The following is a 288358-nucleotide window of genomic DNA, read 5'->3' on the forward strand; positions in this document are numbered from 1 at the left end:
CATGTACAGCGCGTGTCGAAAGTGCTGCTATTACTGATCCATTTTTTCGTTCTTCCTTTTCCTTTCAATCTTACATCGGCTTAGCATCGAACAAATAACATCATATCCACTTCCCACAACGACTTATTCTTTTGAATACATCTAGCCATGCCATTCGTCACATATCTTGAATTCTGGGTGATGGGCTAGTGACCCCGTGACGCTGTGATACCGGATCGTGTTAGAAGAAAAAAGATATCGTTGAAGTACATCGCAATTTTTACACAGAGTCCTCTTTTGTGAGGTGCACATGTACACGCAGTGCCTCTCAGGTCACATCGGTATTTCCAAGGCCAGTACTTAGCGTCTACTTCAGAACATGAACAGCGTACACGATTGTTCAATCGCTGCCCGACAGCGGGACAGCATGAACCATTGATTCAGAATAAATTTCAAAGAAGAAATTATACAGAAGAATAATCGGCATACCGAAATATATGTCTATACATTGACCGAATTTTCGTGTTGCTGGTGCATCACGATTCGTTTGAGAATTCAGCCTGTTTAACGCTAACAAAAGGAAAAGAAACAATACGAAGCCTTATTCAATCCGGGCCGCCTCCAGTTTTTTCTCTCTCTAATTTACCGAGTTCAAAGATAAAGTCGTTTCGCTTGATAGGGTAGAATAACAGTGTAACGCATTTGACGAGGGGCTGGAAATTTGGTCGAGTAGTATGCCACCATGGCGACGAAGTCGAGCGCGTGACTTGATTCAATCTTGACTTGATTCGATCTTCTTATTGTCTTAAATTTCCTTGCGGGCATGAGATCGATTCGGTAATAAAACAGCCTGCAGACATGCCCAGCCCCAGTAGCAAATTGAGCGACGCTGAACTCGTCCGTTCCTCAATATTGCACATAACACCTCGTTCATACTTTACTAACGTTCACAGTTATTCCAAAGAACAAGGTTGAAGTAGTGGAATAACTGTGTCGTTACTACAGAAGCTTTCCACTTGAACTAGTTGCGCAGCACACGCGTTTCACCGCAGCTAAGTGCGGATAAGAATAGTAAAAATATTCTTTACGACGCGAAATGAAATCTAGACTTCTGTATAATAAAGTAGAAAGGATTCCCAGACCGTACACAAAACGCTAATATAAGCGAATATCTGCAGACCAGGATTGTTATACGTTTCGCCCGAGACTGGCGAATAAAATGAAACTATAACTTGGGGAATTGAGCGAGTTTAGGCCTCGCAGGCGAAGCCCTACTCAGCCGGCGCGTAGCGCTGCAATAGCTTCAAAACGTCTTCATGTATATTTAATCAATAAATATTTGATAATACGCAACGGGATCGTATCGGTCGCCCAAAATGTTGAAGGGATAAAGGGCTACATGGGTAGGTCGTTGGATTCGATGGATCAAATAACGTACTATGGTACAATTTTGGTTTAGAATGTGGAGATGATATCCCACTTGAAAAAGCACGAGTGTAAACCGTTATGGACCTCTGTTATGGACCTATAGTCGACTACGATACAAAGAGTATGAAACCAGTGAAACTTTCTATACCTCTGGTTGCCGGTAACATTTGATGTTTTTAGAAGCGGCCTAACTTACAAGTGTTGTTCTGTAGGTGATACGCAACTGGTGCAGTTACCATAGATACCCCATTCATGGGTATCGACGTGGATACATTTCAGAGTCTCGAATGGATACATTTACGGGAATTCCGATAGCCATAACCGGGAGTAACATGCCAATTAGCCCGATCCAACACGGCGTCATTTGATTGGTAAGTTCGAATATAATGGTCTGATGATGGTACGCGATGGTTTGGAGTAACATCGCGGATTTGGTGAAGGCAGGTTGAGCCGTTGCTGCACGAAGAACCGAATGTACGACGCCACCAGATTGACTCTGAGAGAATAAACCTTCATTTCAATTCAAACTCAGTATAGGATATTGCCGTGCCTCTGCACCGCAAGGCAAGCCAAGTCAAGAAGGTTACACGGTGTGCACGAGGTAAATTTCCCTGCACGGAACCCCCGTTTTCATTTCTTGCGGTAATAACAGTAACGGCTAAACGGTTATAATAATAACAGCCAGGATGATGATGATAATAACAGCAATCGGCATCCACGAGTTTCCATAATCGTAAAACTGCTTGCACTCCTCCTCCTCCCCCCCCCCCCCTCCCCTCCTCCTTTCGCCCCTCCCGCCGTGTTCTTTCCGTCCTTGGCTTCGCACTGGCCGCCACGGACTTAGCCCTAAATCAATTACCTACTCGATTTATTTTTATGGTATCAAGTCTCCGGCGTGCGAAACGGCCGCCGCGCCGTCAAGAGACGGGATGCAGACGACGCCTGCTGAATATGTAGGTGGACCAGGTTTTTTTTTCCCGATTACTTTGGAATTCCCAGTCTCGGTTCGTCGCTGGGTAGCTAGCGGAGAGTTATAAGCCAAGTAGTCGCAAAAATGCCAATTGGCGAGAACTGACCAAAGAGAACTTGTGTCGTAGCGGAATCCGCATTCGATCCCGCGTTTTATCCGCAGATTATAGACGGTCTTGGTCGCGTTTTGACACACCGGGTGACGACGGGCAGCTAATGGATTTGACGAAGGGCGGCCACCTGTATGTGCGCGGATCAGATTTTCGTTGATCGTGATGCCGAGGAGGGCTTTGACCATTTCGGCTGATTCGTTTCGCCTTCACGTCCATCTCCGAGTGAAGCGGTGAAAACGACAAAAGAGGTACGAAACAGGGTTCGAAGAGAGAAAAAGAGAGAGAAAGGAAGGGAAAAGAGAGAGAGAAAGTAAGGCGGATCAGCCAACCGAGGATAAGTGAAATTGAACAGGCAAACCGTGCAATTTTTATCGCCACCCGACAAAGTTGCGAGGCGTGTTCGGTTACGGTTCGAAGTTCGGTTTGTCATGGATGGTGCGGTGTGTAAGTGCGTTCTGCTGCTTGAAAATTCAGCCGGAATCCCGGCACCCACGCGATGCCAAACTCCCGGCACAATAACGGAAGCGACGTCGTGAATAAGGGTTAAAACTTTGTGAATCACAAGGCTCGGTGGGGGCTCCGACGATTTTGGTGCGACAATTACTTCGCCGAATTTATACCTAATTAATTGGCAGTTTCGCTCTGAAGTTCGATAAAATACTGTTTTCAGAAGACGCGCCTGTAATTATTTCCGTTCCTTTCTTCGGCCCTGCGGAATCGTCTACCTACGCTTTTCAATACCGAAAAACTCTGAGGCGAAAGGTTGGAATTCAAATACTGCGAGGGAAATGGTGATAGGGATCATTGCTGACCGATCTTGGTTGGAAAGGAATTCAGAGGGACTTGAACTCTTTTTGGAGCATCGTTGATCATCCGAGATGCTATTTGGTTTTGATATAATTATATCCGACAGCTCTTTGAAAATTGGCGTCCACGCCGATATACCTATCGCCGGTAAGTATTTGTTTTTGATTTTCTCCTGTCCCAGGGGAAATCCCGGCCTCGCATTTTCATTCTCGCACGCTCGAGGGTCTCATTTGCAATTCCCTAGATTCGATGCCAGTAGCATTCTTTTGGCGAAAATCCGTCCAGATACCAAATGATCTTTTTATGAAACACGAATATTCTTTTTGCCGCTTGTATTGCCGCCGCCACTTTCAGGATGAATTTTGCGACAGATATTTTATCACCTCTTGGGTTGAAAAAATTGCGGAAATGCCAAATGCGAGTCTGCGGTGAAGGCTCGGTTATTCAACTTTCAGCCTTCTCAAAATAGAAGGGAAACCTATTTTCGTTGAATAACCAAGTTCTGTTCGCGTAGTAGATGAGGATCTTGCAGAGGTGAGTGGAGGATTGAATTTTTGTTGTAAACTTACCAAGTGAACGCGACCGCTACTTTGGCAAATAAATTAATGGAAAAATAATATGAGCCAACGAAACAGGTTCATCACTTCAACTTGCGAGTATTCGCACAATTTTGCACGTAATTTTTTTTGTTTTTTGCTTTTGTATTAAAATCGCTTCGAGCACACGATTTCGTGAGGCAGTAACATTTTATCGGTGTCTCAATTTAGACTCTCGTTTATATTTATTCTTCTTTCATCCCCTGATCAGCAATATCTGTGTAATAAACGCTCATATATAAAGCGTGCAATCAAGCTGACGCAACCTGGTCTCGACAAAGCGCATTACGCACTTCGTGACACGTTTTATTCGCACACTATAGAGATTTCGTTCAGAAAGGCAAGCCCCTCTCTCTCATCTCTTCTGTGGCTTGCCTTTCGCTCAGCTAAACGAAAAAAATTAAATCAAACGACCCCGAGATGAGCCTTTCACACATCAGCTGAAGTCGAGTTTCGAATCGATATGTCGGACAGTCGTTACAACGGAACGAGAAAAAATGAAAGAAAAAACGTGAATGTCAGCCGTACAGGTGATTGCAAATTTCCCTCTGGAAAGTGACGGATCCACGTTAACGGATCTAATTGATTTTTAAAATAATTAGTCTTGTCGAGTGAAACGCGGAAAAAAATAAGAAAAACAAAGCGTAACGGCAGTCGATGCGACACGCAGAAAGGGGACGAAAGCTCGAGTGGCAATCAACTGACCAGGAATGCAAGCCAGCTGTAGTGTCAGTTTAATCAAGGACTAACGACCAATTACAGCCAGCTATTTACCCGACGCAATAGTCCTCGTAGTCCTCGGTTGTCTCTGGTTCAATATCACGGTTCGAGGTGGACGTTTGGAGTCAGGAACACCTGAGGTATCCACCTCAAAGCGACATGAATCGTAATGTAACCTAGCAATTGATAATCACCAAAGTTTATTGGCATGCGATATACGATGATATCCGAGAGCCGGTTGTTTCCTCGCGTGGATCACACTAACGACGATCCAGACGTACGACGCGGTCCAATTTCTTGCCGTTTCGCAGCCGGGAAGACGAGCCACAAAGAGCGAGACAGTACAACGTACTTTCCGCATGTTCTACCCATATCCACGGGAAAAGTTTGAGATCAACGGAGGACTTTGAGACGTTGATTTCAAACCGGAGATCCGAAAACCCTGAAGCAGAGTTCGCACATATTTGCGTTATTTAGCAATCGCTGTTTGAACTCCTCCTCATCTCAAACGTGTAGTTGGAGAAACTTTCTTCGAGCAGGATGAAGCGTCCCCGTTCTTCACAGGACTTGATCAGAAACTCAGATTCGATTTTACGCTTCGTTCAAACACGATATGAATCAACAAAAATCACGCGAACCTAGACGACTTTTTTTCTGCCAACGCCATTTCGTACACGCGGTACACCGCCGAAAGCCTTCGCCAATTTTCGTCCCGAAATATCACCATACATATACCTATAAGGAGTAAAATAAGCCAGTGAGGGAAATCGTATATCCGTGGATCAAACGCAGCCGGGAACGGGAATCCCTCTGGGATATATCAAAATGGATGTATACGGTTTCCTAATGACGACACTGCTACCCTGAATACAAGTATAATCCACGAACGTCTCCCAAAGACTTCTGAAGAAGAACCGAGACATCGAATTCCTCAACATTCTTGGCTTCTGCTCCCCTCGAGGTTCTTAATCAATGTAATAAACCTAGAAGAGGGGGAGGGGGTATGAAAATTATGCCGTGTCAGTACCAGCCAGCAGGCTTAATCGGCATAGCTACGGTACGAGTATAACCCGTTGGCCAAGTGGCGTGGCTGATTCCGCGTTATTAAGACAAACCTGCACGAATCCCCATGAAGATCGAGGATTCCCTCCCACCCCCATCCAACCCCGCGGTGAAAAGACAGCGAGCGCCAGGCCATCCGCGTCAAGGGTTCCAAGGACGCTTTGCGTGAGGTAGGTCGCACACGGCGTCGGCGAGATCTCGAGCGCAGCGTCGGGACTGCAGCAGGCAGGGGGCTAAAACTACGGCGCAAACTCGGGGATCGCACCCGGTATATACCTATGTATATACGTATGTTTGCCAGATGGGTCGTCGGGTGGGATGCTGCGAGCCGAGCAGAATCAGTCAGTGGAGTCTGGTCGCCGCTTCGGGCGCCGCGACGCTCCTTCAAGGCGGGAAGTCTAAATTTACCGTCTCGCCCCTCAACGGTACGAATCGTGATTCACGCACCCGTTCAACGTTTACGTTCAGCAATTATTTCCACGAGCGGTTATGAGTCCGTTGAAAAGTCATCGCGTGTCAGAGACCGAGGTCGAAAAGCTCGGAACCTCGTCGTCGATCGCAAGATAGAAAAGTGGGAATTATAAAAAAAAGCTTACCATCGGTTCACGGTGCATGGCCTGTTTCTTTTTCTCGACTCGGAGGTCGCCGGGAGGCGAAGGAAACTTTTGGGATAAATATAGTTCAACGAAAAGATGGAAATACGGTACCAGAAGCAACGCTGAGGTCGTCGAGGAATCGTCTGGAATAAATCGTTGGGTAAAAGTTAAAAGAAAAGTTCCGAGCCGTGTTTAGTTGCCCTTGGTAAAAAACAGGCCCAGCCCCCTGAGTTTACTGTGCAATGGACGTTCGTGGTACTTTGAACGTGAACGCTTATAGATGAATTTTCGCTATAGTTGAGAGGAACGAAAGTTTTCTAGATATACGGTTGAATATCGCAGAGAAAATAGAAAACCGTGTGTTAATTGTTGATGAAATGGTTTCCAACCGTTCAAGTTGACGGTAATTATTACCAATTTGTCGCTGCAATTATCTTCATCTGTCGAACTATTTAACCCGCTGTGTTGGTACGGACTTCTTCCAACTTTCCCAGTGTCGACGTTAAACGAAAGTAATCAAAAACACGATTTCGGAATCCTTTGTTACGAGCTTCCTGCATTTGTTCAGGATAAATTAAGGCTGCTCCTACTGGCGCTGACTCGCCGAGTACGGTGAGCTTTTGTAACAACGTCTTCGCCCTGCGTACAAAGACACAAGTCTACCATCGTCACGGAAGCCCGCACGGGATACAGTGAAGCGGCGATGTCCCTGCGGTTTTGTTAATCAAGGTGCTGCTGCGTCCGAGTGTGGATTCAACGAATGAGATGTCAGTGTTATGCGTAATTTGGGCGACGCTTTCCATCATCGCATCGGTGTTCGCCTGCTCTGGATTTTATCTGCCATATTGGATACAGGTATGTATCAGAAATTTCTAGTGAATGTGTGCTTGTGTATGAATCGGATAAAGCTAATTTCTTTTTCAAAAGCTTCGGTTGAATCGATGAAACACTTGGTGTTTGAAATTAATGATTCCAAATAAATGGTGTCAGGCATTACATGCACCTTTACTGACCAAAAAATTTGATTACTGAATAGATGGTTGAAGAAAATGAGTTTCATTCGTTAGTAATTCTACGAAGAAACGAAGCTCAGGTTTTCAGTTACAAAAATAGCAAACTAAACGGATATCACACTATGAGCGGATGTGAGTTGGAATGAAAAGTGAAAAAGAATTGTTACTTTCACATAATACTTTTCAACCAAAGCTTTGACCGTAAATGTACGACGAAATGCAGTACAGAGGGATTTTTCACGCACAACAGATGTTACTTAGAATTAATGCATCTCTGTCTGAAAAGGTTTGATGCTACGGAGAATCGTTATTCATAAAGTTGAAACATAAATGTAATATTCCCAAGTCGAATAATTCATGAATGTACTGTCCACAAGTAAAAAACAGTAACTGCTGCAGTACGGTTGTAATAATTTGAACGCCAACTGATCAGGTATAAAAAGGAAATGGACGCATTTTGTGGCAAAGCTTTTAGAGATACACGTGGCCATATGCATACGCATGTTACGTAACTTACATGTATACGCATATACGTAGATGTTGGAGCTGTCTGAATTGCTCCAAAACATCTCTTCCGCAGTTAATAATTCGAAAGGAAATGTAGATTGTACCGACAAACCGTGGCGTATGAAACTTTGAACCAGTATTCCACTCTAGTTTAAAATGCAACGTATGAATTCCACGTGTTTACGTTTACCTTGTTTGCTATAACAGTTGAAGACAAAATGTCAACGTAAATTACAATCGTATAGTATCCCCTGATGGGAAGTCGCAAACTGCGAATGAAGAACTGCTCATTGGAGAGAAGGAGAAAAAAAATAAACATAACCCCTAACTGAGAGGTGCCATCTGATTAAATCTGGTCGCATAACAACTATAACTGCACACTGCGCGGCAGGATTTTATTCAACAGTTCGAAATGGAATGCATTACCCGGATTAAAAGAAAGAGAGGAAAAAAACATTTGCCGCCACACTTCGGGCAGTGCACTGGCTTTTGTGCCAACCGGATTCCATTGCGGTACATTCTCATCTGCGAGTAATTAATTCCATCAGTTACAGATTAGCGGGTATAGTGTACACCGTCATTCTATTACGCTTTTCTTTTTCATACGTTACACTGATTACGCTCTCCAGATAATACTTTGGAAGGGTTGGTAATTTTATTCCCATCCTTTTTCCAATATGCGAACGCGATTCGTGCTGGGGTGAAAATTGAAATACGGGAGTCTCGTGATAGTCTGTTAAAATAATGAATTCTTATATTGACGCACGCTTTATAGGCATCTCGATACTAAATGACAGGCTATAATTATTTATCGTTAATAATTACGGCTCCGCATAATCAGATTCTAAAACATTACCGAAATTCACCGAGCACCGTAATTCTGATTAATATTGCTTCAGAAATTACCATTTGCGCGCAACGGGATTAAACCTGCACGCATTGTGCGTCTCTGTTAGACGAGAAAATATCGATGCATAATAATTTCGCATCGTGCCGCGCAGTTACAGCCAAACCGTAGGTACAGGGTTGGTTGATTATTACCATGGCACTAAACTCATCACCAGCTGGACAGAATCAGTATCAAAAAATGTACATTCATAGTCTTCGGAAATGTATAGATCCAATATATTGGATGGCGAGAGACACGTAGATGCAATAACGTAACATGGTGTTATAGATTTTATGACACCATATACGCTGCAATGTTGCCAAGTTGTAATAGTCACCGGGTATTTTGCAGTTTTGTATAGAATTCGTCCATAATTATTGCTGTTGGTGCAATTACTCCAATTGTTGTACGACGTTTTCGTATTCGTACCACCCAGCATCTACCGTTGCATTCAATCGAAACGGAATATAAACTTGTTCACTGAGATTCATGGTCATGCAAATCAAACGCAAAAGGTAGTTGATTCTCTACGTCTAACGTAATGTTGATAAATTTATGCACGTTGGTAGAAATTTGTTCGCCTTACAAGCTTGCAGTCGTCATTCTTTCGCGTCGAAGTTACAAACATACGTGCGACTCTCGTGCACTGTCTCTCGTTTTACAAAGTACCTGCAGCCGGATGAGTAAGCTCGATCTATCGAATCAGCATTGCTTACTTTCCGTCTCGCATCAAATCTCATGGGAGGGAAAATACTCCCTGTTTCCCGAGCGAAGGAAGTTGCGAGACACCGGCATTGCTTGAAAGACTAAATTTAGCTACTCGTCCCCCTCTCCCCACGTCGAAGCCTCTGCAGGCCACGGGTATAAGGTAATTATTTTTCGACCTTGTCGTGTGTTTCAGGGAAGGCTTTTGGGAAAAGCTGACGCATATTTCAGCTCCTTTCGACGATGTAATTATCCCCGGCTCCGTGCACCAAACGCCGCTCCGGAGATAGTCTACGAGTGTGCAAGATACTCCAGGTATTTTAACCTTCCTTATCCCGTACAGACAGAGATGCAAGTCCTCTCGGCCTCACCTTATACACAGCCCACACGAGAAATGGTTAACCGAAACTACCCCTAACTCTAGTATATAACCATCAGCGCACTCTGTTCCAAAGCTCCTTTAAACCATAAGCCTCTTTCAAGTTTGTTGAGGCTGGCGTGTATCCTTGGCCGACCAGGATAGTAGGATGCGGTTGGATAATGGAAAATGATGGAGACCGTGATTTCCGGGCAGAACCGCCTCGACGCTTGAATATACTTGGCTTTGAAATTTTTTCAATTTTTTTTTTTTTTTTAAACCCACTTCTCTTCATTTCTTACCCTCGGATGAAAAACGTGGTGAATAATGTAAAAACTTTATTTCAACAAAGAGGGTTGAATCAACTCGCGCCTTTGTCAACGCGTCATTTCAGGTTCATTCGAGTAATGATCCGTGCTTAATCCGGCTTATGGCGTCAGGAAATTTAGCTTGTTTGTCAAAGAGGTCAGCGACGATCGACTAGTCGAACAAATGGAACAGTGAGCAGACCAGCCGTTCCGACATGACGCTGCGACTCTTGGGGGTATTCTAAAAGTAGCCACACACACACACACACACACACACAGGCAGGCCAAGGCGTAGACTAGAGAAAGAAACACGATGACGGGCATCGGTCGAATTAGTTCCGCGATAATCGTCCGCCGTTGTTTCCCACAAGCTATACGTATTGAGATTCCTTTAGGCTTATAATTCGAGGGATGGCTGCTGATCCGGTAACGGCCTGATTCCAAAATTCTAGTTTCAAATGAGCGTGACATATCTTTTAGCGGATTTATGACTCCACGAATCATTCCCATGGTTTTATGTTACACGCGATTTATTTGAGCTCAGTCTATACCGTATATGTAGAATTTCGGAATTCTGTCGCCTTATTTAAACCCTGCAAAGAGCCTCGGAGAATATAAGAATTTGCATTAAAGTTTTGTTAAAGAATATTTGTACACTGTATCCACCGTCCATCGAGCAGAAAAGCAGTATGCATTATTCATCCATAAAAATCTTTATAAAATGACGTAAAAAAAGCATTGGTTAGATTGAGGTTGGAATTTGAACCGATTTATCGGATTGCATCCGAGTATTGTTTTCCGTTGCTCTGTTTCTCCGTCACGTACTTTGCGAGACAATAAAAATTCAACGTTGAAGTAATATCGATGACGCGAACAACAGTAAAAGTGAAATAAATCTCCGACAAAACTATCCAAATGTACATGATGTATGCTTGTGAAATAAAGTTTCTTGAAAAAGATTTCAACGCCGGCTTGTAAGTACTCAACTTGACGAATACCGTTGTATTATTCACTCACGAAGAGAAATTGCCACGGAATTGCCCTCATGCATAGGTACGTCGAGTTGAAAGAAGTCGTTTTAAAGCAACGCCGTAAATAAGGGTCTGAACTGATTCAGAGGTCCTTGAGTCAGCCATCCCCTAAATTATTTTCCTAGGACGATGTTTCCCCCTCTTGGTCATTAGATACGCCGGCGTGACGTATAAACAATGATCGTCACAAGAACGTGGTTAATTAAAAGGTCGGGAGATCCTCGCATCCTTAATTTTTTCCTCGACCTCCTCGACTTAATCCTCGGACTGCACGATCGAAACATAATACTCATGCATACCCGATTGCATCCATTGGCGCGTGCAGTTTTTGGGACATACCCAGCGCCTGGTGGCAGGCCAGCACTGTGACGATAGGGGTTGGAGTGGCTCTGGCGGTGATCACAACGCTGACTCTCCTCGCGGCAGCTTCTTCGTTCCTGCCGCATATCCTGAGGATGACAAGGCCGACGCGAGCCTTGGGATCCTTGCAGCTTCTAGCGGGTGAGTACCTGTCCCCAATAATTTGTAGACGTAACAACGTATAAGGTATTACGGGATCTATACAGAGGTATACGGCACAGGACGATCACCGCTTGCGAGTTCATGTGCGGGATGTAAACTTGTAACTTGGTTACTTGGTTACTCGGTTCGCGTATCTAATTTCAATATAAGCGGATCACGGCATGACGTGCCGTATACCCACCTTAATCGGAGTAAACAAGTTGGCGAGAGAACTGCGAGTCAACGATAAGCGGTTCCAAAGTCAAGTAGTCTTCAGAGCATTAACTCTAGATCCGAGTTTCCAAGTGATTTGCATCCCGAAAATATGCCCGAAATAACCGCCCTTGCCAACGTGATGACAACAACAACGACGACGACGACGACGATGACGACGACGGCCTGGAACCAACGACGCGTAAATGTATGATTACCGTGTTACAGCCGTGATGATGTGCGGCGGGATCGTAATGTACCCAGTCGGGTGGGACAACCGGGAGGTCAGAGAATCGTGCGGCAATGGTGCCAACGTCTATAACTTAGGTGAGTTTACACGCACGCCGTCACGATGGTGACGACGCCGAAAATGTTGCACACTGCAGTAAAACCGTGCGTTGCTGTCCGGTCCAGGATCACAACGGAGGTCGTATCGAGTCCGTCTATCCGCGTGTCTTTTACGCTCGCTTTGCACAACAGTCGTGAAAATATATTTTCCCCGTTGCATGCGGGTGTATGGAAATGGTAACCCGCGGACTGACAGTTTTCCATTGTGTCAGCCAGGCAATCGCCCGGAGAAGAAGAAGGGGCGAGACCCTTGGTTATCCTCCTGCGGGGATTACGACGAGGCGTCGTCTCCTCGACCCGGCAGCCCCCGGCTTATACGACGATCCTCTGTTTCAGGAAAGTGCTCGGTGTCGTGGTCCGCGCACTTGCTGCTCGGCTCGGTCGCCCTGCTGCTCCTCTGCTTCGGCCTGAGCTTTTGCGCGGCGAGGCACAAGCCCTCGCATCCTCACCCCCTGCGCATTTGACAATCAAGATACTCCCAGTCCATCCACGCCTACGCCCAGCCCCCCGAGACCGAAGTCAAGGACACCAGCCTCTCCTTCGTCACGATTTGTTAATCGGCAATTTTTTTCAGGGATGAACCGTGTCCTCCGCCCGATATCGAAGCAATCTCGATGCGTTATCGACGTCGATGATCGTTGGGTGTTCGCAAGCGCGTCGCAGGATATTTCACGGTACTCCTTAGCGCGGATAATGGATGCGAACACGACCCCTGATCCTGATCCTCTGGAGTTAGCAACTGTGCATGTCCCTGTTACGTGCAGGGCTGCTAGGGTAGTTTCCGAGGCTGGGTAGTAGTTCCTGCAAGCTATCGGTGCAGTCAACCTTAAGGCTTCTTAACGAGGATCAAGTACCAGCTTTATCGTTCAACTAAAGATTAGTGGGCAACGGTAACCGTAAACTTGTTACACACATGGAGTACACGTGCATCGCGCGGACCGTTAACCACGACGAATATTTTTGCACACACCACCGGAGCCCTGGGCTCATTCAACGATTAATTAATAGCGCCTCCTTCCTCCACCCCCTCACGTTTTAATCCGACAATAAATTATTACTCACGTGTACGCATTATACCCATAATGCGTGTTGTACGATAGGTATATACTCCGGCCTTTAGAATATCCGCTCCACCTTCACCTCGGCTCAAAGGATCCAATATCCCTCTAATTTGTAAATCCAATCGATTCTCGGCTCCCCAGTTCTCCACCGTTTTCCCAACGCTTCCATTATCCGCAGGTACGATTCGACGGGAAGACATCTTCTCTCGACCCTCCGAAGCCCCGCGAGCGGATAATTTACAAATGGAAGGAGCCCTGGTAATCAATCTATAACAAAGCAGTACCAATTACTCTTTCACTCGGATCTTCGATACGTCCTGTTGAATATCAATCCGGAATATGTGCTTTATTAACCAATTACGCAGTCTCGTGTACCTGCACGATGGCTATTTCAGAGCGTTACAATTGTATCTTTAAATTCTCGGTACATTTGAACATCAATTAATTGATAATCAGACCCGGGCGTAATCGAGTAGGTCACTACTAATTGTTTGGCTCGTAATACACGCCACTACGTATAAACACAAAAATAGATTTCCGAAAAACTCACAAAGGGCCGGGTATTAATCGCCTGCTTATCGATCAATCATTCAACACTCTAACATTCGAAGAAATCGTACGATCGAGCAGCCGGACAAAAGGTATACTAAAGAAGCCAATCGAATATCAATTATCATCGTTTTGTGTGCGTAACTCCGTATTGCTGATGCTTGACAGGTATCAGATTTCTCGCGTATATCACCTACCTATATGATCCACTTCAAGCTGCTAATGGAAAGGATATCGAATCGTCCTTTCATATGCTTGCTCGAACACATACGTTTACCAACAGAATTCGTAAAATTATCATTTTCCTACGACACGAGTAAGACTGAACTACCAATCGTTATTAATTATGAATGGAGAATTGGAGAGGCTATGACAATTGAATGATTCCAGACACGTGGATGACTAGAAAAATTGAATTGAATTAACACGTGGCAAGACTGCAAAAGCCGTTGAAGCATCTGTCATTGTGTACGAGCGTTTATGCGGGGCTGTCTTCTTCCTCGGAATGAAAACCTTCTACACGACTTTTAATTAGTTGATAAATCGTCAACCAATCGGGTTAATACGTGCAAGTCTTTTGTTCACTAAGGCGATAAAATTTTATGTTAAAATAATATTCATTTAAGTTTTAGATAATTAAACGAGCAGAAAAAAAATAAATAAAAGCACGTTAATAAATATTATACATGTACATACTATAATATGATAAATAAGATTGAAGTTTAAAAATAATAAAAATACAGCAGAACAAATTTTCTGCCGGACTGTCGTTGAGTATAAAATTTGGTTACTTGTAAATAAACTGATAATGATTACTAAGGCAAAAAATAACTGTACGTAGTTCAGTGTAATATACAACATATTGTGGGTGAATTTTTTCAAATAATTCAGAAAAAGTAAACTGCAGATTGTATCAAGAGCCAAAAGTAACTATAAATGTGCCAACTCATGCATATACATGTATATATAGAAATTTACAAGCATGACTGTTATATTTTTATCCCTTTGATGTGATCTTACTTTGATACCGCCTAGCAGCTCTGATCAGATTACCCCTTTTTGCGAGAAACGTATATATACGTATAACTCGGTCAAAGGGGTTTCAATATTTAGGACCTTTTTCAAAGGAAGCTCGCGTATCTTTTATCCGACTTGGACGTATCTACGTACCTGCTCGTATGCTCGACAGGGTGAAATGAATTCCCTAATACCTCAACTCTACGTTCTAGAACTGCAGGGTTGAAAATATTACCTACCTGTTATTCGACTGCGTATAGAACCAGCCGCTCAATTCGGCTTATGAAGATTTTATCTTCGTTTCTCACTTTCATGCAAATATGACAAAAAACGATTCTCTAACTATTTCTACACAGTGAGCAGCCTTGCCATTTTTATTCTCATACGAACAAACTTGACGAATTGCAACGGGGGAATTTGGTACGGTTGGAAAGAATCTGTTGAATCGAAACACAATTTGATAAACCCAGTCGCGTTCCACCTACACACTGTTTAAATCCTTTTTCTATCACCAGCGCGCCCCATTACGATAAATTTCAAATGATACTTTTACAATTCCGGTACAACGTCCGCAAGCCTCGAACAATTTTGCTGCAGGGTTTTATTATCACCGTGCCGACGTGCTCTATCGAATGAAATTCCAGAATGACAATTAAATTTACGTGCATAGGCAGTAAAATTTTATTCAACCAAATTATTTGGCAGGAAAAAATAACGCTACATTATTGATTTGGTGGGATTTTATGCTCGTGTCGTAGATTTGTCGTTAATTTGGTAAATTCTTAAAAGTGCATTCGGGTAAGCTATCCCTCATCGATTTTCTTTGTTCAAACGCGGGAATATTGCCGCGACCCAGTTACTGCAAAATTTAGATATCGACACGGGTACGTATTCTGGTTTAAACGCAACAGTCATGTGATGAGTCAGGGGCACGGTATCTCTGCCAGCATGTACCCAATTAGTACAATGATCGTCACACCGCGCTAACTGCCAAAACTGTTTGTTTGCAAAGGTAATCGAATAGATTCCGCTGAAACTGCTAAATGCGTTCATCGCGCCACGCGTTCGGTCATATAATAGGTGGGTGGGATTGAAATTCCCAATTTAAAAAGTTCCAAAAGTGCCAAATTCCAAAGTATTTTGTCGTGAAATTTGAAGTAAGGAAATTAAACCACGACAAAACATCAAAGTTTCGAATAGTCCGAAACCTGACGCTCAAAGTTCCGAAACTGCGAAAATGAGAAAATTTAAAAATCAGAATCATCGAAATTCCGAGTGATCGAAGATTTTCAGTTCTATGAATTTCTGACTTGTTGAAATTTCACCACTTTGATCTTTATTTGTTTCGGATTTCCTATATTTTTACGTTCGGAATCCTGGTCATTCTGACTTTCGGTTTTTCTGATTTTTTAAACCCACTCGTTGAGTAAACTACGCTGTGCGAGTATATTTTAACTTTCGGAACATTACTCCATGGAAACTTTATTTTTCGAAATTCTGCTCTATCGTAGCTTGAATTTTTGGAATCTTGCATTTCGGAACTTTGAGCCGTCGGGTTTCCGACCATTCGAAACTTTGTTGGTTCTTCAAAGTCCGATTTCTTTGCTTCGAGTTTCGCCACCAAATAATTCGGAATTAAGCGCTTCGAAAACTTTTCAAATTCAGAACTTCAACCCCGCCCTCATACGTATTTAAAAAATTCAAAAATAAAGTACACATAACCATCGAAAACAACCATTACTCCTGTTATCTTTCTCTTCCTCAAAGCACGGCGAGAGTTTAACGAAACCACACGGTTCTGCGCAACGAGATGAACTCGAACAAAACTATTTCAACCCTGCGGACAGGTCGTACAAGTCTTCAAACTTTGGGTGAAACTTGCTCTCGAAGTTTGCGAAAGAATGCATAGCTCGGTACACCGCGATGTTTAAACAAAATGGCTGCATGCATACGAGGTACGTCGAGCAGCGTGGCAGATGCCGTGATACTCGCTATATCCACAATATCCGTTAATAATGTTATAGATTGGGCCGATGATCGTTGCCATAACCAATCAACGAACGTTCAAATTCAATCGACTAGTGGAAGCTCTGTGCGTGTATGAATACATAAATTTATATGTGTGTGTGCGATAAAATAGCTATTCCATTGCCATTATCAATTTGGAACGAGCGCTCTTATGATACTTTATTATCTGTATTTCGCTAAAGCTGAGCTCGGTTATCGAGAGGCAATCAATCGAATCGACGCAATTGAATTGACCCGATATTAAAGAACGAACGAAAAGAGCTAATAAAAAAATCAGAACGACTTTTGCGTTAAAATTTTCAGACGAGAATCGGATTATTTGGGCAGTGTAATAATGAATTCCGTCTCTGGCGCGAAATTAACGAAGCGATCAAGGCGCGATTCTCGGATGGAATTCTCACAAGCCAATAGATGTAAAGCGAGAATGAAATCGCGCGTTCTTCGAGTGCCTCGGCACTGAATTAATACGACGCAGCTTATCTCGATGTTTACATAGAACATGAGTACGGAATGTACAGGGATGATGAATAAATGAATAGATAAATAAAATGCCTCGAAGGGGGAACGCACGTGTAAGCAGGAACGACTGTTCTTTCATTAGGCGTAGAGTGTGATATACATACATATACACATAAATATTATAATGCGAGGAGATAAAATCCATGGCACCGACCCTAAGGCCTATTCGTATTTTGTTGAATACAGCGGCTGCAGTCATTCGTATAACGATAATATGTTTATCCGTAAAATAAATTGTATATACTTATACATACATATACATATACATATATATATATATATATATATATATATATATATATATATATATATATATATATATAATATATCATAAATGTTATGTATTATTATATTTTATAATAAAAAAAAATTTATACATAAATCTCGGATGTAAATACTAACTCGCAGATTTCAGTTACGTCCCTACTTATCCGCCCTCGCATGAATAATCCCTGGGGATATTCAATGTGACTTACAAATGTTAATCCGGGTAGACCAGTTTTCATTAATTACTCAAAATTCGTTGACCAGTGTGAAAATATTTATTGAACCACTGCATGCATATACGCGCCCGCCTTAATTCGCTTAACAAATTTATACAGGGCAGAATCCAATTTTGATAATTCACCCCGATGTAACTGAATCATTGGTTACCGATGTCTGCAGGTTATTCACCGCGGGTCAATTTGCCTATACCTGCGCCATGTAAATTGACCACCTGCATACAGTGCATTCGTACTAAATGTGGGTCAATAACTTAATGTCATTTGTTAACCTCCGTTCGTTACGGGCTAATTAGTATTTTTTGCTATTTTCCCACACAGCGACGCTGTCAGCGATAAAATCATCGCGATGTTTTGTCTATAAATGTATAATCATCAGTCCCACGATTTCGTCAAAGGTACGTATATAGAGTGTGTGTGTATACATATTAGATCTAATTTTTAATATGATGGTGGAAGTTCGCACAGTAGAAAATTATTTTTCATCCACATATCACAACCGGAAAATGAGAGATTCATTCTTTATATTAAAGAAATAAAGGTTTGTTCTAATATCTCATCACCACGAGGAATTGGACCGTTATTCTTTTGGCGCGTAAATAACGATATGCACTGTTAAAAAAAAATTTGTAGATTCCGTGTAGTTTAAAATCCATACCGGCTCGTGCAAACTGCACTCGTTCATCAAAATTCATTCAAATTTCACTCCGAACACTGAAATGTTCGCAAGCTTTAGTTCAAATTTTGAAAAAATGCATATGGATAATCAAATAGAATCAAGAAAATTACCGGTTTTTAATTTTATCTGAGAGTAATCCCAACGGGAATTTCGTTCCGGCAGTTGATCTGTTACTTTATACGTTCTTTCTTCTTTCTTTCGTTTTTCCTCACTTTTTTCACACTAGAGCGGGTAGCAAGAGGTCAGTTGTTCGTAATTAATTCAATTACTTTCAATTGAGTAACTGGCAACAAAGAGTAGGGTATCAACGTTGTGTTTGTTGTACAAAATACACGATTATATGGCTCGCATTCATTATTATTACTATGTATTTTTTTACCCTTGCTCGTTTATTATGCTCGAAACAAAAGGTACGAAATAAATTCGGCTACTAACGAAACTCTGAAACAAAACGTCTAACTTCATTGCAGTCTCGGTTTATATCCATGCTCCGCGTTCCGAATTCAAAATACAAACAGGAATCGAGTCGACGCTTCAGCCAACGTTACGTATATTTTTTCCAATATATGAAAGCAGTTACACTGTAGCTAACAAATAAGGAGAGAACCCCGAAGTTGTATGTGCGTCTGGCTTTTGTTTGCCGTAGTAATAGATATGATATTTTTTCCAATCCCTCGGAGACGAAAGGTCGACTGTCACGTATCGATTCCAAGGCAAGTAAATAGGCGGAACGGAAGAAGGTCAAATGTGACGATAATCGCTTTCCAGTATTGAAAATGGAAATTCAAACATATTAAAATCAATGCAGAGATCACAATGCCGTTTACTTAATTTTCATATGAAATTCAAATAGAATGAATATTCATTACATTTTTTTGCGACAATGGCAATTATTGCATGAATATAGCCTTCCAAGTACGAACATCACGCGAATTGAATAGAGAGTTATTTCTGAAACACAATGTCTCCGCGATGGTGGAAAAAAAAATCAGCACAAAAAAAAAGAGAACAGTAAGAACAACAACACTGAATTATCGAAGGTAGAACTGGGAAAAATAATTACCAATTACCTTGGTGTGTTGTTGTTCATCGATACGAGCTAACTAGGGATCGTTAACATTTAATTGTTATTAGTATCGGTCCTTATCAATTTCATATTACAGCTCCGTTTACACAAGCCCAGCACGTTTATCCGTTGGTATTATCTGTATGAAATAACGAGGTTCGCTAGAATCACGGTTTTCCTCCGCATAATTCCACCCATTTTCTGCCCTAATAATTTACCATTTAAGTATTCTTTATTTACTCATATTTCGACTGATATCCCCGATGATTCTTTAAAAGGTCAGTATTAGAAGTATAGTTCACGAGCAGCTCGTCACTCCTAAAAGTACACTTTGAAGTTATTAATATGCAGATTATCACGTCCTGATTCATTATGCGGAGTTTCGAATAGTGGATATTCGAGATTCTGCGGGAATTTTATTTTATCTTATATCGGATATCGGTTTTTTTTTTTTCTTTCTATACTCACTGTGCAAACCCAATCAGCGACTGCGAATCGATACCGCTATCCGAAAGTAAATTTATATATTCCAGGAAATGAAAACGGATTGAAACTGCGGGTTAGAAAGGATTAAAATCTTATAACGCAAGGCACCGATACAATCAATCACAATATCAGAATTGTACGTATTGTATGTATAAAATGAATCGTTTTTCAATTGAATCGGATCTTTTACATCTGGCAAATGATTCTTCATTTTTTGCGGAACTTCTGTGTAGCGTAATTGGAAGAAGTACATATATCGTGTGATGGAATACGAAAAAGCGGTAAATCCGTTGAAACAAAGTCAACAGAGTACAAAATTGGAACATGCCTAGGTTCGTAATCAAGAAGCTTGATGAATCCCCTGAAGAATTGCAAAATGATTTCATTATAGTTCACTAAGAACTATGTATATATATCATTCTATCGGAGGCGTTTAATTTTTTACGAAGTATCGTAAGACTTTAATTTTTCTTTTACATTTCCCGTCTTCTCGTTAAAACACAAAACGGCGTTGTAAATTTGTTTAATTTCATCAAGCTGGTTGATCGAACACCGACCGCAGCTACTTCGATTCCATTAATTCGTGGTAGAGGATAAAGTTAGTAGGCAAAGAAGATAAAACCAAACGCTGTAATGCGGTACGTTTCTTCTCACGCGAGCTTCTGCATTCTCCTGCGTTTCTCATTAAGACGAGTTCCGTCCCGGTGATAAACGCGCTGCATCTTGTAAATGAGTTGGTGTATATTTTTCTTTTCCTATCTTTCTCCAGCTAGATTTTCTTCCGTCCGCATTCACCGGTATCCTAACACCAAGCAACCCACCGTGAGTGAATGCTTTTATACGTTATACCAGGAGTGAGTATAAAACCGTACTTTTTCACTCGAAGAGCTAATAATTTTCAATAGAACTGAGAGGGCATCGTCCTTATCTTAGCTTTTTCATCGAGGGGAACAATTTTCTTTACTACGTAGTTCCTATTTTCCACTTTGGTCCGCCGAAGGTGCAAGTATTAACAATTAACGCCTGATACCTGGCCGTCGTCTCCCTCTTCGGAATGTAATCAAAATATACGACAGCGTTTAGCAAGGGTTTGCCGATTAAGGGGTGTCCCTTGGGCATCCTCGAGCTAATTGACCTGAGTAATTGTTCTCTAATTACTCACGTATAATTCGACAGCAAAACTAAATCTTCATTCATCACTCCTGGAAACTGTCCGGCAAAATGTCTGTGCACGTCTCGATACCCATCCAACCACTGGCACCAAAACTTCGGCGGTACCATGAATCGCTAAATTTTCTTCATCCATGCGCTGTCTACGAGTAGCGCCAGTGGTTGATTACCGGGAGATGGAGATCGGAATGATTTATCGTAGCGATAAAGGTTCGCGTTACTTTTGCTTGATTGTGTATCCCTCGGGATAATATCATGCTCGATTAAATGTACAACGAATTTCGTGTCCTTCCAGAGAGTATAATATTTCGGCATTGTTCGGTGGCGTTGCGCCAGGGAACAAGTCGTTTATACATAACTTTGTTGAGGAGCTGTTCCACGCGTGACATTAGCTGCGCGCTCTTCACGCTAGCTTCCCGCCGTTCTCCGAAGCAGGGATTTAGCGAGTTCATAACGGCATAGAGAGATCCGGAATTTTCCTGAAGGAGCTAAATAAATATACGCATCTCGTACATGTATACGTATTCCCTGCCCCATTTTACAACAAAAAGCCTTACCCCGATTCTCACAGTTGCTTAGTCTTCAGTTATTTTCCCTCAATTTGTTTCCGGCTAACCACCAAATCCATCTTGCAAAGCACCTTCAAAATTGCTAGCCACCCGGCGAATCCACGAAATATTGCTTCGACACCAAAGGGTTAGGGCAAGAGATCAGTCAAGACCCGAGTTTCGAGTAGGGATCCCAAACTGACGTTCATTCGATTCCCCCTCAATAATTCAAGCCGAATTCGACCATCGCGTTTGGAATTCAACCTACGGCATCTCGTGATTCACAATTTACGCGGTGTTATCCTTGATGCTTGAACAAATTTTCAGTTGGAAAATTTCCCCCTCCCCCCTCCCCCCTGGTTTTAGACCGACTCTTGTATATAAAAGAACAACAGGCCGTTAACCGAGCTCCTCGAACTCGGTCTATTTTGCATTGCTTACGGGTGCACGGAGTCGGTCTCTTCTCGTACTGGCCTTTAACGGGAAATTTATTGGTACCCGGTAGCGAGAACGTCTGGCCTGGTACGCCGTAAAATCTAGTTGGAGGACTCGTGGGATCCACCCACGCAGGATAGTCGGGGTGAGGGTGGAAAAGCGGTGGGAGTTACAGGGGGTCGCTGAATTCGCAGCATTGGGAAGTAGTCCGATTACTTACTCGGTGAATTTCTCCCTCTGGCCTACGAGGATCCGGGAACAGCTGCTTCGCAGCTATGTTAATCACTTCTTACATCTCCTAATTCTCAACCATACTGCATTGCGTCCTCGCGGCCTGAACACAGGCAACGTTTGACATTTAAACCGATTTTCAAACGTGAAGGTTACAACTAACAATAAGGTTAACGTAAATGGAGGTGAGTTTTCCAGCGCGTGCCGAATTTTCAAACACTTTGGTAAACCCGAAACCACTGCAGGGATTCTCTTTGCGTCTGTATTATAAAGGCAACATTCCAAAGTTAATTCAAATCTTTTAATTTAGGCAAGTGGAGCGAAGGTAATTTGTGCCCTAACTATACGAAGCGGGCCGAAAAGGATCAACGCGATAATGCATTCGCATAATGAATATGAATTTTCCGTACCCTGCAGCAACACGGCGGAGGGTGAACCGAAAAAAATAGAAATTTTAGAAAACAAGAGTCGAGAGAGAAAAAGAAGAAAAAAACTTTGATTAGCTGCAGCCGACAATCCGCGCGGCGTAAACCCGTGAAATTTGTTATCCAGCCTTTAATGAATATTTATAGAATGTTCCGTAATCCGGTGAATTCAAATGTTTGTTGCCTGCATGAAAAACAGCCAATGGGCCGATTTCAAATTCGCAATACTATTCGACGGACATCACACTGCCCTAAACTACAGCGATCTCTTCATTTGTTTCCACTGCGATGTAGGTGAAAAATAAATAAAACTATACACTAACAAACCATCAGCCGGATCGAAAAACACACGAACACCGCACAGCGTCCGGGTGCATACGATCCTTGTAAATAATTCACAATTTACAATCAACTTTTGTGTGTCAACAAACAGGATATATTTATATAACATACATACAGCGGTGATTTGATCTATACAGATGTATTGCTTCAAAGGCACAATGTCTGCAATACTACACGCTCACACCCCAAACATACCACCATATTTGACTTCCGTCTCGTTTGCTAAGCTGTTTTCATTTCTGGACGACGGTAACTCGGTATCAGTTTCACAGAAGGATCATAGCTGTTTCAAATATCGATTTCAAATTTCCGTGGCATGTTCATATATTATAGATCATACGTGCGATCCGTAAGAAGTAAAACTTCCAAACAGCATTTCCACCATCAGCAGCTCTTGGGGAACATTAGACGCGTGTCTCTCGAGATTAATTGCCGACGCTCTCGAAGCTAAAGCGAATCAGGATGAAACTCGCTGAGAGGGGAAGTCCGCGTGAAATGAAATTCGGCCAAGTCTAATCAGCATCTCGAGTCTCAGATGATAAGGATCTGTATTTTCCAAGAAATTTGAATTCCGACCTAACTTTTGTCGAACTGATTATTCCGGGGAGTTTTTCCGTGTGCTTTTCTGATGAATTCGCAAGCTGAAATAACTGAAATGTTGTATTGTAGCTGGCAAAACTTTTCACTGATATTCTACCCAAGAGTTGCCAGACTCGTTTAAACTGTATCAATTCGAACAGCGTTATAATATCTGATCGTATCGGGAAAAAAGTTGATACGTCATTTCTGAGGAACACGGGTGTTCACGTTATCAATAAAAATCACAGCGATATTTATATACTGGAAATTTTTCACCACTTTGATAATTTACATGTCTGCAGAAAGGGCTTGAAATCTTCTCGGAGGGCACCGTTACCGCATCCTTGTGTTTGAAAGAGAAATTTTGACTTTGTGAATTAAGGCCCGTTAAATTCGTTTGGCTTGTTGCGGCTAGGTACACACAATTTTGCAGCTTCTTCGCTCCAACGAGGCAACCTTTGAAATGCGTCACTTTCTGCTCCTTCCCATGGCTTTCAAATTATCGTCAACGAAGTTACAAGGACACGAGTTTCGAATTGAAGCGTGAATATTTGGGTAACATTTTATCTGATCACCCGGCATCTACTTTCAACGTAATTGAATTGTTGCTGCTCGTGAAACTAGACCGTACATCACGGATTTGAAATAAATTTTAAAGAGTCTTTCCAGCCGATTCAAGCGTCAAATGTAAAGCCGCAACGTCGCCCTTAGATCCGACCTTACAGTTTTAGATTCGAGCTTAGTCTTCTGTTGCAAAGCAAACCCAAGAGGTAGATTTTAAGCTAATTCTTTCAAAATACGCAAATGGAGATTGAAAGCTTCCCCACCGTGACAAGGAAAATGTGAAAAGTGTATCCACCATACGCATGAATAAAGATAATCGGAAAGCGTGGAACCATCGATTCAACAAGACTTAACCAGACAGAATCTTAGATAAAATATTTGTCTACCTCAACTAATTTTTCATAAAATGTAAATTTCGTTTAATTCAAGAACGTGCACAGTTACCGTGAAATACGCTGTTTATGTGTGCACCGTGCGCGCTGCTCCTGCCACGTGGGAATAAATGACTTTTAGCACGTTATGGAACGCAACGTCTTCCATTCCAAGAGATGCGCAATTAATCATTCAAGGTTCGACTGACAGCCCGGGTAGGCGCAATGCAAGTGTGTCGAAAATCGTGGCGTTGAGATATTGAAGTCCATCCAGAAAGGTTGTACAGTTCGGAACTGGGCGTATGCGCATAATAAATTCGGAGCTAACAACAGGAAATGGCAGTGTAAAAAAACACGGTTATACGGAATAAACGCGAGCAGGGACGGTGAATTTTTCGCCCCTCGTTTTCACGCCCGTTCGCTGGAATTTGTTGAAATTCGTGACATTCCTGAATAAATTCCCTGTTTTCGGTCAGCGATTGAATTTGCTTTTTCAAATTCTGTTGCTTGCCGAATCCTCAAGCCTGTAACTTGATGTGGTGGAACGTCCTGTGCAGCGGAATGAATTCCTCCAAATTAGACTTCGGCTCTGACGGCTCCCTTCAAGCCGCTGCATATCGAACCAAATATACGGTACACTACCGAGCCCTAACACCACAGAGGCGGCGGATATCACCCAGGGATCCTTCCGCTGTTCAGCCCTTCTCAGGCATTTAGCGAAGTTACCTTAAACGGGACAGAAGAGAGAATGGTGAACCAGGAGCCAAAGGGAATTACGGAGGTTGCTCCCCGTATTTCGAACCGACGAACAATTAGCCAACTTCCTACCCATGCTGAATTGTTCTGATCTCCGGCCGCTCTTCTCAACACGAGAATTAGACGTCAATCTTTGCTTTACCTTGGTGGAAATATTCCATAAATTCTCTGAAAATTTTTTCGAAGCTGTAAAACAATCCCATAAAACAATGTCTCGTTTCTTTTTACCCTGAACGGCTAACTGCAGCCTTTTGAAGATTATAAGGGTGCAAAAAACCGTCACATAATGAGCAGCTGGGGCAGAAGGTGAACTTTCATCTCCACCCTCGAGTCTCCACCAGGTAGCAAAAACGTCTGGTGGAATGTTGACACCGGGTAGAATCAGACGGGACTTCGTCTGGCAATGCGAACATCTAGTTGTTTTATTATACGCCTCCACGTCTAACTATCCGTGTGCTTTTGAGACCTTTACAAGATGGCTAATGCCCTGCGGATTTGCATGTCATTGTAGCTTTTCGAGGATGCGGGAGAATTCGCAATTTCATAAGATGAACGAAACTCTGTCGCGGTAAAACTAAAATTCACCGGAATGCACCACTTCTGCGTAGGATATAATATGAAAATAACCAAAGTGTTCCGCAACGGTCGGGCAGAATTGTCCCATACACTTATCTCCCCTTACGGCGTGGCATGGAAAACGAATGGTATTTTTTCTCGTTCTCCTCATTTCTTGTTTCTCTCATATACATAGGTATACATGTCCACACAATTTGCATTTTAAATGACCCGAAATACATCTCGCTACGGTTCAACTGTCTCCTGGGGGCTTTCATCGAGGTATAGGCAAACGTGGTAAGTACGTTTTCACGACTATAAAGTAACCCAGACTACCCTGCGGGGATATTCGCTCCACGTGCTGCAAGCTCTTGATCATAAATACCGGTTCATAAGCAAAGCGCTGGGGCCTGAACGGTTGAACCGGCGTGCATGGATAATAGGAAGGAAGCTCTACTGAAAGCACTTTGTCTGGTCCGCTTTCATCCCCCGCCAGGAATAATTACCGACCGCGAGAAAAGGAAACTCCTCCTGGCAAAGCGGAGACGCAGATCCACTGAGAGACTCGGAGATTCGCCACTATCACGGCCACAGAGACCACAGACGAGGTTCGCGCAACCTTTTTCACCAAAGGACGAATAGCTACATCACGCATCACGCGACTATCCGCAATCAGCAGACCGGAGTTAGATTCTCAGCGATACATCATCCTCGTCGCAAGTTTCATATTGAATAGATCAAGGGGTGAATTTCAACAGTGTTGAATCGGGGCTGGTACCCAAGCTTTTACGGTTTCACTGTACATCTTCGCTTTCACCAAGGTGCTCTTTGGTAATCGTATACTCACGCGAACAATTTACACACCGATCGTTGAGAGAAAGAATGCTTCTGCAGTCCGGAGTTTGAGGTACCTGCTTGAATTCCGCGGGGTCTCGTCGAGCTCATTAATGATCCTGAAATTTGAACTCCGAACCCCAGGAGATGCGACTCTCATTGAAAACAATCGCGCATTCCCGACCCTATGCTATCTCTTACTCGGTCTTTGAGCAATTTGATCTCCCTGACGCCTTTCGCCACTTCCCGGATACTTCTCACTCCCTCACCGCCCTTTCGCCTTCGCCAATACGCGTTTTCTCTCTTTGACACAGTCGCACCGGACTGGAATTATACTCGCCATTGTCACGTGCGCGTGTGCATACCTGTACCGATACATAAAAGCATACGAACCTACGATCACCATTACCACCTCCCGGTGTATTGGTAATACAATTTCGATGGGAAGTATCAGGTCCTGGAAAATGTTTGGTCCCCTGTTCGCGGTTTCCGACGTACTTCTCTCGGTCCAATATCATCCAATCCATACCGTAGTGGGCTGGAATTGTTGCCAATTCCGACAAGCAATTTCACACAGTAACCCGTATTATTCACTCGGCATCGAGACGCATCGCGGGGAGCAAATACATACCCGAAAAGGTGCTCTTATTCCAATGATGCCGCAAGGGTTTCCCCGATCCTAAGTCTTCCCGTTACTCCAGCCACGGTCCCAGCTCGTAAAAAAATGATTACCTCACGCCAGGGCTATATCAACTGGCAGCCTCGCGTACCTAATCGGGATTCAGTAATCCGTAGAATCTGAAAGCTGCGTGGGTTCTCACCTCCGGCATTACAGGGAAAATCTAATTTTCATTTGTAACAAACGCGTGTACGTATTTCTCCGGGTAAATTTTCCATGGCATTAAATCACCCCGGTGATTTATTGTGTGGCTAAATCGCTTTGCGCGAACATATTTCCACGCTAACTTTGTAAACCCCTTGATCAGGCTGGCTGTAAGCCTAGCGGAATCTCTTAATTTCAGCCTTTTCACTGGATAAAGGGAAAGCCCAAGGTGTGTCCGTAACGCGCAACGCAACGGTTAGTCCTCGCACGGTAAACCCAAAGCACGCGTCAACTTGAACCAGTTCCAAATATACGGTAATTGAAATGTTCTCCTCCGTAATGCTATTCTCCGAGGTCGTATTGTTCGGCATATCGTTACGTTCTCTTCCTCACCTTCGTCTCACCCGTAATTTGGTGGTATCAATTCGCAGATGATTTAAAGCAAAAAAAAAAAAAAAAACCTCCCAACCAAACACAGTTCCGTTAATGCCTAACAGGCGAACGAATAGTGGTGTGATTAAAATTATCCAAATTTTGGAAATTCGTATCTGGCACCCTTTCACACGTCACGAGAGATTTCAGTTCAGGGAGAAAATTCCGCGTGAAGAAAATCCACCCCAATCCCAAGGGAAACGTAAGTTTAAAAAAATTAGGAGAAACGAGGTAAATTATAATGATTGATCTCCGTCCAATTTCCCGATACAATAGGATTGACCCGAATGTAATTCAATTCATACTCGGGTCAAACAGGAACGGACGAACAGACAGGCAGGCATCCGCCTAGACGGAAGGTAGGTGTAGTATATTGAGACGAGGTAGTGTTACGGGTCCTTTAATCATCACCTAATCCTTCGTAACGTGGTCCCACGCTCGCTTGCATCGGCAGGAAGTTGTTGGAGAATTAGTTTACAAACAAGTTTGGCTTGGTACCAGTTGAACCGGCAACGGCCAACTCCTGCAGGATCCAGCTTTCCGGCGGTTCGAATTTCATCGTATTTTCCGGAATACATGCGGCTGTCTGCGGCTCTGTCGGCCCGTCGATGCCGCGATTCACCGCTAGGACATCGAGAAACTGAAATTGCTTTTTAAATAGGATGCAAATTTCGCAGTGGTGGAAACCTCCCGGCTCAGAACTTCGAAAGCTGTAAGACAATTATTGTCGACGGTTTCAGGTTTAAGCAAATGCGGCGAAACTCATAAGACGAAATTTCCAACGAGTATAAATATTGTATATAATATACATACGTATACATACAAGATTTGTGTACGTCGACGAATCGTTATTTCTTCGCGGAAAGTATTTCCTGGGACCGCTGGAAGATCCTTTGATAAGTTTGCCAAGTTATTTTCGTTATTTCACTGAGCTTAAAAAATGTATTACTATTATGTTTCTTCTTTATTTAATTTCATTTTTTCTTCTTCGGGTTTCTTCTCAAACTCGTCTCTCTCGTTTCTCATAACTTTAGCCGAGTAAAATAGCCGGGAATAGGTAAATATGACAATCATTTTTCTCGCAAATTGTGCCCCCGAGTTTCACCGTCCCCGATTTCCAGGCCATGGAAATCGTAATCTTCTTAACGGATTGAACAATCTCTGAAACAACTTGAGCCACTCTAAGTTCAGAATGGGATCTCCGTCGAAATCGTCGGTATCAATCAAGGCTCTGACGGACAATGAAAAGGTGTAGAGAACCGCGTCGCGCTGCTCCCCTCTAATAATTGTTATATCGCATTAGCGTCAAGATAATTGGTTTTCGCGGAAAAGTCAACTCATTCTTTGTTGAGATGGATAGACTTAGGAAGCCTTTCCCCGCGAGGAAATTATTTCGACAACATCAGGCTTCGTCCGTATTTTTATTATTGCTTTAACACCGGTTGCGTGTGTTTGTATGCGTGTACGAGCACCCTCGACGTCTGCGTGGTCTCGCGATTTTGCAGCTGAGTTATCAATCATCATCCTCTCTCGAAACTCGCAGGGAAAGGGCGAAGAATTCTGGGCCGAACAGATTCGCTCAGGTCTCGTTGGCCCGGAAAGAATCAGCTTAATTGCTTCAGACGGTATAACGGCAGAAAAAAAAAGAACGAGAATGAAAAGAAAACAGAAGAGGGGGAGGAAGCCGAAGAAAATATTGCAGCGTTATTAACGGTACACACTTGTCGTGCATGCGCTGTGCGAAACGTATAAATTGATCGAAAAGACCTCGATATAATTGGAAGCGTCGATATCAATGGTCACCAAAATATCGCGGTTAAAAAAATTATTATTCGAATGACCTGCTGCTTGAATAATCTGGTCGGATGAAAAAATGCGAGAGCAAGAGGAAGGGGAAAAATGAGGGTGAGATAAAATTGTTGAAGTTCTGGTTAAGCGTGCGCTACACGTAGCTTGTTTGCACCTTCTTCGACGGCGAAGAAGCAATTAATTGAAGTATTTTTTATTCACGCAGGCGGCCAAATGTAATTACGGACCGGCAGGAGCGGCGTAGAACTCCACAGAATGCCAAGTAGGCAAATCCCCAGGAAGAGAAGAGTAGATTTATTTTCAATTATGATCAATACCTGTCGGTGGCTTCCCTTGACAGTCGCTGTGTTATTGAAATTCCGTGGCTTTCGAGCAATTTCATGGAGCTTTATCGTGCTCCCGCGGGACAAGCCTTCCTCTGCACCCCATCGCCACAGCTTTCCTCCCCTCAACGCCGACGCAGTCCCGGGGAAAACGCGCTTCATCAACATTATAATCAGCCCGCACACGAATCAAGCTGCTTGTTGATAAGAGAGTCAGGGTTGAAAAATAATTACAATCATAATGACAAATGATGAGAAAATTACAGAGAACGTGTCACGCCTTTTCACTCCTTCCGAGTGGAAGACATATTTTTCATCTCTCCGAAACAAAAAGTGAACGAAGTACTTATCTCTGCAGTATCCTCCCGTCACCTGCAGCTTACGTATACCTACCGAGCTTTCCTCTCAGCGGAAGGGTCATTCGCAGGCTCGTTTCACGCTTGTAATTATTTTCATTCACTCTCTTTGTCGTACCCGCGTTTTGCTGCGTTCATAAAATGCTCAACTATTTATACTCTCTAGAATTATCTGACTCTTGGAAAATTCGGTATACAATATTTACGCGATAAATCCGAGTGGATTATTACGGCGGCGGACTGGAAGTGAGCAACTCGAGTAGGATTAAACGCTTTTATCGCAAGGTTTCACACCGTGGTGGTTGGAATAAGGCCGACGGGTTTTTCGGTTTTACCTGCGTCTCAAAAACTGAACCCGAGCCGTGTTGGCAAAAACGTTTCCCTTCTCCGTTTCAGATCTCGCGACAAGAAATTACGACCTTATTTTAATTCGAAGGATCTTAACCCCGGGTAATACTCTTTCAGTCGTTACAGCTGAGCAAATGTACGAAAACAGATTATGGGAAGGGAGGGGACCGATTAAATTGCCTCAATGTTTAAGAGGGTATAAATTCCGGTACCCTTCGAGATATAATAAAATCTACAATTAACTAACGCTAAAATTACTTGCATGTCACTGTAACTTGTCACCGAGATGGTAACGTCGGCGAGTAAACGAATATTCTTTATATTTCGTTCGCATTTATATACTGGTAAAAAAAAAATCTTACAATCTTGTCGGACAGTTGGAAAAACCCAATTAACTTGTTGCATTTTCGTTTTCTACCCTGTATTTGACAGGAGCAAACGTACAGCGAATAATCGATTGCTCTGTTGGCACGGGCCGATGCAATTATAGGCAGAAAATAAACTTCTGCGATCCGAGTATTGGTAACAACCTGCGAGCGAATATAACGTTAATTAAATACAATAAATAAAGCGAATATGACTGAACAGTGTACAAATACTGTTTGCACGGAGCGCGTATAATATGCACGAAAATTATGTCCCTCCAAAAACCTGCAATCCCTCTCTCGCCACAACAGAGTTTCGTATCAACGTTTACATTTTATCGACAAATCCTGTAAGCTGTCAAACTCTAATTCCGCAAAATCCATCTATCGAACATGAAACTATCAAGTAGTCCGTCGACCAAATGGCGAAAATTCCAAGTTTATATAATTTAGCTGCCACAATATTCAGTAAAGCAAGAATGTCGCTGTCATAGCGATGAAATTCGGAAACTGAGAGGATAAATCGAAATAGTAGAAGATCAACAATTTGTTCGCAATTTTTATGATCGGTAAAATATTTCACCGTGCAACGGGTTAAATCGATCCGTAACACGGGATGAAAACCTTGGATCGTCCCTGCCGTTATTATTGAACCGAAGCGGAGTTTCTATGCGAAAGAGGAAAAGACGAAAAGAACCGATTCGACCATATTTATCAGCAGCATCGAACCGCGATACGCGGTTCATAAACCGTTGAAAATACCGTGAAACCGACCAAGCGTAAAATTACAAACAGTTTTATAGAGCCGCGAGCTGCATGCCCGCAGAGGAAACGGTACGAATGGAACAAAGTTGAGTAAAACAAATAAAACGCGTGAAGGTACGCAAAATATCGAGACAATAAATAATGAGATATGCACGTTGTGTGACTCGGTCGTTTTCCCTACCCCCATGGATACCACGTTTACCACGCCGAAGGGTGGGAGGAGGACTGCCTGGTGTATCGCCGATTCACAGTACATTACGTATGCTGGCTTGGCTCGCAAAATGCGAAATCAAAATGGAATACGCAAGGCAAACGACCTAGCGTTTAACGGCTGCAGCGCAAACAAACCGCTGCCGCATGGTGCGATTTAACACGAACGCATCAAACCAATGAGCGTGTACCAACAAGCGACTTAATTCTTACCATGAGGATTGCAGCCATTCGTTTTGAAAAACAAGTTTTACGAGATATATAGAGAGAGAAACAGGATGCGATAACATCCCGGTGCTGAATTTAACTTATATAAGCTAAATACGGAACTTAACGACCCTCGCGAAACGTAATAAAGCTTTACGTACATACGTACACTGGTATTCATGCACTTTCTGCGAATGTATGCAAAGAGTGTGGGAAGAGCGAGGGGACCTTTCCAGGACCAGAGGACGGATGGAATGTCACTTTGGTGTCACTTGTTGCTTCTCAAAGCTCCCAGCACAGTATGCATTTCATTTTCCCACTTGCGGATTATGCGTAGTTAACGAGGCATTGAGCCAACTATTGTTTCAAACCGGCCGGGTTTCAAAGCCTAGCTCGTCGCTGCCCATTGAGTTTCACCACGCAGGTATCAACTAGGTAGCATCTCTAGGTGTCTGACTTTTCACGTTCAATAACTAACCAATGCGTTCAAAAGAAACCACGATTTCTTCGAACAGCAATTGCATACACCAGCAGAATCCGATTAGTAGCAGCTATAAAAATAGCGAACTAAAAATAAAACCCTGCCGTCCATAATCTGTTCAAACTAATGCCTGTGTATAAATATATATGAAACAGAAGACGAAGATGTAATGAAACTCGTGGGAACGTGGAATGTGATGAAATAAAGTAGATGATAGGAACATGAAGGGTGGCGACAACAGGTGCCCACAAAGTAAACAGATCCTCGTTCAGATCTCTTTTTTCTGTCCAACCAGCTGACAATGGACGATGAAACCCTCAAGAGGCGGGACGTGTAGCTAGCGAAGAGACCGCGCGGAAAGAGGAATTTTTCCTATCTCTGGTCGAAGAGAGACCAACAATAAGCCCAGAGAGACTTTTGCTCCGTTTGTCACGGCTGCATATCGATTGGCTCGAGTAATCTCATGAAAGAGTGTGTTTCTTTGGAATTACCTAGCAGTTTTATCATCGAGCACCGCGATGTCCGCCAACATGTTGCATAAACATTGGCTACAACAATATTTATACAAAACATTAGGAGGACGCTGTATCATGTTTGCTACCCCCATACATCTTACGTGCACGAAGTCGAAAGCCGGCGAGTTCGACGACAGATTCAGGCACCTTCTGCCTACAACAGACCAGACCTTGAGGATGCCCGCTGAATTTAGCACTGGACTCGCACTTCGAGTCGACGCTATAATATGTATCCTGTATACGATCGTTGGTATTAGGGGTGAACCTTCCGACGCAGACGCGGTATATTTTGCATCGCGTTACCGACGAGAGAAAAAAAAAGAACAGACGAGAACACGATAGGTCGGCACGGTGGATTTGATATCGAGATTTTACGTGTAGGTATAACGCGTGAAACTTTGCACGCGAAAGAAAAAAATTAAGTGGCCGCAGCCTGGAAAGTTAGTTAGACGTGGTTTCGACGAAATTTCAATCACTCCAGAGTCTCTGGCGTTTGATGCGATGCGATGCAATCTCCAGCACCTCAAAGCGGTTGCAATTGGCAGACGGTAAGTTCATTTCGAATAACAATCAAATTTCGCAACTTCCAGTCTGTCCGCAAACGTAAGAGACGCGGCTGCTTTGACAAACCGCGAAGCAATTGTTTGCCGCAGACTGTTAGGTAGGTATATCGGTTCATGAATTAATATCCAATGCAGTCGAGGCTGTCTACGCTGGTTACTTGAGACAGGTTCAAAGTGCCAGTAACTACGAACGAAGAAAATTCCATGAATCTTAGACGAGCATCGATATGCTTGGAAAGGTGGATGCCTTTGTTAATGGGCCTTGCGGAAGCAGGAGCTGCGGCACTTCTTCCGGCTCAGTAAATTCAGCGACGAAATTATATTCGCACCGAGAACGTGCGTTACTTTATACACACCTGTTCGCGTTCAGCGGTTATGGTGGTCTTCGACCGTCACCTGAAGAAACATGCCAAGAGCAGGCAAGGTTTTATTATTCATGGAGTGTCGAGTTCCCGACTTCAAAGGCGCAATCTTCTCGCGATCTACCGGTAGTGAAATCGTATCGTAGAATAAACATGCGGGGTTTGAATGTAAATTGAGCCAATTCGTTACGCGTGAAATCTTACACCGACTGAAAATAATACCATTCGCTGTTTTCCAAGACGGCAGAATTTTCCAAGATATGTTCCAGGAACAGTCGGGAATGCCTCGTTAGCCGGATGGTCACATTCCAAATATCAGAGAGTGTTTCTCACTTTGGAGGGTCGCTCGTGGAAAAGAATGTATCAAAGCTGCTTCGATTTGGGTGTTGGAAATAAATGGTACGTCAGCTGAAGTACCGTTTCGATGAAAATAAAAAGAGAGAGAGAGAGAGAAGAAAAAAAAACAAGAACCATTGGACTGAGAAAATTTTTTGCAATTTCTTCGGAGCGAAGATCAAATGACTTCCGGGCAGTACGAGCAACACAAAATATTACCACCTTCTTATGGAAGCACTTTGAAATCTTTTTATACCGAACGCCAAGAGCGTCCGTATTTCACTTATAATACCGTATAAAAAAGTGAGTAAAAACTGAAAAGTCAGCTTATTTCTTTGGAAAGCGTGACTTCGAGAGGTCCGGGTATAAACCCGCGGGTGAAATCTGGGCCCGCAGCATCGAATATTTGCGGCGGGGGGACAGGATTAGGTAACGGCGCGTATACGCGGCTCATTTACAATTCGAAAACTTCCCGTCACTTATCTTACGCGAAATACAATTTTAAGTTCACCACCACTGAGCCAAAATCGCGCGCGCAGACCTTAACGGCTGTAGGAACGAACGAACGGTAGGAATTTAACCGCTGAACCGTTTTCTACGGGGCAAAGAAACCGCGAAGAGTAACGGCCAGAGGGAGTCGGCTCAGAGCTGGGGGTTGGCAGGTCGAGGGGTTGGAAGGGGAGAACTGTTGGAAGTTTTAATGACACCGCGAAAGCGAGGATTCTGGTCGGAGTAGCGCCCGGCTTGTTATGAGGTAGGTAGGCAGGGTAGATAGATAGGTGGAGGGTGGAGGGTGGATGGTAGGTATTCCTCTCACCTTGCCCCTGCCCTTTTCTAACCAGCCACTCCTTCGAACCTTTTTAAAACCACGAGATTGCCAATCAAATATTCAAGCTTGCTTGCTTAAGTGCGGCAATAAAGCGGCAGCCCTTGCAGGGCCGGCTTCGCTGCCTTTCAGTTGTTCAAACCTCCTCGACCACCGGTGAATGAAGGAATCAGGAAAGAAAGAGCGACGAGCCCGCGTGGACAAAGGGTGTCCAAGTGAAATGGAAGTGCGTGAATGTCTGTCTGGGGCTCGTCGTTGTCTAGACTATCGACTTTACCCTCCCACGTCTTTCCTATCGTGGTTTTGACAAAAACACTGTCAAGCTCTCCGGGCGCCGCCAGTTACGCGATAAAATATCCTTCACCACGGTGACCGCAGCCGGTAATTGTCGTCCGCAGGATAGAGGACGACGAAACTTGTCAGAATACTTGAAATTTCTATAGCGAAACAATGACCCTCTGGGCGTTTGAAGTTATTGTCGCTGCCGGGTGAAGATTCTTGATCAGCTAATTAAGTTTATAAGCGATTTTCAAGACACTCTGAAATTACGATATAAGTTCTTCGGGGAAAATTGCCTGGCTAGTGGAGATAAAAATTCTAACAGGATCAGCTTTTTTTCACTTTCCTAGAACGAACGTTATACTTCTCCGTGTAGGTACCGACAGTTTTTTTTCCAAACTGCAGCGGGACAACGGGGCACAGTATTTCATTCGATTCAGGCATCCGTCGCTTGGTGCGAGGAACTAACCAGGTGATACGAACTGAACCGTATCGAGTACGGATAAGGGACTAGAAAATTCACGATCATTGTTCCTGTTGGTCCGAACAGTATCGTTAAACAAAATTGAATGCATTCATTACGATGCGATGGTTTGATTGAAGCGATGCCTAGTGGCCCACGAAGTTGGTAAAGTCTTAATACCAATGGTGGATATACACACAATTATACATATATTCGCGTATGTGACGGATCGTTGAATTTGTGGTTAACGCCGAGTAATGAATCAGAGGGAAGTGTCTGCAGGAGGCAAATACACCGCAGGTTTTCCAGTGCAGCGAGTATGCGGAGTTCGGCGAGGAGAAAACCGCGGTAAGCAAATATGAAGTAGGTACGCGTATACGGACTGCAGACCCGTCGGTATACCGCGGTAAAGAAAGTTTAATATACAGCGGAAAACGCTGGCTGGTTTTTTCCGTGACACGCCTCAAGTATGAAAACCGTCTGTATACCTGTTTGTTCGAGACGTAAAGAAATTGCTGACGGGTGATAAAACAAAGCTGCGTGTATTCCGTCCGGCACCCCATCGAGCCTCGCAGTTCCAAGGAATTTAAGTTTTCCAACGTTGTGTATTTCCCACACGTTTCCTTCGACTCGCACGGATCTGCCGCTGAAGACGGAGCAGCGCATTTGAGGAGTTCTAATTTCCTTTCCCCGAGGGAACATTCGGTATGTTAATTTTTTTCGCGAGTTAATTTAAAAAGCAATTATCTTCCCTGAATGTAAACAATACGTACGAGGGCGGGACTCAGAAGGTACCGAGAAGCTCCATTATTCGTTTCCAAGTGCCTCGGTGGGAGTAATCAACGTTTTTTTTAATTAAAAATTTTTAAATAGCTAATAAAACAACCTTTCTACGCCATAGAAAATCATTTTTCAACCAGCGTAAGCCAGTCGTCTCCATTTTTTTTTTTTTTTGTTTTCACGCAATGATATATAATGAGCGGTTTTCCTCTCTTATTTTATCGTTCAGAAGTATCTCAAGGTAAAGAAATAAGTTATCGGAGAAGAAGTGTTTTTTTTTTTTTTTTTATAGTTTCATTGGTCACATGAATCCATGCTGTTTCTCTTTAAAATCGTGTAAGTATGCGAAGGTAAATTGTTGAATAATTTTTTTAAACGAATTGTGATGCAAATATCCCAGTTATTCCTAAACAATAATAAGCCCAACTCGTACAATTTCTAGTCTACCGCAATACCGATGCACGGTATAACGTTGACAAATATTTACCGTCGTATTCTACTGCACATCTGAAAGCGCACATTATTTGTCACAACGAATAACACTTTTTAGTTTCTCATTTTCGTGAGAACTGAATTTGCGTGATTGGCTCGGATCGAACACCATCGCGAGAGCCGATCGTATTGAGTGAGGTTTGTGTATGTGCGTCGAAAGCCCGAAGGCTAAAACTTCGGCAATAATTCGATTCCCAAAGGTTTCCGGATACGTACGTGGATACGTGATATCAGAATCGTCAACCACGCGTTATGAATTCCCAAATGGAATTCAATCCGATGAGCCAGAAGCCAGGTCGATTGCGAATAAGAATAATCATAGCCAGGTTGTCTCGGGATAACGGTAATAAGATCGCGGATCAAATAATTCGAGAATGCGATGAAGCAAGAGAAGTTTCACCTACAAATTTACGATCCGTACACTCGCATCCTCGACATTCGACAGCAGTTTTTCGTGTTTTTTTTTTAAATTTTTTATACGCCTACCGATTGGATTGCATCATATTATTTCCCAAGAGTGTGCAAAGTCATCTACCATACCGGTCGTACGAATTTCAATATTTCCGAACAGTCACTTTGCCGATTGAATTTTGATTAACGACACAAACGCCTCGTCATCGCGCTACGTCTGATGCAGCTCCAAAAGTCGAGAAGATTAAATTCTTGAAACAACGCCGGTAGTTGTGGCGAAAATTTTCGTCATTCCGGACTAGAGTGAAATATATCCTTGATCTGTATAAAAATCTCCAACCAAAAGCTTCGGTACTGAAGAAGGCGAATTGTCATTTTTCGACTTGTTTAACCGAAAGCCGACAGGACCTTCGGGATTTCATTTCGCATTGACGTGTTATATATCACGGTCTCCGCCTTGACCTCAACAAGACACCCACTCAATCCGCACGACGCGACGTTGACGATAATACGGTTGAACTCGTCTTTCGATCGTAATTAATCCTCGAGCCAAAGCCCTCGGCACATTTAGCTCGGACGTCAAATGAATCGGAACGAACTGATTGGGATTAAAATTGGATTGCGAGGGATATACATTTACGTATAGGTATATATACCAACGAGCGCATTGTCCTGGATAGAAAATCAGACTAATAATGGAATGGAAAATTGGAAACTCAATTCCAGGATCGTGAGTTTACTGGTTTGCTCTCTCCTTCGCCATCGGGTAGCTAATTTCATCTTTCATTGTAACGCCTGCACGCTGTCGCATTGCGCATGCATAGCAAACCCTGCGGGGTGAAACTGCGGCAGCGGATCCGCAGCTCGACGCATTAAATTGCAGGTGGGTTATAAGGTCGGACAGATAACGCGCGAGGCCGACTACAGATCATAAAACGCGACATGCCCGCGAATTCGTATGGCCGGTATCAGACGTATCTAGCCGTGCGTAAACGCTGCTATATTGCTTTCCACATATTTGTTTCGAGTCGCGTCCGTCCAGGGATGTAGGCACGTGATACGGGCACGGGTCGTGAAAGAGTCCGCGGAAACGACGTCGGCCGTACGTCTCCACCCCCGTCTACATGATAACGCTGAGAGAGAAAGAGCGACCGCAAAAAGAAATTCCTCCCCGTATTAGGAAAGATCCTGCAAATCTTCGTAAGGTATGCACGTATGCGACATTGCAGAAGGCTTTGTTTGCCGGGATAAACGCGGACTTGAATCCCTCCGAGCAATTTCCCGACTCTCGATTTACGCCGCCACCTTCTTCTTTATTCACCGTCCCCGCAATTTCTCCGCGCCTACCCGATCATCGGCGTTTCCGTCATACCTCGACGCTTATTTGACCACCCCCGGTCCACGGGCCAGCTTCCCTGGGTCCGAGGCCGTCCCGAATACAGGGCAATATCGTATCTCAATGGGAGATTTCCCCGCAAAATTGTTCCCTTCGTCCTTCTGGGCCTAAGGGCACGCGGTAGTTATGAGATTATTATATCATCGATAAAATACCGTCGTCGACGATTGTTGGACGCGGACGATACGCGTCGTCCTCTCAGTGCGGCCTCTGTCACGAGGCAGCTGGGTATTTATGTACTGCAGGAGTAGCGTCGAGGTGCAGCGCGCGAATCTGCATAGCAGATATCTGACGAGGACGATAAGACGAAACGCCAGCATGGCCGGAAAATTTCGCTGACGTCGTCGGCTGGGCTTCCCGTTGAAAGATGGGGCAAGAAACCCCTTCTCGCCCTCTGCAGGATTTCTCCTATAAGTCAGGCGCTGCCCATCCCTTCTTCGACGTATATAAATGCTTACTCGACTGTATAAAGTGAAAATCAAAAATTAAGTTGGTAACAGAAAACAATAACAGCCTAAACAGGATACAGGAAATGCACTACCGATATGTTTCCGCAACGTTAGCTCACCTCACGCGTTCGCTGATTCAATTATAAACACGCCAGCTAAGAAATAGAGATATTTATCAGCTGCACGATGTGTCCTTGTGGTGTTGCTCTTTTCTCAGCGTTTATTTTTATTTATTTATTTATTTTTATTTTTTTCAAATTCCATAACCGCTCCTTTTTGTTGAATACATGATTCCAGAAGCAACGCGACAGCTTTTTTCTTGCAGCAACTTAATCTAATGCGATGTCAAAACTGTCGGGAACGATTCGACGCACAGCGAATAAAACGACGGTGAAAAATATATACTTCGTTTCAATGAACCGTAAATTTCTTCTTTTTTTTTTTCTTACAACGCGTGCATACGCGAACGCGAAGTCACATCGTAAATCAATTTCACAAGCTGTTCAAAAAAACTAGTCGACTACTGGAGACCATTCACAAGGATTTGCACCAATTATTGATGTGATGATTGAACCTCGAAAAATAGATTTCTCTCGCACTCGATCGTTGCGTTCTACTTCAAACACAGCATGGAAATTTCTACATTTGTCACAGCGCCCCCCACCCAAAAAAAAAGACACACGCTTGTTTTTTGAAATAAAAGATCAATAATCGGATTTTCCGTATGGTAACACTTTCGTAATATCGAAAGCTTTCTGCTATGAACCCTGATAATTTTGGTTCACGTTTTTTTTTTTTTTTTTTTTTTTTTTTATCGACTAACGAATAGACAACAAATCGTCCAAGCGAAAGAATAAAATCCATTTATGAAACTCGACCGTATGCTGTTAATTGATAAAAGGGCACATCGTATGATATAGTTATATTTTTTAATAACGGAGAACCCTGCAACGATTCATATAGTCGGTTACTTCGTTCCAAAGTTATACGGAACGGTGAAATGTCGAGGATACATTTTTTTCTCTGTTCCTTTCTGCCCCATTTTTGTTTCTTCTTTATTTTTTATTCCTTTCAGTCTACAGACATGTGTATCGCTATAGGTTCGGGAAATAGTTGGGGTCAGACCCATTGGCTCGAAAAGCGGCGTTTGTTCGATGCGCGTGGAGGGAGGAATAAATTTTCAACGAAAAAGGTTACCGTTCTAGTAAAAAGATGTTTTTTTTTCCCCGTTTCTTTCCTCTCTTTTTCTACCTCCTCTTCTTCTCGATTTCCTCTCCTCCGGTCCGCTTTTCGCAACCCTCTTTTTCCCGGCTCTCCAGCCGTGCGTTGGTCGCAACCGAGTGGGAATATAAGTTGGTAGAAAGAGTTTCATCCACTTCCAGGAAACCAAAAGCGATATGCCTAGGAGAATTCTTGTTGCAAACCGCTCTCGTATTTCACGGAAACAATTGATCCCGAATGAAAAAACAACGAATAAACAGACAAATAAATAAATGAAAAATCAGACGCGGCACGTGAGTAAATTCGTAATTCTACCAATTTAATGGGTGTTGTTTCCGGGGCGGTGAAGATATCGCAATCGGACTGCAGCCGAGGGTGGAAAGGACGGCTGTGCATGGACGACGGCTGTCTGGGAGGCTAGACGCGACCTGTCGCGAATGCTCGCTCTTCCGTGAAACTACGTGAACCCTATTCCAGCGACGTCCCTCCCCCTCCGCATCCCCATCCCCCCGTTCATCCCCCGGCCGTGGTTTCGTCCTCCGCTATGAAACTGGGAAACTGCACCAGGGGTCGGATCTTTGTCTTACCGCGGTGACACGTGTGCACGGTGCCGGATAATACATCGACATCCGTATATACATTTTGCAAATGAACGACAAGGGGAGGCCTTTGGAAATACAAGAGAGCCTCCCTCCCATCGAGTTAGGCTTTGCACAAATGCTAGTTAGGGCCTGGGTGTGACACAGGGGTCGTTTGTCTTCCTTCACACTCTCGACGGATGAACGAGAACGATACACATTGTATAATAATCTGCTGGGATTACAAATTCAACGACTATTTTATTGTTAAATCAAATTGTCCAACTCACCGCAAGCTTCTGGACCTTTGAGATATTCTTTGTACGTAAACTGGTACTGACGTTTTGATTTTTGTGCCCGTATACAATTGTGATTACGAGAAAGGTTTTTCTATTTATAAAGACAATCTCAAAGTCTTGAAGGGTGTAAGCCAAGTTCCACAATTAAGTCGCGGATTCAATTGGATACATGTGTTGTACCACCGCAGTGTAATTAGAACGGAGTTGCTTCTCCAGCTGCGCGCTTACTCAATTTCCTTTTTCTTCTTCTTGGACAAATATATGTATACGAATTAATGATCGGAGTGCATTTAGCACCGCTACGCAGTTCCAGTCTCTGGGTCGTTGTGATTTCAGTTGCAATCGAATTCCAGTTCATTGGATTTCGATAGCGTAAAGTTTTTTTCAGAGAGTAAAAAACGCGCGCTGCACAGACGAATTCAGCACCGTGTTCAACATCGCCGCTTTTCGACCATGGGAAAATGGGTTGGAAAAGTCTTTTCACACCGACGATATTCGAACGTATTCCATGTTTGCGTATTGGCACAGAACGTGTATTGCATTGTGTAAAGCATTGTCTACCAGCGATCCAAGTCGGCATTCAAAAGGACCGTTCGAAGCGAGGCAGCCTGGGGAGGATATTGCAGACAACCAAAAACTACGCCATCATCTCTGCCAAAGAAACGGGAGAGAGTTTCTTGCGCCGCAGCTTATACTGCTGGTGAAATTTACGTCGCAGCTCGTGGTCGGGACAAACGATAATTAATTGTTCGGATATTCGGTGGAATTCATGATTTTTCAGATTTTACCCAACCGTCGTGGCGTCGCGGAGCCTGAGGCGCAGCGATTTTCGGCTTTTATCCACGTGCCATTCACCCCGTAGTACCCAAGCAAAAGCCGAATCACGTTAATCCGGTTTGAAAGTAACGTTCGGCGAAATTTCGCATCTCGCATACAAAGTAATCGTGGATATTTAGAGATGAGAAAACTGCGAAGTGAAATTGGGCGGTAAGTTCGGAAATCTTGAGATGTGGGTACCTCGTACGGCGCATCTCGACTGACAAGTAAAACCAAGCAGGGAGTTGACTCCTCTATTATTGAAGATTCACATTCTCCGGGTAATCTATTTCCCAACGGATATCCCGTGGGAATAGTATAAAGGTACGTAACGTACGTCTCTGTTTCCTCGCATCCGCCGTCGCGTTTTATTATTTACTCCCTCCGGTATTCCCGGCAACTTCATGTCAGTTTTTCTCCGTAACCCTTCAAACGAAAAGTTTGATCTTTTCCGCCAAGTTTTCCGTACCCTAGTTCGCATCGTGCCTGTACACGTGTACGCATATATAACGTTGAAAGTCGATCGTTCCGCACGGATCGAGCAACCCCTTCCATAATCCAAAAGATTTTTATGGCCGAAGCGATTCATCCGGATAATATTGATAACTGCATAAAATTTTTCACTTCAACTTTCATAATCCTCTACGTAAAGCTTTCGTCGGCAGCCGTCTAAACAGCTGGCCAACGTTTACACGAGGGATTCGCTATTTTGCCCTCTAAATTAAGTTACACAGTATCGCAGAGTATGTGAAGTGCACCCTGGGATTGAAATCAACGATACACTCATGCTCTCCGTGAAAGGAGGGCGCGTTACCGTATGCCACGATCAACAGCCGGGTCAGCGAGGCTTTTATGGCGTAGCTAAAGCCAGTTACCGATAATTCCGGGGCGATACTCGCAATAACTATTAAAACAACTATTCCCCCTGGAGAGCAATGCAGGCTGCCCGAGTGGCGCGGAACGCGCTGTGAGAAAACAATGCGAATTGACTCACAAGCCTTTCCACCCGCCACGCTGCCATTCTTTGCGAAAGAATGATGAGGCGGGTATATTAGCACTGTATGTATAACCTCGTGCCAAGGGAGCGCTGAAGGTGGGAGAAAAAATAAGATGAAGGGGAAGAAAGTGAGGCCGAACTCGGGAAACTGAGAGAGCGAGAGAAAGTGGAGGGAGGTTTCCGGAGATACTCGGCTTACGAGCAGATGGAGTGGAAAGCAATGTAATTACATACACTTTTACCTTTAGCTTGTGATCCCGAAAGTCTTTATATCCTCTTTCCACGTACCTATGGGCATGTGATACAGAAATAACGGAACGCCGTTGCATTTTTACCCTCCCATTTATAGCAGCCCTCTTCGAGGCGGATGCCTGATCGCATGGACGCTGGCTTGAGGGTTGGTCCGTCATCTCGAGCTCGGCACCACAAAGCTATATCCAATTTGACAAATGAGATGAAATTTTCACTCGCTACTGCGCGGCTACGGTGGGGAAAGAAGATACACGAGCGAGGAGAAATAACAAGTACAAAAAAATACGAACGACAAAAGAAAAATTCAGAAGTGCGAAACCTTCGAAATTCGTGACATTTTCAAGGACATAAATTTAACGAATATAACGGAGCGGCACCCCGAGCCTGCTCAAACTTTAGCCAGAGGGTCGTCACGTTCCGACACCTTCATAAAAATTTTGTTTTTTTCCACTGCTAACGTATGGGTTCAAAATTTATATAGTCCTCACTTTCTTTGGATTGCCAAGTCTCGCTTTCCACTCCCTCTCCTCTTCCATTTTCTCGTAACAGTCTCGGGGATGTTTCACCGCTTGGAAAAGAAAAGTTGCGTTACGCGATAAATCTTTAAACAAAAAAAAAATTTTTTTAAATAAGTAAAAGGCAAAAAAACTCATGTAGATATCTGGTATTAACTGGGCATCTGCTTGTAACGAATTTGACGTCGAGATAAATTGCCACTTTTTATTACCTCACGACAGACAATTTTTCCTCTTTTCATATCTAGCAAACTCAACGGCCCAACTTCGAATGACAGACTTTTCAGTTTAGTTTTCAAGTGACTTTGCTGCATAGCGAGGAAAGCTCGTACAGCAAGGTATCGCAATATCCTATACAATAATTTACACATCCTGCACGTATCCTGATCCGCAAAACATGAAACTCCGTCAGCATAATGCTTATATACGCTACGGCACATCTGTCATATACTTATTGTTAGTTGCTACCGAGCTGAAGCTAATTAGAACCTGTTGTACTATCCACAAAGCCTGCTTCGTTAGGCGGCGGAACTTTTTTGCACTCGCAATTCTCTCTAGCCCGCAACTTTTGAAGCTTACGTTTCACGATTGTGTTACGTGTAGTGTATCCCATTACCGTTAATTCAGCCTTTTCGTATTTGTATCTATTTTGCTATTTTTGATTTTATTTTTTTTGTTATTTTTGCCGAATTTACTTTAAAGCTTGATGAAAGTGAATCTTGTAGTTCGATTTATCCAGTGCAAGCCAGCAATACGAAAACTCCGCACGGAACTTTTGTAAAAATATTTTGCTCGCAGTCAAATCGAACTCCCATTCAAGTGTCCGACTCTCCGGTAGATATTCGTCCCACGCGACTGTATTTTTAGCTTCATCCTTACACATCCTACCGTCATAGAGCACGTGGCGGGTGTAGGCTCGACGAATCGAGAAAACGTGCGTGCAGTTGGTAGTTTCGGAGGGTAGCTGATAGCAAGGTTAACCCAAGCCGGCATTTTGAGCGTTTAGAGGAAAGCACAAGGTATCCGTGGATGCCCAGAAAGTAGAGGATGGCGCGTGCCCGAGTTGATAGCATATACATTTCTCGTTTCATCGCCGGTCGTTTTCTTGTTCTGTGAATCAGCGGACGGGGCGAAGCATTTTGCCGAGCGGGCCTTTTTCCCTCGTCGGTTGTAATCGGGTATTGTGGTATACATAAGATATGTAATCGTCCCAATACGAAACGTGACGTAATATCACAATATCAAACCACCCTCGCACCCCGGGGAAACTGTTATAACAACCCAGGCAGATCGACGCCAGTCCTCCTCCTCAGCGTCGCGACACGTGCAGGCGAGGCGAGTCTCTCGCACGCCTCTTTGATCAGCCGCTTTGGAACCAGAAGCGGTGCCCCGTGCAATCAGCAAAAGCGAAACGGCGACTGCAGTCTGCATTGACTTAGTCCGGTCCAACAGAGAATTGAAACAAAGGTGACGAGTCTTTGCGTCGATTGCCGTCAACGAGCCCTGCAGAGAAGGGATCAAGGTTGAATTCGATCACTTCCACAGCCGAGTTTGAAAAGCTCGTTTTGAAACGGAATGCCGAAGGATTGAGAACAGACGTGAAAACGAGACCGCGGCCGCGTTATCTTGGTTAAATATCGGAGGTGATTTTAACGAGGAAGTTATCTCCTGCGGGTGAAAAGCAACTTGTCCCGGGTTGAAGAGTATAAGGATCGGCGGAGAAACGCTCTCGAAGATCAGAGAAGATAGTTATGAAACTCCGCGGTAGCAGCAAGTGATGGATTAACGCGCAGACCCACTTCCCGCAGAGGTCACGTCACCTTTCAACGCAATTAGTGGGCGTTCGCTAATTGCGTCCTTTGCAAAGGGAACCCGGAAGCGCACATTCATCTTGACTGTCGAATCTGCGAGTTCGATTCTTTGCCCCCCCCCCCCTTTCTCTGTCTCGATGAGGGGTGGGGGAGGGAACGATGTAACGGGGATATAAGCCGTGGAGGTTAAGAAGCGTCGGAAGTAAATCTAATAATAAGTTGAGAGCACGCCGCTGAAAAGTATCCCCCAAGTCCCGCTCCTTCGACCCATCGACTCACCTACCGGTGGGAGATCAGAACGGAATCGGAAAAGAATCAGAGGAGAATCAGGATAGCCCACCGGCGAATAAAACTTCAGAACTCAATCTCACGGGGTAGGGCCACGTCGGCCATCCGAGGCTGGTCGGGGGTAGTTAGAGACGCCGGCTCGGCGAATCACGGAAGAAGCTTAGAGGTGAGCGATACGCTATCGGGGCGTCGAAAGCTCCACGCGTCCACGGTCGAGAAAATCGTCCGGGTGTAACGAATATGACCAGTCTCTGTATATCGGAATGGCGGAAATTGCTTGAAATTCACAGCCTCGAACCATGACTGGAGGTTCGAAGCTTTAAACTCAAGTTAAGGGAACCCGGAGCAAATTGGAATTCGTTCTACGTGTAGCTTAGAGAACATATTGCTTTCCACGCGGTACTTTACAACAGAGGATAAAAACTTTTCGCCGCATCGAATCATTAAACATTTATATAGGTATTTATCATATATTTCTGATACAGCATGAATCGTGTTTCTGATACGTATACGGATGGGATTTTCGGTACATCAAAACTTCGGTACATCCGGGCGAATGTGTATCGCGATTTCCAGAAGGGTAGTGGTTTTGAATAAATCGCACGGATATAAAGCTGAGGGAATAATTGGAAAGGTACGTTGGTGGATTCGTTAATTGCTCGATTTCGATGATTATTTTCGCTTTGAACGCAAGATCAATCGTTTTCGGTATTTATTTTGTCCTGATACAGATTTCAGGTCAAAGTAATTACATGGTTTGATTGCGATCGTTGACGTTTCGCTACCTTTCCTGCGCCAGCGTCACGTACTAGGAAAGGGAGATATGACGCTATCAATCGTTTCATTGGCACTTCGGCATTTACGACTCACACTCTGGATTTTGCTCACGTATATATTTCAAGCATATTTTCGACGCTGAATACTCTCCACGCTGTTCCCTTCTAGGGCAAGCATCCGTGATGCCCTCGTCAATACAGCTGCCAATCGGAGTTCAAAGAGTCTGCCCATGGCGTGCCCGTGCCATATTTTTCCGAACCAACGGCTGAATAAAAGGTAAAGCTGCTCGTAGCGCGTGGATCGATACCACCTATAATGACAACCGCGTTCTTTACGATACCTTTAATGACATTCCGCACATCTTGTGCAACATAGCCGTGCGTATTTTAGAAGGTTACACAGCGAGTGCAACAATGTAAGACAGTGAACTTTGTCGCTTGACTCGCAAGGTAGGTACACAGAAAAATGAATTCGAAAGTCAAACACTTGACCGTCTCTCCAGCACAATTCGAAGTAGATTTCTAACAACTGAACTGTGTATAGATGGGCAATGCCTATTGCTACGATGATGTCTCGACGATCTACGGCGACTCTCGACCCTGTTGGAATTCTCTTAATCGTCGTCGTCTCATTCCGCCAGCCTCCTCCAAGACTGAAGACTCTCGAGTAAAACAAATAAACTCAAAATAAGCTAGGAGTTCACCTCGCGTTCAACTAATGGCCATCAAGTTCTCGCTCAAAGTTAGGAAAGTTATTAGATTAGTGCGTTTATCCTCTCCTTGTACCACTCATTCTCAGTAAACTAACTTACTCCCTACTTGACGGTTGCGGCTGCTTATCCGTAAGTTTCTTACCACTTGTTAACAATTACACAAAATGAGTGTAAGACTCGCACGACTATACCCCAATTCGCCTGTTTATTTGCAGTATCATTTTCATCGGTATTTTGCTGTCTAACGCGAAATTTTTCACTTGTATTACAATTTAATTTTCCCTGCCAGCGTGCGGAAAGTTGTAGCATCTACATCATTATTACATTTTACTACAGTCTGAAAAATGCAAAAACAACGAGGCGGAGGAAATACTCGCGTCGTCCGGAGAACGGATACCGAAGCTTTTGTCAAGCGCTGAGGAAGAATATTTTGTCATTCGTAATTTCACTGTTGCTCTGCAGTGTATACAAAGTGTGACATTCTCGTATAATCCGCGTGACACGAAGCACCAGCATCGGCATGGCGGCAAGATAAAAACGTAGCGGTAAAAATATAACGGAAAAAACACGATTATTCTGTAATTACAAAAGATTTTAAAAAAAGACGCGTAATCTCAAGATCGAATAATAAACATCCAAGTGAGGCGTGTACACGAGAAAACGATTGAAAGAAAAAGAAATGTTGCTGAAGGTTTATGTTTTAATCGACCTCGCTTAGAGCACCGCGGCCAAAGTATTTTGAGTTTTATGATTTCTAACGCGCGGCCATTAAAAGCATGTTAAACACGGCTGTGGCAGTTATACAGGGGCTTTTGCAGTCGGTGTAGAATTTCTTCCCCGCCTTCTATAATACGAAAAGATTTTTCCGCATAGAGCTGTTCGTGGTTGCGGATATACAGTGGCCCTGCAGACTGTGGCGATGGTGCAGGTGGGTTGAGGCGAGACGGTCCATCGATCTCGTTAAAGCTGGAAAGCCTTCCTCTGGTTAGCTCGTTTTATTTGCTTTTTCCAGATACCAAGAGGGTGGCGCCAAGGGTGAAACCGGTGGGCTGCTCGTTGCGCCCGAAGGCTTTGCAGTCAGATTACTCAAGCAGTTTGAATAATTTCGATCCTTCGTCCACGAGTACGGCTAGAGTGTTTCAAATTTCCAAGTAGTTAACGGCTGTCAGGCTGCAGTAAAGAAATCGTAAACTTATCTCCCCATACCCCCCCCCCCCCCCCCCTCATTTATTATCCCTACGATTCACATTTTTCTACGGATATTATCATTTTATCGCAGTGATCGAAGTTTTTACGCCGTTGCTCGGGAGTCGCTTCGTTGCACGATCACAAGTATTCTCATTCGAATTGATAATTGAAAACGCTTCCTATCGGCGCGGATGAGTTATAATAACCCGCCTGACGTTTAACTCGAAGTATAGATTTGCCACGACCCGCTGCGAAAAACGAGAATGAGAAGCAGGAGATCTCGGAAATAAATGTGCCGAGCGAATATTGGCGGTAAAATCTAACGCGAAACGATTCGGAGAAGCATCTCTCGTTGTTTAAATGTTTCTCCGACGTGCCTCGCCATATTTCTACGAAACGAAACGACCCGCTTACCCCGCGTTTCCGCGTAGGAGAAAAAAATAAAAAAAAAAAATAAGTAAAGTAGATAGAAAGGGAGGGGGGAGGGAGGGGAGAGGGTGAAAAAATTTTCATACCACGCGTCGCGAAAATTCCCCTACCCCGTAAATCTGGGACGTATATAGGGCAAAAGGAGAGAACGAAGCACACAGAGTGCTAGGCAAATTGAGGCACTCGCTCGCTGTTCCGAAGAAGCGTACGAAATTACAATTTATGAAGAAAACTGCTGGATCTACGCGCTGGGCGTTTCAAGAGAGGCGAACTCTCCCTTCACATACTTTGTATTCCACGTTTATGTACTACCCTGTGTACATAGACAGAGGTACGAATACAGCCAAGGCTTACGACTATTTGCCTCAAGTTTCATCAGACCCCAGCTCTTGTGTTACCATTGCAAAATATCTCTCTCAAAGGTTTGCTTGAATATGGATGGGATGTTTGGTTTCATCGTACATTAAATTTTTTTTTTTTTGCTCACGGCTGAATTAGATGTCAATGTCAAGAATGTGATCGGTTTAATAATCGTTTGAAATTACACGCTTGACATGGGAGAAGTTATCGCCTCTCCGCTCATGTTATCGATGTAATTTCTCCCGTGGATAATTGATAAATGCCCGTAATCATGACATTTGATTTGATTTGATATCCGCAGCTGAATGCTTCACACATTAAAGCGATTAACTAATAAAATCAAAACTGTGATCACTCATGCGTACAGAAATTAAATGTTGTTTAAAAAATTTTCCCGCAGTTCAACCGTCGTGTAAAGTTTAATATGCGGTAATAAAAAATGTCTCCTCGGGTGGGATGGAAATTTATTCAAATAAATTGATCCTTGACTGAGGGACGGTTTCGTCTGTATGATTATTATCGTGATTATTATTGGAATGACAATTTCCTCGAGAAAGCTTGCGAGATTTACCGGGGATTTCTGGAACGATCCTGCAGCCGTCGTCCGGGAAGCGATGCGCCGCCGCCTCGGCGAAAGATCTCTTCGGGAATCTCCTCTAGGAAGAAGAAGCAATAACTTACCGGGGTTCTATCCTGCACCTATAACCACGTTTCTCCTAATAATATATATTTCGAGCAGTCAGCGAGGAAATTCTCACCTCGCTCTGAAGGGAATAAGTTTTATCCGCTCGTTATCCACGCTTCGGCGAAAGTAGCCGAAAGTAACCGAGCCCTTCCAAGGCGAAGATCTTATTTATAGGCGCCGAGCGTCCCGAACTTCGGAAACGCCGCTTTCTTGCCTCAAAGCCCCCGAAAAGTTTTGTTTGCTCGTTGCCGAGGAACGGCCAACCGTTTCCAGAATTAACTTTTATCCAAACTTTTCCAACTATATACATACATACACCTATACCGCCGCTTATCCGACGCTTTTGAGCTGCCGGCTCCGACGACTGCTAAATTTTTTCGATTTATACTTATGCTAAACCTTCCTGTCTTCCTTCCTTCCTTCCTTCCTTCCTTTTCGCTCGCTTTCTCTCTGTCCTCTTGCTTCGAGCCTATATCTACAACGCGTTAATGTTTTTGCGAGTGCGTAAATTCATATTTTTTTCTTTTTATCCCACTCAATATTCCTCAATTCGAAATAGTGTTAGAAGCGTACCTAATTTTCTCCGGACAAGTAGAAGACAGTCCAACTAGAGTGACGGTTTGAGGAATGAAATGTAGAAACTCTTTGAACTCCTTTGAATCTCGTATTGTCGGAAGAAAAGAAGGGAAAAATACGTGTCATTTCGGAGCAAGAGGCAAGCAGCTTTGATTCCTCGTGCCTCTAAAACAGAGCGTAAATTTACAAAGCTCAACGAATCCGTAAGATGATGTATTTCAAGCTTCGTTATACGTTTCTCAACCGGAGCCTCTTCACCGGATCTCATTTTCCAGTTTCCCCAGTTTCTCAGTTTTCCGCCGTGCATTACCAGAAGTAAAACGTTTTACGGGAGATTCAACCTCCAGGCACTCGACAGCTGCTCCGGAAGTTAATAACGAACGGTAATTTACGTGAGAAATGAAAAAAAAAAGTTAAAAGCGGAAAATAGAAGCAGGACACTGAAGACAAGTATATATGGTAAAGCACTTGACGAAAAAAAAACCCTAGTCGTTTGAACAATCTCTGCAACCAATCTTATCTGAGATACGATTAGATTAGCTATTTCAGAAGCGCTAATTTTCGGAAATCTAAGAAAATTCATAATAACCCAATGAAATGTAAGAAAATTTTAGAACCCCAACACAAGATTGAGTTCTCACAACAGCACGAGTCTGCACAAAGCAAGTGATGTATATCAAAAAAGAAACATAAAAAATCTGTTTTCTATAAATTATCGAAAATCTGTTCGAAATATTCATTAAACCACTATTAGAAAATAAATTATTTGTATTATTTTTTAATGTAACCACTGCTTTCATGAAATCTCCATCTTCTGTTTAGGTTAGAAAATGTCACTATATCTTACTGTATTTTTCCGAAAGTCTTCCAGATTTTAGAAATAGAGTGTTTTTGGAATAGCAAGTTTAGGATTTGTTTATAGACAAGAGATTTTTCGTGAAAAAACAATTTCTCGCAAATCTGAAACACGACCTTGATCAGAACCTTGTCAAATGTCCCGGGTAAAAAATGCAAAATGACACACAGTGAGAAAATGCCTGTTCATATCCTATTTCAGACTTGAATCCGTTCAATGATCCACCACAAATCTGGGAGAGAATAAAAGTGGTGGAAAGTGAAACTCTCATATCATTACCGAGTATACCGCATTTCCAACTCCGAGATGCATTGGTCCGCGAAATAACTCCAGGCTCGTGGAAATAAGGGGGAGAATTGAGGAGAGAGCCGGGCAAGCAGGGCGCAGGGACGCAGAAAGCACCATTCATCCACGTTAGAATCGAAATCACGATTACGGAAGTGGTCCAATCGTAACAGCAATGCACTAACGCCCTGAACCGCATCCGTTACTCTCTGACAGAGAGAACGGTCAGGTACCTAATGGCAAGCCCTTGATTGTTCAGCTTTGAATTATAAGAGGCCGTATAACGAGATGCTCTAATTATACGCTACGGATTATTATTTCCCCTCGCATTGCCGTTGATTACCATCGACCACTTAGTGTAGGTACGCTAATTTTCCTGATATGGTTTCGGGACTGGTTTTACCCGCAAACTCAAACCAGCTCAACGTATACAGAGTATTGTCTCGATTGATAATAACAAAACTGAACGGAGAAAATATTTCGTTAATTTGGCATTATCGATGGATAAAAGCGACGTCGTAATTGGTTCGATCCATCTTCAATCGTACAAACTAACCAGCTCGTACATACCGGAAGTATTTTCGAACACGAGATACACGTGTATTAAGTTATCGTGGAAGGGTGACACGGTTGGATAGCTAAGAAAAATGTATCCGAGAGCGTGAAAAAAAAAAAGAAAAGAAAAAAATGCTCCATACTTCTTCATCCCCTTCCATTCTCTATTCACGACACACGCTGTGTGAATTGAATTCGTTCGCGGAGCTTGACAGGTAATCGCAATAAAATGTTCAATTCGCGTATTATACGAGAGTGCAATTTTCGAACCAGAATAACATTATACAAATTCGTGAATCAGGGCTGTCAAGGCTTGTTTGCGAGCTGTTTCGAGGTCGGGGATCAGGATCAGCGCAGGAAAGCTGCAGCATTCGCAGGTGAGTAGAGGAAATAGCCGCGTAACCCGGGGCTAGTGTTGCTCTGAATCTCGACTAGCCAAGAGAGGTTGGGCTTGCACGGCACGGTGACATTTCCCCAGGGTCTGGATTCAATTTCACCATCTCAGTCTGAGAATTTTCAGTCGTTCTAGTCGCGCAAGAAGCTCTCCTTTCACCCCTCACTGATTGCAAACTCGCCAGAAGACCGTTGTATGTACATACAACAACTCGCCCCGCTCTCATCGCACGCTTCCATCCTCCCTGTCGATGCCTTTTGCTTTCCATTTCTTTTTATTTTTTTTATTTTACATTTCTGTTTCCCCCCCCCCCCCCCCCCCCAGCGTATCGGTTAATCACTCCGCACGGTACAGATTACACGACGAAACGCGCGTAGAAGTCATACACCGGTGACTTCACAGCGCATTTTTTAGGGGTGATGGGAAATCGTCGGAGCACGTGGTCAACGATCCTCGGATTTCCGGAGTCTTTTAACCCCTAAAAATCTCAACTCGGCATTTTTTGACCGAGGCAAAAAAAAATAAAACCCGCTTGATCCGTGAAACGGTAGAGGCTTGTCCGCTGCAGAAATCCCCCCTGGATATCTGGTCACGTAACGTTTTTGTGTTAAATCTCATAAAAAAAATCCAATTAACTCTTTACGGGTGTCCACGTGCCATGTGTACCTTCGGTTTAATCGAGTGTGCCGGTCAGGTGAGGCTCCGAGTTGATTGGACGATACGTAACAACGTAAATATCAGGTATAAAGTGACATTAATGAGTGCAGATCGAGAAGGGGGACGAATCGCTCGAATCGAGGATGTAATAATTCATTCGGAGTATTTCAAAACTGTGTCTCGAGCATCGACCTCGCGTATCGGGGTGAATTTATGCATTATATTATATCGAAGCAAAAATAAACAAGGAAAGCGGGCGAAGCGTGGTGAGGAGGGTGGCGGGATGGGTGAGGGGGTAGAGAGAGATAATCCATTAATATCTGCCCCCCGTGTGAGGGAACGCCGGGAATATATTGTTAGTAGACTGGGACACCCCCGTTCCTCGTTCCTTGTACAGAAACTTTCCGTGAGCGAGATAATCAAAGTTGAAAAGTTCGGCCATGATATCGAGCTTGCGCGGAGGTGCAGAAATTATTAGAGCGACTCGGAAAGCTGACTACATAAGCGAGGGACTTATTGCACCTACAATCGGGGATAAGGATCGAGGAACTCCGAAGATACGTGCATGTAAAATACCAAGGAGCAATCGAAGCTGATGCAAATCGCGACAAAACCACCGGCATCCGTAATACGACCGGTGGCTGAGTCATTGGCCTCATAGGTTGTAAGCCGCGAAGCCAAAAGCACGTCTCTCCCGTTGGACGGTGTCACTTTGGCAAGCTCGGAAATTACCGCACCAACAATGCGCAGACGGCGTGCACAGCGTCGTATATTTACAACATGCACTTTCGTGGGAAACTTTTCTATACCGAATGAATCGCAACGCTGTGTATTTCTTGTCAACATTCGTACGGATTTTACATTTTCCTACCGCGTCTGATACGGTGATACTGTAAAAACAGGGGCTGAAGAATCTAATTTACGATTGCAGGGAACGGAGGAGAGCAGTGTATAATATCCGTATAATTTACATCGAATTTGCGTATAATTTGCGTAACCCGGTGAAAATATGCCTTCGATTGTATTTTTCATGTTTTCATTTCGAAGTATGAGGTATGTATATATACCGTGCAGTATTTCATCGGGGACAAAATTTCCTCCTTTTATAACGGCTCATCGTCTTATCGTTCCACGGGAAGGATATAGAGGCAATTACGAGGGAGTTGCAGAGTCGCGGGGTAAAAGATGTTTGCCTAGAAGAGCCTGTTCTCATCGTCGAATAAAAGACACCCTGCAACGACGAGACGCCGCCCGTCTTGATAGATGGACTGCGTTATTAAGGTCACAACCCACGGTTCACCGGCTCGCTTCTTTTCAGATTTTAACAATTCGAACGGAAGGGGGATCGGAGCTCGGGGGAAATAATCTATAAACACGCGAGAACAGCGCCCCCGCCCCTCGTTGCGAAACCGTTAAACGAATAAGTACGTTGTTGAGCTGAAATCGATACGAGTATAGCTGTTGCGAGTTTATACATCGGCATGAAAAACGTAAAATGAGGACTACTGCACTGCTGCAGTGTCTGCCAAGTCGAGTTTGTCCTCGTATTAATAAGCGTCCGGAGTATATACGTATAATAATACCTTGCCCACGCCAAGTGGCTCGGCGTTTTCTTCCCGATATGCGCTTTTTACTTTACACTACGATTCCTTTTCCACCGACGCGGTACAAACGGATCATAAGTACTTTGGCCCTTTATAGATTCTCCGGCATTCTGAAGTGGCGGGTTGAACGAATCTTTTGAAATATCTAGAGCTAGCGTTGTTATTTACCAGATCAATTACCACCGAGTATTTTATCGTCTCTCTGACAGGCAGCGGTCTCAGGGGAAATTTACAGACCGGTTTACGGTAAATATGAAAGATTTGAGGATCGGTACAGAGGACAAATCGAAATTTCGTTTCGCAACTTTTCGCGTATATTTCGCGAACCGACAAAATCGCCCCGTTTCATTGTGGCGATTATTCGTGAAAACGATGCGAAATTGCGAACACGTTCCTTGAACGAGACAGCCGAGCGAAGGGATATCAAAGTAGGGGGATTTCGAAAGGCGCGAAGGTGACGAATCGCGATTTGATAAGCGAGTATGAATCGTCACACGGGATGGCGAAGCGTCGGGCTGGACGACTGCGCGAACGGGGAAAAAAATTAAAAATAAAAATACCAAAACGCAGGGGTAAAAAGACAGGATGAAAACACGGGGCGTGGCCCGGCAGCCGTAGTACATCCGTCGAGGATTTACGACCGTTCAATTATTAACGCCAACCTGCCCTGAGATATGTCAGCAAGAATAAATAAACAATATTTTCCCGTTCCGAGTCACCTCCACTTACTTCTCTCCGCTCGCCGGCAGATTCCTTCCGCTATCAACGCGATGGAACACGCCCCGTGTCCCAAGGGAGCGTCGCGTCGCGACGATTATACTTAAAAAGTAGTTAAACCGTATTACGCAGGCCATACGTATGCAATATTACACACCTGTATACGTGTACAGTGGAGGCTGAGGGTAGCCGAAAGTGAATAAAAAATATCTTCGGTAATGAAGAAACTGCAGGGGTTGCGAAAACATAAATAAATGAACAAATAAATAAATAAATAAATAAATAAATAAACGAATGAATGAATAAATGAACGAACGAACACCGAATACAAATAGAATGGACGAAAATTACGAGAGGGATTGGGGAAGGTGCGAATGCGCCGGAGATAGCGGGGCTGTCGCTTGGCCCACGGGAAGGGGGTGAAAATGACAAATTGGCACATTTGTCCCACGGATAGCTCGCTCACTTCGCGGATTCCGTCGTCCCCCAGGTCGACCGTGGTACCAGCCACCACCGCGGTGCGTCACATTGCAGTGCCACCCCACCCCCCCTGTTTCCACCCTCATTCCCGGAGCCACCCCCGTCAAAGCTCACCGCGCAATAGAACGTATAACGAAGCGGATTACCCGCGAGGGTCAGTCAGATTAAGCGGCCGATCCCGAGCTTTGGCCAATAACGCAAGATAAATCGCGTAACACCCCGGAATACGAGAATTAAAAAGTCTTCCCGACCCCGTGTGCCGACGGGGAAACGGGAAACGGAAAGAGATGAAGCATCGTTTCCGAGAGATACGCGTAGCTGTAAAGTTCCTGCCGGATTCCGTAACCGTCCTAACGGGGAAATTTTCAGCGATTAATGAGAAAGGAGAAAAAATGAATAAATAAAATAAGCCGCATGCGGCCGGGGGCGAAAGCTGGTTAATAATATTCAGAATGAAGCCATATTAAGCCTGTATAACAATAAGCCTTTCTCGGAGAGTTTCTTCACCCTGATTGCGTCTTCGATCTTCATTTATCAAGATTTAAAGAATCTCAGCAGCTGATACGGACAAGAGGTTCGTCTGCCTTCGGCAACCGACTCGGAGCATTGGTCGATGTGACACCTTTACGCGGTGATACTTTCAGTTCGTGAGCCTCGTCGAACCGAGTTTGCGACCTTGAATCTTGACATTCCGAAAGCGTATTCTTTTTGCATTATTACAGATAACAACTGCAAATGTAAGACAATTAGATTAGCGATAAATATGCATTCATTTTTTAATTAAAAAAGAATAAAACGTTTTGAACGATTCAAAATTGATTCTTTTTATTTTCCCAATATTTACACAGACAAAAAATATGTCTGAATTTATTGACAATTTTTGATAACTGCGAATGAATCATTCGATTGAAAAGTGTGGATATCGTTCGATGAAAATGAGTGACCGCATACGTCGGAGAATTCGTCGTAACATTCGTGTGTATAAAAAATTAATAAACACCAACCGCTCATGCACGTTTGAACGAATATTTTTTACATTTTAACATATTTTTCTCTCTGTCACCAGTTTGACGACTTCAAGCAGGCATTACAGGCGCGTAGATATACGTTTATTACAGTTGACCATAGATGTGTAAATTTTTAGAAATTCTTTTTCACCCATTCGTTATCCAGACTGATCTGAGAAACATCTCATTGCACGTCCGCCACAAGTCTACAGATGAGTATTTAACCAACACGAACTCTAACGGATATTATGTGAAAATGTGTCGATTTCCGAGCTTTTATCGTTCGATAAAGCTTTGTTCAAATTTATCAGTATGACTTTTAATTGCAATCCAGTACAATTGAAAAACCAGTACTACGTACGCTAATCATTTCGATGAATCGGATACTTCGCTAACGATATTTCGTAATCATTGAGCACTTCTATAATTCACATATACGTTATACGTTTTGTGCAATCCCGGTGTACAATTTCGAGAGATATCACGCTGTGTTCTTTTTTTTTTATGTTATCCAGAAATGCGTTACAGGCACTTACCGGTGTTTAATTAGCACCGAGTGGTTCCTCTCTCTCTTTTTTCCCCTGTCGACGGGCACTCTGTTTTTATATCATTCGCATTGCAGAGATTTCCGAGAGCAAGATTAAGGAGATTTGTTCTCTATTATTGCCGTTATGTGAGGTAGCCGTGCCGTTAAACGTAATTGGAATACATAAAACTTGTGCTGGCGTTAAGCTCCGTTCGCTGGCAAGGTTCGTACGTTTCGCCATTGAGCCACCTGCCACCGAAGTATAAACAGAGTTCGGACAGTTATTATGCAATATATACCGAGCGTATTAATGCACAGTATTGCAATTGTTCTGAAAAAAGTATTGCCTGTACAATCGTCGAGAGGTTGGCCCAAAAAATCAACGGTCTTCCAAGTATCGAACGAAACGAAGACGTCAAACGAAATTTTGCGAGTTGTAGAAGAACCGTTTGACGATTTCATTCATGACATTCGTACCCGGTTCGAGTAACCATTTCCCATGAACATTGACGTGAAGTATCCGGGGTAATTTTCAAGATCCCACTATCTCTAGTCTCGCGGCAGCGTCATGACGTCAATGACGTCAGTTTCCATGTAGAGGAAGGGGAATTTAACGGGAAAATATCTCCAAGTCCGCTGCAGCGTTCGATTCGTCGGAAAACCGCGTGTGGAATCGCCCCTCCTTAGAGCCATGCAGCAACGGTGTTATAGTCAAAGAATAGTTCGCACAGTCGGTAGAGAGTTTTATTGACAATTCGAGAAGGGTTTCCTCCTCTTGAGTCGTGGTTATCGGCGATCGTCTGGAATAATACCAATAACTCACGGACGTTGGTTACAACGGATACGCTCGGTTGTGGCGCATTGTTCGAGATGCCGCATAAACCTGGTAAAACTGCCACTACTCCGACGCCGATAAAAGTCCGAATACCATTACAGCGCATCCCATCACCACCCGCGCCCCTTCCTTCATTCATCCCCCGCGACCCTTCACCGAGGATTTTTCACCCCGTCGACGGAGCTGGAAAGGATCTCGCGGCGAAGGATGTAGACGAGGATGTGTCCGAGGTCCTGAAGCTTAGATTCGTCGCTTAAAATCAAATCGACTCCCGCAGCGCGCATCTCAATCGTGAGAATATTTCTCTCGTCTACAGTGCATAGATTCTTCATTCCTTCAAACTTCCTGCGTTACACATGCGCACGTTAACTCGGCCGTTCTCATAACTATAATACATATATGAAAGCAGGGATTTATGCAGCCGCGGCGCGTACTTTGCGGCTTGTTAATTATTCGCATTTGTTAAAGCGCAAAGTGAAGCGGGCCGCAGTTATAAGTACCGTAGGTCGCGTCGCGGTCGCTCCAGAAAAGTTCCGAGTAAGCTGTTTTTAATTCGCACCAAATAGGTCCTAATTACAACCAATGGTAAGGTGTTTTCATTTTCACCGCTACCACGCGCCAGGATTTTCTCAATTGCCGACACAAAGTCCTGCAGCCTGTACACTTTTTTTTGCTTGCACGTTTAAGGAGATCCGCAAGAATAGACATCGCATCGATTTGGTTGCCCTATTGACTCCCTTAAGCTTTTCATCGGCTCTAGGAATTACTGATCGCTGTATTCTGCGACATGAACCTCGACGAAGAGGGGATTAGGTGGGGTAGTTACGCCATGGCTACCACAGTGCTTTATCTGCTCCCTAGGGATACCGCTTCGTTATCGAAGCTCGAACGCCTCAATCGCCGAAACTGATTAGCAGCTTACAGTTTTCTCCAAACTGCGGCCTATTTGCCAGAGTATGGTTGCCGGGCTCATTTTCCGCAATATTACTCGTGCTTCTATAACTCTCCTCCGAATACTAATTAACCTGCAAGCTCGGGAGGCCGGGAGTCAAATCGGCAGGATGCAAAAGTATAGATCCAATTAGTTGAGAGTTTCGGCCAGTTTTATCTACTACAATTAAACCAACTACTTACGTACCTACTACTTTGTATACTTCTCGTTCCATGAATATTCGCAAGGATTTGTCGTACTCTCTTCCCTTGTTTCTGGATTCTTTAACGGTGATGCTTTTCAGTCCGAAACAAAACTCTGCGGCCGTAACACACATTGTTAAAAATATACCCGTGGGTCCAGGGAATTTCGGCCCATCGCTACCCGTGGGTGAGAGTTATCGGATGGTATCCGACACAGGACGGGCACAATGCCGAGGCCGATCGTTTTGAATGGTACTATTGTGATGTAGGGGGTGGTATTGTAGCACATATGTTCGGTCTTACAAGTAACAACGGAAAGTTATTGGTACGTCAAAACCTTGAGCCGCCCACCAGCCATTCAACGTCGATGCCGAAAGCTTGACCCACGCTGCCTGCTTCCGGTAGATCGGTTTACCCGACGTGAACAAAACTCGCAAACGTTGTCGCTTTATCGATACACACACACACACACACACACACACATATAGAGATATACATGTATATACGAATATTTTCAGCACCGCTTACGTAACGCCTCGACGTCCTCTACCATTCACGATTAACTTTTTTCCTGGAATATTCCCCGTAGGTCGCAACTGCAAAGGACGATTAGGAACGTCCTCATCGCTGGTGTCTGCAGCACACAGCTCGTCGATGAAAGTCCGAGCTTAATTAGGCCTTGGTGTCGACGCAGGTAGGCATTATAAAAGAATGAGCAACGCGCCGTGGAGAAGTTTTCAAGTTAAGATAAGTGGGCGTCTTCGATCAGCCGGGAACCCGAAGCGTAGATCTTGAGGCAGGTTTATCCCTCGAGGAGTGACGGATCATCCCCCGATAGCCTCACACCCCCTTCACCCCTCGAAGAAGTTTGTACCGCGAAGTTGTCCCTTGCAGAGCGGTAAAACTGTCGCTACTGCAGAAACAAGAAATATGCACAGAGTTAGATTACATGGAATTGGAATTCGACTCGCGCTCAATTGCTGCTGCAGCAGTCTGCAGCAGGGAAACTTCTGCGTGCCGAAGAGACGGACGTAAACCGCGATGAAATCTGGGAAATCCACACTGCGTATCACGCTCACCGCAGAGATACTTGCAAGCCCAACGTTGTACACCTCGGTGGCGGTTCTCTCCTGTCCGTCCTCGGTGTCACTATAGCAGCAGGAATCCGAGAGCGAGTTATATCCGGTGACACCTTCGGGTTAGCCGCAGTCAGAGACACCGTTGGCAAAGAGCCCCCCAGGACTACGAATTAGCCAGGGGTGAAGGAGGGCAGGGAAGGGGGGGGGGGGAGGGGGCTGGTTGAGACACTCACCGAGCTTGCAGGAAATCTCGGGCCAATTGAAATAACAAGGAGAAAGCTCGATGCCACCGACGTTTCGAGTCACCTGCGTCGCACGCATAGCCGACCACGTCAACTGGACTCATTGATTGCCATCTAGGTTACAGCGTTGTGCGCATCACGGAATTGTGGTTATCTGGTGTTTATGGATCAATGGTTAACACCCCCACTGATGTGTAACGGTGATGCTTTCGAGCGGTAGGAATGCGTCGAGGGACTGATATCAATCATCGGAACATTGCCAGTCGAGGAACGAGATATTGCGACGTTACGATCTCGTCCAAGAATTATTACATACGTATTCAAACTTGAAGTCTCTTTAATTGAGGGTCACGCTGTAATAAAAGATGATTGAAAGTGGATCGAAAACTAGGTGAAAAAAAAAAAACTCTTCAAAACTGCAGAAGGCAGTGAATTTCATTCATACGTGCCTAGTTTTTTTTTTTTTTCTTTCTTCATTTCTGGGGTTATGAGTTGAAAAATAACGGGTACGAAATTGAGGTTTTCATGTTTTTTTCACATGGCTTAACTGCTGTTGCAGAGGTGCGAGTGTTGCCGAAGAATGAGAAATAAAAAAAAAAAACATACTGAGAGAAATGCGGATGTAAAGCGTGGTAGCGAAATGGTGAGTAATATTTTTTATTTTTATGTTATTTTTTTTTTTTGTTTTACTTCAGTTTTGATAAAATTGTGACCTGCAGGGAAACTAACTTCCTTCATAGCTATTCGGCTCTACTTTCTACATCTTTGTTTTCAATTTCACGTGCTTCTTCCGCGAGAAATTGCACCGTTCAAGTGTAAGATTAATGTGACAATAAGTGGTGAAAAATAGGCGATGAAATGAAGATGAAATGAATTTTCTCTGGTTATGGAGTTAAAACAAAACGAAAAGCAAGTGGCGTTGCAAGAAGAAGAAGCAAACGCTACGTTTATATTCCCAGGCGAGACGACGGCTAGAGCAAGCGATTATGTAAATTTTAATGTAATGTTCCGGGCTCGGCCTCCTGCCGCCTTATAGCCACGCAGTTTATACCCATAACCCACCCGCTGTGAACACTCATAAAATTACGCCGGGTTTTTCCGCAATTACACTCGAAAATGCGGCCGCAATCCGAGAGCGGAAAGAGCAAAGAAGAAAGAGCGAGCAGCAGCAGCAGCAGCATCAGCAGCACCACGCGCACGGTTTACAATTTATTCTACTCGTTACCGCGCATTAGGGGGTGGGAAAGAAAATTCTTTGAAAAATTTTTGAGCTTCCATATTTTCGGAGTTATGCAATTCGTACAATTATACATGTAACATGTAATACGAATACCGCAACGTGCGCTGGCATGAAACAGATTTTCTTGCACGCTAAAATACCGCACGTATACACAGTTAACAATATCCTTATCCCAGGCAGGTCTAATTCGATTGTATTCGACAGGCGATCTTCTAAATCCCCCCCATCTGCAGTCGGGTTCGTTGAAACGCAACGTTATAGGACAACAGGCGTCACCGGCGTATTTGACAAAGCTCACCGCATACTCTCAACGCGAAATGCGCACATGTACACCTCGTCCACCTCCACCTATGATACTGTGTATCCTACGTCCGTCAGAACCGAGTTACACCAACCACGACGCACACTCGTCCCAGAGTCTGCGGTTGGCCGGCGAGGCTCTTGCCTAGTACACATATTTACCAATTTGCGACAAATTAGGTTTGACATGGGACGGATGTATTTTGCAGGCATTGATAGAACACGCGGTTCCAGCACGGGCACGCCGACGCACGTATAAGGTAGATATATTGTACCCACGGAAACATCGGGTCGTCACGTCGGTTCGAGTATTCCTCGCCCTTTCCCTTGTCTGTCTCTTTTTTATTATCTCCAACTATGACGTGGCCCGAATGATTTGGTTTGGAACATGTTTTCAGGCACGTGAAATGATGAAATTTTTTATACAATCTCAGGATAGCACATTTATGGAATTTCTGATAGCATACCCAGTGCACTGGGTCAAGAAACGATGAGTTTATTCTTTTTTTTTTTCCTCAGCAATATAATACTAACAATAATTTAACTTCGTTCGTTTTTTCGCATAGGTACCGTCGCATACATAGCACAGTTTTATAATCTCCATCAAATTTCGAACGCGGTGTGGAAGGTATAATGGAGCTTCGTTATCAGATTATAATTTGAAATTTCGGCGATAGAGTGAACCGCGTTATTCTACGTCAGCTACAGCAGAGGTATCTTTACGATTTTCGTAACGAGCACAGCAAAATTTTAACCCTGCTCCTGGATCCATATAATTTCGCATTATGTATGGTTAGGGAGGAAATGAACCATGCGTTGTCGAATCATCGAACACAATTACACCCTACTGTGTTATTTGAATTAATGTTTACTCGTCTGTACGGAACACGGAATTTCTGGCTGATTTTATAGATAGGTACAGCGAAGTGGGATTTTCTTTGTTTGAGTTCGCAGTGCGCATCAATTAGGCACTTGGAGTGTTCCTGTCTTGGCCAGAGCTTAGAGAAACTTGAATTGTTGACAATCCTGTCCTAAACTAGGTCGGAACGTGACAGGATTCACGAAAATCGGAATAAAGGAACTGGTTGATCAATCTTTGCTGCCCGATTCAATGGTACGATCGAAAGGTTCGCGCCAATGGCGGGTACATAACGCGTATGACTATCCGAAGTCCGTGTAAAGAGAATTGAATTGTTAGAATTTGTTGTTTGGAGAAAATACAGCTGCCAGAACAGTTTCGCCTGATGCGAGGGGGAACGATATGCAAAATATGGTAACCGTAGGTATTAAATCTCCTCCGAGTGAATAAATTGTTTGTTTTTTTTTTTTTTGTTTCTTTTTTCATTTCTTTTGAAACGTCAAACAAAAAAATTTACGACCCAACTTACTTCGCCTATAGCATTAAACGAAATTCCACAATGCGAGAGTAGCATATCATGTGGAGAAGTTTTCCCAAGGTAATTTAACAATTCTTTATATACGTATATATTTGTTCCGGAAAGTAGAAGAAGAATAAGTATGAGAAAAAGGAGAAGGAATAAGGAATGAAAGAAGAAAAAAAAAAAAGAAAAAATTTAAATTCTCGCGAAACTTTTCTGCCGGCTCGACTCTGTATCGCCAAGATAAACTGTGCACCCTGCCACGTCGAATATCAGGCCACCTAAAGCTGTAAAGTATCAAAATGAAACTAACATTCTCGAGCGAGTTCCTCGTGTAGAAATATGTAGTAAATTTAAATTACGGTTCGGAATGACAGCCGGGGGGCGAGATTGTCTCGGTGTGAGAGTCACTCTCCGCGCTGCTGTACGTACTGGAACGATGCCCCGGAGGTTACAGTGAACCGAATGAAACGCGTTAATCCGATCTGAAACTGCACCGTGGAATTTCCACGAATTTCAAATTGCTAGTTAAATAATTCCCAAATGATTTTTCCACCGTTCACTTCTATTCCGACCCCAAATTTTTTATAGTCCGAATACGAAGTGACGATTCACACAAGTCTCGCGACTGTTTCCTTTCCCTCTCAAGACGAGCTAGATGATCGTTCGTTTCCAAGTCTGCGACTAGTACAAAGTACACAAACTGCGTACAGCGATCCGCTGAATGGCCACAGAAATCACGGATCAAGGATCACTTCGTGATTTATAGAGGCGGTATAAATTCGGCAACGTTCACTAAGCGAGCCAACTTGCTGGTAAGGACTGCTGCAGGGAACCGTTTATCGCCTTTGCGTTATAATACAAATATAATATAATACAAATTATGTATGTGTCTACGTGCCTATAGTGTAAATACGTACATAAATGTAGTGGGAAATATTGTTTGCGGGATAAATAAAGTAAACCGTTCGAATGCTGCTGTAAATTTTTAACGAGTTTTCTGCGCCGATGAAATAGATTTTTTTTTTTTTTTTAAATACATTTCTTTTGGCACTTTTTATCTCTGGTATTCATTTGCTCGCGCACCCGAGTCTGCAGCAATGGAGTTGATTGAAAAACAAAATAAGAAGAAAAAATTCCCAACACATCCCAGTGATTAGTAGAGAAATTTGATATTTAGCACAGATGTATATTCATGGTTGTATTCGACGATGGTAAATACCAGTTGAGTTCGTTGAATAGTTTGATTTTGTTATGCGCCGTTATAAGACCTCTTTTAATTGCCGGGAAAGCCTTGTTGAATAACAAACAGGGCACGAAATAACCAGAGTTTGTTCCAGGCAAATCTAACACCGCGTGAAACCGTCGGCGCGCTTCGCCTTCGACCCAAAGTCACCGTTGGAGACGGTGAACCCGAGTGAGACTTTGCCGAGGAATTGCAAATTCGCACCTGGATACTGTTTAGCATTTACCCACGCTTAGTGGATTTTCAGACAACCGTCAGCTTAACCCAACGTCTCGAAATACGCCCTCGGTACCCCGAGAGCCGGGCCTTCGATCACCCGGGCGAAACCCAACGCGACAAGATTCACAGCGTCGTTTACGACGGTCTGTTATTGTTGAACACTGTTATTACTGTAATTAACTAGATTCTTGCTTTACCCTTTCTGCACGCTAGGTATCGCAGACGTTCATTCTGACGGAATGGAAAGATGTGGACTGAAATGTTTCCTTCGGTCATGCATATGGGGCAAACCATATCATTGGACCTGGGCGATTTTTTATACGATTGTTCTCACTTTGAAAAGCACTCGGTTTTTTGTTGAATTTTTTGGACTCGTATTGTAATTTTTACAATTTTTTAAAACAAGATTTTATTGACCGACACAATTTAAAAATCTGAACAAGTTCTGAAATATCGTGTTCCAGGTATCAATATCTGTAAGCTTATAGCCGGAGTGGGGATATTTTTTCTTCTTATTTGAAAATTTTTGTAGATTTTTCGAAACCATTTTACCATTTACTACTGTCTTTTTTACTAGCCAAAATAAAGAAGAAAAAAAATCTCTTGCGAAAAATATGAAAAAAATTTAAAAAATCCAGTGACATATGAAAATGTTTCAGCAGCCATCCATAGTGAAATTACTGCTGCTTCTAATTTTTTTAATGTTTTTTTTTCGGAAAAAGCTTGCAAACAGTAAAAAGAAACAATCTCCATATACTCCGGCGTTAAGCTTTGAAATTTTTATATCCGATACTAGATTTTTCAGAATTTTTCCAGTTTATTAAATTGTGTAGATCAACGAAATCATTTTAAAAACTTGTGCGAAGTTAAAATCAAGTCAAAAGAATCTAAAAACAAAAGCCGAATGCCTTTCAAAGTGAGAACGATGATATAAAAAATCACGGTGCCAATCCGAAAGGTCAAGGGTCAGACCCAGGTCGAAGTGATACGGACTGCCCCGTATACTTACCTATAGTTCGCACATCAAGACGATCATTATTTATCCCCGAAAAAACAATCAGAAATGTGCGTCATGAAGTTTGGATTCGTTAACGGATTCCCTTCACGCGTCTTGCACAGAGTAAGAAGACGCCGCAAACTTTTGGCAGGTTTATCCGCCCCCCTCGAGGCACGAGCAAAACATATCACGTTTCGCTAATGGAATAGTCCAAAGCGTGAAAGGTGCGCGACAGAGGACGGGGGTTGGAGTTGGGGCTTTTGTACAGTCGTATACGTACAGTTTCCCCTCGCAAGACGTATCCGAGTAGGGTGGTCAGGGGGCCGGGCGCGAAGAAGGAGTCTGCGGGAAAGCCGGAAAGTATATTCCGCCCGTTTCATCCTTTTACCCCCGTTCCCTGTTTCCCCGCTTTGCAATCATGCATAAAACAGAGGTTCGCACGCCTACGCCGCGTCCCCCGTTTGCCGGTGGCGGTGCTGCAGCCGAGGCCGCAAAGAGTTTCTTGAGAGGCTCGAAAGCGGGCTGCATCGACGACGTTTATACCAGGCGCGAGACGAACTCTGAGTAAAGGCTGCGAGGTGGCTTTTCTCGGTATCCCTTCGGGATTGAATTGCACGAGCTTTCGAAGCGGCTCTACGCAGCTGAGCCAATCGGGTTAATTAGTTTATTCCGCACAAATACCTTCGCCGACCGCAAGTTTCCCCTCGGCCGTCACGCCGTTCGATATAGGCCCCCGCTAATTTTCATCGCTCCGAAAACTTGCCGTCAACTATAGGTAGGTAGATGCGGTGCTTAGGCGTTGACGTCACGTACAAGCCGGAGGCTGAAAGACGACTTCGCCCTCTCCGCGACCTGTGTTACCGTCGGTTCGAGGCCGTCGTCAGACTTGTTCGGTCGTGAAACAAAGGGACAGGCAAGCAACGACGATGACGGGGGCGGAGCTGCTCGGATCAATTACGGGACGATTTCATTCCGACGGCAATAACACCCCCGTATTAGAGACACCTTGGGGTTATTGAAGGTGAGCACTTTGCACTTTTTCTCTCGCCATTCTTTATTCCTTTTTTCTTTTTATTATTCTATTTTGCGTTCACCGTATAGGTTTGTGCTCGAGTGCAAGGTGTTCGAATGGTGGAGCACAACGAGGATGGTTAACAGCCAAGTCATTTTAACGATTGAAATCTACGGTTCTTGGAAATTGACTGTTTTTTTTAAACACCGAACGGAGATATACATTCGGAGCGTAGACATGATCAGCTAACAACTTCTTCGAGAAGTGGTTAGAAGTTAGTTGAAGCCTTCCCGACAACGCATTGATAAGTGCTTTTCGACGGAAACCGGTTGGATTTTAATGAGATTCAATAAAGTTTGAAACTTGTATAAATTGAGTATTCAAATCTTGTCTTACTCGACGAATTGCCATCGTGAATTGGCCAAATTATACGTGCAGAGTACCTTACGTATCATAACCTACGTATACTGTGTCAGGTATAAAATGGAGATCTTTAATCGTAAAGAACAATATTCCAGTTTCGGCAATTTACAGGTCACCGAAGGAAATTCGACCCCCTCACACCGTTTGAAATGGTCGTCAGACTTTTTACTTGGGTAGGTTATACGCTGTAGGTAATTTACCATGTACCTACATATATCCGGTGTATTAGAATTTTGATGACGAGCTTGGGGACGCGTCGCTTCGTCGGCGGCGTTATACTTTTCGCGAAATGGCTTTTACAGCTGATGGAAGAAAGAACGAATAAAACAAGAGTAAAAAAAAAAAAGCCAAATAAAAACTGCGGCAAAAAAATTTTGATCCATGCATAAAATGGTGTGGAAAGTTTTACTTTCCGTAGATTTCGTTAGAATCTTGCAATATGTAGCATCGTATAAAGAAATAATCCTAAGACCGGACAGATTACGCCAAGTCAGTCCGAGTTCCTCGTAAAATATTGACGTCTTTTTATTTCTTGTTAAGTCTCACCGTGGAAAGGAAAGAAACGCTCGAGATTCGAGATAGGTAAGACATTCGCAAAGTTTATGAGTTTATGACGGTAACGACAGTGGGAATAAGAGGCATCTTACTATCCAAGTGCCATCTCATATCTTTCTCATTTACACCTTGTTGTTTACAACTCGCTGCAGGCATTTACTACCTTCTTGTCTCACGCGATCCTTACGAACTGCAGTACAATATGAAAAACGTTACGGAACGTTTTCCATAAAAACACTAGCGTATAAAACACGGAGGCTCAATGGTTAATATACGATTTGAAATTTCAATTTATACACGCAGCTATGGAACGGATATCCATCCCTCTTCGCGTTAAAATTTACCCAAATTCGTAATCGGGTATATACGTAACGCGTATTATTATCATGCAGGTACGTGCAGCAGTAACTATAAGCGTTACCGCAGTCTAATTGCATTAGTTGTAAGATGTTCTACAAATTGCACAAGAGACGGAAGCAAGGAGTTCGGGTATAATTGCACCAGTTAAGATGATATCGTACCCACCAAGAGACTGGCTTAACCCTCCCTTTCAGTACCAGTGTGGGTAGGTATATAAGCTCGCGAATTCGACTCGGCTTACAAGTTATCGTTCACCGGGGTTGAGTTTAAATGGCTGATAAATTCGAATTAATTCCAAGCTCAGCGAGGTAGATTTATCAAAAACAACAAGGTATTACTCTCACTCTGCGCCGCGGAGAGATGGGGATATATCTACGTCCTCGCGTAGATCGAGGCAAAACTGAAATGTCAAAACCACCGATACAAAATTTATCCGTATAGCACGTATAACATGCACGGTTTAAAATCATGAAGGTAGAGCCGGGCGACTTATCTCGAACTTCACAGGCTGACAGTGATCCTGGAATAAGGAACCTGAGCTGCACAGCCGTCGTTTCCCCAGCTAGAATCGTGTTCCAAATTTTAACGAGCTAAATCTTGAGACGGATTATTCTCCACAGCGGTATAAATTAAATGTTGTTTGATAAACGAAAACCGAGGGAATCACAGTGCAAAGGGAATAACGATCCATTCTCGTTTCTGTGGTTTCTTTTTCCTGCATGAGACGACGCGATCGACTCTCCGAGGAACTCACCAAATCGCCGAGTTTCGAACTTGTTAGTCCCATGATGTATCGCAGCAAAGCCACGGCTGTCTCAAGTCCTGAACCACTGATGCATTATTGACTCGTATTTGGTACAAGGCCGCGATGGTATCGGGAAGCTCGTCTTCTCCTTACCGTAATCTCAGCCAGCAGAGAAAGCTGCGAAAGCTCGCTGACTCTCCATCGCAATTCCCACCGGTGCCGTCTGAGCTTGTCAAAGCTTTATAACAGTCACGTTGCCTTTCCTGTCAGAGCTTACCAGCCGGATCTAGATCCGCGTCTCTGACACCTTTTAAAATTTGAAAAATTCATCCCTCCGCGGATGCACAAGCTTCTGGGACTAACAGGATTTCACACCTGTTTTACCGTCCTTTATATATGGACGGGTCTCTGCTTGAGTGGGAAGATACGCCTGATCTTCGATAGACGTAAGCTCGAAATTGAGGCTAGAGGAGGTAACTTGCCAAGTCGGTTCGCACGTCGTCGCGTGTGTGGAACGATCGAGAAAAGGGAAAATGGATCGATGCGATAAGCGCAGTTTGCCAGCAAGTTTAACGAGGAAGAAAAAAGTACCGCTGAATCAGTGGGCGAATGTTTTCTAAAAGAGAAGATCCGCGGGAGCTTTTCTTCGGTATTCCACACAGCCCTGAGCAATGCCCGAGAATTAACCACAGCATTTACCCGGGGGGCGTTCAGTTCCCGACAGAAAGTCGAAGAGTAATCGAACTCCGAAAGCTCCGCTCCTCCTCCCATACAAAATCCGACCCTGGTCCCTCTTCCGACATGCCTGACAAAACCAAACGAGTGCAAAGCCTGAAACCATGTCAGAAACTTTATTTCTTATTGTCTCATCGTCTTTTTTTTTAATCTTCGCTCATCTTTCGTCCGATTTTGAACTACTTTGAAAGCGGTCGGATGATCGGAGTCGTGAGAGTGAATTTTTCCCAAGGGATACCGGCTACCTTTATCGATGTACCGTAATTCAAGGTTCAGACTTTCGATTTTACAGAGGAATTTCGTACGTTGTTCGAAAATTCGGCGGAGCTGTTTGCTCGGAGAAAATAAAACGAGATACATCAGACCTAACTCGAAAAACTCTGAAACACTGCGCGAGACGATCAAAAAGCATTAATCGGACGTATAGTAATGTTCGTTAATGCATTGGGCTTTCGGCTAACTTGTTTTCGGTCCGAAACAAAATGCGAGCGCGATTCTATACGAATTATGTAACAATGACTGGCGACGCAGCCAACGGGAGAGATTGGGAGTCATTGTCACATAATTCGTATAGAATCGAGCTCGAATTTTGTTTCGGACCGAAGACAAGTTAGACAGAAGCCCAAGGCATTGATAAACATTGCTGTGCGTACCTACCATTTTCCCACATCTATTGTCTCGCAATTTTTCCAGAAACATTTCGCAACAACGCAAATATTCTGAACTAATCCGAGTTGCAGTTTCACGTCGCTGCCCGAAGTGCGAATCCATAACCGCATACCGTGAGAATACTTGAAAAAGATTTGCTGAAAAACCCGGAATTGGCTTTTGAAATAGAAATAGTTTCGGAAAGTTACCGCACTGGGTAAAACTTTCGCATTCCTCACCGATTATTATATAATACCAGGTACACACGGATAGCTTTCTTGAACGCTTATGCAGATCGTAATTGCAACATGCCTTGCTGTACATGTAATTTAACCCTCAACCCTGCGCTTGGAAAATTCTCGAAACGTACCGCACGTGCTCTACGTGTTTACAGATACCTAATTATGCACGTGCAGATATACGCAAGGTACCCTATTTTCTCGTTATATTCAACACGTTACGTTAATTACCCGATTATGCACTCCACGCCCTGCAAAATTACTTCACCGAGGCAATTTTCAAAAGTGCCACTTAAACCAAAAAATACGTAACGTCTCAGAAGAACAATCGGATTATAATCTACGTTGAGACGATTACACGAGATAAAAATAGTGAAAATTTAAAGATAAATTATTGAACTAATGCAGCTACGTTTTTTTTTTTTTTTTTTTATTTCCATTTATCGTACGAAAAACGGATTTGTACGTGTACCCGTTGCGGAAAATTTCTAGTTGTATAATTGTATCGCCGCCGGAGTGATTCAATCGGGCAAATTATTTGTGCGCAAACAATAATTACACCCTGCAACAGAGATGCGAAACAGGGGTGAGGGAATAATTGGCATACCCTAATTGGATGATTAATTTTGGAAAGGTAGCAAAACACAGTGTTCCAAACGCCCACCCACACACCGAAACCTGCGATAGAATACATACAATATGCGCAACAGTATAAAGTGAGATACGCGGGCGATCGAACTCGTTACACGAACTCTCGCAAGCACAAGCCCACGAGGTTTAATCCTCGGTGGGATTTATTGTGTAACATTTATCATGTGGAATATCTTTAGGGTTTTGAGCCGACCGCATCCATCAATTGATTTAATCCGATTATACGGCCAGGCATCGGATATTCGTCGTATTATCGATTGCGGGGATCGCGCGAAGCCACGTCGTCGGTCACGAGTTGGATTCGTCATCCCGTAGTCGAGACGCGTTATGGTGTCGTCAAAACGTAGCACCATGATCGTCTCATTCGACCTCGATCCCCGCGACACGACCAGAATTGCGACACTAATAACGAGGACAATACCCAGGGCGAAGACAATACCTGTTATTCGGTTAACATTGCCCGACGTACCTACGAGTTCGCAGGTTCACTGTCTGCCTACCTTATCCCTGTGTGAGCGTCTCCTCTTGTCCAATGGTTCACATATGCCTGAACCGGCATATCCTAGGCTCGCTCACGGACCGGCAATTCCTGGACAACGTCGATACTGGTCTAATGGAGCAAGTATATATACACATACTCGTCCGATATAGAGTTCAGTGATGATGCCACCTAGTCTCGTGTCACTCGATTCCAATAACGGAGTGAGCTTCAGACCGTCGGTCCGATCCCCGTCCGGGAAACATACAATCCGTTCATTGATGTAAAAATTGAACTCTGGTAAAGCGGAACAATTATTTATATCGTACACCTTGACTGATTTTACAGTTGAATTTCATGCATTTACGACACAAACAATTCTATATTTCAATAACAGGTGTGATTGACATGATATACGTACTAACAATAAAACTTTTGCCCATTATAGGTCTGTAAATATTGGTCTGTCTGAAGGAACTTTATGATGTGAATTTTAAGCACCGTGAAAGAGATATTACAAAAGTCTGGTACATTGGTCGACATTTTCATCATAAGAAAGTGAGATTTTTCTTTACGTAAAAAAATCTATAAACACCCGGGCATGTTGAGAATTCAAGTAGCCGGCAACACTGGCTGATATATACCTGTAACAAGTAGCATTTTAAGTAGGGAGGACAAAACATGCCTACGTGATCCGAGTACGTTTTCCACGATGACATCTGGCTCTGCACGTTCCACCTTTCCCTGCGATCCTCGCCACATATTTTGATCGATTCTTTTCTTCAGTTTCTGCTCGTTTTTCCCTACAGGAACTCGACAATTTCGCCTGTGTATTATTTTTAACCCCTCGCAGATGCGGTACATAATTAGCTATTTTAACGGTATAAGTGCCCGTCATATACAACCTTGTAGAGTGTATGAGAAACTATTTCCCTTGCCGAAGCTTCGGTTTTATCGACGTTCACGGGATAGCATATATATATATATATATGGATATTATGGCTAACGCAGATTCAATTAATTATTTAATTACACAGCTCTCTTGCATGTTAAAGCATGAAAAACGAAGGACACGAGCGCTAAAATCATTACATAACTCTAAACTCCGTGTCGTTACCTCGTTGATGTAAAATTGCAGCAAAGAAATTTCATAGCGGTAATTTATGGCCGTGCTCCTCGGGAGACGTAGGCAAGCTATCTATTCTCACCTGTCGTGCTTTATACATCGATCGTATAAATTTTTATCCCGAGTACCTGTACCATCGTGGTGACCCGCTTGTCAACGAGCCCCTTCAACGTACGCGGTTTATAATATCGAGGGAAAATCCGCACGTCGAGACGCGGCAGGGTAAGATTTCGAAGCGTAATAGAAAGCGGCTCCGAGATCCGTTGTTGATCCCTGTTTTCCCACTTTCATCAATTATGCAAATGGATCTGATAACCACACCGGCATTAATATTTTCACCCGTCCGGCCCGGGATATAACCTCGGTCTTGATCGATTGGTAAACTTAACCCCGCTTTCCGAATGTAATACGTACACAACTCACAATCAGCCAAGGAAATCTCGAAACGGAGATAAAAATATTATGTCGATAAGATTAATTACCTCCGCAAATTTCAACATCGAATAACGAGTGAAAATTGTACGATAACTGCAGGAATCTGAAGTCGGGTGAAAACTGTAAGCGGAGATTACGAGGCGACGTAAAAATCATGATCGAGTATTCTGTTTTTCACTTTACACAATTCTCGCCGCATGTGTTATATACGGTCGTGATGTGAACCATAATGATGAAATTCAGATCGAGTTGTACTGTATGATTAATACAGTATGTGAAGTAAAAGCAGTGATAAAACGATCGTTCCTACGCAAAATTTGTTGCAAAAAACAAAAAAAAAAAAAACGAACAGGAACAAGTCCCCACGTTTTCCAAGAACAATTTTCTTCACCCTGCAGCGAAACTGGATTGGAAGTATACACGTACCGTGTACGAAAACATCAGGGATCCGAAAAGTGAGTGGAGTTTGAAAAAAGCCCGGCGCGTGCACGACAGGAGACGAAAAAAAACGATGTGGGCATAACGGAGATAATATTCATGCCTTACGTCGTCCCGCGGTGAATAAAATTTTTATTTTCGAATTATTTCCATCACCGCAAAAAATTTGACAGCCACAACCGTGCCGGGCACAAAGAGCTTTTACACTTTATTGCGAATGTCCATTTGCAGATGGCTGCAAAGAGTAATTCGTCAGAGTTGAAAATACGGTCGACTCCCTGAAATATGTACGCACAATATCGTTTTGTACATCTGCAGACGAACCCGGAAGTGGACAAGCCCACTTTCATGATTAATATAACAGATATACCTGGCCTATTTATCCTGGCGAAAACCTTTTGTCTCTACAACAGGCGGCGTTACACCTTTATACAAAGGTATCACGTAGGTATAGGAAAAATGATTATCAGCAACGGACACATCGCGGCGGATCCGCGTATACGTGCGAGAAATGAACCAACTGCAGAGATAACCTCGACGGCACGCGTTTTCCGAGACAAACGGTCGCCTTATTTCATACCTGTAATACCTTGTACAATTCTATATTTTATTTTTAAAACGCGCGCCACACATAACGCCTACCGTGAACAGTAACGAATCAGATGATAATGATGATAACAATAACAACTGCGATAACTGTAGTAACCCCACGAGTTGTTACATGTAATTTAAAAATTTAACCCCTCCAAACGTCGAGATAAATATCGAAGCACTTTTCGCTGGTAAAAGAGAGCTAAAATTTTGCTGGCTGTGTCAAAAACGTCCGTTTAAATTCGGTCTCGCCAGCTGGATGTACTCGGATATAAATGCCATCCGAAGCCGTATATACAACCAGCTCAGAGTGTGGTGTAATGCATTATGGAAGTACAAATAAGTTAGCGTAATACCGGGTTTTCGCGATTTAGCGACTCTGCAGACTTTTCGCGGTTGGTAAATAGCTGAGAAGGCGAGGCACGAGAATTGGCGTAGTTTTGCGATCCTGAGTTCAAGTCGGGTAGGGGAGGAGTACAGGGTTGGAGATTAGCATAATCCCATCGGGTTTACTTTGGCGGAACCGGGTCAGTGAAATACGAAGTTGGAGATAGGTTGAGCCGCGCGTGGTCGAGTTATACGTGCAGGTATGCAGGTACGCGTAAGACTCGGTATTTTTGCGGTCAATTTTATAAGAGGCATCCCCAAATTCAAGTTCCAATTTTTTTTCGATTTTCACGCACGCCGCCATAACGTTGGGGTCACTGGAGACTCCACATCAAAAATCATTGCGTAGAAACGCAGATATCGATATAAATAACTTGATAACTTAACTGTTATATCTCAAGGCAAATTAGTTATCTTTGGCAAAGTGAAATCTTGAATATGACAAAAATAAAAATTCATCCAGCAACAATATATCGGAAAATGGATCATTCTACTCAAATAATCATAACTCACCGAATTTTGAATATTTTCAGCTGAAAATTGACTGGGTAATACTTGAGATGCGGATATTTAAGAAAATAGCATACAGAAATATTGTGCGATGAAAAAATATATTTATTTGTGCAAGTAGAAGTTGAATTTCTGTAAAAAGAAAGTACCAACGATTTTCACGATAATTCATTATTTATCTTGGATCAAATCAGATGATTTTGGATGTTTTTCGTATGGAATTTACGGCGAAGATGCGTTGGCGTCATTTTAACGCCGGTGTACAGCGTAAGGGTTAAACCGTACGATACATGCATATGTAAACTCTACCGCGAACGAAAATGATATTTCATTCTACCCTCGACAGGAGGATGCGAGCATTTCCCGAAGGTTATCGCCCGCGCGTATAACGGACACAGTGCTCGTTATCAATCTTGAATATTTCCCGGTATGCCCCGACGGTTCTGGCCCTTTTTATACAACCACGTCCTTAGCATATACGTCAATACATCCGCGTCGCGGTTTATTCGGAGACGAAAGCGTGTGTTCACGTTCCGCGAACGTGATGCTCCATAACGTCGTTGAGGATCGAGAAAAGATGTTGAGGTATGAAAAGTTGGAAAAGAAATAAGAAAACGTAAAGCAAGAATACGGGGAAATCTGGGAAACGCAGTGTAAAAAGGCTGCTTTTGCATCCCGTGCAGGATGAAACGTGGGGGGATTTTAATATAGGGAAAACATGAATAAAAAGAACGTCGCCGCAGCCGGTAGGTACTCGGGTAAATTCATAAGACTTTTCTCCCGCGTTAAATTCGTATAATTACCACGAGGCTGCCAGATGCCTATTAATGCAGGAACATTTCGCGTACCAAAGTGTACGAAGAAATTAACACGGAATTGTTTCAACACTGCAGCAGGAGTTGGGAGAAACGGGCATAGTTATTAAGCCTAATCCAACCCAACCTGGTGACTACGATTCCTCGATTCCTCTGTTGTACCGAGGAGAATTGCCAAGAAGTAAGAAGCGCGATGGAAAAGGAAGCGCGAATCGCTGCAGCTATCGAGGAAATTATACGGAGTTACACCGTCAAATTAAGCGCGAAATGTTCGGCACTTGTATTTGGACGAAAACTGCGCAAGCTACACGAAAATTCGAGAAAATTTTATTGGAAACTTTTGTATACGCAAAGAGAACTCCTACAAGCTGTAAGCATGCAAAGTCGGAGGTAATTCGATCAGCCAATGCATTTTTGTCTCAGCCAAGTTGGGAACTCCTCGTCCATTACGACACTGAATAATTCGAGTTCGTTAGTCTGGAGGTGACGTTTCTGTTTTAAACTGGTGACTCCACCTCTCTGCGTAGCAAAATTTTTTTTAAGTGAGAATGAAAAGAAAAAACGGGAAAGAAAACGAGGAGTAGGAAGAGCATTGTGAAAAAATCAACAACAACAACAACTCAATTATGCAAATCCGATAAATTATGCAAAATACTTTATATCTACAAGGATTGACTTGGCAAGCGATGAAATATAAAGGCCCGAGAAAATATCGAACCTCGAACCGGAGGCTGAAGCTACCGCCTTGCCGGAGACGCATTTTAAGCACAGCTAATATTCACTCTTTATACGAGCATTCTGTCATTCTTTATGTACGATATGCTTTCACATCACGTAGAAATAACCTGGAGATAATGTAGCGTGGAAGTGCAGGCTGCACAGGTTATACGAACTGAAGTTATATGGCCAGTTATTAGACGGCAGGAGAGTCTGGGCTTGAACATCATGTTTTCAATGGTGCAGAGTAAATTGTGTTTAGAGTTTCAGCCCGCGGTACGCCTACTGTAGGAAATTTTCGATGGGTATAAAAAGTGTGCGGAATGCGGTTTAGACCCAGGATTAGGTGGGTGGATGTCTGACGAAAAGTTTTCCTCGACTCGATCTTTTATTCTATAAATTGGAAAAATTCAGACAATCCGTTATTCAGACGGGAACGTCGAAGAAAAATATATAAAACAAATTTAGAAGTCAACCCTGCGCATGTGGAATAGTGCGAGTGTATATATAAGGTATAGGTAACGCTCAACGTCAATAAAAGTATAAAACGAAGTGTTGAAGCGAATTCGCAGCTTGAAACTTTCTAGATTTCAGCGAAATCTTCCCTGAGCAGTCGCTGACTGGTGGAACTTTTCTGTTAAAAATGAATAACCTTACGAAAAAAAAGAGTAAAAATAATCAAAAAAAAAAAAAAGAAAGAATACTTCGCCGTGTACGCAATTCCGCGTGAATCGTTCCAGATGGATTTATATTATATGTACGTGGAAATATATTGTAACTCGTGTGGCATTCCACGGGAATGAAACGAATTTCTAAAAGACTGAAGTTATCATTACTCGGTGCGCTGCAACTCGACCTGTAGGTATGGTATACCATATTTATGGAGTGCACGGTGTGTTTTTGATTCTTTGGTGTTTATATGCCGCGCGCAGGCGGAAAGCAGTTGAAACATTTGTAATTTTACGCTCAATATAGCAGAAAGTTTCCGGCATCATTCACAATAAGCGGGAGAATTCCTCTTGTTATTTCTACACTAAAAGGCTGAGAGAGAGATATTTTAGAATGAGAATCAAACGGGAACTTGGTTTGAAAGTTTCTCGCCTCGTTCCCGAGTGTTTTTCTGCAACCCATAAGAGAGAAAGAAGGACGTCACTTTCTCAGAGCCACTCTCATTCCATAACACGAGAGTTTTTGCCGAATTTACGACCCCGGCTAACTCCGCTGGAAATAAAGTATACGTTTATATATATATATGGGCTATTCCGCGTCAACCGGATCAGTCATCTCTCAGATATTTTTTTAATTTGGCATGTGGATTGTGTGGGACGAGTTAGATTTTTGTGCCAAAGCGCGAATCTCATAATGCAAAATTCGATTTTTTATTAACAATAACAAATTAGACTCCCATTTTTTTCAAAAATTCATAACTTCGGCAAAAAATTAGATACAATATATTTTTTTTTTTCAAATTACGCGGAAAGCTCCATAGAATTTAAAAAAAAATACGAAATGGTAAAAACAAGTTGTTATCAATTGTTTATTTAACAATTAATTTTTCAAAGATTTTCAAAACAGTGACTGACACGATCAAAAAATTTTTTTAAAATTCTGACATGTTCCTTGAACTGTACTACAACCTGTGAATTAATTCCAGAGGGGTGTTTTTCTTCGTTTTCGAGTAAAAAATCATTAAAGGTGTCGATGCGCATGAAATTGCGGCCCGCCGAGTCTCTACGTAATGGCGGGCGGCCGGTTGCCGTCCACCGCTACACCGCGGTGGCGTCGCAGCGTTATTTTAGAGTCATTTTCACGATGTAGGACATGATTGAAGAATCTGAAAAAAATACTGTACCTTCACAAGGCCTGCTCAAAGCGATAAGTGAAGTTTCAGGAATGTGTTTTTCACCGTTTTTTTATTACAGAGATTCAAAATAACGGTTACACACCATGAGAGTGCACATAAATGATAATAATTACATAACTTGCTACTTATTTTAAAATAAAAACACATTCTTGAAACTTCACTTATCGCTTTGAGCAGGCCTTGTGAAGGTACAGTATTTTTTTCAGGTTCTTCAATCATGTCCTACATCGTGAAAATGACTCTAAAATAACGCTGCGACGCCACCGCGGTGTAGCGGTGGACGGCAACCGGCCGCCCGCCATTACGTAGAGACTCGGCGGGCCGCAATTTCATGCGCATCGACACCTTTAATGATTTTTTACTCGAAAACGAAGAAAAACACCCCTCTGGAATTAATTCACAGGTTGTAGTACAGTTCAAGGAACATGTCAGAATTTTAAAAAAATTTTTTGATCGTGTCAGTCACTGTTTTGAAAATCTTTGAAAAATTAATTGTTAAATAAACAATTGATAACAACTTGTTTTTACCATTTCGTATTTTTTTTTAAATTCTATGGAGCTTTCCGCGTAATTTGAAAAAAAAAAATATATTGTATCTAATTTTTTGCCGAAGTTATGAATTTTTGAAAAAAATGGGAGTCTAATTTGTTATTGTTAATAAAAAATCGAATTTTGCATTATGAGATTCGCGCTTTGGCACAAAAATCTAACTCGTCCCACACAATCCACATGCCAAATTAAAAAAATATCTGAGAGATGACTGATCCGGTTGACGCGGAATAGCCCATATATATGTGTGTGTGTGTATATATATTTACGATATTTTATTTTTAATCTCATCGAGTTATTCTTTCCCAGGAACCGAACCTAAAGTCTTGACTCGATATGCCATGTAACGTTTTTCTGGAGTAAAAAAGCAATCTCAGGCAAAAAGTTTGAGCTTCTTTGTTGTACCTAAGCTCTACCCGGCACTTGCCACTTAAGGACACGCCACAAAAGTTATGAGAAAGTATCGAGTCAGGGGAGAAAAGTACCGACAGCAATCATCTCCGGATTGTCCGGTCCGCACAAGGGTAGGAAGCGAGTCTGCAGGCGAAAGGAGGGGGAGGAACCGGCGTCGGATGAAATTGAACGAAACGTTGCGGTAAATGGAAAGAGGAGGAAAAGGAGTGGGAAACATTACGGGACGACGGCGAAACTCCGACGGAAATATAACGTCAAGTAAGCAAATAAGCCCGCAACACGTGTGACGTGAATTCAAAAGTTCAAAGATCCGCGTTATCTCCGCGAGCCGTTATTCCGACGACCCGTCAGTCTATACAGCAGCACCCACCTTATATACCGGTTCAACCCTCTTGGCGCAGCATATTTTTCCCCCTTTTAGTTGTCCCGGTCGGCTCTCACCTCGGTAATCTTCAAGAATCATAAAACCTTATCTTTCACCCGTCCGGTGCCCGGCGGTCCGTCGGTCGTTCCACCTTCTCATCCCGAACATCAACCCCAAGATCTAATATTCCTGTCATTTACCTCCGCAAAGGAAAACCTCGAGATCTTGATTTTTTTTCACCATGCACGAAACTCGCCTAGCCCCGAATTTCATCCAACCGGCACCTCTTCGCGGAACGGAAATCAATTTCCCCCTGTTTTGACAGATCCTATTTAGCATGGGATAAAGCGGATAAAGAGAGCAAAGTCCTCGTTCATTGCAAGGTTCCAAACTCAAAGCTATTCAGGACCGAATTCAATATTTTCTCCAGGGTGGGACCTGCCGGTATAAAGGAACTCTTTTTATTCTGATTGGCTGATTTTTGCGCCGCAGCTGAGAGCCAGGATCAGGAGATTTCGGAGGTACGTGATTGTGCAAAACAAACGTCGAGTCGCAAACTTTGCAGGAAAAACTCAACTCGCTCTTTATTCTTATCTCCGACGACAGTCGGGAGGACGATCATCGAGATAAACGATAAGACCGCGTGTCGGTGAGATCAAGCCGTGAAGCAATGAGAAAAGAATTATATATGCGCCGTGGTTACCACTTGGCTTGCTCGTGATAATTCACCAGACTTAAACCTCCGCAGATTAGCGTTCCCGAGGTACGAATTAATTTACAGATTATTCAAAGTCCGAAGAGATAAGATTCCGATTTGAAAAATGTATATCTATCGTGTATATATAATATACGTACAACTCGCAGTTCACTGAATAGATCATCCTTGAGCCCTGTTTCTCATCCTCGGATAAATGGGACTCGGTATAGCGAACCCGGTGAACTCGGGCAGCGTAAATTCACCTGGGAAATATATTTCATCCTTTGTTTTTATGATCTCGCAAACTGTGGAATGTATGTATCTGAAAATATCGAATAACTGACGAGTATTACTCTCGACTCCTACACGCGAATTGAACTAACAAACGTGCAGCTCCATAGATACGTGGTGCACGGAGACGTATGCAAGCGTCTCATCGATCCTCAGCTTCCAGGATCCAGTAGGTACAGTTCGGAATCCAGTCTGAAGGCTAAAGATAAACTTTTCGCAGTATTTTATTGGCCAGTTGACTAACCCCGGTGAGCGTAATTTATGTTTAGAATATGCTAAAACTCTGCTCCCGTAAATATGAAACAAACGCAACGCTATTCCTGATAACAAATATTCTACTAGCGAATAAATTACGAACAAATATAAAAGTTTGTCACTGTTACTTTCGGTTCGGAGCAAAGCGAATTCGAGCAAACATTTGACTTTAATATCTCGAAAATAAACATCTTCCACCCTTGTTCACAACACAAACATCAAGTAATTTCTAAAGAATTTCACAGTGGCTGAAAGTCGCAGACAATGCTTGGAGGTCGCATTACGAAAGTAGGTGTACAATTTTACGATTGCAACTGCAAGATCGCTCGCCAAAAAGCAAATCTATGCCAATGATCACATTGCGAGAATGATAATTAGGAACAAAGAAGGCTGGACGGTGCAGTAGACGGTTCTATATCACATCGATAAAATAAAAATTGATGACACTGTAATCTTCGATAGTAACAGACGAGACATTCACCAGAGCTGCAAGGTAAATTTTCAAGCTCTCATTCCGACCAGTTTGTGACGCGTCAGTCTTGAATACTCGTTAGCAATGCGGGCTATCAGAAAATTCGCGCTCTTATTCGTTCTCATGGCGCAAACTGTTCACGGACAGTTCGCGCCAATTCTAACCGATCCAACCGCCTACACCACGGCAGTGATCGACGCGCTTTGGGTGAAGATTAGGAATCATGGATTATCGAATCTCCCCGTCCTCGACTCTACGGTGAATTACAAGTGGGTGACTCCTAAGTTGAATTTGAATAGAACACTGGATGGCAAAAAGAAGTTACGGCGATGCGTCTAATCTCTGTAATTTTATCGACAGTGTGACAGACCTTGGTGTTGAACTGATTGGCCCGGTATCATTCGAGGATGGGTTCGTACAAGATGTCAACTTGGTTTACGGCAGCCCTCAACACTTTACCTCCACAACGGGGACAACTTCAGGCACAGTGAACGGACGCATATTATTCGAAAACATTACGGTATACCTGGATTTGCGTGCAGATCTTTCCCAAGGGATGAAAATCGGGACTATCGTCGCGAAGCCCGAAACTTTCGCGTTCCAGCTGACAGTGGGTGGCTTGATTATTTACACTACAAAATCCCCTGTGTTAGACGTCACGAGCTCAATGAATGATCGATATATAATTTTTAATTTTTCTTTTTTTTACAAGTTTTTTCCCTAGCGACAATTGATGAGCAGTTTTACGAAGCGAGATTTAATTTTTTATTGAACATTGTAGCTCGTGACAAGGACGCATCGATTCAGCACTGTGAAATTCCTACCCTATTGTTTCCGCTGATACAGCCATTCGTTTAAAGTGTACAGTTGTATGAAAACGAATACGTGATGAAGCAGAGCTTTAAATGGTATCACTGAAACTATTCAAGTTACATTCAACTATAAAAATTTCCCTGATGGAGGAGAAAATGTTGAAACACTGAAATTCAATTGTAAACGCCTCATTATTTTAACTGCATCATAGAAATCTCATTATTCTACTATTTTTCACCGGAAAATTTATATTGCGTTACTGACTTTAAAGAGCAAAAGCTAATTTTATTCGTAATTCAATTCTCCGCAGAACATCCGAGTCAAATTATAATTAACGATAACGTATTTCATATTGAATCACAAGTTTACCATCTATAAATTATTACGATTATACATATATCGGATTTTTTCTTGTGAACTGACTAGTTACAAAAAAAAAAATCTGTCTCAGACAATTTGTAGGGAATTCATTAACGAATAAAATGAGCTGTTTCCCAATAGAATCAAACGAATTATACGGATTCTTCATTGAAAAAATAATGAAATAATGCGATTACTCTGATGGTGTTAATAACAAGTTGTTTATAATTGTAATTCAGTAGGTATTGAAATGTTTTAATCAGGATCACAGAAACTTCTTTGAATCAGATTCAACTTCATCAGCTTTAATTGCCCTGTTTAACTTGCGTTCTGTTTTGTTTTTGATCCGATATATTTTTGACCTGAATATATACGCCCCGTACATCCTCAAATTTATCGAGCTAATGAATCCGCATTCGCATCGTATTCTCATCACTGTTAGGCTGATAAAATATAAATTAAAATTGACAAAAACAAAACTGCAGAGACACCTCTAAAATTGTCACCAATCCCAGGATTTTCTACGTTGAGCAATATACTTTATTGGTGGATTATTTCCTGTATAGAGGTTTAGCTACTGCAATGTTTCTCAAAATTTTAACGATTTTCTTTTCATGTTTTTTTCAGATCTCAAAACCACACAATGAGAATAATATTACTTCAACCGTGTCATTTTTGTTGTTAAGTAATATCGAATGGGATATAGTTCCGGATGACCTGATAATGAGGTTAATACGAAGAAGGTTTGCCATGCAAAGTGCGATGCAGCCACAAGTGGTGAATTTACTTCTTCCAACGGCTTACCAATGGGAGCCCATACTTTTAAAATTTGTCGAAGAAATTGTTCAGACGATGGAGTTTCCACAGTTAGATTTTTAGCCTTTCATCAAGCTCTGTGTCATAAGTAAGAAAGGAAAAATCATTCCTAACCGATGCTGGATATCACGGCTGAGCTTTTCTGTATAAAATGTATACCATAATAAGACTCCACTTCAGATGTTTATTTATTGAAATAACTCCCTCCCCTTGACGTCTATCGTTGGCAATATTTGAGGAAGAAAAATGCCGCGCAGGTAAAGCTAAGGAATGTTAAACAGGCGAATCGCATGAACAAGCCGGGAAAAAAAGGAAATTGAAAACTCGTCTATATCGCCTGCATGTATATTCTAGCGTCGAGAAAATGTGAGAATTGTAAACTTACATCGCGGTGACGCTTTCGCATTATGGAGCTGAAAGGTAAACGTCACAACCGCAGTAAAAAATCTGCTTATACGGTACATTGGCTCTCTATTGAATCGAACAAATTAAAGAAAATTATAATGACCATTCCCATAGAAAAATCCCCTTCCGTTCGTTATATTAACATATACCGAGAAAATAACCCACAAAAAACTTTAGTAACGATAAAAAAGAAGACGAAGTTTGCCAAAAAATTTCCGCGAAAAATGATAAAATCGGCGATTCTGTTCCCGTTTCTGAACTCTTGGCAAAAGTTCCGCGTCGTTACATTCCGCGGGCACAAAAATTTTAGGCTAGGCTTTGAGCAGGGGACGCAAAAGGCGAGACAAACAATTCCATTTGTCACTGGCTGACCCTTCGATGCGAAGTGCCTATGAATATACATCGCTAACTAAAACGCGTTATCAAAAACGAATGTGCAACTTTTTTACCTCTCTAAAAAATTTCCGACTAAAAAAACCATGCTGTGGATTTTGGCTGTTCTATATCCGGTCGGAACAAATCAGCGAGAAGTCGATTTCAAAGGAGTGAAAATCCATTGCCATCAGGCAAAATGAGAGCCAACGCGAAGGAGCGCGGGATAAGAAACCAAAGTCGGACGGTAGTGAAAAGTGAAGGAAAGTGGACTTGAACGTAGATGAAAGAACGAGTGGATGAGATTGCTGACAAAAGACCAGGCACGTTGGCTTTCGTTTTATTTTATTTTATTTTCTTTCGTTTCTTCTATTCGCCCCCTCACTTTCTTTCTCATTTGCCGCCTTGTTACTCGCGAAATTTTCCAGCGATTTGAAATACCGATGGATTCAAGCACGCGTAAACTGATTTCTATTTTCTAATCAACAGAACCCGAGGAACGAATCACGCTACATTATTATGTCATGGCAGAATTTACCCAACGTTGAATGCACCTCGAAAGCTCGATCCGTTGATCGAAGAACAATCGAGCGCCGCGGCGCTGTCGAAAAGTTTTCTCTGGCATACAGGTGCTGAAATAAAACGTCCAAGCCGGAAACAGTTTTCGAGAGAGTCCGGGCGAAACTGCAACCTGCCATCCGCGACGTATAAACACGTCCAGATACGTAACAACAGTAATCAGGTTAGTCGATGCCATGGTAGAAAAGCACAACACGGGGTTTCCTCTCGACATACTCGGCTGCCACACCGAGCATGGCTGGCGGCGGGAATCGGGAGGAAGAGTATGCCTTTGTGCCGACTTCCGTTTCCGCATGGCACTGCTAGACGGGGAGCAAAATAGGAGCAAACGGGCTGCGAAATAAAGCCAGTATGTCCGCAGCTGCACGCTATTTTATTCACATTCAATCACGCCTGCCTGCCTGCCTGCCTTACTGGCCCGTCAGGCGAGTAAAGCAGCAACAAAATTCACCCCCTCCACTGCATGGTCACCGAGTTAAAAGGATCCTAATGTTCTAAAATCCACGGCACCTTAGCGAACGGAAAATGCCACTCTCAAACCTTTCTTCTCGAAGACATGGCGGACAGACGTTCCGAGCTTTGATTCGTTTGCAGACAAGGTCGCGAAATATCAGGCATTTATTTATTACAGCGAAGAGCAGCGTTGCGCAGGAATTTTCTCAGATATTTCACGGAGCTTTTCAGTGCCTGGATGACATTCTCGAATCGCGAATATCATGCTTTTCTAAACGGCGAGGCAGATATGAGATCGATTTTCGTTCTCGCGGTTCGCCGTGATTTATAAAGAATAGATTGCGGCTGACTCAAAATATTCATCGAAACGGAGGAAAAAGTTACTTCTCTTAAGGGGAGTATGAAATATAGCATTCTGTCCAAACATGGCGGTTCAAGCTCCGAATGCGGCATATTTTTATTATAATCCTGCAAGTTTGTCGCGACTCCTCGGAATAAGATAAACCTCTTCGCGTTACCGGCAACGCGTGTCGTGCAACTCGGAAACACAATGATGCGGCAATCGCAATATCATTTCATTTCGCAGGAAAGTAACCGTGTATCGAAAATTCTACCAACGTGACGTCCTAAATCTTACTTCCACGTTTGTTGAGAGACGAGACTCGGTACGTCGCGGTTTTCGAGGTGTGAATTTTGCACGTTACAATCAGTATACGAAGCCGTCTTTCAGGGTTACACAAAATTACAGAACGTGTTCAAGTTACATAATATATCTGAACAGCGAGTCCCTGACGTGGCGTAGAATAATAACAGGTAAGTCAACCACTCAACGCGTAGACTTCCCACCCTCGTCGCGTCAAAGGGCTTGATGATTATCAGCTGGTAGTTGATTCTCCGTCTTTCACCCTGTTGTAAGCACTACAATGTCTTTAATCAAAATTTAATTGAAGAAACACACGACCCCGGTTCTGACTTAGTGTATTTAATACACGATGCACGCCTACACGTACGGATCGTCCTCCTTCTCCATCTCTGGCACTTCAGCCCTCTCTTCCACCCTCCAACGAATGGATGTTTGTATGTATGTATGTATGTACGTTCAGACGTACAGAAGTTACGTTTTATCGCTGTAGCTTAAGACCCGCAAGAGGCCGAGGCGAGAGTTAGGCGAAAACCTCTTGCTCCCGGATATAAACGTACAAACACGTCTTAAGAACTTAACCTAACGACCGAAGCAATTTGTACGGGAATCAGTGCAAGCTGGCTTCCTGACACGACTTTGCGTTGATATATGCGTAAATTTCTGATAAACGAGGACTGAAACGAAAGGGGAAAAAAAAGAAAATTCAACCCAGAGAAAAGGAATCGGAAAAATTTCCTACTAATGTAAAATCGATTCGGAAAATCAGATTGTAAGGAGGAAATTTCGGATCGTGATTCACGTGTATGGGAAGTAAGAGTCCCGTACGCTTTTCCGATCGAAATAAATTCAAAGGCGAAGTCGACAAGTCACCCTCAGGGTACGGCGATTGCTATCTTTCGAAGCGATAACACTATTTTTCAAATTTATTTATTATTTTTCATTGAAAAAGAAAAGAGATTTTTTCCCTCCTCGTGAAAACACATCCGCAGACCTTTTATCTCAAGCTATAATAAAAAATGAAATGTCTTTGCGCCATCGGTACTTCCAAGTTTGTTTGCCGCCAGTATAGCTTACGGTGAAGAATACTTCTTCATTCGTATGCATTGAGAGTCCATGATTTCCTGGCTACTACTATCATATCGAGCAATAAATCTTCGTCCGGTTATCGTAAATAACCCTGCATCGCATTACTCGGTAATTTCAAACTCAACTTCGGACAAATTTCAGAAATTGATTTCCAATCTCCGATGTCACCAGGTGCAATCTCCGCATAGCTCGCACCTTGCGTCAAAGGATCCACCAACGCCAAGTACGATTCTCTCAAACACGGCACCGTCCCTCCATCACAGGGTTTCGATTATGATCGATACGCGGTGCGAACGCTTAAGAGCGAGCCAATGATGGTAATGAAGAAAGTTTGTTCGATATCCTGATCGTGTTACGTCAGAACACCAATTATAAACCGAAAAACCCTCAAATGAGAAGAACACAGATGACAGAAATAATCGCGACACAACCCCGGTATAGCAACTCGTTATAGGTAGCCAAGATGACGAACCCAATCACAGCACCAAAATTGCCAATTAAACCCTCTGTCGAAATGGCTCGGACAAGGTTACGACTGCAGGCAGCTAATATCGCACGTTCGTTTCATTCGGAAGTTAATGAAGCGGCAAGCTTCCAGCCATTATGTCGGCTGTGTGAGCGACTTAATTCATTCATTCGTTCGTTCATATCTCTGTTAAACTAAACGTGTGTGCGTCACTTTTGCGAGAAAATACGTCGAAACATTCAATGCTTTCTTAGCTGAACTTCAGACTCGTGAAAGGACAGTGGAGAGACCAATAGTCAAGTCCTGAAGAGCAAAATAAGAAGACATCGACCGCATTGTGAGCTTTTGAAAGTCCGCGGAAAAGGAATTCGGTAGAAGTAAAAGGTTTTTCACTTCAAAGTTTAAAGAGCATCGTAAACAGTGCAGAGAGTGCTTACAGCGTGTACAAAATTATAGTTCCCGAAGTGCGGAAAAACCATTGTCGGTAACTTTTTTCTACTTTAAAATAGACAAACCACTCAAGTTTGAATAAAGTCATTAAAAACTTGTCGTCTGTGTCAGTTAATTACCTTCAACACCAGGTATATGATCAGGATCCTTCAGCCACCATCATCGATTATCCTCAAGGTGCGAGACACAGCCACAAAACCGTCGCTATGATCACAAGCACGCTGAACTAGCTTAGCCAGGGTTTCACTGTAATACTAGATAATCAAGATACCACGGTATGCACTTTGCGACAAGCCGAATTCCTTTTGGATAAAAGTATTTCGCAACGTGCTTCCATTACCGGTCCTAGTTGGAAACTGAACTTCGAGCAGCGGAGTATACAAAGATTGTGAGCGTGTGTTTGTATCTACGTACGTCCTTCAAGAACCAGTTTACTTATTGTTAGGTATAGCGTTCGCGGAAGCGAATACTAGTTAGTTCAGAAGTAAACTTATACACCGATATTCGTATATTCGAACTGGATTTTATTACCATAAAATGACAAAATGATTAGATACCAAATTCACACGCATCTCGAATATGGTATATTTATTTCAAATAAAGTCGAGTGATTTCCAGCCGGGTAATCGCTCTCAGTGTGACACTACCCGGAAACGACGGGTGATGCGAATAACTGGGTTATTACTTGGTCAGACTTTCCAGCGTATAATAGACAATTTATACCCCCGTGTATTCTATTGTAAATTCTCAAGTCCGAGGTTTAATCTGGCGAAGCTTAGCGATCCACCGCCACATTCATCCCCCAAAGTCCCGCAAAATCCGCCCATTCATTGCACAACCCGCCACCCTTTTCATCCCGCGTTACCTTCGCCCCTCGGCCGCACTAGCCTACCATTAGCCGATTGTGTTCGGAGGTGAGCAAGTGTTAGTTCGGATCTCCGAGCTCCTTGGATGTAAATTGTAACCAAATGCCGTAAAGTAGAAGGTTGTGTACCTACTCAGGTGAACGAGCAGATTCGTGACGTCTCGTATAATGTCAAGTATCCGGTGTTCGTTGTATATTTATACGAAAAGGGGAATTACGGGTAATTCTTGATGTTTGCGATCGCGTTCCTAACTTAAAAATATTATTATTCACCTTGTACCCTAATTACCGCGGCCCTCTTGAAAAGTCTAGCCTATACAAACGGCGAGGAATCGATAACGAGCTTTCATTCCGCGCAGTTAATATCGAATTACATCCAATACTCTCATCGAAACTACGAACACAGCGTTGAGAAAGAGACACACCGTAACGGGGTTTCAAATTAATTACCTCGGAATGATCAATGAAGACAGTTGGCTATTCAAAGAGCTGCAACTACAAGTGTATATGATCAACTTTCCCATTGTCGCGACGGTAATTTACAGATGTATCGAACGACGGAATAAAAGGATGAAAGAGAAATTGAGATGAAACTGATGAAAGATTTCGTCGCCTCAACGATTTTAAATAGGTATTAGCAGCACTTGTTTTTCGACAGGGTGGGAAGTTGAATGAAGAAATCAAGACCGTTGAATATCACGATGAAAGCCAAGAAATCACGCCCGTATTTCTCTGACATTTCAATCGAAAAGTAAAGAAAAAAATTTCAATAATTTACACTCGACCTCCTCCACAGAAGCGCGAAAACCGTTTCCTTGGAATGATCAGAAGTTTTCCCTTCAGAAGTTTTGAGAACAATAATTATCCGTATCGCGACTCGTACTGAATTCACCTGCAACTGTTTTAAAGTTCCTATTGGTGGAAAACCTTCGAATAGTCTTCTCGCCACTGGAAAAGGTCCTACGCACTTCCGTTCGAATTTTTCGGGATCACAGGAAAGCCAACTAAATTATTTACCGAGTCCCTTGAGAGATCTGACAGTGGCAACCTATACTTTTGTACCTTCTACTTCTAATTGTACCTATAACTTCTCTTCCAATTCTTCTACATCTTCTTCTTCTAAGAAATGGTTTTGTAAAAAAACAGATGGTTAATTCGTTTAGTTGAAAAATCTCTTCGCCTCGTTTGCGAGGGGATTTCAAAACGCGGTACAATAGTTCTTAAATTCTTCTGAAGCAGCCGGTGATGACAGCGTCTTTTCTGAGATATCGTAGCGAAGGAACAAAATCGCGATACCATCTGAGAGTGGTAAAAGAAAACGCGATGGTTGACGTACGACTCCTTTGAAACCTTCGTCGGTTTTTCGGAAAAGCTCACACTCCTGTATAATTGTTCATACCGGCATAAGAAGAGCAATGTTTTCATACCTACTTGAATAACGGTAATTAAAACGATAAAAGAGGATTTTCATCTCTGCGCAGCACAGCACCGGTTCAAATGTCTGCCAGCATGACGGTAAAGAGTATGAAATATTTTCACTTTGTCCAGGATATCGGGTGGAAAATTCGGAACGGTATTTCGAGCAGACACAAAAAGTATATTAATTTTTTACCTCCAGCGCTGAAGTGACGAGGCCGGCGGACAGAGGATAAGATAGAAGAGAGTTGGGAGGAGAGGGGGGGGGGGGGGGGGGGGGCGACAGCCCATGAACAAGAGCCGAAGGTGCAGGGACGGGGATCCAGTTCTTTTCATCCATCCATCCGGCGAGACGGTCATCTCTTTTGTCCGACGTTAAATATTACGTATTCTTTGCTAATAGCCGAGAGTGAGAGAAACTGAATGGGGGAAATGGTACGGAATGTTGGCTGTGCTCTCTCTGCTTTTCCTCCGAATAAAACCTGACTTTGCCCGCCATTCCGGCCCGTCCAACGTTGCAGACAGCAACGAAAGAATTGTCCTTAAGAGAAAATGGTGGGAAAAAACAGCGTTATCGAAATTCTTCGCTCTGATAAGATTACCGAAGTGTCCTGAACTTCCGCATCTAACGCTGCGTCGAATAACCCAGTCAAGTTTGTTTTCACTACAGTCAATGAGGTTTCACCGTGAAACGATACAATCTGGAATACGACGCTCAAGCACAATATCGAAATGAGTGCAGATGAGCTTTAGAAAAAAAAATTGTGGGGGTAACACGAAGCTATAAGACTTTGACAATGTAATGTATGATTTTTGAGATCCCTTCAAGCAAAGTTGCGTCAGAACTTTCAGCAAAGGGCCTACCGTCAGAGTTTTTCCCTTGGGATGGACAATTGGGTTTTCCATCCTTCTCGCTAACTCCATTGAGAATTGAATAACGCCAGGCACCGCGCGTTACATAGATCGAAACGTCAGTCAGTCAAACTTGTCACTTATTGAGTCAATTATACGGAGGTAACAAATCGACGTGGGAATTCTTGGGGAATATTTGAAATGCTTTTAGAGTGACAGTTGAAACAAGTCGTTCGTTATTCGAGATCCTCGCTCTATGATTTGATATCGAAAAGTGGAGGTAGGTATGCGAGATGTAAGTGAGCGCAGCTGAACGTCTCGAACGACGTATCCTCGTCACTGGGGTAACAGTCACAATTTTTCTAACCATAGTGCAGAAGGGCTTAGATTGATTTAGCGAGGTTGACGAGTCTCGCATTAATAACGGAGTGGCAGTCTAGCATTAGATAAGATATTCGCTATTTCCAAGTTGCGGAAGGCTTCGGGGCCTCTGGGACGTCACGTAGATCCAGGACGCGGATCAAGTTATTAGTTCGTAATCCTATACGTGATAATGAAACTCCTAAGACTCCCCCTCGAACGCTGCAGACACCGTTTAAAGCCAAATTTCACTAGGCAGAAAGTAAACTGCGTACTCCAAAGGCGTGTATTGTACACAATTAAGTGTATTACAGGTAATTATAATCAAAGATGAAAATCCGGTAAGCCCAAGTGCCTACCTCGGAACAAACTGAATTTCCATTCCGCCCTCGCCGTCGAGAAAATGACGTGGCGCATCTACATCGCCGGGTTTCTTGCCCCTAAGCATTTTGAAAAGTGGCCGCTACTTTTTCCTTCCCCTTTTTGTTCCACCGTACTCGGCGTCGGAGTGCCGCGAACCTCTTGTGCCAGGGTAAGTAATATATGCCTCATGGAGCAAAGAATAAAGTTGGCGAAGGTGGATGCCTGTATTTGTCATACACAAAGTAGCCAGAGAAGGTGGTTGCGATATTACGCTGAACTAATGGACGAGGAGGTGCCATCGTTCGACTGAAACGACACGGTGAGAGGGAAGCTGAGAATGCCTTCCTTCCTTGCCAGGAACATCAACCGCGCATGTATAATATACATCTGATGAAATCGCGAAAGCTGCAGCTATCAGATACCATCTTCTGTCGCGATTTGAAAGATGATGTTTTTTTTCTTTCAAAGTAAAATAAGGGAAATAAATACGGAAAAGCTTATCACCCGTGCAGTGTAATCTCCGAATGCACTCAAAATAAACAAACTGCCATACTTGGAAAATAATATTCCAACAATTCTCAGTGCAACGTATATTATCCATGTACATGATGCAGTTGAGTTCACAAGTTACAGTGACACTGATGTGAGCGGTGGAGTAGACTGCCATAAAGCGATGAACTTCAGAGAGAGATGAGTTAGGTGCTTGCGAGTCCCAACGGCGGTGCGGGCAGTGGAAATATAGCCCAGCGGAATGTAATATGTATGAAAGCTTCGACAAAATATATAAAAGCTGAACATGACTCAATACCGTGTCGATAATACGACCTGCACGTTCATTTGGTGCTAACGTTAGAGAGTGCTGAAAGTATCGAACGCGCGTAATCGCGGTATCGTGTGGTGAAATTTTTACGTCTCAAGATTATTTCTCCAGGCCATTCACCTCACAGGTGTTGGTCCAATAAACGGATCAAAGATTAAGTTTAGTTAGGAGTAGAATGGGTCTAAAATCCTATAGGATTCGCGGTCGACAGGAAAAGTTTGAGAATTTAGGGAGCGAAAAGAACTCGGCCCTCTTCGTGCACATATATATTAAATGTTTTATCAGGAGAAAATTTTTTGACGGGTGCCGGATTATTTTCCAAGAACATTTTTCCTACAGGGGTTACCGAGTTTGACGAGTAAATGGAATTCGTGAATGGCATGGATTATAAAAAAAAAAAAACCACGTTATCACCAATTGACAGGGAGTCTCTTTTGCAGGCCTCATAATCCGCCGTTTAAACATATTAATTCTGGTGGAATAGAAAACGTGGAAACTCGCATCCGCAATCCTGGATCAATGCCAAGGCTTTGCGAGCAGTTATTAAAATCAAATAGTTTTACTTGATTTCTCCACACGTTCCTTTCCCTACTAGAAAATGATTAAATCCCGTAATTCTTTGCCGACGAACTTTAATATAAAGGGCGATTTTTCGATGAAGCTGTGATTGAAAGTTCCATTTCAATATTATTCTAGAATCAACAGATCCCTCTGTACGATACCAAGCGTGAATTCTTACAGGGATTAAGATTTCTATTACGGAGTATAATTAAATCTAAGGGTGAAATATTCAGCAAATACGTACGCGCCCTCGGTATACTGCGAGAGTATAAGGCAAATACTCAAAGTTTTGCTTTGAAGGTACTTGTACCTCCTGCGAAATTACGTTAACCAACAGATTAGTGGACTTGACTCTAGCAAGTTAAAGCTTCTTGTAAAAAATTACTCACGGTTTTGGTCGAGATGGGGGTGGCGCCCAATGGCCTACAGTTCTAAGGGAGACTGAACTCAACTGTATCGTAGGAACTAGGGAACAAAACGCCACGTGTCATTGGCATCGTGTTCTATAAAACTGTGAGCCATATGTACCCTCTCGTTGATACGAGCCTTGGTGCAAGATCTAGCACGATAGGTGTATGCGTACGGTCTTCATCTGGTACAACTTCATTACATCCTTGAAATATGATTATACGATAGACATGATTTACGGGTGATTATCAGTTCAGCCGGAAAGAGAAATACGGCGGAATAATTTGTATTATAAATAAAAGGATATTATGTGTGGGAGGGATTACGAAAATAAACAATCAACGGAATTTCCGATGTTCACTAGAATCGGCGCGCAACGATGCTAATTAAACCAGACTCGGTTAGCCACTCGCATCATTCAGGTAACCACAGTAACCCGTTACTACTTGGAATTGAAACATCAGAATTTCATTAAATTCAATCCGATGGAACAAGGCCTTTGAAACATTGTAGCACGTGGACGATTCGAATAAACCTTACAACCGGTCACCTACGGTCAGTAATAATAATAACAGTAATTACTACCGAGCCTGACATACCCCTTCGGATATGTCCCCATGAGCGATCAGCTTGTGCGAAGTGGGGGAGGGATGGGTCGGTGACCATCGTTATGCGTACAATATTGTCGGAACAGCTGAATAGTTGGTCAGATAATTTCCCAGAGTAATGTATAACATTGTATATCCTACAGCTGCCATAATGCAACATCAGTTCAACGGTATTCCGCCTGAGCTGCTAACACAAATATAATATGACAGATTGTGAGGTTAAATGGTGTACCTCTGGCAGCTTTGTAGGCAGCCGTTCGACCGAAATTCACGTATCGCACAACTTGCCGACGCTTGTCCCTTCTCAGGTTCCACATGACCGCCTGAATTTCAGGATTGCTAGTTTCTGGAAAGATCAAGTATCAGCTTGCTTCGTCCACACTACCCAAGCTTCTGACTAGCTAACAGAACGATTCTAAGATTTTATCGTCCACTTTTGCAGTCGCTGCTGGATCCTGTAGAAATACTAACGAGATTCGAAAGACATCGTATGATCGAAATTCAGTCTCTTTGCGGTGTACAACGTTTCCCGTGTAAGACGTTTTTCTTTCAATTCGGTTAGATTCACCAAAGAACATCTTTTACTCGAAGTAGGAATCGAGTAATTTTCGCCAAACCACAGATTTTTACAGGGGTTGCTTGAGCGTGAGTTCGACAGCAGCGATGCGGTGACTCTAGAGAGGATCTTAACTTCAATTCGTGTACGTTGTCTGGTTACTCCAACTTTAAAGTGATGAGAATGTGCAAATGCAATAACGAGAATTACCGGTGATTACCAAAAACATAGCATATAATCACAAGGGGTAGACGTTCGGTGTTATCACCGTGTTCCGGCGAACCTCAACACATCTGCAGACCCCGACGATGAAAACAAATACAAAAAAAAATTAACTGAATCTGATTATCAAGCACGTAAAATATATTACGGAGAGCCGTGAAGAAAAAAAAAAAATAGACAAACACGGGAAGTCGATCGTACGGAAAACAATGAGAAAACAACTGTTTCACCTCGAACTGAAAATGTCGTGGTAAAAGCTTGGTAAAAAAATACCGGAAGACCCGGGCGACACATGGCAGATGCGGTCGAATCGACAATCGATATTCGGTCTGCAATGTGCGGGAAAAAAATCTTCCGCAATATACGGCTGGGAATTCCATGACCAAAACGTGACGGAAGAATAGATTTTTTTTTTTTACCAAATTCGGCAAAGATGCATGTACATCAGATGTTTCAGAGGGTTCGTTTTGCACTCACCAGATGTTGTTCGCTTCGCTGAATCTCTGTCATACAAACTAAATAAACGTTTCCACCACCGCCTTTCAAACCGACATGTCACAACGTTGACTTTGGTTTACAAACATGTAAAGAGAAATGAAGAAAACATAATTACATCAAACCCAAGCCTATGTATGTACATCCGAGAATATCGCGCACGGCGGTTGGTACGTTTACACGTTATACTCGAAAGGTACATAAGCAGCTCAAGGGGTTCTCTCAACTACATTTCCCCGTGATGCAGTCGAATTTAACTATGCACACGACGCGACGTACAGTTATGCAATTTGTGAAATTATTGGAGCTCCACGATGGAACTTCGATGCTTTTCATCTATAATATAACTGGTTCGTGTTCTGCAGATTATAACTCGTCGAAGCTTTTCTAGAATTCACCGAATCCGATTCCCGGGGAGTTGTGAGGTTGTGATAAAATCACATACCTTCACGCGTAAATTTTTCCTCATTTACCGTATTTCCATCGTCAACTAGTCAAATAAATATGCTGGGCGGTGAAAATTTGGTCGTGGCACTTCAAGATTAAAGGTAGAAGCCTCTCCATGATCATGCGGACTATTCGCGGAGGAAGAGGAAAAATGTGTTATTTTTATATACCTGCTGACGAGAATAAGAGCGGGATACTTCAGATCCGCGCGTGTCCTGAGATCGTCAAGTGCTAAGTATGTTATACACTCGTCCAATGGTATTTCATTTTTGTATATTTTTCCTACGTGTTATTCTTTCCCTTTTTCATTTTATTTCGTTCCTCCCTTTCTGTTTCTTCGTACCAGGTCCCGCGACACGCACGTAATTCCGTCCTCGGGTTTTTTTTCTTTTTTTTTTTATTTCTTTCGTGCAATTCAATTTTACCGACAACACATACATACACCTGCCCACTTCGCTGTCTGATAATAACTGAATTTTTTTTTTTTTTTTTTATTTTTGTCTTTTGCCAACGAAACATCTATCCAGGCTTCCACCGAGCTCAATTCACCATGTCAAACTTGTAACGTCACGTTCGAAGATGAAAAGAATTATGTTCAGCAAGGAAAGCTCACTAAATTAGATTGTGTCAATTTAAAATTTGAACTGGATTACAATTAGGTTGCAAAATAGATGAGTCGACGATCCCGCTATGACATTTTTAAATACTATCAATTCGAGTGACGCTTTTGAACGAAAGATTTACCTGCAACAAATGCGAATTCTTTTTTGCTCACTTTATTAACGTAAAACAATTGTCAAATTAAATCACTTCCTCGGAAAAAACAGGTTCATGCCACGTTCACCCTCCTTCGAACGGCGTTATTATTTTCATTGAATCGGACAAGGAATTACTCGGTTTGAAAAGAATAATTTAGTAAAACTCGAGGAATATCTTTCTTTCGAATAAATCTTTCCTCTGGGGTTTACATACCGAACTTTTTAACCAAATGTAACGTGACAAAACAAACAGAGTAATACAGTAAACTCTGCACCCCCGGAACGACGTAATTTACAACTTCACTGTCTGCTCTTACTCGCGTTCCAACTCAGGACTCTGTCCACAACGATGCTCTTTACCCAACGACTACGAGACAGTATTACCAGTGAGACTATGAGACCAGTGCATGTATATCTACGAGGTTTCTTTGCATTCGGATTTGCCGTCAATCCCATCGCAATTACCTACCGCAAACGTCAGGAGTTGAACCTCTCCGTAAAAATTGTAAGAGCTAGATATTAAATTTCGAAGAGATTTTAGTTGTAGCAATTACTAATTTTGCACGCAGCACCGGCAATAGGCGGCAGGGTAAAAGTACCCTTAAAAATTATATCCCGGTTAAGAGATTGCAGAGCGAGCACGTCGAAGTTAACAAGGTGAGTGAAAATATTTCTTCGCGTATTTACACGCGTTCCAGCGAATGAAAGTTTGCGGCTATTGCGCGTGTATGTACTTGACGGAGACAGTAAGGGTTGCGGACCGGTGTTTCCTAACGAATTGTACTTCAAAGTATTCCGCGACCTCGACAGGTGCAGGAGAGCCTCTCAGCACGGGATGTGCTTCGTTAGCTCGTCAGGGGTTGGCCAAGCCGTTTGCCGGCGATGTAGAGAGAAAGAGAGAGAAAGAGAAAGAGAAAGACGAGAGAGGGATGAGAGGGATGAGAGGGATGAGAGGGATGAGAGAGAACGGTGGCGGAGGCGAGTAGCCGTAAGATTTACTAAGATATACGTGCCCTGCGTTCCGACACAGATTCCCTTGGAGCAAGAAATTCCTACCTCTTTGGTTTTAGCACCGTTGGTACGCGACCGACGCCAGCACTGAACTCTGCCGGACTCTTTCGAGACAATATTCTTCGTTTAAAATCCACCCGGGGTTGCCGGGGGGCGAAAGGACATCGAGCGCTCGACCCCGGGCACCGTGAGATTATCTCTCTCTCTCTCTCTCTCCCTCTCTCTTTCTCTTTCTCTCTCAGTTATATGATTGCGGATACTGTTATTTCTTGCTGCCTATGTCACTCTAATTCTAATGTGCGATCGAACCCTTGGCTTCAGCTTCGGCCATCTATAGCCAAAAAAAGCATCTTCGGCTTCGGCTAAAAATCAACCCAAGTTTTCTATCAGCCGTCGAAAACGGACGAACTTGTACAAACACGCGCGAGTTGCGTACCGAGTTAGGTAGGTACTGTTATCTTATTTTATTTCAATAAAGAAATAAATATATGAATCTGACTGAGTACTTCTTTTATTACTACTGTCGTGCATAATACCAAATAATTCTCACACAATTTGCATCGATATTGTGACGGTTTTAATTTTTTATTAAAGTTAAATCTTCGACTTCGGCTTCGGCCAAAATCTAACCTTCGATTGTACACTAGTTTTAGTGATTTTTTTCTTCTATGCTTTGTTATTTTACTTAACTCATTATCTAACCCTAAGATCTGTCGTATGCTTTTGTTTCCTAGCTTAGTCATATAATTTGCTAGCGTTACTGTCCTGCTAATTAAATTTACTTTTCTTTTTCTATTATTCCTGCTTTCATCATTCTACGCTCTAGCGTGTAATCTTTACGCTTTCGTTTTTGCCAAAGGCATGCCAGGGCATAAAAAACATATTAAATCAAATCTCTCTCTCTCTCTCTGTGTCTTTCGTTACCACAAACATATATCTACGTAGATGTATTATACGTGCCTATATAAAGTCATGCGTTCCAGAAAAAAAAAAAAAAAAATTGAAAGAAAACCGAGTTACAGCTGAATTGTCGTCGGATTTTTTGCACATGAATAATCATTTTTTTACACGAAGATTAAAGCGGAAAAAATAAAACTGTCAGACGGAATAATTTCTCGGATAGATATATATAATAATGTTGAGGTGAAATTTTTTCTTCTTTTTCTCGTACATTCGTTAATTAAGTCCAATACGAGGGGAAATATAAGCAAGGTGCCGAGGTCTGACGATGAAGTGGGGAATTGACTTTTTCCGAGATTGATTAAATTACTCGGTGCGAAATCTTATAAAAATATTTCTGCGAAATAAATGCAAATCGACGAATATTGTTGAAGCTTTTCGACGAAACACGCGATGGAAAAGACACTCAACTCCCTTCGCGATGCAAACATTGTGCGTAATACAATTTTCAACCAGTATAGGCGACCACCGAGACTCAAGAGCCTGTAATTTTTTGTCCACGACTTTTTCCTCTCTTTTTCATCCCCGAACAAGTCACCCAGTTTGGTACCTGCTAAATAAATTTAAAAAAATTTATTTTGTTGCATAATATTCGGATTTAATAACAGACTTTTTAAGGGTCATGAATATTATGAAGCAGGCGGCGCAGCTGGTCGAGTTTAATTTCAACCACTTTTTTCATTTTCATTATGTTCTGCTATTTTTCCCCCCCTCTTTTTTTTTCATTACATTCTTCTTCCACTGAGGGAAAAAATACGCACCTCATTCTCTTCTCCCCCACCGTATATCGGCTATTTGCTCTTTCGTTCGCCACGTGGCATCACGCTGCACAATTGGGGAGAATTCAAACAATCGTAAACAGGAGTCTTATTCTGTAGCACTTTCTTTTTTTACTACCAATTCTTAGCACAAGCCCGCGTGTAACAAGGACAGATCAGTAATGGTGATCAGGATGTGCCGATTCCCGATTTAAATTAACGACTCGCTTGCCATTTGCCGGCTTTGCTGCTAGTACACAACACTAAAGTATTTGGACTAACGACCGACGAGCCGGCAGCCTCAATTTAAAAGAAATATTTACCCAATTATTTTCATGTCAAACGCTTTTTGCCCGCGTGAAACACCTCGAGAGAGAAATAGAGACTGGCTGAAATTTACAACGGTAAATTTTACTTTCTACCTCTGCTGTTAATTTCATTCTCTGCAGCCAGATCCTTCTCGTTTTTTTATTTTTACATTTCTTTTTTTTTCTGCCTGCCGCTTTTCATTTCATTCCTGCAACGATATACTTATAGTGGTTCATTCATCAAACGGACACTTGGAGATGAGAGCACCTCACCCGGTTAACTTAAGCCGACCTAATTTTCGACAGGCATAATTTCCCGCGCTGTATGCTGACGGTTCGTACTTCAGCTTAACCTTCAGTTATTATTAACACGAATAGTTTACGTAGTAGTACAGTAATGGACTGTATTTCTGGTCTCCGATCAAATACATACGTTATTCGGCATTTCGGGCTATTGCAGCGCGACCAATTTTGCTGAATGTCTGATAAGTTCTGAACTGACTAAAGCCAGCTCAATGTATAACACACGGTCCATAATATCTTCAAGCTGGTTAATCCATTTTGGATTTACGGTCCATCGAAAATCATCCAAAATAATAAGAAATTATTTCAACAGTATTGAAACGTGAAGGCACTCCAATATTTTTGTGTTAGGGAAATACAAAAATTTCCCTTTCTCTTTCGAAGCTGTATGTTCAAAATTTAGGGAAAGGGCCAACCATTGCCACTACTCAGCAAACACTGAGGACCAGTCGAAGATCTTGAGATTTTCCGTGACGATAGCTATTTGTTTGAGAATGAAATTCAATTTTTTCCCTGTGCAAAAATCAATCTCGAGAGAAAATTTGATTTCGATCTATCAAATCAAATGGCCGTCGTGAGTGAGATTCGGCGGTAGTATGTATATACATACATATATAAAGCGCGGATGGTGCGGACGTCGATTAAATTCTACTTGAATTTAAAATTGCTCCCGAAGAGCGGCGGCTAGGAGAGATAATTAAACTTATCACGATCGACAGAATCGAAATCACTTTCACCCGAGAAGAAGCACTTTGGGCTGGCTTCCTTATTTACTCGCGAGAGACCCGATAAGGATGCAGAATGTCTACAGAGAATCCCCCATAAAGAATTCTCCCCTTCACAAGGGATCGTCTATACCAAACGTAACGTAAAACCCTCGGCTAAAACCAGATTACGGGGTTTCCATTCGTTTGTCTTAAATTTGTGTATAAATTCGTTTCACGCGACTGAACTAGGGAGAATTTAATTATTTTCAACCGAAGGTATTCCGACCCAAGGCGAGACCTCTCTACCCTGCGAATACACATGCGCGCACACGTTCACCCGCATACGTAAAGGCATATGATATTGCACATACGTGACGTACCAACTGGGAAATTATGGTGAAACGAAAGAGGCAATTCGGTCCGTCTCAGGGCGGCCCAAGTCTCGCCTAGCCTCCCGAGCCTACCTGGACCAACTTCTGAGAAAATCAAGAACCTCGGTGCTTCGAAGCTTGCCGAGCTCCGCTGTTTGTATCGTATCCCGAGAGAGTGAATTCAATTTCTCTTCCTCTCTCCTTCCGCACGTCCACTCGTGACACTCTCTCTTCGCGAAATAAGCGAGCTCTGATAATATCTCGATCGAGCGAGTGCTGCAGACTGGCCCTCGTGAATCGAGGGTGAAAGCGTTGCATGCACTTGGACTGTGTTTGAGTTTAAGAACTCGGGCGGCATGCGTTTCACCTCTTTGAAGTGAAAAAAAAATCATCGCGAGAGGTTGGTTTCTCGAATACGACGTTGCAGGTCGACGGTGCCAAGTTTCTGTTTCATCCCCTGTGCATATACAGGTTCGCGTAATCAAGTATAATTTCTCCCCAGTCCAAGCAGGTTCAAAGTTTATTCGCGAAGTTATAAGGCCAGTTTCTACATAGACAGACGGACGAGTTCAAGCTGTGCGTGCACCTACGGAGATCAAAGAACGACTCCGCAGGTAAAGTAAGTTCGTTGAACGAGCGAGAGTCGTCACCAAACTCTGAATATTCCGACGTATTACCATTTTGCACGGCGTGTGGTTATAGGCAAGCTACACTCGATGCTCGATGGACCGAGTAGACGTGCGGATGGGGGTACAGCCGAAACACCCAAGCGGAGCTCGAGGTGAAAAAAAAAGAAAGAAAAAACGGAATAGGGGCAAAAGATAAGAGCCTTCTCGCGCATAATAATTACCCTGCGGCGTCGGTGCATAAAACATAGTTGAAAAACGCGGGTGTGGGAATATATATATTTTGCCGAGTTATACGCGTCCGGCCCTCGGTAACAACGCCTTTTGCTCGGCGTGCCGCATGGCGGCAAGATTCACGTCCGCTTTTTTGCGCCCAGCGATCCTCGACAGAATAGGGGTGGAGGTGGAAAAAAAAGATAATTGTATTTTATGAATTCGAGATAAGCCGAAAATGCCTGGTGGGTAACGGGGGCGCATAACATCAACATAATTTTCAAGAGCTGTGAGGTCACATTTCCATAATGGGATGCATCGAAAGCCGCAGCCACGGCTATGCGCCGTCTCGAGCAAAACGTCGAAACGTAGCTCTGCCGTGCTTCGTCCCCCGCGAGACCGCCTAAACTATACGGAAAACTATACGGGATTTCCCACAGCCTCCGCGCTCCGTTGATGGATGAGAATTCCTCTCCGGCGGTCAACGATAAACGTGGCTACTACACGGAGAGAAAAAACTTAGAATTTTTACAGGGATTTCTGGAAAATATTACCCTGCTTTCCAATAAACGTGATGAGAACTGCCAGCGTTAGAAAAATTATAAGAAGGTTTCAAAATTAGTCTTCGACATACAGGATAAAAATTGTTTGCATTGACCAGAGACAAATAGTCATGCACGAAGAAAATTTTACCGTGCTATAGCATGATTATGTTTCTCTGCGCGGAGAAATTTTTACCGTCCTGTAGCACGGCGCATAGCGCTAGCACGGTAAAGTTTTCTGTGACGGTGGGTGTCTCAAAATGTCTTCGTATATCCTGTACAGAAAAGGAGAAACAGTCGTCACGATTCTTGGTAGAAGTCCGCAGCGACAACGATAAGAAAAACGCGAACTATAAAATTGGGCAATTCGTTTTATATGGATGAAAAATAAAGATTGTAACCTCGTTCGTTTGCGTCATGTATCCGTTATAGGCCCCTTGCATAACAACATGCATCTTGTCAGCGCTGCCTAGCAGAGTTTCCATGCATGTGCACGCCACACAAAAATCTGAAAAAATTTTTATTGTCATGTGTAATACTAAAGAATATATTCACTAAATTTTATGAAATTCTCTACATTTTGAAATTTTTGGAGTTTACTCCTTAAGAAACGATTTGAGTTATAGGGCCCGGTACAGAAATTTTACGGGGAGTAAAATCAAGTGCAACACGGAAACTTGAGGCCTTATAGAAAGGGACAAACATATATATTGAACGTGCAAAAGAATGTAATAAATACATATAGTAGCATTTATTGCATCGATATAACGTACACAAACAGCAACCTAACCATCAACTTTTAATGTTTTGTTTTTAAAGTTTTTTTGTACTTCTATGCATTGATACGTGTATTTTTATGTACTACGCTTTTATTGAAGTAATATAAATAATCCGAATAATTACAGATATATGTTTGTTTCTCTTATCATTTTGGAAAATGCGTTCCTTTACCCTCTTTTTCTATTCGATATATACCATAATTATCGTTCGTAAGGAGTAAACTCCAGTCGTGCGTCGGAGCTGACACACAACTTTTTTTCTTTTAACCCATGAAATGAAACGTTAATTTTTCAGCATAGTCAATAAAACTCAGTCACGTGGATCAGAGGAAAATATAATTAGTGACATATGTCGATAAAGACAAAAATATACCTAGCTTAGATAGGTCAAAAATATATAATTAACAAAAAGAGACATATTAATTAGTTGAAACACACAGATAATTTGATTAGCTGAAACAGGCAAAAAATTTAATTAGCTGAAACAAGCAAAAGTTTTATTACCCAAAACAACCGATGGTGTGGTTAGCACGATCACGTAAGTCCATACACTGACAAAAAATGGATCGAGTCCAACATGATATGCGCTTTAATATTCGTGGCTCCGATTATTAATTGTACTGATGAATGAAAAACATTCTAAATTTTTTGAATCGACATCCCTTTGTGCTTTAAATTATTACAGTGAATATCCTTTTTGACTGAACATTCTATAGTTCCCATTGTCAGTGCGTTTGTTGAAAAATTGGTTTTGTTGCCCTGAAACAGAAAATAATACGATCGGTTAAACGAGTGTTTCTGTATATTCCAGATATATTTTATAAATACTTACGCCAAGATTCTTCACCATCACTACACACTCCGCGATTTTTATCCCCGTGAATCGGCCCCCGGCTTGGAAACGCCGCGCTTTCTCTCAGAACCAAAAACTATCAAACCGACGCGCAACAGGCGCGGTCAATTGAAGCTTGAAAACTCAGTTGTTGGTAAAAAAAATTGATCGAAGAGCTGCAGACTTAAGACATCGAAAGTTCTTTACTTTTTCATATACCGTTTACGAAAGCGCTAGGCAAAAAGCGCGATCGTTCGATTCGCATTATCAGGGTGGCGACAATTTTACTAAAGTATAGTTCCTCGACTTTTCCCTCACTTTTCCCGTAAAAAAATTCCGAATTCCTTGACATTTTGCCACGAAACTTGAGTATTATTGAGCAGCTTTTACGACCTCACAGCTCCAGAGGTTGTGCACCTTGAATATATTAATTTGGATCTAAAAAACATGTAGCATTGCTTCGTATGAGACGAATAATTGGAAATTGAACGCTTCCATTTCCGATGGTCGGTGTAACTGAATTTATGAAGCATAGTTCAAGATTGATAACGATTTTTATGAAAAAAAAAGTACGTTTCTCCATTTGGTCGATCATATCTCCCTGACTTTTCCCGGTTTTAAAATTCTCTCACCACGCTGCTCGATCACTAGATCACTGGATCACTCGATTCAACTGGCTCACTCGAACCGAACTCAGATCACTCGGGTCACCGGATCATCCATTTTTGGGCCACTGGATCACTCGATCACTCGATTAATCCCGGAGGCAGCGTCAAAGATTCGCGGGTCATTTCCGCAAGCTTCATCTTTTTTAAGTTAAATGTGTAACACATAATATTAATACGAACGTCTGTCAAATCACCCTCACGGCAGGGGCTTGCGGCAGGGTTACAATTACAGTAAAATAAATTTAAAAACATAAACATATTGCCGAGTACGCGAAACTTATCGTACGCATTAATTGAAACATAAGAAGCTTAGAGAATATCGACGGTTGCGTAGAATAACCGGCTATCTCGAGTAAAGTTCAAAACCGGCTATTTCGTGTTTGAAATATTTTGGCCGCAAATTAAGTTGATTCACAAAACGGAGCTTCTATGAATTTTGTGAGGCGCTGACAAATTTCGTATTCAGCCCGATAGTGCTACCAATTTAATTTGCGGCCAAAAAATTTCAAACGCGAAATACCCGGTTTTTGGACTTTAATCGAGATAGCTGGTTATTCTAAGCAGGCGTCGATACCGTCTTCCACCCACATAAGTAGACGGAAAAAAATATTTACAAGATTCCCACCCGCAAGGATGAAATTGATTACTATGGTTTTTTTTTGTAGTGTAAAACAAAAAAGTAACAGTCTTCCACCGATAATATAGAATAAGACGCTTCGGAAAAGGCCTTTTTGTATATTTTACTTCGCTCCGATATTCTTGCACTTTTTCACAGAAAAAAATCGTTCACGCGAAAGAGACGGACTGATTGTGAGAAAAAATTTGTCACTACTGCTTGAACCACGTTTAAATTTCGCAAAAGGCTGTTTTCGGGTATTTCAAAATTGAGATGTCCCCGAATCCACCAGTGGCTATGTTTTGTAAAATTTTTACAAAACCTGAGATGCGTGCGGTTTTTCGTAATACCGAAAAATCTATGTTGAAATCCACTGCAATATTTGAAAGTTATCAAGAATTGGTTTTCGCAAATTTCAACGTAGATGTTTCGGTACTAAAAAACATCGCACGCATCTCAGGTTTTATAAAAACTATTGTTTCGTCATGCGAAACATAGTCACAGAAAGATTTAAGGACATCTCAATTTTGAAATTTCCGAAAATAGTCCTTTTCGAAATTTCAACGTCCTTAAGCCGGTAGTAGAAAATTTTTTTCAGCCCAGCCCTTTCGCGTGAGCTATTTTTTTGTTAAAGAGTGGAAGAATCTAAGAGAAGAGCGAAATCTAAAAGAGGCCCTTTTTCGAACTGTCATATTGTATCTCATAGATACAGGACTGTTATGTTTGCGTTTGTTACTATAAAAAGAATTGTTGTAATCAATTTTATCGTTAAGGGTATACATTTTTTAAATATTTTTATTCCGTCACTTATGCGGGTGGAAGACGAGTTGTGTCGTGGAATTCAGGCGGAACATGACATTTTCTAAGCATCTTACGTTTCAATTAATGCATACGATAAGTTTTGCGTATTCCGCCATACATTTTTTTCTTCATTTTTTGCTGTAAGTCCAACCCTCGTGTAACCCACCGTCGTGGGGGCGCGTTGGAAGACGTTCGTGCTACTCTATTGTATGTAACACGGATAACTCGGACAAAAAAAATGAAGCTCGTGAAAATTGTGCAACGAAATCTGACGTTACCTCCCGGACTAATCACTCGATCACTCGATCACTGGGATCACCTTGGACACCTTAACCACTGGATGGAGTCGATTACCGGATCCCACCGATCCCTCGAACACTGGATCGTTGGATCATTTGCAGGATGGCGCCGATTGTGCTCAAATAAAATTCCCTGACTTTTCCCGTAAAAAAATTCAGAACTCCCTGACGTTTTCCCACGAAACTTGAATATTGTTGAGCAGCTTTTACGATCTCACAGCTCTGGAAGTTGTACAATATACATCTTGAATATATTAATTTGGATCTAAAAAACGCAAATAATATCGCTTCGTCTCACACGAATAATTAGAAATTGTACAATTCTATTTCTGGCAGTTAGCTTGGCTGAATTTACAAAGCACGGCTGAAGTTTGAAAACAATTTATAGAAAAGTGCGTTCTTTCCAATGGTTCGTCATAATTCCTTGACTTTTCCCGATAGACAAAATTCTCCGACTACTTCCGGTTTTCCCGGTTTGTCGCCACCTTGATTATTAATTATCGCGCAAAAGGCGCGTCCGATTCCCGTGATTAATTCACACGCGCATAAGGGCGCGACCGATTTACCTGTCAAAATACCTTAAATATCTAGAACTTGTCGCAAAATTCTGCAGAAACCCAATCCGCATCCGCGTCTTTTCGAATCCGACACGTCGCGATGCGGATTGTTCTTCCGAGATGCGGGTCAAGTCCGGGAGGGAGGTTGGAGGGCATGCATTACCTATATTGTGTGGCGTGACGGTCGGCGTTCCTCTTCGACGCGACGTCTTCGAGCTCAGCATCTCTCCCCATCTAGCGTACCACGGAACGCGATAGATGGTCCAGAGATGCGTTTTGCCCATTCGGACGATCACAGAAATCAATCGAATGGAATAACGATCGGTAATGACTAAATAATTGAATTGAATAACGATTGAAAAATAGCTGCAGAGTGACAAGAAATGGAAAATTCAATTTCGTTTATATTCAAATGCTTCGAAATACTCGAGAGACTCGAATACGGAGTCTTTTGGGAAAATTTCTGTGATCGTTTGACGCTGTGGATTACAAAAGTTAGTAACATCACGGTACATCGCGACCTTCCTACCCTCGCCTGTTTTCCAACGAAGCCACCCAACGGAAAAGAGAGATTCACACACACACGCACAAACCTCGCGACGGATCCCAAAACGTCCACCTACCTACCCGGTTACCTATATTCGATCTAAACGATTCTCCATTCTTTCCAACACACGTCATTCTTCGTCATTCGCGCCGTGGTCACTGACTTACAGTTTCGTTGTTTACCTGTTGGGAGCAAAATGTTTTTGTATCGTAGTCTGCCTACTCAGAATACAGTATCGCGGTTGTTTCTCGCCAATCCTTATATCGTATGCATCATTTTAGTAAATGTTGGCAGACTATCGGTACATCAACCTTTTGTAAAAGTGATTAAAAACATCCTGTATGCCAATTAGCATTTTTCTAAGCGAGCTAAGAAAAAAAAGCATTTGATCGATACTTGTTGAATATTAGAATATTGAAAATGACGTATAATATAAGATTTGCAATTTGATTACGTTACGTTATGCCAGACTTTGGAATTTTATCGATACAACAATAATGTGAATATTTGAATACGTTAAAACCTCAGGTGAAACCACCGCTTAAACGACATCGTCGGTAAATTGAAACGTAGATTATTACATCAGTTGCGAAACACAATTCGATCTCGCGAGTGCCGAGTAAGCGATGGTTACCTGTCGCGATGCTCATTCCACTTTTAGCAACGTGTAAAATTTCCAACTTCAAGTAAGCTACGGTTAATTGAATTGCGAAGCGAAAATTATTCGACCGAAAGTCAAGCACGTTGCGATCGCGAATGAGCCTATCCATGCAGCTAAGAAATCCAAGATTTGTGTAACAATTGTTACCGCCACGCCACGTGACAGGGGAATACCAGGGAAATACCCGTAACCTAAATACGTGCAAACTCACCGACGTTGCCGAGTAATGGGGAAGTTGCTCGGATGTCTCTGCTTAAATCTGGAAAAGCGAAAAAGGAGGCCAGAATTAATTTTTATATATAAAGCTGCATTGTCAGTTCTCGAATTAATTATCACCGTTGTTTACAGATTACGCAAGGGTTAAAATTATGCTTCAAATGTGCCACCTTGAACAATCAAACGATTAATCAAATGAGTATTCTTACCTCCTTTAGGTTGCTCCACACTTGAAATGTAGTAGTTCGCGTAGCATCTCACAATCAGGTCGAATGGTGAAGCGTCGCACTTTTTACACTGCGATAAGAATATAATAGAATATTACTCATTGTACATACTTGGATCAGATTTCATGTTCCTATAAACTGCGTGTGTCAAAATAATAATTAAGTTTTTTTTTCACATTTCAGTGGTTTCCGATGTGTTATTATAATAAATGAACTCCATAAATGAATGATAGAAAGCTAATTAAATAGACACAAGTATCGAATATATATGAGTAAGGCCTGTGAACAGCTACCACTATTTACGACCAAAAGCGACAATGTAATCAAGAATCATATTTATTACGTACATTCCGGTTTTATTCACTGTAGGGGATGGTCTAGTTTGCACCTCGTCTCCTGAGATCAATCAATCGAGCCGACTCTTTCGGATCGTTGCTAAATTTGGTCAATCACGCTGAAATGTAGCCGTCCCTGTAGTCAGATAAGAGATAACATTTTGTTAGTATTCCATGTTCCAAATAAATTCACGCTCTATTGAAAATTAGCGATCATTTTTACAAAACATAATCAAAGACCGAACACCGATAAAGTTTAACCGAAAGACAAACCTCCGAAGTGACGAACATGTAACGACACAGCTACACATGCGTGAATAATAACACACTTCCGTATTCGGTTAGCGAACGGATAATTTATTTTTATATAAAAAGAATGCCGCCTAAATGAACCACTCACTGATGAACACGTTACAATTGCATTACGAACTCATTGTCAAACGAAGCTCGCCTTCCGCAAGGCTCGTTTTTTCAGAATATCAGAAAGAAAACTGCAACGGAATATTATCGGAGTATTTTCTTGTCTCAAAACGGCAAGCTTCGGAAAGCTAAAATCTAAAAATCTGCAGTGTGATAATTAAACTCGATTCCACTTTTTGCGTCGTAGCTGCTTGCAAAAAGGACTGATTGTGAGTTGAATTTGTCAACGATGCAGCTACGCACTCATCGAAGGTCGGCCGCACAAACAAATAACAAACAAACGACAGGCGACGCGGAGAGACCTGAAGTTGCACGGTAGAACGAAAAAGGAGGCCCGGATTAATTTAGCAAATCGGCTTTTCATTTCTCAAATTAATTGTTACCGTTGTCTAGTTTAATATTCACGCATTGCACGCTGTAACAAAAGTTCGGCTTCAAATCTACGACATCGAATTATCAATCAATAATTAAAGTGAGTATCGTTACCTGGAATCTGGGCTGCTCCACACTTTTACATGTAGTAGTTCTCGAAGCATCTCAGGTTTACAGTTGCACAAAACAATGAAAACTCGGGACACGAAATTCACCTTCAATTACGTAATACAACGTAACAGAAATCGTTGAGCTTATATACTTGGCCCGTTTTTGTACAGTCACGTAGTACGAGAATAATTTTCGGTACCTACATGTGCTCGAAGCCAGCCTCAGTCGAACACTGATAGTAAAGCACCGATTGTCGGTCAACATTTCGAGCGTGTTTACATCGCTGCGTCCTTTGAGACTCGCGTCAATGTTATGATCCGCATCAATGGATCGTAAACTGTCGTCGCGTACGCACAAATTTGTTTTTTTTTCAATCAGTGAGGTGGTTGCGGGTTGTATTTAAACGATTTAAAGTAACCTGCATGCCTAGAAATTGAATCTTTTCTTTTCTTCTTATTCGATAATTCGGTCACCGCCGACTCGGCACCCACTCGAGCTCTTCGTTTGTTTCTCGCAGGCTGGCCAACCAGTCTTTAGTTTTAAACTGTAAAAGACCGTAAAATGATTCGCAAATCTCAAATTCTCAGAAAATTTTGACAGTATGTTACCTTTCTGTCCAATTTTGGAATTCGATACACGCATTTTTGGGCTAGATCGATCGACTTTTTTCCGCGTTTTTCGCAACATACAGAGAGTATAAATATAGCCCAAAAATGCTTGTATCGAATTCCAAAAAATTGGACAAAAAGGTAACATAACTGTCAACATTTTCTGAGAATTTGCGATTTTTTAGCTGATAATTACGGCAGCGGTAAAAAAACGATTAAAAATCCCGAAAAACCAATGCTTTTCTTATGGGAAAAAGTAAGGCTTCCTAGCGGTGGGTAAATATGGAGGGAAAAATTTTAAAAAATTCCGACAATTTTTTTGAATTATTACGAACCAATTTGGGGGGTAAGACCATTAAATTTCGATTTTGCCCTTCTTAAGGACATGACAAGTCTAATATATATCATAATTATCGTTCGTAAGGAACAAACTCCAGTCGTGCGTCGGAGCTGACACACACACTTTTTTTTTTCCTTTTAACATGGCAACATTGTATCGACGGTCACCACCCTCCTCAAAGCATTTTCTAAGAGAGCACGGTAAAATTTCTCCGCTGTCTTCAATTTATTTCCGATGAGACCATAAATTTTTCTGCGGTCGCAAATGAAACATTTGAAAGCTCGAATTTTTAATGTGCTGCATTTGAAAAATTCGCTATTACATTTCAAATTCAATGATTCTGAGAGATATTTTTTTTTAAATGCGTAGTATATTTTTTGTGAGAGCAGATGAAAAATTACAAGGTCCACATTTTTACGGTGCTGCATCAGAAAAATTCGTCGTCACATTTTAAATTTTGTGCTGCCGAAATACATAGTTTCTAAGCAAGGTAGTAATTTTTTTCATAAAAACCCATAATTTTTGTAACACGCATCAATAAAGACTGCATTAGGTGTCTTTTACATCACGATTATAGTAACAGCAAGGTAACTTTTCTCAGATTTTTCTCTCCGTGTAGCAGTTTATACATATCCGTACTCATCTGTGCGCCAACCAGCTCAAACCTATCTCTTACGACCTCGCTCATCGCCTTCGTCAGCGGTATTCTCGATATTTTAATCGACATCCACATACTCGGTTTCCCTGGCTGCACGTCCCTGAATCGGGATTGTTGCTTCAATCGAGTTCTTCCAGCATGTTGGGATCTTGAATCCTAGCATTCGTTATGAACCTCTCACAATTTTCTCTCGTTGTTTACGATTAATGAGAAAATTGAACTCTAAAAAGCTTAGGAATTAATTTTCAACGTCAAAAACGAATCGTCTATTTGCAACTGACGATGAAAGCTTCGGACTGTATTATTAAAGTCAAGAGTGATGTGAGCATTGCACTGTCCCCCGGATATTTACGAGGCATTTCCGCCAGGGTAACGGAGTCATAAATGACGGGTCAACGAGTGGGTACCTCGCGGGTGTGGCGGAAGCGAAGGCGGGGTTTTGGGGGGTGGGGGTGGATATCCCTCGCGAAGCTTGACGTGACCTCCGCGTCCTTTGCGACCTCCGCGACTTTGTCATCTCCGTCAGCGTTGCGGGATGTGACGTACGAGGTCGACAGGTATATACAGAGGGAATTTAGGAGACGTTTTGGCCGTATACTAATCCTGTTAGCAGGACCGTCACGTTCAAGGATTTATCCTGGACTGTCGGCAGCTTAAGAGGGTCAACGCATAGCTACGGTATAACGCGAACACCCCCTTATATCGCCAGGTAATGCCTCTCCGCCCCTTAATCTACTTCAGTTCGCGCTCTGTGTTCGTACTGTCGAGAGTAAATTTGTACGAGCCAAGAAAGCCGTTAAATTCCATTATTGGCACTCCTCTCAGCCGCGTAACGGAAGTTTGAAAACGCAACGTTCACCGTAAGGATCTTGACGCGATTAATATCCCTAAGAATGACGCTGGATAGCCGTGGCGCAAAGAGCTACTCCTCCCACCCCTCTTAAGGAAAGCGACCCTTACCGACTTAAGAAATTAAAGGTCACTTCCCACTTCTCATGAGGGGACCGAGAAAGCGAAGCTGTACGACGCAAGGCTGAGCATTTTAATATCGGATGGTACATAAACTTTATCGCTTCAAATTGGCACAATTCTTTGACTATACATATATATGGTGTATTATATATAGACCCACCGATATCATACCGAGGGGCTTGGCCGCCCCACCCTTGTCGTTAGTATAATCTTGAAAAAAATAAGACGGAAGCTCGGAGGGGTTCCGAGCTGAGAAATCGAAACGTATACGAAAAGCTCTTTCCTTCTACGTTTCGGTTTCTACATCTTTCCTTCTTTCTTTTTTTTTTTTTTCATTTCGTGCTTTCATATATTTTGTCTATTCCTCATTCTGCTTCACGTGAACCCGTAACAAACGTTCAAGCGTCCCGGTGGTAGTAAATTTAAGCCAAAACTTAAATGAAACTTTTCTCTGTAGTTGGAACGGACAAGTTAGTTTGACCGATACGATGGCCTCCAACTTTAAACTAAAATACCGCAAACCACCGCACAGGTATACATAGGTCCACCGGTCAACTTCAGAGTCACAGCTGCAGGCAACTACTTCGATCAAAGCTCTGATACACCGAGCGGTGGAATTGACAGTTACAAGTTCGCGGTGCAGCGAAGTTGTTGCACAGGACAGACTTCATTCAAGGCAAAGGCTAACGCAGTTCTTGATCGATTTAATTGTTCTTCGCAGTCTTCGAGTCTTCGAAGGTATTCACTCGGATCGCAAAAACTTAGATGAGTTCGAATTCCTCGACTTTTGTCGGCTAAATATTTAGATTTGTCTAATCTTAGGGACGATCCTTTGGCGAGTACACGAATCCAAAACTTGCTGATTACACTTGCATGTTTGAAGCAAATTTAAACGTCGAGATGAAAATTACTTTAGATTCTGATCGTCTACGGTTATGAGAAGCATTCCGTTCTGTACCTTGGCATACATGTGTATATATATACGGATATCAGAAAACTCTGGCCAATAAGACGGCTTTTACTCAGGGGAGAAAAATTATTACTTGGCATATAACAACTCGGAACGATCCCGATACCGTTCGTAAAAATCAGCATGGTTGTAAATATACCGAGTTTATAGGTCCAGAGTAGGAAGTTTTTATTTGTCTAAAAATTATTGCCCAGGGTAGATAATGGCCTACAGAGGGTGAACTCGATTCATCGCGAAGCCCGGGGTAGAAGTTAAAGCATCTTTCACCCGGACATGACGGTATAGAATAATATGTACAGTTGCGTACCTACCTACAGTTTCGCAGTAAATATTCTTGGACATTGTCTGCGTATTCGTTGAGAAAAATAGATGACAGAGACGCGTAAGTGAAACGGAAAAGTCAAGGAAGAGTCCCGAGGGTGAAAAGAAGGAGGAGCGGTAAAAGGTCTCTTTGAATTCGTCTCGCGACATCAATTTGCCTCCAACCCTCCCGCCCCCGACACAGTTAGTTACAAACGAGCCTCTTCTTTCGAGGCAACAGACTCCGACCGACATGCCGTCTTTGCGTAGGCTTCGGTCTTGGCGCGAAGGAAGCTTCCGGGAGTTAATTCCGAGATAAGAAGGGAGATCCGTCTTTAGCCCGGTGTTTGCGAGTCATCTCATGCGCGAACGTAATAAATTTCATTCCACGGCAAAAGAGGTCCCTAACAAACGAGCTGAACCAACGCCGCCCCGTTATAATAAGGACCCTACAGTGTGTATACCTAACCTGCACCCATACCAGCAACCCCCGAGCGGAGACCAAACAGTTTCGCGGTCGACTCGAGGAGAGAACGTATAACGACGCGGCTCCCGACCTCCTGGAGGAGCACAAGCCTAGCCGGCCTATACTGCCTACGTGGATAGGTACTTAACTAGGGGAATCAGAGGCCCGGGTGGCCGCGATGTGAGTTATGGGGGAGCGCGTTCATCCGGTGACCCGATAAATCACCGGACCGCCACGATATTTCGAAAACAGACGGAGATATTACCAATGCTCGTAATTCGGAGATACGTCTCCTAAAAGAGGCCGATATCTGTTCCTATATAAATAAATATAACCACTTTTTTTTATCCCTTCCTCGTTCCCTCCCCTTTTTTCACCCGGCGTTGGTAGGTACACATATTTTTCCTCGGACAACAAACAGGTGAGACTGTTCCGGATTACGGATTTGGTGTCAGGTTAAACTGAGCGTGTCCTTGCCAGTCGGAATCCGAAGGGCTTCGCCCTCGAGAAACAGTTCGGTCAACTTGAGGGTGAGAAAGGTTCTATACGGGTGCGGTTGGACTGGCGTGAGGAATCTGGGCCACTTCGGTCAGGTTCGATTCGGTTCGACCAATCTCTTACCCACGGGCCCAAGTGCAATGGTTGGAAATGAACCCCAGCGTGGTGAATAATTGTCACGATTAACCGCATGGCATAATTATTGCCACCGTCGTTCGGAGACGTAGGTATAACAGACTCGCATTCGTCGATACGTACATACCTGTTCCGAGGATCGTTTCCATCTTCGGCTACCTGAACCTTGAATAACAAAGTGCGAAAAAAATGTCTGTAAATTGTAGGCCAGCAAGTTTCCAAGTTTCACGACAGCGCGATACTCCGTTACTGCGATAGTTAGAAAAGCTCGCGTTGCGAGGGAAGAAAACGGAAGAGATCAGAGAGATGAATTGGTCCATTTGTCCCTGCTGAGCGATTCGCCATTCACAGCCGCGTCGATGCTGCGCGTGTTACGTACGGCATACGTGGTGGTGAATATCCGTATCCTTTCAGGAATGTCTACCTCCGTTGCTTTTTATAGGTTTGAATTTATACCTTTAGTGCGATTTTCCACCGGGTAAAAGGAGTGTTTGTACAGACCGCACCAGATCCGGCTGATGTTTCTGGGAGCGTAATTTCTGCAGAGCGATGCGCGGGGATTCACTTGCTTTGGAACGTGAACTAAAAGGACGAGGTGCAAAGTGAGACAGGAACGACTCACAGCCGCTGTGTGTATATTATTCGTTTATAAGATTTCCCGACGTTCGCGAGCGTTTGCAGCGGGAAATCCCGGCCCGTCTAAGCGCTTAACGGCGTAAATATACCTGCGTAATATATTCAAAGACCTGGAGGACTTCCTGCGGCAAAATCCTTGCCTCGCTGCGGCAACTGAATCTCCTGAATTGTGGTCCTAAAGTCTGACAGTTGGCTGAATCACGTGCAAAAGCGAAACGCTGACTGTGGGTAACCTGCAACGCAGTAGTAACGCTCGGGTAATGGTCAGACGTTGCGCTGGCGGTTTAAACGCCGAATTATAAACAGCTCGTAAATCCGAGAGACTGAGCAGTAAAAATTGATGTAAAAACAACAACAGGATCATTGAGTACACGGTGATTTATTCAGCGGCCTCGGCGATTCGACGAAAATCTTGTTCCTCGTTTTTGGTATTTTTTTTCTCTTTTCATTCCTGTTTCCCCGAGTTTCTTTGCCACACGATTCATGCGTTGCTTTTCTTCCAGGGTTATACCGCGACGATTGTTTAGAGGATTGGCGGATTACGTTGACTTTTCATTTCTTTCTTTCCCTTGATAATTTGAATTTAGATCAAGTTCAGACAGAAATAATCACGATAATACTGAGTATTTTCCGGCAAGAAGCGAGCGTGCAGCTGATCAGATTTAAAAAAATACACTTTCTACTAGTAACTTTCAAGTGCTTGTAGTTTAACGGAGGAACAGTTGATACAGCAACTTCTTGGTTCATCCGCAGTAGATCAGTAAAGGTTTAAATTTGAGCCACTCAATCAATCCCCAATTTAGTAGAGTGGGTCTTGTCGTTCCCAAAACGTGATGTACTGCCGGTGTTGATAAAATTCTCTTACCCTGAATACTACAGCTACGGTATTTCGTCGTGAAAGATGATGAGATAAATGTCCGAGGGTAACTTTTCAGGAAAAGAAGAAAAAGAAGTTGAATTTAAGAACTTGCCTGTGTTACAGAATTGTCTGCAACGTCGTTGAAAAACTAAGTATTCGAGATCGTGGCTGACGTCAACCTGGATAGAACAAAATACGCAAACGTGAGCGTGACGGTTAAAATTTGTCAGACATTTAGAGGAATATTAACGGTGGTACCGTGAAACTTGATGACCAATGATAAATAATTAATTAAGCATGACAAGGCAGGTCTGACATAATACGAACGGAAGCTTTCCTGTTATTCGATGTTAATCAAACCGTTCTTTGCATTGCTTTTTAAAATCAACCCTTGATCCATCTCATCCCTCTTCCTCTCTGATTTTCGCACCCACTTTTCGTTGGCTTCTCTCCCTCACTTCTTGTCTTTTCACTAATTTATTATACTTCGTAATGACAAAAATTGTTATTATGATACCTTGTTAATTGCTTTTTTAATCATCTAATCGATCGTTGGTGGACCATAGCGCATTACACAAAGAAACGATACGAATTGGATGATTAATAAAAAAATCCTCCGGTTACGCGCAGCTCCAAGCTGGCGGACCAAAATTCCATTATCATTATTATTATTATTATTATTATTCACCGATAATACCTGTACGAGTGCATAACTCAGCCGATAATCCATATGCCAAACGGCCTGCATCGATCGGATGGTCGGTAGAATATCCACGGCGCTAATAATAGCGGCAAAAGGATAATAAACAGCCGGAACAATGCCAACAATCAATATCCCGTAGCACCTCCAGGTTCAATAAGATAGTCGAGAGAGTGGCGTTAATAGCACACAAATTGAAAGCGGGATAGCTGAGGCGACGACGGGCAACCCCTTTAAATTTGAATTTTATTTTTATCGCCTCTTTGGGCGAATTTTAATATACGTCGAGGGGAAGTTGACAGGGCGACTGGAGCCCCACGATAATCCGGGAATAAATTCAACGGTAGCGAGCTCTCTGACAGGAGCGTAATTTATGGGGAAGTCCGTGATGCTTGGAAAGTTGGAAATTGTCGTGAGACGAGATCACGTCAAGACGCGTCGTAGAAGGTATACGTACGACTATCATCCTTCTGCCGGAATTCCTCCAACTGTCGTATTCCGGATTTTTTCTGGGCTTGCGGGGTGCCGAATTGGTCAACAGCGTCCAAAATCCCAGCTTCTCTCCACTCGCTTCCGGTCAATGGAATACCGCGAAATTATCATCGACATCGCGGCCAACATTCCATGGTAGCGTGAATCTACCGACATTGACATACCGCGCTAATGACTCGGCTGTAAACCGCAGAAAAAATTAGCCTTACTCCCCGGTGTACAGATATAATATAATTCGGATTAACCGTGACCGAAACGACGTTATGCAGCGGGTTTGTTAATCACTCGATCGTAAACCGGACAAGCATGCGAGGGAAATCAAAGCCCGTGGCATTAAAGCGAACGATAGATGCAAAAAAAAAAATACATACGTAGATTTGAGGACACGCGTTATTAGCGAAATATTTTGGAAACGAGGGGAAATTGAGGCGGACACTCGCACCACGCGGCCGGCCCTGGAAGTCGCGGCACTTATCCCCGGGGATTGGTATAATTTTCTAAAAATAAGAGAACAAATCTGCTGTCACAAAAGTGCGCACGAGCACTCGGATTCAAAAGCTGCGGTACTGAGAACACGATACCGCTAGCGGCGTCCCAGGAAGCGGAGACGTTGAGTCGTGATCCCGGGTGAAATGTGAGACAGAATAAACTGCTTTCCCACAGATGTTGTCGGCACGCTTAAACGCAACGTCGTCACTCAGTGAGTGGCCCGGTAAATTGAATAGGCAAATGAATTTATAAGAAAGCACGTATATAATGTACGAATCTGAAGCGTACCGAGGTAAAAATAATGTGCGAGAATTGTGTTTGCACCCTAAAATACGAGTACGCAGGGGAAAAAAAAGAAAAAATCAGAACAAGGAAGTAGAAAAGTGGCACAATCGATGAGAGACTGAAGAGGATTATTGAAGCTCCGGGGAAACTCCGAAATGTTCCGAGTTCGACGATCGAGATTCCCTTCAGTCGTTTCAACTTGCGACGCGGCAATTTTCTGCACCATCCTGCAAACTCTGCACTCGAACCTTGCCCTGCAGCTCGGAAGAACTAAGTGCGGATTTATATTAGCCCTCTCTTGATGCCAACTTCACACGATTTCTAATTTTAGATTCGGCCAGGTTCCTTGTAGCCAGAAAAATATCATCTAGAGACTAATTGCGATAGCAAGAAAAGCTAAAGATAACGTGATTGCGTGGGTCACTCGTTGTCCGGCAAAGCTTTTCCCCGATCCGTGGAAGCACAATACGTTCAACCGTACAACTACACTCTCGTATAACGCGCCTTGTGCACCACGAACTGCCGTTGGTCCAAGTCGCCGTCGCGAGTAATGAAGCAAAAATTAATTACGTCGCTGAGGTACTCTGGCGACAGTAATACAAGACTGTGGAAAACGAGGGTGGGCGAATAACGCGGAGTCCGTTGATACGCCCGGTTCTACTTGCTTTGGGTTTGTTGCGCCGCTGTCTGCACCTTGATGAAATTTGAATGCATAACGGGGAGGGGGCTGATTAAAGACGAGAATTGCGTAGTTCTGTGGACGGTGTTTCTAGACGTGTATGTACAGAGGTGGAACAAAGGAGCATTTTGACACATGACCACAACTCCGGTTGCCCCCTGCAGTTATTTCGCTGCGTGACGCGGGTAGCACTTTCCAAGACTGTGGCAACAATGACACGCGGTGTGTGTGGTGCACTGGTCAGACCTAGGCAGCGTCGCGTCGTATCAACGATAACTGGCAAGGTGGTGAGAAAAGACGCGGGTCTGAGTGGAATTGTACGTGAAATCAAGAGCTTTTCAGTGTCGACACGAAGTGGAACCTAGATTTCATTATCGTAAATGGGGGTAAAACACAAAGGATCTAGCGACGGGTGTAACACGTAGGTGCGGTACAGCCTATCGCGTGTCTTAAATTGAAAAGGGTCGAGAAGCTCGTGCTTTAGAGGAACGTGTTGGACAAACCACCCCTCATCCCTGCCATTTCCATCCTTCACCGGGAACTTTTTATTCCGTATGCATATATCTGTGTAGGTATACATGCATATGTGTGTGTGTGTGTGTGTGTGTATATATACACAGATATTTTTGTTCTTTTCCTTTTTTCTTTTTCTTTCACTTGGTGTTCTACTTCTTCTTCGAGATTTTTTTCCCTCCTTCTTTACGCCAGGCAGAGACAGCCGTATCTAAGGAAATGTAAATTTACCGAGGGCGCAGAGGTTACCGATGACTAGAGGCACGCGGCATATGAATGTTTATTTTCTTGTGTTTTTTCCTCCAAATTTCAACGTTTCAACCGTAATCTTGTAAAAGCTAGCGCCGCACGTTTCACCACGTCTGGCTAAACTGTGACTGAGAGCTTCACCCTTCCGTACCAACTTACTCTGTATCTTATTCGCGAATAAAACGACATTCGGCGAGACACATGATATACCGGGTATAACGCTGGCGACGTTTCACCTCCGTAAGATTTCTTTCGGGGATAGCGCCTCGACCAAAGATCCTAACCAGACGTACCACGAATGTGTCATCGTACACGATATCAAATTACTCGTACAAAGGCGCACGAATGTCGTACAGAATCCCAAAATATACAGCGTGTGATAACGCTGTGTACGCCACGCAGGAATATCGCGCATATTAACGTTTCAATTTGACTATCCGTTGCACCGTGAACAAATCCATACCTCCACCCTCGTGTTATTCGTAATATCGTGCACGAATTTGTAATATTATGTTATACTCGGATCGAGCATGCATTCGCTATAATTACTGCAAACTTCTCGTAATTGGAACGTTTTGGATTATTAAACCTTATGAACCGTTAACAATCTTACAGCTGTAACCTGGTTCGTCAAGAAACAAACCTCGATACTAATCGCAGAGGTGTCAATTACTACTTGTAAAGTATCGTAATTGTTGCGCACTCATGTGAGGCAAAAATAAAATAATCAAACGTAACGCATATTATAGAATCGATCACCATTCGTGCAAAGACGACAAGCATGAAATTTGTGCCCCACTTACAGAATCCACATTGTTTGACAGATATCCAAAATGATAGCCGTCAGCAAAATTAGAAATTTTTCGCACAAAATCTTCCAACATGATTTTGGAGCTCGTTAGATAAACCGATAATGAAAGGTAGTGGATATATATTGCATTACGTCTAAAACTTTGACATTTCCTGTCAGCCACCACTTCCAAAGTTATTTCATCAATCAAGTGGGTTCTCCTTTTCCGCATCAATATATCGAGTTTTTCAAAACGTAATCACGAGCTGCCTCTTTCTGGTAAATACACAGGAATCTAAGATTATATACAGATATCGTTTTCGTATTTACTTGCCGATTATCCGCTGCATTTCCGTAATTTCCTTCTTACGTTCTTATTTATTTTGGTCCATCTGTAACCTGGAATAAAGAATTTCCGGTGCAGAGGCCACTGAATCCGGCTTTTTTCCGAAAAGCGGCTTATAGCTCGATTCACCAGCATCAGCGTCATCAAGCGTTCGAACGTTCCTGGGCAATTAGTTCGTTGATGTATGGGCGTTTTAATGAGCAAGCATGGCAGCAGGGTCCCCCTGTTCCGGAATTAAACAAACAAATCTCGTTCAAATCAGGCTTGCAGTGCTTTCTAAGGACGAGTAACGTTTTAGCGAAGCGAAAAACGATCGGTCGGACTTTCGGACAAGCCGAAAGACGGGTAATTTTTGAGAAGTATGCGCGCGGGGAGGAGAGGACTTCTTGTCTGACCCGTTTCGTTTCATGCTCGAGTAGGCAAGCTTTATCCATAGAGTCGATGTGATGGAGTTCGATAGCGAGACAAGAGAGAGGGAAAAGCTTCGACGGACAAAAAAAGGCCGGTAGTAGTAAGTAAGTTATAGTGGGACTTTAGGTCCAGGACGGCGGAAAGTTCCTGGCTAAACCAAGGGTTGATTGCTTTTTTGTCCCCGAGCCCATTCCAGTCGGCTGGAAGGCCGGGTCGCCTTACTCCGGACACTGATATGCACAACGGTCCCGATCCGCATATAAGACGTTCCTTCTTTTCAAAGACCCTCGAACTTGTCGATTTTCGAACGGATCGTCGTGGTGACCGTTACAACCTCGAAGAGTGATTTGAAATTCCACCAGAATATTCGGAAAGAATTTCATTTATTTCTCTGGCTTTTTACATTTCATCCTTTCTCCAAACTATATTTTCCACTGTATTTCACACGAATTCTTGGCCCACTCAAGTACGTTTTTTCGTTTGACGATCTTCTGGTAAAAACGAGAGACACGTGTTTCTTTTTCAGGCGAGTTGGTAACTTTTTGAAGTGGATGATAACTCAATACTTATGCCAAGGGTATTCTCAAGTTTTACACGCATAAGCTATAGGGTATACATCAGCGAAATGTCGGGTTTCAATTTCAGCAAGCACGGAAAAGGAAGAAGAAAATCCATCTCGTATGTCGCTTCAGCCTGCGTAAATGGTGGGTGAGAAAAAATTGCGTGAGTAAAAATTTTATCAATTTGCGAAGCACCTCGTCCAACTTCTGTAACTATAATAATGACTCTGGTGAACAACATTCGAGTTCCAAGTATAATAGAAGCTAACGACGCTACGTTGTCACTCGGTTGTGAACAAATCCACGGTGTAACTGAGACGGCAATTATAATAATTACAGTCTTCAATTCAGAACTAGAGGGGGGGGGGGGATAGAGAGCTCTGGAATATGTGTTTAAGGCACGTAATTTTGGTGGCTGTTACGGCATCACGGCTCAACCCGGAAAGAGGGCTCGTTATCTCAACGTAGAAAGCTCAGACAAGCAGCCTCGTTTGTCACGCGCTGACCTCCCTCGACACGTCCTCTTCTTCTTGTCAGACGTCTACAGTCTTGCTCTCAGGTAACCACCACAGTAACATGTGTACCTCGGATAGGAAAAACTCCGAGTGGGCCGAGAGCCTCATATACATAAAATACCTCTATACATGTATACGATTTCAACCGACCTCAGAGGCGAAAAGAAAGGAAGGCTTCACGTGACGCGACACTTTCTTCCGCAATCGGTTCACCCGCGATTTCTACCAACCATTCATCACCAAGAGTTGTCAAGTCCACGCATGGCATTTGATGCGAAACTGGATTTGTTACTTCTTTCTGTTCAAGAAATATCTATATGAGATTTGATTTGATGCAGAAATTGTACTTACAATAGTAAAATCTAGTTATTTTATAAGGCAACCTACATTAAAGCCAAAAGCTTCACTCGAATTTTCACAACGTAATCTATGTATTAAATGACAATGATCTTTGACGAAGCGATCGTTAATCTGAAGAGTTATTTCTGGGTAAAAATATTCTTGCTTGTAATAGTTTTGACTCATTGTCAGCATCAATCAACCCGAAACTGTTTTCAATTACATTTACCACGAAATAGATGTTTGATTCGGTACTGTAGAATTTTGATCCATGTATAACTTGAAAAGTGAACACCATATAATGTTGATCAAAGGCCACCAAAATTACACAGTACTTTTAACGGCTACGTATTATGTGGAATATCTTGTAAATAATAAGGACTAAATCTGCTATTGCAAATCCTGATTAGCACGTGGAATGAAAAACATTCGTATATGTAATCAATAGCCCATGATATTATTCAGCACAGCTTCAAAACCTAATAATGATCTGTGACGGACAGGTAAATCTTTGCCACACAACTCCCAAGCCGAGCCTGTATAATTAACATAATGCGATACATCGTTAAATAGCGGTTATAATCAATCCAATTGGTTTATACGCGCGGTGACAGAGATACGCATTTGGATTACGGGCCATATAGTAAGTATTCTAGCCAAATAGGGATAGAGTTCACACGCATCAGCCCTTACAGGCCCCAGGCTACAGGGTAAATATATCGTAGTTGAAGCTGCCATGCTAATGTATACTCAATTAACGCTGGTTTTACCCAACACAAACAGCCCTCTTTAGCATCGCGTACATCCCCGAGATGTGAAGTATGCGCCACGTTCCCCGGTTGAACCTCTCTACAAAAGCCGGTAAGTATTATACTCTGTTACAAAGACGTAAACTCGCAGACAGTAATATACGATCTACGTGTATTACAATTACATCGGTAATAATCACCCGAAGGTTGTATGGTTGTTTATGATGAATTACCTCCGCGTTGCGCAGACACACGATGATATCTCCTCGTCACGTCGTTCTTCAGCACGCAGTTTAAGCGCGGTTCACGAAACGTGCGACGGTACAAAATCGATCGCACGATACGCGGCATTTCGAGGATGATTGTGATTCTCTCACCGGCGTCATATTACCCTGCAGGATCTTCGTGGGTCTGGTTGATTATGGTTAGTCCTGGTACGGCGTCCACCGACGCCCGACATCCGACGCTCGAGGACGCCAAGGCGTCTCTGAGTCTAGACGAAAGTATTGGCGGCCGACGGCGCGAGAGTTTGCTCCGAAGGATCAGTATCCGAGCTCAGGGCGAACTGTCACAACTGGTCGAGGGAATGCCGTTCTGCAGTAAAGTCTAGTGGAGAAAATCTGTATATTTCTTTTCGTTTTTCATATCTACTGTAACAGTGTCTCAAGGTGTGTAGAATTTGTGACACGTATAGACGCGTCCTGGGTATAAGCATGCACAGTGCGTTCTTGAGTGATACGATAAATGGCCGAATGAGGAAATTTGGTTTTGGTTAAATCGTGGAAAGTCAAAACGACGATGAGGTGTAAAAAAATCATACAAAGTGCATAGCAAATGTTTGTGTAGGTTGATGGAATTGGTAAATCATTTCACCGTCAATCAGCACGGAAGAACGATTTATAGCAAAGCATAAAGCAATCCTTTCGCAACTCAAGAAGTTCAATTCGAACGAATGTGCCAGTCGTAAAAGCCTGACTGGTATATGGTGTACACTATTTCCACGACAGGTTTAAAATCCCGTATCGATAAGTCATCGGCTGGCGGTTACGTAAAGTACATATCCATAGAAGAAAGTCTCAAGCTTTCCTCGGTGCTGATTTCTCGTTGAAATTCTCGGAGCGTGCGCGACGACTTCATCGATGGATGAAGCCGCGCGGATTATCACACCAAACCCTTTTGCTTCGAAGTATAAATGACAATCAGAATACTAGTCGCCTCAAAGCTCTCGCATCCAGTTTCGATGGCATTCATATTCATATTCAAATCAGCTTAACCCTCTTAATTTGAAAAAAAATGGTTACACGTCTTTCATGTTAAGTATCTAATTCCCTGCTTTTGAAAGTTTTCAGACTCAAAGTCTTGTGGAAGTATGGGCCTGTCGAGATTCGAGATCATCCTGGATAATCCGTACGGAATTTATTACGCCGGTTGTCCAATTTCCGGCAATGTTTACATAGACGTGGACTCGCCGAAAAAGGTTCGAGGTAATGAATCATCTCAATAAAATGACGGGACATTGAGATAATCTCATTCGTTCGGCTATTTTCTTCCTTCTTGTTTCAACAGGGATTGAAGTTAGGTACAAGGGCGAGGCCAAGGTGCGGTGGAAACCCGAGGGGGGAAACCAAATACGCAAAGCAAACGAAACTTACATGGACATAAAGTGTATTATTTGCGGAGGTAAGTCCGTACGCAGCAGCGCAGTATAGCCAAAAGAATTTTAGCCTATTTTTCACGTAACTCTATAATCTATTAAGTTTTCTTTCAACCACAACCCCCTTTCAGACGGAGAAAGAGAATTTGAAATACCCGAAGGAAGTCACGTGTTTCCATTCACCTGGATGCTACCGACAAATATTCCCGGCAGCTTCGAAAGCTTGTACGGGCGTGTTCGCTACACAGTCAAAGCAGTCATTGATCGGCCCTGGAAGTTTGACCACGTCCTTAAAGTTCCGTTCACCGTCGTACCGATCCTTGATCTTAACCGCGAACCACTTTTGTCGGTGAGATGAGAATTCACGTGGAGTGCCTCTTCGTTTCCTCGACAATAAACGATCATGGCATCATCCCGTTTCTTAGATATTCTATTTCAAGAAATTTTCCTAATCATCCCCCTTGATTTTCTCCGTAGGAGCCGATAAACGAGGAAAATCACAAAACGTTTTGGGGTCACTCGGAGCCTCTCTATATGTCCGTTTCGCTTCCCGTTCGTGGCTACGTACCGGGACAAAATATACCAATTAAAGCAAAGCTGAATAATATGTCAGGCGTTGACGTTGAAAAGTTAAGAGTGGTGCTGAAAAAAGTGAGTTCTGCTGAATTAATCATAACTTTGACGCTGCCGTAGGGTCATTGTAAAAAAAAACGACAGAATTGAAAGTCAAATGAAAACTTCTCTGCACCTTTATAAAAGTTTCACTGAGAATAACATCGGAAAAATGGTAGACTTTATTATTGCAATATATCAGATCCGACTAGGCAATTTCAAATCTTACAAATCCTCTGGTTAGCCAGACTACGAAGGTAATTGTATCACGCGATAGCGTTGCAGTTGTATAAATTTCAACTCAGCGATGCCTGATCGCGCAATTACTGCAAGTAACACGTTTTTGTGCATGCCCACATTTTTACAGTTAGTTACGTTTCATGCGTTGGGAGATTCCCGGACCCGAAAAGAAGTGATAACGGATTTCGAAGCGAACGTCGACGAGGGTCAAGATTTGGTTCTGATTAACCTAAAGTTACCCTCGCTTCCACCTTCCGGCCTGCAACATTGTAAAATCATCGAAGTCGACTACAAGCTAAAGGTTGGAGCCAAACGTTTGTAAGAAGATATCCACCGAGCACGAGCTAAAACAAAATCGTCTCTGGTCCACGACTTCTCTTCAAAAGGTAACGGTCCGTTGCCCTTTGAATTAACTAACGTTGTTGCAGGTTGAGGCTAGGGTCGAAGGGTGGTATAATAAAAATCTCAAGGTCAGAATGGATATTATAATTGGTACTATACCGCTCCTCACTTACCAAGTGCCACAGCACACTGTGTCGACATCTGCTGTGGGTTTCGAGGGTGTAACTTCGCCTTTACCATCCGCTCCAAATCAGCCGGAGTCCCAACAAGAGACCTTTGTGTTTCCGACGGAAATAGAGGAATATTCCTCGAGTTTACGTGAGTTTCAGAATTGAAGGGCTTCCTTGTTCGCAAGTAACCATGAGCCTGATTTAGACGCAATTATGACGCTCGTGTGTTTGCAATTATTCGACTCCTGTCGATGTCGACGTATAATGGACGCTCTCTGATGCGCCAACACAAAGCCTTTCACCAGTTTGGCTATAGCCAGGATTTTAATACTTCAATTTGCTGATCAGAAAACACTTTTAAACAATTTTTCAACACCTGTCATATCATAGATTCAGTACCGACATATATAATATATTTTTTCAATTACTAGGAAAACACAACTGTTACTGTTATATGAAAATCTGTTGCAGCGAAGTCCACCTTCGAAAAATGCGAAAATTACAAAGCATCGAAACGTGAAAACGACGAATCACCGGGCGAGGATACCGACGGAGATAGTGACGAAGAAATCGCTTCATCATTCGATCCAAAATACACTGTTTACGAGTTTGGACCAGTTACGCCAGCAAACTAGCCGTAAACTGTATTACTCATACTTCTGTGTGTCATAATTCCACGATACATTTGTGTATCATCCGCTACAAATAATCGCTTATCGTGATGACGCTATTGTATCCCATGTGATGTCCATGCCAAAGATCATTTGTTTAATTATGAAAATTGCTAGTTTGTTCGTTGATAAGAGAAGAAATGGTTTTCCTTTGATATATTGTGTGGTTGTGTAAGCGGAAAACACTGAATACGCGAAAAAATGAACAGTAAATTATTCTCGTAAAACATATTATTATTATTATTATTATTATTATTATTATTATTATTATTATTATTATTATTATTATTATCATATATTTCATCACCATATAACTTATGCCGTACATGGCATGCATCGGTTGCCAGATCACAAATGTTCCGAGTGTAATATCGTATGAACATGTGTAGAACATGGATAAACATCATGAAAGGGATTCTTTTTTGGTAATCCACCAACACAGATGCTTATCAACGGAGTGCTTATTGTAATTCCTATCTCGTTAAATTCAGCTTACCGAAACCAGCAGTGTTCGTGTACCAGACTTCAATCGTTGTTGTATTCTGTACAGACCAAGCTTTAAACTGGTGATGAGTAACCATAAATGAATCCAAATTATTCGCTAAAATAGCAACAATTAAATACTTGTATGAATCTTAATAAATATGTTACACAAAAGCATTGCGATGTCTAACTTGTCCTGGTGGATTGAGAACTGGAGAAAGTTGTTGAGCGTCAAAGCATAGCGCATGGTTATACATCAATGAAAAATTCAGATCTTATGCTTTCGCATAAGAAGGTGAATGCAACGGTGTGCATAAAAGGCGAGAATGGAGTTCAGGAATAATGAAGTCTATATTCTTTAGAATCGCATAGAGTCTGAGCCAAGCAGCGAGCTTCTGCGGTAATATTTTCAATCTACGGTAGCCAGCCTTCTCAAGCTACGAAGTACCGATAACGGTCTCAGATGAAGGAAATTTAGTAGTTCATATAACTTGATTGTGAAGAACAGAATTTGTTGACCGGAGCTCGAATGGAGCGTGAGTTTCCTTATTGTTAGCATCGAAACAATTTTAACGCACCGTTTACCAGATAATAGAAGGCTGGTGAACCTGCAGCAATATTACGCCAGAGCCGGCTCATAATACTTGGTCAATATCTGGTTTTCAACAGAATTGCTTCGATGGATTTTCAGGGTTTTCCATACAGGGGTTCACTGCGCTTTGTAAAGCGATTGATGGTAGGACAAAACTAGGTAGCCTGATTTGGGGGGGTCTAATTGTAAGACGACTGTACGGAAAATTTTGAGGAGAATATAATTACAGTACAGAAAGCGGAGTCGATTGCCATTCTCTGAAACAGACGCTTTCTACTCTCAACTCGACCCTTTGCTCTGGAGTTTGTCGGTTTCGTAAACCCGTCGTTAAGCCGCGAGCATTAGGCTACGGGAATTAAATTAAACGATAAATTCCAGCTAAATAGCATCTGGGAGAGGAAATTTCCTGGCATCGGCCACAAGACTGTGTATACCGCCTATACTGTACTTACTCGATTCAACCAACCCTGCATGGTACCGAGCACAAAACCTTTGCTCAAAGCTTGCGGAGAAAGGTTTGAGTCGGAGAGATGGTAACACATGGAGAAAACGTAGAAAAAGCTCAAAGAAATGCAAATAATGCAGGTACAGCTGTGGATGCAGATTGTTGTCTACGTCGTGCAGTGCTTCGAACTTTGTTTCTGATCTGTGCATACCTAGAGCTTCATTTGTCGCCAGTATCAGTCAGCCAAGAAACCGATTTTATCGTACTTTTGTAAGAATGTTTTCGTTTCCAGTGCAACGAATTCGCAATACTAAATTGAACCAAAGTTCGTGTTTTCTATCCACCTTTTGTAAAAGCGCGGCTTTCTGCGACAAGGGCTTTGAGACGTAGATAATATTAGTAGAGCCACGTCGAGAAAACCGTTCGAGAGGCACAGCATAATTAAGTGCTCTTTAGATGCTAATTAAGGGCCGTTTTGAATATGACCCCGCATAATTGGCACCCAAAGAGCACTTGATTCCTGTAATACTGATTAATTTTCAACATTCTTTTAATCCGGTACTCTTTGCAAGTGCTCTACGACCGTTACTTTGCGTTAGCCGAGTAATATAAGAATGAAGGATTCTAGTGAAGAAGATCGAGCATCGAAGTTGTTCCGATTAGAACACCTACACCGCACGATCCATGTCTTTTTTAGCTAATATTATTCACGTGATTTTTTTGAAAATGTATGCACGACGAACAATTACTTGGCGGAAAGAGCAATGTGATATAAAGTGATTGACGCGATTGAAATTGTGGAGCGTAGAGGATGGATTAAGTAATTGTTTCGGCGATTCATTCAATTCAAGGACCTCGACATTTCAATCAGAAACCCCAAGAAAGTCCCAGAATAAATTTGCTTCATTCACGTTCCACTTATATCCATTTACGCGTGACTCGGAACAAACAGAAAAACACCGAGAGAAACGTAGAGGAAAGTGGACAGTAGTGGGACACCATTAATCGCGAAGCCACAATGCTGACAAAACTGGCTTACCACTTTTCGTCAAACGAATGAATTCACAACCACTTTAATTCGGCCACTCTGTCGTGGCTTTTGAACTTGAACTAACTGTCGCGCGTGACTAACCGCAACCGCAATTAATCAACAAAGTAAACGCTCGATGAAGCCGCATGCGGTAAACATGCAGGTCCATATTCAGGGTTACATATATGATGCATATTGTCACCACGAGTTGAACCAGCTGCTAAACTCAAGCCGTGATGCCGGGGTAACTTTTTAAACTCTCGGCATCTCCCCGAGCGAAAACGCGGAAGTGCTGGTAACGCTTCCCCAGAGGATCGATTCAATTTACTTCCCTTATCCGGGTCTCTCTGTTCTCTTTCCTCTGTTCCATCCGCGCCGCTCTCCGTTCTTGACTCCAATTGCTCAAAGTAGGACGACGCCGACGAAGCCTCGTCTCTTCAGCGACGCACACCTTCTCTACGTGTCCGCCTATGATGCTTGTTGTGCTACGTACGCACGGAAAACTCCGAAACGAGACAATTTTTTTTTTTTTGCACCCCAACTTCCGCCCTTAATTCTGTCATATTTTGCCTGCGATGGCTCGGCAAACCTCGGTTCAAAACAATTTTTCTTCGCAAGAAAAAATATTTGAATAAACAGTGGCAGGGATGTATCGTTCCTACTATGGACAGAAATTCATGATTGTCAATATTATTGATAGACAGTTAAGATAAAGATAGCATGATAAAAAAATTTCTAGCAATTCTGTATATATCGGATATCATTTTAGACATCCTGGAGTACAGAGGTTTTTTCTAGCACTGGTACAAACAGAACGTTGTATGTGATTTGATGAAATTCGGATGATTTGTTCTCAGCATTATTCAAGATATCTGAATTTCAATACTAAATTGAATTATTCATATGTGGTCTCCCTGATTTAGGCTTCAGGAATAACATTAAGCTGCGTTGACGATAAAATCAATTAAAACGATTGAAGACAAAGATTTTTGAACTTTAAGAAATTTGATACTTTAAGTTTAACTGTAAAAGTATTCTGTTACCCATTCGCAAAGGTTATACCGAAAAAATCCGTTTTTATGCATTACCGTGGAGTATCTGCAGGTTTTTGTCGGAATAATTCTCACTTCGGAAGGTTACTTTATAGACGTCATAAATTTGCCTGGGAGACTTGAAAGCATGCCAACTTTGGAATCCATGCATATATAATCTTTTTATATAAACCCATAAGAGCGTCTTCGCGGAAGAATCAAGTATTGGTAACCAAACGCGCTAAAATATAGATCCTGAAAAAGATCAAGTATACTCAAGTGTAGCCGTTTGCACCGCCATATCTCTTTTATCTTATTTTTTTTTTTATGGCCCAGATTATATCTTTCGCGAGTTACAGCCGAAAGGAATATAACTTGTGGGGACGCTTCGTTTACTTTAGCTTATTTTCACTTTTCACCCCCATCCCGGGGTGTCTCTGATTTTTCTCGGTCTTAAATTTTGGCCAATATTTACTCATCGTGACCCACGCAATTTAACATAAAAATGATAAACAATCGTTCCAAGAAACTCGCTTTCACATCTCGCTTTACGGTGATTCATTGACTCGTATCACCGTCGATATCGATTTGAGAAGAAAAGCAGCAAAGAATACGGCCGGGCAATAAAATTCGTCTTGTTATTTCTTTGAATTGAGGGTGCTTCCGCCATCGTTTATGGGATGCATATGACGAGTGAATACGATCGCCTAAATATGGAAATACTATACTACCTGAACGTGACGAGAGAAAAAAACAATGTGTACCCACTTTAGAATCACTCGAGACGATGCTCTCGAAATATCTCCGAATATCACGCATACCGAATAACGATCAACATTTTTGTTTATTCTAGGCTCGGAAACATTTCTTATACCATTTTCTGAAATGGAAAAACCCGGTCAATCGTTTCCGAATCGAGGCATAATTATTCGCTTGTTCGAAACTGCTCAACCCGAACGAATTGCAGGGTACATCAAGTACAAAAGGAAACAACTTCCCGACTTAGGCAATTAATATATACCTACGTACGTATCGTCTACAACTCCCTACGACTAGTCATTAAAAAGTTTTTACCGTTGTTAACGCGTCATCGGCGAGAGAAACTCGGTTCATTTTTTTTTCTTTCTTAATCGCGAGTTTTGAATCTTCTTATTATTTCCTTTTGTTTCTTAACGTTGCAACATTGTCAAGACGAAGTATACACCCATGTAATAACACCGTAGCCCCAGGTTGAGGATTTCTTTTTCTTCAATTCTTCGAGTAGCTTTTATTGTGAATCCTAACAGCCATTCGTGCTAATTTAACATTCCAGGGTACCCGAGGCGTTGTCTCCTGTTTTCGCAGAATAAATCACAGTGTCTTCCTGCAGACAAATACGCGCTCGTTGAAACTTCCCCGAGTTTGCGTGCACCTTGCCGTATTCTTAGGTAAGTGTGCATGCAGAGAGGATGATTTAAGCTACTTTATTTTACACCGTCAACGCGCTCGCCACCTTGTTCTCATTATCATTGTCACGAACGCGGTCTGGATGGTGTCGACTTTTTTTGTTAATTCAACAAACTGACGAGGTAGCACGCAAAATTTGCTTTCTTGGTAACTGCAATATCCGTACAATTATGGACGACAGCAAGGGGAGAATATATCAAACAAATTTTGAATTAAAATAGCAGAGAAGGACGCGGAAAATATAATATATATGTAATACATGCATACTTTTGAAACATCCAACTTGAGCTGTTGAGCTTCTTACCAAACGCCGTGTATATTATACAAGTGAAATTGTAGCTTTGCTCAGATGATTTTCATCGCTTAAGCGGCTTCACTTTTTTCCCTTCTTGCCCTTTTTCCCTTTTTTCCCTTTTTTCCCACCTCCCGTGCCTTTCTGGGAAACCACCGTGATGATGGGTGGCACGGGACCCGGATCCGGCCATGGGATATAATTCCTCGGTGTCTTAAGCTCGATCTCTAAACTATTCTTCATATCGTCCGCGCCGAGATACTGACGGGTGGATCTTAGCAAAAACATTTCTTCGTCGGGTTTCTTAACCGGAGGAACCGTATTCGGGATAACATTTACCTTGACGCAACCCTCCTTGCACTTCTTGCCTGATAGGGGAACAAGAAGGTTGTTTCTGATAGCCGTGGGTCAAAGGTCATGACGTTTACAGATGATCCTGACATTCATTAAGACAAATAATGAAGGTGTAACAAAAAGATTGGATTTCAAAGATATCGCTCGAACATAGCTGTGATTAAGAAAAAGCAATTCCCCTTTCTTCCTGAAGGAATCCAATGTTGAAATGAGAGTGCTAAAACCAAGTTCCGTTGCGGTTGTGAAACCGACGTATAAAAGTAATCGTGGAGATGATTCATCACCTTCAATCCCCTCTGTTTCATCAACCACGCGGGCAAAATTGCCGCAGAGCTTCAATAACGAGATGTACGTCACGCCAGCCCTCCATCTCGACAGAATCGATATTTTCAAAGAATGTTAGTTAATAACTCGTTAGTAAAGATTCGTAACCAAAAATGTGACGTTGGTAAACATTTCAAAATCCCGAGTTTTCACATTTTCAGTAGTGGGGGCGTTGGCGTTACGTTAGGTCAGCCACACTACTGAAAACGTGAACTCTTGATTTTAAAATGTTTACCAACGTCACATTTTTGGTTACGAATCTTTACTAACGATTGCCTAGCTAACGATTCTTCAAAAGATCTATTTTGACAAGATGGGAAGCTGGCATAACGTACATAATAACGAGCCCGAAAAACGAGCGAAGGATTCTCAAGGGTACCTTCGGACAAACGAGACGCAATATTTCTGCTCATTTCTCGTTTTCTTTGGAAGACATGTACTCGAATTCAAAAGCGGGTAAATACATATCTGTAAAATGAAAGAACGATATATCTCGAGAAATGTTTAGAAGTCGTACCATGAGAATCTGCGCATGAAACGTCGAGATGAGGGGTTCTCTGTTCTCGGCCTAAGCCCGAGACGCTTTCCTGGACCTCTTTGATTTGGCCGATGTTTCTGGGCACCTTGATACTCATTATGTTGTTGCCTATCTGGTGAGATAGCTCATCGTATGGTGGCTGAGCAAATTCCGGAGGACAAATTGGATGGACGCATTTTCCGCAGCAGCCGCATTCCGCCATGATGCACGATCTTTGCTGAAGTTAAGACCTCTTGCATATACAATAAGAAGATATATCGCCTCAAGGTGGTAGCGTCAAGAAATTTTCGGAGATTTTTACGTGAAGTAATGTCCAAGAAACTGTTTGACCGAGTAATGTTTTTATAAGAATTTGAATTTAGACAATTTTGAACTATGCTTGATTTAGAGGTTGTGATCCGAAAATACCCAAAGCCTTCCGAGCTGTCATTTATTTCGACGGAGAAAAGAATAAATAAAATAATGAACTTGACTTCCGAGTTCGGAAAATAATTTTTACCTTCAGTAGGTATGCGAATAGTTCACGTATTTCTAATCGATGGTTCGAAATGTGACCGAAACGAGTATGAACGTGAGTGGCGAGGCTGCAAAAAAGCTAATCACTCTTTCAAGGAGTGCTTTTGTTACCGGTCTCATAATCAGTCACAGAGAATTTATAGGTCTGCACGCACGTATCAGGAATGTGCCGATATTGATGAGCGAATTGAAGAGAATAGTAAAAAACTGATCCAATTATCTGATTAGACTGTCACTGTCAACAAAATGATATATACTTCTGTATAATCTACTTTATGCGATTGTAAAAAGCCTGCAGTCCACGGGTATATGATTTCCTTGTTGATCTTGAGGTGATTGTTCGCTTGAAAACAAAAAAGAAGAAGAACAAGCAGAAGTTAAACTCTTGAAATCTTCGGAATTCCGTACTGAAACTATAATCCCAAGTTTCAAAAATTTTATTCACAGAAGTTTTCACGAGAAGTTTCAAGCATATAGCTTCGCCTCCCCTGCGAATTCCGTCTGGCCAGCACTCTGGGAAATAACTTTGTACGATATTGCGTTACAGGTAATGCAACATGTAGAGCAGTTTACTTCAGTCCGCTAACTGATCGATGTACCGGATAGACCCGTCTATTCGTAAACGAGCTCAGATCCCGGCGATATAACGTCTGATCAATGCGATACAATAGCGTGTCGTATAATAATTACGAACGCCATTACAGACCGGTCGAGATTGGGTTGCAACGTGGCAGAGTTCGAAACTGGTGTTGATACTAAAGCTGAGGCTGAGGTAAATTACTGCGCGAATCTTAGTAACCCTTTAGCAAAATGTGGATATACCGAAGCGTTCTAATTTGGTGATCATAATTTACACAAGTGGTCCAAACTTCCCAAACGAATCACATTCACTTAGACGATTGGCCAATTTTATCCAATCACTCGGATATCCAACGCTTTCAACAGCCCTTATATACCAATTCAGTACCAAAATTGCGTTTGTCTTCAACGCGCACGCACGGATACGGCAGTGAAAAGGTTTTTGGGTATAAAACTGCCGTACGATAGAGCTGTAGGAATACGTGCGAGAAGAGCAGAGTACTTATTTTTGCTGTAACACTCGTACATATAAAACAATAAGTAAACTCTTAGCTTCAATCTACTAAGTCCAAGAGTTTTCATCTTGGCATCTCATGCCTCGAAAATTCATATACTCAGCGAAAGAAAAAGAACGTGTAACAAGTTTTCGGTAATTATACATTCCGTGAATTTTAAATACAGCGCGAATACGTCATAGGAATGAAATAATATTAACACAGACATCGCTAATGCTGCGGAATGTCTAAGAGAAAATAATATCGTACCCATCTAGTCTAAGAACACAAAAAGTGCCTCACGTACTTCGAAGACTGTGACGGCGTCTTTGTATTATTTACCGTATTGAAGAAGTATCGATAAAATTTCATAAAACTAGAGCTGGGAGTTGTTTTCACTGCAATGTCAATGTAAAGAATGTCATCCGGTGATTAAAGAGATAAGTCCGAGACGGTAAATAATATTTCTATCATCATCCAAACTCCTAACTGAAAGCAAAAATCCTATACCAACGGAGTATCATCGTCGGCTGGTAGATTCCGGGCACGGCTTTCAACTCGTGGGTTATTTTCCAGGTAAAATCACAAAAACGCTTGGGCGACACCGGCGCATATATACAACGCCACTTCAGCGCCAACTCAGCCTCGCTCGCGAATCGCGGCCCACCTGAACAGAATTCCAATGAGCAAAAACCAGGGCTTTACGGACCCAGAGCAGCAGCGCAAGAGTGTAGAAAAGCGTATCTTCGTCGCCGATGACATTCGCGGAATGCAACACGCGATAAATTCTAATTTTATTAAAATGTGAATAAAGGCATGATATTGAACCTGAAACACAGATCCTGAGAAGCTCCGAAGATTCGCCACTTTTCCGGGTCTTCGCGTCGGGACTGGAACGACGTTGAATCGCATGAAAAGTCGATAAGCGGGGAGCAAGACTCTGTAGAAGTGGCATCGCGTACCGAACATTCAGGATCTAATTGGCTGGTAATAAAGTTCAAAAGGAATTCAACGCCATTCATCATCGGTTCACTTCAGCCGTTCGACGGCTTCGTTATACAATGCTATTAATTACTTCAATTAAAGCTCCGTCTGGAATCCACCCAGAATGGAATGCATGGAAAATCGGAGTTATTTCAGATTCGAAGAGCTTCAGAAAAGTTAATTTAGCTAAATCACACCAGTACAATTTTTTACGAAAAAATTATCCCAGCGTCTTCCAAGACACTGCCGCCTCTTTTTATCTCATTGCCTGAACGTCGCTTCTACTTGGTATGAAACTGACGTATTAAGCAAGTACGTACATACATCGTATATAATATGCACCAGGGCAGGGAGGAGAATGAAATTACCGATAGTCCTGCCGCAAGGATCTGATGAAACTTGCGAATGGGAAAACACGCGTAGTAATTTTTCTACGTGCCTCTTTTTTTCTGTCACTTCACCGGCACGGTAGAGCCCAGCTAACGTAAGGTCAAAGATATTCTCAATCTCCGAGATCTTATCGATGTACTTGAGTAAATTGAAAGTTGGAAGGATTCTCAAGCCTACTAGAAGAATCGTCAAACTCTGGTAGTTTTCTTTCACGTCGTTCATTCCAAGACAGCAGCGTAGAGCAAAAAGTCCGAATGGTGCTTACTTCTAGGTTGAACCTTTTTTTAACTACCAAGTTGCATTTGCATTCAAGGGATACTTAAAGCCAAGTGCGCGAGATTATGCAAATCTTAATTCGTTCTACGGAAAAACTCATGAAGTTACAGACCCTTTCCACAATAACGTTCAAAACTTGCACCGTGACGACAAGGGAGATATAGGTACGTTGCACTTTTCATTTCCCTGCGCTGCGCTTCCTCGTACGCTATTACGATAATACTCCGCAAGTTTGTATTATAGACAAACAGTTGCTTTCGTAATTATACGTGGACGTCAACATCAGCTGCGTTTTAAAATCGTTATAAAGAGATTCTACTTGAAAGATGAATCGCTTCCTCATACAGACGTGCTCGTGAAGGGGATGTATTTAATAAGTTCCACGCTCCTCGATCAAACGGACGTTCTTCAATCCATTATCAAAAAAGACGAACAGAAAATTTAATATTCCAACTCAGAAGTCACAAGTGCAAGGTTTGTTCTGTCAATATACCTTATTTCAATTTTCAATATCGCAGTTTAGTTCAACGGTGCTGCACGGTGTTTAATTCTGTACAACGGTAAACCAGTTATTGTAATAGCATCACGATCATTTGCTCTATTGTCGTACAACCGGTATATTTATTTAAACACAACCGCTCGAAGAATTGTTACGAAGAATATCAAGATCCAATTTACCGGAGGAAAACTGTATGTATTTACGCTAAAGTTCAATAGCTACGGGAAGAACCCGGCAGCCGGTGACCGCGATTTTCATCTTTCAATCGTTATACCTGTATGTACTCGCTTGCAAATACATACGTCTGTAATTAATTTCAGAACGGTCTCTTCCTCAAAGCAAGAATCTCATTTGCAGAAATATGACTGAAATATGAGAGGGTGGATTAATATGCGTAGGTATTCGCGTACGAAATCTGTAGGATACCGGGCGAATGAAAACGCTTTGATGTTCAATTTCAAACACCCAATTAGAACTTTCTACGACTACGACGGTTCTTTTTGATCATACACTTCACTCGACGTCACGAATCCTAAAATCTTGCCGATTAGTCATCCAAAAATATCTGAAATTATCTCTCTGTATAAGAATATCCGTACCAGCCTTTGTCTAATACTTTTATAAGATGTATAAAGCGTAGTTGAAGCCTGAAACGGAGTTCAGTTTCCTTGACCTCGTGTGAAAACTCAATCATATTATAGATAGTATAAAGTGTGGCCAGACTTGCGCGTGTAAATTCAGACGGCAGGAGAGATAAAACACATAATATACAATGAGTATATATTGAGTAAAGATATCTTAAACATTCGACATCCCTCGATATAAATTTCTATAGGTTCCATACTACGGCTGATACAATGGTGTGGAAAAATGCGCGCTATCTTTATCCTCGCGCTTTATGGCTAAGATAGAGAGAATTTGCGACCCACGATCCCGCGAGGGTTCAAGATACAGAAAATTCATAGCACTAGAACTTCGCCGGTGGTTTATACATACATGGTGCAGCATTGATAGAGCCGAGACAGGATCCTCCAGGACTACGCAATTATAAGCAAGATCACGCGTTCCACTAACGGATTTTCAAACGATTTCTAAGGGATCCGGAAGTGGTTCAACAATTTTATAGAGTAACAAGTACAGAAAATCCGTAAATTTACCTTGCGTCGGAAATTCGCCGCTGCAGTCGGGTGTACAGAGAATCAAACGCTGTTTCTCTTTTCACACTGCAAAGCTATCAATCTGAAAGTAAATTCTCACACGCTGCTCGTTATTTCGTCTCGGAATTATGCGGGAGCCACGATTTGTTCGAGTCAAAACTTTTAAGGGGACTCGGAGTAATTATTAATTAGCACACCGCTGAACCCATGATGAACCTTCCGCAGCCCAGTAACACCAACCGACCGACTATGAATACTTACACCGTCCCAGGGAACTTCGAGAATTTCACTACAGGCTCCGTAAACAAAATGGCAAGAGCGCGTAAACACAATCAACCTCGCACACTTGCAGCGGAATACAAAATTACTGTTGTTGCTTGTACGCCGTGCTTACGCGGACTGCGAACTATGCACGCTCAAATTGCTTGTTCACTATCTCAGATCCCTCGTCGTCGAGCATCGATACTATTGGCAGACACAGCCTTAAGACGTTTCATCCCGTTTACCAATTTCCTTGAAAATTGTTTGAATGCTGATAGAATTCAGTTATAATAGCTACAAGATTGTTGGCGATTCGTATCGTTAGACTGTAGGGCATGTTTCACTGAATCGAAACGGACTATTTCTGAATCCTTGAACGAGAAGAATGGACAGTCTTGAAACTTTTGTGTATATTCATTACAAACAACTATAGAATCCGATAGAATACAGCGGTAAATGACTCGCGTTCAACATATTGCGACGATGATTTGGAAAAAATATATTCAATCTTTCGACCAGTACTGATTGGATTTGAAGAAAAATGGCTTTTTACTTTTCCTTAAACATGATTGATGGCCTCGGTCACGTTTTTTCCTCTCCCTCTTTATTTTTTTCGAATCATATTTGTCTTCGAGTCTTATTAAAACTATTTTTTTACTTTAGTCGGAGGATTGTTTGGAGGAAATTTGTAAATCTCTGCTGTTCTGTTCTTCCCCATTTGAATGACATCCAAATCACGAGTCACGTATATCGCAACGCGGCTTCTATCATCAGTCACAAAAACTCCTCTCTGTGCCCTCATTTTCCACAAAGCAAAAAATGTTACCTGTAACAATAAGTAACGATGATTGAATCGGGAATCTCGGTTCATCGTTCGAGATTTTGAAAATATCTCAATAAATATCTAACGATATACAAATTCAATGAATTATACTAACTTTCGATGGCTCTAGAACTGCGAAACTGAATGAAAATCCGACAAATGTGGCGAACAAATACCGAAGTCCGGTTGTCCACGTATAAAATGTGCCGTAAAACAGTATGAAATACAAAGCTATGAGTAACACTCCTCCAAGCAGTGCCCACAACGGGTACAGATATACATGTGAAAATATATAAGCCTTTCGAATTCTTTGCGTCGCCTGAACTGGTCCCATTTTCGATATTACCTGTAAAAACGTGCGAACATATGCCTATAATGCGTATATCAAACACGTCCAAATTACAGCTAACACGGCACATTGATTACAGAAACGGTGACGCAATTTATTTTTACTTCATCGTAAAAAATTCTTTGACCGCGAGCCTGGGGCAATTTAAGGGGCATCGTTCGTTCGCCAATTAACTGCTTTTCCCCTGGTGTATATAAGATCCTATGCTGTAGTTCTTCAGCAAGTAATATCTTCTTATCAGATGGTATAATGGGTGCCGATACATCAGGACTTGTCGGCATTGGTATGACAAGTTCTTCCGTAAATCTGTGAAAATTTTTGTCTACTAGTATACGCTGTACCTATACTACAGACATATATTGTTTAAGGTAAAAATTTTGAAAAGAAAACATGCCAAATATCACCTTGAAGAGTATTCAGACGTATATGACTGTGCAGGTGCAACGTTTTTCGCTGTCCAAAATAGGAAACAGTTCACAAAAAATGCCATGGTAGCTGCGACGACTCCAACCATGACTTCTTCCCATGCAAATTTAAACTCTTCGCCATTGTCCAGTTCGTACTGTTTCATTGCAGTGTTGTATTTACGCATTGGATAAAATACCGTGACGAATGCCATCAATACGCAAGCATGAGTAAGAGCCAGGACCACTCGTCTACGCCTTGTATTGTTTCGTGGCAGTTGCCTTTATGAAATCAAATTAATTATTCTATCTCACATCGTGGAAGCTTGAAAATTAATTTTAGAACCACTTACCTCATGCACATTCCCAGCCAGCAGTGATACCCGACATTCATTGAATCAGCAATGGCATTTCTCAAACGCATTTGCCACGAAAATATTTCGTTATTCAGCATTCTGTAGCAAGAAACACCCATACGACCTGCAGAGAATATAGTATCCTGCGATAATCCGGTAAAAGCCAGGTAACTCTAATGCATATTGAGAAATAAATCCAACCATCATCGCCAACTGGAAGAAGCCATGTGTCGAACACAAACAAACTAACGTGATGATTTTGCACATCGTGGACAATAATTCTTCCAATAAGCCTATAAGAGTGTATGTAACAAATCATTCTATCGATAAGTCGAATTCTTCGGATATAAATAGTTCATCGCAAGATGTTACCAAATCGGCTTCGAGCCTTTATCATTGTGCCACAAGTGCAAACAGAAGACGTCCCCAAGTGATCGAGGTGTGCGTAAAACAAAATAATCGTTGGTTCCTTTGAGCATAACTCGTCTCTTAAATGAATGTAATACATGCACAGAACTGGTTCCATCAGAGCCTTCTAGAATTATAGCCACCTGAAAATATTCATCGAATGATTCTTACTGTGTGACACAGTGAACGTGTACGCATCATACCCTTGAAGAGGTGGTGGGATCTAAATTTTCTCTACTGTGCACTATAATGACGTAGCAGTACGAATCGCCTTCGATGTTATCATCCAAAAATATGAGCCTATCTTGGTTTTTGTCACGTCGATCCCTCATTCCAGACCATGCAAATAATCCCAAGAAGCAAACGGTAAGGTAAACTAAAAACCTGAATTGGGGTAAACGTGAACTACTATCCTACAAAACGGCTCATTCTTTTGCAAAGACAATTTGAGTAGTGAGCCAGCTTACCAAAATATGAGTGAGTTGTCCACGAATTGAAAAAACAGGGAAAGCCTCGAAGAGGACCTTTTTACCGTCTCGATAGCACGGAACGAGGCTCCGATTGTACTGAGTCCGTCGCAGTGACAGGATAGAGTCGTTTCGGTTAAGTCACTCTCTAGTACCTTGCAGTGATTTTCCCAACTTCGCTTGGGGCCGTTCCAACGAAGGCATTTTGCATTGTACGCCCTGAAGCTGTACGCAATATAACTGCTCGAGTTTACAGTTTTGGGTTTCGGTGGTGAAGTTTTATACAAGAAAGAGTCGGGTATTGGAGGATCGATCTCTTTCAAGAGTGCCCTTATGGTAACCTGCATGCAATTTATTTAAACACTTGAATTATTCTTCCTCCGATCGGATCGGAACTTTCTTTGCAAGATCGTTATACTTTCCGCATTGTGGCTTTCCACTTTACCTCATGCGGTAACAGACCAACATAATAAAAGACTGATTCTTCGATATTGCTATCAAAATCACGGTAAATAGTCCACCTCTGACGTTCTGTTGAATTTTTACCCTCAAATCTAGGTATCACTTCTGAATCCCAAAAATCGTTCAGATCAGGTGGATCGTTTTTCTTAACCACCACTCGGAGCAACATATCGTCGCCGTGGTCATCAAACGTCAGAACTATTTTACCTCCGGCTTGAAGCTCCATTTCGTGAACGGCTATATCAGATTCCGTATAGTTCCACGTTGGTTTTAATACTACCGTGCCTAGGTGTTAAAAAGATGAATTAAATATTGGTTGCAGTTAGTAAAAATAGTTGCAGCGAAATTTATGTTCAGGGATTTGACCTTGGACTTGACGATGATTTACAAGGCCGCTACCTTTCGGTATAATGAACTGGAGATCTGCGTGATAAGTGACTGGAGTTGAAAACTTTCTCACTCCGTGTTTTCTAGCGGCTCCAACTCTTGCTATTCTACTTCGTAATTCCTTTACTGTATTAAAAACGTCTACTTTGATCTACGATTTATTAAAAAGTGATTAGGACCAAGGAGCAGTCGTTTCCAGCATGAAAATGATGAATTAAACCAAATTTGACATACCAAAGGAAAACTTATATCCTCTGCATTTTTTTCCCACCAATAGGGATTATTTTTCAACGTTATCACTTGTAAATCGTACATCTCTTCAGTGTCATTAGTGATAATGGATACGTTCACTTCGGCATAAGCAGGCAAAGTAGCCGATTTCATACCGTGATTAGTTTTTTGCACAGAGATACAGATATCTTCGGTAGGATTTGTTAAATAGTCATCCTCATGTGGAGCCATGTATCGCGCGAACAGTGCGGCATAATTGTTTAAGGTGTCCATTACATCTTCGGTATGATGAGCAAGTCGTCTTTTTTGGTAAACCTGCTTTTGTTGTCCCTCCAAGTTATCGGAACGACGAGAAATCCGAGTATTAACACGACCTTATGAAAGGTAAAATATATAAGTAGCAATTAAAATCACGATACATCGTTAATGAAAAACAGAAGCAGACTGAATAATCTGATTTGAAAATTACCTTTCGGTTTTTCTAATAAGAGAGAAACGGAACTCAAGATAGTTGTACCAATGTCTAGTACGTCGGTCCTAATTACAGTAGTATCTTCGGACTGTTGGGTTAATCTGTGTAAAACTTCAATGATTTTATCAAGAACGTTCACAGCTTTTTTATTCGCATACGACAAGTGAAGGTGGTTGTTTGATATTTCTTCGTTGTGATCGCATCCCAGAATAGAAGTCAGAGTAGAGCTGCAAAATTTAGCCATCGTGGAACTACGCAGTTCACAGAGAGACAGATACGCAACCTATGGTCAGATAAAACTGAATTGGAAAATTCTTGAAAGCGAACGGAAGTGTACACGATTCTCATAGCGAATTTCATTAAATCCCGGAATATACCATAGTATCTTTGAACTGCGATATGATGTCGGTTTGTTCTTGAATTGTATTATTTTCACTAGCCGTCTCAGACCTCCTCAACAGAGTTACATCTCTTAGCTGCTGGGATAACGTATGAATAGACCACGTAGCACTCAATATGGTTTTGATCACAGACTGTACTTCCTGGTTTACAAAATTCGTAGCTATCGTAGATGCTGATCCTAGAAATGAAGCTTGTTCGATATATTGATGTGTTCACAATGACTGTAAGTGAAATTACCACGTAGCATCGAAGGTCTTACCTAATGTTAATTTTTTAACGAGAGCTAATTCATCGTTCAAATTTGTGTAAACGGCGGCAGGAAATACTGTTACATCGAGTTCGTAAAATCCAAAATTTCCCTTACTGTCAGATACGTAAACCCGTAATGCTGTTGAGTAATCATTCTCTGGCAGTCCTGCAGCCAGTGTAACGTTGTTAAACTCGGGAGATACCTGATTAAAATGAGTTTTGTTCGTAAATCCTTATCTAAAAATTATTCCAGCCGTCTCAAATTTCGCGATCAATTGTGGGATTTTATCAATCCTTTTACTAGACTCACCCCGAAGGCGACCATGATAGGTTCCTCTTTTGGTAAGCGATACTGAAAGACTTCGTAAATTACAGGCAAGTAATTGGCAATAAAATGAAAGCACCTTATTTCAAACATGGTCAACAGTGCGTATCCTTGCGATGGATTTAATATACAGAATCCAGTAGTCAATACGGGATATGTTAATAGATCTATCGACGCCATTCCAATTTGTCTTGTGTTATCATTTGGATTTTCTACTCTAACGCTAATCTGTCGACAGGTTTATTATTAATGTGATTATTATAAGTAAAAGCGCGGTATCCACTATTATTTTGGATCCATTATACCTGATATCTTTGGGTGGGCAACAGTGCTCCGGGTTTCGTTACGAAATTATTACCGTCTGAATAGTAAGGAATTTCCGTATCAGTCGAAACTGAGGCATCACTGTTGTACGATAAAGTCCAGACATAGTTCAGGATTTTACTACGATCTGGTGACGTGGCTCTCAAAGCCATTGGACTTGTAGTGATTACTTTGTTGCCGAGACAGTTTTGTACACATTCTATTTCCACTAATTGGGTATCATCTGGTACCACCTACATTACAATAAATAAAAAATATTCCTTTCCAAAAGCAATCTGTACAGAGCAAAATTCAATTCAATCATTCATGCTTTACAAGGGGTATAATGTTTAGAACGGAATATGTACCAGAACTTGAACGGTTTGTTCAGAATGATCGTGGTCGATAGATTCTACGTTTACTGTAAAAATGTAAAGACCGCTCGACTGCACAACATCCTGCTCAACATTTAATACCGGTTGATTTGAAATAATCCTAAATTCATCGTCGCAAAATCCAGGAATCATATCTTCGGCCCGTGTTGCAGAACACGTCCACTTGAAGCGCATGCTGTGTGATGGGAAGTTTGGATCATAGGATTCTGAGGCATCAATCTCGAATGATTTTGACTTGTGAACTTGCCGAATACTGCCTGCATTGTAAAATCGTAGCTTGAACTTACATGTCAGGATAATTATGACCCTGATATTATTGTAATCGCTTGTTTCATACCTCCGGAAATATGTGCCACTATCTTGTCTTTAACAATTCTGAACCAGGTGATCGCACTTTTTTTTCTACCCTGGGCTGGCTCAAGCATATCGACAGTTAAACGCAACACATAATTTCCAAACATTAGAACAAAGGGTGGTACATGGTACTCTGAAATCCTAGTTGATACATCGGGCGCTGATCTAAAATACAAGTAGTTTCTGAATTCATGAAAACATGCGTGTAACATTCCACCGGAAACAAGCTGTTTGGTCTGCACACTATAACATCGTTTTTCAAGCCAATTTGGGTTATTAAAAGATTTTACACCTTCTCAACGTTTCAGGCAGGAGCGATGCGAATATATTAGGAACAGCAAATAACTCCCATGAATATTTTAAACGTGTTCCAGGACAAGTGACAATTGATTCGGTGAGTATGTTGATTGAATGCCTACGCTGATATATGGTAGCATTTTCGGGGGATGCAGCCGCATTTTTGAGTCCAATTGAGAACTCACAGTTTTCAGGCGATGTAACATGTACCGTGAAATTATTTCTCATGATTATATGTTCCTGACTCCATGCCTCTATAGAAATATTGTAAGCTGCTTCTTTGTCATAGGCATGAGTATAGTTAACCAAATATACAACGCCTCTGTTGTTGAGTGGTTGATACAGAAATGAAATTAAAATATCATTCAACTTGTCAGTGGGTTGGAAATCTTCCTCGAGCATTGTTGCTATGGTTCCTATAAAAGAATCCTTTCCTCATTTTCTCGCACAAAACACTGTATAGTAGCAAGAATCTCACCGTCACCAAAGTCCATTACCAGCTTTGGTAGAATGCCGATTTCCTTAACGTAAAACAGACATGTCGATGGAACAGACACGTACTGGTGGGCATGATAATAAAACCTTGGGCTGAGCATTGTTGATTCAACAAGCCTAGTTTCTTCGCAATTACGTCCACCTCGAGATGCAGGGCAATCACAGACGTACCCTCCCAGCAAAGGTTCACAGTTGATATTAGAAGGACATGGATTGCTCTTGCAATAATTAATCTGACTTTCGCAATAGACGCCTAAGTTTGAGAAGTCATTGTGCGTATATATTGAACAGAAAATAACGCCTCAATGAAACAAAAATAATCCAAACATATTACTTGTGGGTGAATGTAAATCTACAGACCTGTGAAATGTGGTAAACAAACGCATCGTCTATCTTCATTGCAACGCCCTCCATTTTCGCAACTACATTGCTTAAACATTCTACTGTATTTTCTCTCGCCTATTTCCGGGGTATCTATTCGGCCAGGTGGTAAGCATCGATAACCCTGATTCCTACCAATTATATGATTAAGACAGATCCAATGTACAGGACATACAGCTTCGGGATTTTTCGCATTTTTAATGAGACACCAGTTCGTGCGATACTGTGGGGGATGATAATAACAAAGAAAGCCGTTTCCTTGCACTGGACGGCATTCGTGCTTAGAGGTACTGGTTTCATAGAATTGACAAGTGCTGTTTTTCTCGAAGCAAATTCTTGTCTTCATCTCACAATGTATCCCTTCATATCCATCTGAGCATTGACACAAGTACATATTTCTTTTCACGTTATGTAACAGAATGCCTCCATTGTCACAAGGATTTGGAATATTTTCAGAAAGATTTGCCAACTCCATAACGGCCGACAAATCACCAATCTTCAATTCCCTAGATCCCCTTCGACGCGAGATCTTTGATAAAATGCCTCGTGAAGAAGCATAATAGTCTTGATGGCTTTGACTACAAGAAAATATGTCACTGAACATCACTGTCATAACTATTATTACTGTGTTCTGCATTTCATGAACAAGAATTATGAAATTCTAAAGAAATTTCTTCCACTGATTCGTATGTTAGAGAAATTACGCAAATTGATACGGCTGAACACAGACACTGTTAGCAAATGTTTTATAATTATTCCAAAGATATAGCCGTTGAGGCAAACACCAGCAAGCTCTGAAAATCGCGGTATTTCAGGGTGCTTATTATAAGCGTATGTTATGTAATTCATCCGCAAATACTTACAATGTTTGATCGTTACATGAAGCATTACGTTGTAAGTGCGACGGGAATTTAATTCACTGCACTATCTTCAAATACGTGAGTGATTTATATGTCAGTTAAATTATGATGAAAGGATAAAACCAACTACAATGTACGTAGATAATCTAGTAAATTAGAATCAGGCATAGTTACTTGAAAAAAACTTTAATACGAATATGAGATCTAATAATATTCATGTACATATTACAATCGCAACCATTTTTTACTAGAAGTACTAAATTTGAAGCATTATAGCCACACCAGCCAGAGTCCATTTTGTAGGCTTATCTTTGCTCTTCAAATTAAACGTCCAAACGTACGTAGGACCGCGTCCTCTAGTTTTGTACACGGGACATTCATACATGTTTTTCAACTCTTGCTTGTCCTGTGTAATTGCTTTCAGAAAGAGAACTGGCATCTGTGGAAACAATTCCTTCAAGCGAGATTCTGCAATAGTACCAAGAGCAGTATCCCATCGTGCTCCTTCCATGTAAAGACTGTTCACATACGCACCTTCCCGCGGAGGGGCTCTAAAAATTATAAATGAGGTCTATACTACAATTTTCAGAGAGATTATAATGTTTCATTCGCGGACTATGGATCAGCTTTATGGTACAATATTTGGTATAACTAACGTGAATTCTTCTTTCTGTTTCTTTGTTACTTCGCAATGCAGGCACATTTTATCAAGAGGCCATTCGTTCTTACGAGCCGTTTGTTGCATAATCGCAGTTAAAAATGATTGCGGATTGAAAAATCCGGCTAACCACACTGAAGATGGAAGCTGTGAAGAAAAATTACATTATTGAGAAAACCCGACTAGTAATACAGTATCAACAAAGTCGTCAACGTTTCTGGAGTGCTCGATTGAAATAAAATAAAAAAAATGGAAACAAACTTATACTGTGTAATTGTAAAATTTTACTATCCGCAATCAAATACTAAATGTATCATCTCGAGTTCAGACGATCACTTTGGTATTCAATGCAAAGGCGTATGTAATTTATGCAATTTACGTTAAAATCAGCAGTCCAGTTTGCCAATTCCCCAACTCTGTTCATCATATCAGAAAACCAGTTTGTCAAACCCAGACTTGAAGGGTACGCACGCTTAGTCCAGCTTTGGGGAACTTGGTCCATAAAAAGGTCATTTTGCAAATTTTCCATGTCGCTATTGATTGTTAATTCACCCTGATCGATAGGTATAAAATTTCAATTAAGCAAGTAACATATTACAAAAATTATCAATCAATTATTCAATATAACTTGTAAAAGACCTATTTTTTATTACCTTCAAACCAAGCTCAAGCTCACGAAGGGATCTCCTGAGCTCTCCACAAAGTATATTCATCCGTTCACATTCTTGAAACGCTACAATAATGAACGGAGTACGATCTTCTACCTAAAATATTACTTCCAGATTAACTGCGCCATGTAAGCTCACATTTGCAGAATCACGTTTGCGTCTTTGACTCTGTTCTTACAAAGCAGGCTTATTTCACATAAATACTTACCCTGCTCATTAGTTCAGGGATGTTGAACTCTTCGGGGAGTTTATCTAATAAATCTTCTATTATACCTCTGACTTTTTCTTCACGTGACAAACCTGGACCTGAAGCTTCACCTGTATCTCTTGGCTGCATCTCCAATACTGTTCTGAACAAGGTCTCTGAAGTTGTTGTCAGGAATCCTAAAAGAATCGCGCAATTTTTTAAACAAACTGAGAGACTAAGTCAACTGAAAATCTGAAAAAGCAATATAGTATTTAAATCTCCGGGAGTAGCTAATTAAATCATGCCGGACCTATTTCTGCATTCGGATGTAAGCCATACAGAACTGGGCTCTCTGGAGGTAAATATTCATCCAAGTATTGATGATAGGTCTTGTAATCGGAATTGGGAGGCACTAAAAATCCTGGTGCCATATAAAGGTCTCCTTCTACCAATTCTGGCTGTAAATATTCAAGCAAATAGGTGCGGCACAATCTCCGATCCCAATCATCTGTGATATGACCACCGTACATGATTTCTCCAAAAAGATATCGAAGATCTTCCCAGGGTACTTTATTGTTATTTTCCAAATAATTCAGTAGGACTGAAACACTTATTGTGAGGTCGCCTACATTGAAAGGGTATGACTGTAACCGTACAAAATGAAAATTTATAGTAATTAGTCTCGTTAGGTGAAATTCCTCTCATATGTTAAATGATGAACATGTATTATTGCTTAACACAACATAATTGTATTACCCTATTCCATCCTTGGGGTCCAAACTTTCTTCGTTCTGCCACCACAGCATGGTAATAGCATAGTGCAAATAATATAGCTTTGAATTCACCTTCTTTGCTGCATGAGTCTAAAGTTTCCTGGTTGAAATTATCTAGTGCTTTGTGGATGTTAGCATGCATTCCTGTTGGAGGTTCGTTGGTAATTTTTATAGCTGACTCCAATATACCCTGAGATGTGCAAATGTATTCTAACGTGAGTAAAGTACGGTCGAAAGTTGAAATACTATTCAATCCTATTTTACGAGCCACATGAAGTATATTTATATCCATACTTGTGGTATAATGCATTCGTGAGGATCAGCCGACGGTTCAGCACTAATATACAAGCGATAATCCGGATTCGGATCTTCTGATGCTTGTTCCATTTTTTTTTCCAAACTCGCTAACCAACTTTTAACCAAATGTACATTTTGCAGAATAACCCAATGACCACTCGAGGCAGCTATATCCATAGCCTCTTCTGCTACGGGTTCCTGACCTTGACCTAACGACACATTGTGGAAATTGCGACCATCGAAGGTAAATCCAAGTTTTCTTCCCAGCTTTTCAACATCCTACATAATTTCACTATGTGAAGTATCATTTTATAGATGACTATTACGAACTGTAATCCACCTCTTTGTACTATTTAACCACCATAACTAAAATATCTCTATTATTAATTTAGTGGCATTTTTTCGAGTAAATAACTGTGCCTATATTATAATGATTAAGATTCAATGCCTGATATCACGAAATTTTCAATATTTGTATGTATACCTTCAAAGGATCAACACCTGGTGAAAGAATAAAGAAAACTGGCGTGATTGCGCTGGTTTCTTCGTAAGACTGTTCAAATGGTAGAGCTCTGGATTCAACGAATTTTGGGCCAAGCTTTTCCTCAACAAAACACCTATCATAAAGAATGTATAATAAAAGAGTAAGAAAACGTCAAATACACGCACGTGCTTGGACAACATCAAAGACTGAAACATTCTTGCCTTACTGCATAAGTCATTCTATCGATCCGCATGCATCTCATCATGCATAATCGTTGGAGAGCTGATTTGTTTTTCCACTCCTGTGGAAATTTCTCTCTTTCTGGAGTTTCAGATTCAATGAACTTTTTCCATCTCTTGGCTGCTCCTTCTATATCCTTATCAAGATTTCTAAAATCTTCCATGCCGCTCAAGAATTTTATTGCACCCCAGCTTGTGTTGTTTAAAAAATCTACTGGACTTGTTAGATTCGGAGTATATGGAAATCGTAGAAGAAAATCTAACTCAGCCTGCTGAATTTCTTTCATTTGAAGCAATATCTAAAGTCGTTGAAATAGAATGTGTAACATCTTGCACTTATTACTTGTCACGTACTACATCAATCATAACACTGTTAAAATGCCTGTAATATGACAATGAACAGAATGACATACTTGTATGGTCATTTGGCAGAGGAATATCATTTTGTCACTTTCGAATAAGCCTCGACTGGTGTACATGAAGACCATATATGTAATACTATCTATGAGTAAAGCCACGCGTTTCATAAGCACATCACATGGCTCTGCGAATTTGATTGCATTCTGGAACACCACACTAAAGGCCTTTAGTGAAAACTGGTACAGCATGTTTATTTTGTTTAAATCATTTAGAATGAAGTATAAAAGACTGGCTCTAGATGCTGCGGGTCGATACCACTCGCGAGCTTCGTCGATCTTTACTGCAGTTATTTTCGCCTCTGAGACTTTTATTTCAATCTCTGCCGCAGTTTTCTTTGTTGTCTCCAAGTTAATTACAAGGGCTGTATCACTAAGTACATTTGGGCCTGCTGATGACAATCTAAAGTAAAAGTCCATAAGTATGTCAAGTTTAATTACAGTGATAAAATACGTAGCTGATGAAAGACGTTGATATTCAGTTTCTATTTCAAGGTTGAGATGTCAATTTTCTATGCGGTAAAAAGCATTACCTCCGCAATAAATCATCTTCTAGAGATTTCAATGTAATTTTGAATGTATTCTGTTGTTTTGTCAACTCAGCCTTTGTGCTTTCCAAATCTGGGCGTTCAACTTTAACAACGTCTCCTAGAAGTTGATCTTCTAATCCATCTCTGGTGACTGTAAAGTTAATCAGAGTAGTCTGTGCCTGCATTTCTGGTTTATAATGTGGATTTGCCAATTTTGTTTGCAGTATGAGACGAAATAGTGGACTATATTCCACTTCCTTGTCTCCAATCTTGATTGCTCTGAAACATTACAAAGTTACCAGACAAAGTCCATAAGGATAGTTAGCGATATTACGATTGTATTTTATTGAATACGTTTCTATACCAGCCCCTCTTCACGTACAAAAGTTAGATGTTTTTTTACCTAAGGCTAAACAGTCTCATACCTTCCCTTCCGAATAAGAACACGTCCTAATAATGGATCGAGTACAGCATCAACTGTTTCCATAATATTTTCTAACAATACAGTATGACCAGACGCAATTGCCCATTCAATGCGGTCCAAATAGTTTCTCTGTGTTAGTCTCAATACTTTCAAATCCTCCCCATATTTCGTTTTAATCCATTTCAATCCTTGTAGCTGTGGATCAATCATCAAAGGCCATCTCGACGAATTTGTAAGTATAGTTGCATTTTCTGATGACATTCGATCAGTTGGCAACCCTAAAAAAGAATGCGAGTCAAATTTTCCCAGAATCCAATAAAGAAGGGTATTTCAATATAAGTGTATTTGGAAGTGTTTGTCTAAAGATTGACACAAATGTGTATTCTGATAGAAGATATGGAAAATACCTTCATTATTCCATTCTGCAATTTGCGCATCATCGGTCAATAGAGAAAGTGGATCAAGATCTGGCGTTCGTGGTATCGTAGGCTACTCAATATATGAAACATTAATAAAAGTTCGTGTGTTAAATGCGATTATAGCCACTACCTCTAATGTATCCAAGAATGGCAGCCAATGAATATTGATGAGATCCAATCGATACTTCTTCGTGAAACAGCCTACATACGAAATGAAAGCCGTCACCAACAACACATTTCCTGGTATGGTTTTCCCAGAATTTTTCAAACTGTGTACATGATTCAGAATATACGTTTGAGTTTTAAAAATTTCAGAGAAGGTTTTTATTATCATTAATCTATTACGAATGCTCACAAGCTTACTGTCTCAGCCCAACGAATTTTCTCAGACGCCAAACCATTCACTAATCGATTGGCCAGATCGATCGTTAGCGAGGTTGCGTCAGCTTCATCTTGACATTTCTGCTTTTCACTTAAGGCTGTATTCATTTTTTCACTAAGAGCATCCAACATTTTTTGTAACTCCTAGAAAGTTAGATATCATGGCAAATATATGAAATGAAAGATTAGAATAGAATGCGGCCAACAATAAGCTAAGCTAAAGAATGTAGCTGATATACGTGAAACTGAATTTCAAAACTAAAAGAACTAGGCCAAATAATAAGATTAGATTTCATCTTCATTTCACCTCTCATCTCTTGCAAGTTTACTCTACTAAACAAATGATTACTGCGACTCATAACAGAATACTAACAGCCAAGCGATTCCTCAACGCATTCAGTTTATCCATTGCAGCCTTAAGTTCAGCATTGGCTTGCGCAAGAGCAGCTCTCAACGGTTTGACGTTTTCATTTATATAATGAAAGACCATAATATTTTTTACCCAACTACATAAGCCAGCAGCTGCCTGAGATTTTGACGCAATAAAGTCAGGTTCAAAATCTGTAATATGAGTAAGACATCAATCACTGATTGTGAGATAAAGCTTTCACACAATCTTTTATTTTATCTATTGCATTTACCCTTATCATTTATGTAAGGCTGAATAGCTTTTACGACTTCAGGTTGAATATTTTCTTTATCGTAATTGCGTAAGTTTGATAAAAATGTATCAACTGCTCCCATCATAACTTTACAAGCTTTCCAGCTTCTGTCTTTGGGCACATTTCCTTTTGGAGAAAATAGGACAAGCACAGCCTGAGCAACATTTGCTACCGCGTCTGGCGGTGTGCCAAACGATTTTAACTCAGTTAAATTGCCCTAAAAATGTCATTGATAAAAATACTATTGTTTGTGAGAACATGTAATGCACAAATATACAAGTACTTGGCAAAGCACACCTTATTCAAAGTATCCAAAGCTGCTTCAGCCTGACGAATGGCTGGTTCTGCTCTAGCTAAATCTTCATCGCAGCGTTTCTGTTTTTCAGCAACTTTTATTTTTATTTCTGCAACATTTGCCTCTTCCTCGGTTGCTGTAACAGGATTTAACGTGAAATGATGTAACATTCATCTTAATGCAATACATCAAATGATCAGATAAAAATGTGTTATCAAATAATCTATTATTGCTCCTGGAAATACTCATTAATCGGTCTACTTTACTACAAAACTAATGTATGCAATCAATCAGGTATGTCAGAAAATATGATGTCACATACAAAAATATATTATACAAGTATCAGACTTTTTTGGCGCATATATATCAATTCATTTAATTCCATTATAAAATTTCTCATTACCAATAGCTTTTTCAACCTCGGCTTTCGTATTTTCCGCTCGTACTTCTGCCAAAATTTTATCAGCTATCTCATTTTTTTTCTTCAAGTCCACTTCTTGGACAGCCAATGTAAGTTTTAGTTCATCGGCCTATGCCGATAAAAAAAATTCCAATATTTACTGTAAGTGCAATTTTACATACACCATTTTATTACTCAACCTTTGGCACAACTTATTCGTACCTGAATAGCGCAACTAGCCAATTTGGTCAGACCGTTTTCCAAACGAACAATCATAGAATTTAGATCATACGTTTTTGAAGCTAATAACTTAGAGTACAAGGCAATTTGTTCAAGAAAAGATTTTGGCGTCGTATAGTTGTAGCGTTTTTCGTTTTGTAGATAAAGTTTCGAAGTTTCATTCACAATAGTATGTACAAATGACATAAATAGTGACACCGGTTTACGTAGATTCTGTGGAAGATCTTCGCATTCCTAGAAGATACATCAGTTTTTGGATATTTAATAACAAAGATGACTTTCTCAATTTAATCTATTTTAATTAATGTTATAATCAATCCTGTCGAAAACAAAAAAGTTAATAGATATTACTACAATCATTCAAGTTCTAATTATTTACAGAAATAAAGACGAGCATACTTGTAAAAATTTGTTGGACACTGATTCTAAAGCCTGTTGAGGCCAATCTTGGAACCAATTTATCGAAGTACAGTTGACAATAGCAGGAAATTGCCTGGCTCGTTGACGCAAAGTAGCTCCTACCGGGGAGAAGCAGAGAACACACTTCAGCTGCCTGCGAACTCGATTTATGAAGAATTTCCAACAATTTTCTCTTGTATCCATGACGCCAGATTGCCTGACCTAAATTATATGACAAAGTTGCATAGGACGAGCTCATGATGAAAAATGTCATGTTGTTTTACGAATTTGCTTATATGGCAATGTAAAGTAAGTCTCTATCTAGAATAAAATGATTTTTTAATGGTTACGCTGACCTCCCCTCGTATTCCATTTATTATATTATCTACTTCATCATCAGCAAATAAGTCAGATATTTCTCCTGAAGCCAGCATATCATTAACTACGACTAAAAAATTTTCTTGAGCAACTTGAGAATCTGTCATCAAAAATGTTATCCCGATATTCTTCAATCCCGCCTTGATATACAATACAGCTATGTCTGCTTTCAAGTCAGTCATGGAGTACCCTTTTCGAAGCTGCACTTGAAATACCTGTACGGCAATTTTCATAAGTTGTTAAACAATCAAGTTAAATCTAGATGGGAATCTAGAATTATTATTAGTTAAATCATACAAAAGCTAAAGTAACATCATGCAAAGGTACCTCAAGACCCGAAATAAACGATGCTAGACGTGATAAAGACTGCTTTCCACTCCCCCCAACTCCAACTAACAATGCATTCCCTCGGGGGGCTTCTAATATCCGATTTATCCGACATACATGGTACATAGCATCTTCAAACATGACCAAATTCATAGCTGCTATCTAAATAGTAATGATTAGTCATTCAAGACTGAAGAAAGCATTAACTGCGACTGATATCAAACGAGATATACATGCAGAAAGGACCGTACCAAATCATTGTAATTATCCAATGCATCATCTAATAACTTTGTAAGTTGTGACCATTCCTTTATAGGCATATACTTAGGGTCTCCAATACCTTCCGCAAAATGACAGTAAATCACAGGCGGATTAAATATGGTTGATTCCTCCAATTCCTGCGATATAATACTCACATTCATTATAAGCATTGAACAGAGATGAGTATAAGACAATACACGTGTTCAGCTACCGGAATGTTTTTCCTGAGAGCTTCTGTGACTAAACTATCAAAAGACTTCTTATCTTCGAAATTAATTAGTTTGTCGCAGTAAACTCGAGTTGCTTCGTGAGTATACAATCTGAGTAAACCATTCGAGAATGGTACTGCATCACCGTTGGCAAATAAAATGCCCTAAAAATAAATACAAAAGATTTTCATGGAAGCTAGTGACCTGAAATAGTTCTCGATACTACAAAGCATATCACGGTCATACTAAACTAAGAATCGTTATATTTTGGCTATCACACTATACCTGGAAAATATTGGATAAATCTCGTAAATTAAAAATGTAGTGAAACTTTATAGCTGTGGGAAGAAAGGTGGAAGACATTTTACTATGAAGATATAAAGCAGCTTCAATCAAATATTCTTCTACTTTGGCAATAGTCATATTGAACTTCTGTAGTGGGTTAGCAATATGCTGGGCTAAAATTTGACTATAGATCTGTCGCAGTGCATCTTGACCTGGAAAACTGTAAATAGAAATGACAGGCTTGTGCAGAAAAAAAATTTCTAACAATTCAATACAAGCAACAGTTACATCACTACCCGTTTGATTGCAATGTAACGTAAATAAAATAAATATTTAATAACTTAAACTCAGACAGACCTGACAGCAAATACTGCGAAATGTCTTTGAAGTCTAGGATCTATAGTGAAACTACCAGCAGTTGGATTCATACATGACACATATTGAGTATTATGAATATCTTTTAGTGTCAATTTTTCACGGTCGTACCTACAATGATAAATGTAGTACCTTTATTCAACTTTCATGTAATATTAAATACTAATAATACTACCTGTATGTACGTATTAAATTTAAGAAATCAAAATGTTATTTGGCACAGAAAATAATAATTTACCAATGAGAATAGTCCATGTGCTGACGTATCAATGTATGTGGTTGCACAGTACCATACGTGTCAACTTCTGGCATATTCATATCATCAACAAAGTATACCAAAAGTTTAGTACCCGGAGGGCCATAATTACGGCCAGTTTTTTTCTCTAACGGCTTTTCTAATATCCTCTGCAACATTTCTAAAAATTCCAGAATTATCTACATGTATGAAGTAGATATTTATATAAGTAAGAGCGGAAAGGTGATTGTCCGCAGATTGATACTCGGATAGTTGATATTTGCAAATATTATTTACACTAATTATTGAGCACTATAGCTACCTGATGTTGTGTAGAAATTGAAAGGAACATTAGAAATATTGTAATTATCAGGCAATGTGGCTAATTTTTCGGCAACGATCACACTTTTGCCAGAACCTGCACCGCCTACCAACATTACCGGCACTCGCTGCTTCATTAGCATGTCCATGAAAAACCGCAATCGAGCCGTCTCTCCCGTTGGAACTAATGTAGACTATAATATTAAATGATACACAGTAAGAATTCAATACTCACTGACAAAACATGGATCTCGAATGTATCACATTATACAGTATACTCATAGATGAAAAGAAACAAATATATTCATACCTGTAATGGCAAATCCATGTCAAGTTCAAATTGGCCGACTTTTTCACTCCAAGGTAAAAATTTCTTAGTTTCCGTATCTATAAAATAACTGAAAACAGTTCCACCTGACGGAAATTTGACTGCTTTGAATTCATTGAGCCACCATTTATTAAATTCATTTCTCCAATCAATTAATTGATCCTGAAACATTGCCGAACCGAAAGCCCAGATGCAGGCAAAAGCGAAATATATTTCATACCTGTTCAATAAAGGTAATTGCATTATACATAGGTGGGCTATATTGTTAGACTTTACGTAACTCGGTACAGCTTACCATTCCTTAGGGCAATCTGGAGGAACATTTTCTTTCACAAGTAAGCAATCAAGTAAAGTACATAACATTTGCAAGTGACATATTTCCGGTATCGGAGTAATTTTTTTGAGTTTCATTTTGGTGACCTCTAGCAAAGGCGGAATATATTTATCAAAAAGTATCACTAAATTCGCTCTCTCCGAGTTGTCTCGCGTTTCTATCCAACTCGTGACGTAGCTGGATAAGACGAGTTAAGAACATGATTATGAAAAAATTTGCTGATTACTTATAACACAATTGTATTATAATGGTTGCTGTAAGTTGAATTTCAATGATGTCACACGCTAATCAAGTTTACTTACGGATTCCATCCCAAATCTTGAGGGTTTATGTATAAAATTCCAGCTCTGGACACTGTGGCAGGTGTGGCTGTCCTGTAAGTGATACAGAGTGTTTATAAAAGAATCTAAATCATATTATCAGGACCCCAGTTTACTAAGCATTTGAAATGTTACCTCAAGTTTGAAATTTCAAATAGAAGTCGCATGTGTTTAGTCAATGTAATTCGTTCATTACTAGCCAGTGTCAAAACTTTATTATCATCCATAACAGTGTTCAGTGACTCTATCCACATAGGATCTATATCTCCGTCAAATACAATCCATTTTGGACCATCGCCAGGCATATTAGCCTGATCACGCATAAGAACTGAAAACAACCTACCATGGAAAATTGTAATGAAGAAGTTTTAATAAATAGGAAAATATAAGCTAATAATAAAGAATGGCAGATCTGGAGTTCCTACCCATCTTTCCATTCTCTGGTCGCTGGATTAATAATTCCAAAGAGTTCATCGTTAGTAACAGCCTTTGGATTCAAGTCGTTGTAGTATGGTTTACGTTTTTGATTGAAATACGTTCTATTCAGTGTCTTCCAAACTTGAGTTTTTCCTGTACCAGCAAATCCTATGATGAATACTGAATGACGCACGTTGAATAACTCCTCCAACTGGACAACCTAAAAAATAAATTTATGTTGTCGGTTCTAACTATGATACATGGCTCAAATATATCGATATTTCAATTGCTAATGGATAATACCTTCAGGACAAAACCATCCTCTGGTTGCATTTTTAAATCCAGAGCTGCGGTTTTAACCCCTTTTTCAAAATCAGGATCTCTTTTACGTGGGACATCTAGCGCCGGAAATAAATCCCCTGCAAGTGTTTCAAAGATTATTAATGAAATGAGTTAACCATCACAACTGCAGCAATTGAGTCAATTAGAAACCTTTCATTTTGTTTTTTTTTTTACATATCTACAGTTGAACGACTGTCAAATGCAGTGATATATTTTGCAATATGAGGAATAACAATGGCATTTGTAACAAACTACTCATTCGAAGTTCTCATACAGTTCTCGAGTGCTGTACTCACCAATGAGGCCCATAAATACGGGCACATCGTCAGTTACAATTTTTGGAGTATTAAAATCACGAAGTGCTCTCATCAATACTTGATCTTCAGGCATGAGTCTGTCTCCACGCTTTAACTTTCCAGCTACAACTAAGACTGACTTAATAGCACGCAATCCCCAATCATAGTGATCCTGCTTGGATAATAACTCTCGACACAAAGTATATAGCGTTATAAATTTTCGTGCCAAGAGTCGAGACTCCTGAAAACCTTCAGCTACCAGCATAATTTCACAAATAAGTTCGAAATCAGGGACCACCATAGCACAAGGCCTATCAAACAAAACGAAGAGATTCCCTTTTTATTTTTCAAGTGAAAAAAGATAAATTTATCAGCAATACTAAGAAGTAAAGCAAACTGTTGCAAAAGTATTAGCTGATCGTCTCACCTGAATAATGTCTTAAGATTTTCGGGCAATTCTGTCCTACCAGCATAGCCAGGATTCATGGTGATGAACATACCCACAGTGTCAATTAGATTCAGCTCTTCACCAAAAAATAAGAACTTTTTCTTTCTATTTTTTATGCCATCTAAGACCGATTTTACTTGAACGGCCACTACAGATAACACTTCCACAGAAATTCTGTTAAACTCATCAAAACATCCCCAGGCACCAGTTTGTGCAAGCCCTTTGTAGATACTACCGCATGACTGAAAGAATACACATGCATGCAATCCAAAATATCCTAACAATACGACAGAATTCTGAGGGATAACGATTGTGAACAATCTTAGTGTAATACTCTATACGAATATTTTCTGGGGCATAATTAGGTATTTTTATAGTCTAATGATCTGTATCCCTTTATTGGTAACTACCTTGTAATCCATTTGTTCCGAGCAATTGAAAACATACACCATTTGACCCAAGGCGCGACCCAAGTCTTTTGTTGTTTCAGTTTTTCCTGTTCCTGCTGGACCAGCAGGTGCTCCTCCCATTATCAAATGAAGAGATTGTGTCAGTGTTATGTAACACCTATCTGTGAGGGGCGTAATAACAAGGCGTGGGACATTTCCCAAATATTCATACCCGTATTGAAAGCATGCATCACAAATGTTAGCGAAACAATCTCCTAACTTATCGTCCCACCTGTTGTGAGTACAAAGTACGATTTGACTTTTCATTACATCATATTTTATGGTAGGTGCCATTCAAAACTCAATAATTCAGGCTGAACTTATATCACACCTGTGCCGCAGCTGAGATTGCCATTGAAAGCTGTACGAACTTTCTGCCTTCATTGAAATCAACTTAGCAACAACATCACGTGCGTGGACATCTATCGTACAGATAGTCATGATCTTTTGCCGATCGTTTTCACTTAAATCACCACAAAGAATTGAAATTAATAAGCTCAATTGAGTAACTTGTTTTTTTTGATAATCCTTCAAGGAGTTTTCAAATCCCTCTTCTAGTCTGGCAAAAGCCATATTCACTTCCGTTGTCCACCAAATTTGAGTACCACAAAGAGCAGGTTGTGCTTCGTAGTCAAAGATCCAACTTTCACGTGGCTTTTCATCGTAAGAAACCACAGCTCGACTGAAGTGAAAACGCACACTCTTTCTCATAGCGTCTGTTACTCGATTCAACCAGACTTCCACCTAATACATGTATTTGTATTTAAATAGGCATTTTGACTGTTTCAAATCTGACCTTTGACGACACCAATAGAGATTATGTAAATAGACGACGACCCATAGCTTTTGAAATATGAAAGAAAGCTGATTGTGTAATGTAATTGATATCATTAGTTAACCTTGCCATTACAATCACATGTTCCGTACATTTCCATGAATTCTCCGTCTTTGGCCCACATACCATTTGCAATCTTGCTGGATTTATCACTGTCAGTTTTCCACCTTAATTTTGCGACCGAGTCGTATAATTTTGTCAAGTGCTTACATACCAGCTCAGGATTATTTCCTGAATTATTATTGACAATTTAAATTCATCAGGGAATACGATTTGGCTAATTTATAAGGAAAAGTAAGAATGCAGAAAATTTCACCGTTACTGAGAATATCTAAAAGATCAGCCGGCGAAACAAAGTAAAACCTTGGATAAGCCAATCTCTTAGTTTCCAAGTAATTGGCCAGAGCTTTTTCACATAAATTCAATTGCTTCTCTATTTCTTCTAGGCGATCTAGAAGCTTCGGTTTATTAGTCGCTCGGACTATGTTCATCGTCGATAAAGTTTCTTTCAATAATTCCTAATCATCAAAAAATAGTTTGTACAATAATGACCTTTATAATTTTAGAGAGCAATGGAATTTTTATTTTTAAACTAAAAGTGGATGGAGTAAGTACTTTAAAATCTCGATCGATTTTTTCAAAACGTTTCGAATCTTCAGGCAGTTGATTACGAATATCTTCGGATCCAATGAAAATGCTTTCTAAATGCATCCATGCACGTTGGACTTCGAACCAAATATTAATCACTGCATCTGCGTTGCTTAATTTTTGTTGCCAATCACTAACTTCATCTAAAAAATATCCCACATATTTAGATCCAAGCATATTTTGGAGTTGCACCTAAAAAAATAATACAACTGGATTTTAAAGTTCTCAAAAATGTATACAGGATACAAAAATAATGAATTACCTGATTATCTTCAAGTATAACGATAGTGTCTTCACTGATCTTCAGAACATTAAGTTTGGTTCTCTCATGTATTTCCTTCTCAAATTCAAGGCCAGCCCATGTATTATGCAATTCTTTCAATGTTTTCTCCATAGCCATTTCCTTAACTGCTTTATCAACAACATTTTTAACTTCTTCTTCATATTTATGGAGTTCTAGTTTCAATAGATCATCTAGAGTCGTTTTATCATCCATTGTAAATCGTACCTATTACATATTTTCGAAGCACAAAATAGATAAGTAGAGTTCGCTATCTCGTACATTTATAGATTAAAATATACAATAATTCCAATATTCAAATTCAACTCAACAATGTGAAGAAATATATTGAGTCACCTTGGTTTCAGCCATAAGTTCTTGCCAATGTCTATCTCTTATTGCTGGATTTTGGAGCTCTGAAACCGCTCTCAATGACGACATCATGTTTCTAATCGATGCTTCTATCAGTGAGTACAGTTCCCAAGCCCTTATGTCCTTATCCAACACTGTAATATTCAGAGTAATAGTAATGCATAGTGTGTTCTTTTTATAGCCATAAATTCCGCAATAAGTCGAACTAAATAAACGTACATCTCAACTCTTTTGTAAGTTTTTTACACTCTTGATCCATCGCTTCAACATCAATCTTTTTCCAAACAGTCGTTTTCCATTCGTCTAAGCTTGTTCTGATAATGAATATGTAATCCCATATGCACTTTAGCATTTTCAGTTCTTTTCTAGCCAATTTGATATGCTTGAAGTCGGGAACTTGTTGTTCAAATATGATTGACGTTTCCGTTAGAGTTTTTAATTCATTTTCCAAAATCATAATTTCTTCATTTATGGTATTCAACTTCTCATATACATCCTGACAAGAGAAGCTGAAAAAATACCAGGGTTACATTTCTATTCATTACATGTATAAGACGAATAATCAGGTTCGTTAACAAGTTACCCAAATATCTCCTTATTGTGAAAGTTATTCAAATATCTCTGCTGCCTGAAGTCAAAGTAGCTCATACGTTTTTTTAAAAGGTCTATTTGGTGAGCTAAAAGTGGTGACACTACTTGTTTCACTTGCGTAGATAGTTTCTTAATTGTTGCCCATAATTCAGGCAATTCTATAAGCGCGTGATACGTAGTATCGTTAAACTCGACATCGTACAGTTTCAAAAGATCAATAGTTTCCTGTTAAATTGAATATCAAGACAGAATGAAATACATTTTCAAAACTAATACTGGCCATCGTAGAAAAACTACAAATTTAACATATCTTGTGTAATAACATATATCCGCTAACTAGTAAATGTAATACCTTGCAAGGAACAAACATATCGTCGATCTCATACTGCCGTTCCCTTACTTCTTTCAAGTAATAAATAGTTTGTAGCAGGTCGTCATAGTCATCTTCTAAGACTGGTTGAGTAAATCTGGTATAGGCTGCATTTAGGAATTCCGATAAACCTAACAAACTTGTAGTAGGAATCAATAAGAATAGTTAGCAAAATTTGATGACATCCTTATGATTATCATCAAAGTGTCTCTCAACTCACTCATTGTTTACTCGATTCATCAAGTATATCTTAAACAAGTTGGCCCACTTGCAAATAGTGTTAAGTAGGGCTTGCTTGAAGGGCTTCACATCAACTCGAAACCAGCGGTAGAATACTTTTTCATTTGTAATTTGATCACATACTTTATAAAGATTCATAAAGTAGTCTATTTCCCTCTTAAAGTCACTTAATTCTGGCTTTTTTTCCTTGATAAATTCAGATAAATTTTCAGGTGTTTGCATAACTAGTGCCTTTTCTTCTTCAGTAAGGTTTCGAGAAAAACGCAGAAATAAGTCCAAATATTCTTGACGGTCGTCCATCCACAGCCAATAATATGGTTCAAATTCCTAGTAAATATTATATTACTTAAAGCCTATAGGAGCAGTAACATCAACAAATTACATTGGTTCGAAACATGTAACAAGACTCTTACCACTGTGTACTCCATAGCTTGTGCAAGTGCCAATTTCACTCGATTACATGTTTCCTCCAACATAAATATTATACCTTCTTCTTCTGCCATATCGAACTTGAAATTGATAAAATATTACAATAGAATGAGTAACGCTTGAAACCTCAATAATATTCCATATACTAATGTTGCAAACTAGATGTTGATGGAAACGACATAGAATCAAAAATATGTAACCAGACAGCACAACCATGATTCTTCAAATGGAATTAGCGAAATATAATGTACCCCATAATGCTCACGCTCCTCAGCTTTTTGAGAATCAATACGTGGTATCAGTGTCCCCATTTTCATCATATCGAACATTAATTCTTCATAAAAGACGTAAAAACCTTTTGGATTTTCAAGTTCAAGAGGTGGTTGAAAATTAATGTCGGGAACTTGTAACTGAAGTTGCACTTCAAACAGAGGCCAGATATTTGCCTCAGGATCCGTCTCATCAAGTATGTAACATATGCTGAAATTGTTATGCACAATTACATAAGACAATTACATTAAATAGATTTTATTACTGCAAGCTAGTAAATGTCTATACCTTGTAGAGACAGCCTGTATTAGCCCCTTAGATACTAAGTCATCGATATATGTAACATATGGCGCCCATTTCTCTTGATCCTCGTCACTGAGTGCAGCACGTTTCGCTATTGCGTCTTCTTTTTTTTGATCTTCCGAGAGAAGTGGTTCAGAATCTCCATCTTTGTCCTTTTTCTTGTCGTCTCCTTTCCCAGCAATTTGTTCAGCACTTCTTTCAGTGGCGCTTGAATTTTTAAATTTATTCTCAAGTGAGGAAGTTAATAATATCAAATTTTTGGGTGTCTTTCAGAATACATTTCAGTTATTTTTTCCTTTTGAATACAAAACAGTATAAATTTGATATCCACAAACCACTTAGCGTATTTTTATAAACTTACCCTGATTTGACAATACTTTTTCGCGACTTTTCTCTACCTGGAACTCCTTCGGTTCCTTCAGCTCCTTCACCGTCTATTACACTCTCACCTTCAGGTACTCCATCAGGTCCATTTTCTTGTTTACCGTCAGCTTTAACTGTAATATAATCACCGCTTTGACATGTGATCTTTATGTGTACATAATGAAAGATATATCGATATTGCATAGTATCAATACCTTGTTCGAGTTCAGAATCGTCTCTAGCATATTCAGACTCAGGTAAAAGATCAAAAAATAAACAGTAATTCTCATCTAAGACACGATCAATTTCTGCAGCAGCAGCTGCTATGTCTGCAAATCGTTTTTCAAAGCGTTCTTCTCTTTCCCCTAATGCAAGTAAGTTTTCATCTTTCAGATCCTTGCGATCTAAAACTGGCATCATCGCCCAGGAGTAAATCAGTTTCTTAAGTTTTGCAACATTCTCTTGAGCTCGAAATACACGAGTATGCAATTTTTTCACAAAATAAAGTAGCGTTTCAATATACTCTGGGACCTCTAAAAAGATAAATGATATAATATAATAATTTTGTACAAAAAATAATTAAAATGCATAGTTCTAGATTATGTACGTTACACTCGTTACAATAAAAGATGCAGAGATTATTCTCACAAAATTGTTGTTATCTAAGACAGGATATGAAATAGAATATAATTTAAGTGTTTCATTTATACCAGGAGAATTCCAGTTGTAGTTCTGTTGACCTTTGTCTATTAATGCATCAATATTGTCAATTTCTTCTTTTAATAAATCAAACTCCACAGGGCTACTAAAACTTCTTATTCTATTATACCTGTATGAATAATAGCCACAGAGATGAGTAATAAAAAGTGCATACATATTATGATAATTATAAATATAATGAGTATATTGAATGCATGTACTAACCAATTTATAATAAGATTCAAGTTGTAATTGCTCTGAAAGAAATACTGAGTTCTGGAGAATAAATCCATGGCTTCAGCTGGCAGATCTGCCCTTTGCATGATTGTCATATAACGAGTCTCTCGTAGGACTGCTACTAATTCCGTAGAAAAATTCAACTCCAACAATTTATCCTCTAGAATAGTGAGCAGAGTTTTAGCCAAGTTTATCATACAAGTTTCTGGAACTGTTGTTGCCCATTCCTCAAATATCGCTTGATCTGCAGCGTCCAGTAAAGCCTTGCAAAATCCAATTACTCATTATTTGTCGTTTGAATACCTACTCTATTGCATATTATTTTTACTATATTATGGTTCGATCGAAATTATAATATACTGACATAATATGCTCAATCTTACCTCCAATTCTTCGTGTTTATTTTTAAGCTCACGAGCACTTTGACTAGCTAATAATGGATGGTCAATAAGTGTTGTGCATTCTATTGGATATTCAATTCTATGTTTAAGTTTCAATAGACAGCACAAAGCTCCAGCAACTGGAGGAAAGTATTGATCAACATGCATGTAACCAGTTTTTTTTCGTCTTTCAAAGTTTTCATCAAATAATACCTAAAAATATGATATGATATAATTGGCATGGACATCAGAAAAAGAATACCCTTTCTGAGGGAGACTCAATGACATGCAAATAATAAAATTTGTGGAAGAAAATCAATTTTCAATACTCACCTTAACAGTGTCCATATGCACATGTATTTCTGAGAATAGTCTTTCGTAATTGGGCCACAATTGCGAAAGAATAATGGGTCTTAGGGCAACAGGTCCCATAATCCAAACCAATTTAAACATGCTTTCAACGTTGTGACATTCAAGAAATGCTTGGTCAAACACGCTAGCCAATCTTCTGTCAAATTCTTCTACCTTGAAGAAAGAAAAAAACACATTATATCTTGGCTTAATTCAGATTTTTTCTACCAGGTATTCTCTGAAAATACTTACTGTGTTAACATTAAGAGTCTAATATTCAAAGTCATTGTCAATATTCATCATTAAAACACTAAAAAATCATTATAACTTGCATATACCTTTTTTAAAAAAATTTTCATATCTCCAGTGAAGCCAGTATCTTCCGGTATCAAAATCTCATACTGCACACCAGAAAATTCACTGTGGATCTTCATAAATTCTTCGTATACGTCATAAGCACTTGCACACAATACTTTCCCCTTTAGTCCGGAAATCTCTATTCTTTCCAACTTTGAATATTCTTGAGAAATTTCAAACAACACCTAGTTATACAAACATGATTTAATTGAATAATCATTTCAGCATAAATCTCATCATTTATGTGACGGATGTGTAAGTTCTTGTATTTTGGTAATTTTTTAAATTCCAGGCTGTGAGATACCTTGATTTCTTTCAATCGTTCACAGAAAGCAAATAATCTTCTGAAAACAAGCTTCTGATGAAACGTCCACAAAATTGGTTCTGCTGGTGGTTTAAAATAACTTTCTACTTTCTCACGAAAACTTTCAAACGTGTCTACGTAATTCCCGATTATTGCAATCGTTCGCACTATTTTTTTCAAATTGTCATCTATGTCACCTTGAAAAAGTGACGTAGGATCTAATGATCGGCTAGCCTGTGAATGCGTTGATTATAAACCGCGATTATGAATATCAATTCTCAATTGTTTCCAAACAATTATAATTATTGCTATTTAGGATGACATGTAAATATTTCAGAAACGCTATCGACTTACCGTAGCTATTAACAGATTTGAAACTTCACTCAACAATGTAATGATCCGAGTTGTGGTACAATAATATCTTGAGTTAGCCCAAGTTAGACAAATGCAATGCCACATAGGTTTTAGTTTTGGCTCTATATCGTTAAAGTCCATGCTTTCAATTTGATCAAAGTAAGACTGCAGCGGCTTGAGATATAAACAAACATCACGGGCTTCTATTACAGCTACAAATCAGAATTAAGCGATGTTAATATAGGATTATTTGAAAATAAATGAATAATGTAATATCTTTTAAACTGTGATTCTTTTCAGTATTTCTGAAGACCAAAATCATACCAGCGACCACATTTTTAAACAGCGTCTTGAAGCATGGCAAATAAGGACTCTCGGTTAATTCCAATAAGGACACCATCTTTTTCACCCGAGGGTCCCGCATTTGATCGTAGATAGATTCTATATTTTTTAGTCTCAAGCTCCAGAAGTCAATTTCTACACAGAAAAATTAAGATTAGGTTAAAATAGATCATTAAAATATGGTATCGAGCCATGAAACATTAGTGCATTAGTATTTTACCAGCATTGGGCAGGGGGTGATTATTATTATTGAATGCGAGAGTACTCTCCTCGCTGAGAATGTCATTAATTTGCGTAGCCCATTTGATAACTATGCCTTCGATATCACTTTTCAATTGTAAATCGACCTGTTCTCCGGCAGTTTGCTGCACTAGCCATTCTGCTTCAAAGATTCGTTCTACTCCCATTGGCATTGGTAAGAGCGTTTGCCCTGTCATTTTTCCACGAGCCTATATTATTCGCCATAGATATATACAAAAATTATTTCAACGTGAAGAGCAATTAATATACACATCATGAATACCTGGCAGATTAAACTTCGAAGATTATACACGTGTTTCTTTACATCTTCACCGACTATAGCCGGCCATCCAACGTGGTTATTCGGATTTGATAATATTGGAACATATACCTATTCAGAACATGTTTTATTTTACTTTGCAGCAGCTGATCAATTACGGAATTGAAAAACCGTCAAGATATCAGAAGAACTGTAATATCCTACCTCCTCAACTAACACCGCCAGTTCTTCGATAGGCTTGGGTGCCATATCACCAATAATAAGCTCGTCTCTATAGTTCTTTTCAGTAATTTTTATTGGATTCCTCTTGATAAAATACGAGGACTTCACTTTACTTCCTGGTTGGATACCAAGAAATGGTATCAAAACACCAGAGGTTGCAACTTGCATTATTAAAATCTTTTCAGTTGTAGTGTTAAAAAACCTTAGAACAAGTTCCTGGAAAGAAATAAAAAAGTAATTAACAAAACTCTGAATTAAGATGCATGAAAATTCCACTGATTCTATTATGTAAAAACACCATAAACTTACTTTGAGGTCTTCATTTGCTACCATTTTACCCCATTTATCTTGTTTCACTTTACTAGATCGGATCAAATATTGTAATAAAAATTCTAGTCGGTCATCTTCTTCCTTCCTTTCCTCATCTTTCTTGTCCCCCATACTTTGATTATTTAATTTTTATAATTGACCATCTATTATAAAACTGTACTATTTATTTAATAGCATATTGCAAATTGAGGTGACATCACCATTGAACAATTGCACTGCTATGATCTTATTATGTTTCATTGTACCTATTCATCGTGGAAGGATTTACATATTGCACATAATGTACAGCAGAAATCATAACTTCTCATCAAAGCCAATTACAAGTTAAATAAATATACACAGTGCTTGAAGAGAAGAAACTTCTTATTCACACTTAAATAAATAACAATGGAAATACCTAAAAGTGCATCAATGAAAACACCAAGTCTTATAATAATAATTTACTTCATAGACAATGTATAAAACAGTTTTATTGATATAAATACAGTAAATTTTTAAGTATTAATAAGAAATGATGTACTCAGGTATTAGATATGTCCCAAAGGTGCGTTAAATATGCCACGTAAAGTACTTGCCAGTTACTACACTATACAACATCAGTCACGTTTATTTCTTCTTCTAAAAAATTGTTAAATCAAAACGTCATTAAATATTAATTATGGTATAATATTTTAGACAAACACTTGGCCAATGCCTGTGACATAACAAAAGCTGTGGAATTTTCATGCAGCATTTGTCCTCTAATTTGCAAAGTAAGAAGTTATACCTTAAGTTTTTTGTTTTTCGTTTTCTTTTTGGCTATCTTAGCCTTACGCTTTTCTCGCATTGAATGCCACCATCGCTGAATAGTTTTTACTGCGCGAGTCATCATTAACTTTGCTAATTTTTCGTTGATTATTGCATCTTCTGTATCTTGTTTCTCTTTCATAAAAGTGTCATACAAATCTGCTTGTCTCTCTATTTCAGCCTGTATCCGACAAAAATGTAGCGTATTCAGTTTTAAAGCACTTTTAAAATTTAAATATAAATATTTCATAACATGAATGATTGAATCAAGAATAACTGTGCCAGCTACCTCTAAATCTTCCTTTTTCTTTTTATCTGTCTCAAATTGTACAATGAGTAACTCCATCTGTTTTTGTTTTTCACCAATTTCTGTGTCATACTTGTTGATTATACCCAAAAGCTGTGATTCAATCTTGAACCTAAAATCGTTTCAGTATATTGAAGCATGCATTTTTCGTGTATAATATTACGTCCTTATAAAGCTAGTATTTACTCGTTCTGTTGTACTGAATTCTCGGATTGCAATTTCCAGTGTAAATACAGTCTTAAAAATCAAATTGAAGATTGAACTAGTAATTCTCAATCAACAATTATTGATTGATACCTTTTATCACGAGCTTCCTTTTCCAAGGCAAGATTCAACGTTCGAATCTTTTTTAGGTGAAACTCGGCATTGCTTACATCTTCTCGGATCTCTTTCTGTTTCATCTCAGATGCCTTGTAAGCAATCATCATTTTCCGCTCTGTTCTAATTCTGCGATTATGATTTATCTTTGAGAATTAACGTACGTGACATTAAAGGATACTGCTTATTCTACATTTCAACTTGATAATCATTTTTCCATACATGGTATAATTCACATCTTCTTTGCATTTTCTGTTTATTCGTTTTACAGTTGCCAAATCTTTTTCACATTGCGAATTTATCAATTCCATTTCCATGTCATGTTGTTTTCTTTGCTCCTCCAATACTGCTGCCAATACTGAAAATCGATAAATATAATTCGTAATCAATATGCCTTCTCAAACGGTATCAATTGGATGATCAGTAATTGAAGTCGAAAAAATTTGTTAGAGTGATGAACTATACGAAATACTTTTTAGATCCGTTTTTGCTTTTTCATTCTCTCTCCAAAGCTTTCTGTAGCGCAGCTCTTTTGCCCTGTATTCTTCTGGAGATGTGGAAATGCGTTTTAATGTGTGTTCAAAAAAATGTTTCATATATCCCAAAAACAATTGAGCCTGCTCTGAATATTGTGGACATAGTTGTTTTACTATTTCTCGAATTTCTGTGTAACCATTTAGAATCTGAAATGAATACAAATATTAGTCGAAGTGTGATTTTCTAACAAACTAAGATACCTCAATTGCTCGATAAATGTTTGAATTAGATTTCCAATCATTGGTAGATGATTCGGTCATTTTCGAACTTTGTTTTGAAGGCTCTGAACCCTCCATACTTTCAGAACAGGCTGAAAGAAAAAGCATCCCGTCTGATAATATGATCAAGTTTAAAGATATAATTTCAATTTAAAATAATAATACGATTGTTATAACGAGCTTGCAAGGAACGTACGCCAATGGCACGGTTCAATGTAAACATACTGATAGAAGGCATCTGTGACGTCTCTGAAATCTTCTCTGTTTAATATATGCCTTACTTCTGGATGTTGAAGGAGTACAGGCAAGCTAGCCTAGATATGAATAAATCATAAGCTTTGAGCAGTAAGGTGTTTTAAAATTGTACGTCAAAATAAAAAAAATAATAAAGGTAAACGAATGGACGGGGCAACCGTCATATTGATCTTGTGAACAAATCAACTATTATTTTTACAATCGCATAATATGTGCAGCACTTACTGATAATTCTAATTTTTTAAGAGTACGACAAAATATACTAAAGACACGATTGAAGCAGATGGATATTTCAATTTCATTTGAAGCCAATTTGTTGAGTGACTGGCATGAGCCTGCAGGAGTAGCTCCACCACCTCCTTTCCCAGTTGATTCCTCTTCAGAAAATGACGTCTGACTTATCTCAACATTTGGGCACCTGAAGTTCATGAGTGCATCCAGCAAATAAAGAAGGTAGAGTACGTATTTTGTTGAGAATTTCGTATTCTCACGATCAACTTGAATTTGGTGCGATTGACAGAAAGTTACATAATATGAAATAAGAATTTTTCCAAATGTTTGATTGCAAAAGTTATACATACGGACATGAATCAGGATCTATCGGAACACCACATGGTAAGACTTTGCGTTGAGCACGGCCCAAGAGATCAAGAGTTGCTGGCATAATTCAGCAAATAAAATGATATATACGCATAATGGCTAATGTGTCACCAATCTTTGGTGTTACCATAGGTATGTAGCAGAATGTAATTGTTTTATTTCAACGTATAGGTGACGAAAAAATAAAATCTGGGAAACTTACACACTCTAGAAAATTAATAAAGAGAATTTTCGAAGTATATCCCAAGATTATTTGTTTCGAAGTTGCATAAGAATAAATATAAATCACAAGATGCGTTTTTTTTTTATAAAATACCTCAACTGCTTTATTTTCTTAGCCTATTTTCAATACAATAATGAATGAATATACATCTGTTTGCTGTATCAAAGGTGAAAAGGTCAAAAGGCCCCAAAAATTAAGTATTAACATTTTCGTATAATACATGAAAAAATTTTAAACTTTACACAATTTGTGATTGGAAACGCATCAGCTTGCTCATACATTGCTATCATTTTTATTGCAAGCCATATTTTCATTCAAGTGCTATGAAATGACAAGATAGTAATGTATCATCAATAAAAAATTATATCACGAGTGCTTTCAATTCTAGTTTCAATTCTTAAATACTCTGACATAATTTGCCCATCAACTTCTATGTATAGTCGCATAATACTGCAGCTTACGATTGGAAAAATCCCTAAGCAAAGGAAAATCGTTCATCAGTGCCAAATAATTTTTGAACTTTCCACTTTTGTTACATATAATAAAATTAAATACCTACAAATTCTTTATGCCAATTGCAGTATACAAGTATAATCCAAGAGTAGAAGGAAATAAATACTCTATCACTGACGGCATTGTGTTTACAGAGTATTCTTGTATTAGGTACTTATTTGCTCAGCTCTCTAACATTGTAAAACGGACAGTGCCAGTATGGCAAATAGCAAACAAGTTGCTACTAAATCTGAATAAAATTTACTGTTCATAGTTTATTGACTGAAATCCGTACCGAATAAGATTACTGAAGAATGGAAAAAACAGATTTCTATTTTGAATCACGTTTACCTGATACAGATATTCCCTGAATTACTGTATCTACCTGAGTACAAAACCATTCTAGGCACTTGAAAAGCTCTATGATGACGAGATTGTCTATATTTTCATCAGTTTTTGAACATAGGTTACATAACACATAATTAATTATGGTTTAAAACGATAAGTTACTCAATATGTTTGTAGCGAACGGTAAATTTGAAAATAAATTTAAGTAATTCTTAAAAACATATGGATATCCTAATTTTACACATCTTCACTATTTTTCAATCACTTATCTGAGACACCTAACACAAGACAATAGCTGCAAGTAAATTTAGGTATCGATCTTTGGCCTACAAACAAGACTTAGTAGGTCTCATAAGCATATAGCATTGACCAAGCTTGAGCAATAATTGCAGAAACAGTATTTTTTGTCTAGCTAGATTAACCTAATCTACATTCAAATTTCAAATTAGAGGAAACCTTTGTTTTGTAATCAGGTCAATACCGTACATACTCTTAGATTGAACTGTAAGACATTCGAAATTATGAATTAGGTACGTACGAATGCCTAAATAAATTCGAAACGTTAGTCAATACATGCATGCTTCTCACGTTGTTATGCTCTAAATACACAGAATGATGCCAAAGTAAAAACTGAATCAAAGTTATACTTTATCACTACTGATAAATATAAACTCTTGATAACTAATTGACCAAGTAACAAAATTGTATCTCTGAACCATCCTGTGGTTATGGAGTAGTAAAGTTCATTGAAAATCAATTATTTTTATATCACTCAACTTAACAAATTATTAGCGTATAACTATCAAGTCTTGCTAACAGTCAAACAATAAAGAGATGTATTGTCTCGTTCATCAGCTGCTTCACATTCAGATATCATAACAATACGAATGAAGGAAAGACTTTCAAATTTGTTCAATTATCCAATAAAAATATTTTTGAATAGTGACTGAGACCAGCTTATCTCTTCGTATACCCATGACAGGTACTATTAAAATAATTCAATTTGTTTGTTCATACGTTGAGTGGCTTGAAGTAATGCCTGCAATATAGTGCCATAGTAGCTGGGGGTGCATCTGTTTTCAACAATAACTTTTCTTCTTTTTCCGTTAGTCTTTCAAGCGACTGATTATATTCCCGATCAAATGCACCTGCAAATAACAAAGTGTCACACGCACGAAAACACCATCTATAAGATATTGTGAGTAAAGAAAAAAATTCTGTTGAGAATTTTTTCACTTCATACTTTGATCAATATTTCCTCGTCCCAAGACTGTGAATACTAAAAACAGAATGTCTCTGTATATAGAAATTGGGGTTTTTTCATCCATTTGGTTTTTATGCCTCTCCAGAGCTAATCTTCTTATAGGTTCCGCTAAGTCGTTGCAACGCACATTTGTTATAACAGACTGCATTAACCTGCGTAATAAGTTAATAGTTTTTGCTAAGGAAACTAATTATAAGGTAGGCTTGATTAAAATTAGTTATTCTGATATATATTTACGTTCGATCTTCTGTACTGTTTGTCTTCCATTGAATGTACATAGGCAAACGATCCATATGTAATTTCTCATTATCCCAAAGTGTTCTAACACCAACCAATGCCGAATTACTTTGGGAATTATTCTTCAAATCCCGGTTATTATTGAACCAGAGCTCTGGCAAATGACTGCTCAAATTAATTCGTTCAAAGTACCAAATCAAATTCCAGTATACTATGGGATGTTCCTGTATAAATTTGTGCTTGGTAAGGCACGAATCTCCTTCTTGGCTTAAAACACTTTCTAATTCTTTCCTAAGCACGAGCGGATTTAAGTATGGAACTGTGATCGGTTCTTCCAATTCCTTTGGTTGTTCTAAGAGTTCTATCAATGCTCCTGTTAACGGATCATTTAGCTCACGCTCCTCACGCCTAAAACAATGTTATCGTTATCGTTTGTTGTTGTTACTTAAACGACACAAATATGATATCAAAAGAACTTCTAATTAATTGTTAAATACGTAAGTACAGAGATTAAAGAAATAAAATATTCTGTGATATTGTGTCAATACCTATAATCCAATATAGTTACTGTCAAAAGTGGTACTGTAGCTTTATCACAAAATTGACAAACTGTATTCAAATTTGAATCCTCTGGCTGCCAGCCAGCCATTATTTCTTCGTCATACATAATAGTGGCACAATTATGGCACCTACTGGCAGTCGATAAGACTAATTCTATCGCCATACGTTCTTCTAAGTCCCTAGAACCCCTTGGATACAAACAATCGGCTAATTCGGACAAAGAACCAAGATCTGCGTTTGAATCCCCTGCAATTCGTGGAATTGGTAACACTTAGTCGATTGTACAAATTTTCAAAATGATTGTGAATATTCAAACAAGCTTGCCAATCTTCATTATTGCCAAAATTCATTATAAATTACAAACACGGAACATACGTACCCGAACCTCTTACAGGTATCTCATTACGGTCTTGCTGTGACCCATCAGTTAGCGAATCCAATGATTCGTGAGATATTCCATAAGTTAATCTTTGTTCACGCTCCTTCGATTTTACTGGAGTACTAGTAGCAGAGATAGCTTCCTTTATTTCGTCGAATTTTTTTGCAACACTAGTCGCAGCAGATTTCAAGCTATTCAATCCTCCCAATATTAGTTCGTTTGACTTCTTTCCAGTCAAACTTGAGGGACTAAGAGAAATGAGGTTGTTAATAAAGTTCATATTATTACAGTGATATACATCGTTAAAGCTACTACATATTATCGTGAGTTGACATGACATGCAAGCAGGGTGATAATCCTCAACTTTGACAAGTGGTTTAAATTGTTAACAACCGCATACTACTATCATGCGGTTATCATAATGAATCATGCTCAAAATTATGTCCTCCTTAAGAATTTGAAATGTTAAGAAAATGTTACATACCTGATATAATTGGACAAACTTAAGGACTCGATGAGCTGATTGGATGATATCAACTCCTTATTTTTAGCAAATGGCAGGCCTCCGGTAGAATACCGTCTATGTTATTAAAAAAAAAAAGGCACACACAAGAGCATGCAAAATAATCATAAAATTTCGATATGCACGATGAGTCGATGAACACAGGAAAATGTTGAGAGTGCAAAGTAGTAAATACTATGAATATTGATGAAATTAATATTGTGATCGAATCATAAATTCATAAGAAGTAATAAAAATTCGATAATAAATGGGCGTTTACGTGTGTGAATTGATGAGGAAAATTCTGAGTGTGATCTATATCCTTGTTGCAACTCAAACGAAATGAAAATCTAACATCTTTGCTTACCCAAAACTAAGCTTGAGACTAGATCCTAGGCTCGACAGGCTAGATGTTACACTGTCTTTATTCTGTGCCCAAAGACTACCAAACTCCAATCTGTCTCTATCTCTTTCTTGTTCACCTTGTTGAGCTACGGAGTGAGGCATAGTTTCACTTCTTTGCAAATGTCCACCAACTATTGGTCCACCTTCATCGACTGCTTGATGAAACGTAGCACTTCTAGGTAAAACATTGCTGGAAATGCATTACGATTGCAAATTTGAATCGTTTATCTAGTTATTTCAAAACTTTTCTGAACATTTTAACGCTATCAAATCTTACACCACAAAATGAGGTAAGTATTAAAAAACGAATTGAAAATACCTTCTGAATAATAACGGTCCCCCAGCACGCTCTTCTGTTGCATTATTAAGTATGGTCAAGGTACTTGTTGAGCAGTTTGAATCATTTTCCCCAGACGGCGATACGACTGGAGTTTCATCATTAAGTAACGCTCCGAGAGGATCATTTTCAGTAACAGGTGTTCTGACGGGGCTTTTCAGTGGTGATTCGAGATTTCGGACTAACCTTGAAATGTAAATAAATCGTTCAGGGTTTGATCGTGAAAGAAACTTCTGAGCATAATATTGCATCGCTTTTATTCGAATAATATTTGATAAATTTGATATAAATCTTTACCTTGGATTACTAGCTGATCGGTTAAGTGCTTCTGGCTGAGACGTACTTAGAGCAGCCCCTTGATCTTTGACAATACTATTTTGACGTAAAAATTTCATTTTTGTCTCCGCAAGTCCAAATACTGGTAAATCAGGAACAATGCTACCGATCAAAGCTAGAACATGCACACAGGACATCGATAAATAAGTATTTCAATTCTGTATTACTATTGTCTCACTGACAATCAAAGTTCTTACTTTGCTGTGCTACCCAATACGCAACAATTTACTTACAATCACTACCTGCTGCATCCAAATCTTGTGAATGCGCACTGTCAAGGCTAGACCTAGATATAGCATGTTCCAAAGTCTCGCTACTCTTGCCATCCACGCTGTGTATATCAGTCGCAGCACTCAATCTCCTTCTGGCACCTTTTTTTCCAGCTTTTTTGAACAAGGCAGCCCCGACGATAACATTGCGTAACTTGTTCCACATTAATTGACTCGAATTTGTCATATCAGATGGCCATGTTGCCTCCAATACCGCCTGTAACCAGCAATCATTGTCACATGTTCAATCTGTGGTTTACAGTGTCACTAAATGAAAATAAATAATTTTTTTTTAATGTTATCCTATTTGAAAAAGCTTTCTTACTTTATTATAAAACCCATAAGTCAAGGCATTAGGTTGGACTCCACTTCGCTTCATGTGAAACAATAATTTCACAGCCAATACAGGTTGACCATAAACTCCACACAATTGCATCATAGCTCTGTAGCAAACCTGCGAAGAATGAAGAGTTGAATTAGTCACCTGAGAATTTATTGAGAAACTGAGATAAAATTGTCAATAAGAAAAAAAAAACATGGTAAATTACATGCTGAAGCATTACCTCTTCAGTCGGATCCATTCGTAATTTTTGCATTTTCACAAGCAACTCATAGGCTTGATGCAAAATAGCTGCAGGTTGGTTTGACACTTGTAGCATAGCAGGCAGATGTAAAAACCACAGACTATAACATGTGCCCAACAAACATCTAGCCCACCGTTCTGGAACAGCTGCCTATTGAATGATTGATAAATTATTTTCCTTACATGGTTCTACATTATTTTACATTTTCCTGCTCGATTCAGTGTAAAGTTACTGGTGAATTGAGCTTGGTCATATTTACTATAACACAAGGTTCATCACAGTGCGTCTGTACCCACAGTTTCGATTTCTAAGTGCAACATTTTTCTATGGCCTCACCTGTTTTCTGGCCATTTTTTGAGCCACTTTTATCTCATGCTTGGTTCTACGCGCCATCGGGCTTCCAGGCACCATGCTGAACGCAGTAAGGGCTGGATTTTTCGAACTGAGATTTTTCTGCGGCCTCATTAAATCAGGATTCAATTTGAACGATTTGTAGACCAATTTTTTTTTATTCGTTCCAGCTTCGGGTGGGGGAATAAATACTGTGCGTTCACTGTGCTGTGATTCATCTAACTCCAAAAGTGGTCCTGAATAAAGAAATTAATATAAATATAAATAATAAAAATCTATGTGAACAACTTTCAGAACTAAACACGATTCTTTTTTTCCCAACTAAACGTACCACTCTCTTCTTCAACTCGTTCCGTACACTCATCAAAAAATGCTAAACCTGCCATATCCATATCTGACACAAAGCTTCTTTCTTCTATAAATCTGAAAATATACAAAAAGTTGTCCGGTTTGTCTTAAAAATTTTTGACATATCACAATACTACTTTTCCACCGTTAACACTATTAAATTGTCCGTAATTCTGTGCTCTACCTTATGAACATCTGGGTGCGAACTAGCATGCTGTAAAATTTTGCATGAGCTTTATCACGACTTCTCAGAAAGGCTTGCATATTAAATAGGCTCGTTGGGTCCGTTGACCCAACAGTGGGTGCTTTTGTAATTGGCAGTAAATATGATCGGTAGCCCTTCAATATTAAGGCCATAAATCGAAGAAAAGCATCTTGTATTTCCAGCTCCAAAGCTTGTTCCTTCCGTTTTTGTTGAAACTCACGATCTACGCTAAAATCTGCATCCCCTCGTTCTATGAAAAATCGTTTCTTTAACATGTTACATTGGAAAATAATGAGTATTATATATGCCTATAAACAAAATAAAAAATGTACCTTTCTGAGATGTATAACTTCTACCCAAGCTAATCAACTTTGAGTAAAGGAGTTCCAGTCTATTTTTCAGAGATCGACCTGCTTTCTTAGGGAGCAATTTTATGTTCAAATACTTCTTATCATCGCAAATAGCGACGTTGTTGGTGTCAAGATCAACACAGTTCACATCTGCTGGTGGATCGTATAAGTCAAAAAAACGAGAATCCACACCAATAAGAAACGGCAGCGGTGCATGGAGTACCTAAATAATTTTTTAACATTAATCCACCAATCAATAAAATTGAAACTACAGTCAACAATCGGATCAAACAGACCGACAGTACATCTGAATTCAAAACTTGTATCTATATTATAGATTTCAATTATATTTCATCATTTTAAAATGTTTTGTTATGTTCTCTGAAATTTCAACCCAACTCCCAAAAAATAGTAACCATTTTTTTTTTTTTAACTTAAAAGAGAAAAAAAAAAGTATAAATGTGTGGCGTATCAAATATTACGAAAATTAAATGAATTTACCTCTGCCAATCCCAAAGGACACAACGGTATGTAAGGACACTGCCACTTGAACGGAAATAGGATCATTGCTATTGCTTCGCTAACGGATGTCAAAACATCTGGTCTCAAAGAATGAACCAATATCTTCTGTTCCGTTAAAATGAGTAAGAGAATTAACAAACAATTGTCTGGTCCTAAATTTATCAGCAATTGCCTGAAACTCGCTCCGGACCTTGGCAATGCAAGATCTTCAGGCTGCGTTAAAATCAATCTGTCATCTCCGCTCAATTGAACCAATATTCTCGGTCTTTGAGGACTGGGAAAAGGTATGTCACAGAGAAAATAAGCTATATATTTCTCAATGGGAACATTTTGCTCCTGACCATTCACCATACTGTGTAGAAAGACAAGAAACTTTTCAAATGTGTCGAAAAATGGCCAATGTGAGAGAATACATATCGATTTGCTGATGTTCAATGACTGAGTATTCGGATCCTCAAATTGCAACTTATCGATTTGTGACGGACTCAACTTATCAAAAATACCAAGTTTTTTATAATTCCTTATTTTTCCTAGGTCAACCTTTGCATCCTCTGCTGAATTTCCCGTAAGCATTGAATCGTCTATGTTATCTGCTGGAAGAGTAATGTGCTTGAAGAGAGAATTGATAGAAAATGAGACAATGTCTAAATTTAGTGTGAATCAAATCTTATATTTTATAAGGCCGTCAACTAGGTACCTACCACAGTTTGAGTTTTTTTCATTCTTCGGACAAAGTTCCAAAATATCGTGAGAATTAGCATTACTCGAGTCTTTTAATACTGGCTCAATTTCTTCATAAAACGTGATAGCAGATCCATATATCTTTTGGGCCGCATCAGCTACTGTTAATACAAATGTGGAAAATACGGGTTTTGGTTTACATGCCAATTTTGGCCAACATTCAATAGTGGCGCCCATCGGCAAGCAAAACATGGCGACAGAATTGGGGAACATAAAACTGTCGTAGTCTTTTATAGGATACTTGTACAATATCGCAGGCTTGAACGATATCAAATTGGCTCGGTTCATAGATTTTTTATAACACAAAAACACATCGCTCCCCAGCATTCCTTTATTCAGATTTTTGTTTATAACGCAAAATGCGTGAGGCTGACACTCTCCTTTGTTTTTCAATATCACACATATGTCCGTAACCACCAGACTGTTGCATGGCATTTTAGGACTGGCTCTTCTATAGGTAACAAATATTCTTGATGTCGAGTTATTTACATTTGCAACATGTCCATCCGGGGTCTCAAAGACCACCTCTGCGTCAGGCATTATACGTTCTTTGCCGTCGTATATTACTCCTGAAACACAACTGTTCTCAATTCTTCTAATCGTAACTATCGTCAAAGTCTTAACTACATATGAAGCAGAATATCTACTTAAATGTATAGATATCGATATAATAATTCTAGGATTTTTGAATAAAAATTTTCATTTCTTCAGATATATTTGGGGAGACAGAAAAGACAGAACATTTACTTTAACACATGATCCGTAGCTACAAATCTAATAAAACATACAAGACGATTAAAAACACCTTTAAACTTTCATAATTTTTCTACATATTCTACCAAATTTGAAAATAATTCTGTGATCTTAGATTTTCCGGAAACGATAAATATTGTGCATAGGCAACGGTAATTTATAAATTGTGGTACTCACCGATATCGACCAAAGGTGGCTTGTCCCTGCCTCTCTTGTAACAAATATAGCATTCGTTTGTTCTGAGGCTTCCGTGGTTTAAATCCGCTGGAAAGCCAGTCACCGTTTTACTCAAAAGGGTATAATCCTCGGGACAAGTTTCTCCCAGAGCTGGAAATATAATGGCCAGATCTGTGATGGGAGCCTGCATGTGAGTATCCTTCAAATGCGTTCCTTCCTGACACCAATCCTCCAGCTTGTTGCTTTCGTCGTTCTCATCGGTTGAAAAATTATCGTCTTGCCCCGGAAGTCCGGCGACAACGAAGTAATCAGCTACCCTTCGCTCATCCATTGTTTTCTGATATTTTGGACGAAATTATCGTATGTACAATATACACCTGCAGCGTTTCTGGTTTAATTAAGGTTTTCCTTCCTTCTTATTGTATTAATTTTTCAATTTTTCTTCAATATCATATACAGTATCGCATTTTTTCTCGATTATTTGTTAGCACAGTTAGCAAAAAGCTTGGTCATGATAAGAAAAAGAATATCATTCAACACCGAGAGTTAATTTAATCTATACGAAATGAAGAATATTTGTTCTGTTTAGTTGGTTGGGTGAATAAAAAAAAAAGAAAAAAGAGGAAAATGTATACCTATACGCGTTTTTAGAGGTTATAGATGTAAATAATATGACAAATAATAAAAATAACACATTTTTTTCTTAAACTTTTTTCTGTACATTTGCTAAAACTTCGTTGTAACGACGATTGCCTTATATTCGATAATAACATGAGGCTCTATAAACACTTGTCACGGAGCAATGAAAGTAGCAGCGATTGTCACAGAAAAGCACAGAAACAAATCTTAGGTTATATGTCACACGCGAACACACTTTGATAAATTATTATTACTTAGCAACAGTTCGGGGGTGAAACGATACATGTACGTATGAAAATATATCCAAGAATGTTTGTTAGCAGTTCAAACAAGCCTTAACACACCTTTGTGAGCTTACGGTACGCGATTTATTAAAAATAATAGAAATTTTCTTGTTTCTTGGACGGCCATATTTGTTGGGCGGCAAAATGGCTACCAGGGGGCAAGGTCGCCTTTAATTTTAAAACGTAAATATTATTTGTCAAGGCGATTTTTCAAATCACTCCACCGACACGCTCGTAATTACTTTATCGTATCAACAAACACCACTAATTAAGTGATCCTGCGATCAGATATGAATAAAGTTTCACCAATCATATATTTTCCATTGTTATACAACGTTTTTTCAAACATTTTCAAACTTCGCCGCAGTACGCAGATCGATCTCTGTACACGTTTTAAACTGGACGATCGAACTAGAGAAAATAACTATACTCGTCAATAGCGCTCTATGTCGATGCATAATCAATACTCTTATGCGTAGTAGACTAGAATTACTCGCTATTACACTCGCGGACACATTCCTGAATAACATTAGACTTGCAACTCGATATCATGTCGCCTCGGCTCAGAATTGTAAACGCCTCCATATACGTATATAACTATAGCGGACCGTTGCGACTCTGTCCGCGAATATTTTCAAATACTCCTTGTGACAAAACTATTCGCCATAGCCATAAGCTGTCCCAGACTTTGTTGTAGAGCTTATCGCGACCTTGAAAACTCTTCCGCACAACTTTCCTCTATCTGTAAGAGTTTAGTCAGCGTTCGCATAAGTGTGTGATCTCGTTCCGACCTGACATACAAATATCGTTATATCTCTAAAACTATTGATCCGGTTGTAACGAAATATAGTCTAAAACCTAGCCAGACGTTGTAGCTATCCACAGTAATAAAAAAAAAAATAATCAGTTTAGCAGTTCTAAAGTTATAAGCGAACATACGGACGTAGAAAAAGATAGAGAGTAACAAATGCACGTGCGTAGGTGTACGGAGATGTACATCCACACATAAAAAACTGCGTATTTATAGCGATTTGATGAGGTAGGTCAAGATCAGATTCTAAAGAGGTTTTAAAAACTGGTGAATGAACGGGTTTAGACTTTCGCCGATGAGTTTGCGCTGTTTACACAAACACGCAAACACACACGCACACGCGTAAGCATGAAAGTATATTAACAGGCGCTAAATCTGAACGCCATGCACCATAAGCAAATCGCCGTGAAAAATTTGCGCAGACTCTATTGTTGGACGGTTTCTAATCGCAATCGTTGCATCATAATAGTAGCCAATTATTTAGTCAAAGCTCAAGAGCAGTCATAAATTCTAGGAACCTTGCCTTCATCGATTCCTTGCATAAGTACAAGGCCCCTGAATTTGTCTTCCATTAGGCGTTGTAATGTGCGTACACGTACAATATCTACATTTACTGAGCTTTTCGGAATAAGAGACGACGCCTAATATCAAAGTTTGTGGAATAAATGAACAATCAACTTTTATCGCGGCAAACTTTATTATCGGTTATACTTATATGCCCTCATGAGCGGACGCTTACTTACTCAAACGCAAACTATTGAGCGTAAAATTGACTCATTTTTCTTTACTTTTTCCTTACCTCTTCTTTACGTATCCCTTTTTGCTAGTTCACTTCAGATTTCGACATATGCGCGATCCAGTTTTTTTATCCTGGGTATATTATACTTTCAGATTTCAAGGAATATATAAACTTTTTGAGAACATTGCGTCGATTCGGAATACAAGCTAATAACGTCACGCAGGCAGCTGTTCAGTTTCGACACAATGCTCCGACTTTCTCACTCAATGTCTATTGATTTGTCTATATGATTATTTATTTATTTTCTTTTGCAATCACCACACGAACTCGTAATGCGCTTCGATTATTAAGAACGTTGTGTATACCTGGTTTGACGAAAGAAATTTGAAGATTTATCACATTTGCAATATTCTACTTGCAAGTTGTTCAAAGCAAAAGCAAAGCTTGCTATATTTCATATTTTTGGCTACATATAAATTGTTTGTTTATTACCTTTTTCGGATGGGAAGAGGACGTATGAACAGAATTCAAGAATATATGTGGGTATGGAACATGAAGCGATAAAAACTGTTCGTTTATCCTGATTTACAGCTTTATTATACATGCAGAAATATAGTGACAGTTGTAACAAAATCATTGGAATTTGTTCACATCCATAATCATTCTGTACGTAAAATAGAAAGTTGGTCGAAATTCCAGAGTACAAGCAACAAGCTTCCTTAATTTGTATCGTAAGTTGAACTAGCGCAACTAAAGCCAAACACTTGTCGTCAATTCCTAATGACTTAATTGACACGAAACCGAAATTCCATGAACATGAATAGCCCATAGTGACCCTCGCTGTATACGAAGAAAGCAAACTTCATCTACGCGTACACGTGTCAGCTATACGTGTAATAACTGATGCCGATGTGTGACTACACGGTGTTTCCCGTCAATAATTATTCTACGCCAGCTGTTTAGCGTATAAAAGCTGCGCCATTTTATTGCTGCTTGGACAAAAAATTTGTCAAATAAAAGACGCACGTTATTTATTTGCCTATTGATTTACAACGTGTACGTTTAGAGGCACTATGAACAAACGGATATACATATGCCCATGCCATCCGTCGTCGAATTACGATAAGGATAAAATATTAATAAAAATAACGTACGAAAGCATTCCCTGTAAAACCGTGTTTCGAATAATAATTGTCCTATTTACACAAATTACACGCCCCTTAGGGGGTACGGCTTGACGGGTCATGCACGACGTGACTTGGTGAAGGTTGTGTTACGAGAACAGTATAATGAAAGACAACAAATAAGTATAGGCAGACCGGCGTAGAGCGATGCTAGGGCGTCTTCAAAAATATATTACAAATATATTATGGATCGGTATGTGCCTATATATACAATTATAATTGATAACCGTGAACGCATACAACTGAAAAATCTTCTTACTGTAGAAGGCTCTCGATTCTCAGAGCGTGGAAACTATAATCGAAAGATAAAAAAAACTTCGTTCACAGTTTCTCAAAATTGTGATAATCGCTGACTACCGACGGCCGTTGATGGAGAAGAAAATTTCCTGCAAGATAAGTTTCTGTAAATGTTTGAACATTTCGGCACATAAATATTGAGTCACGCTAAGTGTTTCTAAGACGAGTTTTGTGCATAAGAATACGCTGTGCGTACGAAAGCGTCCCGACTACTTATAGCCGGTAAAAAGTACGAAAAGACTTTCACGGAGCTTAAATTCGTACATTTTTACAGCAAAAAAAAAACAAATAAATAAAGATATCGCTCGACTTTCAGTGTCGTTTTCACATACTTTCGTCATACAACTCGTGATTAGTCCTGTTAATAAAGCGCTGCCTCTCACAAATATCGTTGCATCGCCACGGAATGATAAAAAGATCAAGGATGCAGCACGCATCCCAGGAATCGTAAAGTGTGACTTGTGTTACATCACATCGTGGATGTAGATCCGGGGCCTTGCAGGTAACCAGAGTTACTTCGTAAAAGCAGCTATATAACCCCCGCATCCGGCTGAAGATAGAAGACACTTTCTCCTCCCGTCCGGTTTGTTGAACCGCGTGCACGTGAATTTCCTTTGAAAACCAATTTGTGAACAGCATTCGGGCGATCGATTGGACCGATTTACACGCATCCGGAACGGTTTTTTTAGAAATCCTTATTCCTCGGTTTGCGTAACCGGAGAAATGAATGAATTTAAATGGGACAATACAGACCGTAAGTGGAACAGGATTTCTACGAGTTACTCAAATTTAGTATACGGACGGTTAATATTTGTCCGTGAACTTCTAACGTCAGCTGACAATAATTTGGAAGAACAAGTTGTCGTACAGCTTACCGTCCCATATTTTCTTGACTTTCACTCAACGAGCAGTAAGTAACTGTATGGGAACTGGGTAGAATACGAGCATGAGATATCGGTCGGATAAACTTTTACCTCAGCTTTTCCATTCCCAGAAACGAAACGGCAGCGACTACTTTATGAAAAATATTTGCCTCGCACGCGTAGAAGTGGTATATGGAAAAATGTATGGACGTAATGGGTTGAGTATTTTTATAACAATATTTCTTCATAAAACTAGTCGTCTCCGTGTTTAATAGAGCGTGTAGAAAATCGTTCTCCACCCTGTCGCCACAAAGCTTCTCAATTATCTTGCCTGAAACAGAGCATTAAGGTTTAATCTTACGGTTGAAAACATTATTTCAATGCGAGATAATTAAATCCGAGTAACCCTTTATTCGCAAATTTGTACATAAGTAATTACGTCACGGAAATTTCGGAGAAATTTCGAAAACTGACTCGCGTTTGCGTTTGATTACATAGTCAGAGAATTGATCGCGTATTATAATATACGTATTGTGGGATTAATTAATATTCCGAGAACATCCAACGCACTTCATTGCATAACAAATCACGGAAAATTCGTAGAATTTATTTTTTCGACTGTTCGATGTACTTTTTCCTGCCCTCTCTTCACGCTCCAAGAAAACGTATATCGTGTCTTGGGTAGATTAAAGTTCTCCCTCCCTCGATGGTTTTAAATCTGTCTCTCTTTCTCTATCTCTCTTTCCCTCCCACCCTCCCTCTCTCTCTCTCTCTCTCTCTCTCTCTCTCTCTCTCTCTCTCTCTCTCTCTCTCTCTCTCTCTCTCTCTCTCTCTCTCTCTCTCTCTCTCTCTCTCTCTGACAAGTTGTGCATATTACACCGGTGCTGTGCACACTTTCGTATTTACTGGACGAGCGTAACCCAAGCGCCAGTGCGTCTCGAGATTTCGCGCCGAAAGCAACTATAAAAGGAGCACGATTTCTATCAACTGCTACTCAGGCAACCTTCCCTTCGATATCTCAAACTTTTTTCACCGTGAAGTGTCGAGTAAACTTGACTTTTGGTATAAAACCATTCACCGAATATTTCTCGCGACGTTTTCACGCGGCAACGAATTCGCATTTATAACAACAATATACATACAATTAAGCACGTTAAATTGAACACATTCAACATGGCTGTGCTGCTGAAGGTGAGTCGTAAATATCTGGATTAATGAAAACAATAAAAACAAAGTTTTTTTTTTTTCTCGATATAAGCAAGCTGTATAATTGTGTGCAATATTTGTATATTTCCAAGTGTGAAAATTAATTTATTCTGAATTTTTCGAACCAACCAACTGGATCATAAATTGAATATATAATTAAATTGGGAAACGCCGAGCTCAATTTTGCAAATCGTAAATCATCTCGTTACACGCATAAGTATAATCATCCGATAACACGTTCTGTATGATATAACGTCCGTGACAACTTGTGCGGCACATTTGTAAAACTTATGCAGTAAGTTATACGCAATCATTCGCGGACGGAAAAATGAAAGTAAAGAATATCGAACGGCCGCGTATAAAAACGTTACGCACAATTATCCAGCTACACGCGAAGTATAAAAAAGTAATACTATTAATTTCTGGTTAGTTTTCGAACACGATCCTGTGAAGTGAGTTTCTCATGTACGTATTTTTAAGATACGCTCATGAAAGATAAAACTACCCGGTAGTTGGGCAGAGATTTGAATTAAGCTGAATCGTCTTCGCGAGACGCTCAAACTGCATCGGCGAGAGAAAATCACGAGTTGTTTCATAGATCGTTGAAAGATCGGTGTTATTGTATTCGCCTGCAGTTGGGTGTGAAAAACGGCACGATATTTTAACACTATTTTTCCATCACGCAGGCTCTGCTCGTCTGTTCGATGGTCTGTTTCGCTATGGCTGCGGAGAATCCCCAAGTTAATCAAGAACAACAGGCTCGATCCAGGGTTTCCGACGATCAACTCGAGATCGCTTTAAATGACAAACGTTACCTCATGCGGCAACTGAAATGCGCCCTTGGCGAAGCACCGTGCGATCCGGTGGGACGACGATTGAAAAGTAAGTTTTCACCGGGTGTAAAATAATCGAGGAGTTCCGATTTCCCTTCTCGATTCGAAAACTGGATCGTTGAATCATGGAGAGCCGGTAGAACCCGAGGGAACGCGGGACTCTGCGGGAGGATTTATAATAATAGCATGTATAGGCGAGTCGAAACTGGGTTAAAACTTTAATTAAAAGGATTGCCATTTGGTTATTTGTAGAACCTCGTGAAATCCCGGTAAATTCATTCCGAATGAATCGGATAGACTAGCTCGGCCAGCGATTCATTATCGACGCCAAAAGTTATTCCGCGATTGTTTGACAACTGTAAATTTTTATGCTTACGATATAACGGTCAGAGTTTCGGATCGCGATTAGGGTTGCGTTTCTCACGTTTCCCGGCATCTCCTTCAGCTTCCATGCAATCGCAATACATCAAGAGATTCGCAAATTTATTTCTTTCTTAATTACACAATTTGTATGCGAATTTTTGCGTCGGCGAGGGGGGGAATTTTCAGCTTATAATTATTCAAAGCATGGCAATGAATTGGCGCTACGCTGGAAATTTTAAGCGTTTAGAAATCGCTTATCTCGCCAAACGCGCATTTCCACGTTTCTACCTGTATATACCGAACTTTATACACGCGTTATATAGGTATGTATAAACCGTTCCCCTCCTAAATGACTTTCGATTCATTTAGCTCGAGGAAATCGCAACGAGCGTGTGTTGCGTTAAATCTTCATCTGCAGCAGCCACCGAACGAAAATTTCTACGCTTACACATATGGTGACGATATGTACGTGAAAATTCCCTCTACGCATCCCGGAGACTGTAAATGCGAAATACCGAATACCCCCGACCGTAACTCGAATACCTTTGTTTTATTTTCCAGGTCTGGCACCGCTCGTCCTCCGAGGTGCATGCCCGCAATGCAGCCCCGAAGAAACTAGGCAGATTCAAAAAGTTCTCTCACATATTCAAAGAAACTTCCCGAGGGAGTGGTCCAAAGTCGTCCGACAGTACGCCGGTGTTTAACACAACCCAATATAAAGTTTATCGGTAAAAAACTAAACAAATTTCACATATACATATACTATAATATACCTACGTATATTTTGTACACATTTAAGAAACGTAGATATACAAAACCGGTGCTGTTCAACTGAACCTGGTACTATAAATACAATTATAATGTCGGATAAAAGCGAATCGTGACGACTCTATTTTTTTTTTTTTTTTTTGTGTTCTAATTTCATTTTGTTTTCATTTTTAAAACGACTCTAATCGTTGTTGTTAATATTATTATTGCATTAATATTATTGCCATTATCATCACTATTATTAATATTATTTCTCATCCATACTCTCATTATATTCATCGTACTGTCACCTCAATACACCATGTCTGTTAATAAAAATTCTTCGACACATCACATGTTTACGGATTTATTTATATATATATGTATATAATGTCTACCTGATACCTGAACCATAACGAGTTACGCCAATAACAGTGCGTAGCGAGATAAAACGAAGGAATTGCGGAATCGTATATCAAGGATCACGTTCGGGTCGGTGAGAAAGTCGGTTGCGATCGTTAAACGGGAATGATTTGAATTGAATGTCGACGGTTGCGGAATTTATTTGAAATGATTACGCCGCGTCTTTCTGAACAAGCTTTCCTAATGACAAACGGTTTGAGAAGAAACTTTTGAGAGAATGGCTGATGAACTCGAATGACAGGGAACCAACCCCTTTTCCCTCGAGAGAAATACGGCATATTGTACATAACGTCCTTCAAGTCTCGGATTCAGGAATCGAGAATCGCGAGGAATGAAAGAAAAAAGGTGAGAAAAAAAAAAATAAATAAAAAAAAAATGAAGAAAACTCGCGAGTGCGAGAGGCGAAATATTCCTCCCGGAATAATTTGACGAATTTATTTCTGAATATATTTCCAGTTTCCTGAATTCATTTCGACTTTGTACACATACATATTTCCCTCTTCCAATGCGCGCGATACACCCACGTTGCACGTTCGTCGCACCTACACGACGAATTTCTTACTAATTGTCAGCAATATATGGTATAAGGGCGCGACAAAGAACTTGGGAATGACACTCGAATGTAACGAGTACAGCTCGTGATTAACGCGTCTCCGTTATGCGTCTGTACACTCGCACAGGCATAACTGGGTATTATTTATTATTTGTCCAACTGGATCTCGTCTCGGGTGTATTTAGTCGGCTTCTCTAATATCCGTCATTAATCTGTTTCGCTTATGCCTATCATTTACCCGAAGAGCCTTTGTCTGTCATTAAGTACCGCCGTTTATCCAACTCCCGGATCTATAACGACCGCTGTCCTCTTCATCCGCTTCGCCCTCCCAATTCGACCTGATGCTTCAAGTTCTTAAACGCGGTTTAAGTTCCGAAGGAATCTGGAAGCGAAGATCTCGTTCCGAGGTGTCGCGTATTTTGACTCAAATATCCGTTCGGAGGGAGGCAGATATCATCGTAAGAGGGTGCAAAGCCGACGCTTTAACCCCTATATACCGCCTGCTTCTTTTGGTAAGCGCGGACCGTTTCACGAGCACTTTCGTCATTCAGAAAAACCCGGATTTCTCAACTAATCGTCAGCGACTCGACTTTGCTTCTACACCCATGCAGGTAGACGTATGAGGCCAAGGCCCGCTTCGAAGGTCGGCTGCCGATCACTGCCAGAATCACCGTTGTGCTCCATTCCCAAATCAGATTTTCTACATAGACAATCGTTCGACGGTGGGCTGAAGTTCGAAGTGTCGCTGATTGTAAGACATGCCTAATACGCACACCTTTGTTGCACATTATGATACAATAATACATGAATTTAAACAGAATCGAAAGTGTACTTCTGGATTTCGTGCAGTTGGTTGATCTTTTCATTACCAATTCAATCTCATAAAACAGTTATAACTTACTACGAACTTTTAATTCAGGTAAATAAGCTTCCCGGATAATATATCGTTGTGTTATGGATCGTGATCGTTGGCTCGAATACAATTGTCAGGAAAGAAATAATAATTGAAGTGCTGCAACGTGTTTCTTTTCAAAGTGAAAAATCAAACGAGCGCGAGCTGCCACATAACGTAGAACGCACATCTTTTAACGGAATCGTTCTTTCGACCTGAGCAATCTTTTCGAGGGGTGCGACGGTGGAAAATCGCAAAGTATTTTTTTTTCTCAAATACCCTGATGTACAATATACCCTAAATATACCCTAAGTATGCGGTACCACACACCGCGATAATTAAGCAGGTCCTTATTGATTAACGTGTCAACTCTAGGTTCAAAGGTCATCAGAACCGGGATGAAGGTACGTGTCTAGCCGACGACGAGAAGGTTCAACCAGGAGAGAATCTTCCTGAACAAAAGTCCGGCTCCGCATTTAGGAGAGAACAGACGAATGAATCACGCGCGTGTACCCTGCGTTAAACGTGTTGCGTATTAAATCCTCCTCAGTGACTGTTCTCACGGGGCTCGTCGTCAAGCTCGTCTTTCTCTCGTCGAGGTTCTTTCCTCGGCGATCCATCCTTGCTCTTATTCTTTTTCTCTCTCTCTGCCTCTCTTTCTTTCCATCTCTTCATTCCTCGGCATGCGAAATATGTCCGTAGATGTAACATGAGAGCAAAGGAGAGAAGAGTTTATCTCACGTTCGAGGACTCTCTCTCTCTCTGCGAATGGTTGGATTTCTTAATCCGGAAGTACGGATTTGACGGTGTTTGATACGATAGGAGAGATACGCGGGTGGATGGGTTTATGTACATTAATATACCTATGGGGTAGGGTAAACACCGGGGTTATATACCGTATCTAACGTGCACACAGGACCCGATTACATAACACGTATGAGGGTACATGGACCCCCATTCAGAAAGGCGGAAGTTAGACTGTCCGCATATACGTATGTGTACACAAATATACCCGCCTATCCGTATACATAGACGTATGGATATCCATATATGCTACACAAGCAGAAAGTATGTACGTACCTATGTACAGAGAGGTATGTACGTATGTATGTGTTTATACTACTACACGTAGAGTGAAGCGGGGGATCGATAGAGGACAGAGAGAAGCCCGGGACATCCCCAGCAATTCTGTTCTCTTATTCTTGCAAGAAACGCGGACGCCTCCTTCTCACCTCAGGCGCATGCATAATCGACTGGGTTACGGGGAATTAATGGCCGCAACCCTCACGAGAGCATCTAATTATCGGAAAGAATTAATTAGCGAGAAGTGGTGACGGGTTGCAGAGGGTGAGGAGTACCCACGGAGTACCTATAAGGTACAGACCCGAGTATCCTCGGGACCCGCGGAGCGAATCCCCGAGGGTTTAACCCGCCAGATCTGACGGTAATAATATGCCCAGGTGTATGCATAGACGCTGGTTTAATTAATTCAGCCAAGATTATCGCCGTGTTATACTCCGCTCCCTCCTCCCCGCTCCTCAAATATCAACAATAAGACACGCCGACACGAACGATCTTAATTATCGTATACGATTGCCCAATTAGGTACAGCAATGATTAACGAGCGACCTCGATGTCCTACCTACTGCACCGATAGATACAATCCGCGAGTTTTTACCCTACGCCGGGATTTTATTCTCCCAGAAATTATGCGTACCTACGCCGTGGAAAAGGAAACATTCGATACGTAACATTCAACGTAACGTTTAAATCACGGTCGAATGAGTTTTTTCCTTTAATCTGAAATGAATTATAACAAATCGAAGTCGGCTTGGTATTCGATTGACGTTGAAAGTACAATGACTGATTTGACTTGATTATTAGGTTTCGCAAATGTGAGATAAATTTCATACAATCACCGAAATATTAGCGGAAGCAAAAGAACAGATCTTTGAGTAAAGGAAACAATTTGGTCGTTCGTTCAAAAAACTTTCGGTCGATCGATGCGATGATGAATAAAATATTCAGTCAATCGAATGAAATTTTATTTGATCGAAAAAAACTTTTTCATAACCGTGTCGTATCGTCAAAGGAAAAAGGACATATTGCCGCATCGCGTTGGAAAAGAGAAATAGAGAGAGGGAGAGATTTTAAGATCGAACTGAGCGAACTCGGCAAAACAGGTGCATACCACCTCGACTAATCCATTTTCAAAGCCGGGATGACAAGGAGGTAAGCGCCGCGGTTCGTTATGAACATTCCAGGGGGACAAATTGCACCAATCTTCCTCCTCCCCCCGCGACGACGCGACGTCGTAGCCTGCAGGTTTTGGACGACGGAGAGAGAGAGAGAGAGAGAGAGAGAGAGAGAGAGAGAGAGAGAGAGAGAGAGAGAGAGAGAGAGAGAGAGAGGAGGAGGAGAGAAAGTGAGTGTTGCGCTGCCCGCGTCTCACGGATATATCAAGTTCCAAGGGACGCGTGTCGGCGCCATTCGCAACTTGCGAGATTACATCTATAAAAATGATTGTGAAATACCCACGGGGTTATTTTTCTCTTTCCTTTACTTTTACCTTTTCCTCGTCCCTTCATTTATCCGTTTCCTCCCTCGCGGCTATTTCACCGCCACCCTTTTCTCCCTCAAGCTATGTATACATATGTATTTTATACATGTATATATATATATATATACATTATACACATCCAATCACTGCAGTATAATAAAAGCTGCCTAAAATCAACGGAAAGAAGATGAGAAGAAATTCGAGACGTTTTGACGACTCTTTACGACGTTTGAGGTATAACTTTACCGAGGACTTTTGACGCCCTCGTAAAACTTGTTCGCCTCGTTCATCCCCCTCCCTCTGCCCCTATTTGATCCCTCGATCCGTGTGCACTTCACCACCTTTACATATACGTATATACCCGCGGAGAGATCTCGTCGCCGATACGGCCCGAGGGTATAACGATCTGGATACAAGTATAAAGCCCGAATCCCGAAAATCCGCTTACAAAATTGATAACTACGGTCCGCGTAAATCGAGCGGACTGATTCTCGGCTAACGCGAAAGCTTTAATGAGGGTTGAGAGCTGAGGCGCTTGGCCTCGGTGAAGAGTTGTCGGGTTTGAGCCGATACACTATTCCGATACACATACTTATACACCGGGCTTCCACATCCGGTGAAACTATATATTAATTTATATAACGTGCGTTATGTACGCATACCGTGACGTAATTCGGACGATACTCGTCAACGTCAGTCGCTACGATCGAGCGCCGTTTTCACAGATATAAGCGAAACGAAAATCGAGGGAGGAGGGGGAGGTGTAAACCACCGACGAAGAACAAATCTCCATTTCCGGATAATAATTTTTCATTTACTTTATTCCTACCCCTGTAATAAACACCTGCAAGATTATACACGTACACCGCAGACGGGTATGGTAATATACATATATACAGAGATATAATAGGGCCGGAGGCTGCGATGCAAACAGACATTTCCTTGATTAAAAACATCGATCTCTCGAGAAAAACCGGTGATATATTTCTCGCACAAACGGGCACGCCGGCATTCATTCACGTATGACTGACGCGTACGAGTCTTCGCAATCCCGATCACGGTCCTAATCCTGCTCCTGATACCGGCGATGATACGCGCTGCAGCGTGCTCGCTGCATACACTCCGGCAGGTATACAATTAGCCTCGATTGCCTCTCGTAGACGAGGAGGCTTGTTGCCTGAGAAAGAGCCGGCGAAGAGCCTCGCAACCGACACCCCCTTATACGTATATATATATTCTGTCTTTATAGAGGTTGAGCAGCGCGGAGGCACAACAACGGTCTTCGCAAACTGCCTTTCATCGCCGTTTCAACGGCTCCGTGGTATAAAGTTCTTAATTAGCATAACTGCGCCGGGGATGCCGCGTTGCTCGTATCACCGAGGACGAGACGCTTAACAAAGATTTTCATGCGCTATAATCCAGCGTAAGAGAGCCCACTTTTCTCGCCCCCCGTTATTTTCTGCACCCTTGGCCGCGATGTTTCCCTCCTCGGTTTTCTCCCCCTTTTTTTTCCCCTTTAGCTGCACGCCCGACCCAAGACGATGCCTACCTAATTCTTGTCGGTGAAGTTTCGTCAAAAGATACGTTTTGCCCGAACAAATTGCTTTGTAATCCTGCTTAAAAGCCAACCGCTTATACAATACGCTTCGGGAATTTCTGGCTTCCGTTAGACTTTCGGGGCGAGGTTTAACGCCGCCGTTGGACAACCGATTCGCGGATTTACAGGACTCTGCAAAAGTTCGCCAGGGACGTTGATATATACGTCTGATTGCTAGGGGTACGAAACTCCGAAGAAAACACAGCTCGGAGAGTCAATATTGCAGGCGGCGACGGCCGCTGCCGTCCGGGGGTTTGAACTTGGCGAGATAATTTAGGTCGCCGCCGGTTCAGCTTACGTTAACTTGAAGCAGCGCGTACTACGGGCGTGTTTATACACGCGGAAAAGACCGGCGGAGATAAAGTGTACGGGTGTGTATATACGTGTATATACATGTATATATACGTATACATATACATACATTATGGCCGAAACGCGGTGGCGGACGGGGAGAGAATTAAGAGAAACGAAGAAAGAAATACCTAGATGGAGAGGTAAAGAATAAGAAGAATAGGGGGAGAGAGAGAGAATGAGACAGAATACGGAGGGGGAGCGCAAGGAAAGAAGAAAGTATAAAGATAACAGGGAAATGGGATGTCTCCGAGCTTTCAAGTCGGATCCCAACACTCGGTGCGAGTTGAACGCGCTTTGTCCCCCAGCCGCGAAGGAGCTTCGGGCTTCGTCTCTAAACAATGCCCCCGAAGTAGGTATATATTTACGGAAAGGTTGAGGGCTCGAAATGCAAAGAATATACCTAAGAGAAGTTGGCTGCCATTAGGAGACAAGTGCCTAGCCCTCGCTTTATTTCCACCCACCCCTCCCTCTCTATCACGAGATCGCGCGCGTGCCACGCCATTCGAAAACGCGTCCCAGAAAGAGAAGCCAAAGGGTGCTTGAAGCCTGATAAGCGATGAAGCGAGGAACGATTTTTTACGTGTCTATGTTTTTTTAGTTTTATTTAGTTGTTTTTTTTCATCAAACAAGGTCTGAACGCGGTGTTATAGTTTTTGCCGAACTAGAAATCGTCTCCAGACACAAGATTTTCAACTCAAATCTAATTGGTAGAGCTGTCGCCTCTTTCCATGCGGCTCCCGGCGGTTTGATTAACGTCCGTAACAAGTATACCGATTCGTTCCAGTTTCCTGTTGTAATGCGCAGAGACGGAAGTAGTAGAGAGGGAAAAACGGGCGGTAAAATTTTACGATTAGTACAAGTAATTTTATGCCAAAAACCGCAATAAAGTTGTATGGTTTTGCATACGATATTAGAATCTACGTGACGCAAGAAATACTGTAAAAGTATTTATCGTAATTATAAAATTTACACGAGATCCCCTCGGGCGACTATGTTTTTCTATCTGAGTGTGCTGTGTGATTCGAAAGTTGGACTGGCATTTGGAAAAAAAAGTAAAAAAAGTCATGATTACGCTAATATCAGGATTGCGGAAGCTCCAATGTGAAAAAGCTATTGTCATTTTTCAAAGTCATTCAATTATCCGGACTATTAAATCCGTGTTATAAATATGGAACTGTATGGCTGACAATTATTTTGGAAAATTTCGCTAAGCAAATGGAATTATTTATTTTTTTCACACGTTATACGAATGAAAAAAAAATCACATGTAGCCGTGGGTCAGCTCTTGGACTTGAGGGAAAAAATCCTGTATATTTTGGTAGGACTTTGTGTATACCGCGGCAAAAACTAGGTAACGTTGGATCCTTGTTTCTGCAGTGTAAAAAAAGGATCTCTAATTTGAAACGGCTCTTTAGGTATACACACACACACACACATATATATATATATATATATATAACCGGCAACCGGGAACAGGAAGGAATTAACGAAAAACGAACATCCTGCAGCGCCCCCATGAGTTGTTGTTTCAAGTGACCGCCGGAATTCAACCCCTTTTCCCGCCCTCGCAACGGTGTATAAACCTCTGCGTGGAGTTCATTCAAAGTGAGTATTACACAAGGTAAACATACCAACCTATACCTTCGTGCCAACCAGCCATGGAAGGTATAAAAGGAAGGTGGGAAAAAAAAGCGGCAAGCAAACACGTATAAGCCGGATTTCGTTCACGCATGTTTAGCCACGATTTACCTTCCGCAGCGATCAAAAGAGTTTGGAAATCGATAAAGGTGGCAAGAAATACAACCCCTTGTAGGTACAACAGATTTATCGCTGACACCCGGTTCCTCGGTTCCCATACACGTACAATATCTACATCCTCCCTCCAGTATAACGTATGTACACAAAAGGTTGGGTAGACATCCGCCTATGCAGTCTATAGGTATATATATATGTATACGTCAACTCATTATCCCGGCAAAAAAATTGAAAGAAACAGGTGAACGAGGGAGAGGGAGAGAAAGGGTTGATTGAAAGGGGTGAAAAGATACGTCGTGTTTCCCGTTAACACCGTGCGCCAAGTGTGACGAGTTAATTGCACGATTAAATAAACGCGCGAGGTGCAGGGGTGGGAACGGGTCTAATAGGTACACGGGATTGAAATACATGCCGGTGTCTGGTGGCTGATAGAAAGTACAGGCGCCATTCCCAGCATCCAGCGATATCTCCCCCCGTCCCTCCCTCCCTTCGGCCCTCCGGTATCACGGTATCCCGGTATCCCGATGCTGCACCCCGGAGGCCCCGAACCCCTCGGCCGAACCCAGGAGAGTATCGGTGCCAGCTGAAAACTGAAAAGTGTCTTATTGATCTCCGATTTTCCGCGCTTAAGCCCGAATAAGCGAGAAACGGTCCGGAAAATAGCGGCCCCCTGATTCGTTTTATATTATATATTCGGGATAGTAACACGTGTGGAACCAAAGATAAGCCGGTTCGAGGTTGTGCTGCAGGACCCCCGAGGTTTTTCGGGTTGACGATCACCACGCTTCTCCGCGTCTTTGTGTGGGTGTAGGACGGGGTGTGTGTCGCGAGGGGTGTCCGGGAATCCCGGGGAATACGCACAGTCACGTATTTTATGAAATATACCGGCATTTCCAGCGCCATTAATGTATTAAACTTGAACATATGTGCGTACAGACGCGTGCGTGTATCCCCATGCCACACGTGGGCGCATACGACCGTGCCGCGGTATGACGGGATACCATCGCTTTCAGCGCGGTACGTATGTTCGAAAATCGCATGTGCGATGCACGTTGCACGCTGCCCGGAGGGACGTCGGGATGAGGAACCGACGACGGGCATATCGCCGTCGACTTATCGAGTGACTGTAGGATTGAATGGAAGTAGTCAAGTACGACGCCGCGACGTATCGATTCTCATTCCGTGTACGTCGTATGGATTTTTCACATTTATTGTTACCGGAGAGCGGCTCGGAACCCGACGTTTATTGTTCGACGAAACGTTACTTGCGCCCCAAGCTTAGCGACACATGCGTTCGGGGAAAGTTAACGGACGCGTAGACCACCCTAATCGTAAGACAAGGATCGCGTGACGAGGCTCGACTATCATCGCCGGTGCCGAAAAACTTTTGACCTATATTACAGGTATATCCTACAAAACAGCAACAGCAGCAGCGGCATTGCCGCGGCCTTCGCGAGCATGGCACGTATAATTGGCAAACTTTACGAAAGCGTATAATTACGATTGTTTTTCGCAATGTATATGCGTGGGTATCAGTAGCTGTTTATATACCTGCGGAGTTTCAATCGCGCTTTCTCACGCCCCAAAAACCCCCGATTTAAGCCAGTCCCGATTACACGTGTGGAGTACAGTATATAGGTACTCACGTACGTACGTATGTACGTATTTATGCATGTCGTGTGGGCACCTTCGAGGTATTAGAATTCTTACAGCTAATGCGCGTGTAACGGTATACGGCTCGCAAATGTTATACTTTACGTACATCATGGCCTGTTGAAGACTCTGGAGTTGTATAAATTAGATCCTCCCACTCCTCGACACACCTGCGTGAGTGAAATAACGAAAATGTTTCAAAAGTACTCCGTTTAAAGGTCCCGATCGCATTCGCGTCCGGACATTCAATCCAATCAACCGAGAGTAGGCACTGCATTAGCTACGGAACAATAACTCAGAAACTCGTAAAATGATTACACGTTTTGCTTAGTCACATCGAATCCATTACCAGATGGATTTACAGCCAGGCAAAGACCGGCTGGTATATACGTATAATACCATTATTACACATCTTTGCGAAAACTTTGATCGTTCAGCTATCGGATATATCTATACCCACGTACATAGTGTTACAAAGGATGGAATCACCGGTTTTAGCCCCCCTTTTCCGATCTAGTAGTCATTATAGATAAAAGACGCTTTGGAGCTTTCACATGTTATCAAATTAATAAGGTTGCTGCCTCGACCCATATTAATGTAAAATCATTCTTATTTCCGACTTTAAACTGTGACGCAAACACGCGTTGCCGTTAAAGCGTTCTTCCCAAACTTCTAATTTCCCTGACTGTTAATTCGCTTCGTAAGCTCGCGAACCTGTTTATTCTACTCCGTAACGCTTGCGATTAGATCGTCACAACATGCGTAGTGTGTAATGTATACAGGTATAATATGATTCTGCAAGGCGCTGCCGCGTTGATGTGGACTGTCACAGTATTCAACGAGCTGCGGTCAACGAATTAATTGTTGCCGTCGATCTTCCGTATTTACTCTCGACTGTAAACCTGTCTACAGATTTACGAAACGCAACGAAGAACGCCGCAGCAACGACGGCTTAACGCAGGTATCGAAAAAAAAAAAAAAATGGATGATCCTGAAAATGGAAAATGGGGTATAAGCCGTATATACATAAAAAAGCACTCTACTCCCTGATAGAATCGGAAGTGAATAGATAGTGTACTTCGCAAAACTCTGCACGAACGTGCGTATACAAGGCGTATACTTACACTGCGAGACAAATGCGGTGTGAACTTACGTCGAGTATTTTTCGATCTTAATCCAACACCGTTTGATGCCAATCTAACACTACCTGTTGTCGACGTAGCGCTATTAAAACCGCCAATATTCTACAATCTACCTTATAAACTCACGTATATATGTATGTGTGGGTAGAATATGGAAGCACGCGTTGAGACAGAAGGATTTCGAGACTTTATCACGGTGTCTAGACAGGCGTCGGTATCCGAATTACAGAGTGCCAGCCAGAGTAAGGGAGGAGTTTGCCCACCTCCTGTGATACAACATCCGTAGGGCTAATAAACGTGAAAAAGGGAGAAGAAAAACAGAATTCTCTTTAATTAAAAACACCGAAGATGAACATGTCTGCGGGATCTTCTTCGTGTGTGCGTATGCGTGAATTCCAAATTTATTATCGTATGTTAGGTATATATGCAGTGTATTACACCTAAACCGTACATTCATTTAATAACATTCTGATAAAAATCCCGCACGTGCGCTTTTTCCAGCATCCGCTCAATGTAAGCGTGCCAACCGATTGTATTCCTACAATATGATCCAGTCGAGGTAAGTAAAATATTTACACGGGAAGTAATAAAATTTCAAATAAATGAAGAACGAAAAGGAAGAGAAAAGAAAAAAAAAACAAGCACCGTTGAATGAGCAAATAACGAAAAAAATTATAGAAACGTAAAGCGTTAACGATGAAAATGAAACATCAAATTTTCGAAAGAACTTTTCAGGCCTGCGCTGTGCGGCCGGGGTTGAAAACGGCCACGGCGTCCCGACGCCTAGGGGTAGCACGACTCCCTTCGTCGGGCTGACACCTCAGTACACGCGTCCCGACGCCCGGGGATGCGTCCGTCGTCGCAGCATCGCCGCTGAGTCGTCAGGATTCCGGAGCGAGTATCAGTCGTATCGTAAAATATTACGTTATACCTGTATTGGGCCTGTATAAGAAAGAAAGAAAAAAGAGAAAGAAAAAAAGCGAGACCACCAACATCGACGATCCCATGTCACAAGCCTACCCGACGTAGAGATAGCTATGCTACACCCTTCCTACAAGGTAAATTAATTGCTGCTCAACCGTCGGTGGATATAGGCAAACCGGTGTACGGGGGGAGGGTCGGAAAGGGGTGACGACAAAGAGGAGGAGGAGGAGGAGGAGGATCAGGGGGTGAAAGTTTAACGAGCCTCGGATTGTTCCACGATTTTCTCATCTTCACTAAAGTCCAGGTGTAGGTACAAACACACACGCGCGTATCTCTCTCTCTCTGCTCGAGAAACAAATCCGGGGATCAGGCGCACCGATAATATCGCTTATACGCGTGTGAAATGTGAGCAGCTCGAGTTGTGATTACGAATTATGTTATACCTGTACAGCGATACTGGTGTACAATTTCTTTTATTTTTTCCCTTTCTTTTTTCAACCAAATTCAACCGATCAAGTTGACGGACGCACTGTTAGAAATGCGATGTTAAACGTAGCACCGAAAATATTCTATAGAAGTACAAACCATTTTGGTGTTGATTTTAAAACCACTTGGTGTCAATAATCGAACGATTTACACCGATGATGTTTTATTTTACACCTATCGGTGCGGACTTTTATTGACACCGTGAATTTTCTGACAGTGAGCGGTTTTGCAGCGAGTGTATGTGTGCGTGTCGGTGTGCGTGTGTGTGTAATAACAACGCGAGGATAAAAAAGCTTCTCTGTTCGCGGCTTCTTCGCGTTCTTTTTTTTTTCCTCCTCATTACCACTGTACGGATTTCTTTCATCCCCGCTTATCGGCCACGCGCGCCTTTGTCTCGAAACTGATTGGTGAAATTACTCACTCGCGGTGACGGAACGACGAAGCGACGTCGCGACGTAGGTCCTGTACTGACGGAGGCTACGCGCGGGATTATCAACGTGTACTTATCAGATATTACAGACTGCGAAGAAGAACGCGGCGGGATTCGATCCTTTAATTTCATTGCCGCTGGGACGCGATGCCGGATTTGAAAATAAATACCCGTGTGTATTACACCTTTGCCTTTTTTACCCCTCCAAAAAATCAATATCGGGTGATTTACGGCGTGTAATAAGTAACTTTTTACTCCGAACCGAACCGAACCGAACCGAACCACCCCGCACCACGTGCAGGGGTTGACTAACACGTACACATTGCTGCAGTGCGTATTATAACGTCGGCTCTCGGGGAAAACGAAACCGCGGGAGGGCCGCTGCCGGTGTTAAAGTTTGGCGAAAAATCTCACCGGCTTGTGGATAATTGATGTCGCTGGGCGGAGGGAAATTAAAAATTTTTTTAATAACCGCCCATCCACCCCCTCCTTCTTACATTGACAGAGCGACGGTGAAGGGATGTTGAAAAAAAAATTCAAAATATTATTCAAGCTCTGCACAGCTGCAGTTCGCGTATCCGACGACCGGGCTCTCAAATTTCGATTTCCTCAAGGTGTCGTCGTCCCCCAGGTTTCGTGAACCTTGCAGGTTTATCAGAGTTTATCTCCGAGGCTCGGGATATAAAACCGCGGGGAGAGACATAAAAAATCTCCGCTGTCCGCGTCTTGAAAGTTGTAATATTTTTTCGCTCTTTTCTTTCTCGTTGTTTTTTTTTTTTCTTTTTTTCTTTCTTTTTATCCAAGCTTCTCATTTTTACCTTTTTATATTTATTACTCCTCCCGCGCCGCCTAACAAATCCCGCGTGAACTTTGATCTCGGTGTAAAAAAATTAGGTATCATAAATACGCTGCCGGTTGTGTAGCTGTGTGCGGGGACGTATTCAATTTTTAACTTACCTGTCTCTATACGTACGTACGTAGATTTATTCCTTTTATCTTGCACGCGAACGAACGTCGGAGGAACTTTCCCTTTCTAGGAGATATCACGGGCATGCACGTGAACCGTGAAGAATTTGCTTTGACTTCTTCGAGGAATGAAAGTGAGTCCTGACATTTGAAACTAGGCGAGACTATGTATACGGTATATATGTATACGTCTTGTCGAAATAATAACAAGAAAAAGACAACAACAACAGCGTGTACATATGTACACATTTTTATACCCATTCCACATCCGGCGGCTTTCATCCGTTCTACGACTTCTCTGTGACGTCAAGTTCTACGCGTCTTCTCTCACACATCGCAGGGTCCGACATGCCGCGCTTTCTCTTTCGTTATTACATGTATACGTTACCGATCCTCGGACTATAATCACAGCGAATGGGCATTGGAGAGCAGGTATTGGAAAACTTTTTACCTCGCGAGATCGATTTTACGATACAGCTTCAAAGGGAGGAAAATGGTATTTTTTCAAAATTCAACTTCCCTCTTTTCTCTTTTTATTATTCGGCTCTCCGCTCTCGCCATCATTCGCCCCTCGATATCGTATATGTTTAGCCTTCGGCGGTGTTACGATACTTCTCGTAGTTTATGGTGCAGGATCGGAAGGACTCGATGTTTTAAGTAAAATATTTCGGAGGGAGTGTAGGTTACAAAGGGTCGGAGAGGTCCGTGTGTATTTTTTCTTTATTACCTTTTTTTTTTAAATCACGTATTTCCGTCCGACCAAATGGTCCCGTATAACGTATCACCGGTACACGTACACCGCGCACGCAAACATGGGTATGTATATACACACACATATGTATATGGATACACAGACGCCCTGCACCGTAACATCAACCCCGTAACGAGTATAATATTATACTCGGTTTAATGGGTCTCGATTTGTTTCCAGAATGGGGGTGGCACGGTTGTTACTATGCTGTTTACTGCTCGAGGACCATAACTTGGATTTCGGGCTCGCAGTTTCCAACAACGTCAGGGACCTACACAGCGTTCCATATGCAACGAACGAAGCTCTCAACGAGAACGGTGAGTCCCTTCCTCCAGGCAGGAAGGAGCTTGCGGGTCAAGACCGTCTCTGTTGCTCGGCTTGTATATTTCATCCTCGTCGCTACGCAGAATCAGGATCTATTATACCCACCTATCCATTCTTACATCCGCGTTCCCGGTCGCACGTCGTCGTCCGGTAGAAACTGACAAGCATGGATGTCGTTGACGACGAGTCGCCTCGGCTGCCGGACCTTTCCCTGCGAGCTTTCTAAAACTCAAGTCTATCATTATTTCTTAACGATTCCTAATTGCAATCTTGTACCGTGCCTCGCGTGTAGGCAAACACAGGCTGAATCCCGAGTTGCGGGTGAGTTAAACGTCAGGACTACGCACACCGGGTCTGCGATACGATCGTTAATGTACCGTCGGGTTCCCTGCTGCGGACATTCGTTCGAATTTGGAGGAGTCGGAGCCCGGGGAGAGCTTGTCATCTGTTATAATTGTTATATTAAAAGGGTATAATAGGGTTTATTTTGTTATCAAGGCGGCCTTCCGCCTTTCACGGCAGCTCGTATAACGGGCACACCGCCTACTATATTCCATAACGATCTCACTCGCCGACGATACTTATCGTCGTACTTAATCGCTTTTCTCCGACTCCCTGCACAACTGTTTCCGCAAGCTCAAGCGCCGCTCTACAGGTCGATTGCAATCTGCAGAGAGAGCTTTGGTCGCTCTCGGGGCTCGGAAAGTATTCGAGCAAACCTCGCTAAGCCCGAACAGTTGAGTATCTTCGTCCGAATTTCGAACATCATTATAACAGATTTACTCGAAGGGACTGCAAAGGGCTGATTTTCATCCAGTTCTTAACAAACACTCCGACGTTTCGCGACGTAACAATAACGGCGAGGAATTCATTTTACATGTTTATGCATTGAACTCTGCATCGTCACGTTCTTATCTCAAGTACACTTCGAGTAAGAAGATTTCTATAATGGGTTAGTTTTATGTGTACCTATGGCGATGAGTTTATCGATCTTCCACGTACGTGCATTCGCGGTGTGTACGCGTATCTCGCGATAAAGAGTTGAAACGTCTCGGATAAGAAAAGAAACGTAAAGCGAAGTAAGTGGACCGAAGGTTGGGGGAGGAGAGCAAAAACGACACCGAAAAGTTCAAGTGGTTTACCAGGAGCTTGAGAAGTTTTTCCTTTGAAGACGAGAGATATTAATTAAACTGTCACGGACACGGAACGAACTTTATTTTGCCACTTACAAGTTTACGGCTCTCCGTGTATTTGTCATCTATCCTGCAGTCGTTTTTTCGAAACCGAGCCGCCCCGCTCTGTATATTAACGGTGAGAATAACCTGGATCTGAAGCTCAGGATCGGATTCAGGATGCCGTACGTGAGTTGAGGAACTCGATTGACAAGTAGGGTATGTATAAAAAATAATAATCTCTCTAGTCCGCGCGTTCGCAACCGGTTTGCCCGTCGTTTGTTACGCCTCATATAAATTCGCGCACCTAGTCGGTTAAACTTTGTTAAACTGCGGGATGATTATACCTGCAACGAATAGCTTGATTTTTTGCAACACTCGAGACTCTTTTCGGCAATCTTTTCAGAGTCTCTCGGGGGGGGAGAAGTGTGCGCGACGGTGCCTACATTGTTTTCTTATTCTTCTTATTCTTCTTCTTTTCACGTTATACGAGAGTCTGGGGGAAAATATCGTTTACCTAAGATTTCCCGAGATTTGCCAAGGATATCCCTCTAATTACCATTTTCTCATACCTTTCGCCCGAAGTTGGGACATTGTACGCCGGTTTAGACCATGGACCACTTCCTGCCGCGCATCCTACCGCACCTTTGTTCCTTTCCAGGGTGAAACTTTTGTGTACCTAGTAACTCTTTGCAGCGCGCAATGCCGTTCCTTTTTTCTTAATTCTTCTTTTATTCCTTAAACTCCGAAATGATCTACGGTTGCATACTTGAATGAATCGCCGGATCGCTTACCGCACGATCTCGTCCTTGAGGCGTTCTACCTGTATATGTATATATATATGTATCTATAACGACTGCGGGCATAAGCAAAGCTGGGAAAACAAATGTATAATTAAACCATCGCGAGGAGGAGGGTTTCGAAAGAGAACCGTAAAACCAATGTAGGTACTGGTACGTGTGTACTCTCGCTCTGCGCTGATTACCATTGGCAAATATTTGACTGCTCCTTGGCGAATTTCGACACGCTGATGCAGAATCTCGGATAAAAGCAAACAATATTTTCCCCTCTTTGATTCGCATTTACCTGCCGATACGGTTTAAATTGGGTGTATTATTTATGTATGACATATTGTATCCACAAGTGATACGAAATCAAATTTCACTTCTCAGAATTATGTATGTAATACCTTATCACGCGATCTGAAAAACGGTTTTTATCTTCGTACAACTCCAAGTACGTTGTAATTATACAGCCTGAAATTCCTCACGTTTATAAAAATCTCTAACCGTCAATTTTCCTCCTTCATTATCGCTTGTACGGTAAGCGTGTGGGGTGTATTACATTTACCTGTTCTTTATTTACGATATCGTGAGATTATTTATTTATTACACTCAATATGGGAATAAAAAAAATTGCGAACTAAAACAGGGGAGAATATTTTAGCATTCGAATATCTCTCGCAGCTTTATAACGTTGGAAAACCATTAGGACATCGATGATATACGTAATGTGTAACCTATACATGCGTAATATGTGTGCGTTCGTGCAACGTGAAATATAACAACTACACAACGAAAGCGGATTTTACCCCGCTGATAACGAATACGGTCTAATTACGAGGTTTCAATATTCAGTCAGCCGATTATTAGCGAGATATAATTCGCCTCCCCCCTTCTTTATACGAAACATTACTATAGACGGTTACAGCATCACCTGAGGGGTGAGTCTAAAGTTGGCAGGGATCTAACTTTATAACTTCATATAAAGCCGTTTCAAAGTTCGCATAATGATGGGGTATCGGATACTTCCATTACCAACTTATGCCATCCGGACATCCCTTCGTCGTATTCGAGCCTCCCTCGAGCCGAGCATAAAGTATCTGACACATAATAATACACGTCCAACCATTGACGAAGAGTCGGGCATGTAGCTGTAGATTACAACTCGAGTTCCGCGCACCGCGTACCTTAATCGTGTTACCTACGTCAACATGCGTGCGGGGATTGAATTCCTCCGATTGTTACATTATACGGTTATCGGGGTGTATTACGGACGTCGAAAGTTTTCCCTGGTGCAGGTGTGACGTCGCACATGGTTTAGGGATGGTGTACGTATATCGCGTGCGCCACACCTCCTCTCCTGCATGCCCGTACAGCAAGCGCAGCTCCGAAGCTTTCGTCTTCGTTCTCTGTAATATAGGGTCGCGTCTCGCGTATAGTCGACGATGCTCGGCTGCATTTGAGGTAAGAATTCCCGGGTTGGCATAATATCACAATATCTATGTAAAACAGGGTCCCCTAGACCCCGCAAACAAACGAAGCGAACATTCGTATGCTAACTGCGCCTATATAGTCCAATCACCGTAACTCGAGGCTTATATGTCCGAACTGGGGGTGTACCTACATCGAACGATGGACGGACCCCTGTGCCTCGGAGATGCCGAGGCGAACAAACTTCTTTCCCTAACCCTCGAATAACTTACTAATTTACAAGTTTACAAGTTTCCGAGTAAGAGAGAGAGAGAGAGAGAAGCAAGAGCGAACCTTCTACAACCCTTCAGTATGTGTACGCAACCCGCCGCAGCTTCAATCTGCAGGGACGATGCACACGGTTCTCTCAACGTCCGCCTTAACATCCCGGGGTGAACTCAGACGTTTGTTGAATCAAGGACGGATTTCTCGGCTTTGCGCATACACCTTTCAGATTCGGCCCATGCAGCTTTAACGAGACTTTAGCTGCTGCTGCTGCTGCTACTGCAAATTGCGCGGAATCTGTAATCTTCGCTTATTTTCTCTCTCTATCTTCCACTCTGACATTGCTGATATGTTTATATCATGCTTACTTCAACTCTGCTACAACTAATGTTATTTCTCTTGATATTATTTTAGTTTTGTTTTTTTTAGTTTATTTTACTTTTGTACCCGTTTCATTAGCGTCTAGTTTTATTAACGTCTCATTACGCTTAGGGGGACCTGTCCCTAGGTGAATAAAGTCCATCTATCAATCTCTCACGTCCTACATGATAACTCTCCTCCGTACATCTCGGAACTCTGCGTCAGATCAGTACCTATACCTTCCAGACATCCCTCTCGTCGTACAACTTCAACTGCCCATGAGTTTCACACTTCTAGCCGTCGTACATCTACCTATCGTGACTCGTTTCTGTAATCAGCCGTATACTTTTGGCACTCCCGTCCAATTGAAATTCGCTTATCACCTACTCTCAACACACTGGAAAATCGACTGCACAACTATCAAATTTGCCATAGGGATAACCTGCTTAGAGAGACTTAATTTGATCGTAATTGATCGTGTTCCTACACTTAGTATCGCCGGGCAACGTTACCAAGTAATCCTTATAGCATTCCTTGGCTTTAGTTTAATTTTTATTCTGTTTTACTTTATTTTATCTCTTCTTTTGTTCTTCATTAATTTTATGTTACTAGGGGCTTCGCCCCTGCGCGCTTCGCGCGCCAACCCCATCTCGGCGCTACGCGCCTCGGGCACTCGGCGCTGCGCGCCTCGTTGTTCGGCGCTTCGCGCCTCACTATTTCCTTACGCATTGTCTAGTAGACAGGCGAATTCCTTCATGTTGATTTAATGACAGGTCCTGCACTTGCTGTCCACTTCAATTCCTTCTGTGCTTACTTTTCTTTTTTTCATCAATCTAAGCTTCCATTCGTTGGTTGAAAATTGGTGTTCCTTCTCTATTGATATCTGTCTATCTCCTTGACTTGCTGAATTATTTTTGCTACCGCTCTGCCCGTTATTCTCCAAAATCACCTTCTTTATATTTTTTTTTTCTCTATATTTGCGTTGATGTTCATTCCGCAAAATATCTCTTTCTCTTGTGGTCAACATCGATCCTGGTCGTCCTCTTTCCTGGTTATACGAATATTTGGTGGATATTATTCTATGGCTTATTTGGTTCTTCGCACTTAAAATTTTATTTTCCTCTTTCTTTTGTGATACTTCCGACCATCCACCATCTTCATCGCCTTGTCTGCTGCTTGAAACTCCTCCTTTCTCCATTGTCATCGTAAATCCTGGCTGTCCTTTTGACTGTTTGGTGATATATTTAGATTTACTATTATTTGATTGTTACTTTTCATACTTATTACTCACTATCTGAATTTTATTTTGGTTCTGCAAGACATCAAAGTGTCCACTCTCTCCGTCACCGGTGAAGAGTAGCGAGAATTGTGTTCCATTTTGTGATCCGATCCGGTGTGGATGAATTTGTTCTTCGCGATACTCGATTTAACATATCTTAAAAATTTCCGCAGCTGCATATATTGCATTTTTATTCATATGTGATTTGTAATCACCAGGTCACCTAATCACAGCACCGTTTGACTCATTACCTGTAATAAAACCCGCAAATGTAGACCAATTATCCATTATATTTGAAACGATACTCAGTCTCACCTCTGCGTGTCGATCTTGAGTGCCGTATACACAATACGCCAACGCGCGAAAAAGACAATTCCTGTCGGGAATCATCGTTATAATTTTCGTTTGCATGTTCATTTTTTGCACGTCAGAAACAGATACCTATAAAGATATTTGTCAAAGACTGTCATAAACAGCCGATGACAGCTGTCAAAGGGTTTGCTAGATGCTTTTTGTTTTGTTTTCGGTATCTCACCCCACCGCCAACTTCATGCGTATACTATTGTTATTATAATCTTTTTTTACTATTGTTATTATAATCTTTTTCTACGTTCATTTGTTTGAAACTTTTTTATTAGATGGAGAGATTCTAAGTACAATCTGGTACCCTTTGTTTATACCCGTGCTTTATGTTGATCGCTGTACCCTTTATATCATTTATATCATTGTTTTATATTATTTAAAACCAAGGCATACGTAAACCAAACAATCAATATCTCTCTCTCTCTCTCATACACACAGAATTCTCGAGATTAGATCCCCATGCTCCGATTACATATTTTTATATCCCGCTATCATTACATGCAGTTTACGTCTACTGATTGCAATATCACCCAGTTATATTTGAACGAACTCCCTTCCCGGGCCGTCAATATCGTAAAATAACTACTGCGCGTCGTCGTTATTATTGGCTTCGTTTGAAAATCCCGATAACTAAGCCCGTCCTCGTTTTCGCACTGTAATCTGGTAATTTTCACCGGCCACATTATAAATACCATAGAACATGTACACGTATACCACTATGTATTATACAGAAGTTGCAAATTTCGTCGCAAATCTTTTGCGCAACACGTTTGCACTCTCTCATATATTATACGTACAATGATATTTTGGCCAGCAGGTTTGATTGAATTTTAACGTGCATTTATTTGCAGTTATAGGTGCCTATATACATATACCTGTATAATTATATCGTGGAATTATATAATTGCGACATTGAATATTTGTGGTGAATTGAGTAGTGAGTTGAAAAAAATTCACCCGACATCGAGCAAAGAAAAAGTTTTCTTAGTTATTAATGCATGGACTGAATCGAGTTTTATGTATACACCTATGTACAGATATATATTATATATATGCACACACAACGTTGAATCTATTTCAATTCGTTCCATCAAATGTTTTTCACCTTCGGAATGTCTATATGTATATATATATATGTATGTATGTGTATTGATTTCTACTCGAATGAAATAAGGATTCTATTCAGGTGGTAAAATACAACCATTTTATATTTATACGCCGAAATTATAGCATCTCGATATTGAATGGACGGAAATTCGTACAATGAAATGTATAATTCGTTTAAACATGAACAGGTTACGAAATAAATTCCTTACTACGAGTATCTGTATAACATTTTCGACAGTTACAACAGAAATATATCATTAAAGGGGAAATATTTTTATTGGAAATAAAAAATTTTCTGTACATATAGTGCCATGTTTTCTATGGATTTGAAATTTTCCGTAATTTTGATTGAAATCTTTCGAATTACACAATGCTTAAAAAAGACCGTTCTCTGTTTACTCCGATAAAAATTTTCGCCTATAATACTCAACTGTACAAGCTTCGAGTTTATTATAGAAATTCCATGCAACTAGCACGAGAAAATCGTCTTTTCCTTTAATTTATGCCACGTTTGTTGCTGTAACAATCTGCGAGCATTATACAAATCCTGATTCTTGCAGGACAAGTTGGCTTGTTAAACGAACATCTATTTCGCAAAACGGAAAGATGCTACGCGGATGCAGAAAGTTATAAGAGCGAACGTGTTATAAGCCGGCGAGATTGAATTATTTTTCTCGCCAATCTTTCCGTCGTAGAATAAATAATATGATATGTATACGCGGGTGTTGTGGGGTAGCGAACGGGGGGAACGAGTAAGGAGAGAAAGAGCAGGAATGAGAAGAGGAGAGGAGAGAAAAAGAGGAGGAAGGCCGATACGCCGCTGCCCTCGTCGCTGCTTCCACGGATATTTTCTTATATTACATTCTAGACATGGAAAATCTGGAAATACCATTCTTTGCCGGTTCTCCGACGGTGAATATCTTATTATTGTAATCCTTGCTCTTTTCCTTCTCTGCAGCCCAGAACCCCTACCTGTAAACCGCAAACCACCGGGGCGCGGAATGGAATGGAATGGAATGGAATGGAATGGAATGGAATGAAAAGGGTACGAAGGGGAGAAGGTGAGGGTATGGGAGGGGAGGGGAGAGGAGAGGAGAGGAGAGAAAAACGAATCGCCGTAAGGCGGGTTTAATAACGAAATAAAAATGAAGCATAAGAGCAAACAGCTCCGCGGAGGGGCAGCAATAAGAGGATCGGCAAAGTTTGACCGTTCAACATTGACCCTTGACCCTCCGCAACTATTGACGCGACCATTAGCTTGGCGAGAAATTTCATGTGACCGGTGAACGAGGTATTTACCTAGGGTTCCCAGAGCTCGCGAAGCGCGCCGCGAGCTTCCCGAGTATTAGAAACAGCACGTAAACCAGGCAAGAACGTTCCCTGAATTTTGATTATAAGTCATTAGGACGTTGCAGGAGTCTTTGTCAGTTTGTACTCCCGCTTCGCCCAACTCGAGATAATTTAGTTTAACGGGCGGGCGTGTCTCTCTCGTATTGAGAGGAACTCCTCGCTCATCCTCCTCGTACTGCGGCATAATCTTACAGGCGGTAAGAATTTTTTCACCCATCTTCCGGAATTCCTTCAAGCTTACACTATTTTCGAAGGGGGATAAATCGCGCGCCAAAGCCAAGAAGAGACGCGCTTTTATAACTTATCGCGAATTCGGTATCATAATTTTATACGTTATCGCTCGAAATTCGAGGGAAACAAATCGCCCGGCATTACGAATATACCTGCCGTATAACGTTACAGGCGACCGTATTGTCTTCCCGCGAAGTACCGGATTAATAATACATGGAATGCAGCGTACAGCGGGGGATGGGGGTGAAAAAAATATGGAAGGATCAAAAAATTAAAGGGCCGCAATGTAGAATTTTTAAACAAGCGAAAACTCAATTTACAGAATTTAAAAATATTGAAAGCGGATTTATGGAGAGGTAAAAGAATAAAAGGGTCCGAAGTGTAGAATCGTCGGAATTCCTCTCGATAACGTAGAACCGTATGCCGTTCTATGTTTTGACTGACTTTTGTACATTTTATCATTCTCTATTTCGACTTTCTATATTTGCATACCTGGACTTTCCACTTTTTTAAATTTTATTAATAAGATTTTCGCCTCTATAAAATTTCGATATTCCGGTCCTTCCATCGGTCGACAATTCCATGGCTTTTCGAGCGAAAGTTATCTCAGCTGTAACTAAATTCTATACCCGCAAGTATGTGTAGGTATATACTTATATCCGGTACGTTCGGACTACCGGAGGTCGGCAAAATTCACCGATCGGCGTAGGTATATAATCGGGAAACCGATATAAACAAAGCTATTGCATCGTGCACAAGATATTGGCTCGTGCTGAGCCCTTTTTCTCCCTCGGATACAGAGGCATAAGAGCATCGGTGTTGGCATTGGCCTGTCTCTGACTCTCCGTGTGTACATACCTCCAGGTATTTGGCCGCGGGCGCAGCTGCACCCTGTTCAATTTCGAAGCAATCGAGAAAAATTTATCAATTCTTATACTGTTCCAGATTTACCGGGTTTCACTGGACCGATTGACAACGTGACAGTGGCCAGCGGCAGGGAAGCCATTCTTTCCTGTACCGTGAGAAAACTTGGCAATTACCAGGTAAATCAATCAGGATCACCCGCGACTGGCCTCTAATAACGCAGCTCCTCGATACGGATGTTGGCTCGAATTCGTATTAAATATTCCTATACTAGGCTAGTCCTTGTTTAGGGTGTTGACGGATTTATTCCGAGCCGTTTCCCGAATCAACTTCAAATAAAATAAAAGAACCCACCGATTTATTCAGACTTTTATCGCAACTTTAACCCCTCCCGTCAACAAGGTGGATTTCTCCGATTGAAGTACGTGTGATTCGGACTATCATTCTCAGTATATGTTTTATTGCAAGGGTAGCAATGTTAAAAACAATTTATAACCGCGTAGTTTTAACGGACATTGGTGCTACTATCTGACAAAAAATTCACTTTTTTCCATTTGGTGGGTGTGAAATTCGTCTGGATTACTTGGTACGATGATGTGAATTATTGATCAGATAGTAGCACGAATGCCCGCTAAAATCGTGCGATAACAGATTTATTTTAAACATTTTTACCCTTACAGTTAAACACATACCGAGAATGTGTCCGAAACACGTGTATTTTGAAAGCGAAAATGCACTCTATTGAGGGAAGCGGTTAAAGTTGAGATAAAAATCTGAAAATATTAGGCAAGCTTTTTAATTATTTGAAGTTGATCTAAGAGCGGCCCGAAACAAACTCGTCAACACCCTAAATAAGGACCACCCTAATCTATACCTACACATTTAAAGCATGCATACGTGATACAAGAAACAGGGAATGTTCTCCATGACTTTGAAAAAAGAGATATATGTACGTGCAAACGAGACTCTATGAAGAAGATTAATAAAATCGTGATGACAAACTGTCAGATCCATCTGCTTCGCAGGGAAGAACGATAAGTTGAAAGAGAGAGAGAGAGAGAGAGCGAGTATCATCCGTACACTTTCTATCCGGGTGTAAAGTATGCGATATACGTACACCTGCGTCCTGGCTTATATGCGTTGTATGTATACACACCTACACTCAGAGAGGACACGTAATAATGGATCGTTGTCAAAAAAAGATCAGGATCAGATCAGAGATCAACTTCACTCAATCATTGTCACCGACGTCGGTGTCACGAATTCGTAAAACTTTTACATCAACCCATCAACCTTCTGGGAGAGATAGAGAGAGAAAGAGGAAGGGTAGGAAGGAAAGAGAGAGAGAGAGAGAAAGAGAGGAAATAGGATAAAATTGAATTCTTCCCATGCGTACGTGTTTATTATAGGTATAATGTGTACTGCGTATGTATATCTACACACACACACACACACACACACACATATATATATATATATTGTACGTGTATTTACGCATGTGTATGTCAGGTATCCGCCACACGTTGTAAACGTTACAAATTTCCAACCGTCTATACGCATCCGTCATGTAATAACTACACACGAACCGGAGATATCTTCCCTCGACAATATTTTATGTATATACCATTCTATAAGAAATTCGCGCATACAATAGTCGTTGCTTTATATATATTACAAGTATATAGTGCATACATACCTAGGATTCTCGGAGCCGTGCCAAAATTCTCTAACGTTATGTATGTCCTCGATTTATTTTCAAATTTATACCGATCAGGTGTTCGACCCGCTCCTTAGCTCCCTTTTATTTTCTTCTTTTTTTCTTTTTATTCATTTTTTTTTCCCCCTGGTTTTACAAAAATTAAGACGGATTTTCCGCGTTCAATATCACCGGGCGAGTTTTCGACGAGAGTTTTTGATCCTTCGCGGTGAATTCATGCGGGAACTCAAACCGAGGCTACAAATGATTCCATTTTTTTTGGCAAAAACGACGAATGAATTAGCAGTGAGCCAAATACTTCGTACGTTGTTGATGTTGTTTTTTTTTTTTTTTTTTTTATCTTTTGTTATCCATTTTTCATTTCGCGCACGAGTCAATATTGTATACGAGTCTCGAATTTAACGGAGCGCGAACTTGTAAAAATGAAATTAAAACAAATTCATACATGAATAATGCATATCTCTTCTGCGGTATACGTATAGTAGAGGTAACGCGTACTACTTCCAGATGAAAAATTAATTATAAAACAGACCGGGAATGAAGGTTTTGAAAAGTTTCTCTCTCTCTTTTTCTTCTCTCCTTCTCTCCCCCGTCTCTTTGCGCGTTACCGCTCCAGTCTGCTAAAGCTCCGTATATAATATTGACCAGAGCCTATAAGAGCACGTGCGCACAGAATGAGGATGTTCCCACGTAGAATAAATATCGAAAACAGGTTGCTGCACACATGCGTTTAACGCAGACACAATGTTACAATGCCCACGTATCATATCATCTACCATATCCATACAACATCCATAATGTTTAATGGAATGTTACAAAACGGTAAGTCTTTTAACCGTTAACCGTCGACGAACTTGGGCGAATATCACCCCTATACGTACATACCCCCACACACCTATGCTCTTTACGCAATAGGTTCGAAGGTAGGTATGCATGTACAAGTCGAGGTATACGTATTGCATGCAATACACGCAGAGCGAAGGTGGCAGAGGATACTGTAGTTGGACAGGAGGTGGGTGGGGGTGGAGGGTGGGAGTCTTGATTCCCAGGGGTTGGCACGGGCATTTACTTGCCTGGGGCTTATTCAGACAAATCGGTGATTGCTATGGAGGCAAGCGAGACGGAATACCGAAAACGCGGAGGGTGGTTCCTGGGGTTGGGATGATTCGGGGGTGGTTCTTGCCACGGGCGCGAGAGAGATCCACGGATGATTGTTTCCATGATTACAATGGAATGGGGGGGGGGGGGAGAAGAGAGCAATCTCTTAGCGCTAACGTAGATTCGTGACCAAGAGACTCTCAAGATATTACCGAAAAATTTTCAGATATCCCCGGCTATCCTCTGCAAGAGCTGTGTGGTTTTTTTATTTTTTCTTATTTCTATATACCGAATATACCGCAGGGCTATTCGATATCGCTGTGCAAACAGCAACAGACGGTAGCTGCCATTGTTCTCACTCCATTAGGGTTTCGAGTTACTGCCTAAATATAAGTATTTTTTCTGTTTATTGTACGTGTAGAAGAGAATAAATCTCGCGGGGTGATAGCGAATGTATAATATAACGTTACATCTGCATCTTTGAGTGTCAATCGTGTGATAATACTCTCGTCTTTGAAACGTTTGGAGGATAATTTATCACAAGTCAATAAACACCGCAAACACTTTCGGTATAATAAATAATTTATCGTTCGCGCCTCTTGTGTTGTCACGTATAATATGTCCGCGGTGCGTGTAATGTTTAGGGATGATCGTTAATAAACGATTATTACAGGTATATATACATACACGTGGTTATCGGTCAAATTGGAATCATTAATAACGTATACATTGATATTCATTTAGTTATAACTAAAGAGAAGAAGAGATAAGAAAAAAAAGAGAAAGGAAGAGCAAAAATTTTGCAGACGTTAGAAAGTTTGGTCTGAAAGCTGGAAAACTTTTCTCGTATATAATATCGGTATGAGGGGTACTTTACTAAATGATATAGTTTATCAAATCTAATCTATACTTGTCGTCTTGTCGATATTAATCACCCTGGCGTACCGATTTCCAAATTTATGTGCAATCTCTTATGTTTTCATACACAGTGACAACAATAATAACTTGTTTCCGTTAAATATATACATACATATGTTTGCGCGCGTGTGTGTGTGTATAGTCGACACGACGATGCTGCAGAATAGAATTTGACAAATCGTGTTGTTCATTTTTCAGATAATAAACGTGTTCTTTCGTGCAAAGTTTTTATTACTCTTACTTTATACATAGATCCAGGTAGGTGTTGCAGATCGAGACTAAGCTCACTAAATCGCGATAACCAAACTTTTTTTGCCACGGTGAATTTGTACGCTTACAAAGTAGAATCACGGGGGTACGAGAGAGCGGGGAGGGGTGGAGGAGCCGAACTTACGAACTGCAAGTAATTCTTCTCACAGCGAAAAAGAACCAGCAGCTAGCGCCCTCTTACCGCGGATATTCATTGATCCCGGCTAGAAGTTTTCAAATTTTGCCTCTCATCTTCGCGGATGATTACACGCCCGAGCAGGCCACTATAGAACAATTTATGGAAGGAGATACGGACGAGGGGCTAAAGGGGGGGGGCTGCAACCTCGGTGTGCTAAACAATACGATATCAACCTGCTGATAAATAACCCATTGTTCTTTGGAAATTTAATTATCCTTACCTGCAGTTATAGAGATCGTCTCATAGGTATTAGGTATACGTACTCTGAGTAAAATTGCATTTGTAATTCATAGTAACTAGAAAAATTCAGTAAAACAGGTATCGTTCAAAAAACTATTTTAATATTGTTAGGATTACGAAAATACGCGAGGTACGCGTAATCATTTTGCGCTATCGTCGATCCTTTTTTGGTAATTGTAACGCAAAATCAGTTTCTTCGGTTTACTCTACTTCTTCAGTTAAATAAGGCTTTAACGTCAATTTATGCTTGCACAAGCATTAAATTTTCGCAACGGTTGCAAGAAAAAATAGCAACAGTGATCGTAATGAGGAAGAATAGCAACGGATACTAGACTTTCCGGTAACAGCTAGAAAACTAATTTTCATTTTCTATCTAGAACCATATTTGTTGATTGTGGTAAAAAATGAAAATAGTTCAGGACTGAGAGGTAACCGGAACTATAATTTTCTCTCAGTGTATGATGTGATATACTTGTATAACAATATGTACGTAACGTTAACGCATAAAAGCGAGTGTTTTCATATCTGTCAATATCCTTTCCATTGTCTTTTTTTTTTTTTGAAAATCGGCTGCAGGTTGCTTGGCTGAGAGACGAGGATAGAACGGTCCTGTCGATTGGTCAGCGAATCGTAACTCATTCGGGACGATTTTTCATATCGGTTGAGAACAAGATAAAAAATCAAACGAAATGGCGGAAAGAAGAGGAAACAACCTGGCGACTGCACATTCGGATGTTGAAGGAAGCTGACAAGGGTTGCTACATGTGTCAGCTAAACACGAAACCCATGTTAAGTCAGCTGGTCTGCGTAGACGTATTAGGTGCGAATTTATGCCTTGCATAATAATACTGTTGAAAATGATTTTGTGAATTTACCACACATTTACTTTTCAAAATAGTTGTCAAATTACGAAATGAGATTGAAACTTTACAAATTCTGTACAGCGAAGTAAATTACTATGCACTTGCGTTAAATTTACGATGAAAATATTTGATTTTACTAAAGTTTGTTTAAAAAAGAAAAAACAGAAAAAAGTAATTTGAATTTCCTGAATTGTGCAGTAAATTTATTGTATTTGTATATTGAATAAACGGTGAATTCACTGTTTCGTATCCGGATAAAACTTCCAGTACAGTGTAAGAAGTTCCATACAAATATTTTTAACAGTGAACACCTTACACTCGGCCCGATAATACAGGCATGCCAATAACCGTACTGTATTAATATCTCGCCGGAAGTCGGACCCTTTATCCTTAGATTCTATATAAATATATGTATATGTATGTATGTACGTATTTACTTGTCGCGCGCAGTTGCTCCGGATATTCTGACTTCGGGAACTTCTGAGGGCGAAGTCTCGGTGTCGGAGGGCGAAAACGCGACCCTGGCTTGCAAGGCTTCCGGCAGACCTTCGCCGCGAGTACTTTGGCGGAGGGAGAAAAATAAGAACATTTTGGTCAGGGGATTGCACGAGCAATTGGAGCGAGGTGAGCAGTCGCTTGTATTTTAACAACAATTCGTATCTCGTGCTGCGTGTGATTAGAGCAGACGTCACGTTTGTGCCCCGACGCTGCAGTCGCGGGTTGAAATGCGTACCGATATACAGACGGAGGGTAGGTATGTACGTACCTGTGTTATGCTGTACACGTAATAAGCGTGTTCGTCCTACCGAGGGCTGTCCTTTTTTCATATAATAAAAAGTGAAAGGCGCGTTTTCGTTTTCTTGATGCGACCTCGTTTGCTCGTATGATTAGATTTGAAACGGACGGCGTTGCGTCTTTTCCTGACGCGGATATGGAATGGAATCGAATGGGACGGGGGGGTTGGTAAAATATTTGCGTTTTTTTTATCGCCGTCTCCTTTATTTTTTCCTTGCCTTATATTTACTTATCTTGACTTCCGGATATTTGCCCTTGTCATAGCAAATATCAGCTTTATTCTCCGTCTCGCCAATTTCCGTCCGGCATTTTCAACCCCCCTGAACCCTCCTACATACATACACGCATACATACACGTTACACGTACCTAGGTAGCAAGGAGGTTCAACCCTTACCACACACCCAACACCCATTACGCAGGGTTACGCGTACGCAAATACATTCTTATATTTTCGTGCATAACCGTACCTATAACTATAACTATACCGGTACACTGCCGGTACAACTTTGTATACATTCCGAACAGCTCCCTCAACCCAGAAACGTGGGTTATAGAATTTCTGTACTCAAATGGAAACCATTTGATGAAATCTATTATGCCATCGATACGGAAAATCTCTGATGTACGATACATTCGGTATACACACGTTCGTACGTGTAAAGGAGACATGAAACTACCGGCCATTTGATGGATAAAATTCCCTCCCCCTCCTTCTCCTCCTCCCCCCCCCCCCCCCCCCCCCCTCCCCCCTTATCCTTCCTTGTATTACATCACACTCTGTCTACAGATATCTCCGATGCGATACGCACATTCGGTTTTATCGTTATTCGACCGAATACTATCGTTGTTGAAATGTATTTTCTACGCAAAGACTGCATACACCTTTGAATATACAATATACGTATATACCATATACATGTATAACGTATATATATTTATTTAATTCACGTGCCAAAAAATACAGTCAAGTTCCGCGGCTAAAGCGTGCAGGGGTGAAACACTTTTGTGTATTCGAAAACTGGCCCCCGGTTCGAGCTCACCGCGGCTTTAGCCGGTAGTTTATAGTTCGTACAAGTCGACCTATAAATTTGCCGCACCGTTGGATTTCTATGGGAATCGCAAGCGTGTCGAATAGAGTGGTGGGTAGGTGGTAGAGGTACGCGGTTTCCGTTTACCTTCGTTGTAGACTCAAGAGAGAACTTGATGCACCGTGATTGCGTACAAGTTATACCAACGTATGTAACTATTCAAGCGTACAGGTAGACGTTATAGAATGAATATGCATTATCTCGAGAGTAGTAGAATTTCACCGCGGCTATTTCGCTACAGTAAAATTTTCACCTCCGCGAATTGTTGGACTTATCGCGCACATTCGTCGTTCGCGTACTCTCTTGATCAACGTTACCATGCGGAGCATGATAATCGGGTATGTATTTTATTTCACGTTTGGCGAACCGAGAGAACGATTCTAACGCTGCAGACTGCCCGCCTCCTGGGTAGAGCGACCGACTCCCTGAGAGTGCAGAGCAGAACGTTTAGTCTGATTCGAAAACTTTTGTATATCAAACAGTGGACAGCTTGTCCGGGGAACGACTGGAGCTGAATAGAGTAGACAGGAGGCAAATGGGCGCTTATCTTTGCATAGCAAGCAACGAAGTTCCCCCAGCAGTGAGCAAAAGGGTATATCTTAGAGTGAACTGTGAGTATATACAAAGATAATTTATAAACCGATATAAATGTATTTACCTACAAGGTGTATACATATATATATACATTATTTACGCACTATGTACTATACATACGCAAACGGAGCAAAGCAACACTCGGGGCAAAGAATTAAACCGAGAAAATATTTCCCGCCAGTTATTATACCGGCGCCAATGTGTGTATATATAATATATTTTATAGGTATATATACTATATGCATGTATGTACTTTATAGTATACATTACAGGTATAATATGTATATAACTGCAATGTATGAGTGTGTAAATAATGGTGACATATTTTTCGGCTCGGATTACCGCGATATATTAAAACTTAGTATACGAGTTTTAAACCGTAAATTATTTTTTAAATTATAGCTTCCTTTTTTTTTTTTTTTTTTATTTATCTTGTCGCGTTTCTCTCCGCATCTCTGTACAGGTATCGTACACGTATTCCTATATCATATACGTATATTCTCTAACGTTCTGCAGTTTCGCCGAGCGCAACGGTTCCCAACCAATTACTAGGCTCGCCTCTGGGTACCGACGTTGCTTTAGTTTGCCTAATCGAGGCTTATCCGAGAACTATCAACTTTTGGATAAGAAATGGTCAAGTAATTATGAACAGGTACGTAACCTCTTATTAAAATTAAGTCGTACTATTCTTATATCTTTTCGGGGATACGATGACTGCGATAATAATAATAATAATGATAATAATAATGACAATAATGATAATAATAAGAACAACGAAGAAAGGGAGGAAAGAATGTGGAGGAAAAAAAAAGAAAATGGAAACGGTAAAACGACCCCTGACAAACAAAGTCTCGTATCTCGTATTTCCTTATTTTAGAAATTCAGATCACGGTGATGTAAATCCGGGCCGACGATTGTGAGGTTTAAGGATTCAATGTTGTACCTTGTACATTTGTCAAAATAATATCCCGGGGTAGAATATATATATATGTACATATACTACATATGTATATGTATTAACGTATACAGCGATTTGAAATATATATTATACGTATGCCTGTGTACACAATGCTTCTTGCAACACACGCAGTGGAAAGTATGAATATCGGGAAGTAAAACACCCCGAGGAGGAATGGAAGACAACGATCGAACTAAAGATCAAAGGGTTGGAAAAAACGGACCTCGGCGAATACACGTGCTCGGCAACATCGAGCATGGGCAGCGCAGACGCCACCCTCGGAGTTTACGGTAAATTATTGTCGAACACGTGATCGTTTTATTATGCAAAATTGATACACGTTTATTTAACGCCTCTTCTTCGACCTTTCGCATTTTCATCGAACGTTCATCCTTCCCTGTGTTTTTTCATTTCAATGTGTCTTTTTTTCTTTTTCTTTCTTGCTCGTTTTACCTTCTTTCTCTTTTTCTTATCTTCCTTTCTTTTTTTTTTTTTATTTTCTCCATTAATCAGAACGGACGAGGGTTGTTACCCCTATTCCGGAAAAATTTCTTCACCACCTCCGGCACCCCGTCGTAAAAACATAACGTCAAGATAAATTGTATTTGCCTGTGCCGGTCATAAACATATTACAAGTATTATAACGCGGTGCGAAGATGGCGATGATTCAGTGTGTGCATAATTTATTCTTCGCAGACTCCCTTACACTATATTATATGTACCCAGGTACCTAGGTACTTGTAATAATTCCTCTTCGCCTCCTCGTTTATCACATCCTGCAGAGTATGCGTCGCTCGGTCCATCATGCCTATCATCATACCGCTTGCGTTACACGTGTATTCTATGTACGTACGTTGTTGCAGCAAATGGGTACATAATTATTTTTCCACATAATATACTTTTTTTTCCCTACAGAAATAGAAAGAGCCACGTTGCCGACCCAGCCGACTTCTTCGACGTGGAAGAGGCTGGGTAAAACGAAGGCTAAGCAGTTGGCTCAAATTACAACGCAGAATCACGTCTACTATCAGCTGAGCACCCCGGCGATGCAGAAAAGCACATCGCGATTGGTTTACAACAGGCAAACTACGACAACAATGGACCCACGCGTGCCCCTGACGAGGGATAATGCTTACAAAAACGACGATTATGTAAATTCGCAAAATTCCGCGAGAACAATGCTCGAGTTACACAGAGTGGTTTTGGTTCTATGGATTATTAACGTCGCGTTGTTTCTACACATTTTGTGAATGCTCGTTATCGTTTGTACACGTACGCGCTGCGGGTAGATGCGTTTTTGAGAAAAGCCTCGTTCGTCGCTATCGACAACCGTACGATTATTGTACGTAGAAAAAATATTTCACCTGTGTTGTTCTCTCTCTTTCCAATAGCCAGCCGAGCTAATTGCTTTATGCTTGGACCAATTCTACGTTGATTTTAAAAAACAGGAAAAATACACAAATACGAACTAGAGTGATAACTGAGGCTTATAACGCATTGACGTCGTTTCGAGGAAAGAATCGTGATGTAAATTTGTTATCGTTACGATGGTTACGATTATAACTTTATTATTATGAGAACTATTGGTAAGGAAAATATTCGGTAATTTAATGCTATAGAGTTATGATAGTAAGCTTGAGTTGCGGGGTATTTTTCGAAAATAATTTATTTTGCGAAGGAATCGATGGAGGTGCGGGAGTTCAATTTAGGCAAGGTATGGTTAATAATAATAATGTGTACGCGGCAATAGTAACACGTTCGTCAAACGATTTATTGTTTGGAAGATTGAATAGCATCGTAAATTGCGATTAGTCAGATGTATACTGGAAATTTAATAATGACAAGTCCACGGTCATTGCCAATATTACAGGTGTAATAAATTCTCAGCACGCACGTTAATTTCGAAGCCGAAAATAGAACTCTCGGTATTGTTTCTTTTATTAATTTCCTTGTTCACCAAGATGGAAAACAATGAATCGTTCGAGGAAACTTCAGAATTCAATATCGCGGTGTCGTTTTTACAACGTATAGGTACTACCGCATAGATTATAATTTGCACATCAGACAAGGAGAATCATGCAGATTAATTAACAATTCATTGAAGATTGAAAGGGCGCGTAATAATTCACTGATTTCTTACGATACAAGTTCATAATGCCCCTTTGCGAATCAACGATTCGTTTATAATCAAACGCAGACAAATAATTAGCATATATATCTATACATATATAAATACATATATTAATCTATAGGTATTATAGGTAAATAATTTTTTAAAGAAAATCAGCAAACACAAACTGGTGCTTTACACACAAGAAGCTTAGAATGAAGGTAAAAAAAGAAAGGTAAGTAAAAAAAAAAAAAAAACTGTTGAAATATACGTAAATTGAATAGTTTCACCTGCAATATCATTTGTCACAAATTGAAGACGACAAGGTGTCGTATACTTTACTCCCTGCCTGTTATGTACCCTGACTAGAAAAGGAATTAGTAATAATCTAGGGCCGCAATTACCGTCACAAATATCTCTAATCCTCTGTACCGTATTATTATCATTATTATGACTATCATTATACCGCGGCATCGATGTGTAAGTAAATTATTGGCATAGAAATTTAATATTTAAGAGATTGAATGTGCAAATTGAGTAGACTTTTGAACGCGACTATTTTTGTATTTAAGTTTACGTATGTAAGCGTTGTGAACTATGTTATTATACGCATAACAGGGTGCCCGGCGATCCGTAAAGACCTGCAATTCTTCGGGATCTTCATATTTCCTTACCCGCGGTGAAATATGTATGAGGGATATCTCGCGGTCAAGTTTCACGACGAAAATAGTTGAATTTCAATTTCCTACTCGTTCGCTGCAATCCTTGCAAGCCGCAATCAAACGTTAAAGTGAGCCTGAAAATTGAAAAAGGGGAACTGTTGACCTGTAAAATCTCGAATTACACACAAAGGTTCTCTATTCGCGCAACCGCTGCAGGACACCCTGGTAGACGTATTTGAAAGCAGAAATATCAATTTACTCCTATGTCGTAATATAATCGAGACATACTAAAACCATATCTGTGTAACGTTCATATCTTTAGTGTTCGAACTAACGTTAAAATACACATTACATCTTGAATACCAAGAAGGAATTCAAGAATTTTATATTTCTTTTCGTAGATAATATAGCATTTATCACCCCTCGTATCGTCTGTCAATAATATGATTAAGACTGTTGCGTGTGTGGTGTACAGTGACAAGAAAAACGTCTACGAAATTTATCAAAAAATAATTGGTGCAAAATATTATTTCCGACGAAAATTTACGGCGGGATAATTTTTTTCGCTACGATGGTTTTCTTACGCGCGAGTCAACTAATATTGGTAAAAATGAACAGTTTTTTTGTTACCGCAACATTGTTTGCTATCGCGAAATCTCATTTGTATCATCGGTTGTTGCGTCGAGTAGAACGTATTGATAATCGGACAAATAACAACTCATCCGTATAAGTTCATGTCGTATAGTTAGCAAATGGATTTTAGATAGAGCTTAATTTTACATATCTGCACACTAATCAGTTATTTGTAAGGTGTACGAAGGTTTATTGCGAACTTGTACTAAATGTAAATGATAACACATAAATCGTTATACTTAATTGCGAGTATATTATATTCTGTAGTGATCATTGAATGGAGTTAGGAATAGATTATTGTTTATATCGCGAAGAATATAACGATATGAATGTGAGGATATTCGCTAAGTTAATTACTATCATAATATACAGGATCACATAATGCTCAATATATTACTATATTTAAGAGAGATGATGTTGTTATAGAAAAGAATACGGGGAAAAAAAAAACAAAAAATATGTTAAGAAAATAATGGAACATATGCTCAAAATAATAAGTAATAATTAGCTTTGCCAAAGTAAAGTGTTGACAAATAAAATGTACTATACAAACGGAACGAAAAGAGAAAAACAAAAGCAAAAGAAAAAAAAAACCGGGTCGTTTCTAAAATTCTTTAAACCCCATATCTGTGTCTTCGCGTCTTCTTCGTTCTAGACTCGATTTAGGTTCCAGTGAAAGATAGAAGAAGCAACTACATGGTGGTAATAAGATTTCAATATAATTCTCACTAATTTTCCAGTGCGCAGATTATTTATTTCACTATTTACATATTTGGAAGATTGTACCGATTTGTCTGAGTGAAAAATATAGTTACATACCTAACATGGTTCAGGGATTTAGAATAAAACAGGAATCTTCGAGCCTCGGCTTATGAACAGAACAAAATGCTAAATGCCATGAAGAGGCAGCTGAATGCGACATATGGACTTTTCCGCTCGCCAATTCTTGCACATTTCCAAAACGTTCCCAGAAATCTAGTAAAAAGTACGGAGATTAATATTTTGCATGCTTATTCGATATACGTTCACCCTTTCGAAATATCAATTGAAAACACAAATTTGAAAGGAACAGTATCGATTTAGACAAATAATACATACCCCGATTTATTCCTGTCCAATATACTTGGCACAATAGACCTAATGTAAGCGCACGTACAAATCAAAAGTAGAACGACGGTCAGTAGACTCTGAAAATTGAACAGGGCCGACTACCCGGAAAATATAAATTAATAGGTTAAAATCAAGTGATTTATCGAACGATGATTCACGTCTTATGTCAGATATAACGAAATTCTGCTATTCTACACAACAAATACAACGCTTATTCGCAGACGTGACAATTGAGGTTAACTTAGGTTAGGTTCAGAGTTTACAATGTTGTCAATATTTGTGGAATTTCAACATTGAATTGAGCTTTCGTAAATATCGACTTACCATTGTACTCGAGTGTGGTTCACTTCAATTATTTATACTATGCTTCAGATATTTTTATAATTATCGCAACAAAATCCAACTTCGCAACTGACAGCAGATACATAAAACGATCCACGTTACGCTCTTTGACGTTCACTGCATTTAACTGCAGCCGATAGACACTCCTGCACGTTTGGTGGACTACCGTAGGGCGCCCGTTATCGCGCCAATTTTTTGAATCGATTTCATAATGAGGAAGTCTGTTTCTCTAACCATTTTGGGAAAATTTTCACGATCCATGCATTATAAATCTTCTGGATACATCTGACGCGTAATATTATATGACAAAATATTGAGTAAGCGAATATATAACATCCTGTAATATGGGTAATATGCAGGATTGTCCAGATTCCCAAAATTGCACTTTTGCGGGTCGAAAATTTATTCGGAAAGGGAAAAATACGTCACATTATTGTACTGATCATTACAATTCTAGGTATGATCGTTTACGTATACAATTCGGTGTAATGCATGTAGCCATGTATTCTTGTTACTGACTGTTAGGTCTGAATAAATTGATAGAAGGTATATACTTGAATCATACGAACGTTTCATCGTTCCTAATAAGGACAATAACAATGACAAAATAACGATGATAATAATAATAATGTTAATAATAGTAATTATACCAATATAATAATTCGACAATATCATGAAAAATACATGATTCTTGACATTATCAGTAATGAGCGTACAGGTTGACGACAGCAATTATAGTGCTGTACATCGTGATACTGATACTCGTGACACAAAAAACATAATCGACCATTGAAATGGCTGATGTGAAAAAAAAAATATATATCTGAAAGTTCATATTTTTTTCTTTCTTTTAGATCTCAAGGAACAAAGATAATCCAGAGCATCGATTATCACTGTGTTTAACTAGTACGGTATAATTGCAGCTGATGTAATAGGTGGAATATTAAATTTCATAAGTGAAATCAGTTCAAGGATGCGCCAAATATGTTTCAGCCTAGACGTATATCATTTCCAAATGCAAGGCCACAATTGAGTAAGGTGAAATAATTTATAGCTAAATGATTGATACAGAATGCAATATATAGATATTTAAAATATAAATAAACAAAAATAGGACTCATCGAGATAGTGTAACAAAACTCGGCTCCGGTTTCGATATAAGTATAACATTGCACATATTTTTTGATTAGTATTATATGTATATGTATATGTATATATATATATTATTAGCTAATCAATATAATTAATATATAAAAAAATAATTATAATACATCGACATTATACCTGTATAGGTATATATCGACAAAATCACCGGCGAGAATGGGACATATTTAATTTCACAGTGCTCTGTACTTCTTTATACGAATATTTTTTATAATTTACGTGGCTCCATAAGTATATTATCAGATACTTACACTGATAGTTTAGCTACCAATTTAATACTGAAATGCAGAGAAATAAAAAAAATATTCTCACACAAAATTATGCATCGAATATACATGCGATACGATCCAATTCAGCTTCTTCACCCGAAGTATCTAATTATAATGTAACGCGTCTGTAGTCTGCAATTACATTGCCAAAACATTTATCAAATTCCTCATCAACCCATCATCCGGGCCATGATAATTTATCAGGTGCTTTACATAAAGTTCTTGCAAGGAAAAATCCACAAACATGCGTTGAATACTTTTACATGAACATACGGGAAACGATACTCATGCACCATAGAATATTACAATTTCAATTGCATAACAGAGACCATATTTACATTTTACAAAGCTTTTCTCATTAGTTACCATAATGACAACGCGTCCTAGATAATGTACCAATCATGCCTGCGTCACTTTTGTGGACACATGTCTCAATCACACAATAATTGCAAAAAACGAAATTAGTCAAAGCTACAGGGATTTTGGAAAAAGCAAGTGCCACGGCACCAGCCTTGTGATATTATAAGATGAATCATAACTGTTGGCACAACGAGGCGACATACCAACTGAACTAACATAAACAGTCGTTGGATATTTGATGCAACTTTTCAAAGTTTGTATAAAAATAGTAATATAAATTCACAGGAGCCAGCTCCTTACAAATTTCCATCAATTTCACTTCCATTTTCACTTACTTCCTTTTTCGATGCAATGATATTTTCCCACTGTGCTATCAAAGCACTCCGTCGTCGAGGGTTGGCCTGAAAAATGCAACAAATTAATAATCACCCACCATAAAAGTATACAAAAGATAAACGATACTGTAAATAATTTATGCAAATAAGAATGGTATCTTCTTACCTTGTGCTTTCCCTTGAATTCTTTTTCCGGTTCATCTTCATTCAACGTATTGGAAGACGTTCCGCTCCGCAGCGAGCTTGTCCCATCATAAATATCTGAGTCACTGTCGTTAACAATATCAAGGAGGTTCGGTTGCGATTTTGCCAGCATTTGAGATCTCATTAATCTGTAACATTATAAATGTGTTCTATTAATAAAGCTATGCTTCCATCAACAATCACAACTCTTTTCCTATTTTAGTTAACATTACATCCAAGTATAATAGATTTTTATAGTACCATAATCTTAGGATATAAATATGCATGATAGCAAAGAAGAGTAAGTTTTAATGCTTCATTTTTTGATTTGAGCTAGATTATTTATTCTGACGATAAGATATGGAAGCGAATCGAATCACTTTCAATCAGGAGGCACTTGCTCTGGTAAAAAACGTTTTTAACAAAAATGTGTAACCGAACCTCAGCTCATTTTCACGTTCTTTCATTTCGTTCAATTCTTTTTGAATTTTTTCCTCAACCGGAACGTAGCCTTTTCTGACAGGTGGTTTTTTTGGCTCATCATCTGGCTCAATTTCAATTTCCAGGCCCACGTTGAACGGCTTGATACTCAATGGATTAGCGTTAACATTGTTTGGCGTAGTCTTCAACGGAGAAAAATCAGTGATCACAGGCTTCGGCTTGTAGATCTTTCCTCTGGTGGCCAAAAATCTTTGCATCAAACCTTTTTGTGTTTGATTAGTAGCAAAACGAACTGGAGTCGGCGTAGATCTAGCTGATATCACACCGTTAGTCATTTTTGGAGATAAGTTAGTCGTGTGAGATGATTGATTCACTGATTCTAAAATTTGTGGAGTGGACGTAGTTCTCTTCAATTTTCCTGAGGCGAGAGCCAGTGGCATTCGACGTACCTAATAAACAGAAAAATTCTCATACCATTCACCGTTCATTAATTCGCTGCTAATTTAAATCGACATCGTTTTTATCAATACAATTATACCTTACAAGTGAGAAACAGTTTAATACCTCGCAGATTGGGTATGTCATAAAATTCATGTACGTTTGCTACATACCTACAAATTACTTGGCTCAAAATCCGATTCATAGATAAAGATTTGAAAAAATGGAATAAAATTAATAATATGATAAGAAAAAACGAAACACTTTTGTTATAGAGATCTTATCTTATCGATGGGTACCACGAGTGTTCTTTGAACATATTCAATACCTTAGCGTCTACAGTCTCAAGGGAAATTGTCTTTATGCTTCCCACGTTCCGTAACTCGTACTCTCTCTCTGTAACTTCTTCGATTTCTTTTTGAATTCTGTCTGTTGCTTTTTGAAGCTGTTCTACTTTCTGTTCACCCTGAAAATTCAATTCACTGTTATACGCAGATTATCAACTTTGTCAAGCTATTTTATTTTTCATTTCTTTTTCTTTGTCATAAAGATTACAACTGACTTAGTTGCTTATTGTTAGTGTAGCAGCTATTTCGTTTATTACGATTATCCGAAATTCCATAATGTTCACTTGCGACTCGTCATAAAACGAAAGAGCAATTATTTCCAATATCCATTTCTTGATTCACTTCAAAATATTCAAATAACAGCATTTTATTACGGGCAATAAACGTTGCCACAGTACGATATTTTGTGAGTTTGCACATATATTACTGTTTCAAAGAAAGCTTCAAATAAAAGTCGATACATTGTCCATTATGTATGGTATTTTTACGACAGCGTACATTGTCGTTTGATGACGCACGAATGTATACTAAACTTGTAGCCTTCAGCACATGCAGGTAAGGTGGTTAAATCTATCGTAAAATTTCAATAAGGACAAACATTTTCTGAACAGTTTTATGGCAGGTATGAAACCCATTCGATTTAGCGTTGTAAAAGCAGAATATAATGGGAAAGTTGACCGTATGGAAGTAAAAGGGGAAAAGAAAAGAAATTGGCAGGACATAGATGAACGGGGTCTTCGAGGTGTAAACGCTGATCAGCGATTTAATTACGAGTTAGAAAGAAAAACGAACCAATTGTACAAAATAACGTTAAAAACACACTGAATCGAGACGATGAAACAGCACATGAATCGGCGACTCGCCGAATTTTTTTTAAACTGTTCGGCTACACATGGGATATATTGTATATGATATACGTATAGTAATACTGCATTAATGGCACCTTCGCTTCCGCATTTGTGTGGATCGAGCATATGCAAGTTTTAAACGTAAAAAGAAAAACGATTTTAATAACCGATCGAAACTTTGAACATGACTCGCGGTGCGGCGTTAAATTAAATCCAGTATCTTACAGGATTATTGCTATGTAAAATTACTAGACGACGCGCACAGCCCGACGGTGGAATGCGACGAGATGCGGTTCTCAGCGGCAGATAACTGTAAGGCTGCTTGTTTCCTTTCTAAAAAAATGGGGCATGGACCCTTCCTTGCTGGCAATACGATGAGGCATCTGTCGTTCGAAGGCCAATTAAAATGCTTCCAAACCACTTTTGGGTGAAATGGTGAAAGTACAAACTCAAGGTGCGCGTTTATACGGAAGCGAGAAATTAAATCGCGACGAGGAGAAGGGAGAGGAGGCAAAAAGGATAATAAAATCACTTGCATATCCCGAGCGGAGAAATCCGATATTTTCTCGCAATTAAAACGAGCGAGTCAAATTCTTACTCCCGGATTTTGTCTAACTCACCGTAATTCGAAGCCCCCGTGCAACTCTTCGCGAAATAAATATCAATTTATATACCTTGCGATATACTGTACGTACATGTTGTTCTACACGAATTTGAATAGCCGCTGGACCAGTTTTCAAACGCCCATCGGCACACGTTACACACACATTCGCTTTACAACCCATCTCATACGTGATTCCTGCTAGCTCTTCGCGTGTATCGCGGTCAGTCTTGTCACACGGCAAAGCCGCGCGTCCATTTAATAGCCCCAGAATTTTTACGAGACTTTCAAGGCACTTCATGATACGATATGTCGTATGACATTTTTAATACAGGTCATCTCAGGGGTAAAATAAATCGGTGAAAAAAGAAACGCTTCAAATATTATAAGCATAGACCATATACTTTTCAACGTGATGAGATAAATTACGGATATACAATTTTTTATACATTTTTTTCGACCAATTTGAAATTCAACGTCCGTCGTTCGGATCCGTGGACATTGTACGGGTACGTTACGGTTCGTGATAAAGTACAAACAATTAATGCCTCTTACACCATGTCGGCAAACGCGTGGGTGTAGAACAAATGACATGATATACGGAACTATACGAGTATTAACACGTGTCCGGATGTAACGACAGCATGAGCGTGAGATGAAACAACGTTTAAAATAAAATTAAATATGTGGGTACGCTGTTCCTCATCCCAAAATGTAGTCTGGAACGCGAGTCTTCCACCCACGATTCGCACACAATTAAAATTAGGATGTAGAAATTTTGCTACAACAGTAATGGAATGGAAACTTGTACAAACTTGCTCGCACGTCGAAATTATCACAACGAACAAAGTTAGAAAGTATGTAAGAACCCGATGTATGAGTGTAGAAGAGGAGGAGAAAAGTAATTTCAATTGGCGTTTTCGCGGCATCGCAATTAGGCACATAATATATGTATATCCTGTAAGAACTAGTTTGAGCTCTGGTTCGAAAGTTGAGGTTTGAACCTCGGTTTAAACAGCACAACTATTATAATGTGATCCTCCTCAGCAGCTCGCTCAATTATGATTCATATGGCGATCAAGTTTATTTCAAGTTTATCGTCGGCGAGATTCACGCAACCTTAATACATAACTAATTAATTAATACAATGATAAACGGCGGCGCGTATGCAATGAAACTTGAATTATACCATTTCTTTTGCATTAGAAATAATACTACGCTAAAGATGTAGGAAACAAGTTCAACCGTAATTTGCACAGACTTTACTGCAGACTATCTACACGTACAGATCTAGGTATCGTTTTTTACGAATATTCCTAGAGAAAATCACCCTGAATAGATGCCGTTCAATGAACCATGCATATATGCCTCTATTATGGGATCATTTCTAAGCGTTAGCTGTCGCTTAGCTCTATTGACGACATTCGCAAGATCGGGAGAGGAGGGAGAAAAGGGAGGTGAGATTATTCCACTTTGTATACAGAAGAGTTGCGGTATAAAGCTGTACATAAGCGTGTGTTGGATCCCAAATTCAAAGCGACGAAATGTCGTCAAATTTACATAGTACACGTACATACCGCGAAAATGCTTTGAAATACATATTTAAAATAATCACAATGCTGCACGGCGACCGTACTGCATAATTTTACTAGCATGTAACGTATAACGTACGTGATAAAATGTAACGTCACAGGTTAAAAAAAAGTTATACGTTATTTCGTACCACTTGTGAAAATAGAGATCTCAAATAGGCATGAAAGAAAACAAAAAAAAAAAACAACAGTATGGAGGAGCGATAGCGATTGAAATTAGGATATAATAGTTGCAGTAGATTAATCGTGCAGGGCATCCGAATTTCCAAAGTTTAAAAAGACAGAGTCCTCGAAAATATCACTAGTGGAATTAACCACATCGTGCATGCAATTGACCACGTTATTTGCAGACAATAAATATAAGTGTCAATTATTTGTACTCACCGCCATGATAGTCGAAGCACTCTATGCAGCCAGCTCTTAAAATCGCTAAAGGCTAACTAAGCCCTTATCGCACTGTATTTTTCACACATAATTTATCGCAGATAACATATTTATTTCAACCGTACGCTTATCTGATCGCAAACACGTAGCTGTAACGTCCGCTTCGATAATCGTGCACGTATATAATAACGTTACATTTGTACATGCAAGGTGTTTCATAAGGTGCGCGAGCCAAGTGCACTGACAACGAGATTATTGTATACCTATACTTGTAACGCAACGTGTGATTTTCACGAAAAAAATTTCGCAAATCTATAGCGAGATGTAACTCACACGCGTTCGTATCCGCGAATTCCACGATTCGAGGACATGCTGTTACTCCGGTCTACCCTAAGAGACGTGACAGTTGCGTCGAACTTCGAAGAAGTGCCAAGATATTTACTACGTTGAAACATCCTGTATACCACCTGTTGACGTACCGTCATCCACATGCCATTCCGCACTCCGAGCCGACGGGGAATTCATCCGCGACCGAACAATCGATACGATTTTAATTAATGCACATATTCATTGTCATTAGCGAAAATATTTGCCGGGACGGTGTGCGGGTTACGCTTGAATTTCGAGCGATCGCGAGGGAATCACGGTTCGTTTACAGAGGTAATAATTAACCGCGATCAACGATGCACACCTGCCATTTTACCTTATACTCGCAGATCGAACCAACTCGGGCTGTTGCTGTAATTCTTTCCCGAATATATCCACGAGAAATGTACGTTCTCTGTCGAATGACAATCACGACAAATATCAACGTACAGATACTCGCAAGATTCGGTCTCAATTTTTCTGAAAAATATTATTCGTCGGACGATCAGCAATCTTAATTAAATTTACCTTGCTAAACGTATAAGCGCTTGGTATACGATATGTATCAACGCGCCGCAAATGAAGTTCACCGGCTGTGCGCAGCAGCCAATTAAAAGTAGAGCGGTCGCGATGTAGGAATAAAAAATTAATGTAAAATAACGAAAAAGAAACTAAAACGAAAGTAATCACTGGTAGCTGTATCTAGTAATTATTTTTCCAGGTTGATCGTACACAACGAAAAATACCTATTAAAATTAGTTTTGTAAATTCATCTTCAGTAAGAAATTGGTAATTAGCAGTAGATAAAAACCGAACGTACAAATATTTCATCGCAATTTCTATATCTGGTATCAGACATCAGTGTGTACATACATTACTTGATAAGAGAGCGTTCTGGAAACTTCGAATAAAATTCCTTGCACAATTGTTTTATTTATATTTTTATTCTGCGCGATCCTGCGGGCCAAACGATGCGTAATTCTCGTATATTTAAATTGCGGTTTGCTGTGGCAATGTCAAGTGCGTGCGTTTCGGGAGATCCACAAGTCAATGTCACTTTTAAAAACAAATATTTTTCGTATCAATGATTGATGTAATCTTATCTTCAGATCAGTTCGTCATCGGTTATGATTCAATATTTACGAACGTTACTCAGTCTATTGGCTTGTGAATTGACTAGACGATAGTCATTCAATAGCAATTCGATACGAGCGTAAATTTTAGGTTATGCCAACGCCACACGTGCTTATTGTAAACAAAAACTTTTTACCACAGCAATCATGATGCAAACGACTCCAAAAAAGAACAGCGACACTGTGCCTGCTATACCAGAGCATTTTTCCCCACTCGTCAGTAAGGATTTGCACTACTTGTATCGTTTCTACTTTCACCCACAATCTCAAAAATTAATTATTTCAATTCAAGTTATAACCTAGCACGTATCAAAGTTGCACCTTGTCAACTTTTTAGAAAATATGCTGTACCGAGAATAATTTCCACCTCCATTCTGTTAACTAAATCATTTTTAATTTCAAGTCTCAGAATCTCCTGTTACCAAAACTTCGCAGCGAGGAAACTTGACCGGTACCCCAAGAAGAGTGCGTGACATTGCTGCAGACATTCATTCAAGTATTCAGCAATGGAACAGCGTACATCTGCATGCTGTACCAATTCTGAAGAATATATGCCAAATAAAAGTGGATGAAAAATATCCGGATGGTCTCCAAGACTCATGTGATGTATTGGAAGTAGATTGCAACGCTTTGGTAATGGAGTTTGTGATTGAATTCTTGTCAAGAAACAGCCAACTACCATTATGCCATAACATCTCCGGATAGGCATGCATTGATTACCATCATTTCAGGATGAGATCGTCGCTAGTCTGAAATTGTTGGCTCACCAAATAAAAGTTGCAGCTTCCTTACACAGAGCCGCTGAAAATATGTTCTTAACATGGCCGATAAATAAATTTGGTAAATATTGTATCGTACTAGTTTAATCCAATGATGGAGTATTCGTATGCAGGTGTGAACAGTTTTTGAAAGATGGCTGTGGGAAAAATGATAATTCTCTCGTTGAATTACTGGATAAAAAGTGGGTATGTTTATATAGTATAATTACATAATGGCTACTTTTTTTAAGGTGATGTTGCAGAGAAAATTTATGAGGCATACAGAGACGAAGCTGTAGTGAAGCGCAAAGTACTAGAGAACATAGCACACAATCACCAAGAAGCATGGAAAATTTTACACTTGGCTGCTTGGGTCCATCAACCAAATATAACTGAAAATGTGACAAGACTTTTGGAATCGTTGTTAGTTGAAACGGGACATCGATGATAGGTACATTCAACATCGATCCTAATAAGATTAATTAAGCAAGATTTTTTCCTTTACTTTACTGTGGAAAATATTTCAACTCATTCAGTACTTACGTATCATGGACAAAATAAACTAGCAATTCAGTGTTTACCTGATCATTTGCCACAAGATAATGACACTGACGAAATGTCACACAATGTTCCATTGTTTTCAATATAACAGATTTTAGGATTATGTGTGATTGGCCTCTTGTCGTTTACCAGGTGAGTAAAATAGAATCGACTGCTTAGTGTAATTTATTTATAACAGTTGTAGTTTTGTAATAGATTGTACATTTATTTCTAATTTTCTCCATGTGCGAAGTAAATCAAACTGTGTTTTTACAACCTGATGAAGATGAATTGTACAGTTCATTTTGAACTACAAAATCATAACAACATTATGTTATGAAAGTAATGTATTTACAATAAAAATTTCGATTAAAATGAAAAAAAAAAAAAAAAAAAAAAAATGATCATTAAGTTTTCTACACCCAAATAATTTGCATGATTAGTACATTATAAATCAGTATTTATTAGTAACAAAAAAAAAATACGATGAATTATTATTTTTTTTATATACATATTTTACGCATATCATCTATTCTATATTGTATGAGAATAGGTGAATCTAAATTTACTATTCAAAGAGATCGTTGATTACAAATCCATACCCCAGAGTTATAGCACGCTTTTTGATGTTATTTCTTTCACACTTCGTTGGCCACATCTTCATGGAAACTTCTATGCAGTCTGATCTCCTCATGTTTGGTCTCAATTGAAATACCAATTCACTGAACACTCAATCGTAACACTTTTGTCTACATGTTGAGTCTAATAAACTTGTTTGACTTACTAAATCATGCATCTAATTACGTATCGATTTATTTATCTGGTACTGCCGCAATACAGCAGACAGAACATGAGATATGTAATTCAGTAATGCCCACAGATTTTAGGATATTTTTTTTAGAAAACTTTTTACAAGAGTTAAAATTGTAAATCATTTCATCCTTAAGTTTCACACTATATGACATATATTTACTCACTCTGGTATGGAATTAATAGTAACATAATGAAATATACTATTTCTTTTTTCAATACTTCGTATTCTGTGTTATAATACATATTTACATATAATAATTATAACAAAGTTATTTTAGTTCACACCTTCGTCTAAAAGCACCTAAAAAATTTGTGCTTTGTACTACTAGCCATATAAATGATAATCGTTACGATTTAAATAAAACACTTGGAACAACCATATAATTAACGTTTTTTTTAAGTCTTACGTATTCAACAACTAAGCTTAGCTGACACAATTATCGTTGTTTACAGTATGACAATATTATGAGATCTCTGAGTTAACATTAATTTATGTTTGAAGCACGCAGTGTCTACACTATTGGAAAAACTTAACTAAATATAATGTCCCACCAGGTCCACTTTATACTTGTGTTGTTTGTTACATTTTTCATAGTGAATATGACACACATTTTTGTAATTATAACATTGTTGTACCATCATTTAATTTGTAATTTTTACGTTTTTTTTTTTACTGAGTAATACATTACAAAAATGTATCAAAACCCAAAATATGTAAAACCTAAACATTTTAGTGGACTTGCTGGAACATTTTTTCCCTAACCGTGTACTTCATAGAAAAACAAAAGATATTGCATTACATTTCCAGATTATTCTTTCTATTAAGTTATTTCATTAGATTTTGAAAATTAAGTTCATATAAATAAGCAGTGAACATTTGATATACTCAAACCATTACCTGAGTATGTCGACACGCAGTCTGCAATTTGAAATTTATAACAAGAAATGAATCAACTTTTTATCGTTATTGTAGACTCGCATGAAAAATTTTATAATAATGCAATTAATCTATCCATCTTTTTCATAAAAAATACAAAAAATCTATAGGATAGTTAAAATAAACTGTTTTATGTTCTCGTCATCACTTTTTTTGCATGATAAAATACATGGCGATTTTATTATTTGAAATACTGGCAATGTAAGTGCTGAATCTAATCTGGAGTCTCCTCCTTTTTATTTCGTAATTACTATACGATAATATTTCACGTCCATTTAATGTAAAGAGAACAAAAATAAAAATAAAAACTAGTATCACGATAGCCATATTAGAGTATCTTTGCCTTAATTTGCAAGCAAATTAAACACTCGCGATGTTCGATTCATTACGTATTCAGTTATCTATACAGATATACATTATATTTACAGTAATAATTTAGCATAATAATCTAGTCTAAGTATCGCTTTTTACTTAGCATAGTACCTAAACATTAAGAATTAGTAGTTAGTTTCTCATAAATAATAAAACGTCACATCCAAACTCGATCATTCATATTCCTAATAACGTCTCATACCAATGTATAAAATAATCAGAAGTACACGACGCGTAAAAACGAGTCTGTCAATATTTAATTGACAAGAAAAAATATTTATAGGATTTCTCAACTGAGCTATAACATTGCGGAATGTGAGCCTTAGTAAATACAATAGGAGCAATTACGTATGTTTGGTGGTTATTAAAGTTGCTAATGGAATCAGCACTTCTCCTTAGTATCGAACATACAATGACTATTCAAAAGAAGTTTAAAATTATTGACATACATGGACAGTGTGTTTATGTAAGTAGTTTTACATAGTATGTGTCCGGGTAACTTAAAGTTACAAAAATAACATAAGTATCTAGATAGAAACGATGATATACAGGAAGTCTAGGAAAAATTTTTCCTATTTTATCAGATGTTTATTGCATCAAGTTTATAAAATTTACTTAATAAATCTCAACTTCTACTCATGATTCGTGTAATTAATGTTTATTAAACTATTTCAGAAATTCTACTTAAACAACTGAAATACTACTGTTCTGGGCATTCTTTGGAGACAACATTGAATTACACGAAAAAATGTAAGGAGAGCTTTCCATAAATCAACTTCGGGTATTTCTATTAAACTCTTCGCTTAATGCTTCAAAATCTAATTCTGGATCCAAGTTTGAGTTATTGGATATTAAATTATTATCCAAAATGTTATCTGGCAGCGTTGGACCATTCGATATTTGCACTGAAAAGTCAGGTATGTTTTTTAATCGTTCCGAGACTAGTTCGTCGACCAAGTTCGATTGATCAACCAAGTGTAATTGTTCAACTAACTTTTCATCGATCATCAAGTTCTTGTCAATTACGCCGCTAGTGTTCAAAATATCTAAGTGAGTAATGTGATCATAGCTACCTATTTTTGACATGTCCAAGTTTTCTGTGCTACCAAAAAGATTTGAATCACATGTACTTGAAATTATGGACACGGCATCATGTAAGATAGGTAAGCTTTCAGTCATTTTCGAAATTGCTGTAATTGGTACCATTTTAACCAAGTTAGCATCAGATACCGTACAATGTGCTTTCATACTATTTATATCTTGCGATGTTATAGGAACTACTTTTGTAATGGAATTCGTAATTTCAATTTTCTGATTACATGATGACTCCAGTTTCCGAAAACCTTTGGTTAATTCCTGAGATCCGTTTTCTAGACTTTGAAAATCGTTTTTAACCTTTGGAAAGTTGCACGATTCTTGTTTAGGTAAACTAATGTCCATCTTGGCGTCCAATTTTCCGAGAGTGCTATCCAATGATTCTAATTTTACAAAGGCGTGATCTAAATGGTCGATCTTGTGTTGAAAATTTCCTTCCACTTTGGTAAAGACCTGAGTACAATTGGAAACTTCTAAAGTATCACCAAGCTTTTGAAAGCTTTGATTTAGGGTGTCAATTTTCTGATATCCAGGTACTTTCGATGTGTTTATGTCAATTTTCCGAAAACCAGAACTGTCAGAAATCTGATTTTGAATTTCTGGATTTGAAATCAACAATTTCGACATGTTATCAGTCTTATTAGTTTCGGCACTATCGACTGGACTAGGATTTCGAGGCATTAATGTAAGAGCAGTTAATACTTCAGGGCAATTTGTATTAATATTAGAATCAGTTTTCCTGTCATTCAAAAAATCGGAAACACTCAAGTCTGAATTCTCGGAAAATCCACTCGACATATGTTCATCCATATTTTCTTTAACATCTTCGGAATTTTCTACCCTCTGTCGTTTCAAAACAGGCTCATCAGTATCAACCGTATTGATTGAATTCACAGCTGGCGTTTTCTCAAAAACGCTGTTATTTATTTTGTACAGCCCTGGATTTAGACCAAGAGAATCGCAAAGCAAATCTTCAGACAAGTCTATAACGTCGTCACTTGGTCCATTGTCATCACATGCAACGGTCAGCATTGTTCCAGCCTTTTCTCGAATTTTGTCCATTAATTTTTTCAGTTCGTCCAAGAAATTTCTCACATTATTTTCAGACTTCAAAACCAACAGTTCGTACAAAGATAACGCGTTCAGCACAGGTTTTGCCGCAATATTTACAATTTCCATATTTTCACACACTGTAATTGCTTCCTTCAGTTTGATTTGTCGCCGTTCTGATTTTGCTTCGGGAGTTACATATGCCCATGGACCTCGTTTTTTTCCTTTCCGTTTCAATGGATCCTAAATTGAATAAAAACCGCAAGATTAAAAATGGCAAATTGTAAGCTATAATTACTCATATTTGCATCTTTTAAAGATGAATAGATCATACTTGAACAGGTGCTTGCTTCAATTCTGGTTCAGGAGTCGGTGGTGGTAATTGTTCCGGACTGCCGTGATCTGGATGCATTTCAAAATGCCTAGCCATACGTGTTCTGCCAAGGTAAATTTTGTGGCACGTGGGGCATTTAAAATGGTCGGAAATTTTTCTCTTTGGCACTTCTAAACCAGTTAATAGTTCCTTTGGTGATTCTTCGTCTTCTATTTTATCACTGTTTGTATTATAATCACTGTATCCTCCATCTGAATCATCTAAATCTGGCTGCATAAAGTCTAAATGATGTAGGTGTTTATAATCTCGCACCATATGCCTGGGTGGTCGTGAAAGTCTCCCAGACCGTGTTCGAGCTATTACTTTCTTACGTTCATCCTGAAATTATACAATCCATGTAATATCAAACGCATAATGCGTTTTCTATAAATGCTACAAACTCATTGGTATGAGAACAACAAATTTCTATCTTTCAAGTCACGCCATTTCATCTGAACAGTCCATGAATCTTGACATTAGTTAACAGTAATGATGAGTTACCTTTTCCTCTGGTTCTTCTTCTGGTACTACAGTTGGCTTTGGGGGTGCAACTGGTGGTCTAACGGCACTCTTTTTAGGTCTACCTCTTTTCCCTCCTCGGCCTCTCAGCAAATTCACAGGATTCCTAATCCTCAAATCCAATTCTTCCGGAAAGACAACTCTGTTTTTATGATAAAAATAACATTAATTTGTACATTTTTTAGGCATAAAGAGAATCTTAGGTCACTTATTTTTATCAATTAGGTGGAAAATGAGTGAGAATTATATTCTAACAAAATATTGTTATGGCAAGGTCATTTACATACCTATACACAATTCTTTCATTGGGCATGGCGGCCTCCTGGCTTCGCTGTTGCAGAACATGTGCAATTTGTTTCAACTGTGATTGTGTTAGCCGTTGCATACTGTAGAATTGCAAAGATAAGATAAAGTTTTTGTAAATACCAGCATATGTTAATAATGTTGTGACGATATGGAACCGTAACATACCTATGGAATGTGTGACCCTGTTGTACAATTTGTATAGGGTTTTCACTGGAACCCAGTGGTTTGGTGGTATCAGTTTTCTCTGTTCCAGAATTGGTTTGTTTTTGAGTTACACTAGGTTTGGTTTTTTTTATTGATGCCGGAGTAGTAATGTTTGCGGCAACGTTTTGTCTCATTTTAATGAAGTTCGTACTATTTTGCACTTGTTTCACTCCATTAAACTCATTCTGTATATTTGAGGATATACATTGTTGTAAACAAGAGTTTTGTAAAATGCTTTTAGAATTTCCTATGGTATTGTGTGGAAGATTTTGACTTGAAGAATTGGTAGTAACGATTTTACTCTGTGGTTTCAATATAGATATTGGGGTAGAGCCTAGCTGCGTAGATCGTAAGACTGAAGCAGTACTATTTGAAACAGATTTTAAGTCTTGAACAGCTGATTTAACAGCTGCTCCCACTCTGAATGTGGTTGCATTAGAAACAGTATTTTTCGACAGAGGTGAAGATGCAACTGAATTCTTTATTATTGATGCAGTAACAGTACGAAGCATCTGAGTCGGAATTTGCACTGGCTTTAAAATCTGTCCTGTTATATTATTTTTAGCACTTCCATTGCTCAGAATATTTGTACTTTTGACAACTGGCGATGAAACCGGGGTTGCAGTATTTTTAATAATCGGCGTTAAGAAATGCTGTGTGGTTTGTCGTTGCGACGATGATTGTGTAGTTCTCAAAACAGGAGATGACAAACAAATTTGAGGATTCAGAATACTCTGTGTTGATACAGGTGTTGAATTCATGACTGATGTGCCGATATGTGATGTATTCAAAATATGATTTGAAATATCTGAGGAGTTTCCTACAATCTGTGTAGCACCCAGCAAATGAGCTGAAATGTTATTAGAATTTAACAGCTGTGTAGTAAGTGGGGTTGCCTTGAGCATTTGAGGAGGTATACTGTTTAACAACTTTGTTTTTGGTATCAATATAGAGTTTTGACTGGACCCATTGATTGTGTGAACAGTATTAATTGTACTGATCGATGAGTTCATCACTTTGTTCGTATTTGGAAGAATCCTGACATTTCTAGTTGGTTTGAGAACAGTTTGAGCTGGTTTTAGCACAAATTGAGACGACGGTAGGATCACAGGTAATCGTTTCAATATTTGCGCATGAGAAGTTTGTATATTAGTGAACTGCAGATTTTGTAGTTGATTGTCTATAAATCTACACTGTGTCCCAGCTTCCAAGTTTGTTGAAAACTGTATTTCAGATGATCTCACATTGTTTGATACTTGTTGCATTAAAACATCTTCTTGAATGGAAAAATTTTGCTCCGTAGGAACAGTTTCCATTTGCTGCTGTCCATCATCTACCTCTGAATTATTTTCATCGCCGTTAATGCCTATGCGGTCAACGGATAGGTTTGTATCTAGAAAAACAGTGGCAATGGTATACTTTTGATCTGATTCAAGTTATGGTCAAACCATGGTTACTTTAAAGTTTACATACCTCTGATATTATGGATACTACACGAGTCTTCGGCCTGTTCTTGTTGCAGCTGAGCTGTGTTGTTACTGTTCAAATGTTCTTGAAATTGAGGCAGTGCACCGTTTTGATCGGTTTGACATAAAACTTCGTCGGAAACTTCTTCGACAGAGTCGAGTTCAAAAGATAACCCCAAAGCCGTGGCCTGTGCAGGTGTTAACTGAATTGTATGAGACTCGACTCCATCGCTCTGAAGAAAAGCTACGAATTCATTTTCTGTATCTTCTTCGTCAACCACTTCCTGAAAAGCTCTTTGAAGAAGATCTGATGTCCCTGAGGATGAATCTCCGTTTGTAAACATGGTAGAATTGGTTATCTCAGCCATTACCCGGCGTTAATATCTTGAAACAGTTTCAAACTACGATCCAAAAAATAAGCACATAGCTGGGAGTTAGGAACACGTTAATTGGATGATGAAACACACACTTTTTACACAATCTTTTCCTCTCAACTTGCACGTTTTTGCACAAACAGAAACACCGAGGTTCGCATGAAGTTGACCACGAGTTATCTCGATGTCCGCTTGAAAACAAAATGGTGACAACTATCGCTACGTTTACACTCTTAGTGCACTACCGGATGTCGCTACGCACGCCGTCGACTACGCGAAAACTCTGGCTAGGCTGATAAGGAAGCAAGGTATATATGCACATACCCCCTCCTAGGTTGCCTGGCTACTCCGTCCCGTCACTTTGCATTTGATTGGCTGAGAGGAAATGTATCGGCCAACAAGGTTGTAAAACGAGAGAGACGGGTTGTACATGGCATAAGTGCTCTATTTCACTCTTCCGCAACACTGTCTGGAAACAAATGTTAATTGCATTTTTAATTGGAAGTGTGACAAGATGGAGAAAATGAAGAAGCGAAATGAAGTAACTGATGGCGTATTCAGATTGCGCGCAATCGACTTCTCTCACAAAATTACATCGATATAGCAGATAGTGCGTCAAAGAATTTGTTTAAGTATTTTTCAAAATCGGCCAGATTTCAACTGAAAAAATCCAATGGGGTTAATCTTCCTTTCTTTGCGATTTCCAGAGCTACGAAACTTTTCGTCTCTAAATCATATTGAAGGACTCTTTTTCCACTAATCGAACCCTCACGAATAACTGAATATACCTTCGGTCAACTTATTACAAAAGTATTTTTTAGTGATTGTATTGTCTTCTGTTTCAGGGCAACGAACTAATTTTTTTTTTTTTACTAGCATACCCAGGCATATTGAGCTATTCATTGGGATGTTTACTCGAACAAAATATTTATAATAATAATACCATAATTTTGATTGTTAAAATTATAATTTTTTCTTCAATCATAGAAATGATAAAGTAGAATACTGTTTTCGCGAAAGCTGACGTTGGACTCGACACTGTTTTTATCGGTGCACGCACTTTTATCATTGTGCTAAATCGTATCCATCGTCTGTTCTAGCTAATCAACTGATCTGCCAGTTTTAACTAATAAAACCTTTTGTCTGTTTAGCTTACCAAACCATTCGTCTGGTTCAACTAATAAATCCTTTTGTCTGTTTAGGCTAATCAAACCCTCAGTCTGGTTTAGCTAATAAAACCATTCGACAGTTTCAACAAATGAGACCTTTTGTCCATTTCTACACTGAAGTTTTTTTTCACAATTTTGTAAATAAAACTGCAGTGTTTGCAATTTTATAGACACTCTTAATAATGACAAAAAGTGTATCATTTATTTTAATTTACGAATGTTTTCAACAAGATCACACTTCTCGGAGAATTTTTCATATCGCGAAAAATTCTTTTTTTCTTGCGTTACAAATTTTGCCGCCCCTGAAATCAGCATCTGAACTCGAGCAGCAGTGATTTCTGCTATGATTTCTGGAATTGTCAATAAAGCTTTCATAAATTCTGCTAAAATCGAAATGAAATGTGTAAAATGCCTGATCGGAGATATATCTCACGCGAGGTGGCTTGGCTTTTTTGAGGTGAAATATTTGTCCGATCAGCAATTTTTTATGTCACATCCCAATTCAATTTTTGCAGGACATATCAAAGATCTGTTATCATTCATGTCGAGGATTGTAGCAGAAATTGCTTTCGATGTTCGTAACAAAGGTTGCATCAAAATTACTTTGGTTCGTATTTCCGATGTATCCCAAGATTTCCGACGTAACTCCTGTTAGTTTTGAGTATTATTGTGTAAGAATGATGCGATTGGCTTATTCGTCACGTATGGCAAAGCACGTACTTGTATGCATGTACAATAATAACCAATGAAAATTTGGCCGTCAATTTTTTTCTCAATCATATTTGTTGCAATAACATCGTTTGTTAATATATTTGTGACTTATTTCGTTATTTCCAATTGACCATCCTAGATTTTTCAATTTTTACAATAAAAACGCAACGAAGAACCATTGACGCAACTACGTAATTTTGACGCGTGGCATTTTGCCGTTGCATCGGCACTTCGTGATCGGCAAAGTGATCGGTACCCATTTTCACGGGTGTCTTTTGGCTGTCGACGACTTAGCGCTGCAGCGTCAATTTGCCGTCGGGTCAATTTGACGCCAGTGAAAATTTAGCCTTACGGACCACGGAATGTTTCGAATTGCGGCCACCAGGTTCGCTTACCTCGACGCACTACATCGATGCATATGTAGCAGAGAGAAGTGTATATATATATCAGTGGAGAAACCTTACGTAATACTAGGCAACGAACGGTCAACGGAATTCACCAATGTCGCGTTGTGAATACGGCCGCACAAAGAACACGTTCATTTACAAAAGGATTTTGCCCAACAGATTTTTCTTCATCGATTCGGTGTTTGATAACTAGCGCTGGACGGACAAAATATTGTGATGGTAAGTTCATAATATGCAGCTCAATCAATGTCCATCGTTCGAACAACATTCTTCTGACAACGGTATAAGAATTCTGGCTAGTTAACCAGAGACCCAATGCGTCTTTCATCCGGGTGCACGTTATTTTTCCGATTTTCTGGGCAACCAGCCATGTCGTTTAAACAATTTACCATTTACCATTATACCAATGTACCATTCAAATTATAGTTTCATGTTTTTAGGCATTGCGCTGATAATTTTTATAGTTGTAATTTTTTGGGTGGAAAGGTGAAATCCCAGAGATGCTTTAGAGCCTGTGACAAATAATCTGAAACGTTTTTGATGCGGCTTTTTACATCAGCGGCATTGCGATTATTATACATCTAGCTGGTGTGATGATAGATTCTGATAATATCAAAATTGATCAATAAGTTCCTATAGTTCCAGTTTGTCCGAATATATCTGCGAGTAAATCAGATTCCATATTCTCACATGCATCAGCAAATGCTGCTGCTCATCTGATAATAATATTCTAATTTTCAGATAAAATGCAATGACACTAAAAATGGATCTGGCTTCAAAATGTACATTGGAATACACACCAGCAAGATTTAGCGCCAGAGGCATTTTTATAACTGACAATGGCTATTCATGCCTCATTTGTAACATAAAAATTGTCAATCTGGTGGATAGCATCAAGCATGTATCTAAAAAGGAGCACTGTGATAAACTTCACGACATGAGGATCGCTTGTTTCAAGGTTGAAGGATTTGTTCTTTGCGATATATGTAATAATTATGTAACAGAAAACTGGAAAGATTTCCTAATTCATTTCAACCAAGAAAATCATTTCCAGAGTGTGAAGGGAAATGACAATCAGCACATCTCTTATGTTTCGAATGTTACTCTTGTGAATAATTATTTAATTGAGCAGGATCCAGGATATTTTTTTTGCCTATTCTGCAATGCGTTAATAATCGGAGATGACTCAGTCTTTACGCATATTAGAGAAAAAAAACATGTAGAGTTACTCACAACTTTTACCGAGAAGTACCCACCCGAAATACTCTTTGAAGCTGAATGTCGCAAGTGGGCAAAAAATTTTATTTACAAACTAGTACAATCAGAATTCTATTGTACTTTGTGCAATAATTCGATAAAAGGGAGAAGAAATTGTACCAAGCACATTACTTCTGATGACCATATAACAAAAATGGTAACAAGCGAGAATATTGAACGTCAACTCTTTGATGACTGCATTAAGAGGAAACAAATGCTAGATTCATACGGATGTCCAGGATTTGGAACTTCAAAAGATCCGCTAGATGATGCCAAAGCGATGTGTGCTGCAAATCTGATGTTACAGGGAACATGTACATCACAAAAATTTAGTGCAAGAGGTACTGAACAGATTAGTTCCAGTATTCGTGTAGAAAATATGCTAACCAAGGATGATCTTAATTATGAACCTCTTTGTAATGAGATTAAGGGGAAAGAAAAACCAGGTACAACTGAAGTTGCATATTTACAGTTATCAAAGAACCTGCTATCAGAATCTTTTGATAAAATTATTTGTGAAAACTCAATAACGGGACCAGTTCCGCTAACAGGTCACTTCATATGCGAGCTGTGTTCCTGTAGCATTGCCAGCCGAGAAACCGTCTATGAACATATATCAGGTCACCGACACAGGAGATTGAGGAAAAAAGTCGATTCCATGAAATCACAGGAAATTACCAATGTTTACGAAACATTTCAAGGTTTGTCAAGTAGCTGGGAGTCAACTGAAAGTTCATTAGCTAATTGGGAAGTATGTGAAACTCAATCGCAAGGTAGCAATTTATTTGAAAATTCATCAAGTTCTTGGGAGTCATGTGACAAGATTTCGAATAGTTGGGAAACAATCAGTACATCAAGCTCATATTCGGCACAACAGGCATCAATGATGTATGAAATACCAGATGCTTTCATGCCATTGATTTCAGAAAATTTATTGGAACGTCGAAAAGGAGAACTATATTGTGTAGCTTGTGAAGCCCATTTGAGAAATCTGGATAGTTTCCTAGGCCATACAAATAGTAAACGCCACAATGCACGTTTGAAGATATACAAAACTCAAATCTCCCAAAAAAATAACAAGTTACCTGCAACTTTACAAAACAATGTTTGTTCCAATGTACATGAAAGGTCAGTGGATTGTAAATCATTTGAGTATGCTAAGAGAGTGGTTGATAAACCTGTAAGTCGACCATCCAAACTGTTGGAGGTACCACAAGATCTAATTCCATTGATATCAAAACATTTGTTGAATCATTTGGAAAAGGAAATATATTGCAAAGCTTGTGATGCTCATCTTTTAACTCCAATCAGTTTGATAAATCACACGATGAGTAAAAATCATTTCGCAAGATTAAGTACTTACAGAGATCAGATTGCACAAAGCAGTAAAAAGTCATCATCGAATACTTCAAAAGACAGCAGAGCTCCAAATACACCTGTGCATACAATTAATAAAAAACCCTTACAGTGGGGATCAAAAAATCTTGCAAAAGCAGAGAGTCAGCGATCTACAAAATTGCTTGATGTACCGAAAAGCCTTGTATCATTGATTACCAAGCATTCGCTAGATCATCGAGAAAAGGAACTATATTGCAAAGCTTGTGATGCTCATCTTTTAACTCCAACCAGTTTGATAGATCACATAACAAGTAAAAATCATATCGCAAGATTAAGTATTTACAGAGATCAGATTGCACAAAGCAGTAAAAAGTCGTCATCGAGTACTTCAGAAGACAGCAGAGCTCCCAATACAGCTGTGCATCCAGTTAATAAAAAACCCCTACAGTCGGTATCAAAAAATCTTGCAAAAGCAGAGAGTCGGCGATCTACAAAATTGCTTGATGTACCGAAAAACCTTGTATCATTGATTACCAAGCATTCGCTAGATCATCGGGAAAAGGAACTATATTGCAAAGCTTGTAAGGCTCACCTACAAAGTCCAAGCAGTATAATCGCGCATACGGGGAGTAAATACCACATTGCAATGTTGAAATATTACAGAGATCAGGTATGGCGAAAAAACGAAACGTTATTGAGTACTTCAGAATATAGTAATGCTACGAACGCATCTGGCCCTATAATTAGTAAAGATCCACTGCAATCGGTATTAAGAAGTAGCGAGAAACCTGCAACTGTTACATCAAAAAATGCAATTGATGTACATCGTAAAGTTTGTAAAACTCATATAGAAACACCAGAAGTCATGGAAAATAACATCAAAAGTGAACAACACATGAAAAATTTTGAAAGTGGTAATGTTCAAGAAAAGAAGAAAGAATTATATGTAAATGAAATGCCATCTACATCATTCGGCAATTCAATCAACAAAATAAAGTTGCCAGACTCACAATCAGATATAATCTGCAAAGTTAATGTCCAAGCTGAAGACTCATTGTCAGGAGCATCCAAGACAAAGAAAGTACGAGTACGAAACAAAAAAAAATCAAACAAGTCTAATCGTGAATCTCAAATTCTAGAAGTAAAATGCAACCTCAGCTGGCAAGAGACTGTTGTAAAAAATTCAAAGTTTTTGGATAATTTGCGAGAAGCGGGACAAAATCAGGTGGAGAATCCGATTAACCATTCGAAGGTACTTAAAAAAGGTAGAAGAAAGAAGGCTGTACCAAAATATTTACACGCCGATATGCAGCACATTTATAGTATGAATCCAGAAAAGTTGAGAATAATCAAATTAAGTTGCCAATTATGTTTTCCAAAAACGTCATCTGTAATATATTGTCTAATTTGTCAAAGAAGCATACCTTGTAAATTGCAGACTTTTTACGAACATATCTGCAGCCTGACACACACTGCGAATTTAGCTGAGATGGAAACAAACGATCAACACTTTATAAATTGTCCAGATCAATTTAGTGACTTGACACTTGCAAAAGAGTTGTCTCAAGAAATTTCAGATGCAAATGTTCAATGTTTTGCTTGTGACTTCTCAATTCAAAATGATCATGCAGATATTATTAAACATGTTACAGAAGATTTTCATCAAGAAAGAAAACAGTCATGGAATATAGTTATGGATAAAATTCTACAGGATATTTTAGTTCAAATGAAAAGCACTTGGTACAACATTCAGAAATATTTGTGCCAGCTTTGCGATATTCATTTTAATACGGAATTTTTCTTCACAGAGCATTTAGAAGGGAAAAAACATCAAAAATGTCTGAAGAAAACGGGCATATTTGTGAACAGACTAATTTACGATGCTTGCATATCATGTGCTACGTTGTGGTTGGGTTTTCCGGCACTTTATGCACAGCATTGTGAACAGCCATTGCACAAGTATTTAGTTCAGCATGGAGACTATGCAAAATGCGTATTACCAAATCAAGCGAAAGCTCTATTAGAAAATGCTGAGGCAGAGGTCATAAGCCTAATTGCATTATCCGATCAAGTATTAAATGTTCAAAAAACGAAAGTTAACTCCTTGTTAAAATGCCTAGAAGATACCGTCAAAGTCAAATTTCCTGAAGCCAAGGCTTATCCTTTCGGCTCAAGAGTATCTGGCTTAGGTTTCCCCGAAAGCGACATAGACGTATTTTTGGATTGTGGTAAGCATATTTCTAGATGTTCAACTATTGAAACAATTTCGTCCTAGCTGAATTGGTATTCTATAAATTTTTCTTTCAATTTTTTTCAGGTACATATGATGGGAAAAAAACCTCTAAAACCTACCAAATTGATATAATTAGTTCTGTCGAGAATTGTTTACGTGATAATGAGGAATCATGGGAAATTGACGAGATTCTCGTGTCGACTAGAATCCCCATTATCAAATTACATCACAGAAATACAGAACTAAGCTGTGATGTATCATTCACAAGTGGTCTAAGCGTTGAAAATACTAAACTATTAAAGTAAGAAAACTTGTTTTTGGATTATATTCCTAAGAAATTTTTTCACTGGTAATTTAAATCATCACATTTTCCAGATGCTTTATCGACAATTACCCGCTCTGCCGACAGTTAATGTTGTTTTTGAAGAAATGGCTTACTTTTTGCAATTTATCAGGCTCACGGTATATTACGAATTATGCTATCTGTTGGTATGTCATTTTCTATCTTCAAGTGGAATCAATTCTACCAAGCGTTGCCAGTCTGATTGCCAAAGAAAATAAGTCCCAAATAATTAGTAGTAAGTATTTTAACATAAATGGGCTTATTACGTTTAATCACTTCAATATACCATGAAAACCATTCTCATAGTCGAACTAAAAATCTAGAATCAATGAATGAGGATAACTGTATCTCTATTTTCCATACTATATTGTAATATCTTACAAATTTATTGTCTCATCAATTTTAATCCATTTATTTCATCATTTCAGATTGGGAAACTGGAATCTGTGCGACATTTGATGTCAGTGGGCACGAATATACCTTTACGAAGTTATTGTACGGATTTTTCGTTTTTTACTCCAATTTTGATTATCGGCATTCCGTGGTCTGCCCGCTTCTTGGTCGCACCATATTGAAAAATGATTTTGAGGATCTCAATCTACTACCAAAAGAGATGACACCATACGTTGATCTGGTTAAGAACAGCAATGATGACTGCATAGAGTTATTTAGAATTGATTCAGAGATGTGCATTCAAGATCCTTACGACTTATCACATAATCTCACGAAGGCAGTACCAAAGTTAACTTTGAATCGATTTAGGCGGTTGTCTGCAGCAAGCGCAGATATTTTGAAAACTTTCCTACAATGCTAAGGTTCAGTCAATAAGTTCTATCGCTGTGTTACGAAGTTGCTTCTATTTGCGTAGCAACTTTACATCTAAGATATGATTTTAGTACCATCTTACACTTCAGTGTAAAATGTGCATTTTTACTTCAGACGAATCATGTTTTTTATATTGGAACGAATATTATGTAGTTGGAGTTTTTTTAGTTTGTCCTTTTTTACTATAATTTCAAACGGGGTCCTTTTCGGTTATGCATACACCATGCATCATGTAGTCTATGGTAGTGTGATCAAAAACCTAGAAATTTTATTGCCCATTTATTTTGCATTGATTAAATATTTTTAAGCAATATTGTGAACTTCCCAAACGTGAAATCCTAAAATTTCCATTGATTTCAGAACAACTTTCATTCTGTTTGCAAAGTCTGGAAGTAGTGTCAAAAGTTACTGTTTCAAGTATATCTAATTAATCAAGTAGTTTTATATAAAGGTGCTGTGACAATTTAAAAAATAATGTATTTGTTCTCATGATCATTACGCTCATTTCAAGAACTTGCTGCGTATAATTAAGAAAAAAGGCGTTCTTGTATTAAGTATAGGAATATAAGTAATTTTTACTTAATATGATGTGTATATGAATCCAAGATAAGTGGTGTAAGCAAGTATTTTTGTTGTAGTCCAATCTATGGAACTTGAAATACTTATTCCCAAATATTTTTTTAACTTTATGCAACGTGAAAGAAATAAAGACATATTTTTTATCTACCACTTATCATAAACTTTCTTTATTCTCTGCATCTACAATATCTTGTTTCCACACATATTCTGTGACGTAACCGTTCGCTGTTTCACATGAGTTTTTACATGTAAAGATAGCCAATATTCCCCAATCCAGACTTTCCAGCGTATCCTCAAATTGAAGGTAATTCAAGAGCTGTGGCATAATCTGTACAAGAACTTTGTATTATATATATACTCAGAAACTGGAAAGCAATGATTTTCTCAGTTATATTTTTATCCATACAGACCTGAAACTCAAATTGCCTTTCGCTACCACATTCTCGACAATCTGGAATTTCTTGAACTTGATTTTCGGACGATATATACAAGACATTACCACCCCTCTCATACCTTTGGTGGAATATGAAATAAAATAAATATAATAATGTACATATTAAATCAAGTTGCTTATTATTGCTGATAGAGGGAACAATTTGTGATCCAGTATACCTCAAGATTTGATCTGGATATTTCTTTACTGTAGTGGTAAATTCGAAAAAAACTTCATCTTCATTTGCTGCAGACATTTTCAGTAAGTCAGCATCAACATTATCTTCATTTTGAAGCGTGCCTGCCTCATTATGAACTATTAATTTTTCATATTCTATTATTTCTTGATTTTCATCAACCACATTTTCACTTCCTGAAAGTTGATCATCGTTTTCCTCTGTTTCAACAACGATTTCATACTCAGGTAGTAACAAATTAGATTTTGCCGCATCCCAACTCATTCCACAATAAATCTTATGGCCATGTGTCCAGTCATAAACTTGATGTTCCCGAGAACAGTAATTTACTTTTTTGCATTTGGAACAGTGACTAGGTGCATTGAGTCCGCATACATAACATGATTTTGTCCAAGTCTCTGTGGCTGCAAAATCAAATTTAAGAACAATATAGAATAATCCAAGGAATTAAAGGATAAACAAAATATCATTACTTAAATATGATGGTTACGAATGAAATATGGTTAAAAAATGGAGTATTTAGAATGCCAACGCATACTTATGTCTGGTCTCCACTCTTCGGATTCAATTGGCGGGTTGGATGGATAAAACTTGTTATCTTTTTCTAGTTGCGAACGAAAGACTTTCAAATTACTGTTATTATTTGGTTTACAACATTTCGGGTTTCTGCAGATGAAAATAAATATTGTCCTATGGAAGGCCTTTGCATTATTTTCGTATGGTGCATAGATTTGCATTAAAAATATGCATGGCTGTTTGCAAAATTGACACTCAACATCCTCCTTACGAGGAATATCTTTCAAATTTAGCCACGCAGGTTTACCCCCCACTTTACTAGGAAAGAATCTACTCGCCAATCTCCATTCTTCGCAGTCTTCTATAAATCCGATATCAATTCTACCGATTTTATTTTCCATTCTTTGACTCAACTCACTGAGCGAATTAAACTACTTGTTACTCCACGGTGCTCCACAGCTTCGTACATGTGTTTAACGAAGGTTTAACCAACGTTCAGCCGATATATAAAGACGGATAACCCCGGGTTATTTTGCGTAACAGTTTGCCGGGTCTGGCCGGGTTTGGAGGTATTAGCAGTTTCACGTATTATCAACCAAGCAGTTGACCACAGCGGTGAGAGAAGTTCTTCTTAACCAACTACTACCGTGTGCAAAACGTGGGTAACATAGCGTCGTCATAGTGAAATTGAACAGTTAAGAAAATCCCGTTTAAGAAATATCTGTAAGTGGTCGGAGAATTCATACTTCGTCTGACGTCGTATGTACGGTAATGCTCTAAACATTTGATCGCGTCGCATGTAGCTTACGTGAGTTTTCACCGGGCCGTTGAGACCGTAGAGATATAGGTATAAAATATAACGTATCAACGGCGCAAGCGTCCCGTGAACGACTTCAAATCGGTTCTCTAAAGGACAGAAGATAATAATTTTCTTGCCCTCTCTGTCGCTCTACCCATCGAGTGAGGGCCACGAGATGAGAAGAGCGCCGTGCGGCATCAGTTGTTTCGGAGCAATCGGAGCGAAATCATGTGTTTCCAGCATCGGTTCAACGTTCAGACCGCGGTGTTCAGGTTGTGTCACGTTGTTCGATCAGTGTATTTTCACCATGCTCATCTGTGAATAATACACGAGGAGCAGCGTGTAGCCTGAAGAAAAACTGAGTTACTGAAATAAAAACGTTCTGCGAAAGTGAAGGTGAATTTCGTGTCCCGAGTTTTCAATGTTTTGTGTAACTTCAGATTTCAGTGATATCTGTTTGTCCTCTGTGCGTCGAATGTCAATATTATTATTTTTTTGGCTGATTTTCGGCAAATGCGCAGTTGCATTGTTAGCAAGGTTATTCAGTCGGTTCAAACAGACAGATACAGTACAAAAAGTGAGTGTAGGATCGAGTGTTATTGCGGTGCGGATTTGTGCATTATAAGAGATTAGTGAAGATCTGAATTATCTACAAATTGCGACGCTTCACCAATGAACCTGAGATGCTACAAGAACTACTACGTATAAAAGTGTGGAGCAACCCAGAGTCGAGGTAACAATGCTTATTTTAATTGATTGATAATTCAAGGTGGTACATCGTATAGAGCCGAACGGGCCAAACTTTTGTTCTTGCATAACATGCAGTGGATGTGAAACTAAACTGTAATAATTAATTTGCGAACTGAAAAGCCAATTTGTTAAATTAATACTATTGTTTTTTACAGATTTAAGCAGAGACTTCCGAGTAACTTTTCCATTTCTCGGCAACGTTGGTGAGTTTGCACGTGTTAGGTTATCGGTATTTTTCCCTGGGATTCCTCTGTCACGTGGCGTGGCGGTAACAATTGTTACACAAATCTTCGATTTCTTAGCTGCATGGATAGGCTCATTCACGATCGCAACGTGCTTGACTTTCAGTCGAATAATTGTTTTTTCGCAATTTATTTTACCGTAGCTTACTTAAAGGTAGAAATTTTACACGTTGCTAAAAGTGGAATGAGCATCGCGACAGGTAACCATCACTTACTCGGCACTCGCGATATCGAATTGTGTTTCGTAACTGATGTAATAATCTACTTTTAAATTTATCCATGGTGTCGTTAAAGTGGTGGTTTCACCTGAGGTTTGAACGTATTCAATTATTCACATTATTGTTAAATCGATAAAATTCCGATGTCTGGCATAACGTAACGTAATCAAAATGCATCTGATGTTATGTATCATTTTCAATTTTTTAACAGCCAACAAGTATTGATCAACTGCTGGCTTAGCTCGCTTAGAAAAATGCTAATTGGCATACAGGATGTTTTTAATCAATTTTACAAAATGTTAATGTACCGATAGTCTGCCAGCATTTACTAAAATAATGCGTACAACATTAGGGTTGGCGGGAACAACCGCGATACTGTATTCCGAGTAGGCAGACTATGATACAAAAACATTTTACTCGAAACAGGTAACCAACGAAAACGTAAGTCAGTGACCACGGCGCAAATGATGAAGAATGATGTGTGTTTGAAAAAATGGAGTATCGTTTAGATCGAATATAGGTAACCGGGTAGGTAGGTGGACGTTTTGGGATCCGTCGCGGGGCTTATGCATGTGTGTGTGAGTCTCTCTTTTCCGTCGGGTGGTTCCGTTGGGAAACAGGCAAGGGTAGGAAGGTCGCGATGTACCGTGATGTTACTAACTTTTGTAATCCACAGCGTCAAACGATCACAAAACCTTTTTCTCTCAAAAGACTCCGTATTCAAGTCTCTCGACCATTAGTAAGCATTTGAATACTAACGAGATTGAATTTCCTATTTCTTGTCACTCTGGAACTATTTTTCAATTGTTATTCAATTTAATCATTCAGTCATTACCGATCATTATTCCATTCAATTGATCTCTGTGATCGTCTGAATGGGCAAAACGCATCTCTGGACCATCTATCGCGTTCCGTGGTACGCTAGATGGAGAGAGATGCTGAGCTCGAAGACTTCGCGTCGAAGAGGACCGCCGACCGTCACGCCACATAATAATGCATGCCCTCCAACCTCCCTCTCGATTTCGATTCGATTTGTAATCTGAGAACAACAATCCGCATAGTAATGTATCTAATTCAAAAAGATGCAGATGTGGATTGGGTTTCTACAGAATTTTTGGGACCAGTCCCAGATAATACAGATTTTTTGACAGTTTAATCTGTCGCGCCTCATTGCGCGTAGATTAATCACGAGAGTTGGACGCAGCTTCATGCGCGTAAACTAATAACGGGAATCGGACACGTTTTTTTGCGCATCGATTTTGCATACCGTACATAAAAGAGTTACACACTTTCAATGTGCTGACTTTTCAGGTCTTCGGTCAATGTTTTGACGAATAATAAAGTTTTCAAGTTCCACGGCGCCTTTTGCGCGTGGACTTGATACCTTTCAGTTATGAGAGTAAACATGGCATTTGAAAACCGACGCATAACGTGCAGGAACAAAAATCACGGTAGTGTATACTGATAGTGGAGAATCTTGACTTAAGTATTCATGAAATATATCTGAAATGTACAGAAATACTCGGTTAACTGATTGTATTATTTTCTGATTCAGGGCAATAAAATCAATTTTTTAACTAATGCACTGAGAACTATGGAATATTCAGTCGGAAAAGATATTCACTGTAATAACTCAAAGCAGAAAGAGATGTCGATTCAAAACATTTAGAATGTTTTTCATTCATCAATACAATTAATAATCGAAAGCAACGAATATTAAAGCGAATATCATGTTGGACTCGACCCATTTTTTGTCAGTATTTGAACTCATGTGATTGTGCTAACCATACCTTCGTTTGTTTCAGCTAATCAAACCTTTTGTCTGTTTTAGCTAATAAAACTTTTTGTCTTTGTCTCTTTCAGTTAATCAAAATTGTTGTCTGCTTCAGTTAATGAAACCTCTTGTCTGTTTCAGATAATCAAACCTTTTCTCTGTTTCAGCTAATCAAACCTTTTTTCTGTTTCAGCTAATAAAACTTTCTGGTTCTTTTAGCTAATCAAACCTTTTCTCTGTTTCAGCTAATCAAACCTTTTTTCTGTTTTAGCTAATAAAACTTTCTGGCTCTTTTAGCTAATCAAACCTTTTGTCTGTTTCAGCTAATCAAACCTTTCGTCTGTTTTAGCTAATAAAACTTTTTGTCTCTTTCAGCTAATCAAAATTTTTGTCTGCTTCAGTTAATCAAACCTCTAGTCTGTTTCAGCTAATCAAACCTTTTTTCTGTTTCAGCCAGTAAAACTTTCTGGCTCTTTTAGCTAATCAAACCTTTTGTCTCTTTCAGCTAATCAAACTTTTTGTCTGCTTCAGTTAATAAAACCTCTTGTCTGTTTCAGATAATCAAATCTTTTGTCTCTTTCAGCTAATCAAACCTTTTTTCTGTTTCAGCTAATCCAACTTTCTGTCTCTTTCAGCTAATCAAACCTTTTGTCTGTTTCAGCTAATCAAACCTTTTGTCTGTTTCAGATAATCAAATCTTTTGTCTCTTTCAGCTAATCAAACTTTTTGTCTGCTTCAGTTAATCAAACCTTTTGTCTGTTTCAGATAATCAAATCTTTTTAACTAATTAATTTGTCTCTTTTTCGTTAATTATATATTTTTACTTACCTAAGCTTGGTATATTTCTGTCTGTACCGACATATGTTACTAATTATATTTTCATCTATTCCAGGTTACTGAGTTTTGTTGACTATACTGCAAAATCAACGTTTCATTTTTTAGGCTTAGGTCTGGTTCAGGGTCAGTCACCTTGTTTTCACCGATAGACAGATTTAGCGATGTAGTTCAGAATCATCATTATCACAAAGTGTGATAAAATTTATTCAGCTGTAGTTTTTTTTAAATAGTTTTACAGTCTTTTATTGAGATCGTTTTAGTGTCAGAGTTTTTTTTGTCGAGTCGTTCATAGGGCATGTTCGGTTTGTATTTTACTGTAGAATTATACTGCTCTGTCGTATTTTGGTGATTGCACTTATTCTACTTCAATTTGTTTCCATTTCTTCAAAGATTTCTGAATCGTCTTGTGATGGGTAAACGCCAACGTCTTACAGCGATTGATGTTTTCGATTCTGGTTTAGTTGTTGATTGTTTTGCGTATTTACGAGGTTTTCATAAATGAAATAATAAAGTGAACAGATATGACTAATTATAATCTGGACCACTTGATAATAAATTTCTAAGCAATCTTGTGTTTGTGGGTCAGCGAACAGAGTCGCAATCTAGCCAGGTAAATATGAGTAGAAGATGAAAAAAGGAACCTTGATCATCTTTAAATTTTTATTAATTATTTTTGTGATAATAATTGCCTGAGGTACATCGGAGTTTATTGTAGCATGGACCCAAACATTAGTAACAATCGAGACTTACTTAATTTCCAAAAAATATTTACGAGTAGTATTTTTGTGTAAAATGGTCTGGGTTTTCCGCTGCAAATAAACTGCATTTTTCAAAAACCACGGAAATCTAACATCAGTTAAGAAATTATTTTTATATGTCAGCTGCATGTTTCGGAATGAAGGTATGAGCATTGACTGAAGATACATATTATTATCTTCAGTTAACGATATGAGTGGAGTATTAAACATATGTACAGAAATTACATAAGGTACATATACGAACAACTATATATTTCTATCCTTTGATTCACTTCTTACACTATATCTCTCCCATTCTTTGCATCAAGAAAAGGTTTCTAATTCTGTTAACGGTAAACCAGGTGCATGTTTATTGTGCATCTATGATAATAATATTTTTGTCGATCAGATGGAGTTAGATTGATATAATCGAATTTGGCCGAAATGAATTTGCGTAGTTGAAAAGTATACGGCGTCCGTATGGGGTTATATGAAAATTTCGGTCTGTTCCTGTTCGACATTCCATAGGCATAAGAATATTTGACTCTGTATTATCTGGGTACACGTGGTGAACGATGGTAACATCAGTTTGTGATACCTTTACTTACCGACCGCGCACCGGATCGAGTAGCGCGTGTAGGGGAGGACGCAGATGGCGAAAAGCCCCATAAAGCTAGCAGTCTAGTATGTAAATCTAAGCAGACAGATTACAGAAAGTGACTTTTGATCCTTCCGTTTGTGACGCGGCGGACGTGACTCGTGCTTCGATCGTCGAAATGGAGTATAAAGGGTTAAAATTTGGGACCCTAGTGTCTATTTTAGTGATAGTATTAGCAATTTATTACAGGAAATCAGAAAATACGTTACAGAAACGATTGATCGCTGTACTAGAAGGCCTAGAAAGGGTCGAAACGAAACATGAAGGATTACCGAGACCGAAAGTTGCAATAGGTTATGGAATATGTACCGATGTTTATATCGACGCTAAGTATTTATTGAAATACTCAAACGATATTAGAATTCCTGAACATTTCGACGAAATAACTACCGAAAAAGAACTGTTGAAAAGTTTTGCATACTATTTTCGTCATGGAGCTGCGGCAGAGTATGAATAATTTTGCAATTCACCACTCATCATTCTTATTAATTATTCATTCGATAATTGTCATCTTTCCATCAGGCACGTCTTAATAGCGACCAGAATATTCCCCTCAAAACTTCTCAATAAATCCTCATCCTCAATAAATTTTGATCAGTTCAAAGGAAATATTCATGTTCTTTTCAGACGATTCATGTCGAACAGTTCACTATTTGAGAAACTTGTTTCTCACGCTCGATCATTCCCATCTTCCTACTCAAGTATTGGTGGTAATGCGCCTGTGATGGCTCTTAGATTTGTCAAAGAAGGTTGCGATGTGCTGCTCGCAGCTAAAATGACAAAGGCACTTCAACAAATGATTCCCTCTAACATCAGAGTCGTTGGAGGTGATGTTAACAGAGATGATGTACATTTAGTCCTGGAATACAAACGTGGTGAATCATGGGGACCTTATACAAGCTCTCGTGCTAATAGGTGAGATAATATAGGTAAATATTAATGAATACAATAATTGCAATATATCAAATTCTTTAAAGAAATAGCAACTAATTGTACCACATCTTAACCTGTGACATACATTATTCAAGTGATTGATATTGGCTAGGTACATCGTGCACAACGACATTAATAATCCTACCATCAGTTCATTGGAAGAGTTTGATAAATTATTACCAGAATTTGCTCCAGACTTGTTCGTCGTTTCTGGCTTACAAATGATGGATAATTATCCTTTTCCTGAAGGTATAAAATCTTTCATTTGGGTGTGATCTGGCATTTGTTTTTCTATTTTTTTTTTTATAAATTATAGAATTTCCTTTTTTTCTAGGAGTACGTCTAAGTCGGTTATTAAAAGTGAAGCAGCAGATGATCGCCCAGCCAAAATCGACAAAGATACATTTTGAAATGGCTTCATTTACAGAGGAAAGTTTGTTGCTGGAATTGACTGAGCTAGTCATACCCTTTGCAGACAGTTTAGGCATGAATGAACAAGAAGTTACTAATTTGCACAACTTGATGTTGTATGGAAATATTTCATTGGTTGCTGATTCAAATCCGAGAGTAGCTACAGTTTTGGACCAAATGAGAACGCTGTTCAAACTGGTACGGAGAAACGAGAAGTCATTTATGAATGCGAGACAGTTGACACGTATTCATGTTCATACTTTAGCATATCAGGCAATTTTGAATGTGAAAAATTCTCGATGGAAAAACACAATGGCTGCAGCAGCAAAGGCTTCATTAACAGCCAATCGCCATGTGTGTGGATCGAATAATGTGAGTATAATATTTTTTGTCAAGTTCCACTTCTTTTTTTACTGCAGCACTGAAAGGGAGCCCTCAATAAGCCTTTGATTGTGCAGAGTGGTAGTAGAATCATCGATGATTTCTAATAACTTGAGTACCAATTATTGTTTAATTTCAGGTTGATGTACAAAAGGCAATGCTGATAATGGACGACAGTTTTTCAACGTCAACTGAAGCTGGTAAAAGAATTCCTTTAGACATTGAAAAACCAGTTTCGTGTTGGGATGAAGTTTTAAAAATTGAGAACGATCAAATATCAGTTCAAGTCTGCGTTGCGCCAGTTTTGGTCTGCACTCAGGCCAGCCAAACTGCTGGTGGTGGCGATAATATTTCGAGTGCTGGTCTAGTGCCCCAAATTTCGTAATCTTGTCATTTGGTGTGAAAAATATGCAGTTATGTTTGAATATTTTTATTGTGTGATGCCTCATACCATTTATGGACCACATGGAGCACCATTAGTGCACAATAGGAATTCTTTTCATTTGCACTTGATTGATAAGTCAAGCACCGTATTTCAATGATTCATTCCGTTTCATGGCTCTAATTAAACAAATCGTTCCAAAAAAAGTTCAGCTTTTTTGTTGCTTTTTCTTAAAACAATAGACAATATCTTAATGTCATTCCGCATTGTTACATTTCGTATTTTTATGGTATTATGTTGAGCATGAATTAATTTGCCATTTGTTACTAGAGGATTCAATTAAACTCATTTACTATAATGAGGAGATCCGAAACTATGTTTGAAGAGAATGTGATTCATGACAAGCTAGTCATTCCATTGAACTCGATTTACTTGAATGATTTTGTATATCATTTCCAAATCATGGAACGTAGATACTGATTTATAAGGCCAATTGAATCTTAACGTTTTTAGAATTTCATATGATTAGATAATGTATACGTTTGATGTGAAGAATCCTGTTCTAACATTCCATAAAGTTCATCTTGAAATATTACACATCAATATCGATTCTTGGCATTGAAATTATTCAAATATTTGCCATACTTTTAGGAATACTTCATTATATGAGTTAATTTGTCTCGTAAATATTTTATGATTTATGGGAATAAAATATAATGAAGCGACTTGTAATAGTATACTTATTATCGTTTACAACAATTCATTATTTCATACTATAATGTATTCTAAGACTGAAATAAAATTTCGTTTACACATGATGAATATTTTTGAATTTTTATTGGATTAAATCATTATTAATTGGCGAATTGTTCAAATACTGTATAGCTAATAGTAAACATGGGCGTGATATAAATTAAGTCTTTAGTGGAATTAAGTGGGGACAATACCATAGTTGTTTCGGAGTATCTATCTTTATTCATGTTCCATACTGCGCTTTAGACAGTTAAAAATTATGAAATTAACAATGAAATTATAAACTAATATTGTAGTCGCATTGAATACCATGGGCTTGGTTAATTTAACTGTAATCATCCTATTAAATATTGTGATCAGTGTTTGCAACTTGCAAAGAAGAAAATTAATCATGACATATTTCAACATGTGAATATTTAAAACCTCAAGTATAATACACAACTAACGTGTGAGATTGTTGAATTTATACAAATCACAAAACGAAGTTTTATAGCTTTTCGAATTCTTCATGCAGGTTGTTCCACATCTTCAATTTAAATTATTCCTCAAATATCCAGTACGTGGTTTGAAATTATTTTCTCTATTATTCAGAAGCAGAAATCTTGAGGATGAGCCTAATTTCCGACGATATTATACATACATTATAGTCGATATGACCAGTAACTACTTGACATATTTTCTTATACATGAGAAATGCTTATCCTAAAGTTCATGAACACGCGCAAATGAAATAATTATCAAAGAACTGAAGCAATGATAACATCAAATTTATAAAATTCTAACTACAGTAAACCACCATTGTTATCCACACGTTTCCAATTCAGATTCAAATTGATATTTACCTTGTTGCTCTTGAGAAAAAATGAACTGAATTACCATGTTTACCAACCCAAATACGTATCTTTATATATTTATTTGAAGTCCCTGTAACTATCACTGGCACATATGAAATTGTCGGTTTAAAATATAGTATCGCCTTCGTCAATCCCTAACATTTTCAAGTCGTCAGGTCCAGGCTGTGTATCACCTTCAGGTTCAGCTTGAGTTATTTCTGGTGGTGGATGATCCATATACTCAGGTCCATATCCAATGCATCCCAACATACTGTACATTGTTGCATACATGACGCTTTCTTGTTGTTGAGTTTGTTTAGCATCTTTTTCTTCTTTTGGAAAAATGATATTCAAGGCTTCCTGCAAATCTTCTGGTAGTGGTATAGATGGGTCAGCACGTTTTTCTGCTGGCTCAGGTATATCTGCCACATCATGTATCGAAGTTTCTGCAGATGGTAGAGGAGGTGGTGGATTTGTATGAATTTGAGCAAATGTTGAATTGCTTTGTACTGGAGGTGGTGGTTGCATTGGAATGAAGGGAGGAACATTCTGTATTGGTGGTTTGCGTATTGGAGGATGTGTGACAAATGGTGGTTGGGTTGATAGGAATGCTGGTCTATTAGAAACAAACGGTGGCCTGGTTGAAACGTGGGGAGTAGGAATAAACGGAGGTCGACTTATTGGTGGTGGCGGATGACTCGGAGGCGGCGGTAGTTTGGGTACGTTTGTATTTGGTTTTTGTTGTTCAATAATTGGTTGTTCAATGATAACTCCTTCAGATTGATTTTCAATTTCCATGTCAACAACTTGAGGTGTCAGAGTTTTACTTTCTTTCAGCATCGGCGGGGGTGGTGCGACTAGTATCTTCATCTGTTGTAATTTATTCAACTGGTTCAAATTTCCGTTATTAAGATTTACTGGAGTTGCTAACTTCGTAATGTGGACCACACCAGGTGGATTTATTATTTCGCTAGGAACTCTTGGAGTGTCTTCAAACTTGCTTTGCTGATAGGGCAGTGGAGCTATGTCCTTGTCTGTAACTTTAGATTCCTCAGTTTTCTTTTTAAAGAGGGGTAGTCTCCCAATGAACGGCAATTTTCCTTTAGTTATTGTTGGCATTGGTTTTTTCGGCTGCGGACCAACTTTTTTAAATTTCGATGCAAGCTCGTTTGTCTTTTTTTCAAATTTGGATTCGTCATTCGAGGAGTTGTCTTCTCTTCTTTCCTTCTCATACCTGTCATAACTTCTCTTAGGACTATCTCGCCAGTTTCTGTCTCGCCTTGGGGAACCACTTTCCCGTTTTCTGCGATCATCGTAATATTCTCTGTCTCTTCCTCGTCTTCTGTCATTCCTGTCGTTTCTATCATTTCTGTCATTTCTGTCATTCCTGTCGCTTCTTTCATATCTGTCGTACCTTTCATACTTTTCTTCTCGCCTTTCATACTTGCGGTCACGCTCATCTTTATATCTGTCTCTGTCACGATCTCTATCTTCTTCTTTTGTTTCAGGTAATTTATTTTCAGTTGGTTTAACAGCCATATTAACTTGTTGCTTTGTCCAAAAACCCATATGTGGTTTGGGCATTTCCTCAGGTTTGGCTGCATCAAGTGATTTGTTAGGAGTAGCTGGCTGCTTGTCTTCTTCTTTTTTTATCCAAAACGGTTTCGGAGGTTCTTTAGGGCCCCAAGCTTCTAAATCTTCATCTGGTTTCTTGGGGAAAGGAGGATTTTGACTGTGAATCTCTTCATAGGTCAGTTTTTCTTGGCTTTGACGACCTATTGCTTTAATTTCTTCCTCCTGCTTGGCTTTCAATTTGTCTCTTATAGAGTTTAATAACTGACGATCATCTGCTTCTTGTTGTGCTTCGGGAGTTGGCTGCTTGATTTGTTGCGCAACCTGGGCCCACGATCCTTTCAATTTCATTCCATGGTAATCAATTTCCTCATTCAATATCGCTTGGGTAGCGGCCTTCATTTTATTTCTCATAGCAACTCTTATACTTTTTGATTTATCCTGATCAGAATCAGAAAATGACTCATCTGAATCTGAAGATGTATCAGTCCCACTACTCTTGTTTCGACGTTTTTTCGATTTCTTACTTTTCTTTTTGCTCTTTTTAGATTTCTTTGGCTTGGATACAGGCTCGTCCTCTTTCTGTTTCAACAACTCAATTTGCATTTGCTTGTGCTTTTCTTCTGAAAAGGCTTTTTCACGATCAGCCATCCAGTCTGTCTCCCAGTGAGGATTTTGTTCCACAAAACGCTGTATTCAATTCAAAGAGGAAAATTGTACTTAGAAATCAACTCAAGTTAATTGCGTTATTCGACGTATGAAATAAAACAAAGAATCTTTACATTGTAAAATTGACGTCATGCTCAAAAATTTGATATTACATGTTTTAAGCAATAATCATTTTTTCCACTCTATTATTTGCAAATGGATTGTGAAAATTCATATAAATTCAATATGAATACTACAATGCTGTCAAGAGATTTAGTTAAAGATGCGGCATAAATTGGTTGATCAATCTCAATTAAAATAAAATAAAAAATCTACTCACAGAAAAATTCTCTGAATGCCTCTTTGACTTCAAGTGTAGACTGGCGCAATGCAGGTCACCGATCCATGAATCACAGAGTTTGCAATACCACGCTGTAGCAGAGATGAAAAATTGAAGACCTGGAATCAAAATTTGTTCAACATTGAGCTATGAAAATTTACACATATTAAGCAAGGCTGGTAAGTTTATAAAGAATGACCTTATGTTTTTCCACGATATACTCAAGTGGCTGAAAAGATAAATAAACACTATTAAAATTTTGTAAATATTATTATTTCAGTCAAGTTTGTCAACTTCTGTTCAAATTCGTGATAGCTGCTCATAGCTGTAAGAAACAAGGAAGGGAAGTTTTTATTCTTTACATGAATATTACAGTGCATCATTTATACAAATTACATACCGCATGTAAGTGAAGTAGGTAATTATACATTATTCACACTTGAATTTACAGATTAAAGTTAAAAGCTATTAAACATTTGCTTGAAGTGACATAAGTCAGGCATTGTTTGAGAGAATTATGCACAGCTTGACTTTCATCACAATCCATGGATTCATATATATTCTATGACAATTTTATTTAATATAGTTTTACACATATACGTCTTACTTGAAATTATTCACTGCTAATGAGCAATTTCTTTGAGTAGTAAGGACTAGGCATTCTGTTGACTTATCTTCTTTCTTCATATTTGATGATATACATAAATGTGCACTATCACGTACATAAAGTATTCTATTTACTTAGAATATCTCACAATATACAAAACACAGATGAATGGAGTCAATAAGACCCTCTCATAAGACTTACGGGGGAACATAGACTTATGTGGTACGGTAAAGTAATCAGCTCAATGGTAAATCTGTACTGAGTATTGAATTCTCACTTATATTTTCTCAGTTCAATGTCCTGGAAGTTTCGAATTACTCATAAAGGAGGAATGCTACAGATTAGGTATTACCTGTCTTTAGAGGTGAGCAAACTATAAATCAGTATGCTACAAATAGAAGAGGAAAAAATCATAAGAAATGTTATAAAGTACTCAACAGAATATCCTCTGTAATGATTTGACGGTTTGTAATTGAACTGAGGTGTGAACAGACAGGAAGAAAAATAGGGGGATAAAAGAAATAATAGATTTATTTATAAAACGGTGAATTTCGGGGACGAATTTTCGAAAACGAGATTAAGTTGCTAGTGCTCATGTACCCATCCTGAATAATCTTGAATGCAGACTTTATGCTCTATCACCTAAATTTCATAAATTTGAATTCCTTGCGAACGAACAGCTGTGGCAGTGGCAGGTAAAGTTTCATGCTTAGTTAAAGATGGAGGTCGCCTCTTCAATACATACCGGAAACAGTGTGCAGCTACGGAATTTGTATGCTATTAGTAAAGATCCATTAAAAAATAATCATACCCTTGATTGGTGTTCGTTTCGTTGGAAGTCCGGGATAATATGGTACTTCTTTTTCCGTTCCCTCGCCGTTGGCTTTATGCCACGGCATGTCAACTATCTTGCGTTCCTGTCATGGGGAACGCAAAGTTATTAATAATCCTATGCTTTTATAAAGAAGCAGCATTACTTCGAAATATAGATGGACGAAGAAAACCAAATTTTTTAATCAAAATGGTTGAGCGACAGGTGGACCAAAAATTTCGATCCCACCACATGACCCATCTCCTGGTTCGCTTTTATGACATTATTGTTTGCAACGGTTGTAGGAAATTGCAGTATTCGTCATCAAAGTTAAATGAAATTCATTGATGATGTGCATCTACATAGATATAATTTACGAAAGAACGAATGATTACATAATAAATGTAGTAGCGATTTCAACTTACCACGCAAGCCTCTTTGTGCTCATTGCTATGAAGGTGATTTAAATACTCCTTCGCAGTTTTTGGAAAGATGTCGCACACCTTACACCAATGCATTTCAGGATCATAATGTACAAAATTGTACATTGGTTTTGTATCTTCGGGAGACTTTTTGTCTCTCTCTCGATCTCTGTCTACTTTAGATTCCTTGTCCGAGTCTGATACAGAGCCTCTGTCTGGGGATTCGGATTTCCCTTTAGGGAACTCGTCTTTAGGACTTTTCAAGTTTTTATTGGATTCCAACTTAAATTTCATCTTCAGATCATCCACTGTTGCTTTATCACCGATGATTCCAGTCAGCATGTCTATCACATTGTGTATAGATTTCATTTTGTTCTGAATCTCAATCTGTAAGAGAAATTTTGTGCCTGAATAACACCATTTTATCACAAAGTCAAGTTCACTTTCATGAATGAATTCGTAAAATTGGGGTCGCACGTTTTTTGAAATTATCATTCTTTGTTTGATATCGCAGAAATAGGGAAATCCATAGTTAGGAACACTGTTTAATTCAATGAATGTATGTAAGTATTCCAGAAACATTGGTACTTACTCCGAAGACAAGTTTTTGTCGTTATTTATGTATAGATTACTGAACTATAACTCACTTCCCTGAGTCTTACTTTATTTACCTGGAGCTTTTGATTCTCCTTCAAAATCCGATTGTTGTCTCTGCCACCATCTTTGCTTATTTCATCACACTGTTGACGTAAGATCTCCAATTCACGTTGAAGTGTGCTAGATTTTTTAATGTATTCCTCTCGCTGTTTGCTCAATGTCGCTTTTTGTTGCTTCACCTCAGCCGCAATTGCTGCTGAGTTTGTAATTTGGAGGTATTTCCAGAGTTAGGAATGGATTGGATATTGACAATTGATTTGAAGATCAATAAGAAATGAATAAATTTCATCAGATATGAAATAGTACATGATTCGAAACACGTAAGAATTCAAGAATCATAACATATATTATAAAAAGAATTCAAAAAAGAATCAAAAGTGGATAACAAGAAATTTTGATTAGAGATAAAAAAAAAAGAGCAACCAAATATAATTAAATAAAAGCCGTTGATTAATCAATTTCCATCGGTGTAAATGTGATACATATTGAAAACGGAAGACAATATAAGAGAAGTGGAATGGATTGGAGTAAAAAAAATTGACTTTCATTAGAAACTGTACGTGATACGTAGAAATAGCTATATTTAATTTGTTGATTGTATACCTTCTTTTTTAGCATCCTCAGGTCTTGGTAAAACTGAAGCTGCTAATCCCGGAGGTGCAGGTTCCACGGGTCTTGGTGGCTCGGGTTGTGTATTTAAATTAGGTGGAGGTGGTGGCTGTTGACTGTTGTACGGTACTTGGGTTCCTTGCCATCCAGAAGTTGTGTAGTCCTATAAAATTAATATCGACTCTCGATAATAAGATCTTGAAAGAAGTTTAAACGAATCCTTACCTTTGCGAGTCCGAATAATTGAAACGGGATATCGAATGTATTTTGAAGACTCTTCAAGTTGAACCTTTGTTGTTTTTTATTTTATTCTCAGTACGATTCATTGAAATGAGAAAAATAATAAAATTGATATACTTACTGTTCGACAGTATGCTTTTTTGTTGTGTCTATTGTTGTTCATCATAGCGTACAATTCAATGATATACATTTGTCATATAATAACATTATTGAACAGAAGGATGGACTAAATAGTGGGTATTTAAAATACGTAGTAATTATACGGTGATACCGCGCAATCAGTGTATAAAATTTATAAATTATAATTTAATTTATAGATTTGATATAGAAATGTTCCCAAGTGCTCGGAACCAAATTCCCATTACTATTGGCAGGATGTACAGCTGAAGTATATCGCACATTGATAGATTAAAAACTTATCTAATTTATTCATTCAAGTTGTTTAACTGGGACGAATCTATACTCGATGAATTGTAATCCTTAGATCAGAGGTAGTGGGATAGTTAAATAATCTCAATTCCAATCTGACTCTTGGTACATTTTACACACTGATTTCATTCCCAAAATGGATCGACAGATTGAATTTAAACCTACAAATTGACAAATTCATTGTACTTACACTACGATAACTTGCCGGCTGCTGGTAGCTATAATCATAGGTTTGGTTGTAGTTGTAATTATAGTTGTATCCCTGGTTATATGCAGCCAATGACGGTGGCGGCTGGCCAGTATTTGGTGGTGGTGGCCCCTGTTTAAATTGTAATATTCAAGTTAGAACATGAAATCCTCGAGCATATGGCAAATTCTTAAGCTTAGTCATGTATCATTGTTTGAACCTGGTATTGGTTATGAATAGGAGCCTGATAATTGGAGGAAGCCACAGCTGGAGGGGGTCCTTGAGGTGCCGTTTGCGGAGCCGGTTGTTTCCAGTCTTGATTGCGGCTAGTTTCCTTACGCCTTCTGTCCCTCGAACTGGAACGCGATCTTCTGTCCCTCGATCTAGACCTGCGATATCTAGATCTCCTCGGAGACGGAGACCGATCATATTTTCGTGACCTTCTCCTGTGAGAGTCATCAGACTCTGGACTAGGACTTCTAGGCCCTTTACGCCTAGATTCTTGATCCATAGCGACCAAGTTATTCAACTATTACTAGAAAAAATAAAAATTCAACGTTTTAAAAACATCTCAATGTGTCCCATTTCATTTATCTGTTGCCAACACTTCTTCGCGAAGGCTTCAGAGATTTGGGCATCATGCCAGTATGTGTGTGACACTTGTTACTAAGTATTTTGGGTACTGAAACGCTTCCTTATGTACTGTATTCGATGTTTCTTATGATATTCGAACGCCAATTGTCCGTTAATTCGTAGTATCGACAATTGCAGACACTGAGATGTAGGCGTGATTTGTGCGCGATAAAGCAACCGCCTCCATTCTACACATTTACATTTGGCTCGAATTAAAGCGGCAGAACAAATCAGTGCGATGTGGAGACTGAATTAATATTCGTACTGCGTATTATCAGTTATTACGATTATAACAAGGAAAATCTGTTCAAAGATTGATATCGACGAAATTTGCCCTGCGGCCATTATGGCTTGGCTAATTTTACGGGTACAATTTTCAGGGTTATTTGTAACAGGTTTTACTATTATAGGTTACCTGACTTCAATATTCAGTTACGTATAAAGCTCTCACTCAATTAATTTCACTGAATTAATTGCAATGCAATTTCTAATACCATGCCTTCGTTTCCCAGCCAAAGTAACAGGCAAACACTTAGTCAGATTCACAAGCTTGCGCAAATGCTGCAAATGCGTGAAGTATGCGGCGGATTGCGGCGTATGCGTACGGCAACCACACAACCCAACCACACTGACTGTCGAGTACCGGGGATAACGTGGCGCTATCTTTGCTCCGAGTGTCGAAACTTCCGGGGCGTACGTCTACCTTTTCAAAAAATTGATTTTGCACGACAACATTAGAGTCGTTTGATACAATTACAATGGGATACAAAAACGCTGGGGGGTTATTCTTTCAATGAGATAACCGGTGATGACGCTGAAAGATGTTTGAAACTGCTTTCCCAATGGTAGACATTACCTTTATCGCCTTTATCATCGCTTATCGCAGTTGAGGAATAAGCGACGAACCGTGCACACTTACATTGTACGCCCTTATCTGTACAGTTAAGAATCACGTAGAAGCCTTGATTTGCAAACTAATACGAATTATTGTCATTTCAGCAGTCTTTTTATCGTAATCGACAGTTAAATTCTATACGAATCGTGAAAGAATACCTATTCCTATCAAGAGAAACTCAATATTTTTTTTTTTAATTTAGTACCGATTGTACGTGTATTTTATAGATTCGTTTATATAACGCTCTTTTGGTTGACGAAACTTTAAGCCATCTATCGTCGATTGGGATGGCATTCGTTCTTAACGATTTATCTTCTACCCGAGGAACATTATACAGTTGCTAAGGAAAACGTCGAAACTTTGCCACACAGTATTTACGAGTATAATCCAGTAATATGAGGCTAAAGAAAGTCTATAGACAATATAAGTAAAAGATCCCTCGAACTGACGCTGATACAAAAAGTATCGGGATGACGAATCGGATCTGACTTCGGTATCGTCAGACGATCGTCATCGAGCGTTAAAACCCACGTGACATCGTCCAACATTTTACCTTATACAAGCCCTGCTCGGAGGGGTAAGATCCACCCTCTTTCTCTCTCGCCCCCTTATTAGCTGGTATACGTGTATGCATCCGGCACACGTTCCTACACGGCATCACGCGCGCGTGTTTTACACGGGGATATTCGCCCACGTCCGCGTCCTCGGGGGTGCGCGCATTCGCGCATTCTCGGCGAACGGATCGATGTTGGAAATAGCTTGCGCGAGCGAGTCAGCAGAGCCGGCGCTTTCATCAGAGCCTCAGGCTCTCGGCGGGCTTCGGAAATATTGGACTTGCAGCTGCAAAGGTTTACGCTGCCACACGTCCACGGCCAGTGTAGTGATCGGGAAGTTATTAATAATACCATTCTTTTTTGGCTGTAGTCGCGGAATGACGCGTAAAAAATGTGCACATCGTCGACGGGGCTGATGAGGCTCAAATTGTGAGTATCGACTAACGTTACCTACCATCTTCCTGCCTGCTACACGGGAGTCTGCATGATATACTCCGAGACTTATCCATCTCGCAATTTCACCTTTTTTTCGCAAATTCTCAATTACTTTTCGATCATTGATCGAGAATCACTTCCGGGTGCGTGTCTAATTGTAAGTAGCTGTCGATATGTAGCGAGTTGGGGGAGCTTAAAGTCATTCAATCGAATCGGCCTCGTTCTGCAGTAATGGAGTCCGCGTTTGGACTTTTCGAGTTTTTGAAGTAATCGTTTAATTCATCTCGTCGACATTTGTTCTATGTTTCATTGAATTTAATGAAAACATTCGCTGAGTTTTTCCATACTTTTGGTCATCTTTACAATTTCCTATATATTTTAACATAAGCTTACCGAGGAAAGATTCCGTTATCAATATATGAAACAATGTAATTAATAATCAACTCCGCGATTGCTATCAGATTTTCATAATAAATTGTCGAAGGATTCGATCAAAAGAAATTGTAATAGGATAAAATCAGTTCACTCAAAATTACGTCTATGAGAGGTTGTGTAAGTGCCGAGAGATCAAAAGGGTTCGAAGGCCAAATCGATAACGAACTAAAGTGTCACTTGAAAATGGAGCTTTTCACAAGGTACTGAAAATTTTTATTTTCATATACTTCAAAGCAAAAAATCGAAATTGTCGCCACACTTCCGTATTTTACGGAAAAGTTATGTGCTCGTCATCGCTGGGAGAAAAACTATCAATGCCACTCCTTTACTTAACATTTTCATCTATAAATTTATTCATTCAGAACTACGGTGAAAAACTAAAGTAACGTGAAACCGCAAGGATATCATGTAAAATTATTTTTGACCGTCATCATTACTTGCCCTCGGTGTTTAAACAAGTGCAAGAATTAGTTTCATACCTGTGAAAGAGTAAGCTGAATATCCCGGCAGTAAGAATCAAAAATAGCTTCCATTACAGATTCAGATTTTACTCAAGTTTATCATTTATTACCATGAATCTTACGATGGCAATTCTGAATTAGTCTTCCATTTAATATAGACTTTCAGTTTATAGTCTATCAAGTGCCCAGGTCCATAAATTTTTTGCTCATACGGCCGCAGAGCAAAAGTACTGATTTCTAAATATAAGTTCGACTTAAGTCTTCGCTTTACGTTTCGTCGCGTCTCTTGCTCATTCATTCGCACTAGCTCGAGCTTCGGATCTACCTTCTTTCTCTTACCGGCACCCGTTGCTTACCCCACGGTACCGCGAATCGATAATCTCGAAATAACTAGCTCGTCAATTTCACCGCATTCAACTGGGTCAAATTTCGTCATCGAGAAGAGTGAAAAAAAAGGTGAAATACACAATGAAGTTTGATTCATTATTTCTTAATTTCTTGTTCAACTAAATTCAAACATCGTGCGACGAGTGTGATATATGACGTCAGTTTTTCATCATACCGCGGTTCGCTCTCGATTTGCAGTGCTGCTTGTGGATTATAAGAAATATTCAAAGTTCTTTGAATTGCTTGGATCTCACTTCGCATTTAGATATCTGAGGGAATCTTGATTTAGGCAAAGAGCCAGGTTACTTTGATGGGAATCGATTTAAACCCCAGAGATAATTAAACATTTCTCCACGAGCGCTGGTTGATTGCAAATGCAGAGGATTGTGCAGATTTTTGTCGGTAATGGGTGTTGAAACATACCCTGCAAGGTAAAGATTATTGTCATTTAATACAGTTATTTTTATATCCGTGTGTTGAACTTTAATTGCAGTCATTGAAGTCGGTTTGATCTCATTTTAAAGTACGTAATTCTCTAGCCTTTGCCCTTAATATTGAAGGAGTGATGAGAAATAACTAAGGGAATTTTGAATCACTTACCTGAATCCAGAAATGTTAAGAAGCCGTTGGCACGCTGAGAATTTAATTAAAATGTAAATTCTGCATGTGGTATGAATATATAAGCTTATTTATTGCATATGCGAGTAAAGAGTATGTATATAGAAAGGTTCTGGTGTAGTGCGGTGCCATACATCGATCGCACCGACGCTTGGCAAACATCCCGTACAATGTATTAAAATCAGCCAGATGAAAAGTTCAACCTCAGTATCATTATTTGTAGAATGTTTTTGCCTCTCCGAGACTTATTTAGGTATAACTTCTAGCAACAGAAAAATTTCACCCACGCTGAAAAATTGAAAAATAAAATTTACTCTGTCATTAACGGAAGCCTGAATTTCATTGCGATTGCAGCTTCTACACGGCGTAGCCGTTATCGGTCGGAATATTAAACAATGCCAAAAGACTTTTACGTATGTACAGACCCTTAGACTGATTTTGACAGATTCAAGGTAACCAGTGTATTCTCCTGCCAGTTGTTTAAAACAGGAACGCTCGTTAACGTGTGAAATGTCAGCTTAAAACAAATACATATAGTTTTGAATGTCGGTGGGAGTTTTTAATTTTTAACTACCCAGTTTGCGGTTAAACGGCGACTGTCTTGGAATGATTCCAGAGGCCTCCGTCACACCGCGGTAGCTCTTAGAGGATGCACAAGCTAGCCAAGGGTCTGAAGAAGAAGAAAAAGCAGAAGAAGGGAAAGAAGGGGGCGGAGGAGGACGAGTTTGACCCCGAAGAGCTTGAGCGTTACCGGAGAGAGCGGGCCGAGGCCCAGCAAAGAGCCGCCGAGAGTGGCGACCCTGGTGCAGCTGAGCCCAACGCAGACTCCGCAGCCGCGGGATCTGACGAGTGGAAGAAGTTCGAGGCTTTGACAGCTGGTGTAGACTCGATCTTGAAGAAAAGTCAGGGTGACCTAGACCGCATCAAGTCGACGTCCTTTTTCCAACGCAAAGCACCGCTAGAGGATCCTAAGGTAGCCAATGCTCAAAATGATAAGAAAAAGGCCAAGCGGTGGGTAGGCTTCGACGAGAGTGGTAATCCAATTGGTGAAAAGAGCCCCGAAGAGGAAGAGAAACCCGTTAACGACGTCTCTGATGGTTTCGTCGAGATACCCGACGACGAAGATGACCAGGAAGACTCAGCGGAAGAAGACATCTTCGACACCACTTATGTAGACGTTCTTCAGAACATCGACGTTCAACTCGCCTACATTCCGGAAAGTCCTACGCAGGAGGAACTTGGAGACGATCCTTTCGATACAACGAGCGCTGACAAGGTGCTGAAGACCGTTGACAAACGAGGAAATAAACTTGTTAGCTTAGGAAACGCCGTTGAAGTATTGTCCGGTCGTATAGATCACGTGAGCACCTGTAAGATATCCAGACCTAGGAAGGTTAAGACCCAAAACGATTTGCTGCTTGGTGATTTTGACGAGTCTGAGCAACTGGACTCGTTACCGTCCACCGGAGTTGTCGAGTCAGCTGTCGTAGAGAAAACACTTCTTGATGATGATTCCGATCTTCCTGACATTCCTGTCGACTTAACGAAGCTACCACCCGTCTTGCCAAGACCGGTTACACCGGAGACCAACGCAACCACCACTTTCAAACTCGACTCTGACCCAGTTGATATCTCCGAGTTTGAGGTCCTGAGGGAAAAAACTATCCTTGAAGAAATACCTGATTTGGATGATACTGAGTTTGATCTGAGCACGACTTCGGAAACACCTTTGAAACTTGAAGAAGCTGACGATCCTTTTAGTGCCAAAGAATCTGAGGAAAACAAGTTTCAGAGTGAGATAATTGAGGCAAGCTTTGAAGCTGCAACTTTTGTAAACGAGGAAGACCCGTTCGATACTACTTTTGCTGAAAATCTTTTACCGGGGAAGACGGAATTGAAATGCATCGAAAAGGAGCTTGAAGATCTTCCCATTTCTGAAGTCGCTATATCTCTTACCGATCCTGCTGGCCTCAGTCGTGATTACGAAACTGGGCTTATAAAGAACGCTGACGACCAAGACGGTGACATCTTTGACACTGACGCTTCTTCGACTATTCAAAAGGATCTCTTAGGTGGTTCTGTCACAGATCTAAGTCAATTAGTTGATCAGCCCATCGCCCCAATTGAAGAGATCACCTACGTCGATCCTTTTGATACCTCTGGCGTAGTGGAGCTTCCGCCTGGAAAAACTGAGCTTAAATTCCTTGAACGGGAACTTCTTGGTGAAGTTGAGAACGCCGAGCCTCTCTCTGACGACGACTTTGATCCACGAGGAGACGAAACTCCTGTCAAATCTGCTCCGTCTCGACCTCCCGCACCTCCGAAAGTTGTCAAACCATCTCCTCCTAATTTTGAAGTTACTTTTGGGGACGCAGATGACGCCGTAGTTCCTCAACAAGGTCGGAAACCATCTAGACCAGAAGAACTCGGGCTCGCTGCTCCCGTAAAAAGTGTCGCATTTGATTTACCAACTCCGTCTCAACGACCTGATTTGCTCAAGACTTCAGAAGAGGAAAAATCAATTCCCTCGAAGCCTTTGACACCATATTCTCAGAGATCGTTTGAAGAAGTTTTATCTGAAGACGAACCCGGCGACGAGGCTGACATCGATCCTTTTGACACAAGCTTTGTGGCAAAAGTTGCACCTGGAAAGAAAGAGTTAAAATTGATAGAATCCGAATTGTTGAAGCGAGACTCCCAGCTTTCTCATAGCTTGAGTGATCACGACTTTAATCCGAGAGCTGAGGGAGCTGAGATCAATCAAGGAAGAAGATTCTCGGATTTTTCAGCGACTACTGCTAGGCCGAAGAGTTTGAAGATCGTGGGTGTGTCCACTTCTTTGATAGAGGAATCCGAAGAGCAGCAAAAATCGGTCTTCGAGGTGAATATCGAAGCTCACAACAAAAAGGCTAAACCCAGAAGACAAGAGAGTCTACTGGACGCTGAGTTTAAAGTAGATGCGAAACCTTTAACGCCAAGAATTGAGGCCACGGTAACCATTCAAGAGAAAGACATTTTGTACACCGATCCATTTGACACTTCCATTATAGGTAATATTCTTCCTGGAAAAGCTGAACTAAGGATACTTGAAAGTGAGCTAAGCGAAATACCTGAACAATTACCCTCGAAGAAACTCTGCAACGAGCAGAATTTTGATCCAGAACTTTCTGTTGAAGACGATTTTGATCCGCGGGCCGGCGAACCGGAGAAGCCACAAGATTTTCTGGGGTTGTCTGGTCGAGATACAGGCGTAAAAGTTTTGACACCCTTTCAATCGAGAGAATTTCCCGAGGAAGAGGATATCGATCCTTTTGACACAAGCTTTGCCACGATTGGCCCTGGCAAGACAGAGTTGAAATTACTCGAGTCGGAATTGATAGAAAAATAATAATTATCGAATTGTAATATCGTTTCCACTTTATTCATTTTCGTTGACTATTGGTTTACTGCTAATCGTTGAGCGCTCGCAGATAAGTACTGTCTCTATTTATTGTTGCTAGATATTGACGAAGTTTAGTGCTCGTTCAAGATGGAATCCAAGGGTGGAAATCCGTTCCTTATGGACGATTATGACGATCAAACTGATGTTGCTGGAAATCAGCAAGCTTCGAATCCATTCCTGCAGGACTTTGGCCCTGCAACAGCATCTGGCGGTGGTGAAAATCCATTTTTAAATTTCGGTGTCGATCCAGGTTATCAACCACCATCTACTATAGACTCCAACAATCCTTTCGCATCTTTCGGCGTAGAAACTACAGCGCCAAGTTCTCTGTTCGGCGTTGAAACTTCCTCGGTAACTGCATTTCCGATGGATATGCAATCGAATGACATTTACGGTGGTGAAAATACAGACTTATTTGGTCAGGCAGAACCTGAACAACAGAAGCCACTAGATCAAGAGACCGACCTTTTCGGCAGTCCAAAAGAAACTAGTAAAACATCCCCAGTAATGATCGTTCAAACAGGGTATCCAGCTGAAGTTCTTGAACCTAAAAATGGAAAACCACCGCCCATGAGACCTCCTCCGCCAAGGCCTCAGCCTCCTCCTCCACCTTCTTCTCAAACAACGAAAACCAAAGATTTGATTCTCTCGGTGACCGGTGCGATGGATGCTACGTCTAATCATCTATTGGACCGCCTCCAAGCAACAAGAACTCCAAGTCCTACCCTGATGCATTCACCGTCGCCAACTCCAGAACATAGTTTTGCTGATCTGCTAGACGTCGACGGCAACGTACCAGAACTTGCCCAAGACGACAGCAAGCCTGAGACAAACTTGAGAAATAGCGACATAATGGATCTCTTCGATGCACCGAACCTGGATAATATACCCACTTCCGCATCAGACATGATATTTTCTGCTCCAAAGACGGAACCCACCTTGTTCTCTAGTACTGAAACTTCCGTTATCACAAGGGTTACTAGTACTCAGGAGAATCCGTTTGCAGATGTGGAAACTGAGATTCCCCAGGGTGACGCGATTCACACCTCAGATTATCCGACCGAGAGTGCCGCAAGCGCGGTTGAAAAGCGACTATCCATCAGTTCGGAGACACCGTTCTCGGCCAACAGCCCGTTCACAGCTTCTGACTTCATCCAGGACATCGCGTCAGCTGACTTCTCTTCTACTGCAGAGACCACTTTCTCTGATACCATTGGAGCGCAACTAACGAGTTCTACATTTTCCATGCTTGATCAAGCCCCGACTATGATGACCACTGCAGAACCATTGACCGAGTCTTTCGTATCTTCGACTGCTTCTGCTTTTGGAATAATTGAACCTCTGTATACTGAAACGGTCCCAGGAGTGAATACGACCTCCGCTCTGTTCTCTGCGCAACAGGATACCACTACATTTGCATCGGATCTACTGGGTGACTTGAGCCAGTCGGAACAGGAACCTTCTCTGGTTTCTACCAGCCCTGAACTAGCCTCTGAATTTCCTTCTAGTGGGGTTTACCAAACGGAAGGTCTCGATGACTTCTCCGCAACAGCTAAAGTCATTGAATCCACAGGAGATGCTTTCGACGCTTTCGCTTCTAAGTTCGATAAAGCGGCGGAGCCTGAACCACCGGGAGAGTCATTTTTCGATGCGTTTGGTGCTGGACAAACTGCGATGGACACATCTAGCGACGGTAAGAGCACACTGGTGTTTAGTGATTTTATTACCAAAATTTTTCTTTCGGTCCTACTAACAGTTTTTAAATTTTTCTCATAAGTTTGGGGTGATTCATCCGTGGCCGGGTCTGAAACTGCGACAGGTTTTGGTGAGAACGAAGGCTTCGATTCTTTTCTTAGTATGACAGCACCACCTCAGGATAACAAAGCGAAAAGGACCGAATCTGTGGATTCGGATGAAGCACCAGATTTCAGTATATTCATCAAGTAAGTTAGCGCTCTAGTGTAAATGCCTTTAGAAATATATTGTCCCCTTTCACGAAGAGGAATTTATACATCTCTTGTATAGCAAGTAAGTATAGCAGAGTATGTTCTTAGACCAAAGGAAGGGGATCAGCTGACAGCCACGGAAGGTGGTCCGGTGCCTGTCATTGCGCCACCACCAAGAAGTCCGCAGAATTCTGCCTACGCTGATTCTTCTCCGCGTTTTAATCCCTTCGACAAGTCTGCTGGATTTGCTCAAGAAGCTGCTTTACCATTGGAGACAGCACAGGCCGGCGAAATGACCAGAACTGACTCTCAGGTTGGCAAACACTTGACTTGACTTGAGGCTTTAAAGCGTATGAGCTTGAAGCATGGTGGAGAATAATTTATTTTTTGACTCTCCAGGAAACTCCACCAACTCCGTTATTTGACGAAGATGTAAGTCAACCATTGGAGGATTTTCCACGAGTGACGTATATCGGAGACGGATGGGAGATGCAATTGCGTCAGCCAAATAAAAAGAAGATCACTGGTCAAAGATTCTGGAAGAAAATCTTTGTGAAATTAGTTTATCAAGGCGATAATCCGGTTCTTCAACTATTCAATGGAAAAGATGACAAGGATCCGTTCCAAGAGCTGCCTTTGCAGGCGTGCTATTCAGTATCGGATATTGGTGCACAGCAATTCGATCAATACGGCAAGATCTTCACAGTTAAGTTGCAGTACATTTTTTACAAAGAGAGGCCTGGGGTCAGACCAGGTCAGGTTACCAAAGCAGAAAGGATCACTAACAAGCTGAGCCAGTTTGCGGCGTATGCCATCCAGGGAGATTACCAAGGAGTCAAGGAGTTTGGTAGTGATCTTAAGAAGCTGGGACTTCCTGTTGAGCACGCACCTCAGGTAGAAGCAGTTTTATTTATAATTGTCATTTTTACATCAACCAAGCGTCGGCGTTTCATAATGTTCCAAGAATAAATTTTATAATTCTCACACCCAAACAGATCTCACAACTTTTCAAAATTGGTTCTCAATGTTACGAGGATATGAAACAATTTTCGAACGCCGTTGAGGAAGCTCTCTTCCGGTTACCAGCTCACAGAGATCGAGCCTTGAATTACAAGATGGAGGAGGTACAAATAACGGTAGTCGACGAGCTTTACGTTGAACAAAGCGCCGAAGGACATGTTGATAAGCAAATTGCGAGGGTCCGTCTTTTCTTCTTGGGATTTTTATCAGGTGAGATATTTCAGGAGAGTTTCATCTCCAAGTGCTGCTACACAAGGACGTTAGTACGCTAACCAAACAAATCCTCCTAGGAATGCCTGACGTTGAGTTGGGAATCAACGATATGTGGAGACAGGGTAAAGAAGTTGTTGGAAGACACGATATAATCCCCGTGGTAACAGAGGAATGGATTCGGTTAGAAAACGTTGAATTCCATTCCTGCGTACAGCAGGACGAGTACGAAAGATCTAGGATTATAAAGTGAGTGAAAATTACTCCGTATTTATTATGAAAGCAAGTTTTATCTTTTTATATTTCCTAGATTCTTTCCAAACTCCTCGAATTTCATTTGTCCAATACAAAATGCACCCATAATAAAGTAATAAAACTATCAGCACTGCTCGCCAAGCTAATTGATAACACACTAACATTTTGTAAGGTTTAAACCGCCTGATGCCTGTTACATCGAGTTGATGAGATTCAGGGTAAGACCCCCTAAGAATAGGGAGTTACCCCTACAGCTGAAAGCCGTCATGTGCGTAACCGGAAACAAGGTGGGCGGAAAGCATGCACATATTTAGCATATGTAGATACGGGAGAACCATTTGTAATATGATTTATATAAAATGCGGAAGGTAAACCCTCATCCTTGTGTGTATCAATACACTTGAATTCTTGTTGAAAGCAATAACAGTGATTCAACGAATCCTGTCTCAATGTTATTCATAAATGCAGATTTCATAAGGCGTATTTAACAGGTTGAGCTGAGAGCAGACATTTTGGTGCCCGGTTTTGCATCGAGGAAGCTCGGCCAGGTGCCCTGCGAGGATGTGATGGTTCGGTTTCCGATTCCCGAGTGTTGGATCTACCTCTTTAGAGTTGAGAAGCATTTCAGATACGGCTCTGTTAAGTCGGCTCATCGAAGAACTGGGAAGATCAAGGGTATAGAGAGATTCTTGGGAGCCGTTGACACGCTAGAACCACAACTAATGGAGGTGACCTCCGGCCAGGCCAAATACGAACATCAGCATCGTGCCATAGTCTGGAGAATGCCAAGACTACCCAAAGAAGGCCAAGGTACTGTTTGCCATTTGATTAATTATAATTAACGCAGTACGCGCTGCGTTCGCCTTTATCGATTCGTCGAGTGGAGTTCGAGCTACGTAGCGTGCAAGTTCCAATCTGAAAGAAATTTCTGGCACCTAATTTTCCGAGGAATTAGCGTGAAGAAACTCTGTAACGTTGTCCAACATATTGGTACATATTATCAGGCGAATATTGCAACTGTCCAAGTTGAAATAACTTTCGTTTCCAGGTGCCTACACGACCCATCAGCTTGTCTGTAGAATGGCTTTGACTTCGTACGATCAGATCCCTGAACAACTGGCTGAATATTGTTACGTCGAGTTCACAATGCCAGCTACGCAAGTGTCTCACACAACAGCGCGTAGTGTGAGTCTTCAGAACAGCGACAGCGACAATCCACCTGAGAAATACGTGAGGAATTTGTCGCGGCATGAATATAGGTATGTCGTATGAGGATGTGGCTAAAGAAGCAATACCAATTGTGAACTTCCTGAGGTGTAGAAAATTACGGAAATAAATGCGATTTTCATCAGGGTTGGTATCGAGCATACGCAAGGAGAGGGACCAGGCGCTTACGTCACAGCAACGTTGAGTAAGAAAATTCCGGAAGCTACACCCGAGGTGCACAATGAATTTCCTGAACAGCCACCAGAGTCGGATTCGGATTCGTCGGATTAATGTGGTTTCCTAGGAATAAGGTAGGTCGGTATTATCAGACATAATTAATTATACGTAGTGTTAAGGGTTTAGTTCTGTAATTATAATTTAAGAACTTACGAGAGTTATAAGTTAGTGACGAACGTGTGACTAAGAAAATAATTAACCGTTATATTGCTTACTATATTATTCTTAGTGATGATGTAAGAAATCATACGTTGATGTAATCCACAATGCAGTGATGCAGGGGATACAAGGATAGTTTATAAAACTTAAGAAAAACTTCGAAGAATTAATTTTTAAGCAAAGACAATACTGCTCTTTTGTTAATCTAGCTAAATATCGTAGAATTCCTGTGGTTCAGTAATTTCGGAGTTTTACGAGTTTCAAGGGCTATGTGAAAAATACAAAAGCTGGCTTTCCAGGTAATGTTGATAATGTTTTTTTATTCTTCATGAACTGAAATATCATTTGGAAAAATATTCAATTTTAAATAATAAGTAACTGCTTATACGGAACAGCTGAATAGGAAATCTATCCCGCGTTTAAATGTTAATAGATTTTCCCATTTTAGCAATTTGCAATAACTAAATATATACATACATATATGTTTAACGTATATATATGTACCCTAAGAGAGTTTGATTGAATTGTCATTCTTATTTATGTTTTCACTTAGGATTGTTAGTTGGTTAATAACGTTATAGCGATTAAACTCTTTTTTTAGAGATTATATGTAACACTTTACCAACATGCATATCTTGTTGATTTCGGTTTGCAGATGGTCTAAGAAACGTTATATAGTCATTCTAAATTGTAGAAAAATAGTTATTACCATATTCATAGAAATAATTTACGCAGTAGACATGATATGAATATTAAAAAAAAGAACAGGTATCGACAATTCTAGTAAAAAAAAATGTGTGCATAATATTAAGACGAAAGATTATGAAGTAAAGTACAATACTTATAAGTCTATTTATCCAATTAGGTGTTAGTCAACCAAGTATATATATATATATTATTACGTAAGTTTCATTTGAGTTATGCTTCAGTTGGCAAGAAATTGCCCAATTCAGTGAGAGACAGCTACACCAAATATTAGATTTAAGAATCGCTAGTTTCGAATCGTATAATGTATATACGATTCGTATATTAGATACGATCAATAATTATAGGTTTCCTTTTTAATTTTCTTTACGCGTTTTCGTCCTGCAAAGGATTCAAAGAGTGTACACTCTAGTCACTAGATATAAGGCGTGAAATATAATACATTGAGTAATATATAATTATTAATTGCTAAGTAATCAAAGTATTATATTAATGTTGGTATGAAATAGGAGTAAACATAAAGTATATACATTCTATGATGCCGTGCAAGAGACAAGGATTAAATCGTAGGTGATTACTAGGAGCAAATAATTTACAACGTGAATATGCTATTTACTTTTATGTATTCATAAAGATGGCGATTTAGTACATAGTATTTTTGATCGGTGAAACATATGATTGGGATAGCAAAGAATCATTTCATCTGTCATTGAAGCGTTTTGGAGTATTTTTTTTCATAGTCCTTGAAGCACGATAAGCCTGAATCATCTGCGCCACAGCATGAAGTTATGCTTCTGTTGAAACTTTAATTAAACTTTTGGATAAAGTTTTACGGAACTTTAGCCAAAGAATAATTCCAGCTGGTGATCTCAAAATATACTCGCATGTGTGGACAAAAAGAAAGATGTGTACCTAAAAGTAGATAATTATTATAAAATTATATAAAATACATATAATGATATACGAATAGTTAATAGATTTAATGCATTATATATACACTTATGAATAATTGTAGAAAGGTTGAACAGAATTTTGCGTTTGAAAATAATCCCCAAAAAGTCTGCGACTGTTTTCAATCGTATTCTAAACACGTGAAGTAATAATAACAATATACATAAGTATGCAATAATTGATGCAAGAAATAATTGATGGAGGAAATGAAGGAAGGAAAAACGACAGCGCGAAAGAAAGAATATATAGTAACGAAAATCATCTATTGACCATTAATGGGTACAACGGCTCAGTTGCATTTGCGAAACTGAAAAAAATGAGCTGCCATTTAAAATGTGCTACAGTAGGTAAATAGCTTTGTGTGTGAATGTATGAAAAAACTGAACAAATCGATGTTATTTATTACCCACATGTAGAAGGAACGAATTTTCAGTTAGGAGTTTCAAATTGCGTTACGCATTCGGAGTGATCTGCTTGAAAATTCAAAAAAGTGAACGGCAGATCCAAATATTACCGAAACATTCCAAAAATGTAGCTGTTACGAACATGCATAGCAAAACATGCTTTAGCAAAAATTTAAAATATATAAATATATTTAAATAAACGTATAAATATTATATCTACCATTATACGAATATTACTACTCATATTACTATTATTATTATTACTGTTGTTGTTGTTGTTATTATTATTATTATTATTATTATTATTATTATTATTATTATTATTATTATTATTATTATTATTATTATTATTATTATTATTATTATTTTGTTTATTATTATTACTATTATTATCAACATTATTAACTATTGCTACTTATTATTATTATTAATATTATTAGTATGATTATTATCATCATCGTAAAAGGTATTATTATAATGACTGTATATCGAACATACTCTATATATATATATATATGTATATGTAACATAATTTGCGATAAAAATAATACATATATCGTTAGCTAAACGTACGATCAATAAATTCTATGTATCAATAAATTATATGAAATTGTTTAACGGACGATATTTCTAGTAATTTTTAAGTATGAAAAACTTTCTTTTCTGACAAGTGCTGTATCGTTTTGCATTCATGTTTCAGCTGGATGCTCAGTCAGCGAATACTGTGTCAAACAATTTGCAGGTTGGCGATATGAATTGCCACGGGAACTGGGGCCGTCACTTTTTTCGCATCTTGTGACTTTTTTCGAAGTGTCAAATTTTTCCGAGTTGAAATTTCTTCTTTGCATTCTCTTACAGTTACATATGCTATATTTCTAACATTTTAGTGATCGGTGCTCATCTGCTGGCAGGGAAATTTCAGGCAGCTCTGAAACTTGTCACACTGGCTTCTGTGAGTAATTACAATACATGTATTATTTTACGCGCGTGTAAACGTTAAAAAAAAGAATATTCGTAACGAATTTGGAGGCAAATGTACATGAACGAGGTTTGAAGTATGTTTTTACGATTCGGGCGTAATTTAGAACTGCGAATGTTTCAATAAGCTTCCGTGTTTCTTTCATCCTAAATTATGACTCGAAAAATAATTTCACTTGGGGGTATTTTGATGAGGATAAAACCCGTCATTATATTCATTAGGTTTGGGGTCAGTGCACCGTGAAAAAAGGTATGCAAAATTTCGATCCCGTACATAGGTATACTATCGCGTGCACTATAGATCGACCGCTATGATTCATGTTGTTTGTCTCTTTCTCCTATCGTCTGGAAATCTGGTGAACGAACTCTCCTTTCAGACTACTGTTACACACGCCCATCAGGCAGTCGTAATCACGAGGATTCGCAAAATTCGTTGTGTAGTATGCGCTGTAAATAGTTTCCGAAGAAGCAAGAAGCCTGGCAACTTGTGTGAATAAAAGTGAAGAACTGCGCGGTATTCGCGAGATCTACGCATATCGTTTTATTCCCGAGACCTCGAGTGAACCTCGTTGAGTAGTAGAAAAATAAAGAAAATAAATATAAGAAAGACCTGGCAGTATTGGGCAATTTGTATTGACAAGAAGAAATAATTGACATTGGTGATGCCTTGCACGGTGTTGTCCTTCGATGTTCGTACGAGTCGTTTATAGTGTTT

The 288358-nt window shown here is 40.2% G+C and overlaps 17 protein-coding genes across 41 annotated transcripts; 9 read left to right on the plus strand and 8 right to left on the minus strand.

Moving 5' to 3' along the window:
- The first annotated feature begins 6025 nt into the window (after nucleotides 1-6025).
- LOC124222403 (arrestin domain-containing protein 17) lies at nucleotides 6026-128794 on the plus strand. 3 transcript variants are annotated; one of them, XM_046633316.2, is made up of 11 exons: nucleotides 6026-6673; nucleotides 6839-7125; nucleotides 9581-9699; nucleotides 11407-11582; nucleotides 126202-126336; nucleotides 126419-126532; nucleotides 126638-126855; nucleotides 126984-127157; nucleotides 127486-127659; nucleotides 127787-128018; nucleotides 128342-128794. In XM_046633316.2, the coding sequence occupies exons 2-11, from the start codon at nucleotides 7036-7038 to the stop codon at nucleotides 128503-128505; spliced, it is 1596 nt and encodes a 531-aa protein (XP_046489272.1). In that variant the 5' UTR covers nucleotides 6026-6673; nucleotides 6839-7035; the 3' UTR covers nucleotides 128506-128794. The 3 variants fall into 3 exon arrangements, with proteins under 3 accessions (XP_046489272.1, XP_046489271.1, XP_068993093.1); XM_046633315.2 differs by having other exon boundaries at nucleotides 6026-7125; XM_069136992.1 differs by having other exon boundaries at nucleotides 6026-7125; nucleotides 128347-128794.
- LOC124222410 (uncharacterized) lies at nucleotides 78888-85047 on the plus strand. Of its 3 annotated transcripts, none has more exons than XR_006884005.2 (4): nucleotides 78888-79205; nucleotides 80696-81058; nucleotides 83240-83489; nucleotides 84680-85047. XR_006884005.2 is itself a non-coding variant. In XM_046633331.2 (4 exons), the coding sequence occupies exons 2-4, from the start codon at nucleotides 82964-82966 to the stop codon at nucleotides 84929-84931; spliced, it is 597 nt and encodes a 198-aa protein (XP_046489287.1). In that variant the 5' UTR covers nucleotides 82188-82400; nucleotides 82653-82963; the 3' UTR covers nucleotides 84932-85047. The 3 variants fall into 3 exon arrangements, 2 of the variants coding, with proteins under 2 accessions (XP_046489287.1, XP_046489286.1); XM_046633331.2 differs by lacking the exons at nucleotides 78888-79205; nucleotides 80696-81058 and adding exons at nucleotides 82188-82400; nucleotides 82653-83148 and having other exon boundaries at nucleotides 83240-83399; XM_046633330.2 differs by lacking the exons at nucleotides 78888-79205; nucleotides 80696-81058 and adding an exon at nucleotides 82663-83148.
- Nucleotides 128795-148822: 20028 nt separating the features above from the next.
- Nucleotides 148823-170495, minus strand: LOC124222325 (dynein beta chain, ciliary). The gene is made up of 66 exons (XM_046633145.2): nucleotides 170226-170495; nucleotides 169899-170132; nucleotides 169698-169805; nucleotides 169395-169623; nucleotides 169157-169309; nucleotides 168833-169044; nucleotides 168479-168712; nucleotides 168156-168359; nucleotides 167800-167991; nucleotides 167470-167679; nucleotides 167075-167349; nucleotides 166861-166979; nucleotides 166366-166683; nucleotides 166149-166284; nucleotides 165773-165994; nucleotides 165466-165694; nucleotides 165199-165294; nucleotides 164766-165112; nucleotides 164528-164684; nucleotides 164168-164400; nucleotides 163804-164093; nucleotides 163570-163718; nucleotides 163195-163440; nucleotides 162900-163124; nucleotides 162601-162802; nucleotides 162349-162515; nucleotides 161781-162193; nucleotides 161411-161681; nucleotides 160980-161242; nucleotides 160553-160863; nucleotides 160218-160333; nucleotides 159923-160134; nucleotides 159633-159836; nucleotides 159480-159551; nucleotides 159139-159354; nucleotides 158826-159063; nucleotides 158517-158709; nucleotides 158198-158375; nucleotides 157942-158070; nucleotides 157585-157804; nucleotides 157302-157463; nucleotides 157081-157227; nucleotides 156830-156991; nucleotides 156481-156717; nucleotides 156125-156346; nucleotides 155708-155959; nucleotides 155489-155615; nucleotides 155088-155221; nucleotides 154770-155007; nucleotides 154502-154689; nucleotides 154103-154272; nucleotides 153878-154016; nucleotides 153736-153817; nucleotides 153330-153606; nucleotides 152908-153183; nucleotides 152372-152777; nucleotides 151941-152257; nucleotides 151720-151852; nucleotides 151233-151514; nucleotides 150922-151128; nucleotides 150476-150809; nucleotides 150187-150362; nucleotides 149964-150074; nucleotides 149690-149863; nucleotides 149309-149457; nucleotides 148823-149203 (listed from the first exon to the last, which is right to left on the minus strand). Exons 1-66 carry the CDS (start codon nucleotides 170355-170357, stop codon nucleotides 148909-148911), a joined length of 13752 nt encoding a protein of 4583 aa, XP_046489101.1. The 5' UTR covers nucleotides 170358-170495; the 3' UTR covers nucleotides 148823-148908.
- A 246-nt stretch (nucleotides 170496-170741) lies between these two features.
- Nucleotides 170742-172853, minus strand: LOC124222409 (dynein regulatory complex protein 10-like). Its single transcript, XM_046633329.2, has 6 exons — nucleotides 172130-172853; nucleotides 171880-172015; nucleotides 171637-171786; nucleotides 171322-171451; nucleotides 171013-171213; nucleotides 170742-170864 (listed from the first exon to the last, which is right to left on the minus strand). The coding sequence occupies exons 1-6, from the start codon at nucleotides 172251-172253 to the stop codon at nucleotides 170853-170855; spliced, it is 753 nt and encodes a 250-aa protein (XP_046489285.1). The 5' UTR covers nucleotides 172254-172853; the 3' UTR covers nucleotides 170742-170852.
- A 1742-nt stretch (nucleotides 172854-174595) lies between these two features.
- Crag (DENN domain-containing protein Crag) lies at nucleotides 174596-184081 on the minus strand. Of its 10 annotated transcripts, none has more exons than XM_046633306.2 (20): nucleotides 183635-184081; nucleotides 182652-182988; nucleotides 181682-182290; nucleotides 180960-181573; nucleotides 180441-180681; nucleotides 180088-180358; nucleotides 179887-179978; nucleotides 179541-179791; nucleotides 179184-179354; nucleotides 178946-179074; nucleotides 178585-178837; nucleotides 178313-178466; nucleotides 177998-178201; nucleotides 177641-177868; nucleotides 177256-177351; nucleotides 176772-177019; nucleotides 176380-176638; nucleotides 175832-176239; nucleotides 175574-175746; nucleotides 174596-175478 (listed from the first exon to the last, which is right to left on the minus strand). In XM_046633306.2, the coding sequence occupies exons 2-20, from the start codon at nucleotides 182980-182982 to the stop codon at nucleotides 175342-175344; spliced, it is 4869 nt and encodes a 1622-aa protein (XP_046489262.1). In that variant the 5' UTR covers nucleotides 182983-182988; nucleotides 183635-184081; the 3' UTR covers nucleotides 174596-175341. The 10 variants fall into 10 exon arrangements, with proteins under 10 accessions (XP_046489262.1, XP_046489263.1, XP_046489264.1 ...); XM_046633307.2 differs by having other exon boundaries at nucleotides 183373-184081; XM_046633308.2 differs by lacking the exon at nucleotides 183635-184081 and adding an exon at nucleotides 183287-183333.
- Nucleotides 184082-188374: 4293 nt separating this feature from the next.
- LOC124222411 (chemosensory protein 2) lies at nucleotides 188375-190971 on the plus strand. The gene is made up of 3 exons (XM_046633333.2): nucleotides 188375-188659; nucleotides 189361-189556; nucleotides 190432-190971. The coding sequence occupies exons 1-3, from the start codon at nucleotides 188642-188644 to the stop codon at nucleotides 190572-190574; spliced, it is 357 nt and encodes a 118-aa protein (XP_046489289.1). The 5' UTR covers nucleotides 188375-188641; the 3' UTR covers nucleotides 190575-190971.
- Nucleotides 190972-204777: 13806 nt separating this feature from the next.
- On the plus strand, nucleotides 204778-227470 carry LOC124222524 (lachesin). The gene is made up of 9 exons (XM_069136880.1): nucleotides 204778-204784; nucleotides 205284-205420; nucleotides 214712-214809; nucleotides 219628-219871; nucleotides 220365-220538; nucleotides 222281-222409; nucleotides 222909-223044; nucleotides 223483-223640; nucleotides 224266-227470. Exons 2-9 carry the CDS (start codon nucleotides 205285-205287, stop codon nucleotides 224598-224600), a joined length of 1410 nt encoding a protein of 469 aa, XP_068992981.1. The 5' UTR covers nucleotides 204778-204784; nucleotide 205284; the 3' UTR covers nucleotides 224601-227470.
- A 17-nt stretch (nucleotides 227471-227487) lies between these two features.
- On the minus strand, nucleotides 227488-228335 carry ksh (transmembrane protein 167A-like protein ksh). Its single transcript, XM_046633612.2, has 3 exons — nucleotides 228190-228335; nucleotides 227854-227963; nucleotides 227488-227730 (listed from the first exon to the last, which is right to left on the minus strand). Exons 1-3 carry the CDS (start codon nucleotides 228190-228192, stop codon nucleotides 227625-227627), a joined length of 219 nt encoding a protein of 72 aa, XP_046489568.1. The 5' UTR covers nucleotides 228193-228335; the 3' UTR covers nucleotides 227488-227624.
- A 1785-nt stretch (nucleotides 228336-230120) lies between these two features.
- mdu (meduse) lies at nucleotides 230121-236073 on the minus strand. Of its 6 annotated transcripts, none has more exons than XM_046633607.2 (5): nucleotides 235170-236073; nucleotides 231726-231863; nucleotides 230960-231408; nucleotides 230502-230667; nucleotides 230121-230401 (listed from the first exon to the last, which is right to left on the minus strand). In XM_046633607.2, the coding sequence occupies exons 1-5, from the start codon at nucleotides 235173-235175 to the stop codon at nucleotides 230297-230299; spliced, it is 864 nt and encodes a 287-aa protein (XP_046489563.1). In that variant the 5' UTR covers nucleotides 235176-236073; the 3' UTR covers nucleotides 230121-230296. The 6 variants fall into 6 exon arrangements, with proteins under 6 accessions (XP_046489563.1, XP_068992983.1, XP_046489564.1 ...); XM_069136882.1 differs by lacking the exon at nucleotides 235170-236073 and adding an exon at nucleotides 233213-233392; XM_046633608.2 differs by lacking the exon at nucleotides 235170-236073 and adding an exon at nucleotides 232688-232892.
- Nucleotides 236074-236358: 285 nt separating this feature from the next.
- Nucleotides 236359-238297, plus strand: LOC124222527 (cyclin-dependent kinase 2-interacting protein-like). The gene is made up of 5 exons (XM_046633611.2): nucleotides 236359-236383; nucleotides 236811-236888; nucleotides 237072-237301; nucleotides 237400-237508; nucleotides 237678-238297. Exons 2-5 carry the CDS (start codon nucleotides 236816-236818, stop codon nucleotides 237872-237874), a joined length of 609 nt encoding a protein of 202 aa, XP_046489567.1. The 5' UTR covers nucleotides 236359-236383; nucleotides 236811-236815; the 3' UTR covers nucleotides 237875-238297.
- Nucleotides 238298-239389: 1092 nt separating this feature from the next.
- LOC124222523 (uncharacterized) lies at nucleotides 239390-245735 on the minus strand. Its single transcript, XM_046633600.2, has 6 exons — nucleotides 245109-245735; nucleotides 243597-245028; nucleotides 243413-243511; nucleotides 243108-243267; nucleotides 242568-242945; nucleotides 239390-242476 (listed from the first exon to the last, which is right to left on the minus strand). The coding sequence occupies exons 1-6, from the start codon at nucleotides 245467-245469 to the stop codon at nucleotides 240860-240862; spliced, it is 4047 nt and encodes a 1348-aa protein (XP_046489556.1). The 5' UTR covers nucleotides 245470-245735; the 3' UTR covers nucleotides 239390-240859.
- Nucleotides 245736-247797: 2062 nt separating this feature from the next.
- Nucleotides 247798-254487, plus strand: LOC124222522 (uncharacterized). 2 transcript variants are annotated; one of them, XM_046633598.2, is made up of 5 exons: nucleotides 247800-247981; nucleotides 248504-252585; nucleotides 252675-252891; nucleotides 252966-253168; nucleotides 253362-254487. In XM_046633598.2, exons 2-5 carry the CDS (start codon nucleotides 248514-248516, stop codon nucleotides 253745-253747), a joined length of 4878 nt encoding a protein of 1625 aa, XP_046489554.1. In that variant the 5' UTR covers nucleotides 247800-247981; nucleotides 248504-248513; the 3' UTR covers nucleotides 253748-254487. The 2 variants fall into 2 exon arrangements, with proteins under 2 accessions (XP_046489555.1, XP_046489554.1); XM_046633599.2 differs by lacking the exon at nucleotides 252966-253168 and having other exon boundaries at nucleotides 247798-247981; nucleotides 253362-253531.
- A 1-nt stretch (nucleotide 254488) lies between these two features.
- On the minus strand, nucleotides 254489-255968 carry Zfrp8 (Zinc finger protein RP-8). The gene is made up of 4 exons (XM_046633604.2): nucleotides 255505-255968; nucleotides 254950-255370; nucleotides 254748-254850; nucleotides 254489-254665 (listed from the first exon to the last, which is right to left on the minus strand). Exons 1-4 carry the CDS (start codon nucleotides 255881-255883, stop codon nucleotides 254492-254494), a joined length of 1077 nt encoding a protein of 358 aa, XP_046489560.1. The 5' UTR covers nucleotides 255884-255968; the 3' UTR covers nucleotides 254489-254491.
- Nucleotides 255969-261516: 5548 nt separating this feature from the next.
- Nucleotides 261517-265519, plus strand: LOC124221048 (ADP-dependent glucokinase). Of its 2 annotated transcripts, none has more exons than XM_046630678.2 (5): nucleotides 261517-261944; nucleotides 262125-262412; nucleotides 262543-262679; nucleotides 262765-263213; nucleotides 263362-265519. In XM_046630678.2, the coding sequence occupies exons 1-5, from the start codon at nucleotides 261616-261618 to the stop codon at nucleotides 263605-263607; spliced, it is 1449 nt and encodes a 482-aa protein (XP_046486634.1). In that variant the 5' UTR covers nucleotides 261517-261615; the 3' UTR covers nucleotides 263608-265519. The 2 variants fall into 2 exon arrangements, with proteins under 2 accessions (XP_046486634.1, XP_046486635.1); XM_046630679.2 differs by having other exon boundaries at nucleotides 262233-262412.
- Nucleotides 263414-272955, minus strand: LOC124221047 (zinc finger matrin-type protein CG9776). Of its 3 annotated transcripts, none has more exons than XM_046630677.2 (9): nucleotides 272761-272955; nucleotides 271933-272247; nucleotides 271716-271844; nucleotides 270851-271019; nucleotides 270262-270440; nucleotides 269594-269977; nucleotides 269169-269274; nucleotides 267751-267869; nucleotides 263414-267452 (listed from the first exon to the last, which is right to left on the minus strand). In XM_046630677.2, exons 2-9 carry the CDS (start codon nucleotides 272221-272223, stop codon nucleotides 265317-265319), a joined length of 3513 nt encoding a protein of 1170 aa, XP_046486633.1. In that variant the 5' UTR covers nucleotides 272224-272247; nucleotides 272761-272955; the 3' UTR covers nucleotides 263414-265316. The 3 variants fall into 3 exon arrangements, with proteins under 3 accessions (XP_046486633.1, XP_046486632.1, XP_068992973.1); XM_046630676.2 differs by having other exon boundaries at nucleotides 270262-270443; XM_069136872.1 differs by having other exon boundaries at nucleotides 270262-270443; nucleotides 272840-272954.
- A 1035-nt stretch (nucleotides 272956-273990) lies between these two features.
- Nucleotides 273991-279518, plus strand: LOC138191079 (protein stoned-A-like). 3 transcript variants are annotated; one of them, XM_069136946.1, is made up of 3 exons: nucleotides 273991-274223; nucleotides 275778-275943; nucleotides 276747-279518. In XM_069136946.1, the coding sequence occupies exon 3, from the start codon at nucleotides 276780-276782 to the stop codon at nucleotides 279516-279518; it is 2739 nt and encodes a 912-aa protein (XP_068993047.1). In that variant the 5' UTR covers nucleotides 273991-274223; nucleotides 275778-275943; nucleotides 276747-276779. The 3 variants fall into 3 exon arrangements, with proteins under 3 accessions (XP_068993047.1, XP_068993046.1, XP_068993048.1); XM_069136947.1 differs by lacking the exon at nucleotides 273991-274223 and adding an exon at nucleotides 274848-274864; XM_069136945.1 differs by lacking the exon at nucleotides 275778-275943 and having other exon boundaries at nucleotides 273992-274223.
- A 126-nt stretch (nucleotides 279519-279644) lies between these two features.
- LOC124222326 (protein stoned-B-like) lies at nucleotides 279645-285548 on the plus strand. Its single transcript, XM_046633146.2, has 10 exons — nucleotides 279645-281265; nucleotides 281350-281515; nucleotides 281627-281831; nucleotides 281918-282412; nucleotides 282514-282748; nucleotides 282829-282997; nucleotides 283176-283290; nucleotides 283495-283813; nucleotides 284052-284262; nucleotides 284356-285548. Exons 1-10 carry the CDS (start codon nucleotides 279660-279662, stop codon nucleotides 284498-284500), a joined length of 3666 nt encoding a protein of 1221 aa, XP_046489102.2. The 5' UTR covers nucleotides 279645-279659; the 3' UTR covers nucleotides 284501-285548.
- Nucleotides 285549-288358: the final 2810 nt, after the last annotated feature.

This window comes from Neodiprion pinetum, chromosome 6, assembly GCF_021155775.2.
Source record: "Neodiprion pinetum isolate iyNeoPine1 chromosome 6, iyNeoPine1.2, whole genome shotgun sequence".
Classification (NCBI taxonomy): Eukaryota; Metazoa; Arthropoda; class Insecta; order Hymenoptera; family Diprionidae; genus Neodiprion; species Neodiprion pinetum.

Bases quoted from the DNA above. Each gene is read 5' to 3' on its own strand.
- LOC124222523 (XM_046633600.2), bottom strand. From the start codon at position 245,469: ATGGCTGAGATAACCAATTCTACCATGTTTACAAACGGAGATTCATCC. The intron at 245,029-245,108 runs GTATGTAAACTT...CTGTTTTTCTAG, and splicing joins TAGTATCCATAATATCAGAG to ATACAAACCTATCCGTTGAC. The intron at 242,946-243,107 runs GTAACTCATCAT...GTATAATTTCAG, and splicing joins AAGAAGAACCAGAGGAAAAG to GATGAACGTAAGAAAGTAAT.
- Zfrp8 (XM_046633604.2), bottom strand. From the start codon at position 255,883: ATGGAAAATAAAATCGGTAGAATTGATATCGGATTTATAGAAGACTGC. The intron at 254,851-254,949 runs GTATACTGGATC...ATTCCACCAAAG, and splicing joins TATCCAGATCAAATCTTGAG to GTATGAGAGGGGTGGTAATG. The intron at 254,666-254,747 runs GTCTGTATGGAT...GTTCTTGTACAG, and splicing joins AAAGGCAATTTGAGTTTCAG to ATTATGCCACAGCTCTTGAA.
- LOC124221047 (XM_046630676.2), bottom strand. From the start codon at position 272,223: ATGGATCAAGAATCTAGGCGTAAAGGGCCTAGAAGTCCTAGTCCAGAG. The intron at 271,845-271,932 runs GTTCAAACAATG...CAATTTAAACAG, and splicing joins CTATTCATAACCAATACCAG to GGGCCACCACCACCAAATAC. The intron at 269,978-270,261 runs GTAAATAAAGTA...TTTCTCTTACAG, and splicing joins AGGAGAATCAAAAGCTCCAG to ATTGAGATTCAGAACAAAAT.
- LOC138191079 (XM_069136946.1), top strand. From the start codon at position 276,780: ATGCACAAGCTAGCCAAGGGTCTGAAGAAGAAGAAAAAGCAGAAGAAG.
- ksh (XM_046633612.2), bottom strand. The intron at 227,731-227,853 runs GTATGTATTATT...ACTTTTTACTAG, and splicing joins TTGGACAGGAATAAATCGGG to ATTTCTGGGAACGTTTTGGA.
- LOC124222410 (XM_046633330.2), top strand. From the start codon at position 82,964: ATGCGGGCTATCAGAAAATTCGCGCTCTTATTCGTTCTCATGGCGCAA. The intron at 83,149-83,239 runs GTGGGTGACTCC...TTTTATCGACAG, and splicing joins GACTCTACGGTGAATTACAA to TGTGACAGACCTTGGTGTTG. The intron at 83,490-84,679 runs GTGGGTGGCTTG...TGTTTTTTTCAG, and splicing joins CTTTCGCGTTCCAGCTGACA to ATCTCAAAACCACACAATGA.
- Crag (XM_046633306.2), bottom strand. From the start codon at position 182,982: ATGGATGAGCGAAGGGTAGCTGATTACTTCGTTGTCGCCGGACTTCCG. The intron at 180,359-180,440 runs GTACATTTTTTA...GATTTTTCATAG, and splicing joins AAGTTATACATCTCAGAAAG to AACGAGGGGATGCAGATTTT. The intron at 176,240-176,379 runs GTATTGACACAA...ACATTGTTTTAG, and splicing joins GTAACTATATTGGATTATAG to GCGTGAGGAGCGTGAGCTAA.
- LOC124222524 (XM_069136880.1), top strand. From the start codon at position 205,285: ATGGGGGTGGCACGGTTGTTACTATGCTGTTTACTGCTCGAGGACCAT. The intron at 219,872-220,364 runs GTGCGAATTTAT...TGTCGCGCGCAG, and splicing joins GGTCTGCGTAGACGTATTAG to TTGCTCCGGATATTCTGACT. The intron at 220,539-222,280 runs GTGAGCAGTCGC...TATATCAAACAG, and splicing joins GCACGAGCAATTGGAGCGAG to TGGACAGCTTGTCCGGGGAA.
- mdu (XM_069136882.1), bottom strand. From the start codon at position 233,377: ATGGGTTGTAAAGCGAATGTGTGTGTAACGTGTGCCGATGGGCGTTTG. The intron at 231,864-233,212 runs GTGAGTTAGACA...TTGAATTTTCAG, and splicing joins CACGGGGGCTTCGAATTACG to GGTGAACAGAAAGTAGAACA. The intron at 230,402-230,501 runs GTAAGAAGATAC...TGCATTTTTCAG, and splicing joins AATTCAAGGGAAAGCACAAG to GCCAACCCTCGACGACGGAG.
- LOC124222325 (XM_046633145.2), bottom strand. From the start codon at position 170,357: ATGGGGGACAAGAAAGATGAGGAAAGGAAGGAAGAAGATGACCGACTA. The intron at 159,552-159,632 runs GTAACATTTCAA...TATCACTTACAG, and splicing joins TTTGAAATTTCAAACTTGAG to GACAGCCACACCTGCCACAG. The intron at 157,805-157,941 runs GTCTGTCTGAGT...TTCTATTTACAG, and splicing joins TTCGCAGTATTTGCTGTCAG to TTTTCCAGGTCAAGATGCAC.
- LOC124222409 (XM_046633329.2), bottom strand. From the start codon at position 172,253: ATGAAACATTTTTTTGAACACACATTAAAACGCATTTCCACATCTCCA. The intron at 171,452-171,636 runs GTATCAATCAAT...AAACGATTTTAG, and splicing joins AAGGAAGCTCGTGATAAAAG to GTTCAAGATTGAATCACAGC. The intron at 171,214-171,321 runs GTAGCTGGCACA...TGTCGGATACAG, and splicing joins AGAAAAAGGAAGATTTAGAG to GCTGAAATAGAGAGACAAGC.
- LOC124222403 (XM_046633315.2), top strand. From the start codon at position 7,036: ATGTCAGTGTTATGCGTAATTTGGGCGACGCTTTCCATCATCGCATCG. The intron at 9,700-11,406 runs GTATTTTAACCT...TGGCGCGTGCAG, and splicing joins GAGTGTGCAAGATACTCCAG to TTTTTGGGACATACCCAGCG. The intron at 128,019-128,341 runs GTGAGTTTCAGA...AATCTGTTGCAG, and splicing joins GGAATATTCCTCGAGTTTAC to CGAAGTCCACCTTCGAAAAA.
- LOC124222411 (XM_046633333.2), top strand. The intron at 189,557-190,431 runs GTAAGTTTTCAC...TTTATTTTCCAG, and splicing joins GGTGGGACGACGATTGAAAA to GTCTGGCACCGCTCGTCCTC.
- LOC124222326 (XM_046633146.2), top strand. From the start codon at position 279,660: ATGGAATCCAAGGGTGGAAATCCGTTCCTTATGGACGATTATGACGAT. The intron at 282,749-282,828 runs GTGAGATATTTC...AAATCCTCCTAG, and splicing joins CTTCTTGGGATTTTTATCAG to GAATGCCTGACGTTGAGTTG. The intron at 284,263-284,355 runs GTATGTCGTATG...GATTTTCATCAG, and splicing joins TTGTCGCGGCATGAATATAG to GGTTGGTATCGAGCATACGC.
- LOC124222522 (XM_046633598.2), top strand. From the start codon at position 248,514: ATGACACTAAAAATGGATCTGGCTTCAAAATGTACATTGGAATACACA. The intron at 252,586-252,674 runs GTAAGCATATTT...AATTTTTTTCAG, and splicing joins AGACGTATTTTTGGATTGTG to GTACATATGATGGGAAAAAA. The intron at 253,169-253,361 runs GTAAGTATTTTA...TCATCATTTCAG, and splicing joins TAAGTCCCAAATAATTAGTA to ATTGGGAAACTGGAATCTGT.
- LOC124222527 (XM_046633611.2), top strand. From the start codon at position 236,816: ATGATGCAAACGACTCCAAAAAAGAACAGCGACACTGTGCCTGCTATA. The intron at 237,302-237,399 runs GTAATGGAGTTT...CCATCATTTCAG, and splicing joins AAGTAGATTGCAACGCTTTG to GATGAGATCGTCGCTAGTCT. The intron at 237,509-237,677 runs GTAAATATTGTA...ACTTTTTTTAAG, and splicing joins ATGGCCGATAAATAAATTTG to GTGATGTTGCAGAGAAAATT.
- LOC124221048 (XM_046630678.2), top strand. From the start codon at position 261,616: ATGGAGTATAAAGGGTTAAAATTTGGGACCCTAGTGTCTATTTTAGTG. The intron at 262,680-262,764 runs GTATAAAATCTT...CTTTTTTTCTAG, and splicing joins TAATTATCCTTTTCCTGAAG to GAGTACGTCTAAGTCGGTTA. The intron at 263,214-263,361 runs GTGAGTATAATA...GTTTAATTTCAG, and splicing joins ATGTGTGTGGATCGAATAAT to GTTGATGTACAAAAGGCAAT.